Below are 251,690 nucleotides of genomic sequence, written 5' to 3'. Positions count from 1 at the left end.
GGGTGACTGAAGCTGAAGGTGGAGCGCTGAGCAAAGAAAAGAGTCCGAGATCCAGAATTATTGCGCCACGTGGTGGCGGTGTAAAGCCTATGTTTTCATCTCCCTCTTCTTTCTCGTCGCCATCTCTAGGCTTCCTCTTTGCACTCGCAAACTCTCTGGGGCGTCCTTTTGCGAGATAACGGGGCCATAGTCAACATATCTCGCTCACGCCACCCATCGAATGTCTGTCGTAGCATTAGATTGGACTTTAGCACCGGCCTCAACCATTCTCCCGCGACTCCCTTGAGCTTGAGGCCAGAAATAGCCAATCACTCAGTCTTTCTCGCGTCGCACCGCATGTACGTCCCCAGTTGAGATAGTTCTACGTCCTTGCGACGGGTTAAGAAGCACATCAAGATCACGAGTGACTGTACACGCTCAAAGGCTTCTACGATGGTCTGCGCTCTCCTCGAATGGCTGGCAACGTGCGGATCACTGTCCAGGTTTTACGTTCTCTCACATCGGGTTGGATGCCAATTTAAACCATACGTGACTCGGTACTCTCATGCCAAGCACTCGCATGCCTAGATATCTCTCAGACGGCGTTAATCTCAACCAATCAAATACGAATGGCTCGAGCAGCTAGAGTACATTGGAATAGAAGAGCCATTACGCAGGTATCACCCTGCGAAGTGACGCTGATCCGTGTCGACGCAAAGAAAGCTTGAGAACATCGACGTCTTCCCGACCACCAGCATCGGGTTGGGCACTTGTTTCCGCACTGAAGACCGACCATCCCGTGAACAGAAAAGATGATGCATCCTCCAGGATCACTTCAAGTTTAGGTAAAGAAAAGCATAGAGAGGCAACGCTCTACTCTACCGGCCGTGATGAGCGGCACATTTGGCAGGTGGATTGACAAGCCGATCAGTCGGTTGACATAGCCGTGGAAGACATGTTTTGCAGGTCTACTGATAAACCATTTGCAATTGGGTAGACGACATCACAACGGTTAACGTTGGGTGGCATCTTTTGCACGGGAACTACTGAAATGACCGGAGATGTAGAAATGGCTGTGCCTAAAATCTAAAGCTGCGTGCAGCACCCACATATACAGATGGCTCTCATCCGTTAAGGAATGCCTCATTCGCCTTTTTACCCTCTCTCCGCAGGCTTCCTCTGTCCTACTGCAGTGCCTTACCAGTCCTCAACATGGTTCCCAAATTTCCGCTCCAATGGAAGCTGAAGCTTCCGGACGGGCAGATCCTACCATTTCCCGCTTCTCGGACGCCGTCACTGCCTGCACATACGCCACCCGGACGCCTGACGAAGCGCGGGACACGCTTGATCATGGGTTTGCTGACACTCCTCTGCTTGGCTGTCGTTGCGATGTTTCGAGGCAGGAATCAGGGGTTCTACAATCGACTCAATATGCCGCCGCTCTATGAGGAGTATCGTTCACGGGAAGAGGACTTGCCCCACTACGAGGAGTACGCAAGAAGAGCAGATGTCAAGTACCTCTGGTCAGAAAACTTCTCATACGGTTGAGTGTTGTGCCTGCTCATCTCATGTCTGGTGTAATTAACCTATCGTCCATAGGCTCTGGGTGGGGGAACATCATGCAGGACTACGTGATGAGTGCGTTATTAGCTCATGTCACGAATCGCTCGTTTGTCTCCTACTCGCGCTAGAGATATACTGCTACTAATACCTCCTACAGCCATGTGTTTAATGACTACGTATGGGATAAGGATCACGGACCGTACAGCGACTTCAACGGAAAAGCCATTCCTTCACGTATTCCGCTGACTGCTCTTGCTGGTGGTTGGTTTTTGATTTATGATACTTCGAGACTCTTTCTGATTGACATGTGTGCCAGGTCCGATGGTCGGTGGCAACATGCCTCCCGGATATACGTCTCCTCTCGCGGTGTCCAGCGGCTTTTTTCGTAAAGTCTGCCCTAACCCAGCCATCGTCAATGTCAAGGACGTCAATACCCACGACATGATTTATTCAGCCCCGGCATCGTCAATACTAGAGACTTGGATCCAGACGATCAACTCAATAGACGACCCATGTATAAAGCTTGCTAGTGATAATCCACCTATCTTCGAAATCTGGTATGGATTATCAAGTTCTCGTAATCTTGCGTATATGTATGATTAACTAACCGCCCTACTAGGATATACGGAGACAAAAGTCGCTTGCTCACTATTTGGCCGTATCTCTCAAAAACGCCGGTAATGACGCACTGGAGGTGGTCCCCGCTCGTTGTGGACGCGTTTAAGAAGAATCTCCACTTCTTCGGACCAACTTCTCCGATCCTTTCATCCTCGAATACGCCGAAATCCAATAGCCCCGACATGATCCCGGGACTTCTTGCCATCCACGTGCGTCGGGGGGACTTCGCTGACCACTGCCAGCACCTCGCAACGTGGTCATCCGACTGGAACGCGTTCAACGCGTTTTCCGAGTTCATAGACAAGTTTAAGGTGCCGACAGACGCTGTGTGGGGCGAGACTACACCGGAGAACAGGGCGATGTACGAGCGGAGATGTTTTCCTTCCGTCGATCAAATTGTCGATAAGGTCACCCATGTCCGAGACGCCGCGGGCGGTTCCCTCAAATACCTGTACATCATGACAAATGGTGCTACGGAGTGGGTGGACGAGCTGAAGCAAGCCGTTCAGAGAGCGACAGCTGGGAGCCAAGCATGGGACAGTATTTCAAGCAGTCGAGATATGCGGCTGACCTGGGAGCAGAAGTATGTGGCGCAAGCCGTGGACATGTACGCTGCCGAGCGAGCACAGGTGTTCATTGGGAACGGGGTAAGTGCCACCTCTCTCTTGGTATTGTTTTGTAAAGCGTTTAATTTTTTTTCTCTCTCAGTGGTCAAGCATGACGTCTAACGTTAATATTTTACGAATGGCGAAGAACTTCCCCCCAGAATCTTGCCGATTCTGGTAGCGATCGTTGGCGTTGTGCAATTTACGAAAGTGTGATTTTGTGCTTGCTATACGAACTTCATATACCCTAGACCGCTGACAAGAATTACGGGGTACTTACACTTTATGCAGGTGAAGAATCCAGGTAACGAACAATGCATCTGTCTTAGAACGTGAAGTAGTGGCACTAGTATCCGTTAATATGATGTGCCTTCATTAGAACGCCTCTTCGTTCCAACTAATTGTCTATAAGCCGAAGGAAATGCGTTTTTTCTCCTTAAACGTGGGTCATGAGAAGCAGGGATTGCTTCGGGGCGTGTATCGTCGCCCATGAACGTTCGAGATGCACATCTGCGGCGCACCCGGTTGCTTCTCCCAAATACAGCGACCAACTGTTATAGAGCTTGTTTGTCAGATCCATCACATGAATGAAGCCTATTCGAGGCTAGTCGAAAACGTTCCTCCCAGATTAATTACTTACATGCTTTCCATGCATCGGCCGGAACCAATCGAAGGACCATAGCACAATTAGTAAGCGCTAAGTGGTGCATTGGCCACGTTGAGTCCAGCAGTTTATATACGCCACACTGTGTTACCACTAGCCCAGCAGCATACCGAGAGAGACTTCTGTTGCCTTCGCGTTGCATCCAAAGCCTTATACTGCAGCAAAATGGCAGATGTAGGTATGTCGGCTACTTTTCTCGCTAGCACTACTGGATGGTCTAATGTCGGTGGCGTTTTAGGTGCTCGCTCACTAAGCGACGACGATGTGTGGCGCATGCTGGCTCATCAGATAGCCCCTGGCGCGGAGTACAACTCGCCCGAGCGGCAACCTTTTCCTATGTGTCTTCCGGGAACACGTGTCAAGGCGTTGGATACCTTAGAGACTGTCTTGACCCAAACCGATCGGAAGGTCGTCTGGTTCTTCGGAGGCCCAGGTTCCGGCAAGTCGAGTATTGCCTACTCCATTGCAGACCGCTTGCGTAGCCAAAATCGCTTGGCTGCAACTTTCTTTTTCTCACGCAAGCATCTGAACAGAAGCAACACCGACCGAGTTTTCCTTACCATTGGCTATCAAATCGGCCTCCTTCACCACCAGGCCAAAAGTCGCATCATAAGGGCAATCCGACACGACCCCACTTTACTCGAGTCACACAAATCTCGTGGCGACCAGCTTGAGCGTCTCGTCGCTGAGCCTTTAAGAAGTCTTACGAACATATGGAAAAATAATGAGAAGGCAATTATATTTGACGCTGCAGAGGAGGTTGAGGCGGAGAATAGCGGCCAGATCGGAGACTTAGTCCGTATGCTGGTCAGACTCTTACGGGATTCAGCCAGGTCCCCCTTCCCCATCACTCGAATCCTTTTCACCAGTAGGCCCCTTCCCCGATTCCAGAACCTCGTCAAACAACCGGATCATATTAAGATATTTGACCGATACATTCTCGAGTCCTTTGACTCCACCGACGACGTGAAGTTATACCTCAAGTATTCTCTTCACGAGGCTTCGAACAACAGCAGCTTTCACTATGGGTACCCTCCGAGTCAACCGTGGCCCCTTGAAAGCGACCTTGATACAATGACAGGTTTTGTGAGAGGACACTTTATCGTCGCTTCGACGATTGTTCGCCTTGTTCTCACTGCTGAGGATCCTGTAAAACGATTTTCCACCATTCTCAGAATGTATCAAGGAAACGTGCAACCCCCAGAACAAACCTTGAGCGACATCGATTCCATTTATCGACACGTCTTCTCCGATTGCGACCCGGATAGCCAGCTTCCTGCAGTAAAATGCCTCGCAGATATCACGTTCCTTGCCGAGCCTTTGCAACTTGACAGTATCTGCCTTCTGTTCACCAACGATATTCGGGAACGAATTGCGCACCTATCTGCCCTCGTCCATATACCCCTCCCGGATTCTGAGGAGCGAATCCAAATATACCATAGCTCTCTACGCGACTACATCTTTAACCCCTCGCGTTCGAGGGAGTTCCATGTCAAGGCCGTCGATTCACAACGGCGTTTGACTTGTCTTTGCCTGAAACTCATGCTAAGGCAGCTGAAGAAGGATATCTGTGACCTCGGTGACTCCTCAAAGCGCCCTGTTGAGATTGACGGATTTGAGCAACGTCAAGCCGATCTTCGCTCAAGCCCATTGCGCTACGCGTGTGTCTACTGGACACATCACCTCGCTCGGGCAGAGATGGATGAAGAGGCTTACTCTCTCCTCGTCGCGTTCTTGCAGACCCAATTGTTGTGTCTTGTGGAGGCTCTGTCTCTGCTGGGATATTTGGACCTGGCCTATGGCCTCGTGTCTGATGCATCCCGCATCATTTCGGTGTGTGACTCATTATCATTTTCGATCTTGATGGCTCATTGTCTGAGTAGGGATGGTCAACCTTCAGTGAACAGAACATCGCGCTAGATTCGCTCGACAGAGCGAAGGCGCTAGTTTGGGATTTCTATGAGCCTATCCGTGACTTCCCTCTCAAAGTCTATGAAGTCGGACATGAAGAACCGTCGCCGCAACAGGATGAGAAGCCCTCTCACTTTCGCACAGATAAAGAGCTTCCTCTCATCCCGGTCTCTAAGCGCCTCAGCGGTCTTTATATGGAAAAGCCACAAGATATACCCGTTGACACTGAGACTCACCTAGAGGAAAGTGAGACCTCGTCAGGCAAGGCTCCACTTACTATCAATACCCAACCCGTCGCAACTCCCCTAATGAAGAAGGAAGTAGATACTTACCCCAAGCAGCCATTATTTTGTGAGTTATGCAGTGTGGCATACGATTCGGACAACGGCTGGCGTTGCGGATGTTGTCGTTGTGGTTGCGTAGTTATGTAGCGTACCATGCGTATCTCGGCTGTTGATACCGGTTTTGGGTCACAGAGAAGTCTTTTTGTAATAGTACAAGTCACAATTGAGTACAGTATGCGTACTGGCGCCTTCACTGATGAGCACACAAGATTACATCAATGTACGGGAGTATAAGAGCGATCCGACGTACATTAGAAATACTTCTTCAGCCACTCCACGCCTGCCTTGAAAGCACCTTCTTTTCATGTCTTGACGTTCGGATCTTCCAGATCGCCCCGGACCGCGAAACCATGAGTACATCCGGGCCAATATTCGCGCTTGTACCCAGGCTCAAACTTGCCCACGAAGGTCTCGTCGGCTTTAGTTTGGAATTCTGCGCCGAACACAGGATCGATTTCGCACGAGTTGATGAGCAAGGGCGCTTTGGAGAGGGAGACGTATTTCTGTATGCGTAAGCGACGAGATTTGGTTATAGTGAGATATGTCAACGGAGGGCGGAAGTGTCTGCAACAATGGAACATACGTCAAGATCTTCCGGGTTCTTGAGTAGCGAGGGGTGGTTCACTATCGTGACTTGAGTCACATTATCAATGGCGAGATCCCAGGCGAGACGACCTAGATTACATTGACACGTCAATTTGGCAGTCTCAGTCCCTACACCACATTTTCATGAGGTCAATCAATGACTCACCGCCATAGCAATAACCCACCGCCGCGAGCCTCGTCACTCCACGGTCCTTGAGTCCCGCAATAGCCTTATACAGATAGGGGAGTGCTTGAGCAGGTCCATGCTTAGCAAGCCATGGCTGGAGGTTGTAGCGTCCTGACTACATACTCCTCGATCGAGCCTTATCTGAGCCTGAGACGGCAGGTGGACTCACCTCCATCTCGTCAACGGGCACGTTATCGCCTTCAAACAAGTCGGGCATGACCACCTACACATCGAATATAACAAATACCAGCTGAGCCACGAGGGTTTAACACGATGCACCGGAAAATATGTACGTACCTTGAAACCGTTTCGAGCGAAGTCATCAGCTAGAAGCTGATCGGAGGCAAGTTCTAAGAAATTGAGTCAACCACTATGAAAGAGAACCACTTACCTGGCCGTTGATCAAGTCGACACCAAAAAGATCGACGACGTAGATCAAAACCCGATCGGCCGCAAAGTCGTTCGACGGCGTAGCAACGTAGCACCTGACACCGTTGATAGCCTCAAACTTGCCTGTTTGTAAGCATGATGGGTGATTTCAGATGAAAGCACATTTCAAAAAGGAACTGGAAGGGGAGTGCCCACCTTCTGGGGTGCCCTCATGTCGAATACCTGATCATGAGTGCTTAATGCTTGGTCTCAGCTAGTGGTTCAGGAGTATTACTGACCTTGGACACACCGATCGCACATAGACATAGTTGTGGGGTGTTGGCAGGGCGGGAACACGAGAAGGGCCAGGACTCTTTATATATAGCGAAACGCTTACTCATGGTGGTGAGGTCATCGCATCATGAAAGTCCACAAGTCGCATTCCGAAATGCCGCCGAGGCTTTGAACATTTGAGCTCGTAACCAGTTACACTTGTACGAATCACTACAGCCCTAGACTGACTGTGTTTCGTGGGAAGTCAGCTTTTGAAGGGACAGTAAAAGAACGTTAAGCGTACCATCGTCCATAAAAGTATACCTGAGACTCAAAAGTACTTCTTCAGCCACTCAACACCAGCCTTATACGCGCCCTCCTTCCCCGCCTTCACCTTTGGATCGGTCATGTCGCCGCGAACAGAGAAGCCGTGGGTGCAGCCGGGAAAGTATTCGCGCTTGTACCCGGGCTCGAACTTGCCCTCGAACACCTCGTCGGCCTTGGCTTGGAACTCGGCTGGGAACATGTTGTCCGTCTCGCACGTGTTGATGAGGAGCGGGGCTTTGGACTTGGCGAAATACGCCTATGATGTAGAAATCCTCTATTAGCGATCGCAGACGAGGTGTAGATAAGGGGAGGAGGAGCGTACCTCAAGATCGTCAGGGTTCTTCAACAGGGAAGGGTGGTTTGTCACCGTGACCTTGGTGATGCCCTCGATGGCGAGGTTGAACGCGTGACGGCCTATTGTGCATATTAGCCTCCAGATGTTTCCAGTGGCGCATATACTCACCTCCGTAGCAGTATCCAACACTAGCAAATGTCTTGACACCCTGTTTCTTCAACCCGGCGATAACCTTGTCGAGATTAGGGCGCGACTGCGGAGGCCCATGCTTAGGGAGCCACTCCATGATAGGGAATGTGCCTTTCTAAAAATCGTAGTGAGCATATCCGACAGGCGGAACAGAGCCGAGCCAGGTGGTGCTCACCTCCATCTCCTCGACGGGCACCGCGTCTCCGTTGAAGTAGTCGGGCATAACGACCTTGAATCCGTTGCGAGCGAAATCGTCAGCGAGGAGCTGAAGAGAACATTGTCAACTCATATCCTTGTGCGACATTTTGGTGGAGGCAATTCTTACTTGGCTGTTGCTCCCAGCGATCCCAAAGATATCAGTGAGGAAGAGCAAGACCTTGTCCTTCGCGTAGTCGCCCGAGGGAGTGGCTACGTAGCACTTGATGTTGTCGACAGTCTCGAATTTACCTGTGAATGATTGGGATACGAAATGTTAGAGACGCGGTATCGTATCAACAATAAATGTACATACCCTTGGGAGTACCTTCATGGCGAACGCCTGGAGCATCACAAGCCAGTCAGCAGCGCGGTCATAGGGAAGACTGGGGAGGCACCGACCCTGAACGCAATGAGAACAGAGAGACATGTTGGCGCTGGTTTAAGAATAGGGGATTGAGAGAGAGGTTATGCTGAACCTGAGTGCCGGATTGCTGAAGCTAGTCATACACCATCGGCCTTTTATATGTCTAGTAACACCTATTGCGAAGCTGCTTCGATGGTCCCATGGCATCGTTCGACGACATGGTCTCATTGTTGACTCATACGATGATGCGTCTGCAGCGGTGACAGGCTTGGTCATGCCATCCAGCGAGATGTAAGATGGATTGTGCACGACGCCATGATTTGGGTCAGGAACACGACATGGTCGTTAGATTCAAAGAGGCGTCGCGGATGTTTTCGCCCATTTACGCGCCCCTTATCAGCGTACATCCACGTGACCCTCTCGCGAGCACCCGCCCGCGCCCGAGCCATGGCGGACTCAGAGCCATTGGCGGGAGCCAGGACATCATCCGTACCACCGACTCGGAGCAAGAAAATGTCAGGCCAATCCGTACATCTTAGGTTGCTCTTGGACTTGTCGTCGTGAGAACTTAGCAATGGCTTTCTCAGCTTTATTAATGCCCTAAGGACAGTGGAAATTTGGATGACGTGTTTTCTATCAGACAGTAGACTTTCCCGACATCGGACATCCGACGACGCACAAACATCACTGAGGTACCAGCGACTGGAGCCATACATTCGTGTAAACATGTAAGTCTAACCCACTGAAAGGAGCCCAGGAACTTGTTTCTGATGTACATATACTGTGGTATCCGTTATTGACTACTGAAGACTGCTATTTTCTTCCAGTATGTTCCCTTGCATGACCCTCAGGACGTTCGCCACGTCCAGCCACTCAGCTGCCCTTGCCTCCTTTCTGCTAGCCTTTTTCTGCGTTGCTCTGATGAGCTCTGCCAGCTTACCCGCAAATCCCGGTCCTTGAACCTCCAAGATCGCCTTCTCAACGACTCCTGACTTCAGCCTGTGCATGAGACGCTTGTTTTTCTGCGTCTCCTCTTTGTACTTCTCCTCGAGATATTGGACTTTCTGCAGCAGCTCCATCTTTTGGTATGCGAAGCTGTTTGACGCAAGGGCCAGCTTCGCATTGTCGCCTTCGATTACTGCCACGCGACCCTCGAGTGTCGCGTGCGTCGCCCTTTCGATATCGAGCGCCCTCTTCAGATGCGTCACTTTTTCGGCAAGCTTCGCGTGTTTCTTCTTAGCGTGTTCGAGGTCCTCCGCTGTATTATCCAGTGTTGTACATCGTTCCATCAGAATCGCGATTTCCTGGTCCCTCTCCTGTACTGCCCCGCGAGCACGACGAACCTCTTCCTCCAGTGCATTCTTCTCCTCCCTCAGCGCCGCCGTCACAGCAAAGAGGTTGACGTTGTCTTGCTCCAGCGCCACACGTTGCCCATGTAGTTGCGATATTTCCAGCACATCCCTGCCCAGCACCTCGTGAAGGTGCCCGATGTCCTCCTTCAGGGTTTCATTCTCCTTCTCCATCTCGCTGTTGACCTTCTGCTGCAGCTCCTCCCTCGCGCACCATGCCATCATTGCCTCCCGAGTCCCAACGTGAGCCGCCTTCTCCTTCTCTAGCTCTGCCCGCAGTAACACAACCTCTCTTTCCATCGCACCCCTCTCCGCTGCAAGCGCATCCCTGGCGTTCATCAAAACCGCGTTCTCGACTTCCAGATCAGCGTAGCGTTTCGGCGCGCTCTTCTCCGTTTCTCTCTTAGCATCAGCGAGCCGACGAAGCTCCCCTCGAAGTCGAATAAACATCTCTTGCTTTTCACGAGCTACGTCCACACTCCGCTGGTCCAGCGCGACACAGGCTTCAAGGAGCGTGTCGAGCTCTCGATAGTGTGTCGAATGACCGTTCATGTATATGCCGGCATGCTCGCCGCTGATACGCTCTTCGTCGGAAATGTGGGCGTTTGGCGGTGACGAATGCGGTCTGAATATGAAAAATGTGCCGAATGGGTCACCATAGGTTTGAGAGGTGAATGGACCAGGGATGTCGTCGAATGGGGAGTCCTCCGGTGTATGGAGCATACCGATAAGTCGTACGTAGGGAAGCAACGGGGAAAGGAGAGAAAGCACGCCGCGGGGATTGAGGAGAAGAGACTCCAGCCCGCCACGTGGACGGTAAATTTCAGTCTGCTGTCGAGTCAAGAGGCAGGAATTCTTGAAAGCTAACATGAGGCAATGCGGATACACGGATTCTCCAAAGGAGGCTTAGAAAGAAGTCGAAGCTGTAGCTAAATTCCCTGGAGGTGGGCGTCTACTACTCTTTTCTGGCATTCTGGCTACCCCTCTTCGATGAACACGGGCGATAGCAATTCCAATCCCTTCTTGAAGGAATGCTGCTTGGTGCTTGCAGACTTCTGAGAAATGTGTAGGTGTTCTCAGTAAGGATCCTCGGCCTCAAAGCGCGTCATTCTCGAGCTGTTGCGGAAGCGTAAGCACGAAATCCTCCACGTCAATTTGCGCTCCGTTAATCCGGTTCCGAATCACCTCTCACCGAGTCAGCATGACCCAGCTCAGGTCCTCCCAGCGCATGCTGAGCCCGGTGTGGTTCAGGGTGTCCTTTTGGAAAGCCGCTGAGCGGACGGCGGATTTTGCGGAGCAGAGTTGTGTCCGAGATGAGGTGTGTTATCTGGGTGAACACAGAACTTCTACTAGAACAACCGAAGGGATAGGATCGACGTAAATGTACTACTGAAATAAATAAGATATAATCATGAAAAAGGAAACAAGAACCCATGAGTAGAGAAAAGTCAACGATAAGCCATCTTTCGTTTCAGAGCGCTCGGCTGCCATGGTGCTTGACTCCCAGCAAGTCGTGTTCAAACAATTGACCTCAGCGTCGAGGGAGTCGGGAGACACCCGCGCAGGTGTGCGAGACCCACCCTCCGCGGAATGCTTCAAGGATTTGTCCCAGTGAAATTCAGAAACACTGACGGCAGAGTCTGGAACACCCTCAGTGATAGGCATTTCGTCACAAGCTGTTATCTGCAAATATTCAGAAACGACAGATAGGTCGGCAGTGAAAAAAAAATTATAATAGGCGGGGCGAACCAGGTGCTGTGTCTTATTATGTCGATGTTTGTTGGCCTCGTGGACAGAGCGGCGATGGGTTTCAAGACTAGACATATTGAGGCGAGCGAGACGTACGGTGTCGTCAAGTAATTCTAGCGCGAGGGTGCGTTCCTTGGATGACGACCATTTCTATATCGAGTATGAGATGATAATTATGTGTATACAGGAATAGTATACACACCATGAAAACCCGACGTGCATCAGCAAGGGCGTCAAAGACCGAGTCAAGACCAGATATCAACGTAAAAGTTTCCACAAAAGATAATCGCTGATGCTCTAAGAAATCGAGCACGAGGGTGTGGATCTTCGCGTCTCCCCTCGCACGTTCCAGATGATATGGCCAGTACCGACAAGCATAACGCAAGGATGCCAGAAGCCGCGTATTTCGGCGATCGTCAAAGTCAGGGAGGCTGGTAGTACGCCTCCGAGATGAGGCACCACGCTCGAACGAATCCTCCAAGTCTTTCTGCATAACCGCGAAACACATACAAGCGAGCCTCTGATGAGACACCGAAGCGTCCACGTAGAACTCCTTTGAGCGACGCTGGTCGAAGACATAGTCGCGTAAGGAACCATGATAGATCTGAACAGGATCGAGGGAGGACCTCGAATGGGGGATGATGACGACAGCTGAAAGATGCAGCATGCGTTCCCGCACGTCGTACCCGAACAATTCCCATAGAAGCATGGGCGTCAAGGGCTCGGCGAGGGAGATGACATCCGCGAGACATTCGACGGCAAGACGACGAGTTGACAAGTCGCAATCGGAGAGGATGTAGTGGTAGATTGAGTCGATGTCACCTTTGGCCCTTCCAAGGCTGACGTCACCTCGGTAAAATCGCGTGATAGTCTCGAGTCGGCGTACTGGGTCGTCAGCGACGCGGACAAGTCGATGTATAGTTGAAGCGACGATGAAGTGCCCTTTCATTAGTCGAGCCATCATCCTGAGATCGCGCTCAATAGGCCATGGGTTTGGATAGCGGTAAAGGCGGTCGTCGTTGTTGCGAAGCTCTTCAAGAGTATGCTGAAGATACAGCTTTACGTCATTGACGCCGTCAAAGTCCTCGAGGTCATGACGGGTGAGCGAGTCCGCGAGGTCGGGGTATTTGGTGAGAGTCTCGAGTCGGGGACAGGATCTGCTCGTAAAGAGGATGCTGCTGATGGGGAGACTGTGAGGCGATGACTCGGATGAGTTGCGGATAAGCTCCGCCAACATGAGGACCAATTCTTTGACCTGAGCTCCCTTTCCAGACCCTTCGATCTCCTCGACAGCGTCGAAGATCATCACCCTATCGCCTTTACCCCACGCGTGCTTGAGGCTCCTCAACGGATCCGCAACGAGGCGCTCGAATTGCTCCCGGCGCGAGGCCTCGAGTCTGAGCAGCGTGGGGTCGTGTCTGATGGCTTCGATGATACACGCTCTGGCGCGAGGATGACGAAGACCGAGCTGGTATGCAATTGTGAGCAATACTCGGTCGGCGTTACTCCGCCTGATATGCTTTTGGGAGAAGAAGAAGCTGGCCGCTAGTTTGTCCTGTTTATGAAGATGGTCCGCGAGCGAGTACGCGATGCTCGACTTGCCCGTTCCTGCCCGCCCAAAAAGCCAGACAAGCTTGCGATCAACATGCGTCAAAGACCCTTCAAGGGTATCCAGGACCTGAGTGCGAGTTCCCGAAAGACACGAAGAAATAGGGCGGCGCTCGGCTGAATCGTAGTCGGCACCGTGGGCTATCTCTTGGGAAAGCGTCCACCATATCTCATGGTCGCTATGAGCCAGTGTTCCTAGACGATTCATAACACGACGATGTGAGACAGAAGCTGAACAGATACATTGGGACTTACCTGTCGCCGCCATGACCCCGACTAGCATGGCTATACGGTCGGTGGGCGAGAGGAGAGGCGTACATACGCCCTCTTGAAGGTCTCCTGAACGACGCGCTCGCGGAGTTAAGACAAAGACAGCGTGTCAAAGAGAACGTTGATCACAACCCCTTTCACGCTTGGCTGTGTATGCATGGCTCGTGCTACCCTGTTCGTTACTGCGGAGCCTATCGCGTTCAGCAAGGGTGGAGGAGTGCAATAACGATTTATCCTGAGCCCTAGTCGACAGGTCAACGTAATCAAGACGTCCATGGTTTGCTCTAGAACATCAACAGATGGATCAGTTGTGGATTAGCATACGCTGGTCACATGAAAGACCACATGTTCCTCGATCAACCTCACCAGTGGTCGCTTTCCGAGATTATGCGCCCTCTACCATCTTGTGGAATGCGTAATTATCCAAGTGTGGGTTGAAGAGATGCAGCCACGTGTGACATGATACATGACCTTGTAGCGCTTCGAGCGCCCTACGACAAAGCGGTTCAAACCTGACGCTTTCAGAGCTTCAAGCTTCAGGCGTGATGAATTTGAAACGACTGACCTACCATACATCATGGATCACACTATTACAGCTAGGAAGTGCCATATTGAGCGAGAATGATATTGACCAGATCTGCAATTGACGCAACGAGAGCCGAGATCTTCCGTTCAACATGAGGCCTAAGGATTGATTCCTAACGTTTGAAAGATCTATTTTATAATGACCCCTGAGGATATGTAAGAAGCTACTTTTCTCACGAAACGAAAGGGGAGCAATTGTAAGGCAAGGAGAGGGCAGAAGAAACAGGGACACGCATAACTCACCAATGCGACTGCTATAGTACTGATATGCCTGTAAATGTTGTTGAGCTGAGGCCCAGAATGTCTCGCCACCTAGCCAACATTACCATGCCTTCAGATGTATGCGTGGCCTGTTACGCTCCTTCCAATGGCCTTGTTACTACGTGTGCTTCAAGAATATTCTAGTGAGCAAAGCATCGTCAAATTGATAGATCAAGAGCACCGTACCTGTGGAAAGGTCGACGAGGCTCACGCCACGGGGTTACGCCATCCTCCCGGAATGAGTACAAGTTACATGCGTGAACCACTGTGAACCCGGACATACCTGAATATCATGAGCACAAATCGTGTGCAAAATCTATGATTATCATTCATTATGTATATAGTATCAATGGGGTTTTGTCATGACAATCAGGTCCTTGCCCGAAAATGAATCATGTACATTTTTGTACGATTCCATTGTCCGAATCACCTTACATGTACCTGATTTTTTTTTGGCAGAAAGGCAAGATTACGGTAAAATGATTAGTTTTCATTGAAAACGAGGCAGTTATCAACATCGGGAACGTGCAAAAATCAGGACAAATGCAATTCTATTAATGAGCTACATAATGATATAAATAGCTACTAGATCTCCGCCACTACTCCCGATAGTGTGTGTGGGCCCGCGTCGACATCACCGAGCGCCGAGAACTGGGGGTCGTTGTCGTCGTGAGCAGCCGCGGCGGCGCCGTGGTCTGGCCGGGTAAGGATGAGGTACTTTTGGGAGTTGGCCTTGCGGTCGCGGAGGTTGCACTTGTAGTCGTCGTACGCTTCTTTGCCGCTCCTTGATCTGCTCAACACCTGGGCCAAATTCACTTGTTAGTCTTCTCCAAGCTAAGTAGAAGCAGACTCACCCTTGAATGCGACCTCGCCTGCTTCTGCGCCTGCGCCTCCCCATCCCCATCTCGCGTGTCACGCCCAAGCAGTGTCTCCTCCTCCTCCGGATTGTCACTCTACTGCTCCCTCTGCTTTCCCTTGCTCCACATCGACACGAAATCCCGCCGCACATTCACAGCAGCCGTTGCCTTTGGTACTGCGTGCATTCTGTTTCCTGTGCGCTGCCATCACCGTGCCCTGTTCGTGTCTGCGTGGGAGTGCTCACTTGATCCTGCTGCTCGCCCTGCGAGTTGTATTCGTTGCTGTCGGGATTCGCGGTTCGATGGGCAAGCGTCCGCGAGCGCCTCAGCATGGGAGCGGGCCACCGCCGATGGGAGTGCGAGAGCGGGAATGGGTGCGCAAGGACGCGAGCGAGGGGCTGCGCAGTCTGCTGTCGCATTTGTGGGGGGGTACATTCCGTGTGAAATTGCCACGTCGCGCGCAAGGAGAAAGCGCGAGCGGTGGAGGCGGCGAGGAGACGGGGAGCGCAAGCTGCGTTCCGAGCGGCAGCGGGGAGGCGATGAGCCGGAGCACCGTGCAGATGGGCCGCCTGCATGCTAGAAGCGAAGATAATGGTTAGCATGTCTCCGTGAATTTGACAATAGACGGTTTTACTTACACTGCTACCGTCTCCCATCGGACATCACAACGTCGATGCATTGGGCGTGGGGAACATTGGTCTGCCTGAAGAATAACGCGCGAGCAGAGCACGAGTGTAGAGGTGGTGGGGTGCATGGATTGAGGGAGATGAAGGAGCTTTGGGGCGACCTGAACTTGCGCGTGGAGCGCAAGATAGCAAAGGAGCCACAGCTGGGGCGATGAGGGCGCAGCTGAGGTGAAGAGAGCACCGCTGATAGCATGACATTAGCGTTGGTCGAGGCATGAGGCCTGAGGGCTGCTGTGGTCGACGCAGTGGTGGATGGACATTGAGGATGTTGTCAGCGTTGAAACGTTGAGAGCCGTTTGCTGCGGAGCTACAAACTTCTGCCCGAATATAGCAAGTGTCCACACGCGTCGACACACAGCAAGTCTCACCGGATCATAGCTTAGGAGGGGAAGCTCCACTAGTGTTAATGAACGTTTGAACACTGAAATTCATAGTGTAATATAATATGGTTTTTAGCTGGAAGATTTATATGTGTCTACAATCATCATGGGTGGGTGATAATGATTTTTGTGGTTTCAGGTAGCTGTACATGATTTTGTATACCAGGTACATGTACCTGACTCCAGAACCATGTCAAGAGCACATGATTAAACAAAATCAGACGCTGTGTACCTTGTGCATACCTGAGAATCAGGTACATATGTTTTTGCAGTGAACCTCGTTGTCTATGCAGAGCTATCTGCAGCCAATCAGCTGACAATCGCTCTTGAGCAACTGACTAGGTACTCACGAGGCGTCGACCATTAGTCCAGAGTGGTTACTCTATAGTAATGCCCGAGCGTCCGATCCTGAACATTACGCTGTACGTGCCTCTCCCAAACGTTTGATCTCGTGAGCACAACGGTACACGTAGACAGCGCCCAGCTGTTAAGTCCGGTTGAGGTTGGAAGACGAGTGACGGCGGGGTGAAAATTAAGGTCTGAAGTCAAGATAAGACTCATCACCACGCGGTTCGTACGAACCACTTCTCTAGGGCGCTGGGCATGGCACTCGACTCGTGTGCTTCCTCACCCTTGAGCGCTTGAGCGCTCGCCCCGCCCCCGGGTCCCGCAAGGAAAATCCGATTTGCTATGGATGAAGTTGGGGTGAAGCTTCGTTCGCAACCGAAGTAGAGGTGAGACGTATGGATGTATGCGATGCGATGCTTTCAATTTGGGTAAAAGCTGGCAGAAAAAGAGTTGTGGTAATAAAAGGTGAACATGGTCATTGGCGCGGACCCGTGCTTTTTGTCTGAATTAAAAACATACAAAAGCGTGAGCAAGCCCTGGCGTGGGAAACCAGGTATCAGAATTCGCACCTCTGCATCCCGTTGCTCTCAGCGTGAGCTCCGTTGTCCACAACTTGGTGATGCATTCAGCACGCATGACTCTTTGCATGACTCCAACGCGTGGAGTCTTCCCGCGACGTATGTACATGAACGCCTGAGTGATGCGTCACCTTCTTAAATTCGACCTTCTCAGCCCCATCCTCATATTGTTGGCATCGACGAACTATTCCCCGTCTTGTATTGTGTTGAACCTCCTCCGGCATGGGAAAAGTCACGGTTTTCTGCATCGTAAGCCATGCTACTTTCGTATGCCTATCCTCCTGCCCGCTGAATCCACACGTCCAGATATCTGGCTGCACTCCTGAGAGTGCCGACAACCTCTCGGCATATACTGAATATTACGCGGACAGCTATGAATATGAACAAGACGAAGACGAGGAAGCGGACAAGCTTAATAGAGATGAGGTGGACGACTCCAGAGGAAAGTTGGGCCCTCTTACCTTGCAAGCTATACGCGAGTTGGCCGAAGAGGAGGAAGACATCAATGATGTGACAGCCATAGGTGCGTCTTGCTGACAATCGTGCCCTTTGTGATCCCTTTATCTTGTTCTTACCACCAGGCGACTTCGTGAAAGCGCCTCAGCAAGACCCCGGTGGCGGAATCCCCAAAGCCGAGGCGCTCGAAATACCCGACTCAGCGATTACCGTCCTGCGACACTGCAAAGCCGGCGGTGACTGGGAGTTTGGCTCCGTCGATGGTCTCGGAAACAGCAGCTACCTCGTCTCGTTTGGCGTGCTCATCATGGTGCAAGACTTTGCACTGCCTATCCTCCACCTCGCGACGCGCGGACGCGTGACGCCGCAGCGCCTATGGCGCCTCGCAATGCATCAAGGGCACTCAGACCTTTCAGGCGGCGGGTCATCGGGGCTAGATGATGTCGATTATGGCGAGATCAACGACGAGCGCGAGCAGTTCCCGCTGCCGATTCCAAACATGAAATGTAGAGAGGTGAAAGAGCTGGAGAAATTTGGGGATGTGCAGAAGATCAAGGATGGAATCGCACAGCGAGGAGGGTATTGGATGTGGATGCGGGCTGATAGGTATGTCTTTTCTGGAACTGCTCCAGTGCAAGATGGCTTGAGCTTGTCTATTCAGGTTTCCGCTAGGTAATATCGGTGAAGGGAGTATTCCGTCTTTCGCATCTCCTAACGTTCCGCCAACCAGCGCCAACGCATCCGCGGTCGAGAAACTCCCACTCGAACTTCTCCACATGATCGTGCTATTGGGTCCGCTCACATCCCTACTCTCCCTCGCATCCACCTCTCGCTCAATGCGCTCCATCCTCTTCGGCTCCGAAGACAACTGCAACACACTCGCAATAGCGTGGATCACACATAACGCGCCGTGGTTCGTACCCCCCACCTCAGATATGGAATCACAAGACGAGATGCACAAGATACAACACGCGTGGACGTACCTGCAAAGGTGTTGCACGAGTCCTTCGATGCGGAACAGGGCGAGGATTTGGAAGGTCGCAGAGAGGATCGAAGACGTTGCGGTGCAGAGTGGTGTATGATATGATTTCTCGACATGTATATACCGCGTGTGGTGTTACGCTGCCATGCCACGACAACGACAACAGACACATTAACAGCTATCGTCTGATCACAAAGCCGTGAATATTGGTGCTTTCGGTTTGCATAAAACACCGATGCATCGGCGACCACATACCGGTTGTCACGGTCCGAAGGAAGAAAATGTGCGATGTGTAGATACAAGGAATTGATTGATAATACATACAATAAATCGGAGTCACCAGTAAAAGAAAACTAAATAAGAAGGTACGACATGACGAATAACATAGTAACAAGAGCCCATAAGCTAACGAAAGTGGCCGAAGAGTCGTCGTTTGTGTCAGCCTTACCCTCAGGTGTCACAACCTTTGACTCCCACCGCACGGTGTGCATAGGAACGCCGGAGGTTCCCGAGTATGAAGTGGGGGACGTCATACTAGGACGACGGGTCCGATTCTTGCTGAGTGCTCCGTCCGGATATATATCGACGGCAGAACGACGAACGTTGGCGGGGGTGACCAACTGCAGGGTGCTGTCAAGTAATCGTAGTGCGCGCGAGTGTTCTTCGGATGTTGACCATGTCTAACGTAAGCATGTATACATGAGGCGTCAAACCCACATATGATGATTGGCACGCACCGCAACAACCCGACGAGCACCAGACAACACAGTGAAGACCATATCTCGGTTGACTAGCAAGGACAAAAACTCCACAAATGACGATCGTCGATTCTCTAGGAAATCAAGCACGAGAACATGCAGCCCCTCATCGTCCTTCGCCCGTTCGAGATGATGCGCCCAGTATTGACAAGCGTACTGCAAGCACCCAATGATCCGTTTATTGTGGCGGTCGGCGAGGTTGGGGAAGTTCGAATGCCTATGTGATGGTTCGCCACCACCATAAGAATCCTCCAGTTGTCTCTGCATGACCGTCAGGCACATGAACGCGAGCCTCTGGTGAGACTCGGAAGCATCCACATAAAACCCGCCTGAGCGACGCTGGTCAGAAACGTAGTCGCGTAAGGAGACATGGTAAATCTGAATGGGGTCGAGGGACGATCTCGAATGGGGGATATTAACGACAGCAGCGAGATGGGAGATGCGGTCCCGAGCGTCGTATCCGAACAACTCCCACAGAAGCATGGGCGTCAAGGGCTCGGCGAGGGACATAACGTCAGCGAGGCATTCAACAGCAGGGCGCCGAATCGATTCGTCGCAGTTGGAGAGGACGAAGTGATAGATCGAATCGATGTCGCCTCTGGCTCTGCCAAGGCGGACGTCACCTCGGTAGAACCGCGTGATAGTATCAAGGCGGTGCACGGGATCGTCAGCAACCTGGACGAGTCGCTGGACAGTTGCAGCAACGATGAAATGCCCTTTCATAAGTTTGGCCATCATACTAAGGTCGCCGTCGATAGGCCAGGGACAAGGGTACCTATAAAGGCGGTCGTCGTTGTTGCGAACTTCGCAGAGGTAATATTGAAGGTATAACGTCACGTCGCGAACAGCGTCAAAGTCCTCGAGAGAATGTCGTATGAACAGGTCCGTGATGCCCGGCTCTTTGAGGATATTCTCGAGTCGGGGAAAGGGCCTACTCGTAATGAGGATGCCACTGATGGGGAGAGGATGGGGTGATGTGTTGCGAATTAGCTCCGTCAGCAAGAGCACCGACTCCCTGATCTGGCCTCCCTTGCCTGCAGGCGCTTCAGCCTCCTCCGCAGCATCGAATATCATCACCTTATCGCCACCTCCCCATACGTTTCTGAGACTCTTCAACGGCTCGACGACCAAACGTTCACATTGCTCGCGGCGAGAGGTCTCGGGTCTGAGTAGGGTAGGATCCCTCCTAATGGCTTCGATGACGCACGCTTTAGCACGATGATGACGGAGACCAAGCTGATAGGCAATGGTGAGGAACACGCGGTCGGTATTGCTGCGACTAAGATGCTTCTGGGAGAAGAAGAAGCTTGCCGCCAGCTTGTCCTGTTCACGGAGTCGTTCCGCGAGCGAGTAAGCAACGCTCGATTTTCCCGCCCCTGCCCTCCCGAAAAGCCAAACGACCTTGCGATCCACCTGCGAAAGAGAGGCTTCCAAAGTATCCAAGACCCGAAACCGAGTTCCTGAAAGACATGAAGAGATGGGGTGACGTTCGGCTGAATCGTGGGCGGCGCCATGTGCTATCTCTCTAGAAAGCATTAGCCATATCTCGTGGTCCTCGCGAGACCGCACGGCTTTACAGTCCGATACATGAGTTCGTGAGCAAACGCTGGGATGGAGACGTGGCGCGTACCTATCTCCGCCATGAATACACCGAGGAGCACAGTAGAGTTGGAATGTAACAGGGGGGACACACATACGATCTCTTGTAGCCCAGCCGAAGGGAATTCCTGTGAAAGTTATACGAAACGTGTCTCGGGGAACGTTGCAAGTAACCCCTGCCGTGCCGGGTCGCGTGTGCATGCTGAGTCGCCTTGCCACTCTGGTGTTAGTCGTTGAATGGAAAGGCACAAGTGCCTCTTCCCATTTAGGGGAGGCCTATTTCAGCGGGGCGTCTATCCAAGATCAAGGGGTCGCCCTTTGCTTAAGAGCCTCGTAAACATAACAGAAAAACTCTGTCCGTAAGAAAACAGTTCAAGTAACTTTTGGATATGATAGAACACGATGTGATCAAGAGAAATAAGGAGAGGAAAAGGGCAGAAGATGGTTTCGAATATACTGAGTGAAGCATACCTGTGAGAGGTCGAAGGCCCTTTCCTCGCAATACCGCTCCATGTTCCGGGAGCCAGTACGTGCTGCACGCGTAAGCCTCGTTGCATACGGAGCTATATCGAGTGGCTTGTAAGATTTCGATCGCTCTTCACGCTTGATACCTGAGGCTTAGAGCGCTGGCGGTGTGCTCATTATGGACAAGTGTGAACGTTGACATGGTTGATATCATCGGCCGAGCGCACTAAGCTTGAGAGGGGCTGCCATCATCCTACGCGTGTCCCTATGAGCGGTCCTAGCCTGTGACCATAGCATAAGTATAGACGAGCCTTATTCAGAATCTGATGAAATTGCAGGACATGGGATGGGTGCATTGAGGTCTGAAGATCTGGGGCATGGCAGTTGACATGCTGCGGTGTGTAAACGTGGGCCCATTGCCAGTGATAATGTTGTCAGGGCCTGGTGATATCGTCTGTCTGATCTTTTGCAGGAATGAGTAGCTATCCACATTTGAGGGCATGAGGAGAGGCTCAGAGGAGAGAAAAATGGATATATGCTCTTCGTATGCCCTATGAAGCTTTGGACTGGTGGACGTTTGCTGAAAGAGGCTGATCCGTGGGAGCATGTCAGGGCGTCTGAATGTGGCGGTGCAACGGGAACTATACTGCGTGCCGGACTTGCCGGCCGGAGCGGAAACCGGAAACCGTTCCAACCGTGCGCCGTGGACAAACACCCCTCGAGAGGTCCAGTGGCTTGTTCTCCCCGTTTTTCGCGGCCTCTCACCACCCAAACTATCTGTCTACTACACCACCGGACGTCAATTCACTACGCACGAACGAAAACCTGACTCGGAGGCGCGAGAAACTAAAGGCGTACAGCCTCGGTCAACCCACTCCAGACGCAGACCCACAAGCAAACGCAACGCATCGCAGGAGCAGATGCCACCTCAGCCAGGGATGTTCGCCCTCCCATACGCCTCGACGCATAAGGCGCGTGCGGACGTCATACATCCAGACGGAATGGGCATGACGCTCGCGTACCACCAGCAAGCCGCTGCCGGGGGGATCCCAGGCGGGATGTCTATCCCTGGCGCGGACGGGTACGCGCCGCACCAGATTGTGGGCCCGAGTGGGAGCAGGCACGGTGAGTCTTGATGCTACGTGGGGTTGCAATGAGCAGGGTGCTGACGAATGTTGGTAATGGTGTTGGACTCGTTGGTGTCGGTGTAGAAGAGGGGAAGCGGGAGAAGAAGCGCAAGGACGTGTCGGGCAAGGTGGGGAGGGAGATGAGCGATAGGCGGAACGAGTGCGTTTCTTCTCTGATACTCAGTCTGTTGTGTTCGTATGCTAATTGTTGTTTCCTTTCCTCTCCTCTCTCCTCTTCCCTTCCACCATATGTGTCTGTGGCAACCCGTCATGCTTGCCACCAACCCACAGAGGCCGACATATCACCGAATCCATTTCAGCCTTACACAGCTCCGCGATCCAGCTCGCGTCACGGCCTAGTACGCATCCCTTGTACACGCTACGCATGTACCCCGTCTCGCTCGAGCGCTCTGCAATGCTCGTCGAGCTTGACTACGGTGAGCGGCACGAGCTCGGGTGCGTCGAGACCGCGTACGAAGAGGAGCGCGAGCGCGTTGAGGAGGAATGGCGCAAGGGCCGCGAACGCGTGCGCGAGCGGCTGCTTGAGGGCATTGAGGAACAGAGGCGGAGGGCGCGGGAGGAGAAAGACGGGGAGGGTGTTATTAATGGTGTGTTTTCCTGCTCTTACTTCCCTCCTGTCAGTACAGAATCTAACAATGTTTCTCTACCTCCCGCTAGACGTCTCACTGGATTCCCACTCGCGCTCGCATATAACCCGTAAACTGCGCAACAAAATCGGCGCCTCGCCACCGCCCACGCCCGCACCGTCGGGAGGCGCCAGCGGCCCCAATGGGCCCATGCAGCTGTCCAACGGCCTTCTGTCCAATCCACACTCGCTCGCCGTCGAAGAGCTCCCCTCTCCGTTCCCCTTCCCTCTCACAGCAGTCCCTCTCACGTCTGGCAGCGGCCCAGGTGCAACAGGGGGCGGAAACGGCGGTGGAGGCGGAAGGCGAAGGAACAAGGGCGGCGGGGGCGACAAGAACGGGGACAAGAACGGTGTGCAGAAGAGCTTGCTGCCGTTGCAGACCGTCAAGGACGCGGAGATCGAGGCGGACCTAAACGAGATACGGAGAGGAAACAAGCGGAGGAGGGGTGCAGCTGCTCCTTCGTCTCACAAGGTCTCATGAACCTGTAGCCTGCTGCCTTCCGCTGTGTTGGATCAGGCTTGTAGACTTTATGTTCACGTTGATAGATGTGGATCACCCCGGATCGGATGTGGAGGATTCGGACCTCGGAGGCTTGCTTTGTTTTTGACTGATGTTGTATTACGCTATTTTATTACCCTCCCTGTTATCTTATCTTTACAATCGGAATTCGGAGATGCGGGACTCCTATCATAGATCTACCGGAACGGCTTCAAAACTCTGCGAGTTGCACCATCATCGTCATGAACACAACTGGGACGGGTGTTGGTGCTAGTACTGGCTCGGAAGCCAAGCGCGTCTTTCCTCCGCTTTACGTTGCATCTGGAAATGCCTCCACGGACAGACTTGCGTTCTTTCACATCATCGAGCGGCTCAAGGTAACCCTGTTCAAGACAACGATATGTTCTGCGTCAAGCTAACTGCACAGGACATTTAGACACAAAAACGGACGGGATGGGTAGACAACGGGGTGCGTCGCTCATCCAGCTTCTAAAGCCCCTGACTCGTACGCGGTTGACGTAGTCCAGATACCTAACGCAGAGAGGTTCGTCGACTAAGGACCGTGCGTGACGGTGGGTTCACATTGTACTCACCTTGCAAACAGCATATCAGATCACATGTACCGCATGGCCCTCCTCGCCATGTGCACCTCGGATGAGAACCTCGACGTGTCCAAGTGCGTGGCAATCCTTCTTTGGCAACAAGGGACTGTGTTGAGCCGTTCATGAATCACGCTTCAAACAGATGCGTGATGATGGCTGTGGTTCACGACCTCGCCGAAGCTCAAGGTATCTACTCAGACACATGCTTTATATTCTGAATCTGTATGGCTTACTGCACATGCTTTGCTTTGCTCTGCAAAGTGGGCGACATCGCCCCGCGTGAGGGCATATCCAAGGCCGAGAAGCGGAGACTGGAAGCTGTAAGCAACACTCCCAACCCAAGTTCAACGCCCTCGTATGGTGCTCAACATCAACTTTCATAGGAAGCAATGCACAACTTCGTCTACGACATGCTCCACGGAAGCTCCGCTGCATTGCGGATAGAAGCGCTTTGGAAGGTCAGCGTAGTACCGGTAACGCTTGAGGAGCTGAACACAACTAACGGGCGCCCACTCCTCTGCAGGAATATGAGGAAGGCCAATCGGCAGAAGCCAAGTTCGTCAAAGGTAGGCACGGCCTCCGTGATACTTCAAAGAGCGATTGTTCACCCAGGCTTGAATCAGACTTAGACAGACTCGAGATGGCCATCCAAGGTACACTCATCCTCTCTCCATGCCGCTTCATTGCCTTACTGCCGACGATTATTCCTCACACCAAACGATCCGGCCTAACCTACGCAGCATCTGAATACGAGAAAGCACACGACAAGAATCTACAGCCGTTCTTCGACAGCAGCGTTCCATTCTTGCGACATCCCGAGGTGCAGGAATGGGGCAAGTCGTTGACGCAGGAGCGAGATGAACGACAATCACAAGGCAAGGAAGGCCAGCCGAGATGATGTCCAATCCGCGTGTTTGGGGACAAACGGAGTGTTGAGTAAAAAGCAGGAATGTGTGGTATCGATATATGTGCAGTATATGAATGGTGTTCTATGTACTGTATCTAAGACAATCGGGTGATAACCGCGAATCTATGTAAGTGTGAGTCCGAGGTCACATTATGAAGGGCAGGAATGTATGTGATCCTCTGTAACCGATAGTAGAAACTTTATAAGGGGATCAGCTGTAGGACAAGTCACGCGGAGCGAGTTCGTTCGTCAAGATAACGTTATCAGTATCGTCCCAGGAATCTGGATTGCGGGACAAAGCTATTGCCGCGTAATAGCTCTTTTGTACCCTCGAAGATTATGAACCCAATATAGTTCACTTCTTGGCTTCATCAGCGGTGATCTCCTGCGAGATCTTGCTCTTTGCTCTAATCCGCGACCCGTAAAAGAACAGGACCTGCAACGAACAACACGGTTAAACACGTTTCCAGTCTGATTTCAGAAGCCCTGAAGACGCACCCAGGGTATAGGAATCATAATGGTCGCGATGATCGCAAACAACGTGTTTGCCCACTTGTACGACAGATTATTGTACATCTGCGTCGTGAACAAAGGGAAGATCATGCCCATGATGTTCCGGAACAGGCTCTGCCCCGCCAGCGCCGAGCTCGACCACTGTCCATAACTTCAACCCAGTTCCCACCTCAGCGTCAGCTCATCCGCCTTTCCTGACGCAAACGGAGAAAACGCACCAATCTGCGAGGTAAATGAACACCGTCTGGTAGATCACGTACGTCGCACACATGAACACCGCGAGCCCGACGCAGGGCGCTACCCATGTGACGTGCGGGAACGCGGTCCACGCGTAGATGTACATCCCTACCGGGAAGAGCAGGGCCGCGCCCAGTGCGACGTACAAGCGCGCTTCGGGGCCGCGGGAGGCGTACTTGCGGCGGTAGATGGTCTCTTGATAGTAGTTGAGGGAGCAGCCCAAAAGAGAGCCGATGCTGCATGCATGAATATGTTCATGGGATGAGTAAAAAGAGCAAATTGCGAGATGGGTGAATAGGCGCACCAGAGGGCGGTGAACACAGAGCCACTTTCTCCGGTAGAGAAGCCATAGACCGAGCTGAAGAGCGAGCCGATGGAACTAAGAGCGCACCATGTGAGCTATATATTCTCGGAGGTGGAAGGGAGGAAGCTGCATACTCGATCATCACGTAAAGTATCGCCCACGCGAAACCGATCCAGAGCTAGAGGACAAGTTCAGAAGTCAGCTTTCGTCGAATACAGTCAAAGGGTTTGAGGCACGCACACTGAAGAAGAACACGACCGGTTCGGTGAACAGCAAATCTGTGAGAAGTCATTGGTTAGTCTCTCCATGGCTGGAAAAACTGAAGGCAACACTAACACAACGGCCGTGTACACGAGATCCAGATCAAGGTCCAGAACCCAGGTGTTTCCAGTTCAGAGCGTGAACGGTACCGTTCGTCTCCCGTCTCTTTGCGCTTATCCTTTGCCATGCGTGCGAGGATGATCGACGCACGCGTCTCCGTGGTGATTGCGAGTGCAAGGAGCACGTACGCGCCGCCGAATCTGCATGTTGCGTCGCCATTGGTTGAGTAACAAAGAATCCGTGTGACAGAAAGACGATGATGATGGGGTGGTGACTCTGGTGAGGAAAACTCACATGCCGTTAAGCCACGCGATCCAGCGCCACTGCATGTGGCGGTTCATGTCCACCCAGCCGGCGAAGATCGGCCCGCCCGCGGTGACAAAGAGTGCGATGAGACTATAGAGCGACATCGGGAGACCACGCCTGTTACATTGTAAGCATTAGGAAATGAACACCCCAAATTAGCACGTTCGGTGGGCGCCAAAATGACATCAATATCAAGTACAGATACCAAGAATAAACCAGCGAGGCATCAAAGATGTGCCCGGGAAGGGCGGAGTATGGATGAAATTGAGAAGAAAAGGACCTGGACTTACTGAGCAGGCTCCCAGATGTCCGCGATCGTCCCTCCGACGAGGATGGCACCCGTGGATCCAAAAGCACCATTGAGGAACCGGCCCACGATGACAACGGCGATGTTGGGCGCACTATGTGTAGAGCGTGAGAAGAGCCCCTGGCGCAGGAACGGTAGGAACCACCGACGTACAGAGCAATCATCACCTGCGACAACACGAACCCAGTCGCAGATACGAGGTACACGGGTTTGCGCCCGACCTCTTCGCTGAACGGGGACGACACCAATGGGATGACGGCGAAGCCGAGCGTGAACATGCTCAGGCCGAGCGTTGCTTGCATCTGCGTGCATTGCAGCTCTGGTATCATGCTGTCATAGCCGAAAGAGTAGTCAGACGAGGAGGCAGCTGGAGTTAGTATTTTACGTCAGTATGTGGCCGTTTTGCGGTGAGGAGATGGATCGGGGGAGCGAATGGACGCACAGACAATGGCGGTGAACAGCACCGAGATCAAGGTGATGGACCATTTCTTGGAGTATGAAAAGTTTGCTGGTGCACGGGGATCGTTCTTCTCGAATTCGACCTAAGTGAGGCCGTCATAGATGAGTCAGGTCAGGAGAAGACATAACAAAGATCACGCACTATGAGGAAGTCCCCTTCAGCTGTGGCTGTATGCGTCGTGGAGATACTGCCAACGGCAGCGTTGGCGCCGTCGAGCTCCTTGGAGGCAGCATCACCACCAGCTACGGGACTGACGGAAACGCCCTTCTCGACGTCTGACATATACAGATCAGAGGGGGTCGACGAAACAGCGTGAAGACGGAAGCGAATAGAGACCAAGGTTAAGTACCAGCGTCAATGACAACATTCCTAAACTTGGACGGCTTACATAGTCACACCCTCCTTCTACGCCGATGTTCAAAGGAGTAAGTGTTCCTTAACAAGTCACTGGTCCGATACCGCCAAATCAGCAAGGATAGTTGTGAGGTGCTTGAGGCATCATTGGCGTAGGGTGTTCTAGGCATGGCATGCGGATGAACCATAATCGAAGAAGTAGGAGGCAACATGGTGATTGGTGGGTTCAAACGTTCAAGGCTGCATCACCTTGTCGTGTTCTAGGCTTCTAGCGTCCGATTGATGAACGTTTCAGCTGGCCAACGCTAGCCTCGTTCCCAAAGGCGTGATGGAAGGGTTCCGCCTGCCATGTTCGATTGTTATATCGAAAAGGTGTTGAGTATAAGGATATGTTTGGGAGGCATCAATGAGCAGGAAGTTGAAAAGGAACACACGTCCAAGGTCGCGCCAACGGTACTCGTGAGCCCCTGACAGCACGTGGCATCCGAATCGGGGGCGCTATATAAAGTTTGTGGCAATGCACTGCAAACTCTCATAATCCTTCCCATTCACGATTCACACGGACGGCAGCGATCTGCAAACACCCTCTCAAATTAAAGTGCACGGCTGTAGTGAGGTCTCAACGCACTATGCAATACGATAAGTCTGATGAACGGCTTCGCTTTTCATCTTTCTTCGCCTTGGCCTTTCGCCGGATCTAGTCCTGTAAGCAAGCCTGTAAGTTACTGCTGGTATCTCCGTGGTCTTACTCCACACGCTAGCGTTTCTCTTGTTCCTCATCTGTTAAACACAATTTCACGTATTATCTCAAACTTAGGTGTGACCTCGCTTCATGTGTTGAATCTTCCTGTAGCCTCCTGTAGCCAGTGCTATGCGACTACAATTTGAATTAAATTATGCTTTTCTATTAACTAAATTATAGATTTCCCCACTAGCACAAAATGATATCCGACCTGCAAAGCTTAGTGTCTCTGAAGATGTTATATGTCAGTTTCTTCTCCGTGAAGCGCTTTCCCAATAGCGTTTGATCATACAGGATTCGCTCACGATGGGCGGACATTACTACCGTTTTTGACCGTTTTGATTGTTAATCTGATTTCATTTGCTCATGTCGGTAGGTGGGTTATCTGATGAGTATCTCACGTAAAAGCGGTGCCACATTAAACTGTAATTTGTGAGACGAAGGTCGAAACAAGAGGCTAATGCAATATACGCCATGGAGCAGCTCTGAACACCAATATGTACTTATGACGCCACAGTGCCAAACTCTTAACTTGCCTTCTCACTCCAATGTGTTCGGAGCGTGAAATAAATTGTGTACATGTTGCCTGATCGTACAAGCGAAGCATGGACGCCCGCGCTATATGCACCCCTCTTGAAGCAGTTTACAGCCTTATTTTTGGCGTCAACTCCGTCTAGGATGGAAACATGGGTCAAACTAGTCGAACTGTGGCTTGACCATCCCGTGATAAGTTGTCGCTGCGCCATGAAAATTATAGTTTGCGTCCTCGTTACCATCGTAGATCTAATAGCGGTCTTCAGACTCTTTTAAGTCCTTCAAGGTACTGCAGAACTATCACAATATATATATATCAACTGCTACAGCTCGAATGCAACGCAGAATAGCGAAGAGCTCATAAGCCGTTGTTACGTGAACATGAACGTACAAATATCGATGTTTCGGTGATGTTAGAATGGGTGCCACACGTATAAAATTCCCTATAAAGACCCAGACTGAGATGAGGTTACGTCAAGCCATCGATCATCAATACTAACATCACAAACCGTGGTTCTAAAAAGCTTTGGTTTTGAGAAATATAATACATTAGAACCATCGCCTTCCCCGGCGCCAAAATAGCGCTTGAATTTTCGACTTCTCCTACACCCGGTGAGATTTGATTGCTCCATCATTGTCAAGTACTGCTACAGACTCAAGCACTCATATTCTCGCTGAACTGCCGTAGATTGGCATCGCCCTTCATTACATTAGAATCCAAGGAACAAGGCCGTGCTTTACTCAAGGTACATACACCTTCCTCTTATCAGTAGATACTTATCCAGACACTTGCATGGAGGTGACAGTGGAAGTCACCACCCTCTGCAATGAGCCTAACTCGAGCAGACTCGAGCGCTTGAGCATTCGCTGTGGAGAGGGAGAACGTCTCTATTGCCGCAGCTGGGCCGATTCCCACAGCCAGGAGATCCCAGTATCGCGTCATTTGCTACTACAACCACACCGCAACGCGCTTACCTTCCTTCCATTCGCCATGTCGTTGGTCCGGTGATACAACCGTTGGACAACCCCACTCAATTTCATATGGTCTATATGCATTCAAACCAAGAAAGGTAGATTCAGCCCATATCCTATCTTTGCTTCTGATCTCTGACTCGGTCCATTGATAAGACCATACTCAGGCTAATGTAGGATTGGCTCCCCTCTTTCGGGTGCGCATGCTTGCGCGATGATATCGATATGGTGGTGATGCTGAAAACGCATGTGCTACGACTCATGGATACTCAAGCGCTCAGAAGTGACTGACACACCGACAGGTGGTGGGCTACTTGATGCGCTGATACGTCGACACGCGTGCATAGATAACGTACAGCACGTACTTGCTCCCAGAAGATGGCGCTTGGCTGGGTAGCGTGGGTCGCGAGGATCTTTGAGCTTCACAGGTACGCTTCTCTGAAATCGTTGAAGTACTACTCAAACTTATAGTACCTGTCCCGTAGGACGCTTCTTGACTCCGCTCCGCGTGGTACCCCTACTGGGACCCCGAAAAGCATACGAGTACAGAAGTAGATACACTCCAAAAACATACGCTCTCAGCTTCATATCTCATATAATCGACGTGTTTAATACTTCTCTGGACGTTCGGACTGGCAACACGGAGAAGGGGGTGAAGGCCTTGATGCGCTTCATCAATGCGACGGGTCGTCTTCGACAGACTTATGGGGATTTGTCCAGGAAGAAATACTCGGCTTAGGTCGTGCTCCGCTTCGTCGCGGAAGCTTTGCCCGTTGTCCCGTGGGGTAGTCGGCTGGAGGGATCGGGGCTGGAGTCGGCTGGCCTGACTGTGGTTGGGGGGATGGTTTCCTGGTCTCTTTCGCTTTCTCACGCTCACGGTGTTCGCAGCCTCGTCTGACGGGCACTTGGGAGTATGTTTTCGGGGTAAATTGGGCACGAGGGACGGGTTCCCAGACTGTCATCGTGATGTACTTATGGTCGTACTGTCCGTCTTAGGGTTCTTCACCCTCCTGGACATTAAAATGAATATTCACTTCACTTCACTTCACCTGTCCCGTACTGTGGCCCACAGGACTCGTTGACATTTGGTTGTGGACTAGCTCGTTGAGTAGCGCCACAAGTTTGTCCTTTCTCGTGCTGTAGCGACATACTAACGTTTTTCCTGCTTGGGACCTTTCGATCCTCTCCCGCGGCACTGCTATTTCATGGGAGAAAACACGTTAAACACGTTTCTCGGCTCCGCGTGCGGGCCGCGGCGGCCAACATCATGCGGAAACCAGAAAGACTGAACGAGTCCGCCTGTAACTCTATCCTCATGTGCTCCAACGAAGAGAATGCATTCGCGTTCACGGAAGCATACAGTGTCTTAGGTGCCACAGTATCCTCGACCCTTGGACATAGTGCGAAGAACTATTATTAACTGCGGCATCGAGAAGGTACCAGGGTGGTCATCTCGCCTTTTGGGAGGAAAACGTGCATCTTAGGCGCTGACAGCATCAGGCACATGTTACGGTGAAGAATGCTGAGCGCTTACAAGGTTGTATGTCCTTGGCCGTGTTTCTAAAACGTCCCCTTCGTCTTCTGCATTCCAGTGGCTCCATTACGGACAGCGGCATGGCAGGTATGTTTTCCGAAACACCTTATGATCGTTTTCTATGCCGCCACTTGGCACACCAGATCCACAGCGCTTCAGTGACGATGGAATATGGCACATGCTATCCCAAAAAATAGCCCTCGGTGCAACATACGACTCTCCCATGCGTCAACCTCGCTCCTCGTGTTATTCTGGCACACGACTTGAGGCGACTCAAGCCTTAAAAGCGTCGTTGACCGGGGTCGATCGAAAGATTGTCTGGCTTGTCGGAGGGTCCGGCACCGGCAAGTCGACCATCGCGTTTTCCCTTGCTGAGCACTTTAATGAGCAGAAAAAGTTGGCGGCAACATTCTTCTTTTCTCAGAAACACCTTTCCCGGAGCAACACCGACCGGGTAGCCCTCACCATTGGATATCAGCTCGGTCTCCTGCACCGCCGTGCCAAAAGCTATATCATTGGGGCTATTAGGCACGACCCCACCTTGCTCAGGCCTGACCGCTCCCGCCAGGAGAAGTTCAAACACTTCTTCATCAAGCCGCTGAAGAGTCTCAAAAACGTGTGGAGCTCATGCCATTGGATGATGATATTTGACGCCGCGGACGCGGTTGAGGCGGACCACGTCGATCAGATCAAAGAACTGGTTCTCATGCTGACACAGCTCATTCGCGACTCATCTCTTGATATTCCCATCAGCAGCATCCTTTTCACCAGCAGGCGTCCCCTGGCGTCCCACTCTAATTCCCAAACAGCCAGACCTGGCATGCCTGTTTGTTCGCCACGATCTCGCGTTCTTCGACGCCGTTGCCGACGTCAAGCTGTTCCTGCATCACTCCCTTTGTGAATTGCGCGAAGATGACGAGCGTCCGGACATCAACTACCCAGCTCCGTGGCCAAACGAGGACAGCCTCGCCATGATGGCTCATCGGATGAAGGGGCACTTCATTGTCGCTTCGACCATCATCAAACTCACTCACGCTACCAACGATCCGGTGGAACGGCTCAGCACTGTCACACGCATGTACCGAGGCGACGTTGTTGACGTTGACAACATGGGCGACATCGACTCGGGCTATCGCCACGTCCTCTCAGATTGCGACCCGCATTGCGCATGTCCATAGCCTACCAAACATATAGTCCGCATCATACCACGTTACACCCGTACACCCCCATTGGGTTTTATTACCAGATGATCATGCCACCGCAGACGAACTCTACTTATCTACCACTTACCCCTCTATTGCACCGACTAGATTACCACCAAGTAGCACTTAGCCGCCTCTTAACGTACCCTAAACGCGTTTTCCGCGGGATATAAATATAGATTTTCTCTCTCTATCTCTCTCTCTCAGATTGCGACCAGTCCAGCCGTCGACCCGGAATTGAGTGCCTAGCGGACATCATTTTCCTCCCAGAAGCACTGTCGCTCGCCAACATTAGCAAGCTTTTCAATGATCGTGTCTTTCAACAGCGCATGGCACATCTTTCTCCGGTCGTCCATTACTCGTATATTCAATATTTCTGCCCGCTTTTGTTTGGCTTTTTGTTTGTGTCTTTGATGAGATCCCCTTAAGATCAGATTCGCTTTCGATTTGGAAATCCTCGTCCTTTTTGGGCCATCCGGTTGATAAGTTAATGGAGCGCATCGTTCGTCGCCATCCTTTCCTCCCCTTCCTCCCGTTTTCGCATTAAATGGATCCTCGCAATTGTAGAAGTGGTACGTCTCTCAAGCTCTCTAACGTCTACACCCGCTTACCAGACCTGCCAGGACCTCAATGCAGACCTTCAGTACGTACCATTCTCATCACTTTTGGGCTATTAACTCACGAAAACCCGTTCGTAGATGGCGACTGCAGTCTTCTCGACTCAGCCTTAGTGATTGCCATATCCGACGCTACCCTCATTTCGTTCGTGATCGCCCCCATACTCGCTTCAGATGCAGAATATGTAGGTACGCCCTCTTGCTCGAATACCATCCATCTCCGTTGATAATGTCTATCACAGACTCAAACTCGCTATCCGCGAATATACACTCATCGCATGCTCGACCACCGCCAGCTCAGATCCTGTTTCTCGGTGCGCCCCTCCTTGAAACTCCCTCACTCCTGGCACCCCATCCTTTCATCTCCCCAGATCCACACCATGCCTCCTGCTACGACAAATCCGTACGTTATCACACGTCTTCTTCTAATGCCTACTAATTGCTTTACAGCATTGCAATTCCTCCTCCGGCATCACTTGCGTCACCGGAACTTAACGACAGGCAACGGGTACCTTATGCTGCGCAAGTGCCAGCAACTTCTCAGTAAGTCGCTGTTGGAATTGCCAAGGCGTCGCGCAGTCCAACGGCGCCTCGACATCGGCCGTCTTTCTCCATCGCAGTCGCAACGCAGGCAATGCTAGGTTTCGATAGCATCGACGTTGCGACGTAGGCGCCAACACATATCGTCAGTATGACATGCTGAAATGAGCGCGAGTATCGCTTGCTTGGGTCATGTCCGCCCCATGTTTGTAGTTACTTCATAGCACTACGTCGATCCCAATCAATAGCGCCTTCGTTAGCGTGTAGTATCAATGCTCGCAGATGCGGTAACGGGGGATAAATGGAACCAACACCAGTAACGGTATATAGTCAATATGACGTTTCAAATCTTGACTTCGGGTGTGAACGGTCAATGGTGCTAATTATTACGATGTTCAAGTTTTGCAGTAATATGTTTCTGAGTGTGGTTGGCGCTGAGTTGATTCATGTCTCCTCCGCGTCCAATGTACCATTTGCGCTTAGGCTCGGGAAGCAGTGGCAGTTCTACTTTTTTTTCTGGTGTGACTAGCCGCACGTGCGAGAAGGTTGACTAGACATGTTCTAATTGTTCAGGTCCTTGCCCATCAGCGTTCAACTGTGCCGTAGCGGAGCACGGCATGTCTTGTATACCTTCTCCAAATTCCGCGGATTGCGTCCAGGTTTATCATGCCTCACTACGCGACTACGTTCTTGACCCATCTCGCTCAAAGGAGTTTCACGTGCGAGCCGCCGAGTCTCACGGAAGGCTACTCTTCTTGTGCTTGACGGTCTTGATGAAAGAGTTGAAGAAGGACATTCTTGGACTAGGCAATTCTGTTCAAAGACAGACTGAGATCTCTGGGTTTCACAATCGGCGTGATGAACTCAACTCGAAACCCCTGCGATATGCCGTCATGTACTGGACATATCACTTGAAGAAGGCAGAATGCGACGAGAAGCTGTGTGCTCTCCTATTCGCGGTCGTGAAGACTCGGCTATTGTGTTTGGTGGAGGTTTTGTCGCTGCTGGATCAGTTGGACGCAGCCCCTGCGATGCTATCCGATGGGTACGACGTCGTAAAAGTGAGTGTTGCTGATTCAATCTAGACTTGCCGGTTGACCCTTTCCTCAGCATTGGAAGATGCCATGGAATCACGATAAAGCCGTCGCACTGCACTGGCTAGATGGAACCAGGCATCTCGTCAAGCAGTCTTTTAACCAAATTCGGGACTCGGCACTCAAAGTTCACGAACTGGTATGTGGCAAGCGCTCGCATCACTAAATGGGGGGATGAATGATAAGTAAATGACCTTGACCGACATCACAGATCATGACAAATATACACCGGGGAAATGGTGAGACTCCGACATTAGTAGCATGTAAAGTCCATTTTGAGCATGCAGGAAAGATCACGGAGATATGATCATAGCAAAGAATCTATTATCTACTCGAAGGGGCGTGTTATCATTAGCAGAGACGGCATGAAAACAACATATGGGTACTCGCATCTACCATAATCTAAGTGCCATCTTACCATCAGCAGAGGCCACATGATAACAACATATAGGCACTCACAGCTATTAGAACTCACAACAGGTGCATTATAACGGCTTGTGATCACAACAAGGTTTCCAATACCAAGAATTTCATTGCAAATACTACAGTACACTCTACAGCAGACATTACAGTGTACAAGAGAATTTATTGCGGCTAGCATCTGCAAAGGATGGGTATGATTGATATATGCGAGCAGTGGCAAATTAAAGGGAGGGACTGAGGGGTTGAACATTTGTTTCTGGATCACTAGGAACGCAGGCGGCTCAAAACCTGTGAAAATATAGACAGATTAGTCCTTAGACGCTTGTGACATAAGCGAGTAGAATTACCTAGACAGCTTAGTTTATAGCTAAGGAATATTTACATGAGTGATACTGACTGCGACAGTGATGCGGTGTCCCGGGACGACTTACCCTCAGATGCTTGTGGCATAAAAAGCGAGTGAGGGACGTCGCGGCGCTGGGGTCGGGTATATAAGGCCAGCATTCCATATCTCTCTGCTTCCCTTCTCCCGTATCTCCCGTCTCCGTCATGCTTCTCTGCGACTCCACTGTGCTTCTCCCGAAGCGCCCGACATGACACCATGACGTCAATTGGAGAATTCCAACAGACTCGTTCAAGTTGATACCTTTCATGTCAATGTCTACTTCCACAGTGAGTGTCCTTCTGTGATCGGCAGATTGTTATTCTTCTTGTCTGGTGGCTCCAGAACGATATTTCATTAATCCTGTCACTGTAATTTGAGGTGCCCAAGGACTTAATCCCAGCCTTCAAGCTTCAAGCACGAGCAAACACCTGGTCCATCAATTCCTTAACATATAGGATGTCTTCACTTCGGGCCGAAGAACCCCAATTTAGTGAGCAATTGGCTATTCTATTATGTGAACATGTCCATGTTTCTCCAAACATCAATGTACTCTACTGACTATTCCTTAGATTCGCTGATAGGGACATGCTCATGCGGCTTCGAGGTGGTGGCATTGGCCACAACTTACCCCCAGAGTGGCACCAAAAGCTCCTAGCATTGACTTCGAGCATCCCCAAGGCCGAGGAACGCGATCTATTCGATGACCACATCAGCGATGAGGGAGAGCAAGGTGAGGAGCCTGAGAGGAACTCACAGATGCCAGCTGCAGCGGAGATAGAAGCGACGAGGATGAGGCTGAGATGGAGATGGATACTGCAGATCAGGCGGATGAGGGAGGTTTCTTGGGTGAGGACAAAGCGCTCGCTAACGAGGCTGGCTTTGATGAATTGTAGAGGTCAGTCTTCTGCTGCTCAGCGCGCTTTTGTTAGTTGCTAACCGGTTTATGAGCAGTTTCATATAATCGAATGATCATGTTGCCTTCGAAATGAGATCCGGATTGTTATGCTCCCACATATTGCGAGTGATTTTACCTCGAGTTTCGGTCCATGGTAAGCTCACGATCATATGGTACTCAATGGTAAGATCCCGATAATATGATATTCTACCATATTTCATTCTCATATTGTGGGCTGACGCTTAACTAATGTTGAATCCTCGCCATTTACGGTCATACAGGATTCTATCAACGGTCATATTATAACACTGATAACCTCGTTTATGCGCCGACATTTTCCCCCCGATTTAGTGATGCGAGACGCCCTGACGCTGATCCAGCCTTGTCTTGGTAAACAATTAGCCCCTTCCTTCGGACGATGGCGACTGGGATATGGTCCCCGATGCGTCAGGTGCTTTCTTCAAGACGCACTCCCCAAAATTTACGGCCTCATGCTCAGACGACGGCTGTTACTGTGTTTGTTGCCATTGTGGTTGCATAGTTGCGTAATACTAAAAGTACTGTCCATATTTCGAGATGTAATGTCACACGCCATTTTGCTCCGCAACGTCCTCAATGCTCTCTGCGACCTTCCATATTCTTGCCCTGTTCCGCATCGAAGCGCTCCTGCAGCACCTCTGCAGATACGCCCATGCATCCTGAACCTTGTGCATCTCGTACTCCGGCTCAAGGTCCGATGTGGCGGGTGTGAACCACGGCGCATTTCGCGCGATCCACGCGGTTGCAAGCGTGTTGCGGTTGGCTTCAGAACCCAAGAGGATTGAGCGCATCGTGCGGGAGGTTGAGGCGAGGGCAAGTAGGGAAGTGATCGGGCCCGAAAGCACAATCATGTGAAAGAGTTCCAATGGGAGCTTTTCGATCGTCGGGGCATTGGGGACGCTAGGCGGAACATCCGGAGATGCGACGGACGGGGCACTCTGTTCACCGTCTAACGGAAATCTGAACAAGCGCTTAATTCATGGTTAACTCGGGTAGCTGAAAACAAACCGCACCTATCTGCTCTCATCCACATCCAATACCCTCCACGATGCGCAATTGCATCCTTAATCGCCTGTACGTCGCCTAATTCCTCCAGGGCTTTCACCTCTCTACATTTCATGTTCGGAATCGGCAGCGGGAACTGTTCGCGCTCGTCGTTGATCTCGCCATAATCGACATCATCCAGCCCCGATGACCCGGCGCCCGAAAAGTCTGAGTGCCCCTGATTCATCGCTAGTCGCCATAGGCGCTGCGGCGTCATGCGCCCACGCGTCGCGAGGTAGAGGATAGGCAACGCAAAGTCCTCCACCATGATGAGTACGCCAAACGAGACGAGGTAGTCACCCTTTTCAGGCGCGTCGACGGAGCCAAACTCCCAGTCGCCGCCGGCTTTGCAGTGCCGCCGGGCGGTGATCGCTGAGTCGGGTGCTTTGAGTGCTTCGTCTTTAGGGATTCGGCCTCCGGTGTCTTGCTGCGACGCTTTGGCGAAGTCGCCTGAGGGAAAGGACAAGGTAAGGGGGCCGCAGAGGACATCATGATGAGCATAACGCACCTATAACTGTCACGTCATTGACATCTTCATCGTCATCGGCTAGCTCGCGTATAGCTTGCGAGACGAGAGGACCCAGCTTTCCTTCAGAGTCGTCCTCCTCATCTCTGTCAAGCTGGTTCGCTTCTGCGTCTTCGTCGAGTTCATCTTCGTAGTTGTCCGCGTAGTAATCAGTATATCCTGAGAGGTTGTTGGCACTCTCCGGAGTGCAGCCAGATATCTGGACGTATGACTCAGTAAGCAGCAGGACCGGCACGTAGAGGGAGTAGGGCTTACGACGCAGAATACCGTGACTTTGCCCATGCTGAAGGGACTTCAGTAAAATAAGAGTGTGGATGTTTGCAGAGATGATCTTTAAGGACAATGTTGAGCAGGTCGCGAGCTTAAGAAGGTGACGCGACGGCATAGCATCGCTAGCTCACGCGTTTCACGCGTTGCCGAAAGACTCCACGGATTGGAGTCATACAATGAGTCGCTAGTCATGCGCGCTGAACGCAGCGTGAAAACATGAGCGAATTCTTTCTTCCGAGCTTCTTTCGCCAATGTCAAGGGAAAGTGACCGACTCGTGGTCGGTGGATAAAAGAGCGGACGCTGAGAGCGGGGATGAAGACGCTGAGGTGCGAACCGGAAGGTTATGATGCCGGGTTTCCCACGGATGCCCCCATTGCACGGACACAGCAGACCGATTCCGAGTCGGACTTTGCACCGCGACGTGCTCATTGCCATCCCTCTACAGACGGTGCACCATGAATGTGTTTGACTCTCTGTGATGTACTTTACATAAGCTTTATTCCCCTTGTCATCACCATTGAACATTCATTCCCAGACCAGCTGTGGGTGCGTCACAAAAACGTGTTAGGTGCCATTGCTGCGGCCCACAGAACGCTTATCCAGCATATACTCTACGCCATCCTCCCGATTCTCTCTGGGATCACTTCCTTTGTAGCTTCTCGAAGGACACGGCACTCACCCCATTGTAGAATGGGGAAGATAACGGTATTCTGTCTCGTGAGTCTTATCACTTAGCATGGTCTGCTGTCGCCAGCTAACTATCAGTGGGTAGATCTCAGGCTGCACCCCCGAAATTCCCCACAGAATTCGAACTTATCAGGACTACCAACCTCCTAATTCGGTGGGACGATTGGTATCACAAGCTCTCAGCGAGCTAGGGACGGAGGAGGAGACAGTAAATGACGTAACGGCTATTGGTGCGTGCGTTCGACCTTTGACTCGTAAAGAGTAAGCATAATGATCACACCTCGCGTAACAGGAGACTTCGATGCACATGAAAATCAAGATTCAGGCGGCGGTATCCCAAAGGAAATCGCTCTTGGTACCCCGGACTTTCGGATCAGTGCTCTCCGACACTGCCGAGCAGGTGGTAGTTGGGAACACGGCGCCGTGGATGGGCCTTTCGGTCTTAACGGGAAGGCAGATGCACGAGGCCCCTTCCTCGTCTCATTTGGTGCGCTTTTGATGGTCCAAACCTTCGCTTTGCCCATCCTGCATCTCGCGACGCACGGTAGGGTCACACCCGCGCGCCTGTGGCGCCTCGCGGTGCACCAAGGGCACTCCGATCTCAGTGGGGACTGTAGCGGGCTAGTAGACGTTGACTACGGCGAGATCAGTGAGCAACGAGAACAGTACCCGGATCCTATACCTTGGATGAATGCAGAAGCGGTGATTTCTCTGGAAGAGTTGGGGGACGTGCAAGCCATCAAGGAGACCATTATTCATCGGGGAGGTTTCTGGATGTGGATGAGTCCCGATAGGTATGTGGTAGTCGTCCCTCCATGTTTGCACCATGAAATTGACGCGATTAGTTTTCCGATAGAACTGGCATCCTGCCGCGATGACCCTCCACTCACCTTGATCGAGCCACCGATGGCCGGCACCACTTTATCTGCTGTTGAGAGCCTGCCGTGTGAGCTCCTCTGCGCAATCACAGAACAGCTTCCGATGACTTCTTTATTCTCTCTTTCGTCTACGTCACGCACTCTACGAGCTATACTGCTCGGCTCGGAAGCTGGTCGGAACGCAATAGCGCGAGGCTGGATTATGAAAAGCGCACCGTGGTACATTCCCGTTGCTACATCCCGAGATTACGAGCCACACTTTGAGATGGGCCAAGTTTGCGACCCCTGGGCGTACATGAGGAGATGCCTTTCGAGCGGCTCAATGCGGAACAGAGTGCGCATCTGGAAGGCCGCAGAGCAGATTGATAAGCTCGTTGGCCAGTTGTATGTGTAGAGAAATTTGATAGCAATTTGTTGAGTTGACGACATTAAACTGATACGACGTGCTGTGATTCAGCCATACGAACTTCATCGGTGTGTGGCGCACATTCCCCGCTGGCAGTGAGATACACTCTGACTCACACTCACACAGTTAAACGTGTAGATTATCCAAGGTTCCATTTCTCTCAGCTGAGGGCGATGCTGTAATCGTCTGGTATCATTTATCATTTCTTGCGAAAACGCACTACGATTACAATTATGGATCCCCGAATCATCTCCTTGGTCGCGTCTTGCTTCTCTGTAACTTACTCAGGGAAAGCATCGCCACGCGCATACATGATATTGTGTCGACAGTCGTGGTCAACGTTCAAACGTTAACGTTCAACTTCGTCAACGCTCACTTAGTCACTTGCTCAGAATACGCTGTCAGGGGTCCCGCTTTCCGAGTCACTACTGAATATGAATTCCCGGGTCTCCATCAGATTCCGGTCGGTTCCGGCTTGGGCGCATCACTGAGGAGCTCCATGACTCGGTATCTTATTCTTGAATCATTTGTCGGTAAGTAACAGTCTAGTTTCAGGATATCCGTGTCTAGGCACTCTCGCTGCCGCTACCCGACCGACAAGTCACACTGCAGCACACTGCGGTCCCGGCAACATCTTGAGAGAGTGAACGATATCGAGGCAGTTACTACCGTGCATATATAAGCAATGCATGCCATTTGCATGTCTGCCCTATCCTAAAACCCTTAGCCCTCTTCGCCCAGTCTCTGCGGTTTCAACACCCTCGAGTCGACTCATCCTCTCTATCCAAAACTCGGTATCTCAGTATCTTTGATCTGTTTAAATCTGTAAAGTCCTTTCACCATGGTGTCAGTAACTTCTCTCCTTCACCATACCGTTCCATCGTACTGATGACCCCTATTGATGATCGCAGTAAATTCACCACAGGCAAGCACCGACTTTTCTTCTCTTATTTTTCCCGTAGCATACTTATCATGGTCCAATCACACAGACCAGATCCGTGGGCTCATGGACCGCCCCACGAACATTCGAAACATGAGTGTCATTGCTCATGGTAAGCCCCAATAATCTCACGACGGCCCGCCACCATCTGATGAAGTCTCTTAGTCGACCACGGAAAGTCTACCCTCACCGATTCACTAGTCTCGAAGGCTGGTATCATTGCCGACGACAAGGCCGGTAAGATGCTGTTTACGGACACCCGACCTGACGAAAAGGAACGTGGTATCACGATCAAGTCGACTGCTATTTCCATGTACTTCGAGATCGAAAAGGACGACTTGGGAGCTGTAACAAGAAATCAAAAGACGGAGGGTACGCTTGATCTCTATCAAGCCTGTACTACGGCTTATATATGTCTCTAGGTAACGAGTTCTTGATCAACTTGATCGACTCTCCCGGACACGTCGACTTCTCGTCTGAAGTCACGGCCGCTCTCCGTGTTACCGATGGTGCTCTCGTCGTCGTCGACTGCATTGAGGGTGTCTGTGTCCAGACAGAGACCGTCCTGCGTCAGGCTCTCGCTGAGCGCATCAAGCCCGTCATCATCATCAACAAGGTCGACCGCGCCCTTCTTGAGCTCCATGTTCAAAAGGAGGACCTCTACCAGTCGTTCCAGCGTACTATCGAGACTGTCAACGTCATCATCTCCACATATCACGATGCCGCCCTCGGTGACGTCCAGGTTTACCCTGAAAAGGGTACCGTTGCTTTCGGCTCTGGTCTCCATGGGTGGGGGTTCACCCTCCGTCAGTTCGCTGGTCGTTACGCGAGCAAGTTTGGCGTCGACAAGGACAAGATCATGGCCAAGCTCTGGGGCGACAACTACTTCAACCCTGCCACCTCCAAGTGGACCACCAAGTCAACGGATTCTGACGGCAAGCCGCTGGAGCGTGCCTTCAACATGTTCGTCCTCGACCCCATCTTCAAGATCTTCGATGCTGTCATGAACGGCAAGAAGGACCAGATCACTGTCATGACTGAGAAGCTCGACATCAAACTCCTCCAGGAAGAGCGTGCTCTCGAGGGGAAAGCTCTCCTCAAGGTCATGATGCGCAAGTTCCTCCCCGCCGGCGACTCGATGCTGGAAATGATCGTCATCAACCTTCCCTCCCCCCAAACCGCCCAGCACTACCGTGTGGAGACCCTCTATGAGGGTCCCATGGACGATGAGTCAGCCATCGGTATCAGGGACTGTGACCCCAAGGGTCCTCTCGTCCTCTACGTCTCGAAGATGGTGCCCACTTCCGACAAGGGACGCTTCTACGCGTTCGGCCGTGTCTTCTCCGGTACCGTTCGCTCAGGCCTTAGTGTCCGCATCCAGGGCCCCAACTACATTCCCGGCAAGAAGGACGACTTGTTCGTCAAGTCTATCCAGCGCACCGTTCTCATGATGGGCCGTTCCGTCGAGCCCATCGAAGACTGTCCCGCCGGTAACATCGTCGGGCTTGTCGGCATCGATCAGTTCCTGCTCAAGAACGGTACTCTTACCACTTCGGAGACTGCTCACAACATGAAGGTCATGAAGTTCTCTGTCTCCCCTGTCGTCCGGGTCGCCGTCGAAGTGAAGAACGCTTCCGATCTCCCCAAGCTCGTCGAAGGCCTCAAGCGTCTCTCCAAGTCGGATCCTTGCGTGCAAACTTGGACCGCTGATACCGGGGAGCACATTGTCGCCGGTGCCGGGGAGCTGCACTTGGAGATTTGCTTGAAGGTGCGCTACCATGATCCGGTCGGTTATATGCTGTACTAACCCATCGACAGGACTTGCAAGAAGACCACGCTGGTGTTCCCCTCAAGATCTCCGACCCTGTCGTCGGCTACCGTGAGACGGTGAAGGCCGAGTCTTCGATTGTCGCCCTCTCGAAGTCTCAGAACAAGCACAGCCGTCTCTACGCCAAGGCCATTCCCCTAGACGAGGAGCTCACCAAGGCGATCGAGGAAGGCAAGGTCAATGCCCGCGACGAAAACAAGGCCCGCGCCCGTATCCTCGCTGACGAGTACGGTTGGGATGTCACCGATGCCAGGAAGATTTGGTGTTTCGGTCCCGACACTGCTGGTCCTAACCTGCTCGTTGACGTCACCAAGGGCGTTCAGTACCTGCACGAAATCAAGGATTCGTGCGTCGCCGCCTTCCAGTGGGCCACCAAGGAGGGTGTCTGCGCTGAAGAGAACATGCGTGGCGTCCGCGTCAACATTATTGATGTTACGGTAAGCCAGTGCGTTTTTGATAGTCAGATAAGCGCTCATCTCTCCCTAGCTCCATTCTGATGCAATTCACCGTGGTGGCGGACAAATTATCCCCGCCTGCCGCCGTGTCACCTACGCCGCGTGTCTCCTTGCCGATCCAGGTCTCCAGGAGCCCGTCTTCTTGGGTACGCACATTTTACTGGATATCGTTCACCCCAGTCTAACTCGTGTCAGTCGAGATCCAGTGCCCTGAGAACGCGATCGGCGGTATCTACAGTGTCCTGAACAGACGTCGCGGACAGGTCTTCAGCGAAGAGCAGAGACCCGGAACCCCTATGTTCACCGTCAAGGCTTACCTGCCCGTCATGGAGTCGTTCGGCTTCAACGGTGACCTCCGGTCACAAACTGCTGGCCAGGCGTTCCCTCAGAGTGTCTTCGATCACTGGGAAATCATGAACGGATGTGCGTATTATGAAGTGACGTTTTGCTCTAACACCGTACTGACGTCCGTCCAGCTCCCTTGGACAAGGGCAGCAAACTCGAGGGGATTGTCAAGGATATCCGCACACGCAAGGGTCTTAAGGTTAGTAACACGTTTTGATCATTAGTATGGTATCTAATCATTTTCTCTAGCCCGATATTCCTCCTCTCGACACGTACTACGACAAGCTCTAGGCGATCTCTACTCTTCGTGCATCGATTCTTGTTAAAGCAGTTTTTGGGATAATCGTTGTTTGTTGTACTCTTAGGATCTGATAATCATCATCTTCTTTCTGCTTTCGCTCAGCTGAGAATATGTACATATTGCGGCGCATTCTATACTTCCAAGTTGCTATTGGAAAGGTGTGGGGCTGATAAGCGCTCATAAGTCGAGTCCATTAGGCGAATTCGGGCGTAGTTGATGAGTTGAGGATTTCTGATAATGTAAGCTTGGCAATTTTATTTTTCGTTTCAGAAGGGCGCCTTCGTTGTGATTCAACCATGCGAGCCCCATTAGTGCGTGGCGCATGTTTCACGCTGAAGTAAGATGCACTCTGCCTCTCTGACACAAACCCCCCAGCACTAACACGTGTATTATATCAAACACTTGATTTGTTTCAACCAAGGGCGACGCTGAAATTGTCAGCCGTCGGACTTAGTCGCCGTATTGGCCCTGGGCGACACCTTGCAACTTAAGCATTGGTTTGGTCGGCGATGGCCCGCATCCTCGCGATTTTCCACATTGAGAAGACAAATGGAGCTGCTGACAACGTAATTGGCCCGGCATCTGAGTGAGCTGCGTGGTGCGACGTCGTAAGCTGCTCACTTTTGTTCTGTGGTGTGTTAAGACCTAATTGCGGAGTTTTTTTGTTCACAGGTATCCCACGTCATTCCTATGTAAGTTTGTCCCGAGGATAGAGAAAACGTTAAGCGATAAATAGATCTTTGCGTACAAAGAAACAAGTAGTGTGATAATAGTATAACACTCCTTTGAGTGCATGGCATAACACCGGCGGTGATCTGACGCGCTGCGATAATGCATCGCCAATTGGCCTCATTAGAAACTACTTCCTATGTACCTTTGTCACTGTGGTGGTAGTAATAGTGGTAGTGGTAGTTGATGTGATGACTAACTCCCCGTTTTCCGGGATAGCATCTTTGTCGTCAATGACAATTATAGGGTGTTTACCTGCTCCTTCGATGCGCACGGTGTGTTCTGAACCTGGCACTGTGTACGTGGACTGAAGCACCACCGGGACACCCTGCTCAGCATTTGGTGTCGGCTCACCAACGCGGCGAGCTATCCACTCCTGCCCTGGCTGCGTGAGTGGAGATAGTTTCACCTATTGGATCAACTCAATAGTTAGTGATATCGTTTGAGGTATCGTAGTCGTTGAGGGCGCTCACCCCTGTGTCTGGGGTAGAGCTACTTAGTGTTATTGCTAAAGGGCTGTTTGGCCACATGATCCTATGAAGCGGCGTGAATTCAGTATGGTGCAAGAACGCAATCAAGCGTCTCATTGGTAAACCACACGTACCGGATGGTAGGCTCGGGTCTGCCAGAGATGACTTCTATGTTCCAGCAAACGGGGTAAGGTGTCGCGATCACGTTGGCATCCGTGTCATAGGTAATATACATCCCGGAGTCCTCAAACAGTGACTTGATAGAATGTCCAGTTCCGAATGGCGAGAGCTCCCACTGTACATGTCGTGCGGCATCAAAAATCCTGATCAGAAGGTTCAACGGAGACTCGCCTTTTGGGTGTCTCCCTCATGTCTTATGTGGCCTGTAAAGTGACACAAGGTAGTTGCGGAGAATCGTCCTCCTCGAATACTGTCATAACAATACCTTTCACAACACGTTTTCCGACCAAATCCATGCTTGTACCTCCACCATACTGCAGAATCAGGTAGATTCCTGGGCGAATTGAACCTGTGTCCATGTTGAAGACGCGTGACGAGAACGCAGCTGGTGTAGAACGGGCGCTAGGTACAATACTATGCAAGTACTGTCAAACCTGCCCTCACTCATGGTAGAAGTGAATGGGGTAGTATATCTGTGGCTGAACCGTCTGTATAGTAGCACCCACGGCTCTCGGCGCCACCGGAATCCTCCAAAGTCCGACACTTCTCCCGCGAGGCTCACTCCTCTATCATCCAAGCTTGTTGCTAGATTTACTTGCAGCAAAACTAGAATATGAGTCTGATAAAAGGCGCCGATGGCTATAAAAAAAATGAGGCTTTTGACATGGGCAAAAGAGAAATGTACAGCAGGATGCTGATTAGTGTCAGACCGGTCACTCTTTCGCGGGCGAATATTATCATGGGTCGCCCGTGCGGAGCACCAAGTACTATACAACCCAGATAACACATAATCATGGGATGCCCCCGCCATGAAAACAGATGGATACTCCTGTCGTAATCAGTGAAAGATCCGGTGTTAACGTGAACACATATTAATATGGGCACGAAGAATTGACGAAGAAAGGCTTACTGATTAGAGTGAACGAGCGTGGGAATCACATCTGGAGCTCGGCTTGCGTGCCCACGGCCATAGCATGAGGTCTCGAGACCGACTTAGGAATTTGTGCCGCAAAGTGCCTTATCCCTCACGTAGCGCTTTCTCTAGTTTCGATTTTTCATTCTAATGCTCTCCCACTCAACGCCATCACTAACTGTCTTGAACCATACATCTGATACGTCCGCTTGGTGCAGTCCCCTAGCTTTCAAGATGTGGGAAAGTGGTGGGGGAACTAAGTGAGCGACATAATGCTGCTTCGCCCTACGATAACGCAACGCCAATTCAATTGACCCCCAAAATGATATCACTTCTCTGCGGGACGCGAGGGAACCGATTATAACTAGCCACAGGTATGTATTATTGCAATTTTCTCTCTTACTTCCTCCTGTGCGCGAGCGAAAACTTTACTTCATGATTCTCTCGAACTTTGTTACCGTAGATGTCATAGTGTTGGACCACGTAGTAGTTGTCGTGAAAACCAGCTCCCCGTTCTCCGGAATAGTATTTCTGTCATTGATAACGATCGTTGGATGACTCCCTGCCCCTTCAATGCGGATGGCGGGCTCCGAGTCGGAGCTGGACAGCGTATATGTCGACTGAGTGGTCATAGGAGCGCCTGGTGCGACGTTTGTCCTGACCTCACCAACTCGGCGAGTCGTCCACTCCTGTCCTGGATCCCCGACGGGCGCTAACCTCACCTACCGGAGCGGCGCATATGTTAGTATATCATCGGTCATAACAATTCTCAACAATTCTGACCTTGGTCCCTGGATCTGAACTAGTCAATGTGATCGCCAGCTGGCTATTTGGCCACACAATTCTGCGAGTGAGCACGAGATCAACATCAATCTCTAAAATCACGCAATTCTCTGAGGCGTGAAGTATACATACTGAAAATTGGTCTCTTCATTTCTCGAAATGCTTTCTATTCTCCAGCTGACAGGATAAGGTTTCGTTGACACCGAGGTGTCTGTCTCGCAGGCGACATATCTTTCAATAGGCCCGGTAACAGATTTGATGGAATAGCCCGCTCCAAATGGTGAGATCTCCCACTGTTCAATGCGCACGGTGCTATCGGAAAGCTCGAGCAAGCTGGATCTGACATGGACGTACCTTCTGGTTATTCTTCTCGTGTTTTGTATAGCCTAAGTGTCAGCTGTACATTCAGAGCCGCTCGTCCATCCATCCGTACAATGAAACCCACCTGTTACAGTGTGTTTGTTGGTCAGGTCCATAGCCATCCGTCCCCCAAACTGGAGAAGTAGGTAGGTCCCAGGGCGAATCGGCGTTGTTTGCATACTGGTGTTGTCTGCGTCTGGCAACGATGTCGCTGGTAATGAATGGACGCTTGCTTGAAACTCTTCGATGACGGTCGCCTCACTCGAGTGGTCAGCGATAGACATGATTGGGCGTCTAGATTACCGTCGTTTGCAACGTGGTGCGGCATATTCCGTGTTTGTGATATGTTGGCCGCCTTGTTTGCGATCGAACCACACCGGCCTAGGAGCGACCGAATCACACTACCATGCACTGAGAACCACAGTCCATCACGCACACAAAAATTGACCCGAGTGAGATGAAGCTGAATGTAAAGACGACGTGATATGCGTGTCAATGGGTAAAACTAAAGCTAAGGACTTTACCTTCATTGAGGGCAATGGCTGGCATAGCTGTCTGCTTAATGTTCACTCACAGGCTGTATTTTGCGCGCAATAAATAAGATAACATTAACGAGATGAACCCAAAAAGAAAGAACGAACAATATCAGTCAAAACAGTTAGGGTATACAGCAAACGGTAGGGTAACTATCAAGGCACCCCGCAAATCCCGTAGCACAAATCTATAAAATATACGGATATCACAAAAGATCCCTCGTTTGCACGAGTATGCGCCCGAGTAATACTAACTTCATGAGAAATCACGGCTAGGGAAAGCGCAGCGCGCTCGATTTACTCGGGGAACGCGAGCGAGCGGACCGTCTTGATCCAGGCGGCGTCAGCGTCGGGGTACTGCCAGACCGAGACGCCGGCGTTCCAGTTCTTCGCGGTCGCCTGCTGGAGGCAAGACGCGAGGTCGCTCGCGCTCATGTAGCCGCCTTGGGGCGCGTCGGCGCTGGTGGCGGGCTTGCCGATGACGAGCTTGTCGGCGGCGACACCCGCCGCGACGATCTGGAAGAGGGCCGTGTTGGGGTACGTCGCGGAGGAGGTGTTGATGAGGCCGTCGCAGGTGGAGTATTCGGCATTGTCTGTGAATAATAAGTGAAGGGTGAGTGGGGTTTGGAGATGTTGGAAGGACGAAGCGGTGCTCACCATTGTAGAACTGGACGTTGTACTGGAGGGCAGGTGAACATGGTTAGTAGAGCATCCCGAGGTGTGCGTATAATTAGAAAGGCTTACCCAATCGATCAGGGAGCCAACCTGTTGATCGACCTTAAGGTAACCACCAGACGTGTAAATTGGCGAGAACCAGGGGGCGAGAGCTATCACCTCAAATCAGCCCGGAATCCTTGCCTCCTAGCGATGATAACTCACGAGCGTGGCTGATGAAATAGTCAGACGCAGGCAGCTTCTTCCTCAGCTCGGTCGTGAACGTGATGAGCCACTGCTCCGCAGACCCGTCCTTCTTGTTCATCGCAGTGTAGTCCTCGTAGTCGATGTCGACGCCGTCGAGGCCATACTGGATCACCCATGCCGCGAGCTGGTCGGCCGTCTGCGTGGGGTCCAGCGCCGGGCTGCCGCTCGTCGGGAAGAAATCGGCGCCGAATGCAGACACGACGGTCTTGATTCCCGCCGCCCTGTAGTTCGTCAGGGCTAAGGTGCGTGTTGCGACGTCGAGTCCCGCCCAGTTTTGGGCCTGGTCGACGGGAGCGTTCGGGCGCCAGAAGGTGAGCGCGCTGTACGGAAGAAGGGAGGATGGTTAGGTTGTGAACGACTCGGAGAGGTGAAGTGCGTATCAGAAAACACGTACTATACATTATAGCCCTCAAGGTCGGCAGCAGACGGTGGGGTGATCCACTTGTCGTCGTACGCGACGAAGTGAGGAGCCGCCGGGGCAGCGGAACGGGCAGAGAGGGTCTGATTCACAGGGGCGGCGACGACGCCGGTGATAGAAAGGGCAGCAGCAAAGAGAGTGGTAAAGACAGAAGTGAGGGCAACCATGGTTGTGCGGGTTGTCTTGGGTAATGAATGAAAGTTGAACTTTGATCGTTCAGTGAAAGATCGAGGACGATCGGGGAACAGAAGCTGAGGAAAGACTGTGAAAGGTGGTGCTGAAACTGGAGATCCTGGCATTTCTTGTCTGCCTTATAAGTGCTCGAAAGACATCGACCTAAATGAGAGCTGGACGGGTGCTGGACGAATTGGAGGCCAAAACCTGTATGGTATGCGCGGGTTAATGTGGTTACATGGCAAACAGCGTAAAAGTCGGCGCATGCAACACGTAGGGGCGCGTCTGAGCGTTTCACTTCCCGAGCCAGCGCATCCTGTAGCATAGAAGCATACGAGATTCTCTGTTAGCTCTGTTAGCGCCTAAATGCCACGTCGACAGTGCAATAGTAGTTTTGGACCTCCTTCGGAGAAGTGCCTAGCCTCGAGGTAACTGACGGATAACGCAGGCGCACCACCCTTCGACCTCGAGATGTGACACAGTAGTTGACATGATTTACCTCCTTGGTGCTAGAGATCGTTTTTAGATGAGAGGGCCATGATTATGTTCGGGCAAAAATCAGTCAATAGAGGAGTCGGGTTGTGTCGCGTCCTCGGCGTCTTGATTTGACTCCGAAGACCGTAAAGGCATCAGATGAGCGCTGAGCGCGGCCGACATACCCTTGGCATGATGCAACTGGTATCTCGTCATCCTACATGAGCGGAGTCCGAGATGGCCAGCAAACTCGAAGTATGCAGTTAGCAAGAGCGGGAGCGGGACTGAGCGACACTTGGGCCTGTGGCTTGATCCAATCGACTTTGTCCAGGTGAATATGTCCGGTGGCGAACGAGGGCTGATGGATCATGACCAGAAGCGAGCGACATCATCGGTCTATCTGAGCAGGATGAGGGATGTCAGCGTGCTGTTTGCAGTAGACGCTCAGCCGAAACGCGGGATGATGAGATAGCAAGCAACCATTTGAAAACCACACAGAGTGGGAGGAGCTTTCTCGGAGAACGGCAGGTACGAGCAGCTATTTGAAGTGGGCTCTATCCTAGATCCCAGGGTGATGAAGCAGCCAGATGTTACTAAGGATACGAATGGGAGGAACTTACTCGAGAACATTGAATTTGTCATGAAACGGCGTTGGCAGGGAGGCGCGACGTGGCTTGAGGCTGACTGGATTTGATGAGAAAAGATAGGCTGTGAGACATTGAGCGACGATACCTGTACTGTGGCAGCGAACGGTCGAGAAATATGATCTCGACTTTAGGTTCTTGCAGTTCGCGAGCGGATGACGAACGAGGATGAACGATTCGATGACTGAGAGCAGAGCGAACGAGCGTGGGAATCACACCTGGAGCTCGTCGGCCCGGAATTCCGTACGTGGCGCGCGCAACTTACGCGTCCGCGCCAGTACGCATCCACCAGTGGCACTCAGTACTTTTCGCTACAACACTATCGAAGCTCAAGCACATTGTCTCATCTCACCTTGACGTTATCTAAGTGGCCTTAAGAGTAGTACACCGGAGAACTACAACTTGCGCGACCTTGCCTACGTACTGTCTCGTAAGTCCTTCGATACGCGCCGTTCTGAGTCGTTACCTCTTATAAATACAGATTTCTGGCTGCGCTCCTGTGAGCGCCAAAGAACTCATCTTACGTTACGTAGAAGAATGGGACAATACTTTCGAGATGGAGAATCCACATGACAGTCAGCTAGGACCGCTAGTTTTGCAGGCTATGCGTGCGCTGGCAGCGGCGGAGGAAGGGATCAATGATGTGACGATCATCGGTGTGCCCACCTCCGAGTCCAGGCTTACACAATGCCATCGTTCTACTAATCTTCTTTCACAGGAGACTTCGAGAAATCTGAGGAGGTAGAATGAAGATCTCGTCCTGAACTTCCCCGCGACGAAGCCCTCGAGATTCCTGACCCGAGGATCACTGTTCTCCAAAACTGCACATGCTCTGGATCAGAACGGCATGACGGGTTTGCTCGCAGACGTGAATCGGAGGGAGGTCGCCGGGAGTTCTGGGTTTCGTATGCCACCGTGATCATTATGGTTCAGACGTTCGCTCTGCCCATCCTCCACCTCGCGACGTGCGGCCGTGTGACGCCGCAGCGCTTCTGGCGGATAGCGATGTACTGCGGCTGGTCTGAAGGGGTGCACAGCCCCGGAATGGGGGAGGTAGACTATGGAGAGGTAAGCAATGCCCGCGACGATACCCACAAGACTATTCCTTGGTTGAAGTATAGAGAACTTCGAGATCTGGAAGAGCTGGAGATGGTGAAGGCCATCGAGGAGGCCATCGAGGATGCTATTGTGCACCGAGGAGGATATTGGATGTGGATGAGGGCTGACAGGTGTGCCTTAGTACCAGGAATATAATGGCTTGATCTATCCTCATAGGTCTCTCCCCTACCATTAGGTTCCCATTGGTCGATGCGTCCACCCAATGCGCGCCCGCTTTCGTAACTCAAAGCGTCTCAAAAAAAATCACAACTTGTCTGTTCTCGAAAGACTCCCCCTCGAGCTTCTCTACATCATCGCACTACATTGCTCACACGCCTCCTTGCTTTCTCTCGCCTCTGCATCTTGCATCATTCGTTTTTTCTTATTCTAGGCTCTGAAGCTAGCAGGAACTCTCTGGAAGCTGCGTGGATCACCGAGAACGCCCCGTGGTTCGCCCCCACCACATCAAGCCTCGAGCCTTGCTACGAAGTGAAGAAGGTTCGCGACGGGTGGGTCTACTTACAGGGGTGTTGTGCCAGCGGTTCAATGAGGAACAGAGCACGCATCTGGAAGGTCGCAGAGCATATCGAAGAGGTTGCAACGCAAAGCGGGCTTTGACCTTCGCTAACAAGAATTTAATACCATCAGTTTGCTCATGTAATAAACTGTTGTCCACTTCCAACGATCTTTGACCACCATTAGTAACATGTATGGTGGCATGTCAACTCCGTGGTATACGTTGTGCGCCTGGCAACAAAACAAACGTTTATAGTACGTATATGACGATATGCAACTATGTATCTAAGGGTTCTATATCGTTCAGTCATGGAGAGTACTAATGTACGAGTACCGTCTATCTCCGACACTCTGCGATCCCAGACTCCATGAAGAGACCAGAGTGGAAGGTATTACTAGATTACAAGAGTGCTCATGAATATCGTTCAGAGCCGTAAGCCGTCGTGTACGAGCACCGCGCTGGATGTATGTGAGTACGGGGAATTATCCTTTTCCTTCCTGCCCAAATAAGATACCGAGAAATGAGTGCGAGGTCGGGGGCCCGAATCGAGTCTAAGGGTAACGCGTTTTGGTTTCACGTAGAGGTTATTTGGAAGGCTTGACGTCGTCATCGGCGGTGATCTTCTGCGAGATCTTGCTCTTTGCTCTGATCCGCGATCCATAGAAAAATAGAACCTAAGTGCGGCAAAGTAAGTACAGCAAAGTAAGACCTCAAAGACTAATTGGGTCAACGGAAAGAGAGAGAAGAGCGCACATAGGGTATGGGTATCATGAGCGTCGCGATGACCGCAAAGAGCGTATTAGCCCATTTATACGACAGGTTACTGTACATCTGTGTCGTGAACAGGGGGAAGACCGTGCCCATAATGTTCCGAAATAAGCTTTGGCCCGCGAGCGCCGAGCTTGCCCACCGGCCGTAGCTACCGTATCAACACCTCGTCAGAGTCTCGTTCCGCTGAGAACAGAGGAGAACGCACCAGTCCGCGAGGTACACGAACACCGTCTGGTAGATCACGTACGTCGCGCACATGAACACCGCGAGCCCGACGCAGGGCGCGACCCACGTGACGTGCGGGAACGCGGTCCATGCGTAGATGTACATCCCGGCGGGGAAGAGCAGGGCTGCGCCCAGTGCGACGTACAGGCGCGCTTCGGGTCCGCGGGAGGCGTATTTGCGGCGGTAGATGGTTTCTTGGTAGGCGTTGAGGGCGCATCCGAAGAGGGAGCCGATGCTGTGTGAGGGCAGGGTAAGATAAGTAAATATGGGAGGAGTAGAGATAAATGAGAGGTGGGGGGGATAAAAGAGGAACGTACCAGAGGGCGGTGAAGACGGAGCCGGTGTCGCCCGTGGAGAAGCCGTAGACGCTCTTGAACAGGGAGCCGATCGACCTGTTAGGTATAAGTGAGAATGCAAGTCCATGAAAACGAGACATTAAAAAAGAGACGCACTCGATCATGGCGTAGAGAATGCCCCACGCGAAGCCTATCCACAGCTGCGAAGACAAGTCAACACCGCGATCGCAACACAGCCATGTTTCGTGCGTCTTACACTGAACACGAAAACGACCGGCTCGGTGAACAACAGATCTGTTCTCCGGTTAGCCTTATTTCAACAATGACGCCACAAGAAAAGAGGAGTAAACACATACACAAAGGCCGCGTGCACGAGATCCTGACCATCGTCCAAAACCCGACATTATCCACCTCCGAACGCGCGCGATACCGCCCGTCGCCCGTCTCCCTGCGCTTCGCCCGCGCGATCTTGGCTAGTATAATCGTCGCGCGCGTTTCTTTGGTGAGCACGAGCGCGAAGAGGAGGTATGCGCCGCCGAATCTGTGGTTCGTGTGCAGAAGGGGGTATGAGCTTGAGCCCGGGCCGGATGCGGGTGCGGGTGTGGATAGGTATTAGGGGGGCGGACTCACATGGCGTTCATCCACGCGATCCAGCGCCAGCCCATGTGCGGGTTCGCGTCTATCCAGCCGGAGACGACGGGGCCGGCCGAGGTGACGAAGAGCGCGGTGAGGCTGTACATGGACATCGGGAGGCCGCGTCTGGTTCGCAACGTGAGAAGAGGGAGAAGGGGTGTTAGCTTATGTTTTCTGATTTTTTTAAATTTGTGTGTGCGTGGATTAAGAGGGAGAAAGCGGGAATGGATCAGGTCTGAAGGAGAGTTCGAGGATGGGAAGGGGAAGGGTATAGTGTGGACGAATGAAGGAGGTGGAAAACTTCTAGCCGAAAAAGAGAAACATGACATAGACAGCACACAAATTAAAACACTTACTGCGCAGGCTCCCAAACGTCCGCAACGGTCCCGCCGACGAGTACGGCGCCCGTCGAGCCGAACGCGCCATTCAGGAATCGGCCGACGATGACCACAGCGATGTTTGGCGCTCTTGAGTAGCAGGGTAACGGTTTCGGTATAGTGAATTGAATTGAATTGAATTGAAAAGCAAGAATGGCATTAACACGATGCCACACGAGTTCCAGTTACGGCGATTTCGGGTTCGGCCGAGATGTCCAGCGCGTGGTGAAACAAACAGGTCAGGAGGACAAGCGTTCGAGTCAGCGCAACGAACTAGTGGCAACAGAATGGCATATATAGCGGGGGAGAAGGGACATACAGCGCGACCATGACCTGCGAGAGGAGGAAGCACGCGGCGGAGACGAGGTAGACGGGTCTGCGCCCGAATTCCTCGCTGAACGAGGACGAGACGAGCGGGACGATGGCGAAGCCGAGGGTGAAAAGGCTGAGGCCGAGCGTTGCCTCCATTGTGGTGCAGTGGAGCTCGGCGATCATTGTGTCGTAGCCGAAGGAGTAGGAGGATGAGGATGCGGCTGGTGGGGTGGGGTGGGGCGGATGATAGGAGTGTGGTTCAGTGGGTGTGTTGTATTGTTGGCGAGCGAATGCGAATACGAGGATGAGGTTCGCGGTTAGCGGCTGAACCGGGAATGCAAGTGGACGGTGACGTACAAATTATGGCAGTAAATGCGACAGAGACGATGGTGATGGCCCATTTTTTGGAGTAGGAGAAGTTCATGGGCGCGCGAGGATCGTTCTCCTCAAATTCAACCTATCAACGGCAATATGAAATGGGCCCGCTCGGTGAACGAAGGTTATAATTTTGAGGGATCGAGGGAGACTCACGATGATCACGTCGCTCTCGTTGGCGATCGTCGGCGCCGCCGAAATGCTCCCGACGATGGGGTTCTCTTCGTCGAGCTCCTTGGTGGAGACGCGTGCTTTCTCCAGATCCGACATATTTTCAAGCAGCGTGACACTGACAAACTAAAGTCGAGGGAGACTGAGTGCTGAGCGAGGGTGGCTCTTGAGTTGAGTCAAAATCAACTTGCAAGAAGCACCTACAAATTAGAATCGTCACCACTTGAAGAAGCGCGCAAAATCAACGCGGAGCCTCAGAGCGAAGAAGAACCAGGCCGATTCCTGAGGCAGCACGATACTGGATGGCAGGAATAGCACAAGGGCGGGCAGCATCGCGCCAGAGCGGGCCTTTAAGCGTTCTCATATAAGGCTGGAGTGGAACGAGGAGGCGGAGGATCAATCGTCCTGCGGCTCAAGACTAGCCCGCCCGTGCCGTGTGCCCGGCCATCAGCGCGGTGGAACGGCGAGTTAGCGGCCAATGAGAGTTCTTGCTGTGATAGACGCGCGTGTGTGCTCTGCTTGTAACTGTGCGTCCATGTTTTGGGCAGAATGTCATTGGTGGAAGAGGTGGGGATTGTCAGAGGAAACGTAGTCGGTGAGCGCATCCGAGAGGGGGCTTGGTGAGTTCGATTTGGGCGGGTTCGGCCGAGGATCAGCAGGGCAACGCTATGCAACGCTAGCGGCTCATTGGATTACCCTCATCAGCCAATCATTTTACGTCCGCGTTGGATCATATCCACAGACCAAGTCCATTTGGCATAGTCAGCTCTCAAGTGGAGGCGTTCTTGGCTGGGCGTTCTGAGTCCATCGAGCTTGCAGGCCAAGAAAGTCAATAATAAAATCAATTCCGTTAGATCGTGGTTTTTGTTCTTTGCCTCAATGACGATCCGTATTACGGACGCTAAGGATCATGACCAAGTCATAAACCATACGTACATAAACATACAAAATGATACACCCGCAGGACATCACGACGCACTTCTCTTCAAACGGAAAGCCAAAGCCCCGAATTAACTGAGGAACGTACACTGCAGGACTCCACGATCCTCAGCTTGAACGTCATCACCCCACAACGTAGTATTCGTCGGACTGCCGGTGCAGCTCGGGCTTGTCGGCGGTGCACTGCATGCGTTGCCCCACGAGCGCCAGTCGATTGGGCACTTCCATCACACTCGTCATGGTAAGAGAGAATGCGTTTGTAAATAAGAGGTGTGGATACGCCAGGGCATGAGGTATGGTTGTGTCTCCGATTATAGCCCAGATGCAAATGAACCACGCCAAACAGAGCGTTTCCCTTCCTTACATCCTTGAGGCATGAATTTGTGGTCGAGGTCGTAAGGGACAACAGCCCCTGAAGGGTCGGAGTCGGAAACCGGAACCAATTTGCGTCCGCGCGTCTGTCAGCTCAACGTTCCCCATTGGCAGGCTTCAGCTTCATCCACCTCCTCCACCACTACCTCCACCTCCTCATTCTTGCTGTCTTTCATCGTTTGTTTAGCTTTCACGTTTCTCTTATTTTCTGTTCACGACTACATCTCCGAAAGACACGCAACCCTCCTGGGGCAGGGCACCGGTTTGACAGGCGCCCATGCAGGAATCTGACGAGCAAGGTATGCTGCACACCCGCTCATTCGTCCGTGCCAGCCTATCCCGTGTCGTACGCTCCGTCTTCACCGGCCTGGCACTGGAGCTACACTCGGCTTTCTCCCTGCTCTCTGCATCCAACCCATCCGTACCTTTGAACTGCCCCAAATGACTGACGTGCACTTCTCGCCCGAACAGATACATGCAGAATATGCAGTGCGCCAGGCGAGCCCGACCAGCCTCTCTTTTATCCATGCAAGTGCTCGGGCACCATCCGGTACATACATCAGGACTGGTGAGCACTTCTCTTTCTCTCTCCCGCTCTCAAGCTTGCATGTTGGATATTGGGGCTGACAGGATTTCACGTGCAGTTTAACGACATGGCTCTCGCATAGCAAGAAGAAGACATGCGACGTGTGCAAGTACCCGTATTCATTCGAGAAGGGTGAGCATCCCCACCTTTAGCATCCGTCGTCTTACTTGAGGCTGATCGCGTGCCTGCTTGTTCGTATATGCAGTGTACGCCCTTGACATGCCCGACCGCCTCCCGACACTTCTCCTCTTCCGGCGCCTACTCGAGCAAGCCTTCTTTGGGCTTTTGTTCGGGCTAAGAGCGGTGCTCATCGCGACGGTGTGGCTCGCGCTGCTCCCCTGGATCACGATATGGACGTGGAGAGTGTATTTTACGATGGGCGAGTCTACGTGCGTGCTCCATCTCCTCCATCCCATTTCCCCATTCCAACAATCATAATAATAACCGAATTCTTGCAACATGTAGTGCGTGGTGGATAAGCGGCCGCCCGCGCGCCTCGGACCCCTTCTTCGCAAGCCTCACGCGCAACGTCTCTCGCGCCGTCAACGCCACCACCAACGCCACCGACGCTGCTGCCAATGCGACACTCGCGAACGGCACGACGGCGGGCAACGTCACAGCCGCCGCGGGGCGCAACGCGACGCTCGCGCTGAAGAAGATATTCTCCCTCTCCGCCGCGCGCAACAGCACCTCGACCTTCCTTACATTCGTCTCGTCCCGCCCGTTCTGGAACACGCTCTCGCAGGACATTTTGACGGGGCAGATTATCGCTGCGCTCATCGTGCTCATCTTCGTCGCTGTTTTCCTGCTGCGCGAGTGGATAAGTCAGAACGCGAGGCCGGGTATATTTGAAGAGGAAGAAGCGGCGGCGGCGGCGGCGGCGGCGGCGGCTGCTGCCGCTGTGGCGCCTGTGGTACCTCCGATGGGACCGGGAGCGCAGCAGCAGCAGGAGGGACATCGACATGCCGTGGGCGTGGGCGCGGGCGAGGAGCGGGGCGGACAGCAGCAGCAGGATATACAGCGCCAGCGCCAGAGAGCACCGAATATGCTCGCACGGCCGGGGCGCGCTCGCGCGATGGAGAGGCTGCCGCCGCCCGAGTTCCCGATTCCGCCGACGCCGCCGCCGGTGCCGACGAGGGATATTATGGCGCCGGGTGGGGTTGTTGCGGGTCCTTTTTTGGAGGCTGATGAGGGGGGGAGAGAGAGGGATGGTGCGGCTGATGTGGGGGGTGGTGGGAGTAGAGATGTGGGTGTCGGTGCGGGTGTGGATGCAGTCGGGAACGGCATTGAGGGGGGTGCCGACGAAAAAACACAAGTGCAAGGTCAAGCACAAGGGCAAACAAGCGGCGGTGACAGCGGCAAGGGCAAGATGCGCGCGGCTGAGCACTTTTCGTTCGGAGCGGGAGGGCCTTCCTCGTCTTCCTCGTCTGCTGCACCCCCGACCTCGTTCACGTTCGAGTTCCGTCCGCCGTCTGGGAATGTTCCGGTGTTTAACCCCGGTCTGTTCTTGCCTTTCCCTGAAGATCATCCCGCATATCGATCTGGCGCTGGTCCTGGTCCTGGTCCTGGTTCTGCGCCGAGTGTCGACACGACTTCGAAGATGGACGGGACCTCGATCGCAAACGCGAGTGCCAACGCCGCTGCAACCTCAAACGCGAACCCTCTACCAGGCTTCAGCCCCGACACGAGTCCAACCAGCAGCCTCGCGAGGTCCGGCGCGCGCATGCGCTCTGCGTCCATTCTCTCCTCGGGCTCTGCCTCGATCTCCTCCATCACTGGCGGTGGCGGCTCCTCGTCTCGCTCGCGGCCGCTGTCAGTGCACGACCAGCTGCAGCTCGCGGAGGGCTCGTTCGACATGTCGATGGCGGCGGCGATGGCGGCGGCGGCGGCGGAAGAGCCGGTGCCGTTTTCGAGGGAGGCGAGTCCTGTGTTGGGGAGTTTTGCGGATTTGGCGGGGGAGTCTGTGGGGGATGTGCGGATGGGGTATGGGGAGGGTGAGGGGGTTATTCCGGCGCTGATGGAGCGCGAGCGCGGGGCGGATTTGGGTGGTACTGGGAAGGACAAGGGCAGGGATGAGGGCGTCGAGGCGGGGAGTTTGGCGGAGCTGTTGGAGGCGGAGGTGAAGGAGCGGGAACACGAGCATGAGCAACGAGGCAGTGAAGCGCGAAATGCGGATGTGGACGCGCCGTCGACGTCGCCGCCACCGGACACACTCAACTTCAACCCGCACCTCCACCCGCGCCTGCACAATCTTCCTTCTTCACACGCACACGCGAGCGCTTCGTCTTCGTCTTCGAGCAGCATGCGCATCCCGATCCCGCTCGCGACTCCGCTTCGCCGCCCGCCGCTGCCCAGCAGCACAGGCGCGAACACGCCGAGCACTCCGCCCGGTGCGCCCTCGGTGCCGCTCGTGTCGCCCGGGCTCGCGATGTACCATGCGCCGGAGGAGCTTAACGCCGGCACGTCGTCGTCTGAGGCGGAGACTGAGGGTGGGCTGGGAGGGTACTTTGATGGGGTTGGTGGTGAGCCTGTGCGGAGATTTGGGCGTGCGTACGGGGAGCGGGAGCGGGAGCGAGGGCAAGGGCAAGGAGAAGGTAAAGGACACGGGGAAGAGGCAGGGGAAAGGGAAGGGGGGGAGGGGCAGAGGGAGGAGTATGATCGGTTTTTCCGCGATCCGTATGCGCGGCCGGGCGAGGACGCTGTGCATCCGCAGAACGGCGGGGAGCGGCCGCTGCGCCGTCGTCTTGGTGCGTATGCCGACGACGACGACGATGAAGACGAAGATGATGAAGAACGAGAGTTTGATGCGGAGGGGTGGGAGATTGAGAACGGGCGGTTCGACGGCGACGGCGACGGTCATTTCGAAGGGGATCTCGACGACGACGGTGATCTCGATATGGACGTCGAGATCGAGGAGGGGGATATGGATTTGGATATGGATATGGATATTGACGACGACGAAAACGACTTTCGCGAGGTCAACGAGCGGTTTAACCGGCTCAACGGGATCAACGGGCTCGACGCTTTCAATCGCGCCAACGGTCTTGAGGGTGCGAACGGGCTCGGCGGCGGCGGTGGCGGTGTGGGCGAGGCGCAGCAGCCTGCGGGCGCGCAGAATGTCCCTGGTGCACAGGTGGAGATGGATGGGAATTTGGAGGATGATATTGGGGTTGAAGATGATGTGGAGGGTGCGCTGGAAGGTGAGTGCTCGGTTCGCCATTCCTTCTGGCTTTTTCCTAGGGCGCTAGCTTCCTGGAGGTCGAAGGTGCTGATGCTCGTTTGTCCGTTGTATAGCGATCGGGCTTAGGGGGCCACTGTTTGGCGTGGTTCAGAATGTGCGTATGGATTTATTTGGTCCTCTATGCATATGCATGATGGTGGCTAACATCGCTTGCCCGACAGGCCGTTCTGATGATCTTTGTTCTGGACACGACCATTGGGTTTGGGATATGGCTCCCGTTCACGCTGGGCAAGACGACAGCCTTGCTCTCGGTATGCCCTTTTTCTCTTACTCTATCAGACAGCTGATTCATTGTGAATGACAGCTCGACCCCCCACGCTTGTTCTACATCCTGCACCTGCCCATTCGCGCGATCCGTTACGTCACCGACCCGATTGTGGATGTGATCACCTACGTGACGTCTCGCACTGTCGTGCCGTTGGTTGTTGGCGCGTCGCGGCTCTACTGGGCCGCGTTGCAGCGCCTCGTGCAGTTCGCTGTGACGAAGTCGGGCAAGGAGGAGCAAGCGGTATTCGCTGGGAAAGTTTTCGATGAATGGGTGAAGTGGTTTACTGCAGGATTCGCTACGGGAGAGGAAGGCGCTGATACAAGACACTCTGCTCCGTTACAGACTACATTCGCTATGAATCGGTGGGGTGCTGTACGGAATACCGTCGCAGGATCCTCAACATCGGTGTCGTCGGTCGCAGCTACCGCGACCGCAACTGCGGCAACAGCATTCGGTTCAGCGCCAGCACCCACTGCAGCGACCGAACACCTCGTTATGAAACCACTCAATGCGTTCTTCGACTCCAACTCCACCCTCGCGCAGTGGGCCGAGCCCCGCTTCGCCTCGCTCGGGCACGAAGTGCGCAGCGGCGCTGTTACCGCGCGCACGGGCTGGGTGCGCATGGCGCTCGGCCACGGGCCCCACGAGCGCGTGTTCGCAATCTTGCTTGGCTATGCGGTTGTCGGCTTTGTGCTGGCTTTGTATCTGAATGTCTTTACGGTCGGAAATGCGCGGAGCGCGGGTCGGGCGGTGCGGACGGCTGTTAGGCAACAGCTCCTGGTGCTCAAGGTACGTTTGTTCTTCTGGGTTCTTTTTTTGTTTTTCGAATATTAGCCTCGAGGGCTTGCCGTCTATCATTCCGCTGTTGCTCGCCCCAGACTTGCGACTTTCCGTCTTTTTTTGGTGGCTACTCGCCGATGCGGGCTCTGTTCGGCTTGTCCGACGGAAGGAGCAACGGCGGCAGAGATAGTTGCTTTTCAGGGGTTGCGCAACGTCGTTTACTGATTTCGGCCTAGGTCGCGATGTTCATCATCATCGAGCTCATCATCTTCCCGCTTGGCTGCGGAATTATGCTTGACGTGTGCACCGTATGGCTATTCCCTGAGGCAACGATCGAGTCGCGCGCCGCGTTCTTCCTACATGCGCCGCTCACCGCGATATTCTACCACTGGGTTGCGGGCACGATGTTCATGTGAGTATTTTCTACTCCTATCCTGGTTCAGGGAGGGCGCAATCGCTGACCAATGTGCCTTCCATTGCTGCTATGCCGTGTATGCTATACAGGTACCAATTCGCGGTCCTTCTGTCAGGCTGCCGTAACATAATGCGCCCGGGCGCGATGTGGTTCATCAAGGACCCGCAGGACCAGAACTTCCACCCGATCCGGGACATTCTCGATCGGCCGACGCTCACTCAATTCCGCAAGCTACTCGTTTCGGCGCTGATGTACTCGCTCGTTGTCGCGTCAGGCGTGGGCAGCGTTGCGACGCTGCTGTTTGTGGCTAGCAAGTCCATATTTCCGATTCGATGGAAGACGAGGTGGGTGTTTAGTCCTTTAGTGTTCAGACCTTGAACCTTGTGCTCGTCGTCGTGAACCCTTGAAGTTTACGAACGTGTTTTGTGATTGTGGCTGACCCCTATTTTTTGTTCTGTCTGCGGATACAGGGAGCCGTTGTCGGACGTTCCTGTCGACCTGCTGTTTTTGATGCTGGCGCTGCCCTACACCATGCGCTACGTGCGTCCGCGGAAGATCTTTCACCAGGCGTCCGTGCGCGTTTGGAAGCAGCTTGCCTCGAAACTGCGTCTGACGTCGTACATGTTCGGAGACCGCCCGCATGCTGAGGAGAAGACTGTGCAATACAAGACGTGGTCCGCATTATTCCGGCGCTCTGTTGAAGATGGGGAGTTTGTCGAGACATCCGATGGGACGTACCGTCGCGTGCCGTCCAGCGATAACATCGCGCTACCCAAGGATATGCGCGCAACGGCCCAGGTTCTTGAGAACGGTCAGCCAGTGGACGATGAGGCAGCGAAGCTCATGGCGGCGCAGAACGCGGAGGCAATCAAGTCGAAGCGGAACATCGAGGACGACTTTATCGTCGTGTACATCCCCCCTCAGTTCCGCTGGCGCATTATCTGCTTCATCCTCGCGGTATGGGGCATCGTATCCGTGCTTGTTGCGGCCGGCATCGCGCTACCCGTCCAGGTGGGGCGGCACTTCTTCTGTCTTTTCACGGCGCGGGATCTGCACGACGGGTACTCGCTCATTGCTGGGTTTTATCTGCTCTGGGCATGCTACGCCATCATCAAGGCCATCGAGCGCCTGGAGAAGCACCGCCAGAGACGAAGCAGTGATGGCCCCAGACCGGAGTTCTCGGTGTTCCTTGTCAAGCGCAGTCTGTCGTGGCTCTTCCGTACCACGTACATGGTGTTCTGTCTGGGCGTTGTGGTGCCTATCCTGCTCGCGCTTGTCTTGGAGCTGTACCTCGTCATGCCGTTCCGTCTCGCGGTCAAGCCGAGCATGCAGCCGGAGATACGAATCGTAGATATGTGGGCGCTCGGGCTTGTGTATGGCAGGATCGCGATGCGCAATAGGAGGGCTCAGCTGCCGCAGCGGATAACAAGGGGGTTGGCAGCGGTAAGCGACCTTGATGGTTGATTCTTCCGTTTGAAGACTCACTTGGATATGACGTCCTAGATACGGACGAATGGATGGACACATCCTGACCCATGGACAGCAACTAGGGACGTGATTGCCCCAATGACTGGCGGACTCCTTGGCATGCTTCTTCTGCCCGCGGCTGCCGTCTGGGTGCTCCGGCACTTCATGGAGCTGCCCGCTGGTAGAAAGTTTATTCGTGAGTAGTCATTCCTGGGCGTATCCTACGATGAAAGACTGATGTTCATCCCTCTTCAAGTCGTACACGGCTACCCAGGTATTTTCGCCATCGCAGGTATTTCTCGCGCCATGATGAGCTCCGTGCGTCTGTACACGACGTGGGCCCAGTCCGTCCGGGACAGCGAGTTCCTCGTCGAGATGCGTCTGCAAAACTTGGAGACCGAGTCATCGCCACGGTCATCTCAAACGGTGGAGCGTCCCCAGCCTCCACCATTGCATGTACCTCCACCTGCGCCGGAGCTCGAGGAAAATCGAGATGAGCTTGCCGGAGAGCAGCAACCTAATGGTATTTTGGCCCAAGAAGGGGTTTGATTGTTTGTATTCCGTATACATATCAGCATACACACGCATAGAGTTTGGCAAAGCACATAGTTAACGTTAACCCTTCAGCAATATAATGCATACTGTAACACTATCGTCTTCGCTGTGACAACGCTGAACCCTTTTTTCACTTCGTGATCTTTGCGTAGCTGAAGTCATGGTGACGTTCACAATGTGGAGGTGGCAGGGGTACATACCACAGACCAAAATTAAAGAAGTTTACTCAGGAACGTTCCGCGTGGTTCGCTTACTGCACCGGTTTAACACCAACTGCTATCAGGGTCGTACGCCTACTTCCCGGAGAAGGGTAGGTGACGAGTAAGCGATATGAGTCCTCGCGCACGCGAGCGGACACAAAGATGCGAGACAGAAAAACGTGTTTTCAATATCACAATGTCGTGGCTTGACTGAAAGGGATGATGGCCGTTAAGCTTTTTGAGTGACTCAGAACCCAATGCTAAACAACATAACAATAAGCGCGACATGGTGCGAGCGGTCCTGAGGTGGTACCTACCATCACGATCAATCGCTTCCAGCGCAAGAAACAGGCGCATCAAATCACCGCATACGAGTAGTAAATATTAGGTTGTAATGTGGACGCGCTCCGATCAATGAGCCCCTATTGACTACTCAATTATCAACTTCGGCGTTTGCGCAGGAGATGGCAAGAAATGACCAATATCCGAATAGCACTCGCGAGGGCGCAGTCCCGCAACCTGGCGCTTGGGAGTCAGATGGCCATTATTGCAGCCACAGGGATCACTGGCTCTCACAAGCCGCAGAGGAATGAAGTGGAGATCAGGATGGGGCTAATGGTGAATGAAAAGATGGAGAAAAGAAAAGATCAATTGCGGTCATGCGCATGAAACGGCAACGATGGGCGGCCCGTTCCTGGATTACCGCCTACCGCGTCGCACATACAACGCGTCTGCGTGCGTTGCTCATGCAATTATTAACAATATCTCGCAGGCGTTTCGTCTCCGATTCGACGGACTCGGAGACGCTCACACACGGACCAATCAATCCCACTGAAGTTCTGTCTGGAAGGGGGGCCCACGCATACACGGCTCGAGCGACATTATCAATATTTTGCACGTGTTTCGTTTCCTCTTCGCTGGAGACGCTCGCACGTGGAACCTCGTGGGATCTATATCCTAGTAATATCCCGCCTCTCCCGCCAGGCGTTCCCCGGAAGTTCTCGCACCCCGCCGAGATCGACATATACATGTCTCGGGGATCTGGATAATCGCCGATCCGGCCATGCAATGGGTTTAGGTAGGTAAGCCACATTTGCATCCGCTCAGGATTGTTCATGTCTGCTCATTATGCACATGTCCAGCAGGTTGTCTAGGTGAGGCTGTTCGTGGCGGGAACTGTGCGCGTGCTTGTGCACGTGCGTTCAATCGCCCTTGGGTGCCTGATCGCTCCGAGAATTGAGTACTATAGGCTCCTATGGCGCATGTGTGGCGCTTTCGTGATAACCCTTTTTATTGCCCTTCTTGACGAGGTTTAGTCTACGCACACGAGCAACCTTTTTTGTAGCAGTCCGGTTTTCAGAATCGGGACACCTCAGTTCTTGAGCACAGGAAACGGGGTGCGACGATAATAGAAAAATGCAAACGATCTTAGTGAGGGGGCCGTTTGCGGAGTGGGCAGCTCGTGGCAAGTTGTACCCAAAGTGTACCTCGCAACCGTCGAAATCTTAGAAACACAACTTAGGTTCACGCCCGATTTAAACTCTTCGCGAAGCAAGTCGCCACACGACCTACGTTGCTTTGAGTTTTTGTGGGGATCGTCGACTTCACATTCAGAGCAACACCAGAAGGGATCTGGCCCGATACCCCCCACGTGCGGTAGCAGATCTGCATCTGACTGTTGACTAAAGAAGGGGCCAAAAAAATAGTTGGGATCAGTGTCCCTGAATCGGCGACGTGCTTCCGGACGTTCAAAGGTGCATAGTCACGTAACGCGCGATGGACAAAGTGCCGGGATGAAAAGATGGGGCCTAACTCAATGGCATGGCTATGCTACAGCGCTAACCGCTTAGGTGGCTTAGCATGCGCGATTATAGTGGAGCGTGTGAAATGACAACTGCATCAGTGAGAAAAACATACGCCAAAGAGAGATCTGGGCCGAGGTTAATTTGAGGAAGTGATGTCAGAGTGAGCTCATTGTTCAATGATTCCAGTCCGCAAAGTTGTGACGTCGTATGGAGTACACCACACGGAAAAAAGGTCGGTGACCGAGAGAACCGGAAGACCATGAAACAGTGCTTTGGAGAGTTCGCAGTGACATCGCAACAGGAGCAGGCAACTTCTCTACCAAACCAACGGAGGACCAATTGACTCGTCTGCATTTCCATGGGCGTACTCAAACTTCTTAACCTTTGATACCTTGAGACATCAGAAACCCGCGGTCCGACTCCTGTTGTGTCCGGTCAACATCCATTCATGCACAGTTGTAGGTTGTTGAGCGAGCTCACCGGACACTCATGCTCGAGTCAACTTTGCCTTCTTCGTCCAAGGGGGTGGTGAACACGGCGACCGGTTGCACTGTGATTTTTTGTCACACGTCAAACAAACTACCCGCCTTGAAGTTGAATGGTAGCAGTATGCCGCCACGTATAGACCCTCATTTGCCTCCTGACTCAGGCTGAACAATGCCGTTACCTCGTCAGATGCATCGAGTGAATGCGATGCAAATTTCGTCGGCACCGTATGCGTGAGCTACGAGCTCGCTTGGGCCGCGCGGTTCCCCCGTAAGAGTTAACCTTGCGCTGTTTACTCCTGAAGGTTTGATCCATGATCGGAATCGCCCACAGCGTCAGTTTCACGGCGATGCACTGCGCGCTTAAAGTATATTTGCAGACTGTTTACTCGAAGCCTGATCCGAAACAGGGCCGAATCCGAGCCTCGCGAACTTTTGTTCTTGGCAACTTTCCTGTGTTCCCAACTCTATACACCGCACTCCAGTGCGCTACTTCCTTTTGTTGGACGGGATTATGGATTGGCTATGTCATACACGTTTGACTAGAACATCAGACGATCGAATGTTCACTTCTATGGCCAAAAGCTACAGCGACGGCAACGAGGATCATCCAAGACCAAGATAGTTTACTTGGCACCGCCACCTGGCAAACGCCGATCAGGTTACAACGTCCGACGCGGACGGAGTTTGTAACGTTCTTTGCTTCCACCAACTCATCCGTCATCGCGTCTTACTCAAACCCTCCACGATCTCCCATTCTGAATCTGAGGGTGCTGTCACGTTATTCCAATTGTGGGTCCACATTGTCACCCCTTGCTGACTAGATTACATCCGCTGCTCACCAATCTTTTTTTTTGCTCCGTTCTGACATTTGACACGACGTCAAGTCAGGTCTAAGACAGGTCAAGTGCTTTAGCACATACCCCTCGCTACCGCAGGCAGTAATCGCCGTCAGATTGCGTCCGTTCGCCTCCGCCAAAAGCGTGGTTTCCGGCTCATACCTCGTTAAGACTAACTACGAGTCAACGGGGGCGCTGCATAGCCCAGACCTCTCGCTGCCGTCACCTTTTGCTCGCTATCCGCCATCGGCCATCATGACTGTCAGTCAGCTAAGAATGTTCTTTGCTTTGAGCGCTCGGTTTGCTTCCGAATAGGCTAACCCGTTTACCTTTTTGTTTTTCTCTGAATTTGAAGGACTTGTTTTATTCGTACATTCACATGACCGAGAACGACCTCAAGGTCCTCGATACGGTCGAGTCGCTCGAGTACATGTCCGGCGAGCTATCTGACGAAGGTACGTAGATCTGGCGGACTCGCTCACTCCTCTATCCACCAGTGAGCGCCTATCTCGCGCTCAGTGATGGAGAGAGACAGACAGGGAATATGCTGCGTGGTTTGAGCTCCCTTTCGACAAAGCCGTTACTTACTCTGGACCCCCCCAGAGCTCGACATCCCGGCGCACATGATCCCGCCGAACCCGGACGACTCGGACAGTAAGTCTCTCGACTTTCGCCTGATCTCTCTTTGCATGCTTACACACACCTGCATTTCACTCCTCCGATTGATTGACGCACATTTCCCTCCTCACGTGCACCACACCACATTGCACCGCGCATCGCTTCGTCATCGGCCAACTCCACAAATCACGACCCTCGACTCGTCATTCACCTCACTAACCTCCACCTTCCTTCCAAACCCACATGACTCCCGACTCCCCACCCAGTCCTCCCCTCGCAAGTCCACCCCTCCTACCCCTACGGCAACCCCACAAGCATCAAACACCCCGCGGCCCGCCCGCGCCCCACCTACGACCCCACCTCGCGCGCGCTCTTCGAGGACATGGGCTACGCCGGCGGCGGGATCAACGGCGCGCTGCGCTGGCGCGACCTCGCGCTCGAGCAGCTGCTCCCCGCGGACGACGCCAAGGAGGAGACGCGCAAGGCCGCGGAGGCGCGCAGGATGGCGAACGGCACGACGGGCGGGCAGGGGCCCGGGCCGCAGTCGGCTGCTGCTGTTGCTGTCGGTGGTGCTGCTGTTGGTGCTGGCGCTGTTGGTGCGGGGGCGCAGGCGGGTGCTCAGCAGGGCCAGGGGAGGGGGGTGGATACGACGGATGCGGGGGATACGGAGGAAGAGGAGAGTGATGAGGAAGACGAGGATGAGGAGGAAGGCTCGGATGAAGGTGATGATTATGATGACGAGGACGATGTTTGATGTTACATGGCCCTCGGAATTCTGAATACAAACGCGAGGCAGTGCATACTCGTTGGGCCGAATAATACAGGCAAAACCAAACATCCTCATCTATGAATTGAGTACGGTATGATGAGTGACGGGTGATTTTGTTTATTGCTGGACTGTATTGTTGCATGAAAGCAAGGCTATACGCATTTTACATCGGAGCCAAAAACGCAAGCAAAAACAGAACACCCCCGCCTCCAAGCATACACAACCAGAACTCCACGGAACTCCGTACCCACATACACTCATCGTCGCCATCGCCACTAGACACCAACAGAAACGCCAACGGGCCCCAGGAAACCCCACCAAGACTTGCTTATTTCCGCGATGACCCGGCAAACACCCCGCCCCCGAGCGCCCCCACGAGTGCTTCGCCAACCTCCGCGCGGAGCAGCGCGCTCGCTGCGATGTCCTGTTGCGCGACCCAGTCGTACGCGTCGGCGAGGACGGCGTCCGACAGGGGCACGACGTGGTCCGCGAGCACACGAATGATGTTGGACACGCGCGCGATGGCGGTGCGTGTCGGGCTGTCGATGTCCTGGTTTGTCGCAAAACAAAAACAAAAGGAATGTGTTAGTTATGTTTGTATCGGTGTGCGCGCGCCGCGGTGGGGACGTCGTCGTGTGGTGCGAGAGAAAAAAAAATGGGTAACACACAATCGTCCGTGTGCACGCAGACGCGGAGCGCAGAGGCAAGTGCGATCATGAATGAAAAATGAATAAAGAAAGAAAATCGAAACCGGGGAAACAGAAAGCCGGAGAACCAAAAAAAACCTCAAACTTCAAAACAAAAACAAAACAAAACAAAAAAACCAACCCCTCAAAACCACAAACAAACACACACTCACATCATTCCGATTCGAATACACCGCCTCGGCATCAAACCCCGTCTCGCCCTCCTGCGCGCTCTTCTCGACGTGCCTGCTCACCCACACGTACCCGTTCAGACCGAGAATAACATCAACGTCGACGCCGCCGCCCGCGTGCAGCGCGAGAAAGTGCGACTTGAGCCGGCGCACGAGGAGCGGGGGGATGCTTACGAGTTGGCCGTTTCGGAGCTATATTAGTGGGATGGGGTGAGGTGAGTAGGGGATTTCTAGAAGGAGGGAAGGAAGGGAACAGAAGGAGCGGGGAGGTGTGGTATACGGGTATAGCATGGGGAACATGCAATACGCCGGATGGGTCGTGCGTGCGCGTATGCGTCATGCGCGATGCGCCATCAGCACACACGGCGATTCAATGCGATGCCCCACGGCACATTCGCCCACATTCAACAATGGGGATGTGCTTAAAGCTCCTACTGCGAAAGAAAGAAGAAACCCGCACCTTGCCGTACTTGAGCGAGCGCGTATGGAGCGACATCGCGCCGTCCGCGAAGAACGCCTGCACCTCGGCAACGAGGAGATCGCCCTCCTCAAAGAAGTTGCGCATCTGCAGCTCGTCGCTCTCCAGTTTCCGGCGCTAAATGTACAAAGCAACATTAGAAAGAAATGGGGCAAAAAGCCGAAACGGCGATATTAGTCTTTGCGCATCAGCCATCAGAGAGTAGGTGCCGGCGGCAAGTGAAACGGAAGATGAAACGGGAACAGAAACAGAAACTGGAAACTGAAGGGGATAGATAGCATACTGTGGCGGGATAGTGTCAAGGCACCAATGCCACATCAAACGAAGTGTTATCCGGAGTTGGGGAGTAGTGTGCATAGGGGTTTGAGTTTGGGATAGACGGCGCGTACGAACCTGGACACCTCCGGGGAGGTTGACGGAGGACAGCATCAGCACCGCGTCTTGCCGCGAGTTGGCGTCGACTTTCCAGCGCTTTGGCTGAACCTTTGGTTCGGAATGGGAATGCGTATTTTGAGTTTTTGGATTTGAACAGAAGAAGAAGAAGAAGTTGGGTCGTTGAGAGGGGGGGCAAAAAGCAAGATATGAGATTGGTCAGTGTGTAGAACGTGTACGACCGCGGTGGGCACGGGAGAAAGGAAATGGCGATAATCACTTCTGTTATTCTCCCCACGACGAGATCCCCCACCTCTGGGTTGTATCTAAGCGAGCGCAGCACACCGCATACACCCGTTGCGTGCCGTCGTTTCGGGGTTGAGGCGCGCAGCAGTGCGGGTGAGAGAGCGAACGAGCAGTCGAAGGAAAAGTCGAAAGAAAGAACGAAAGAGCGGGAACGAATGGGGCAGCGCGGGATTGGCGGGGCTCGGTGAGTACCATTCGGGGGGCATAACGTGAAGACGGAGGAGACGCAGGCTCACCGCGTGGAGATCGGGCGGACGGTGACGAGCTTGTTGACGCGCTCGATCGTGCCCGCGACGGAGGCGATGACCTCTTCGTTCTCCACGTACGTACCGTGGCCCCTATGATGGAAGCACACGGCGACAAACGGGCGTTCAGCGAGTGGTGACCAAGAGTAAGGATCAGGGGGCAGGCGCACCTCATGAAGTCCTGCGAGGAGGTGATGGTCTCCCCCGGGCTTGTGATGCGCGCGTTGCCGCTACCGCCAAGGGCGTCGTCGTCGTAATCGAGGTCCATGAGGTCTGTTCCATCGTGTGCATTGCCCTCGGTGTAGTCGGTGTTGAAGGTGGATGGTGTGAACGAGACAAAGGAGAGCGACATGTGCGATGGGCTCGGTGGGTGGTCCGGGAAAGGAGAGCGGGAGAGAGTCGAGTAGCCGGCAATCCGCGGACCGCCTTGTCCTGGGCCCCGGAGACCACGCGGAACATATCAAGGCACCTGCTCCCGGGCTATGTCATCGACGGCACCGTGATTGGCCGGACCCGTCGAAGCCTCTGATCGATGCGATGATTTGCATGTGCAACTTAGCTTGAACACCGGCGACAAAACCCGTACAATCGGTACTCAATCCCTCTTTAACCTATTGTAAGTAGCCCAGCCAGCGGGACTGCCACGGGCCACAGTCGTCGTAGGCCCCGCCACGCTCAGGGCCGTAGCTCACAGGCGCTAAATGCAACTATCCAAATCACTTTGTGCGCAGCAAGTCCCGCTCAGGTGTGTAAGCGCCGCGGGCTCGCTTGCCCAGCACAGAAGACGACGGCGACGGCGACTGCACGCGATGTCGCGACGACGGCCATCGCAAATGATAGCATCGTTTCATGCCGCCGGGAGAACCTCTCTTGCTGCCAACAACACACCACCGAAAGTAGCTACCAAGCAGCCTCCGAGACCGCGCCGCCGCTACAACGTAGCTACATAATAGCTACAGTATCAGCAGGCTGTAGCTACGCGCGACGCCGTTCGGCGCGGCAGCGCTAGCCTCGCATTCAACGTTGACCCGCTCGGCCTGCTGGAACATCATACTCCCAAAGTTACCCGCCACACGGCCGCGAGCTTAACTTAGCCTAGCTAGCGCGCCTCATCCAACAGCCACCAAGGTAACTCCCAAACCGTAATATAAAAAAACAAACTTCAAATGTTGTGATATCATAGCAACTTCACTCGCCAGTCAACCTTGCTTAAGTTAGCCGAGCGCTAAGAAAAGGTGGTGTCGGTGGCGTGGTGGCGCGCGAGTGGCAAGTGCCCCATCATACATAGGCATCACAAGTAGGGTTGCCGCAAGCCAAGGTTCAAGGTGGGATTAAGGTCCGAATCCGGCCACCTTGAGCAGCTCAAGCTCGCGTCAAGCCGCCTCAAGGTGTTACCATTTTTGGCTAACCCCTAACAATCGCGCACAACGCGCATAATCAAGCGTCTTGAGACATGAAATTCGAGGGATAACTACGAACAAAAGCTTCACGTTGTGATGTATTTTATATATAACATGCTCCTAATCTAATTTATAAGTAATTTGGGTCCGAAACATTAATATCTGATTGGCCATCATCCGACAGTGAGTGCAGAGTCGAAGATGCATTGAACTGTGTTGAAGGCCCGATGCTCGTGTCGCGAGCGTAGCTGTTATAAGCACGAGAAGGGCCAACATTTACGGGCGATCTATATGAGTTTGTGCTGTATTCGCTGTTGAAACCAGCTTCGCGCTGATTCCGCAATGAGAACTTGAGAATTTGAAGTTTCTCCATAGTGATTGGATCCAGGTTGTTCCGGGTGTCAGTAGCAGTGGCCTTGCTCGATGAGAAGACACGCTCGCATGGGACTGAGGACGCTTGGATAGGCAAAACGTCCATAGCTACACGAAACAGAAGAGGGTAAGTAGTTCTGTGATCCTGTTAAAGATAAACAACTGTAGCGGATGATGAGATGGCTGGACTAACTTACTTGCCAGTACCGGATAATGTCGAAATAATCCGTGTCTTCCACGGGCTCCTCGTCTAGATAGTTTGATATTTCGTAGTCAACACGCTCATTGTGATCGTCCAAGCTCATTTCTCGAGGTACAAGGGTAGTGGGATGAGCAATTGCATCGAGTTTTGATTGATCAAGTGGTATTTCTGGCTTCTTGAATCCCAACTGCACAGCCAGGTCACCCATGCTCCGAAAACCACGAGCCAAAGAGCGAGCTGATACAGCTTGAGAGCTCAGTGGCTTTGATACAAGAGGGGCTGAGGTACGAGCCAAATTCCGTGGAGCATGAGGAAGTGGTGTCGGAAATGCTTTCGAGAATTCTACCATCTAATCTAATCTCAATACCAGAAGAACAGGGAGGAAACATGAACGGACCGAGTTTTTGAGCCACAGCTGCGCTTCTTTCACCTCCTCTGTCTCCCAATGATCCCTCATCCACTCAAATTTATATAGAGGGTTAATTACTACATAATAAACTCAGATATTGCCGGATAAATGAGATAAGGATTTTACTCACTTATAGCAAGAGCATACAAGCGAGACTTTCTCGACAGTGTCAGGTATTCCTGGAGCTTCTTGATAGAGCGGTTAATTGCAGGTGCAATTAATGGCAGTGATTCGGCAGCCATGTGAAGGAGATCCAGCAGTTCTTCGTATATAGGCAACACAACAGATAGTGTGCTTGTTTTCTGGGCTGATACAAGCTCTTGTGCGGCATGAGGAACAACCAAGAATGTTCGAATATCAGCCAGCACACGTAAATCAGCTGGACTGAGGCCTTCATGAACAAATTGATGTGATTGAAGATAGTGATCAATGGCCTATGTTATCGTCAGAGATAAATCATGGGCAAGCAAAAACCATCATGCTTACAGGATACAGATGAAGTACACGATCAATGAGAAAGAATGTTGATGACCAACGCGTCTCTACATCAGTGATGAGCTCAAGGTGCGGGATGGCTGAATCTAGATCAATAAGATCGGTTTCTGCATCTACTAAGGCATTTACAGCATCTACGGATGCCTGTAAGTCATCACGTCGTCTGCCTGACTTCCTGATAGCAGAAACAAGTCCCCGGCAACGGTTAACAACGTCAGTTCGCACCGACTCAAGGTAATCGGGATCATCCACAAGAATTGCATCCCAATCAACCCCTACATCATTGAGGGTCTCTTGCAAGTCCTCATCATCAAAAACCGACAGCTGTGTCAGCTGGGAGAGTCCTGCCTTTACAGCAATATTCACAACGTGGGGAAAGCATCTGTACAAGTTGAAGTTTTCAGTCAAAAAGGTAGCCCAATTTTTTAAAAATAAATCATACCGAATACGCTGCATTGTGCTATCAAAATCGAATCCCTGGTCACTCAGACGGACCTGGAGCTCGTCTAGCATGGTATTGTTATTGGATGCATTATCCAATGTAATAGCAGAGACCTAAATGCAGCACCGGTTAGAGTGGCACCTGCTAGATAATACGAAATAAATTGTACCTTATGCCGAGCACCAATTTCACCAAGGATTTGGTCAAATGCTTGAGAGAGATTTATCCCATCGTGTGCACCAGCAATGCGACGAAATGCAACAAGCTGTGTTCGGAGAGCAAGATAGCCACTGCGAGTGAGTGCCATGTAGTGTATAGTCACTGCCATAAATGAGACCAGCTTTGGATCCGTCCAAAGATCGCTGGCAAATGAGACACGCCCCTCTGAGCCCTTTTTAACTTGTTTAGCTGATGTAGAGAGTGTAGAAAAACGCCAGCTCTCACCTCAATTCCAGATAAGATCTTAGCATATTCTACATCAAAGCTCTCCATCACTAATTGCATAAGTTTTGTTCGGTGAGGGAGTTCCTTTTCCTTGAGCTCAATGTTGCTGTACAGCAACAGCTCTCGAAGCTCAGGACACTCAATCGCATAAATTGCCTGCCAAAACTTGTCAGACCAGTCGCTTGGACAGTACTGTGAACAGATTGCTCTTACCTGATCATCAGCAGCGATCCACTTTGCTAATCTATCATAGAAACCCTGCAATGTCCAAGGATCACAGTTTTGACGAATCTTAGACTCAGATGCTGTTGAATGAAGGGTTGTGTAGCCTTTGAGATGATAAAGCATGACATCTGCCTCATACTCCTCTTGGTGATGTTCTTGAAGATGATTCCGGATGGTTACTGTTTGACCATGGTCGCATTTCCATGCTTGCCAGCGCTTCCTTCATAGTTAATCAGATACATGTTCCTCTGATTCATAATAGAAGCACTCACATCCTTGAGCACTCGCGACAAGCGACTGCAGTGACTGACTTGCCTGGGTATGCCTTAAGCCGAGGAATAGCATCAAGAACATCCTTAGCTAGAGGCTGCCAGGAGTTGGGCTTGTCCCGGCTCTCTACTGCATATAAAAAATGCCATACATCGGTCGCAGATCGTGACTCCTCTGAACCAGAGGATCTCTTGATGATTGAACCATACCGGTGAACATTAGCTTCCAAGGGAGCAGCGGCTGTAGGACCAACACCTGGAACAGTAGAGTGAGGCACCTTGGAAGGGTTTCCCTTTTGTTTCTGCACCTGAGCTGGTCGGGAAGAGCGAGAAATACGCTTCCGAGAGTGCAGGCTTCCTGTGTTCAGAGTTTCATCTGTTGTATCAGCAAGAACACCAGACTGTATAGTACTTGGGGCAGGAAGCGAAGCATAGGGGTGATAGCAAGTGTTTTCAGAGCCTGGATTCGAGTGGAGGTGATGCCTTCCATGGTCCGATTGCCTGCTAACTGCAGAGGTTGGGTAGCTGACAATAGCTGGAGCATGAACATGGACAGCCGGCATGGAGTTGGGGTCATAGTTGCTCGACAACATGTACTGAGAGTCGGACCAAGCAGGTGAAACATGTGGATACTGGGAGTGAGAGGGCATAGATGGTGGTGCCCAAGATGCAGAAAACGCGTTCTGCATCTCCAAGCAGATGCACGACGGCGGAGGTCGACCACAAAAGCAGGGCATCTCTCGAGACTGATAGCCATACCTTGCACTATCTCTGAGCTTTTATGCATTTCGGAACATATGCATGAGGGATACCAATATTTCCATTGCTATCGGTAAATACATGCTCCGTACCATCCGACATGGTGACTATGGCGCGCTCTCGATGCACTCCCGACGCACTCTAGCCCGACTGCTATCCATTGTACATCCGGTTGGACCTGCAGGTTCGTCAGTGGGCAGTGCTCCGGAGATGACAGATCAATAAAAAGGCTGTGGTTTAGATGCAGTGAGAACTTACAGAGCACGGATGTTGGAAAGTTGCGTTGAATAGTCCACCGGCATACGTACGAGATGAGCGAGAGGAACGGGAAGGATGATAATGAGCAAACGCGTAGTACCATAGACGCGAAACGCGTTAGATTAGAAAAGGGGCTATTGCCTAACGTGGGCTATTCGGCATGTTCCGCGAAGCGGCTTGATGGACACCTCAAGCTCAAGGTCGGCTCAAGGTCCTCTATTAGGCAAGTATGACAGCTCAAGGTCGCCTTGACCTTGACAATCCTTCACGCCAACTTGACTTGCGGCAACCCTAATCACAAGTAACATCAGCGCCCAGCCGAGAACTCCCGAGAACCCACGATTAGTACGCGAGGGCCCAGAAGCATTTCTGAAATCTGTCTGAAACTAGACTGCGATTTGCCTGGTTCTGAAGGTTTAGGAGGGTTTGGGATGACAGGAATAATCAAAAGCACCCGAATAGGTAAGGCTACGTACTTGCCGAATATGTGCAGCTTCGCGAAGCGCAGAACACGTCACTGACGCGACCGCGAGCGTGTCAATCTCAACATTAATATTGGCTCCGTCGCGCTAGTTTTTTTTTGTCCTGCGCGCCGCGTAACGACGCGGGCAGCGGGCTGTATGGGTTTTTCGACACAATAGATTAGGATATAGCATTCGGGCACGAGAGCAATACACGATTACTACGGGAGACGATGTATGAAGACAAGGACAAGCAGAGCGGCAGAGCTACACAGCGAGTAGGATACTAGGAATAGGAAGATGAGAGTCAGAGTCAGAGTCAAAGTCGAGGTCAGAGGGTCTATGTGGTGGCGTGATAATGGTAATACTATGTATAGTGAACGGGTGCGCATTATAAAGGGGAGTAGTATGTGCGGTGAGGTTGCGTATGATGCAGAGAATTCAAGAGAGATAATGGTAGAACAGCGTACGTGTCAGACCAGCAGACGACGACGGTCCAGATAAGTTAGCACAGTCAAATAAACACAGTCGCATCCGGATTAGCTTGGAGGGACAGGTGGAATAGCTTGTTGTTGTTGTTGTTGGTGTTGTGACGTTGTCCTCGGCCGCGCGCCGCATCTACTTGTACGCCAAGAAATACGCCGACAACGCAGGCAAATCGTTGCTCCCCGCATCCGAGTACCCTTGCCGCCTCGACCCGTTGTACTTGAGCACAACCACCGTCCCCGCCCACGCCTTGGGCGCCGCGCCGGACGTGATGTGGTATATCGCGCGGTTGACGGGCGCGCCGCGCGTGAGCGCGGTGGGCGAGTACCAGAGGTGCAGCGGGAAGCGCAAGGGCTCGCCGTTGAGCCCTTGGGTGAGCACGATGCTCTCCGCCTGGCCGTCGGCGAAGTGGCCCGCGACGAGCGGGAGCGGGCACATGCCCTGCGAGGGCATTTGTGGGGGGCGGCATTTGACGGTGATGATCCGGGGGCGTTCTGCGAGGAATGGAAGCAGAATGGGAGAGAGGGTCAGCCGCTGACGACAGAATGTGACGGGGGAGGAGGGCGCAAGGCGAGAGGCACGGTGCGGAGGGTGAGAGGCGCGTTAACACCCACCTTCTTCAGGCGAAAACAGGATGGCGGACACGACGATGAGCTGCTGCTCGGCGGGCGGGGGCGTCGCGATCATGTTGCTGTAGTTCTGGCTCTGGTTCGGTGCAGCGGGCACGCACTCTTTGCGGTGACGGGACCAGTCCTACATGGCAGTAGCGCAAAACACAAATAAGCATCGACCATAAAAAGGAACAGAGGTAGCAAGGTTGGTAAGAGGTCACAAGACATGGTAAAACGCGACGACGCGGCAGGGCGCGCCGGGCGGACAAAAGAAGAAGAATGTGTACGGCATTGTATGGCGTCGCCCAAAAGCAGCGATGATGGTGCACGGTGAACGGAACAAGAAAAAGGTAAGTAACACTCACGCTGTTGAGGTGCTCCGGCGTGCAGTACCAGGCGCTCTGGCAGCGGCTGCACCACATGGAGGTAGGCCGACAGCACAGCGTGCACGGGTGATTAATGAGGGGGATAGGGTTCATGGACATGGTTTAGTGTGTGTAGGTAGTGTGCAGTAGACGAAGAAGGTTTAGAGGAGGGACGGGATATTAAAGCAACGCGGCCGACGGAGAAGACGCAAGGGCGGCGCGGGATTATAGCGAGTAGCGATGCGACGGCGGCGGCGGCGACGACGGCGACAAAGAATTAGCGTTGAAGAAGGCGAAGAAAAGTGAAGAAGAAGAAGAAGGCAAAGTCGGCTGGAGGAGTGCTGCGTTGGCTGGTTCGGTATGGCAGATCCCTCCGCTTCTTAAATACCGAGGAATGAGCGGCCGAGGCTGTCGGTCTGGCAGGGCGGAACGGAGTGGCAGGTCGCTTGCCAGTGGGCTCAGGGCCGTGCGCGAACCGACAAGTGGGTCGAAATCTGAGCCCAAGGGATCTGTGTGAACGCAAAAAAGGGAAGGAAGGAGCAGTAAAAAGGGAAAAGACTTTTGACTCAGGAAGGATCTGCCCGGTAGGAGGTATACAGTAGACGGGGTGTGACTTGTGTGGAAAGTTTTGGTTACTGGGCCACAGAGGTGGATCGAGATTCGGCTCGATGGGATCTCTGAATCTTCTCTTTTTTTTTCTCTGTCATCATCATCATCGGAAAGGCGGTGCACTGGACACAATGCGCGGTAGCGAATGGCGCCCTGTCAGGGTGTCAGGGTGGTTTGTTGTGTTCTGGCGTCGCCTCATCAGGCACACCAGGTTAAGTAAGGGCGGGCTGGCGCGTAACGGGACTTGTGTCGGAGACGCGTGGTCTTAGCGACCGGACGATGGACGGAGAAGTTGTCAATCGGGATCAAAACCATTACTGTATGACGCGCGTGCGCGGCGGCTATGGCTTTGGCTTGGACCCCCTCGTTATCCCATCCGCCAGGTCGGCCATCGTAGGGACTTTCTCTATGTAGCAATTGTGAACCTCAAAGAGTGGTGACGAACACGGCGAGGGCGAATTCAAAGACATGGACACGCCGCTGGTGCCCAGGTGCCGGAAGGAGACATTGGGCGGTGGCTGGTCCCGAGAGTTTAGCGAGCGAGGAAAAAAAAACCGGTCGTTGGACCTCCTGCAATAGACACACAGACCGGCGGACGTGCGTGTGCAAGTGGTGTTCTGGAAACAAAGTGAGATCGTCGCGGTTGGAGCACTACAACAACGCCAGTGCGGACGAAAGTTGTTTTTAGGCCTTTCTCCGGTGTCGCATATGCCCACCCGCAGCTCGTGCATATGCCCAGCGAACGCCGACACCGACATGCAGTGACGGATGCACCGACCCAGCGCGTTCGCCGATGTCCCCATCTCCATGACACAATGGGACGATCACTGTATGCGTGCCTTGTCCGCGTCAATGCAGATGCCCGGTGCTACTCATACAGGCTTCCTTGCGGAGTTGAACATACGTGGTCCGCTTGGTCCGTCTGAAGCATTGGAAGATCGGTCGCATCCGAGAGACGAGCTCCGTTGAGGGCTCGGTTGCATCGGGCTCGGTGGAGAGCTAGCCGCATCGCTAGACCTTTTTTTTGTTCTGGTTGTGTCGCGAGATGCGACGAGATGTTGGACAGATCTCGCTTGCGCTAGAGCTTCGGGAGCGCAAGCAACGACAGATTTCATTGTGTCCTCAATGGCCATGGTCTCGCCGTCGTCGTCAGACTGGCCGGCGCCGCGTTGCGGGAGAACGCGGGCCCTTTTTCCACGCTCGGGTCCCCAGACACCCGTCTTTATTTTGAGGCTGGGCAATTTTCAATTTTCTGAGTGGGGATGGGGATGTGACGGTGAGTGACAGTGTCACACCCCTCACTACTAGACCACCATGTCCGACGATGAAATGAACATCGATGAAGGTATGTTTCCGGCGAGTCTGCGCTAACTCTACGCGTTTAGCTGATGTTTGACCATTTGGTTGCTAGTCGCTGCCGGCGGTGCCGTCCGCCGTAGAGGCCGCGGCTTCCAGAACACCGGTGAGCTTGCGAGATGAAGTGTTCTGTCTGCCCTCAACCGCGGCTCAACCGCCCTTTCTTTGTTTCAGGCGGGAACGACAGCACCGTCACTGCCGAGCACACGTACGACCGGGTTGAGACCTCGCATGTGAAGGATGATACGCGGGCCGCACGCTGTACGTCTCCCCTTATGTTGACCCGCCGTCTCCTGCTGCACGGCCCGCTCACTGGTTTTACGTTTTACACGCGCGCTTGTTCTTCCACCAACTAACCAACCTATCTTGGCTGGCGTCTATTTCGGATCCGAAACTTCTGATTGATTCGACGATGTAGCCGTCGAGGGCTGGATTGTCTTGGTGACTAATGTGCATGAGGAGGCGACCGAAGAGGACGTCACCGACAAGTTCGCAGAATTCGGAGAGATTAAGAACCTGCACCTGAACCTAGACCGTCGGACGGGCTATGTCAAGGTACGCCTAGCAAATTTTCGTCGATGCCGCTTCCGCTCCTGCCGAGCGTCGCCCCTTCATTCATTCTTGCCTCTATGCGCATGCATCCGCAGTTCCTTGCATTCCAAGTGTTGCGCCTTACGCTACATCCCCACTCCTCCGTCCCTCATCCTTCATCCGTTAATGTTACCCGCCGTTTTTCGTACCTCATCCCCGTTCCCTTCGCGCTTCAATTGAGATGAGACGGACGAACGCTAACGACCCATTTTTGTTGTCTCGTCATCTATAAACAGGGATATGCGCTTGTCGAATATGAAACTATGGCTGAGGCACAGGCCGCCATCGAAGGCGCGTCTAACACGCCGCTTCTGGAGCAAGCGATCCAGTGCGACTATGCGTTCGTTCGACCGCCACCCACGGGCCCTAAGAAGGGCAGAGGAGGCCGAGAGGGCCGAGGCAGGAGCGCGAGTCCGTCGCGTCGGAGGGGAGGGGAGTGAAGCGAATAGAAACAGGAATGGAGACTGGGTCTCTTGTTCCGGGTGTGTACGTCTGCTGCGCATATAGCCCTTTGTACATAGCACGACCCATAAGGTGAAAGTGCTTGAGTCTGCACCAACAAAATACTATACTTGCTTGGCATTTGCTTCCGTCTTTCCCGCTGGACATCTGAAGATTCCGAGGCCATGTATGCATACTGGGCAGACCTTGGAGCCGTAGAATGGTCGTCGGGATCTGCTGGTGTCCGTGATCATCATTAACGGAGCCTTGCTCGCGGGTTTTACAATTACTACGCGTCGAGTACGTATGGGCTGGACAGCCAGCGACTAGGTCAACATTGGCACTGCCCTCATCCCAACCGTTGATTAATTGCGTGATAGTAAGCATGCGCAGTATCCAGCCGCCCTCGGCGTCATCGTCGCGACCATCTGCGCCTCCCGCCGATCCGAAGGCAGCGCGAGACACCGACGCGTTGTCCGTCCCCACAGCCGCGTTGAGGTCGCGCGACGAGACGAGACGCGTGCGCACTGACCCGTCGCCCGCTTTTGCTGATTCGTTCCCACGGCCGTCGTCTGTTCTCCTCCATCCACACCACACACGCGCCCGTGTCCCAGTCCAGCGTCACCCCTGCCTTGCATAGCACCTTGCTCTTTTTTCTTCTTCTGATACTACACAGCTTCTATCTCTACAGCTTCTCTATACGATGGTTCGTGCATCCGCATCCGACAGCGAGCCCGAGTCCACGCGCTCGGCGAGCGTGGCGAAGACCGCGCCGAACAGGTACTCGCTTGCAGCTGTGAAAGCGCAGAGGACAATAGCAGCCGTGACGTTGAATGGAACGGAACGTACACGGTAAAGTACACATAGATCGTCCCGTCATCGTCGCGCTCGACGGTGTCGACGACCTTGACGAGCGACTCCCACGACTGCGTGCTCATGTGCTCCTTCATGCTCCCGATCGGCTTATCCGGCTCCCCGTCGTCTTCGTCGTCATCCCCGTCCACATCCATCGCGTCGGCCTTCTTCGACAGCTTGTCCCTCTTCGTCGCCACCGACGTCGTCGTGCTCTTGCGCGCCTTCTTCACCGCGCGCTCGTCCTCGTCCTCATCCCTCGCCTTGGTCTTGGTGGCAGCAGCGACGGCCCCGCCCTTGCTCGGGCGCCCGCGCTTCTTAGCCGGCGCGGCGGAGTCGTTGTCGGAAGACTCTTCACGCGCGAGGGAGGATACGCGGCCGTTCTTCTTGGGCGCGGGCTTGTCGCCGACGGACTTGCGGCCCGCAGGAGCGGCCGCCTTCTGGGACTTTGACTCGCGCCAGAACTGCTGGATGAGGTCTTCTGCGTTGCTGTTTGAGCGTAGATACAGATGCGAACGCGTCAGAGGCAACGTGAACAGCGACAGGGTGCATTTGGATGATTAGCCATATGGTATGACAAGAGTGCAGTAAACGGGTTACGCACCCAGCATCTGGCTCGTCGACCCAGCTGTTGTGCTCTTCCGAGTACCCTACCCACTTGACCAGGTACGCCATTCGGCCCTGTGTACGTACGAAAAAACGCGTGAGCACTCTGAACCCAACGGACGAACAGTTCCCGTTCCCTTCGAACGAAAGGGTGCATCGCATCCCACGACACGACACGCGCTCGCGCGACGCCCCAACAAAAACGAACGGAAAACGCAGACGAACGCAGACGACCGACTCACAGGATGAAAGTACCCCCTCTTCGCCTTCATAATCTTCTCAATCTCGTACTCGGGTTCATCGTCGTCCTCGTCATCCTCGCCCTCGCTCGCGTCCTTGTCCTTCTCGGAGGCGTCCTCGCCCTCCGGCTGGCCCGCCTCGTCCGCCTCGACATCATCAATCTCAGGCGACGCAGCGGACGCGCGGCGCGCCTTCTTCGCATAGTTTCTACGTTGGCTGACTCGTATTCTCAACAGAAATGGCGAGGAAGACGTCCGTATGCGCGAGCCGTCCAAGCTGTGCGCAAAGAAGTTCCCGCAGAAGGTGTGTCGAACGCGTCAATATCCGTTTGCCTCCTGCCTTTCGCTCCTGATTTCCACCATGTCACGCTTGTTGTAACACAAACACTAACATCACCTCACAGCTTATCAAGTTCTACGAGTCCAACCTCAGGTGGCGAGCCGGCGAAGACGAAAACGAAAACGAAAACGGCGCCAAAAACTAAAGTCGAAGGCACTAATCCGGACATCACCCGGACCCCGGAGACCGTCTGGAGTCTGTTGCACGTTATGCCTTCAAATGCCCTTTCAGTTCGGACCCTAACTTTACGCTTGCCTCATGCCGAATCTAGCCAAACCCCCAGAGATATCAGATTTCGATTGAAGAATTGGAGGGAAGTCAGTTGGAACAGAAACACCCCCCTCCCCCTCTTGCCTAGCTTGAGCCTTTTCTTTCCGTCAGTCCCAAAACGCCGATTTGTACCCCACCGTTCGAAAGTATAATTCCAGAATCCAGAATCCAGAGTCCAGAGTCCAGAACGTACAGTAACTGACTAGTGTGTCCACTCGCCGTGCTCCCCTCTCCGAGATCGCCGCGTCTTACCATCACCCGCATCCTTACCCCTTGTTTCGTACGTACTTTTTTTGCCTTTTCTTACCGGCCCCTAGTTCCTAGTTCCTCCTTCGTACGCTGTTGCATTGCTGTCGTTGCGCATGTACTGTACATAGCTTCCGTACCTTACATAAGTCATCCCTTCCATTCTGTGCTGTTTTAGGCTTTGACAGAGTTTGATGGTATGCGCCACGTCCCTATACGTATGTATTTGAGTCGTTGGCCTAAGTGAGCAACGCGACAAACGCAGTCAATCGTCCAATGTTCGATCGTCTAACGTTAAATTTGAGGTGGCGGCCATGCCATGCCAGTGGCACTGACCAAACTGCGCGCGATTCGCGATCGATCCAGCCCCGTAGGCTGGGCGTTCACGGAATTTGGAATATCTGAGCGGGGATGTCTGATGCATGCAATATGTCATGACCATTTCCCCCGAAAAAAATATACAGTCCTAGTAGCGTATCCCAGATTCCTAAAGTTATCGAGGTGGCCGTCAGCTAACTGCAATCGATCCAGAGTGGCTTCTGGGGAACTCCAGTTGTCTGGGTAGAACTTGATATGTCAAATGGAGATGCGTTGCGGAAGCGATGTTCGGCACTGAGAACGACTGCAATGTTCCCTGAAGACGATCATTCGATCGTTTAGCGTTATATTCGTTACGTTACTATAATGTATTAGCTGTCGACCTCTTATTTTTTTGACTTCATGTTGGAGTCAGCACTAGTGCAGAGGCCGTGCTCAGGGTGAGCCCTCGTTTTCTTCATGTCCATTGGCCTGGGTGATCCCCGCGAAAGGTCTTGCTGTAACAGTATGTATATGATTGACACGATCCTCGGCTCGTCGCGTGGTTCTTGTCAATTGTCAATGTCAAGGCTCGAAACGTCGAGTGTTGTTCTCCACCTAGAACGACGAGACACATGCCATGTCTTGTCGCGGTGTTGGCGCACTGGCTGTGGATCAATAGATTTTGCGAGCCGGAGGTTGGTGCCGGTCACTCGGGCTTACGAGTTACTTGGTTCAACAGTTTATGCTGCAGATGGCTCCGTTTCAGTTTCGCATACACGGATGGTGCAGTGCCTAAAGGTAGTGCCAGCGGACTACGAGATAAGCAAGTGCTGCTACCTTCTGAGTGCCGTAGCTACCGTCGTCGCGAACATTCATATTCGAACTTCCCGTTCCCTTAGTCCCCGAGGAAGCCACACTGCTGTGCCCCACGTTCTCCAACGACGATCAAGGCACATAACCGCTTCTCGCACGTGGGGTGAGCAATAATTCAGAACCTGCACCGAGTCATAGGTATGTCACCGAGATCTCAGGGTTGGCGATACGGAGATCGGCTCTGAGATTCTGTGGCTTACTTTGGGTTTACTTCCTTTTACTCCTTTGTCAGGGTTTGGTCTCAGGGCTCTGCGGCTAACACGGGAGCACTGTAACTTTAGCATATGGGTCTGGGGCGGGTGATACCGCTGCTCTGTTGACAGGTGAGAGGGCATGGGACAATGTAGTCCGATGAGCGTTCGAGTATTCGGTCGCTTCGGACGGCATGAATCGGTTCATTGAATGAACGCAGGCGCCATGTGAGCGCCACGCGAGCGCCACGCGAGAATCATTTTTGTTGCCGCCGCTCAGGGTATCTCAGAGTCACTGTTCTTGCCGCCGCTTGCGGGGGATCATGACATACTGGGTTGTGACGGCGACCTGACCTGACTTCATTGAGACTGCAGATGCTGGTGGATATTGAATAATCATAATTTCGCGTGAGCTTCCTCGAGCTACCTACGGGCGGTGACGTCTTTGTATTGATAGCGGTTGTAGGTACCCGCAAGTAGTACCTGAGTTCGAGCGGAAACGTCAGAGAACTGAGGTACGCTCTTTGTTAGATGTCCTGAAAGTGTGATCACGGATAATACATTCGATGACCTTTGAATGAGACGTCAGCTTTCAAAGCAAGTCTGATTCAGAAGATATATTATTTCCGTTCAGAATCAATCAAAATGTCAGGACACAACTACCAACATGTGCCTGATACCGCCTACTTGCAACGATAGAATGTACAAACGGGTGCATTTATGATGTGTCCACGGATCGTGCTATCCATAACGTTCGAGCTGTGCTCTTGAAGGACATGTGTATCAAGATGTGGACTTTTCAATGCATCGGCTAAATTTTCTATTTCCAGCAGACCGTAGAATCAACAACATTTTTTTCTTTCCCAAGTTTATCTATCGCTACGATATCTCGCTCCTCACGTATTGGAGTCCGCTGGTTACATTTACCGGACTACAGTACATCGCCTCGTTTCAGGGATTGCATTCACCGATACATGCTCCACTTGAACAGCACCGTCACGGTACTAGCCAGCTGAGGTTATCGACAACCGCTGTCACTACCATCAGCCCGGACGCGTACTTAGCAGGACCACATAGCTCTCAGCGCGCCCGCTCCGTGGCCCGCAAGAAGTTCTTCCATTCGAGAACATTTATTTTGGACACCAAATGGCACTGCCCTCCATTGATTGCGGCAGAAGCATCGTTGACATACGTTCCGAGTGCACGGCGCAAAGCGCATGTTTTCCGAGTCCCCGTCTGTCGCATACAATACTCGGTAATCACAAGATAACCGTCGACCGTGATCATATGTCGCAGCTTAGCTCGTTCTAATACAGCCAACGGCCCGGGGCTGCCACCTGCGGCGCTTAGCCCATCATTGCATCACTGCGATGCTTCATGCTTCAGGGTCGGCCAAGTCAGTCGCTGTCAAAGCATGCACTTATGCTTCCGCGTCGAACAAGGCGCTCCTTTTCTGGCCACGCGACGTGATCGACGCCTCACAACATCCATCCAGGGACCGCCCCCTTCTGCTCGGGACTTTCCAGGTCGTCCTACGAACTTGTGGTTTTGGGAGGACGAGAGGGATTAACGTCGGCATGGCGTGCCGCTAGTGTATTGTTGTCCCGTACAGTGCCCCCCACTGCTAGTGCAACAGATACACATGCAGTCGGAGTAAGGGTCCTACGAGTACGGATGCGGATAAAGGCTTTGTGCGAGAGATTACATTGAACAAGAAATGTAGGCATACGATATGGTAAAGTGAAATAAGTGAGTACCGGATGGATCAACGAGCGAAACAGAACAGCGGAATGCGTAGGATGAATGATCGGATGAAATGTAAGTAGGCAAGGCGAATTTTCCAAGCAAAGCTAAAACAGTCTATGGCATAGTAAGTATGTAGGCATGAGGACCGCGTCGGAAAGGAGAAATAAAATGTTAAACTGGAATCACTACGAGGCTGGAGCGTAACCAACACAGCTACCAAACCCCACGACGAGCTCAGAGCTTAGAGCTCAACGTGCTCACGGACAGACGGCTTCTCCTTGCCCTGGGCCTCCGTGCTCCGTGGGGTCTTCACCGCGATCGACTCAGGGTCGGCGCGTCCAAAGGCCTCCAGAATCTCCTCCTTGCCCCGCCCAATGACGACAGGCGGAATCACCTCTTCCGCCGCGGGCTGTTCAGGCAAAGGGTCCACCGGCAGGATCACCACTTCAGGCCCCTCCTCTTCGTCGTCTGACTCCGACTCGGGACCCTCCTCAACAACCTCCGCGACCGCGCTCTCCACGAGCTCCTCCACCTTTTCCTCAGGGACAGGAACGCGAGTGACCGCCTCAGCCTTCTGATCCTGGTCCTGGTCCTCGGCCTCGCCCGCAAACGGCAGCTCCGCGGCGGCAGCAACGCGCTCGGCAGCCAGCGCCTCCGCCTCGCGCTCGATCGCGAGCTGGCCCTCCTGGCGCAGCGCGCGGATCTGCGCGTCGAAGCCGAGCAGCACGTCGTTCACCTCGCTCTCGAGGCCCTCGAGCACGGTCACGACCGGGTTCGCGAGCGACGTGCCGTTCTGGAGGGCGCGCATCTCGTCCGTGAATTTGTCGCTGGCTGTATGAGAAATAATAATTGCGTGGTTAGCACTCGTTGGTCCGAAGAATGAAGGGCCGATTGGCCGGCGGAAAAATGTAGACAAAAAGAAATAAAATGAAACGAGCGTGGAGGCAATAGCCTTCGACGCCAAGAGCGATTGGGATAAGAAATGCAACGGGTCCAATGTCCGAAGCATCGCCGCCAACAGCCAGAAAATATTAGCAAACGTCGATGAGCCCAAGCCCCGACGACGCAGCACGGAACCAAACGCCCGATTCCTTCGCCCGAGAAGGAAAAAATAATGGGGCAACAACGTGCAGGGAAAATCCCAGCCCTAGGAGTTGAACAACGAGAAATGAACCCAAGAAACGATCAACGCGGAAAGATTGGCGTGACGAACAGACGAGGGGTGCGACTTGTACCTCCGCAAAGTACACCATCCAACAAAAAGAACAAAATAAAATAAACAATAAAGTGAAACGCAAGGCCCCGAGACGCGCTGTCATGTCACTTCATGACGAAAAACGCAGCAGGGTCGGTCAAAGCAGGGAAAGCCAAACCGACCACGAGGTGCGCTCCCGATGGGCTGGGGTACACAGTAAACAGAAAAAGGCAAGACGACACCAACGCCACCACCACCACCCATATGCATGGTCACCAAGGCCAGAACGTGGAGAAGGGCGGTCTGTCTGCCTGAGAAAAGCAATGGCGACCGCCGAACCGAACGTCCAAAGAGAACGAGGAGGAGGAGGGGTAAATCCACCCGCCGCTGCCGTGGTCGTCTCGCAACGAGAGCGCCAATATTGGAATTTGGAAAAAAAAGGGGGAAGCAACGAAAAACGGGATGCATGATGCGAAGGAAAGAAGAACAGGGGTTCGATGGAGAGTTCATCGCCCGTGCGTACACCCACGCCCACGGCCTCAGTCCAGCCGCAAGCGCTCGCCAGCAAAGCAAAGCAAAGCGAATCGAGACAAGATTGAAGGAGAAAAAGCAAGGCACAGCACGGGGAACAGAAACGGGGCAGCACTCACTGTCCATCAGCGCGTGATAGCGCTGCCAGTCGAGGTACGTGACGTCGTCGAGGTAAGCATAGTCCATGGCCATATCGCCCTGCGCCTTCTCCGCGACAGCGCGCACCGCCTGCGCGGCTTTCGCGACCTGTTACGATGAGATAATGGGTGAACGCGTCAGCGACTGCGAGATAGTGACATAGCAAGAAACAGCAAGAAGAAACCCGTACCTCGGCAAGCTCAGCATCCACAAGCGCCACCCACCACGCGTTCACCTGCCCCTCCGCCTCCATCGCCCGCTCCTCAAACTTCTGCTCCACCCTGTCCACCATCCGCGCCCACAGCTGCTCCTTGCCCCCCTCCGCACCGCCGTTAGCATTACCACCCTTCGCCTTCGCCTTCCCATCACCAACCAACCCCTTGAGATACTTGCGCGCACCGCGCACATACCGCTCCGCATCGCGCTCGAGCGCATCCACCACCCCGCTAATCCCAGCCCCGGTCCCAGACCCAGGCTCCACACCGCGCCTATCATCAAGCCCACTCAGCTCCTCGCTCGCATGCTCTCTCAGCGCCGAAAGCGCAAGGCGCAGGCTCGAGAACGACGCCCCGATCTGCGCCTGCAGCTGCGCCTCCCACGCGTCGTGCCTTGTACGCAGCTCGTCGCGCGTCGGGCCGCCTTGTTCGGGCTCAGACTCGGACTCGGGGGCCGCGGCTGCGGCGGTGCGTTGCGCGAGCGGCGGCAGGGCGGATGATGAGCGCGTTTCGGCGGGCTCGGTGGGGGACGCGAACCCGAGCTCTTCGTAGAACGCGTCGAGGTCGATTTCTTCGGGCTCGGAGGGGAGGGATGGGGCTGCTGCTGATGGGGCCCGTGTGGGCTCCGCGTGCTGCTCCGCGGTCGACGGCGTCGCGCCCTGGGGCACCGACGCCGTCTGGCTGCCCTCGGATGCGGAGGGGTCAAAGATGAGCGACGCGATAGGGATGGCTTCGGGTGTGCCCTCCGGCATGAGCGTCTCCCGCAGGACGGACTCGGCCTTGGCCCCGGCATCAGCCTCTGGCTCCGCGACTATGGAGGAGGACGTGCGCGTGCCCTGCGAGTCCGGGTGCAGGCTGGCGCCGCCGCCGCTACTGCTCAGCTCGACGACCTTTTCCCAAATACGGCTAACATGCGGATCCACAAACGTGCGCCTCTGCGCAGCGAGGAACTCGACCAGCACCGCAAGACGCTCGACAAGCACGCGCACCACCGGCGCGAGCTTCTTGCTCTGCTCCGCCGCGCGCGCGACGTACGGCCTTGACGCCCGCTGCCACCTGTAGAGCGCAGCGACGGCGGTGTCCACCGCCGGACGCGCCTTGTCGACATAGAACGCACGCGCAGCCACGAGCCGCGGCGCGGCATGCTGCGTCCACACAGGCACAATCTTGTCGTTCCAGGGCCCGTAGACGTACGCGTGCAGATGCGGCGCGACGAGCGCATCGTACCGCGCGATGACATGCGCGTCCCACAGCGGCGCGCCGTGCTGCGTCCACACGGGCACGACGTGCGCGTGCCAGCGGGGGAGCATGTGGTTGTAGAACGCCGGGACGACGCGTCGGTTCCACTGCGGTGCGACGCGGGTGTCGAAGATGTCCTTGGAGGCGACGTATACGGGCCGGACTTTCTCGACGTAGGGCGCGACGGAGGGGTGGTCGAGGGCGGCGTAGAGGGAGGGGAGGATGTAGGGCTCGATGACGATGTCGCGGTAGCCAGAGAGGCCGCGGCAGACGAGAGAGTCGCTCGATTCGTTGTAGGGGCAGGTTGTTAGGGTGTAGGCAGCAAATGCGGTGAACATGAGCAGCCAGAGCGTGTCGAAGAAGCCACGCTTCTGCACAGTGGGTGGGAGGTCAGCAACGCGGGAGATAAGAGGCTGCATGGTTACAGACCTTTGCTTTCGCCTTTTCCTTCTGCTTTACATTTGCTTTTCTTGAGTTTGGACCGTCTTTGGCGTGTCCATTGATGTGTGGAGGTGACGACTCGTCATGCGACTCGTCATGGTCCCCGTTGGCTAGGGGGCTCGGAGTGGGCGTTGTGTCGTCCTGTGGCCGAGTGTGAGTTGTGCGAGGCAATGCCTGCTGGGAGGATGTGCGCGAGGTGGGCGGTGGGGGGACGACTGGCGTCCTGCGTGTTACGACCATGGATAATGTGTTCGAGGTGTCCCTTGTGCTCGTGCGCTTGGAGCTTCAGCGCATATGACGAGCTGAGCAAGGGAATCAGATTAGCAGTGAATGGTAGATATCCAATGTAGTGATACACACCTGCGTTAAATAAGATAGTTCCAACCCTGTGTTTAGCGGGTGGTTGAGTGGGATATGTTTGTTTTTTGCAAGAGCAGCTGAGGGCGGAACGATGAACACACTTATTTGTCTTTATTTGACAGAAACAGACTCCGGCACATTCGGGTATCCACACCCAGATAGGGGCTATTCATCACGTCAGCACAATTACACCTGCTCTAAAGTAGCTCTACTGTACACAAGTCAACAAACAAGTCAACAACGCATTACCGAGCTTTACTGGTAGCATCTATAGGACGAGATCAAATCGACTCCTCAGCATCTGAAGAAGAAAACAGCCAATCCTCTCGACGTTTTCTGCGTGGCTGAGCGGATGCCTCGCTCATGTGGTCATGGTCACTGGAAGCTCGGCTAGACTGCCCACTGTACATTCGCGTCAGAGGTAAAGTCGTATCTAAAGGGAGGGGGACATACCCGTTGTTTCCCTTGACCGCCCGCAACCTAGCCATGTCCAGCGGCTTGAGCCCTTTCGAGCCAGCTCCAGGAATTGGGATGGGGGCGCCTCTCTTCGCTCGAGGTGTCTGCTCGCCTTGGTCGTCTCCCTCCGACGCCTTTGCGATGGACGTAAAGAAATCGTCTTGAACGTCCTCGTCTGTCAGGGGACCAGTGTCCTGGCGATCCTTGCGATTGGTGATATTCGAAAGGTAGTTACCGTCTTCACCGTCGTCCATCGCTGCCCTTGAACCTCCGCGACCGACGACGCTCCTCTGCACGGGCTGTGGCCTTCGAGGCTTGCGCACCGTGCGTCGCGCGTCCGCAAGCTCGTCAGCGGATATATCCATCTCTGACGCGCTCGACAGGTCAATCGTTTGTTCTGATATCAATTTCTTCTTCTTCTTCTCCTTTGAAATTGAGCCATCCCTCGACGTCGAAGCCCGCTTCGTCTCGCTCTCGGAACCGGCTGTACTCGGCGCACGGGATGCGACCCTCTTCTGCTTCTGCTGCGAAGGTCCTGGCTCGGAGGACTGAATCGAGATAACAGACTGCTTCGACATCGTCTTGAGCCTGGGCTTGGGCGGACCCGCGCGCTGCGGCGGCTTCTCAGCTTCGCTCGTGTCCGTCGCCATCGCGTCACCGTCTGTGTCCGTTGCCGCCCCTCCCTCCCGCCTCCTCCTCGCGCGTTCCTCCCTGCCCTCCTTAGCTTTCTCCTTCTTCCTCTCTTCCTCCCTCTCCCTCTCCTCCTGCTCCCGCCTCTTCTTCTCCTCCCTCTCCTCCCTCTGACGCTCCTCCTCCTCCCTCACCATCTCCTCTTCGATCCTCTCCTCCTCCTGCAACTCCACCCTACGCACCCGCGCCCGCTCCATCACAATCCGATCCGCAACGCCCATCATCTCCTCGTCCCCATCCCACCCCTGCACCGCGCTCTTCCCAGGCGACACCGTCCCTCTCCCCCCTCCTTCACTTCCCTTCCCTTTCCCTTTCCCCTTCCCATTCCGCCTCGCCCTCCCCGACCCATCGCGCGGATCAACATCCCCCTCCCCCTCTCCATCCTCGTCCGCATCCCCGCCTTCCTCAATCCCAGCATCAGGAAACATCGCCACACCATACTGCGCGCTCTCCCGCAACGTCCGCAGCGCCTCGTCCGGCGGCTGCCCGAGGTCCTGCATGACCAGCCGCACCGCCGTCTCGGGCACAAGTATGCGCTGGATGAACTCGGCAGGCGCGAGGGGCGCGATCAGCGCCGCGTCGAACGACGACGGCGGGAAGAGGCTGAAGAGCGTCTGGTGCAGGATGATCGAGCCCAGCTCACCGTAGCTGTTCAAACACCCAACACGCGTCAGCATCCGTAAACAAGGGCACGAGGAAGGAAGCAAAGGCGGGGGAGAAACAAAAAAGGACAGGACAAAACACTCACTACCCCGGCTGCGTCTTCTCAAAACTCGCAAACTGGCCCTTCACACCCACAACAGCCCGCACACTCCCCGTCCTCTCCACCTCCCGCATCACCTCCCCCCAAAACACACACACCCTTCCGCGCACCCCGCCCTCGTCCCGCACAATCCGCCACAACGCGTCCTTCATCTCTAAAACACGCGCGGGGAGCGCCTCAAAGTCGATCTGCGCCGGCCACCCGCGCGCGCGCGCGAGCGGGAGCTGGTGCGTCTCGAACGCGTGCCGCTGGCACGCCGCGATGTACGCGGGGAGCGGCGCGCGGAGGCCGTGCGGGTTCGAGGGGCGCGGGTCGGCGTAGGATTTGCGCTGGGCGGCGGCGAGGAGCTGGCGGAGTTTGGGGGTGGGGTCTGTGGGGAGGGGGTCGTCGCAGTACGGGCAGAGCTGGCGCGGGTCGATGTGTAGGTCTGTGTCGAGGTCGACTGGGGGTGTGGGAGGGAGACGTGCGAGATGTGGAGAAGGGAAGTGGTGAATGTGCAATGTGCGAGTGTGATAGCGTGGATTGTGAACGCAGAAGATGTAGCACATGAGCGGGGGAGGCCATATGGAGCATGCAAAGCAGCTTCGAGGTCACTATATGCACTATAAAACCATGTCACAGACTTACATGAGTCCTCTGCGAAATCAAGCTGCATTCCACCGCCCTCGGTATACTGCAAATCGCTGTTCATATGAATGTTTATCAGCCGCCGTTCTGCCTGTCGCGTCCGCCACCAGAGACTCACAGGGTTAAAGACCCGTCACGTATTCGTTTCGTCGACCTTCTGTCGTCCGAGTCCGCACCAGGGCTAGAGCGCTTGGTCGCCTTGGGTGTCCTCCCCGCCATGGGGAAGGGGCGGAGCGCCGGGCGAGTCCCGCCATCGTCTGAGAGAAACGGGGGTGATGTTGTCAGTTGTCGATGCCTGCACTCGGTTTGTTCAACGTAAGTGCCCACCTTGACCCAACCCCATGTTCAAGTTCGGAGACGACAACGGCGACGGAAGCGGCAGCGCTCCCAGGCCCTTCTCTACCTCCTTCTCCTTCCCCTTTGTATCGTTCCTCTTTGCTCCCTGTAAAGGCGACGGCAGCGGCAGATCCGCCACCGTCGCCGCCTTCCCGATACCCGCTTTCCGCTGTGGACGACGCGGCGGCGGCGTCAACGGCACGTTCGCAGCGTTGCCCCCTTGAGACGCCAGCGGCGACAAGGTAGGAAACGTATTCGCCTTGTCCGGCGCCTTACCCTTGCCCTTTCCCCCCGCCTGCCTCGGCGGAGGAACACCCGTGTTCTCTTTCGCCGGCTCGGGCAAGCCCATCGGAAAGGCCCTGATCCTGCGTTTGGGCGTCGATGGCGACGTTGGTGAGTCGGGGCCGAAGAGATCGTCAGCCGTGGTGGAGCCGTGTTGCTTCCGGAGGCGGGACGCGCGCGGTGTGCCCTCCGGATCGGACTGGGCGCGCTCGTCCTCGTCGGTAGCGGCGGACTTTATCTTCTGCCGCGGCTTTGGACGCGGTTTGGCGGTGGGCTTGGGGCGCGGCGGCGAGTCGTCGTCGGACATAACTTGAGGTTTCCTCGGCTTGGGCTTGGGCTTGGGCTTGGATGTGGACACGTCCTTGTCCGCGTCGCGCGTGCGTGCGGCTGGCGGGTGCTCGAACAGGTCCGCGTCCTCGTCTTCGTCGTCCGTGTCTACGCATCGACGCGTCTTCTCGACCATGACGCGCTTCTTGAGCCGCGCCTCGCGTGTCTGGTTGGCTATATGCGCGTTGTTTCCCTGCGCGCGGCTGCTTCCTGCCAAGGTGCGCGTAGGGGTCATGTCAGAGCGAGCGCCGGTGCGCGATTGAGACTTTCCGAGGCGCGTGGTGTGAGAGGTATCATCGTCCGGGTCGACATCTATGGTGGCTAGAGAGGAACTAGGGGGCGGTTCGACAGATCTATGTGCGCCCTCGGGCTTGCTCGAGGACGCAGCCGTTGAGTTCTTCGTGATCTTAAAGCCTCTGAAGTTCTGTGTGGTGGGATTAGGCATGATACCCTTTAGCGCCGCCCGCCCCGGATCCTTCTCTTTCTCCGCCTTCTCTTTTCGCTTCCTGCCCCGCTCCTCGTTGTCCCTGATACGCATACTGGTCGTATGACTCAGCTTCTTCCTGCCCTCTCCTCTTATGCTATCCTGAGAAAGAAGCAGCTCGTCCTCGCTGCTCTCTGGGTCGCCCCTTACGTCGCCCCGGCGCGGGCCCTTGTACGTGAGGAGGTGATCGTTCGCGTTCTGCGACGGCTGGCTCGTGGGTGGCGGCTTCGACTTTCTCGGAGGGCTAAAGTCGCTCTTCATGGCCTCGTATGCGCGCCCTTTGCCAGCTTGGACAGGGGCAGGACGCGCAGTCAGGCGGTGTGTCGTGTCAGAGTAAAGGTTGGTCGAGCTCCGTTGCATCTGTCCCACAAATGACTCCATGACTCGCGCACGTGTCCCTGTGCATACAATGAGCCTGTTTGACGCGGGGACTTTAGGAGGACGTACCGGTGGACGCTCCTCTGCTGGATACCCAAGTTGCTTAATCTGGCGGTGGACAAGGCGTTGTTGTGGCCTGTTGATTTTAGAGGCTCTTGGACAACAAAGACAAATAAACCTGAAAATTGGAGCCATCTTGCCACTTTCACCCGTTTTAGTCTTTTCGGTGTTGTCGGCACGATCAGCCGCGTCGAGGGCAACCGCTCGTACGATTCTTCCGGGAAAAGGAGAAACTATCACACGGAATGCCGTCTGCTCGCTTAGCCAATCTCTTACTCTTCATGTTGGCCTGCCGCTGGTCTCTAGAGCCAATCACAATGCATGCCGGCGCGCCAAGCAGCGACATCGTTGTCCCGGGGCTGCCGAGCGCTGCGTCGGACATCGTGCCCGAGCATAACTGGCTCTATCAAGTCACTTTGCTGCTAGCTTACTCCTGATAGTCTCGACAACGCTAATCTCTGACTCGGCACGCTCGTTCATTGGCTGCTCGGTTGATGCTGTCCATTGTTATCCACCAGCTAGTTGCCGGACGGAGAGCCGCGGTTGAGTCTTCAACCTGACAGCCATCTGGCGTCCCTATATAACCTCGTGTCGGTGAAAAAACCATGGCTCGTTGTGGATTGCAGGAGCTGGCGCCCGCGTAACGTCTTCGAGCTTAGCCTGTCTTTTTTCCTGCGACCCCGGCGTTTTTCCTCATTGCCTTCGTTTTTCCCCTTCTTCGCTCCAGCTTCTGTAGATTTCTTCATAGTTAACGATGGCTGACGACCTCGAAATCGACATTATCCCGAGCATGGGCGCTAGCACCATCACAGTGACGATGACACCCGACGAGAAGGACGACAAATCCGCCCGCTCTATTTCTGTGTTAGAAAAGGAGCAGCCAGATTTTTTGCTCGTAAGTAAACTACATCTACTCTAGTGGTACAAGCTCCTTACAAACATGCTAGGTCGAGTTCGACGAAAACGACCCCCGCGCACCCATAAACTTCTCCTACGCCAAAAAATGGACTATCACATTCGTAGCAATAACATTCACAGCTATAATCTGTACGCCCGTCCTCCTCTCCCCCTGCCAAGTTTTCTCCCGTTGACTTAGACGCCCTCGCCAGCCGCCTCAATTTCCGCGTACTCTCTCGGCTACGACAGCATGATGTCCGACCTCGGCTGCACGCGCATGGAGGCCACGCTCGGCCTCAGCCTATTCCTCCTTGGCTTCGCCTTCTTCCCGCTCGCGTCTTCCTCGTTCAGCGAGGAGCTGGGCCGCAGACCCGTATACCTCGCCTCTGCGCTCGGGTTCGTGCTTGCGGAGCTTATGGTCGCACTGTAAGTGCCCATACGATGTTCCTAGCTCCATTCGCTAATTTGTGGAATTGTTATTGTATCAGAGCGCCAAACATCGCGGTTGTCATCGTCGGCCGATTCATCAGCGGATGCTTCAGCTCGACGGGCGCTGTCCTCGTCGGCGGTACTATTGCCGACATCTGGGAGCCCTCTCAGTGAGCACCAATCTCACATCCAGCATCATCTTATGTCTCCACAATCATAACAGCTGCTAACGATGCACACCCCCACGCACAGACGCGGCCTCCCAATGTCGCTGTACAGCCTCACCGCGCTCCTCGGGACGTGCGTAGGCCCAGTCGTCGCCGGATGGATCGACACGAACCAGGCGCTACGGTGGCGCTGGATCGATTGGGTGGGCATGATGTGCGTTTCCGCTCCTACTCAATCCCTCCTTTCTTTTTTCTTTCTTTCTACGTGTTTATCGGCGCTGACGGGTCCGTGCATTGCATCAGCTTCGGCGGCGCGTATCTCCTACTCGCGCTTTTCCTCACGCACGAAACGCGCGCGACGATCGTGCTCGCGCGCATAGCGAAGCAGGTGCGGAAGGAGACGGGCGACGAGCGGTATCGTGCGCCGTCTGAGCTTGGAAGGCCGGGATTGTGGAGTCTGCTGAGGGTGTCGTGTACGAGGCCTGTTTGTGCGTTTTACAGCTCCGTCTGCTTTGTTTCTTTGTTGTATGTTAATTGGGAGGTGATAGATCTGCTGTTCACCGAACCGGTGGTTTTCGCTTTCACCGTAAGCTTTGCCTCGTAGCTGAGCTGAGTAGATCAAGCTCAGGTCGTTTTGATACAGCTCTGGATTGGCTTCGCATGGGCCGTGCTCTACGTGATGATCGAGTGAGCACATCTCTCTAGACACACCCACCTCCGACGACGCTCACCTAATACCCTTAGATCAATCGGCGCCCTCTTCTCCTCCGTCTACGGCTTCTCCACAGGCCAATCCGGCTCTGTCTTCGCCGCTCTCTGGTACATACGCATTCTCCCTAACCTCCTCCCATCTCCCATTGCTGACACACCCTCTTTCGTTCCTGCCCCTCTCACCCCCATCCAGCATCGGCGCCCTCCTCGGCTTCCTCCTCAACACAGCCCAAGAACGCATCTACCGCCTGCGTTTCCCCGCGCGCGGGCTCGAAGCGCGGCTCTACACCGCACTGCTCGCAGCGCTCCTGTTCCCAGCGGGAATGTTCATCTACGCGTGGACAGCGTCCCCGCACGTTCCGTGGCCCGCGCCGTGCGTCGGCCTCGCGGTGTTCATGTGCGCGGCGTACGTGATCTACCAGAGCGTGTTCGTGTATCTCGCGGACTGGTGCGTCTCCCTCCCCCGTTTCTCACCCGTGCTTGGTCTTTGAGGGCAGGGCCGACGCTGATGATGCTTATACTTATAATCGGACACTGTAGCTACGGATCCTGGGCAAGCTCCGCGCTCGCAGGCCAATCCCTGCTACGCAACATCATGGCGCTCATCTTCCCGCTCTTCACAACGCAGATGTACGCGCGCATGACATACCGCTGGGCGAACACGCTCTTCGGCGCCGTCGCGGTGCTGATGATCCCGATTCCCTACGTGCGCCCCTCTTTCGTTCCTCGATTATCGGTATGGGCGGAGCTAAGTGCGTGCTGTTCTCAGGTGTTGTTCTTTTATGGGCCGCGGATCAGAGCGAAGAGCAAGATCGCGCGGCATATCAATTCCGGGGAGAACAAGTCGTAGCCTGCTTTTAGACGCGTAGACGCCCGTGATAGACGCCCATTGTCGGTTGTCCCTTGAAACCAAGTCAATGCATTTTAATCCGTATCTTCTTGGCTACTAATCATCTTGGACTTTCGTTATTGCATGACCTTTTTATACATAATTCTCATGTTGTAAATACCCTTGTAGTTTACTAGTCTCACGAAGCACACTGTAGCGATAGAGCTATATATCTTCTATATGTTTCAAAAGTCAAACCTCCATTGCACGCCGCACTGTGCTCACGCCGCCTTAATTTCAATTGTGCTTCTGGGTTCAAGATAAGCACACACGAGCCTAAGATATACGTCTATTGTCTGCTAGAAACAGTACGAGACAGTATGCACACCACAGGCTACACGACCAGCGCTTCTCAAGAAGCGCCCAAGAAGTCTACGAGCCTTCTCCCACTCACACCTCCACAATCTTGCTATCCTCATCCTCCTCGTCTACCTCCACCACCACCTCCGCCCCACCCTCCTCACCCTCCTCAGGCGCCTCATCCCCCTTAACCAGCAGCACAAGCCTTTCAATATGCTCCGACACCCTATCCACTGTCTCCTCGAAATGCGCGCCCCGCACGATCTCATACACACCGTGCGCGCGGAGATACTCGCGCCCCCACCGGTGCGTGCACAGCAGGAGCAGCGTCTCGACGTGCGTGAGGCGCAGGACCTCGTCGCGCTCGCGCGTCTTTGTGGGCGGGAGGAATTGGAGTTCCGAGGGGAGGCGGTCTTGTTCCTGTTTTTAGGGTGGGGTGGGTTAGCGGGTGATGGATAGGGATTGTGACGATGGCGATGGTAGCAAAAAAGAGGGGAGAGAAAAAGTGGAGAAACTGAAGAGGGAAGCACCGGACGCACCTCGAGATCGAGCTCCTCCGGCCCCGCAAGCGGAAGGAGAATATACGGCAACGCATTTATCCCGGGTGCCGCCTGCGTCGACGGCGACACGGCGACCTTCTCGCTCTCGGGCGAGAGAATGGCCTGGTGCGCTGGGCCGTGGAACGCGCAGTTTCTATAGAAGTGATCGACAGTTAGCATCAATGTATTTCCCATAGGAGGAATTGGACGCACTTGATGGTAGAAGCAACGCCGCCCCGCCGAATCGTGTCCTTGTGCTCCGTGAACGCGACGATCTTGGCGAGCGGGTACTCTTCCGGGCCCGTGGAGCGCACGGCGTCAGCAGGCCACGGGGTGAGGAAGAAGAGGCGGCCCGCGGGTGCCTGTCCATCCAGCGAGGAGAACGGGTTTGCATCAGTTCAGCACTTGCACGAGTGACACAAGACGATGCGACTCGCCGTGCTGATGTTCGCGAACACGCTCGCCAGAAAATGCAGCTCGGCTTTCCTCCTTCTCTGAGTCTCCTTTCCGGATAATTCTACCGGCACGGCATCCACGAACGCGTCCAGCAGAAGTGGCAGCGCGAGCACCTCCTGCGGCTCCTGCGTCGGATACGGCACGGGCGCGGCACATGTCCCCGAGCGCGACTGGGTAGGGTAGAACGAGGGCGAAGCGCCCGGGTTGGTAGGGATAACGAGGACTTTTAGGGTGAGTATGGCTGCGCAGACGGCGGGCGTGGCGGAGAGGTTGGAGAGGATCATCGATGCGAGATCGGCGCAGATGGCGTCGGGGTGCTGTTGAGCATGGGTGGTGTGAGTGAGATGGAGGCTGTCTCAAGATCATCCCGGGCTATCGTGCGCATGCGGAGTGCGCACCAGTATGTAGGACACCAGGAAGGCGAGGAAGGAGGGCTCTGAGAGGTGGGGAACGATCAGGGGCGAGTCGGAGAGGTTGACGAGGGCACGGAAGGCATCGTGTGCGACGGCCTGACAATAAACTTTAGACGTGTACGCTACAAGTGGTCAAGACATACGAGTTGGTCTCTGCATAGCAGCTTGAGATCCCTGATGACCTCTGTCTCCTGGGGCTTTTTGAGTCCACCTCCTCCCGACAGGCCATTGAAGAAAATGTTGCGATGAGGTGAGCCTTGTGGTGTCTGTCCGAGCAGATTGGAGAGTGCGAGCTGTCTCACCTGCGGGTTCTTTTCCCGCAGAAACGGAATGAGCTGTAAATGTCTCAGCAATGAGCTATGTTATTGTTCTAGTTGACTGACCTCCTCGAACTGGGCGGACATGTTGTTGAGAGAAAGCCCCTATTGTGGGATGGGATTAGAGTGTGTCTGGGGCTGTGCAGGTGTCTTGGACCTGACTTCATCGTCGGATGGCAGCGTTCAACGTCTCGAGGGCACAGGACGCTCTCCTCGCCGCACACAACGACGACCAGCCCTCGTTCACCGTTCACCTATACCCAGAGCACTGGACACTCAACGCAGGGCCCAAGTTTCTCTACAACAACCCTGTAGCGGTACGTCTGTCGCGTGAGCGGCTACCCGAACGGCTCGACACTAACACCGAATCTCTCGCACACAGTCTCTCCTCGACGATGTTCACGCTCGCCGTATACCTGTTGACTTTATTGAGCTCTTTGACGCTGCTCGTGTGCCCTTCTACGATGGTGCGTTTCACCCCGTGTCCGCCGAGCGGCACGCCTCTCATCCACTGCGCGCGTCTGCTGTCCACAGGCTGCATGATCGTCGACCTGCTCGACTACCGCCCGCGGAATCCCAAGGACACGCTGCTCGAGAAACCCGAGCGGAATCGTGTCTTGCTGCATCCCAACGCCGAAACTCTGTGGACCGACCTGTGTCTCCTGAACGCCCGGAACGGGAACCAGTGGACCGACAACGACGCTTTGGAGATTGAGGCCCGTGTACTCGTGCGTCCTGCCAGATCCATTGACCACATAATTGCTGACAGGCCCACTATTTAGCTACATACCGCATCGCCCCTATGCCTCGACCCCAACCCCCACCTAACGCGCATCGTCAACCACACCCTCAAAGTGTCCACCCCTCCACCACCCGTATCTCTCAAACGCAAAGCCACCGCCATTTCATCGCAGGAGGAGGACGAGTCTGACAGGGCTCGTAGAGCCAAGATCATGAACTTCATGAACCCGCGCTTAAACCGTGGCACGGTCCCAACGTACGTTTCACCATGCTCTGCCTCCATTATCCTAACCGAGAACTGGAACTTGCAGTTACCGAATATTGGACATCAAAGAGCAGATGAAGAACCGCAAGATGGACGTCGACTCCACCCCCGCCCACCCGACCGCCATCCCGATGCCCCCACTCACACACCCCACGAATACCCCCACCATGACCTCCTCTACTCCCGTGTCCGTCAACCCCACAGTCCTCCTTCCTCCTTCACAGCAGTCATCCCCGTCGAAAAGCACCATCCAGCCCCCGGCGCTTACGAACGGCGTGCACTCCTCCGCGTCCTCGTCGACAGGGGACGACTCGCCACGGAAGACGCCCGCAAAGAAGATGCAGAAAGCAGAGACACCGCACCCGCAGAGCCCATACAGCCCATCCAAAGACTTCATCCGCCAATCGCACTCCGCAACTCCCGCCCCTCCCTCCGTCCCGCACCCGCAACAGCTCACCGTCATCAACCAGTCCCCACCACACCCCTCCCAGCCCACCCATCCTCATCCTCAGCCGCAGCCGCAGCCTGTGTCCGTCTCGATGCCAGGCCCCGCACGCTCACCGATGCCCCCGCACACGAACATCACGTTCCAGGTGAACAGCCAGCCTCCCCCGCCCCATCCGCAACAGCAGCCGCCGGTGCCCTCGCCTCGACCCCCATCAACGCGCCCCGGCTTCGTCAAGTCGCCGCGCCTCACTGCAAACGGTCAGATCCCGCACGGATCGCCCGCGATGCATGGGGCCGGGTTGCCGCCGCAGACGCCGCAGATGAACGGGATGATGGCGGTGAACGGCGTGGGGGTGGGGGTGGGGGCGAACGGGGTGCAGCAGCACCCGCAGACGCCGCAGCTGCAGAACCAGCGTTTGCATCCGCATCCGCAGGTCCACGGGCAGGTCCATGTGCAGGGGCAGGGGCAGGGGCAAGGGACGCCGCAGCCGCACCCTATGCAGCTGCCCCAGCCTCAGCACGCGATTCAGCATCCGCAGCGTCCGCAGAGCCAGCTCGGGCAGCATCCGCAGAGCCAGCAGCAGCCGACGCAAGCGCAGATCGCGGCGTACATGGCGCACATGCACGCGAGGCAGCAGCAGCAGCAGCAGGCACAGCAGCAGGCACAGGCCCAACAGCAGGCCCAACAGCAGGCCCAACAGCAGGCCCAACAGCAGCAAGGGGGAAAGCCAGTGCACCCGCAGGCGCCGGGGACGCCCAAGCTCGGGAACGTGAGCATCCAGATGGGCGCGAACGGGCAGACGCAGCAGCTGACGCCGCAGCAGATGGCGCAGCTGCAGGCATATCATCTTGCTCAGCAGGCGCAGAATCATGCGCAGGGCGGTGGGCAGCAAGGCGCCGCCGGCGCGGGGCAGCCGGGTCAAGGTCAGGGTCAAGGCCAAGGTCAAGGACAGGGACAACCCGCGCAGCAGTCCCAGCAGCCGACGCAGGGCCAAGCGCAAGGTCAAAGCCAAAGCCAAAGCCAACCGCAACCGCAACCGCAACCGCAACCGCCAGGCGCCGGCGGGCAGCAGCCGCACGCCCAACACCCGCACACCAACATCGGTGCGATCCTCATGCAGCTGCAGACCGCGATCCAGCACGCGCAGCAGGCGGGCAACACGGCGCAGCAGGCGCAGCTGCAGGGCCAGTTCGTGCAGCTCGTGAACGCGCAGCGCGCGGCGCAGGCGCGGGCGGGCGCCGGTACGCCGGCTGCGCAGGCGGGTAGGAGCCCGTTGGTGCAGGCGCAGGCGGCGGCGGCGGCGGCGGCGGCGAGGGGCAGCCCGATGGTGCAGAATAAGCAGCTCGCGGCTGTTGTTGGTGGTGCTGGTGCTGGTGCTGGTGCTAGTCAGACGCAGCAGGCGGGGCGGTCGCCGATGATGGGGCATGCGCAGGTGCAGCAGCAGGGGCAGGGGCAGGGGCTACAGCCAGGACAGCCAGGACAGCAGCAGGGGCAGGGGCAGAACCAGCGCTCGCCCCAGCTGAACCAGCCGCAGAACTCGCAGCAGGTCCAGCAGCAGCTTCAGTTGCTCCAACAGCAGCTCCAGCTCCAGCAGCAGCAGCAGCATCAACACGGCGGCGGCGGGCAGGGGCAGGCGGGTAAGCAGGGGCAGGGGCAGGGACAGAGCGTGCAGGCGCAGGCGCAGGCGGCGCAGATGGCACAGCTAAGGCAGATGATGGCCGCGCAGGCGCAGCAGAACCAACGGTCGCCCGCACTACAGAACGCGCAGGCGCAGGCGTCTCAACCCCAAGCGCAGCCCCAACCTCAGCCCCAAGCGCAGGCACAGGCCCAAGCGACGCCGCGCCCGCAGAACGCGCAGCCCCAGCAGGGCGGTCAGCAGCAGCCCCAACAAGGCGCCCAGCAAGGTGGTGGCCAGCAGCAGCCAGGCCAGCAGCAGCACGCGATGATGCCCCAGTACTACCCGTTCCCGGCGGCGGCGATGGGGTACGCGTTGCAGCCCAACGGCAACGGCAACGGCAACGTCAATGTCAACGGCGGCGCGATGGCGAACGGTATGACACCCCAGATGGCCGCCGTTGCCGCGCGCATGCAGCAGCAGCAGCAGCAGCAGCAACAGCAGCAGGGCGCCGGTGCCGGTGCAGGCGGCGCGTCGGGCGGCGGGTTCGCGTGGCGGTTCTTGCCGAACGGGCAGATGCAGGCTGTGCCCACCGGTCAAGGCGGGCAGGGCGCGGGGATGCAGCAGGCGCACATGGGCCAGCTGGGGATGCAAGCGCAGATGGGCATGGGCGGGATGCAGGCCCAGATGGGTCAGATGGGTATGGGCCAGATGGGCCAGATGGGCCAGATGGGCCAGATGGGCCAGATGGCGATGGCTGCTGCGGCTGCGAAGGCGGGGCAGCAGGCTGGTGCGCAGCGGTAGTACGGAGCGCGGGGCGCTGGGTACGCCTTGGATACTGGAACAGCGACGTCTGAGGCGTTCGGCGGGCGATAGACGAACTGAAGATGTCGTCTCTTCGTTTCTTGCCAGGTTGTCTCGCAAAGCATCATGGAGATCGCTCCCAGGCCCACGTTAACACGCGCTTGCTCGCCCACACCACTAAATATGACTTCACCCCCATCCCGGACTCTATCCTCTTCTTCATCTTCCTCGTTTTCCACTCGCCATGGACCCGGACCGTGCTATCTCACCGTGTTCTCCGTGACTTATGTCTATCTGTCTTGTCTTGTCCCGTGTTGCTCTAGCTATGCTCTCACATAATCTATCGTGTATCGTGTATCGCGTCGAGCTCCGTATGTATACGTAGCACGTACCGCGCACCTACTTTATTCGCTATCTCAGTACGGAAACTGCAGCATCCTCGATCGCGCGAGCCTGTACATTTATTCCTAGCATCTTTATCGAGTATACCCTTTGGCCCTGCGGGCCATTTCCGTCGTTCTCGACCGCGTTGAAGTACCCCAACAGTATGATGTGAATTTGGGATCTACGTAGGAGTCCAGGCGAGCCGGATGGCACTGCGCTGATTCCTCCAGATTGTCTTCTGTTATCGACGTATCCTGGCGTATCCTGATGCTGCTGCATGTGTGGATGGGAGGTTGCGGTCTAGGTTTATAATGAGGACACGCGTTTTAGGACATGGGGATTCCTTGTGTGCCCAGTCTCGGTGTGCGCCGGGTATGCATCATAATTCCGGCTGAAATAACTTGCTGATCCTGCTGCTCCCGTGCCCTAATGCCGATGCAAATACGAAGTCAGGCCTGGTAAATGGATGCTAATCCTTGCGTGCTGAAACCTCATGTACCCTGAAGAACAGCCTTGAAGTAAAGGCTGATAAAGTAGTTGAGTCCCAAAGAAATCGCTATGTCAGATTCTCGTACAGTCTTTAAGCTCTTATCAAACATCGTGCCATGGCCAACGTTTTCCCTGTATAACTAAGGCCTTCTTATCTGACGTTCTTTCGTTACGCGTGCATCAGACGGCATTTTCTCGGTGGATGTCGTAAGGAGAAGCTGGGATACCAGGTTGATAGTATCGTCTCGGTCACAACCTTGGTAGGTGGCTATTTGAGAAAGTAGCATATGTCTTTTCGGATTCGGAGAAAACCTTGAAAACATGTGTCGTTGCTCCGATTGCCATATGTCGGTCTCAGACATCTTCTGGTACAGGAACAACCATAAGGAGACATAATATTTCAGTCTCATTTTAAAAGACCGACGTCTGTATGTTATTCCTGTCCCTTATCAAGCCCAGCCACCGAGCCGCGGCCTGCTCGACCTTCCCTGTTCTCAGTCCTACTGCGCTACACTCTAGCCCGCCTATTTTCTGTGCGTGTTTCGCTTCCCCCTTCTGACCGCCAGTCGAAGACGAACGACATCGGCTCTCTTCTCCTCGGAAATCAAGCGGTTCAAAAAAATCGCACACACGCTCGTTGAATTACGTCGACACGGTGGATTTGATCATCAACAGCGTTTTCTCCATATCATCTTGACATCATCACCAGTACCATGATATCACCCCGTCTGCAGCGGCGCTTATCAGCCTTTCCGGCGTTTGCCCAATCCCTGCGACGCTTTACGTCTTACACCTCGAGCCTGGGGTGCAGTTTACCCGACGGCGCGCCGGTGGCTTGAGAAAAATTAGTTTTATATGCATACGCAGCGGGGATAGCATCACCCTACCCATCGCCTTGGACTGGCTGGTGCATACACCGGACACACATGTTTTTCCCCCCTGCCCGCGGACATATCGCCCCCTCGTTGTCATTGCAGAGTCTGCTATTTTACGTCCGCGTCCCTGATTCTCTCGTGCTTTCTCTGCTTCTCGTTCTGTGCAGTCCCGAGCACACGGCTCGGCGATGCATGCCGTCATTCGACATTTTTTCTCCGGCATCATTAGGGCGTCGTGCGCAAGCGAGGAGAAGGAAGATGTGGGAAGGAAGATAACCTAAACTGCGCATATAGAAGCGAGGCACGTTCGGAACTTTGAGCCAATAAATACGATTCCGTTAGCCGTGTGTATGTAGCAAACTAGCGAGCCGAGTAGGAGTAGTAGAGTCCAGTAAACTAGGAGAGGCATATCAAAGTCTCGGACTATTGCGGAGTCCAGGCAAAAAAGGGAAAACAGGCGAGTGATACTAGGGACGAATGCATATGTAGATCAAGAGGTAAACGAGGCATTGGGTGTAAGAAAGCACCCAAAAATTCACGTATCGATATCAAGAAAAAAGGAAGAAGAAAACAGAGACTGAGAACGCCTCCGTGGCAACGAACAAGAGCACAGAGATTATAGTCCGGGATACGCTTATCTGTCCTCACGACTGCCCCCTACGATACCCCTCATATTCGCTATGCCGCTCGGGGGACTCGAAAGAGTCCATGTCGCCGATATCGCTCTCGCCGCTCGACTCGTCGAGCGCAGCGGCCTGGGCTCCAGTATCTTGCTGCCCGGTGGTTTTCTTGTCCGCGCGTGCCCTCTTCTTGAGCTACACGTCGCGTCACATATAAAATTATGCCCGGCACCGCGACAAACAGAGGAGCCCCCAAACGTCAGCGCTCACGATAGCACGGATCGACACTGGGCACGCCCAAGTGGCTGCCATAAAAAAGGGCGACGTACCATCTTAGCATACACGAGGCCACATGCGTTGCACAACGTTCGAGGCCCTGTTGAGCCGTGCGTTAAAAAACCGGAACGATACGACGCGTGCGTAGTAAGTGGGTGGCGCGGTGCAAGCGCGTTTTTAGTCAGCCACCGGTCATCGCGGTACGCCCCAACAGACCAAAAGAGAAATTGGGGGGAAAGGAAAAGGAAAGGGAAAGGGGAAGGGCGAAGAAGCCTAGAGCATGGTGGACTCACCGAGAGGCCCTCGCCTCCACTCGGGTGTCGCTGTCGCCTTGCAGCCCAAGCATGTCTGACCCTCGGGCACGGGGCCGCCGTCTTCGCCGATTTTCTGGCCGGTGTTGCCCTGCTTCAGATAAAAAGGAAGCGAAAGGGAGGCATGGCAGGGAGAAGAGGGAAAAGGGAGGAGAAAAGAAAGCCACGTGAGTATCGTGTGTTTTGACGTTATCAGAATCGGATCCAGGCACGACCCACCACGCAGGAGTGGTGGCGGGTGTTATAAAAATCATAACGTTGAGGTGAACGAGTTTCAAAACGAGACAAAGTGCCCACCTGTCGCTTTGCGCCGGCGGACGGCGTTTCCTCGCTCCCCGAGGTCGAGGGTCGATTTCCCGGGTCAGGACTGCCTTGCTGCTGTTGCTGCTGTTGTTGTGCTGCGGTCTGAAGCATCTGCAGGTTACCCTTAGCTGCCTGTATTATACGCTCCATTGATTCTGACGCCGGCAAGCGGCCACCGGAAACGCTGGAGCTGCTCGTGTCCAAGATAAAGCGGTAAGTTTCAAGAAGCTGTAGGATTCGTCCATTAATAACGGAGAAATCATGAACGGCATTCTGCAAGCGCCTCATGTGGATATAGAATCTGACTTACCTTATTCATATCGAGGCCCTGGACCGAAGGTGGGCTCTCGGCGATGATCGGGGGTGACTCGCCAGAATCGCTGCGTTTGGGCTTGGGAGGAGGTATCGCTTTGCTGATGGAGGCCGGTGAGCTTGGGCCCGGATACCGCTCGTCCATTCGGCGAAAGTCACCGGGCTGAGGTCCCGCATCGTACCCCCGCGTGCGTTCTGGGGTATGCGCCGGGCCTGACGGAGCCTCCGCACGTGTCGAGCCTCCATAACTTACGTCCATCGACTGCGCGGGTCCTTGAGAGGGGAACGGCTGGGCGTAGTGCGACCAACCATCGGGTTGCGTCGACCAATGGTGATTTGTGGATTGTTGCTGCTGGACGGGAGGGTAGTGGGGGTTGGAGGAGTAGCTAGAAGGGGGGCCATAGGAGTGCTGCTGGGCGAATGACGGCTGAGGTGGGTTAGACGACTGTGACTCCGACGAATCCGGCCTCATGGCCCTTCCTGATGTCGGACCATGGTCGTACTGTGAAGAGTAAGAATATTCATACGTGGGTGCGGGCATGGTTTGGGAGTTCTGATGGTGATGCGAGGGATACATGGAAAGGAGATGACTAGGAAAGGAACAGCGGCGAGTGCTGCAAGTACGAAAGAGTACCAGCAATGTTTTAAGAGTTCTGCGAGCGCTTTTTCGAGGGTTCCAGTCACAAAATAGTTCCGAATGGAGGGGACGAAGTGGTTCAAAGCGTGGCTAATGAACCTTGATTATGAGGCCGAGAGTGCTACGACCGATGAAGGACGGAGACCCAGTCGATGTCAGCGGAACTGCGGTTTGGTGTTAGCATCTCCGTAGGTGACCAAAAGAAGAAGAGGAACATGGATAAGAAGGTTCATGTTTCTCAAAAGGTGCCGAGAGCTAGGTCATCACGCATCGTTTGGGCCCACAAGTCAAGCTTTCTATGGTGTCCAGGCTCCTCGACAACATGAAGAAGAGATAAAAGAGCTCCCTTGACGCAACGACCCCAGGTACGTGGGCCATGATGCAGGAGTCTGACTGCCCGGAATGAACAGCTGTTGACAAAGTGCTCACCTTCGGCTAGTATTTGAAAGGCTCCGCTTACGCGATTCGAGGCGAGATCGCGATCTTTCCCTGAGGGTTAACGTTAGCTGTTGCTCCACTTCGAATGTCCCAGCAATGTACGTTACGACTAACCTTGAAACCACCTACCGTTATGCCCGAGGGGGCAGCGACGTGGGCAGAAAGACCAATCGTGTGCGTCGTTTTGGGACGCGAAGTAGAGACGCGTCGGCAGCAACCGTGTGTCAAAACTTCCTTTTGCAGAACAAGGATAAGTCAGCTGAGACTTTGTCAGCAGCCAACCTCTGCAACCGGTGCGGCACCTTACCTTCAGCTTTCGAGGGGGACTTCAAGGTGGTCAGGACAGAGGAGGTGAGAGAGCGGCTAAGAGGTATGGTCTGCAACTCTCCTCTCGCTCGGGCAACCGCGACCTGTGGCAATCCGGGCCCTCTCGGATCCTTTCCGGATAAAAGCGCCCCGCGACCTGGCTCATCACGAACGATGATGCGAAGGCGCCCAGGGAGGCGTTGTGGAAGATTCCTGCGACAACGATGTGCGACAAGAATCAGCGTTCAATCTAGATCTTCATTCGCTGAGATCCCTTGACGTATGATTTGCTTCTGCCAATACATTGCCACATGCATCTCGTGTACAAATTGACACCCATTTGTATGAAGGTCGAAGTAAGTTTAAGCATGAAGATAAAGGCTATTGGATCCTCGAGAAACTCTATTCAGAAGCAGCCCTCCCGATGTCATGCTCAAGTTCACGCATGTACTATTTGATCATGCAGCTGATGAACGTCAGGAGCAGCGTGCACCGCAGTAAGAATCGGGGTGCTGGCGGAGAATCCAGACACATTGCAGAGAGAGTAAGAAGTCGACGGAGCTCCGCTGACAATGGCATGACGCTGGCCAAGCTATTGCACACACACCTCGAAATGTCATCGAGGGACACCATCGAGAAGAAGTACAATATCCTTGGATATGGAGTAGGTTCGGCGAAATTGACAGGCACCGAGAAAGGTTCTGGACTGCGTGAATGCTTCTGAACACGAACGTTGGGTCATGCGAAGCTAATTGCTGGCGCCAGACTATAAAGTTGGCTCTTCATACTCAAAGTTTGACGTCAGATGTGAATCCAGATTGGCCCAAGCATTGGTGTCCAGAGAGAGCGATCAATCGTGTTGCTCTGCGCTATCCTAACGTGGTAAAAATCTGTATTGGGTTTACTGAACTCGTGAGAGATAAGACAAGAATACACGTCGACATGCCTAGGCCTTGACAAGTCAAACCCAAGCACCAACTTTTATTTTCAATGTCGGTGTCCTCCTCGGCCTCGGTGTATTAAGGGTGAAATCGCGACCGCACGCATAGGGCAATCACAGCTGCCTATGGTGGGTTTGTCTCCGGCCAGCCTGTGAATGAATGAATGAATATCAGATTAATGTCCTAGAAACAGCTAGTACTGACTCTTTTCCTTCGCGGGAGTAGATCTGGGGGCTACTTACTCATGCACATGCTTGACCAAACACAGTCTTCTTGAAGCATGACTCGCTGTGTCCTAATGTCAAAGGTAGACTACCTAAACACAGTAATATACGCGAACGTTCGCGGATTTTTCAACATGTTCTTTAATGTCCGACTCCGTCTCGGAAAGTAAGTATTGTATAGCGTATTCATGAGAATCACAGACAAGGGGTGGTCAAGATTCAATTGCCGTATATAGGGTCTAGGGGGGGGGTACCATGGACTGGCCTTACCAAATTCGCTGGCTGAGGTCGGGAACTGCCAGAACGCCCACGTGATTACCCAAAAAGGGTAGATTAGCCCCTATCTGAGAGGTCCAGAGCGTACAATCGTGATGATTTTCGGGCGATTTTGTGCTGCCGCGTCACGGAATGGCAGCGCAGAGCTACTACAATTTGTACTACAATACCTGTATACTAGAGCATAGACAAATATTAATCAAATGAATGATTCCGACGCGTACACACCATCCTGAATGTCGTCCTCAAACCCCCCTGTATCACACTAGACCATCAGCACTACTCGACACCATGACCACCCACGGGGCTGAGGTACGCACCTGCATAGCAAGCTATGTACCCTACTAAACCCTCCCGTTGAAGGCGTCCGGCTTGGGCGTAGTGAAACCGAAAGCCACTGACACAGACGAATGCCCCCTATGCGGCCAACAGGTCACTGTCGGTACTGCGGGGAGTAAGAACATGGACATGCACAAGGGCAGCAAGAAGTGTAGGCAGCGGGAAAGGCAGCGGGAAAAGGAGACGAAAGAAGAGGAAGAACGGGCGAAGAAGAAGAAAAAGAAGAAGCCGATGAAGCAATGCACCCTCTTCGAGATAGGGAACCCCCTCCTCCCTCCAAGTCAACCAGGCCCTCTTCCCTCCAGCGCCGTGTCTCAGCCGGTGTTGGGCCCTTCTAGCTTGCCTTCTCAACCTGCTCCCATCGCACGACCAGCCCCTTCGCCTGAGATCAACGCGCTGCTGGGCCAGCTACGTGATGCCGTCGCGCACATGCCAAGTTCTGTTCTAGTTGGATGCAACACAGATGAGCTCGCAGTTTTCGAGAACTGGGCAGAGGCTTACCGGAGTAAAGATTGCGACACCATCTGGGAGGACGCAGATCAACAGATGAATGCCGTGTTTGGCTCTCGCATACCTGAGGAGGAGATTAGGGCGCTGATACGGAGAGGGGAAGCTGGATTGGATGGAGTGCTCACCTTCCTCGAGTTCCTCCTGATCGACAAAGGGATCAAGCCCTGCCTGGTGGAGGGGAAGGTCAATCGCCTCCTGAGAGCCATCGAATCATAGTGAGTGTCGCAAACTATTTACGTAGATAACAGCTTACCTGGTTAGTGGCCGAGTTGACGCCATAGATCCATCATTGGACGACGGATCGACGGCTGCCGCTCTGGTGACTGTGCCTGCGAACCCCGACCAGGCTGGTCCTTCATCGACGCCAACACCAGCCGGTTCGATGACGAGTGCTTCGGTTGTGGCAACTGAAGCGTCGTCGAGCGCGGGCGCGTTTTCGACGACAGGCGCGCCCTCGATGTCGGGTGCACCTTTGACGTCCGGCTCGGGTGCTGGCAGTGGTGTGTTCGATTTGTCGTCGATACTGGACTCGTCTTCGATGGCGTCTGCGCACCTTCCATCGTCTCATGCCATCGTCATTGACGACAGTGATGACGATCGAGACGCTGTCCGCAATCATGGCAACACCGGGAAGAAGCCGGCATCGGCGCTCGTCGACAAGCGCATGCTCGCCTGCAGGGGTTTCGAGTTACCGGTTCCAGACGGGCAGTGGGGCGTCATGCTCTACCCGTTCGCGTTACACACGCGGAGGGTTCTCCCGTGGTCAGTTCATACAGAAGGCCGGCGAGTTTGGCTCACCGCGAGCAAGTGCACGGGTACCACAAATGCGCAGTCGTGCACAGCGTGTACGTCACTAAAGGACAATGGTCAGCTTGTTTCAATCGTCAAACGCATGACGGATGGCGTGCACGAAAACACACCACATGTCTACCAGCCTATCAGTGGCTTGCACGACATCATCCGCGCGAAGACGTTCCAAGTGCAGGCCTTACGTCTCGGCCGCGTCAATATGTCGAAGAGTCTTGGACGAAAATCTCAAGTCCTTGATGATCATAACAAGTTCCTTGTTGCTGTTGGCAGCAGCAACATGACGCGTGTTGGGCAGCTTGTCAAGGTCTGTCTCAAGAACGGGATGTCGGTGAAGAAAATGGGAGAGCAGCTGGCCAAGGCTACGCAAAAGCTGTATAGTCCAAAGAGTTTCGACAAGGCTGAGAAGAGGCTCGCCGTGTTGATGCTTCATCTTGCTGGTCCTCGCCTCGTGCAAATCTATCATAATGCGATAGGCTCACCTTCCACCAGTACACTACGTCGTTTTGCAGCGACTCATCCTCTACGTGCGTCGGCGGGGTTCCCTACGGTGGAGGAGGTCTGTTACAACATCAAAAATACGTTCGCAGGCGGGGGGAACTTAGGACTCACTGAGGAGTCAGCATCAAGGGCAGAGGAGGTTTATGGTTACCAGCTGATGATCGACGAGATCAAGGTGGAAGGGCGTCCACGTTGGGATGAGAAGACAAACAGGATTGTTGGCGTGGCGCGAGAAGATGCGGACCGTATTGGGCTAGAGTTTTGTTCTGAGGCAGAGGCATACGCGCTTTGCAGGGCGGTGGCAGATGGAAAGGTGCGACTGGCTGTGGAGGTAAGCCGCTCGTATGTGCAATGGTACCACCAACTGAGTTCCGAATAGGCGACTGTAGCTGCTATAGGTTTTCTCGCAGGTGATGCTCGGTCTCACGCTGCCCGGCCTATTCTTGTCTCAGGAACGTGCAAAGCAGAAGATGCGCCGACTCATGCAACACTCATTCAAACCGTCATTGATGCATGCGAGCACGAGAAGGTTCCGGGCCGATTGTATAGCATTGCCTCTGATGGTGAGGCACGCCGCGGAGCAGCCCTTGTCATCCTCACGCACAAACGCAAATTGCCGGCATCATCACCAATCTATTCGTATGTCGGTAAGCTACCACTCATGAACACCTTGGTGGGCGACAACGACATCACGTCCGACAAAGACTGGAAGCACGTCATCATGAAGCGTGTGCGCTGTGCTATTCTCCGGGACAAAGGGATCTCTGTTTATGGCTTTACTATCACTCCTGAGACATTCAACTGGCATCTTCGCTCAAATGATCTAGCACCCGACCAGGTAGAGCATCTAATGAACCCAAATGATAAGCAAGATGTGCTCTTGGCGGTATCCTTGCTCAAGGAAATATGGGAGCTTCCTGAAACATCTAGTTCGCGCCCAACTGTCATCGCCGCACGGAAGCATATCCGAATCTTCGGCGACTTTCTCAGGCACCTCATTACCCCTTACGTGGATCTCGATATGTCCCTTTCTGATCAGCTGTCGCATCTCAGCGCCGCTGCCCATCTTGCCTGCAGTCTCTATACATACCCGGGGGGTGGGACCGCATTCTTGCCAAAGCAGCTATACACAGACATCCAAATTCTTATCAAGAATGTGTTCTTTTGCGTTGCGAAGGCAAAGGTGGACCGGCCACTCGGAAACTTCTATATTATCATGCTCGGTACCGATCGTCTTGAGATATCCTTTGGAATCTACCGCACAATAATTGGTAATGATGCCAACGCAGACATTCTCCAGCTTGTCCATCGCATTGCACACACCATCCAGTCGTCACAGATACTTGCCGAATACCCAGAGTGGGACAGTACACCCCGTCGGCTTAGATTACCAGGTCTCTCCAGCAACGTCGAACTTTCAGCAAAGATCGACCATGTCAATCCGGCCTCTTGGCGCGGCGATGTCTGCTTGCTGCATGTCCTTCCCATCACTCCGTGGACCCAGGGTCGAGCGCTCGTTGAGCGTGCATATACAGCCTTCTCGGTGCACGACTGCTTTTTGGGGATTGAAGAAGCCGGTGGCGATCTTCTATTCCCTGACGGCTGCCATCCATCCAGCCCCGGGCCCTATCCCATCTCAGAGCCAGATCCCGATGATGTCCTTGAAGATGACCCAATTCCACATGCTGCTCCCGAACCTGAAACGGACGACCTGGACCTGGAAGACCAAGTTGCCAATGAGGATGTTGTGCAAAACAGCTCGTTCTCGCCATATGTCAAAGTCGAGGGTAAATTGGTATACAAGGCCCGTGTCCTCCGTCAACTGTTTCGCTTCATTTCATCAGCCGGCTCAACGGATCGCTTGAAACGGGTCATGGGGCTTTTGCGGTTCACAGCAGCCCCTGATATCGATACAAGTGTTCTCACTTCGCTCTCAGTCTTTGGTGGTGCTCGCCTATTTGTTGGCGAGCCTCTAGTTACTCTCGTAAAGACAGATTCTCGTCTATTCCTGGCTGTTGCACAGGTCTCCGCGATTCACTTTCACTCAAGTCACGTACTTGAAATCCCCGCCACCGCTCTTGCAGAGGAAGGAGTGTCAATCACTGCTCAGATTCTTGTTTTGCAAGAACGACGAGCCGAGAATCTCGGTCCGGAGGCCGAGGATTGGGAATGGACGGGTAAGATGGGGAAGATGTTGAAGTCTGCCCCCGGGCATAATTACCAGGTGATTAATCCCACCGTCTTCCCCACCGACTCCGACATCCCTGCATTCCTTTTCACTACGGCAGAACTGCAAGCGTTCGCTACCAGCCTTCACGCTCAAGTCATCCGCCTCGATGGTCTCACTCGTCTGCCTTTGCTACCTGCAAACGAGGACTTCCCATATAGATCGGCAGGTAAGAGCATTCTCGTTGACGTGTTTGCGGCTGTATTGAGTCGTTTATTGTAGGCCGCACTGCATTTGCCGTTGATCTCGACGGGCTACGCAACATCAGCGCCGTCGACGGATCAGCCGACCTCTGCCCACGGTGCCAGCCCTCGTTTGAGTGGCCGCGCGAAAACGGCCCGCGCCTCATCGAGCATGTGGGTGCGCATATTCTATGCGATGAGGCCATGGACCGTACAGTTGAGGTGTGTGGGTTTTGCCTGCAGCCAACGGCTCAATCCGGGTGTGTAGTCTATCTCCGACCGACGAGAGGTTCAGCCTCTAGTACATTCCAGGTGGACGATACTCGGTCATTATGCCCCAATCTCGTCTCGTTTGCTTACCACTCTGCCGCAACTGCAAGCGAGTCCGCGCCATGCACAAATGTGCCTCTTGCCTGCCCGATCTGTTCCCCAACAAACAAGATGGCTGTCCGGAACCCCGCTATATGGCGATACTCCATGGTCGCCCACCTTCGCATTCATCATGCCTCCTCCCAACTCCTCTCCCATCTCACTGCCAAATTCACGATCCCTCCGGACGAAATCGACAACATGCGGACACTTGTTTGGGCAAGACGCTTTACCAAATCCCGGAAATCTCGCAAGGTATATCATGCTCCGACACTCGCCATCTCAGACGCGCATAGGACCTCAAAATTTGCATCGAACGAAGACATTTCAGAAACATCGGCAGCTGCTGACGAGCAGGAATTAAGCGACGTTCATGCGGAAGACCCCGATGTTATGGCTGCCAGTACCTCACGCAATCACGACACACATTCCGGCACCTTGTCGGACATTGAGGATGGGCCAGCAGGTGAGGTCATTGTCAATCATTCTTTATTTGTAGCTCACACGTCTCAGAATCGGCACTCGATATCAGTCTCGACGCGCCGGAGTTCGTTGAAAACGACGTCATCACGCGCGCAGGACGAAAGAGTCGCAAGCGCGATCTCAACGCGATGCTGCGGACATGCGACTGCGATAAAGTTGTCACGCAGAACGAAATCAACGACGGCGTTGCGATTCGGTGCAAGTACGATCGCTGCGAGACCGGATGGGTACGCTCTCGTTACATTGTATTTGTCACTGCGTACTAACTATCCATTCACTCTTAGTTCCATTTAACTTGCATGTATCTCGATTGCATCGAAACGGACTGGAGGTGCCCATCGCACGCTCGACCCACCAAGAGGGCCAAACGCGGGGGAAAGAAGTAGGATGGCAGTGTCATCTTTATTTGTCTCGTGTATTTAGTCGAGTTCCTGATGTTTTCGTGATATGTTTAGAGCCGCCAGATATATTATGTTATGTAGCTGACATATGTAGTTTAAAAGGGGCTTTACTTCTATTTATGGAAAGGGGGGAGGGGGGGTAGAGGCCGAAGTGGCCATACGAAATCTACGAACCCACTTTGCAAGGTCCAATTATTGGGTACCCCTTGATCACAGAAGAACCATCAAAGCAAAATTTAAGAAGTCAAAAGGGACATTACTGAGAATTGATTGATCCTCGCCTCATTGGCTCGCAATTTCCGGTTCGAATCCCCGTCGAAGGTGGATATGATATCGGGCTGACCGGGACTGGCGGTAACGAGATATTATGAAAGGAGACTGGCCATGATTGAGAGGGTCGCGGAAAGTCAACGCACGCGTGACCAGCGGCGCGACTTTTCTGGCCAGAGCGAGCAGTGAGATCGGTGGCGTTGTCTCTTGATCCACAACCGCCACCATCTCGCTCGCGGCTTAGACTCCAGCTCGCATTTTCGTTTTCGTTTTTTCTCTCTCTTCGCCTCGCTCTCACGTCGCTCCCCCGTACCTCGTCTCTCCCTGTTTTTCTCCGCCATGGCTCCTCGCCTCCCCGTCTCTGCTCGGGCCACCTCTCGCCGGTCTGTCACCCCGACGCCGTCCAGCGTCCTGGCTCACTCTGGGACGTCTGGACCTGCTAGTCCTGAGGAGGACGAGCCGTTGTCGGACGATCTCATCCTATCGGCGGCTGACAACGCCGCTCCTGCTCTCGCAGAGGCCTTTGCCCCTGCACCTCAGCCGCAGGCATTTGACGACGGGGATGCTCCCTCAGATCCGGCGGGGGACACTCCTCCCCCCAGCTTCGGGGCCCTGGACCACCCAGGGGCGAATTCCACGCGTCGCCGCATGCCAAGTTCAGACTCGGCATCCATCGCTCCTCCGCCGAAGCGTGCCAAAGGGAAAGAGAAGGCCGCGGCTCCGCCGTCATCACCAGACGGCGACTCCCCCCATGCCTTACCACATTCCTTGCCGCAACGAGCCCGCGTTCACTTCGCTCACCCAATCGGGCGCTCGGATGCCCCGACCTCGTCGATCTCGGGCACTCGCATTATTCACGAAGGTGCGCCGCCTTCACCTCAGGGCGGTTCCTCCGTCCGCCTCCCGGCCTCTCGCGAGTCCTCCCCGGCTCCTGCGTCGGCGCCCGGGATCACCTTCTGGGACTCCCTCTCGAATGCTACCCGCGAGCAGTTCATATCCATGGTCTCCGACCAGGCGAGCCGCACCTCTATGCTGGCGAATGCCCGCGCTCCTTCTGCCCGTATGTATCCTTCATTCCATGCTCCTCCCCGTTCCTTGCATTCCTTCTTCCATTCCTCTTCCATTCCATTCCATTCCCATTCCCATTCCTATGCTCACGCAGTTTTCCTGCAGGGTCTCCCCTTCCCCGCGGTTCCCGTGCTGCTATGCCCAGGGCTCCTGCGCCCTCAGCGGCTGCTGCCCACTCCACGTCCACTTCGGCGCCCGTTCCGCGTGCCTTGCCTACGGCAGGGAGGCTACTGAGTGGCCTTACTCTGCCGGACCACCCGCTGGCCATCGCCGCCATCCAGGCGGGTTGGACCAAACATATTCCACTCACGCTGCTTACCAACGACACTTTACGCGGCCTCAAGTGGTCCAAATCCACGGATCGCACCACCGCTACCGTCTCGGACTCGGGCGTGCTCACTCTCCTGCCCTCTACCTGGACTGCGGAAGGCGAACATGCGCTGACGCTGCCCGAGTGGATGCAGGCGTTCCCGCGCCTCATCCGACTCATCCGCCTCTACTTTCCTGAGGAGCCGGACAGTGGTTTGGCGGCGTGCTGGGCCCAGATCTGGCAGGATCACTATGACGGTATCCGCCTGCACCCGGACGTTTACAAGCGGGGCCGCTGGCAGCTATTCTTAGCGTACGATATCGAGTGCCGCCGCATTCACGCGGCCGGTGTCGAGGACTTTGATCCCTCCACCTTCCAGGACCGGGTCTGGAACCGTATCGTCACGGATTTCAACCTCGACCACTCGGTCGAGCGCGCCACTTCCTCCTCCACCTCCGGGACCTCGTCCTTTCGCGCCTCCTCATCGCGCCCCTCGCGTGCTGCGTCCACTGCCACTCCCGCTACCTCCGCTGTTGCAGGCTCCAGCTCCCAACGCTGCATCTTCTGCCTCGCCACCGGCTGCCGGAACCGCGCCTGTGGTATCACCGACACCGGCTACATCTCACTCCGGGCTGGCAAGTGGTCGACTACTGCCAACGAGCTCGTTTGTTTCGCTTTCAACGGCGCCGCGGGGTGTGCCCGCCAACCCTGCCGCTTCCTCCACCGCTGCACCAAGTGCGGCGCGTCTCACTCAGCTCAGGCATGCGCTTGAGCTGGGGGCACTTCGGATCGTCACGCCCTTTCTCTGGGAGAAGTGGGCGGTGGCGCTGGACGACGCGGGCGTCCTCCACGATTTCGCTGACGTTCCATTTGGTATCCGTGACGGTTGGCGGCTCGGGGTCTCTTTCCCGCTTCTCTCTACTTTTTCTCCACCGAACCATCGTTCTGCCCTCGACCATTCCGACTTTATTCTCGATTACATTAATTCTGAACTCCGTGAGGGTCGTTACTCCGGCCCTTATTCGCTTGCCCAACTCGAGGCTCTCATGGGGCCCTTTTGTACCGGCCCTCTCGGTGTTATCCCCAAACCTGGTACCTCCAAGTTTCGTCTCATTCAAGATCATTCTTTTCCTCGCAACGATCCCACCAATCCCTCTGTCAACTCTAGCATTGACGGGTCCACTTTCAAGTGCGATTGGGGGACTTTTGCCGATTGTTACATGCTCGTCGCTAATGCTCCCCCCGGCTCTCAGGTTTCGGTCAACGATGTCGAGGCGGCGCATCGGCGGTCTCCCATTGCGCCCGAGGATCAGCCATACGTCTGTGTCCGCGTGGACGGCGTCGGCGCTCCACGTTTCTATATTGATCATTGCGGGTGCTTTGGCTGCACCAGCTCCATGGGCTTGTTTGGTCGCCCGGGCGACGGTATCGTTTGCATCTACCGCGCGCGGGGCGTCGACGACCTTCTCAAATGGTCCGACGATTATACTTTCTGGCGCTATCCTCTCGTTTTCTCTGTTTCGGGGCCTTGGGCTTACGCTTACGACGAGTCTCTGATATTCTCTGTCGCACTTGAGCTCGGTTGGCCTTGGGCTCTCCACAAGCACCGCCCCTTCTCCTTCGTTTTCACTTATCTCGGGTTTGAATGGGACCTCCCCCGCAAAACCGTGTGCATTCCGGAGGCTAAAAAGGACAAGTACTTGGCCCGGATTCTCTCTTGGCAGCCTGGTTCCTCTGTCTCACTTCGGGAATGCGAGAAAGTCATGGGCTGCCTACAGCACTGCACGCTCGCACTCCCCGACGGTCGCTCTCGCTTACCTTCCCTTTATCGCTTCCGCTCCGCATTCAGGGACAACGTTTTCACTCTGCATCGCCTCCCGCCTACAGTTCTTTCCGATGTCACCTGGTGGCGCGAACAGCTGGCTCGCGACTTCTGTGGCTCCGCCGTCGTCGCTCCCCCACCACCACTATCTCACATGCTATTTGTGGACGCTTCCACTTCCTTTGGTGTCGGCTTCGTGCTCGACGGCCGCTGGCTATCGTGGTCTCTACGCGACGGCTGGCGCGCTGCCGACCGCGACATTGGCTGGGCGGAGATGGTGGCCATTGATCTTGGTCTACGCGCTCTCATTGCGGCCGGCTTCCGCCACTGTCATGTTGTTTTTCGTTCCGATAACCAGGGCGTCGTCGGCGCTTTACACGCCGGCCGTTCACGCAACGCCTCTCAAAATGCGGTCCTGCGCCACATCATTTCCAACATCCGCGAGTTCGGCATCTGGATCTCGGTCGTGTGGGTTCCCTCGGCCGAGAACTTAGCGGACGGTGTTTCACGAGGTGTATTTCCGCTCTCGTCAAAGCGATTTGGCTTTGCCCCCGCTTTACCTTCGTACCTGAAACCTTTCCTGTGCCTTGCGTCTTAAAATACATTGGGTTGGAATGCGGCCTGTGGCCTTATTAACAACGTGTGATCTCTCTCCTTCACTATGTCTCTTCTCCTCTCCTCTGTTTCCACCTCTCGCCTCCAGCTGGCCCTGGACACGGCGTGGGCCAGCTCTACGCGTGAGAAATACTCTGCTGGCATATCAGTATTCTTGTCCTTTTGCGCGTCGGAAAGTATCCCCGAGACCGCTCGGCTTCCCGTGTCCGAATATTTACTCTGCGCATTCGCGGCCTCACGCATCGGCACCATTGCCGGCACCACGGTCCGCGGTTACGTTGCCGCCCTCAAAGCTTGGCATAACTACCACGATGCTCCGTGGCTTGGCGGTCCTAGGCTCAACCTTGTTCTCAATGGAGTTGAAAATATGACTCCGACTTCCTCTCGTCGCCCGCCTCGTCCGCCCGTCACTCGAGACATGCTACTCTCCCTGTCTTCACATCTGGATGCTGGTAACTGCTTGGACGCAGCTGTTCTGTCCGCTGCTACTACGGCTTTCTACGGGCAATGTCGCCTAGGCGAAATTTTGTCCGATTGGGAAGACTCCTTCCGTGTTGGTCATACGGCGCTATTCTCGGACCTCTCGCAGCCACTGAACTCTAATCGCTCCCGAAAACTATTTCTTCCATTCACTAAGGTCTCGAAATCCCGTGGCGAGTACGTATACATCTGCCGCCAAATGGACGCCTCCGATCCTGTCTCATCACTCGAGGCCCACCTCACACTAAACTGCCCGCCGCTCTCGGTGCCTCTCTTCTCCTACAAGGCGGGTTCCTCTGGGCGCTGGAAGTGCCTCACTAAACGGAAGTTTCTGCTTCGCTGCAATGCCATCTGGTTGGCGAACGGCCTCAGCTCCTCCTCTGGCCACGCGTTTCGCATCGGCGGTACAACTGAGCTACTTCTAGCTGGTGTCCCACCCGACGTGGTGAAGACCATGGGTCGCTGGTCCTCCGATGCTTTTCTCCGTTACTGGCGCTCCCTGGACATCTTGGCTCCGCTGCATGCAGAGCTTCTACCTCCGGCTTCCTCCTCTCGTCGTCCCGCCTCAGCTGCGCCCTCTTCCGCTACAACACCTGCTTGGCGCGGGCGCAAGTAGCTCCAATCCAGGCTCGCCTTCCGACGGTCTGGGGGGTCCGCGAGCCAGCGTCTGCGGCTGCGCCTGCTGTGGTCTGGGCTGGACTAGTTCCGGCTCGACACACCCCCAGACGGTTGACGGCCCGGGGAGTTCTACCTCGGTTTCAACGTGCTCGGCCCCACCTGACTCTCAGTCTTGGCCCGGGAACCTTGCACGTCGGAATCGTGGAGCCTCTCCTCGGGTGTCACCCCGGCCTCACCCACATTACGGAGTCGGTGTCAGATTTGTAGTAGATCACTGGTCCATGCTATATACATTACATGCCCCACGTTCGCAGCTCACTGCCACTCGGCAAGCCATGAAATGAGAGGGTCGCGGAAAGTCAACGCACGCGTGACCAGCGGCGCGACTTTTCTGGCCAGAGCGAGCAGTGAGATCGGTGGCGTTGTCTCTTGATCCACAACCGCCACCATCTCGCTCGCGGCTTAGACTCCAGCTCGCATTAATAATATTGACCCACGAGGGGCCCAGTGCAGGAGTCGAGGATGTCGCATTGACGTCGCGTGTCTACGGCCCCCACGGTCCGGACGGCGTTAAACCGCCCCTGACTGCGCGCCTTACCTTGCACACTGGCGACTAATTCCGCTCTATAGCCGCGTTTGTACAAGAGATTACGTGGCGAGTACTGGGGAAGGGCAGTGGTGTTCACCAGTAGCATGGTATGTTGGACAACCAATCATAGATCCCGTTTTGCCTCTCAATTTCTTCTATCTGTTCGGCGACCTTCCAGATGCGTGCTCTGTTCCTCATCGAGCCGCTGTTACAACACCTCTGTAAGTACGCCCACGGATCGCGAACCTTATGCATTTCGTACTGCGGCTCGGGACCGGACGTAGCAGGGGCGTACCACAGGGCATTTTTCGCTATCCACGCCGTCGCCAGCGAGTTCCTGCTAGCTTCAGAGCCTAGCAGCATAGAGCGCAGCACGCGAGATGATGAAGCCAGAGAAAGCAGGTCGATAAGTGAGGACTCGAGAGCGATCATGTGAATAAGTTCGAGAGGGAATCTCTCGCCCACAGATAAGGTATGGACGCCGTTAGAGACGCCGTAGGTTATGAAAGATGGTGTGTCTTGGATATCCAGGCCGTCCAATGGGAACCTGATAACAGCGCTCAGGTTTAAACCGACTCATGGATCCCAAGAATGGCCCACCTGTCAGCCACCATCCACATCCAGTACCCGCCGCGGTGGGTGATCGCATCCTGGATCAGCTCGACGGTTCCAAGCCTTTCTAGGGTCTTCATCTGGGCGCGCTTCATCCAAGGAATAGGTTCAAAAGCCTCATTCTGCAGAGCGCTAACTTCTCCTTAATCTATTCCACTCAGTCCATAACCATTTACCCCTTCGGACCAGCCTTGGTGCATCGCAAGTCGCCAGAGGCGTTGTGGTGTCATACGCCCGCATGTCGCGAGATGGAGGATAGACAGAGCAAACGTCTGGATCATGATAAGCACACCATGCGAGACCAGAAAACGCTGCTCGACACCTGAAGCGGTCGCTCTAGCTCTAACATACCCCTCACACCGTGTTTGTCCGGTGGATGAGTGAAGCTGGCGAACATTGATGCGTGCATCAATTAGATCGATGCGAGCAGTGATGCGCTCATCAGGCAGCGCGAGGGCCTCGTCTCGTGCAAGTGTGCCCCATGGTGCCAGCTCTTCCGCTTTTTCAAAGTCACCTTCAGTTAAGAGAGAGGTAAGTAAAGGGGTGCTGCACTCGGGAGGCGGTCTGAAGATGGGCGTACCAATAATCGTAACGTCCTCGACTCCTCTTTCTGCATTTACCAGCTCGCGTATGGCCTTCAACACGAGCGCACCTAGCTTTCTGTGACGCTTTCTGATACATCTGGTATGCCCATAGTCTTCAAGTTTCTTGACGCTCACTGGGGTACAGCCAGAGATCCGGCTTGGAGAGAAGTACGGACTCAGAACGGGCTGAGTGGAATTGGACTTACGAGACAGTACACGCTCATGATCGCGCGGATTGTGGATCTGGGGTACGCTTATTCAGGCTGCAGAGACCGCGTAAGAGCGCCACGAAAAGTTGCTGTCGGGTTTCAGTGCTATGTTTGGTGGGAGAAGCAGACGCTGTGGTGTTACAAAGTCTCGGGCCGACGAGTCCGCGGCGATGGTCCACGGAATTCCCACGCTTATTCTCGTCTCCCATCTCGGACTGCTTTCCACTTCATCGACATCCATCCACTCGTGCTTGAAGAAATCTCTGCTCGAGCTTGTGTTGCTCGACGGCGACAGCTAGGAAACGGCGCCATTACCGCACTGCATCTCTTACTCGACCAACTCCTATCCACTTCGAGCCGTGTCACACTGCCCAGCCGAGATAACCGTTTCATGACTCTTTTGCTTCCGTGTATCTTCAGGCTGCCTCGTCATCCTGGTTGCATCCTGGTTTCTAGTTGAGCGTCTACCTCAAACGCAACGCTGGACTCAATCACGCTGCCCAGGTAGACCGATGATGTCGCTCAGTGCTGGTCATGATACATCAGGTCTTTGCTCGCCACCGAATAAACACACCTGGACAAAGTGGATTGGATCAAGTCCCTTGTGCCACTCAGGCCTGCTCCCGCCCTTGCTAATTGCATGCTTTTCGTTTGCTGGCCATCTCGGACTCCGCTCGTGTAGGACGACGAGACACCAGTTGTATCGTGCGGAGAGTGTGTCGGCCGCGCTAAGCGCTCATCTGAAGCCCTTTACAGTCCTCGGGGTCAAATCAAGATGCCGAAGGCGCGACGTAACCGCTCTCCTCTATTGACTGGTTTTTGCTCCGAACATAATTATAGCTCTCTCGTCTAGAAATGTCCCCTGACATTGGGGCCGTAAATCGTGTCAAATCCTGTGTCACATCTCGAGGTCGAAGGGTGGTACGCCTGCGTTATCTGTTAGCTACCTCGAGGCTGAGCACTTCTCCGAAGGAGGGTCAAAACTGCTATTGCACTGTCGACGTGGCATTTGGGCGCTAACAGAGAATCTCGTATGCTTCTATGCTACAGGATGCGCTGGCTCGGGAGGTGAAACGCTCAGACGCGTACCTACGTGTTGCATGCGCCAACGTTTGCGCTGTTTGCCATGCAACCACATTGACCCGCGCATACCATACGGATTTTAGGCCTCCAATTCGTCCAGCACCCGCCCAGTACTCATTTAGGTCGACGTTTTTCGAGCACTATAAGACAGACAGAGAAATACCAGGATCTCCAGTTTCAGCACCACCTTTCACAGTCTTTCCTCAGCTTCTGTTCCCCGTTCGTCCTCGATCCTTCACTGAACGATCAAAGTTCAACTTTCGTTCATTACCCAAGACAACCCGCACAACCATGGTTGCCCTCACTTCTGTCTTTACCACTCTCTTTGCTGCTGCCCTTTCTATCACCGGCGTCGTCGCCGCCCCTGTGAATCAGACCCTCTCTGCCCGTTCCGCTGCCCCGGCGGCTCCTCACTTCGTCGCGTACGACGACAAGTGGATCACCCCACCGTCTGCTGCTGACCTTCAGGGCTACAATGTCTAGTACGTCTCTGTGAACGCGCTCGTCACCTCCATATTGAATCTGACAAACTGAATAACCCTCACTTCTGCTGTCCAGCGCGATGACCTTCTGGCGCCCGAACGGCGCCGTCGACCAGGCCGAAAATTGGGCGGGACTCGACGTCGCGACGCGCACCTTGGCTTTGACGACCTACAGGGCGGCCGGCATCAAGACCGTTGTGTCTGCTTTCGGTGCCCAGTTCTACCCGACCAGTGGCAGCCCGGCGCTGGACCCTACGCAGACGGCCGACGAGCTCGCGGCGTGGGTTATCCAGTATGGCCTCGACGGCGTCGACATCGACTATGAGGACTTGCCCGCGATGGACAAGAAGGACGGTTCTGCGGAGCAGTGGCTCATCACGTTCACGACCGAGCTGAGGAACAAGCTGCCTGCGTCTGACTATTTTATTACCCATGCCCGTGAGCTATCATCACCATGGCTTGATTAGAAGGCGAGGACAATGTCTGACTCGAGGTGACAGCTCTTGCTCCCTGGTTTGCGCCCAGCGTGTACACGTCTGGTGGTTACATCAAGGTCAATCAGCAGGTCGGCTCCCTGATCGACTGGGTAAGCCATTCTGCGTATGCTTATGCCATGAAGCCCTATGCTAACCATATTCACCTGTCGTTTAGTACAACGTTCAGTACTACAACGGTGAGAATCATTCGTCTCTTCAATACCCTCAAATTCAACTCACCTCACATCAATAAATCGTAGATGGCTCCAGCGAATACACCACCTGTGATGGCCTCATCAACACCTCCTCCTCAAACAACCCCGACTCGGCCCTCTTCCAGATCGTCGCTGCCGGCGTCTCCGCCGACAAGCTCGTTATTGGCAAGCCCGGCACATCAGTCGATGCGACCAACGGCTACATGAGCGCGAGCGACCTCGCGTCCTGCCTCCAGCAGGCGACCGCGAAGAACTGGAACGCCGGTGTCTCCGTCTGGCAGTACCCTGACGCTGACGCCAGCTGGATCAAGACGGTCCGCTCGCTCGCGTTCCCCGAGTAAATTGAGCGTGCTGCGCTTTCCCGGCCGGCACAATTCATGAGGTGATTCCTTAGGCGCATACTCACGAGAACGAGGGATCTTTTATAGATTTGTGCTACGGGATTTGTGGGGTGTCTTCATAGCTACCCTATTGTCTGTTGTATACCCTAATCGTTTGACTGGTGCTGTTCGTTCTTTTTTGGGCTTATCTCGTTAATGTTATCTTATTTATTGCGCGCAAAATGCATTCTAAGAGACCGCTGTGCTAGCCACAAATCGCCCTCGATAGGGAGAGCATAAAGGCGAAAACCTCAGTATTTGTTTTAAACATTGATACGTATATCCAATCATCTTTACACCCGCCTTTGACTCACTCGGATATAATGTTTTGTCTGTGATCGTCTATGGCGCTCAGTGCATTGTATGGTGGTTTGCTTGGGCTCCTCGTCTGGTTCGGCCGCAGAGAGGGCAGCCAACGTGTCTGTCACAAACACGGGAGATGCCGCACCATGTTGAAACCGGCAGTAATCTAGACGCCCAATCATGTCTATCGCTGACCACTCCAGTGAGGCGACCGTCATTGAAGAGTTTTCAGCAAGCGTCCATTCTCCATCATCAACATCGTCGCCAGACGCGGACAGTGCCAGCATGCAAACAACGCCGATTCTCCCTGGGACCTACCTACTTCTCCAGTTTGGGGAACGGATGGCTATGGACCTAACTCATGGACACACTGTAATAGGTGGGTTTCATTGTACGGGTGGATAGACGAGCGGCTCTGAATAAATAGCTGGCACTTAGGCTACACAAAACACGAGAGGCCTAACCAACAGGTACGTTCATGTCGAATCCAGTTTGCTCGAGCTTTCCGACAGCACATTCCATCAAAAGTGGGAGATCTCACCATTTGGAGCGGGCTGCTCCATCAAATCTGTTAGTGGGCCTATTGAGAGATATGTCGCCTGCGAGATCGACACCTCGGTGTCAACAAAACCGCACCCCGTCAGCTAGAATATAGAAAGCATCCCAAAAAACGGAGAGCTTAATTTTCGGTAAGCGTGCTTTACGCCTACAAGACTTGGGACATTTGGTGGATGGTGCACCCACTTTCAGGATTGTGTGGCCAAACAGTCAATTTGCAATCACGTTGATTAGTTCAGATCCATGGACACAGGTCAGAATTATTTAGGATTGTTAATGTCGGGAAGATATTACTAACATATACGCCGCTCCGATAGGTGAGGTTAACACCCGCCGGTGATCCAGGACAGGAGTGGACGGCTCGCCGCATTGGCGAGCTCACGGAAAAGTCAGCACCGTCGAGCGCTCCGGTGACCACTCAATCGACGTACACGGTGTCCAGCTCCGAGCCAGCCATACGCATTGAAGGGGCAGGGAGTCATCCGACAATCGTTATCAATGACAGAAATGCTATCCCAGAAAACGGGGAGCTGGTTTTCACAACGACTACGACGTGGTCCAACACCATGACATCTACAGTGACAAAATTCGAGAGGATCCTGAAGTAAAGTTCTTGATCGCACACAGGAGGAAGAAGCAAGAGAGCCATTTCAGTAAACCATGCCTGTGACTGGTTATAATCGGTTCCCTCATGTCTAGCAAAGTAGTGATATCATTGTAGGGGTCAATGAAGTTGGCGCTGCGTTATCGGCGGTCAAAACTTGGTCAAAGCAGTATTATGTCGCTCACTTGGTTTTCCCATCGTTTTCCCTTGCCTTGAAAGCTGGGTGACTGTACCAAGCGAACGTGTTTAGTTCAAGAGGATTAATGATGGCATTGAGTGGGAGAGCATTCGAATGATTATGTAACTGAACATGGAAGTCGGTCCCATGCTGTGGCCGCGCGTGGAATAATAGGGGCGCGCAAGCCGAGCTCCAGATCCCATGATGCATGATGCTCGTTCGCTCTGCTCAGTAACCCTCATTATCGATCATCCGCTCGTGAACTACAGGGAACTAAGTTGTTGCTCGACCGTTCGCTGCCATGGTGCAGGTATCGTCGCTCAATGTCTCGCAGCGTCTCTTTGCTCGTCGAATCTCGTCAGCCTCAAGCAACATCGCGCCTCCCATCCGGGGCCAACACGGTTTCATAACAACGACTTACGGCTTCGAATGATACTCATAAGCATTCTTGTAATCTAGTAATGCCAGGCTTCCACTCTGGTCTCTTTATAGAGTCTGGGATACAGAGTGTTGGAGACAGACAGTACTTGTACTTTAGTACTCTCCACGGCTGAACGATATAGAAGCCCTTAAATGCACACTTTCATAGCGTCATATACATATTATAAACATTTATTTTGTTTTACCAAGCGGACAACGTATACCATGGATTTAACATGCCGCCATACGTGTTTCTAATGGTAGTCAACATTATTTAAAGTGGATGACAGAACTGGTGGTGTTAAATTATTGTTAGCCAAGGTCAAAGCCCGCTTCGCGTTGCAACCTCTTCGATCTGCTCTGCGAGCTTCCAGATGCGTGCTCTGTTCCTCATTGAACCGCTGGCACAACACCTCTGTAAGTAGACCCACGCGTCCCGAACCTTGTTCATTTCGTATCGGGGCTCGAGGCCAGATGTGACGGGGGAGAACCATGGGGCGTTCTTGGTTATCCATGCAGCTGCCAGGGAGTTTCTGCTGGTTTCAGAGCCTAGAAGCAGAAAACGAATGATGCGAGATGCAGAGGCGAGAGAAAGCAAGGAGGTAAGTGAACACCGGTGTGCGATTATGTGGAGAAGCTCAAGGGGGAGCCTTTCGAGAACAGACAAGGTATGATTGCTTTTTGAGACGCCGTGAGTTACGAAAGAGGGCGCGCATTGGGTGGCCACATCGTCCAATGGGAACCTAATGGTAGGGGAGAGACTTATGAGGATAGATCAAGATCTTCTATTCCAGGCAAGGCGCACCTGTCGGGCCTCATCCACATCCAATATCCTCCTCGGTGCACAATAGCGTCCTCGATGGCCTCCACATCTCCCAGCTCTTCCAGATATCGAAGCTCGCTATACTTCAACCAAGGGATAGTCTTGGGGATATCGTCGCGGGCATCGCTTATCTCTCCGTAGTCTACCTCCTCCAGTCCGGGGCTGTGCACCCCTTCAGACCAGCCACAGTACATAGCTATCCGCCAGAAGCGCTGCGGCGTCACACGGCCGCACGTCGCGAGGTGCAGGATGGGCAGAGCGAACGTCTGAACCATAATGATCACGGTAGAATATGAAACCCAGAACTCGCAGCGACCCCCCTCCGTTTCACGTCTGCTAGCAAACCCGTCATACCATTCTGATCCAGAACATGTGCAGTTTTGGAGAACAGTGATCCTCGAGTCAGGAATCTCGAGGGCTTCGTCGCGGGGAAGTTCGGGACGAGATCTTCGTTCCACCTCCTCAGATTTCTCAAAGTCTCCTGCGGATGAAGGTTAAAAGAAGTATCACATTGTGGAAGCTTGGGCTCGGAGGTGGGCACACCGATGATCGTCACGTCGTTAATCCCTTCCTCCGCCACTGCCAGCGCACGTATGGCCTGCGAGACTAGCGGTCCTAGCGGACTGTCATGTGGGTCATCCATCTCGAAAATATTGTCCCATTCTTCTACGTAACGTGAGATGAGTTCTCTAGCGCTCACAGGAGCACAACCAGAAATCTGTATTCATAAGAGATGACGACTCAGAACGGGGCGTATCGAAGGACTTACGAGACAGTACGTAGGCATGGTCGCGCAAGCTGTAGTTCTCCTGTGTACTGCTCTTTAGGCCACTTAGATAACGTCAAGGCGAGATGAAACAGTGTGTTCGAGCTTCGATAGTGCTGTAGCAAAAAGTACTGAGTGCCACTGGTGGAGGCGTGCTCAGGGCGTGCTGGCGCGGACGCCAAGGCGGACGCGTAAGTTGCACGCGCCGCGTACGGACTTTCGGGCCGACGAACTCCGGGCGGGATTCCCACACTTGTTCGCTCTGCTCAGTGACCATCATCAAACCATCATCGAATCGTTCATCCTCGTTCGTCACCCGCTCGTGAACTGCAAGGACTTGAAGTCGGAATCATGTTTCTCTGCCGTTCCTGCCATAGTGCAAGTATCGTCGATCAATGTCTCACAGCCTCTCTTTTCTCATAAAATCCAGTCAGTCTCAAGCCACGTCGCGCCTCCCTGCCAACGCCGTTTCATGACAAATTCAATGTTTTCGAGTAAGTTCATCCCATTCTCATCCTTAGTAACATCTGGCTGCTTCATCATCCTGGGCTCTAGGATAGCCCGCCTCAAATAGCTGCTCGTACCTGCCATTCTCCGAGAAAGCTCCTCCCGCTCTGTTTGGTTTTCAAATGATTTCTTGCTATCTCATCATCCCGCGTTTCGGCTGAGCGTCTACTGCAAACAGCACGCTGGCATCCCTCATCATGTTCATGGAGGCCGATGATGTCGCTCGGTGCCGGTCATCGACACGCCTCTCCTTCGCCGAACGAGAGCGAGCCTACTGTCCACATGGACCAAGTCGATTGGTTCAAGTCCAAGGCACGGGCTCCAATACTACTGCACACCTAACATTGCATGGAAGAGTGCGTCGTTCACATCATGAGACATCTTCAGTTGACTTACAGACTTCAGGCACCCGCTCGCCCCAAAATGCTCAGTAGGCATCTAAAATCTCTCCGCTCTGATCACCCAGGCCAGAACATCAGCATTAGCCCCCACATCGCTCTTGCTGGTATCATGCTTTGCGTCGCTGGAACTCTCGACTGCAGGCCATACAAGATACCAAAAAATACAGCTGAATCTAGGTCTAGGGATTCTTGATGTCGGTGTGCTCATCTGACTTGACACTTCTCGGTATCAAGTTATGATGCCGAAGACGCGACATAGTCCGACTTTCTGGCACTATTTGTAGACTTTTGCCCCGAGCACACTCAGGAAGTCTCGTCTCAGATCAACCTCAGGGACCTCCATGATACCTTATGGCAACTGCGGCGTCACTTCGACAGCTCAGGGAGTGATATAACAACATTGATATCTGTCAGCTATCTCAGGACCAGGCACTTTCTTCGAGGAGCATTTGAATTGCTACCCGCTGTCGACGTGGCGTCTGTGCGCGGACGTAACCCCTCGTACATTTCTCTGCTGCAGGATGCGCTGGCTTGCAAGGTGAAACGTCCGGACGCGCATGTGCGTGCTATTTACGAAAACTTGTGCGCTATTATTCGTGAAACGGCACGAGCCCGTGACATACCATCTGGTCTTCGACTTTCAATTCGTCCAGCTCTCGCCCAGCACTAATGTAAGGTAACGTCTTTCGTATGTATATAAGGCAGACTGAGCAATGTCGAGGCTCCCCAGGTTCCGCACCACTTGTCACAGTCTTTCTTCGGCTTCGATCCTTCATTGACACTTGAAGCTTCGACTATCACTCATTATCCAAGACTGCCCACGCAACCATGGTTGCCTTCACTTCTGTCTTTACCACTATCTTCGCTGCTGTTCTGTCTGCCACAAGCGTTAATGCCGCTCCTGTGACACAGAGCCTAGCTGCTCGTTCCGCTGCCCCGTCGGCCCCTCACTTCGTCGCGTACATCGATGAATGGATGACGCCCCCGGCTACAACTGACCTTACTGGCTTCAACGTTGTGTATGCATCTCTAAATTCTCTACACCTCCGATTCGAGCATAATTAACTGACAAGCCCTCGCTTCCTTTGTCCAGCGCACTCTCTTTCTGGCGCCCAGGCGCCCCCGTCGACGAGGCCCTCGAGTGGCAGGATCTCGATGCCGCGACGCGCAACTCAACCCTGTCGACCTACAGCGCGGCGGGCATCAAGACCGTCGTGTCCGCCTTCGGCGCCGACTACTTCCCGACGAGCGGCAGCCCGGAGCTCGACCCCACGCAGACGGCCGACGAGCTCGCGGCGTGGGTCATCCAGTACGGCTTTGACGGTGTCGATATCGACTACGAGGACTACACCGCGATGAACAAGAAGGACGGGTCCGCGGAGCAGTGGCTCATCACATTCACGACCGAGCTGAGGAACAAGCTGCCTGCATCTGACTATTTCATCACCCACGCTCGTGAGTTATTGTCATCATAATTTAATTAGAGGGCGGGGACGGTGTCTGATTCAAGATGACAGCTCTTGCTCCCTGGTTCTCGTCCAGCGTGTACACGTCGGGCGGTTACATCAAGGTTAATCAGGAGGTTGGCTCCTTGATCGATTGGGCAAGCCTTTCTGCATATATACATGTCCCGAGAGCATTTATTGACCGTTTCAACTGCCCTCCAGTACAACGTGCAGTTCTACAACGGTGAGCACCCTTTGTCTCTTCAACAGCTTCAAACCATACTCACCTCTCATCAATAACTGTAGATGGCACCAGCGAATACACCACCTGTGACGGCCTCATCAACACCTCCTCCACCACCTATCCCGACACGGCCCTCTTCCAGATCGTCGCTGCTGGCGTCACCGCTGACAAGCTCGTCATCGGCAAGCCCGGCACCACCGCCGACGAGACCGACGGCGGCTACATGAGCGCGAGCGACCTCGCGTCCTGCCTCCAGCAGGCGACCGCGAAGAACTGGAACGCCGGTGTCTCCATCTGGCAGTACCCCGATGCTGGTGCTGCCTGGATCAAGACGGTCCGCTCGCTCGCGTTTCCTGAGTAAATCAAGGACGGTGCACTTTATCGGACTGGGACAAGTCACGAAATGATTGCTCGGGCGCATATTTATGGGAACGAGGGGTCCTTTATGGCATCGTGTGTTTTATAAGTCTGTGTTAGTGCTACGAGTTTTATAGGGTGCCTTGATGGTTACCCTATCGTCTGCTGTATACCTTGATATTGCTCTGACTGGTACTGTTTATTCTTTTCTGGGTTGGGTTTGTTAATGTTATCTTATTTATTGCGCGCCAAATGCAGCTGGAAAGTGAACGATATGAGTACAAGTCAAAACTAATCACCCTCCGGGTCGATGGTGAAGCAAGTGGTGGCGAGTCTTAAGGTAAAGGCCTTAGCCTTGGTTTTGACCATTGATAAGTAGAGAATATCGTCTTTACAGTCGTCTATCGGATTAGAGGTGTAATTCATGTTCGTCTGTGGCGCCTGCGTCGCAGGATGTTTGGTCTCGAACTCCGAACAACATGGTTCGGCCGTAAAGAGGACAGCTGACATGTCACAGATACGGGAAATGCCGCACCACAAACGGCAGCAATCTAGACGCCCAATCATGTCTATCATCGACCACTCCCAGAGTGAGGCGACCGTCATTGAAGAGTTTGAACGAGGTGTTCACTCACCACTAGCGGCATCTTCGTCAGACGCGAGAGGTCCCAGCATGGAAACGACTCCGATCCGTCCTGGGGTCTATCTACTTCTCCAGTCAGGGGGACAGATAGCTATGGACCTGGTAAATGAAAACCCTGTCGAAGGTCAGTTTCAGTCTGCAGATTGCTAGAGATTAACGGCCCCTGACAACTTTCCTGCACTTAGGTCATTTAAAACACGAATATTCCAATCAGAAGGTGATTTCGTGTCATATCTAGTATACTCGAGATTTCCGACACCACATCCCCCAAACAGTGGGAAATTTCTCCATTTGAAGCGGGATACTCTATCAGGTCTCTGTACGGAATTCTGGGAAAGTATCTCACATGCGAGACGGACAGCTCGGTGATTACGAAAACTCACCCCGTCAGCTGGGCAATACAAGATATCCCAGGAAACCGAGAACCTACCATTCGGTAAGTATTTTGTTCATCTACAAGGGTTGTATGGTTTTATGGAGTGTTGGCCTGCGCCTACTTTCAGGATCGTGTGGCCAAACAGCCCCCTGGCAATTACACTGAGCAGCTTCGACCCAGGTACAAAGGTGAGGATGTTCGATGGCCTTGCTGTCTACGTCAACGTTACTAAGGTATGCGCTGGCACAACCTAGGTGAAGCTGGCGCCGATTGGAGAGCCAGGACAGGAATGGACGGTTCGCCGCGTGGGTGAGCCCACGACAAATCCTGCTCCGGGTGCCCCGGTGATCTCTCAGGCGACATATACGGTGTCCAGTTCTGAACCCGCTATACGAGTTGAGGGAGCGGGGAACCATCCTACGATAGTTATCAATGACGGAGCTTCTATCCCGGAAAACGGGGAGCTAGTGTTCACGTCGACTACCACTACCACTACAGTGACGAAGGTTGAGAGGAATCTGAGACAACGTTGAAGTAGTCTCGATTCAAGTTCGTGTTTGTGCATAAAATAATAACGCTTTGTCACATATTACTACCAGGACCATCAGAGAGGACGCGTACCTGTCTGGACTCGTCCACATCAAAGAGTCTCGCCTATGTGCGACTCAGCTTTAAGTCTGTCTAATGGGAGCCAAATGAGAGTGACAATCCATTAGCAGGCAAGAGACGTAGTGCAGAGATTGTATGTAGGTTAACGAACTTATCATGTGCCAGGAAAATATCACACCTCACATCTCTCCGCAAGCGCTTCAATCTGCTCTGCAATCCTCCATATCCGTTCCCTATTCCGCATTGACGCGCTGGCCTGGCATCTGCGTAAGTATGTCCACGTATCAGAGGTTCTCTTCAGATCCGATTGGGTGTTTTCTTCGTCGGAACAGTCGACAGGAACGTACCATGGCGCGTTCTTGATGATCCAGGCCGATGCTATGGCGTTCTTGTCACTTTCAGAACCCAAGATTAGAGCGTACAGACTGCGAGATGCCGACGCGAGCGAGAGTAGAGAAGAAAGGGGGCCTTCAAGAACTATCGCACAGAGAAGCTCGAAGGGCAACTTCTCGATCGTCGCTGGGTTGGCATTGGGCGGCGACAGCACTGAGGAGACGTGAGATGGAGCCATTTCTTCTGGTGCGGCTTCCAGAGGAAACCTAATTACAGGACCGGGGAGTGAAACGCCAATCATGAAATTCGTAGAAGAGAACGTACCTGTCCGGGCTCATCCACATCCACAGCCCTCCTCGATGCATCATCACTTCTTTGATTGCTTCACAATCGCCCAGCTCCTCCAAGGCTGCAGCCTCCGCTGGAATCATCCACGGCAGCGGAGATGGATACTGTTTCCTCTCGTGCTCTAACGCGCCATAGTCAACACCCACAAGGCCATAGACGCCGCGGTCCGACTCGGATAGGTTTACTTCGGACCACCCCTGATGCATTGCAAGCCTCCAGAGACGCTGGGGGGTGACACGTCCGTTCGTGGCTAGGTGAAGGATAGGGAGGGAGAACGTCTGTACCATGATAAGCACGCCGAACACAGCGATGAATCCAGTGTCGTCTCCTGAGTCGACGGGGTCGTCGACGATGCCCAGACTCCACCTCTCGCCCGCCTTGCAGTGCCGAACGACGCGAATGTTGGATTCGGGAGTGTGAAGGACCTCGTTTCGCGTTACCTGGTGTGACGTGGTAGGATCTGTCATTCTATGTGAGAACGTTTCGAGGTCGCCTAACAAGGGTTGTGAGCTACAGCGAACGGACGAAGGAGCTGTGGTGCTAACCGACGATGGTGACATCGTTCATTCCCTTGTCCTCTAAGATCAGCTCCTCGAGAGCCTGCGTCACTAACGGACCAGCGCTGCCCTCGAATTCTTTTCTCAAGTAGCTTGCGAGTCCGTGGGGTATATCTGGTGTGCAGCCTGAAATCTAGACATTGACCGTAAGACTGAAAGTAGAGATGGCGCAGAAGGGACTCACTGGACAGTAGGCCGTCATCTTCTCAAGTGTATGACCCATCCTTAAGCTGCATCAGGTGGACTTAGAGAGCGGCTGGGTTCTATGTCCAGGACGACGCGGGATGAGATCGATGAGATGAGGCAAGTTGCGCACAGCAACTGGTTGACGTGGCATTGGGTCGATAGGCGTCGACACTGCGTATATCGACGCTCATCAGGGGTCGTCAGATACAGGACTAGCTGTAAAGAGAGAAGCAAACCTACATATTCGCAATGTCTTATCAAGTTGAGAACCAATGAATCATGCGAAGATGCAAGCGTTGGTGGGGATCACATATTACGATGGAGGATCGTGTGCAAGCCGCGTCAAGAGTCAAAACCGTTCGCACCAGCGACCGTGTTGCGGAGCTTTTGGTTCTCATCACCCCTTGATTCTCCCCTTCGTGCTTGCTAGCATCCACCCAGATTCACCACCAGCAAAGCATCGCAAGAATATAACCGGCCACTCCAGAATAGGATGTCAAAGCCCGACAAATTTGGATGTAATGACGAGTCCGAAGATGGATGCCTCTATCACGTAGTACCCTTCCGCACGCACGCATATATTACTTGAAGCTGCCCCAAGGTGAACGCCTTAAGAGCATCCACGGTAGCTACAGTGGTGTAGCGTCAAACCAGTGAGGACGCACGAAGATTGTCCCATCCTTCTTCCTGATACTGCTACTTACTCTTCTTGGACCTTGATGCGCCAGTCAATTCATCTTCTACAGAAGACGATACATCCAGTCAAACGGCCAGTACTGTATTCTAGTCATATATCACCTCTTTCGTCTTTGATGAATGTTGCTAGTGGAGACAAGATATCTCAGAGAGTTGGATAAACGTCAGGCAAGTACCTGTCGCTTTGTCAGTTTTGGAGTTTCTAAGTTCACAATGTGTACTCAGGAATGATCCTCCGTCTACTGATGCGCCAGATATTTGGTTTCCTCGGGCCAAAAGGTGTCTTCTCCAGATGTTACTTACCCGAATAGCATCTCACCGTCGTTCGTGCGCCATATTGCGTGTCAGAAGATGTCCCTTGAGTGCATTGAATGCATTTCCTCCCGTAATAAGCTTTGAAATTCCTGCTTGATCTAGGCTTACCAGATCCATTCACTCCAAGACAGTAACACAGACGAACCAAGTTCGGAGAGTCCCTCGTTAGACTCTTACTCGTCTAAGATCTCATTGGTACTCACTGCATTATGACAAATGCCACGGTATATGATGTGAGGATCTTACGCATCGTTGCCTTAGTGTGCAGCATTCGGTTTCTGATCTATTTCGCCGCCTAACATTGACCAGAGCTCTAAATATAGGCCAAAGCACTTCAGTATGCCATGTGCGGAGCCCAATTTAACGCCGCAGAACAAGATGTCGACAAGGCCTGCTCACTCAGTTCATAGCCACCGAAAGAGACACGGTATGTCTCGCGTTCTGCGGCTACATAGATTGATCTTACTGCCCTGCATAAATATGGGAAGTCAGATTATGAGGATCAAGTACCCCGGGAATCGCCTCGCAGGCCGTCAGATTCGGTGCCGTTTTTAACATCGCGCGTCGTGCTTGAGAACAAGCAATCGTACCCCAACATGACAGCATCAGGTAGGGAATATTTGATCAAATACAAGAGGCATAAACCGTACAGCCCTCGGCTCCGGCTGATATCTAATCGTATCTTCAAACTTATGACACGAACGGTGCGGTTGTGTTTGGTTGCGGCTCCTGTCAGCCCGCACGTTGCCCGCTTTTGAATGTCTCCCCTGTTTTCGGAATGTAGGTCGGTAGTGGTTCTATTCTTCAACGCGAGTCCCTTTGTGGCGCAGCTGCTGCGTATGCGTTGACCCTTTTATTTTGAATGAGGTTCGCCCTATGGTCCTTGCCGTTCAATAGTTATTCTCTCCTTTGTTATACGTTACCCGCCTTTGTATTCCATACTTTTCTGTCACCATATATCCATTGCTCGATCTCCCTCTCTATGAATATTGCCGTGTGGAAGCTATCGACCCTATCTTAGCTTATAACGGCGGCTACAAGTCATGATTCTCTCATTCTCGTCTCCCACAATCGCATCGTATCCATTCGTCTCATTATTTCTGCCGCTCACGCATCATGCCCATTGTTTTTCAGCCTCATGAATAGCGACCATCGTGCTGAGTGTCCTAGGGAGCAGCTAGATGTGCTCCGACGCCTCTCCCGCTTACATTCGAGTTTACATCCATTTGAGTGATTTTAACCTACACGACGACACACTCTCTTTCATTGTGGTAAAGGGTTACCTTTGATTGCAAGGGCCCATCCCTATGTCAGAATAAGTAAGAAATATGGTACAGTACAACAACGCAGAGTCTGTCCTTCAATCCGGTCCGCATCATAAGTAAGGACTGCCTTTGTTCAAATGGTGTTCAATAGTTCAACCTCGAGGCCTCACGGTGGGCTACCACGCCGACTCTTACCGTAAATAGCAGCGTTGGCGTGCTAGGCATGAGCATTTGAGCACTGCGAAAGGTTTCGCCGGCTATATTCAATTTGAGCTGGGTAACCGGAGGTGTTTAAGACTCTCAAGCGAGAGTCTCTGACCTTGGTAGAATTCTAACTCATCTCATTTGTCTCGAAGAGATTGTTTCCCTGACGGCATCTTTGGCTCTGTGGCGTCGCCCCTCTCGGGAATCGCACTGCCATGTCGTGCACAGTGGCTCTATCCCTGAACTGTACATTGCTGCCTTGGTCCGTGGCATTTCCCCCTGTCACAATGCTCGACTGAATTGTGCTTAATTTCTTTTTCCGCAGTTATCCATTATTCGATGGGTTAAGACTCAGTGTACATTCAGTTATGCATCGATGTCCCTCAGACACTACTCCTAAAAGGAGACGGAGACGATACTAAAACAGATGCAAAACAGGAGGTTCAACATTTCACTTCGAAAGCACAGGCAACAACTTATAAAAGGTTGACACGTCTGAAATAACATAAAGTTAGTAAAATCTAATGCACAGGAAATACCCTAACCAAACTCTGACCTTGCTGCACAAAGTGTGCGATGTAACGCGAAGTCAACATGAACAGGATGCTGATTGATGGTGGCGTCATTGACTGTGACATGTCTCCCTGCAAAGGGCATTCTGAGCAAGATGTAGAGCGGCGGATCTATCCGCAACCGCGTTTTTAACGGAGCGTTCTTGGCGACGAAAAACACCCCTTCAGTCCTTAGCTAAGATGTGGAAGGGTAAACCTGCGCATTGAGATAATTATACTAGATTCAGCATTGAAAGTAGGATCATGCAGGAGCATATAATTTATGAGTGAGGTAAAATACTTCAACATGCGTCTTTTTAACCCTATAACAATTATCGCGGGGATTATCTACCCTCTCTCATCTTCCGGTGTTATACTTATTTATTTTGTGTTATGCACCGCGTGAAAAGGATTTCTATCTACCTTTGCTATGTGACCTAAAACTGTATGCCGTTGGAGCTGGAGCGTTTACGCGACGGCGTGTCTTGTGTATAGCATGAGGACACCTCATGGTGCAAATGACCCCTCTGACGCTTGTAATTATATAAGTGAGCGGTTATGCTATTTGCGATTCGGTCGTTCAAATGATCAACTCCGGTAAAGTGTCCATTACGAAGGCATTAATATAGGGGGTCAAGAAATATTAGCAAGATGTGTGGGTCTAGCCCGTGCAAGAAAGATGATGTCTTTTAACATGGGTGTGGCGGAAACATATCCATATTCTATATCGCTCGATTGGCGGCATCTGGTTTGCTATACCCCACACTCGGATTTCTGCCGAGAATTATCGCCAGCAAAAGCGACTGTTGTCATCTCCCATGAGTTAGATGTGCCTGGGCTGGCAGTTCTCTCATAGCTCCTCCGAAGGTTGATGATTATCCACGGGCCTATCATTGCTACTTGCAGCGAAACCAGAAAGTAGGACCCGTTCAAGAACACAAATATCTGCCAATAAAGCACCAGATTAATCGAAGCCTTACAATAAAAATTGGTCGTTAAACTGTACGTTACTGGTGACACCTGTGGCATTGAGGATGGCGATGAGCATCGAGAAGGTGACACTATTTGTTGATCAGTCGTATTTGCCAGCCTGGATAGGGGAGCTTGTGATCTCACATGAAAAAGTGTACTAAATTATCTCGGATTATCACTGCTACAAGAGCATTGACTGAGCGAGTCGGGCTTTTCCATGAAAAGGCGGGGACCTCTTTGAATGCATAGCGTAGGACAGCGCCGCACAAAATGGTCTCGTACGCCATCCACAAGGTATTACTCGTTGGCGTAATCCACGAGTACGTCGGTGGTGCTCCGATGTCACAGATATTGAAACCGGCAACATTGGTACGACCTGTGACCTATTCAGGCTTTGAGGAGTCCACATTATTTGAAGACTTACCTGCAGAATTCAAGACTGCCTTGAACATGAACAGGTTTGACGGTATGCTAATGCCTTGAACAACAATAAAAACAGTAGAAACAGTATAAATAAACGGCTTGGATCTTCCGAGCAGCGTGTATGCACGTATTGTCATCATCCCTGGATATAAGTTAAGACTGGGAAGCACTTTGTAATAGAGAAGAAAGAAAGAAAACCTTGCAAAATGCATGTTAAGATCAGCTGTAGTACTTCGCGCGACGACCACAAAGCAAAGCCTAGTATAGAAAAATCGTTCAGAATATCATAAATTTCGGGAAAGAAGTGCTTACAGCTGTTGGTAGTGTGATACAGAGGTAACATGAAAATAATGATAACGAAAACAAATTGCTTATACATTACCACTGTTTTCAAGCGATAGTGGGTGAGTGACGGCTGATTCTCAGCTTGAGAAGCTGAGCTCACAAGGGGTGACACTGGCTCGTCCAAAACCGACGATGCTGGTTAATGCATAATGAGCTTGCAGATGCATGCGTCGCGAATCAACATACTTAACGTCAATCTGAAACCAAGACGCGTTTAAGACATATTTTGAAGTGTGGATTTCCCAACTGTTCGCTTACATAGAGTAGCTCAATCCCAAATATCGCAGCTAGACAAATATAATTTAGTCTCATCAGTCACCCCAATTTAGGTAAACGAAAAAACCATCATATAAACAAGAGTTGTGGACGTGAATTTTCTCCGCTGTAACGATCAATGTACGGAGGTCTTATGGCACAAGAAATAATGTATCGTACCCATAGGAATTCCACCTGAGACAGAGTTCATGAGTACTGACCATCACCATTGATTAGTAGCAACCTGCTCACCTCAGGTATAATGTTCAGTGCTATGGGACAAAACCCGTACCAGATGAGATGACGTTGAAATGAAAAGAAAGAAAAACAATTAATGATATCGATCGTACCGTAGTCATAAATCACGATAAATGCTGCAGCCACTGGTCATTTCAACTTGAGTACTAAGCTCTGGAGATGAACGATGGTGAAACCTACGTCCTACGTATTCCGCCGAAACATAGGCCTGAGCCCATGCCACAAGCTCTGGGTCATACATCTTCGCGAGAGAGCTGCGGGTGGAGTCGATTGAGCGAGAGTTCGACCTTTGTATGAGCCTCACTGAGCAAATATAGATGTGGCTCTCACAGAAGATTTTGGAGCGGGAATGTGCGGATGCCGAGGAAGTGAGAATCACTCTTTATTTAGCACGATTTGATACTTGGCGCCGGTTGTTACTGAATCTAGCACCAGACATATCATTGAACTAGGATAGGTTAGTTCGACGATAAAGTCCAACGATATTTCCAAGTTGTTTTAATTGAACCCAGTGGTCCATGTTGAATAAACTCGAGTGCATTCTTACGGAAAACACGACACTCTGAGGCAAAGTCAACTAGCATGGGGTTGCGATAATAGCCTCGACGATGGCCGGTGGCACCTGAGTTGCCGTATCGCCCATTCACGCCGCCGGTAGCTCCACAGAAAAGAGGGTTCATGAGTTGAATTTGAAAACACTGCTTTCAGCAAGCCTACCAGTGCCCTAAATGAATACACAATTTTCGCTGAGTTTGCAGCCCATCCGCTTCGAATTCAACACGTGGCTCACGGTATGCGTCTGTAAGATTCAAATACAGCCTTGAAACATGTCAGCCTTACCCAAAGTAACAAGAAGCTGTTCGCTGTTCTAGCTTATATACTCATACTGAATTTTCAGCAAGCTTCCATATTTTAATCAGCAACATACCAAACTCGCACCCGATCTCGTATTGAGCCGCTGGCAATTGACAGACCTTTATGCAGATACACCCAAGGGTAAAATTGGCCGTGGGTTTCAAAAGTATGTATGGGGATACAACATATGGTATTTTCCATGATCCAACAAGCGTCGCATGGGCCACAGCGGTTTCTAACAATCATGCACAGCTGCGTAATCCAAAAAGAAGAGGTGGGTTGGCTTGTATATTACGTGACTAAAGATACGAGAGTGCGTACCCGATTTAATTAGGCAGTGTTCCAAATAAATCTCCCTGTCCACCAAGCTCTGGGTTTGTCAACTACTAATTCACGGAACGCTTCCTCTTCCTCATCTGTGATCGGCACTGATGCACCCCACACAAACAGGTCCCACACGTGCATGTCTCGTTCGTCCAGCAGCCTGTACAGCGCACCCGGAGAAATGCCGGGACACCTCCAGATCCGGAGGCACTCGATCACTGCAGATTGGGACCACCATTCGGCCGAGCGTAGCCTATCAACGAAGGCGTCGTCGAACGCGGGGCAATCATCAATCTCGAGCTCGGTTCCGGACCAGCCCGCTAGAGCACGAGCTATCTCGTCGGCGGTCTTGATGCGCTCGAGGCGGAGTCCAGGAGCAGTGCGGATAATAAGGTTTCCGTCGATGGAGCAATTCGAGAGGCAAATGAAATACGTCCCTCCGTCGGCTACATAGGATCGTTCGGGCACGTATCGATCGAAGAACGCTTGGAGGAAGAGATAGGACAGGGAACGGAGCGTGATGTAGTTGTTGTCGAGCTTATCCAATATGCCAACGGTAGATTGGCTCGCGTCTTTATCCCCGTTGTTCGTGTCGTCGTACTTGTTGCTCTCTGAATCATTGTCAAAAGCGACGTCGTCTATCGCAAGATCCACACCGAATCTGTTTCCTTCCATGAACTCGTACAGTGCATCAAGGAGCACCGTCGGTGTCAGATTGCATGAGCCTGATATAGGGCGGTAGGTCGAAATATTGAGATTCATCGTTCCCAAGCCTCGGGGACGATGGCCATCCTCTTCGCGCTTGTCGCCGCTTTTGGGTCCCTTCTGGCCTTGACTGTGCGCGAAGTCGACAAAAGTCCGTCCGTCCAAGTCGAGGCGCGAGAGCCACGGACACCTGAACAAGACGAAAGGCGCGGGTTTAATAGTATCTGCGACGCGTGACGTGATCTCGAGTATTTCGAGCCGCGGAGCATCCCCTTCACCTATAGTGCCGATGAATTTGATGGCGACTAATCCAGCAGAGCGGTAGTAAGTACGTCTGGACGGTGGACTAGGGAGGATCGGACCGAGCCTTGAGGAAGGCACGATGCGTAGTTTAGGGCCGGCATGGCCAGCGTAGTCGGTACATAGCGTGTACGCACGTGTCAGTAGTCACTCATCCCTGCTATACGAGGTCACTCGTCGTCGTCTTCTCCAGGACTGACTGTCCCAACGGAGAACGTCTGAAAGCGCCCAAGATGAGGTGTGAGGAGCTGCATCGCTGTCTCAACCCTGCAGCATTCAACGTGACGTGCGGGCGCGGCCTTCTCCATATCTTGCGAGGAGCGGGAGGTAAGAGATACCCTGAGCCTCTTCTTGCCCTCCGAAACAGCAATGTGCGCCGCAACCACGGAAGGCAGGACTGGAGTGTCAAGTGAGATAGAGATGTCAAACTAGGGCAAGTATTCCTTGGTTGGAAGGATAGTGAAGATATGAAGCCAGCGAGTACAGACAGTCTCCCACCCCGAATCCTCATCTATGAGCCCAAGGGTGCAGAGGAGGATTTCTGTTGGGAGGCGACTGATGGGACAAGGTTGACTATCGTCGCCTGCTGCAGGAGACGGTGGTAAGAGTTGAGCCCAATAGCGACGTGAGCGGAGACTTACCCATCTCAACAGATAGGGCATCTGATTGCTTATCTGGAAGGAGGCATCCCGATATCGAAGTGAGAAGCGGAGAGGTTTACAGTAGGTGAATGGCTTTGCATGCGCTGTCGACTCGACCGTAGCGTGGACCCAAGAGGTGCAAGCAGGAGCAATGCGCACTTTGCTCCGGGCGCTTCCGAGCTGTCAGGATCCCCGCATGGCAACGACATACCCTGCGGCGCCGACGCTCCAGCTCTAGAAGTGATATTTGCACTCCCTTCGCCTCCAGTATCCAGGCAGCAGGTGTGTTTCACCACAAAGAAACTAAATGTGTTCAGCAAGGAAATTGATTAACAAAAGCTTATGTTTTTTAATTTGAATCACATGCAAATTAATGTAATAGAGCAGACACGCTGCTTGATCAAACCCCACATTTCTTCGCGAACTCTTCAATCTGCTCTGCAGCTCTCCATATTCTTTCCCTGTTTCTCATCGACGCGCTCGAACGGCACCTGCGCAAGTAGGCCCACATGCCAGAAACTTTTCTCATCTCGAAACGCGGGTTTTCTTCGTCAGAACTATCGATGGGGATGTACCACGGCGCATTCTTGAAGATCCAAGCAAACGCTACCGCGTTCCTGTCGCTTTCAGATCCCAGAAGCAGTGCGTGCATAGTGCGGGATGTCGACGCGAGAGACAGAAAAGAAGACAACGAACCTTCCGCGACTATCGCGCAGAGGAGCTCGAAAGGCAACTTCTCGACCGTGGATATGTTGTCCTTTGGCAGGGGTGACTCTGACAAGGCGGGTAATATAAGACCGTCTCCAGGAGTGCCATCGAGCGGGAATCTAATCGAGCCGTAGATGGGTGAAACCGATCACAAGCTCGTAGCTCATAAGAACGAACGTACCTGTCCGGACCCATCCACACCCACAACCCTCCTTGGCAAACGATCGCCTCCTTGATCACGTCCAAATCCCCCAGCTCCTCCAAAGCTACAACTTGCGCTGGAATCATCCAGGGCACTGGCGATGGGTTCTTCTTCCGCTCATGATGTATCTCACCATAGTCAATACCCGCAAAACCGTAATCGCCGCGCTTCGATGGCACTTCAGACCAACCCTGATGCATCGCAAGTCTCCACAGACGCTGCGGCGTAACTCGCCCATTAGTCGCGAGATCCAAGATTGGGAGAGCAAAGGTTTGAACCATGATGAGCACGCCAACTGAGACGTGATATCCGTTATGGCCATCTTCTTCTCGGGAAGAAGGGTCACTAACGACGCCAAAGTCCCATGTGTCTTCCACGCCTGCTTTGCAATGTCGAAGCACGCGAATATCGGAGTCAGGGGTCGCCAGCAACTCTTCACGAGAAGTCTCCTCGAAGGACGTGTCGGCATTCCTGAACTGCCGTGCGTACTTGTCGAAGTCACCTGTAGAGGCAATGAGCTATGGTGGACAGCCGATTGAGCAGCAGTCATGCGTTACCAATGGTGGTGACATCTTTCATCCCTTCGTCGCCTAAGATCAGCTCCTCAAGAGCCCGACATACCAGCGGAACAATGTTGTCTCCACATATTTCTCTGAGATAACGTCGGAATTCATGCGGAATCTGGGCGTGCAGCCTGAAATCTAGATGTAAACCGTAAGCTTGAAAACGGAGATTACACGGAAGAGACCCACGGGACAGTAAACTGTCACCTTCTCAAACATATTGCCCATCCTTCAGCAACGTCAAAGGGGACGGTTCAACGGCCGAGTTCAGAGCTGTGGATCGGGAAGGACGTAGTGTATGAACTAGTGGCTCTTGTAGATGTCGATTCTGCAAGCGCCCGCGTCAGAGGTCATCAGTCATGGGCTAGAAGGGCTCAGCGACAGCGCGCACATACATCCAAATATTGTTACCGCCTTCAGGTTGAGTAGAGGCATCCAAAGGGAGTGGGACTGGTTGTGAGGCCCGACGCCCATTGGCACTGGCAGTCGGGAATCGTGTGCAACCCGCGTTGGCCCCCGTCGCATCGGCGAGCCAGGGAATGTGTCGCGCTTTCAGCCGCCCTTATTCTCGTTCCCCTTCGTCCTTACCAGCCTTCACGACAAAGCATAACCAGACCTCTACCAACGACATGTAAAAGGATGGCGAAGCTAGGCAAACTCGAATGGGATGACGACTCCTCGGACGAATACATTGAGGTAAGTTGGACCGCACATTCCCTCTGTATCTGCGCATATAACCAACGCCAATGCAACCTCTCAGGAACATAGACGACACATGAAACGACGCAAGGTTGAGGTATCTGAGGTCGCTCTGTATGGACGCGCGAAGAACATCGCATCCCTCTTCCTGACACCGCTCCCCGACCTCCTTGGCGCTCCAGACAAGCCGTGCTATGCAGAAGACGGCAATGCATCCGGTCAACCACCTACTGTTGCGTTCGACGAGCTCATATCTCCTCTCCTGTCTGAGCTCAAGGCCGCACGTCAACATGAGATAGATCGAGAGGGGCTGGTTGGAGCACAGGTGAGTTTCGGCCATCTCTTCAACGTGAGGATTGCTGAACCAATGGTCTTCAGGGAGAGAGCTTGCGTCCTCTCAGACATCACGAAGCCAATGCCCTCCTCGAACGAAAGGAGATCCTTGCCCCAGAACCCGCTTATGCCAACGGCCAGACACCACCCATGATGCGTATTGTTGCACTCCGGAAACTTTCCCTTGAACGTGTATGTGTGCTACAGCCTTGCCGCTCGTAACCCCCTCCTCTCTCTGTTGCTTATTCGAGTCCTTGTCCCCCCTAATAGGAACGTAGAAGAGCCCACGTTTCTGGCCCCAACCTCTCCCTTGGTCAGCCCCTGGCCCCGCCGAAAGTTGAAGATGACACTGGATCCACGTCCGACCTCTTAGACAAAACTCCTGTTCCTTCAGTAGCCTCACTGTCGCCGCTCCCAAATCCACTTCCAACACTACCACCTCCCCCAGGTGTCATCGCAAGCCTGAACGCGATCCGAACTACCCCATTCTCTCGTTCCTTCCTTTCGCGCATAGTCGGCTCTGCAGAGCATGGAGTAACACACGAACACGGTGGACCCTCGGCCCTGAGTGCTGTTGGCACCGTATCGCAGGTCGGTGGGCTCGGAAACGCTAGTAGTGGTGCAGGCAGACGAGGTGACGTGGTTGCGGCGGACTGGGAGACGCGTACGGCTTGGATGGGGCTCATGGACGATGTTCGAGAACATTTCGCGTTCATGCAGTGCGTCGCCCCTTCTCTTCAATGCTGTTCTTCGGCTAACCAGAATACAGTCCTGACAGAGAACAGCCAGGAGTGAACCCTTCTGAGCTTCAGATGCCTATCGCGTATCGTACACTCGCTGCCACGCACCTTCCACAAGTGAACGATCTTCTAGAGCGTACGTTCTGGAATGGCATTGATGGCACGTGCCCCATTTTTGTCTATATCAAGCCATGTTGACTCGCGTACTTTAGTCGGCGATGCTCTTCAGCACGACCCCGAGCGGTGCACGCTCGTCGCTACGCATGGTGCCCTCGTTGTAGCCGTCGTTCTTGCCAGCGCTCCAAGCTCACGAGAAGCGTACGTAACATACCTTACCGTTCGCGCCGGGTGGGACGGTGCTGGCATAGCTTCGTAAGCGCGTGCTGTCTGCGTCCTCCCGAGTTCATCCTGACCGCTTCCTCCGTAGGACATTGCTGTATCACCTCCTCGCGCTCAACCCGGATCGTGACGTTACGCTCCACGTCTCCGCCAACAACCCTGCAATGGTACGTGGCCGTTTTTTATTATCAACCACTCGTTTCAAACCAGCTGGCGCACACCCACGACAGCTATTGTACAACCGATTTGGTTTCAAAGCGGAGCAGTTTGTCGCCGGATTTTATGATGCATACCTCCACCCTGATTCGCGCGCGTCGAAGAATGCGATGTTCCTCCGACTGCGGCGCTGATCGTCGATTGATCTCTTCCCGCTGGCGATGTAAGTGCGGCTTGATTTGAGAAGAGCGGTTGACTTCGAGCTGACCAACTACGCCACCAGTTGATCTACCCCAATGCGGTGTCTTAGTACTCAATCCTCCCAGCCTTGCAATCTCATACATAATATACGGTCATTCCAGGCCGCCCATCTATTTTCTTGGACTTGACGAATGGGAAGCTCCTAAAAACAATGCCTTGGAGCCATGACGCGTGAGTATAAGGTAATCTTGGAATGAACGGAAGAGGTAAACCCTTGTACGCGTCTTGGTCGGCTGTGCGGCTACTTGACAATTGACCCCTCCTACGTATGGGTGTACCTAGTCTCAAACCAGACGCTCTTGATGCGGAGCCGTAACATCAGCATCGCCCCCGCCGTTTTCTCATAAGAACTGATCATATCCCCCGCTTTTCCCCCTCCTCGAACGGCCAAATAAACTTTCAGCATTCATCCACCAAGGTTCTCAGTGAGGCGTGCCCTCTTCCCTAAGTTCAAGGCTGTGCGCTTACAGTTTATCGCTGCATGGACATTATGCGCAGCAGGTCTCCCGTGCCTAATGTTCTCTCATGCAGGGATGCGAGACCGCAGGTAAGAAACGTCTATCTAAGGCTTATCGTCTCTTGTACTGATCCATCCCGCCTGGGCAGCTCGACTCCAAGTCCTGCGTCACCGATCTCTTTCGTACGTCGTTGATACCTCATGTTTACCGCTCATGCCTTACGTGCAATGTACAGTCAGAGATGAAGCCGACGCGCTTCAAGGCCGACCTTCTCCCCCTTACCGCGCAGCGACGTCCCTCCTCGGCTAATACGCACTATTTCAGCTTCGCCAAACGCAGATGGCGTTCTGTGGCCACTATGTTCTTCTTAACTTGTATCACCATCACTTGGGTTTCACGGATGACGCGATACTACTGGGCTTCTCACCCACAGGCCCAGATAAATGCGACTGAGCCAGCAGCACACGTGAACCGCTCGAGTCGTTTGATTCAGCCCCTGCCGCCGCTGTACGAGAAATACCGTACGCAGGAGAACCACTTGCCGCATTACGAGGAATACTCGCAGAGAGAGAATATCAAGTATCTTTGGGCGGATAACTATGCACATGGTAAAGGCTTTTTTGTTATTACCTTTGAGTGTCGTCACTTACGTGGAAACTAACCAGGATCTGGGTGGGGAAATGTCATGCAGGAATTCTTCATGATGGCGCTGATAGCTCATGTTACGAATCGATCGTGCGTATGTTTGATCTCTGATCCCTACATCGCGAATCTAACTATCGTCATAGCCATGTCTTCAACGACTACGTATGGGATTGGGATCATTATCCGTATAGCACATTTAATGGCAGCATCATACCATCGCGCATACCGCTATCCGCTATTGCCGGAGGTGCGCCTTACAACCATCAGACTTTTAACCCAAGTTGATGTGATGGGTTACACAGGACCCATGGTCGGTGGTGCACTGCCTCCCGGAGATAAAGCACCTCGTGCAGTGTCCTCTAGCTTCTTCCTCAGTGTTTGCCCGAACGCGACCGTTCTCAACGTTAGAGAAGTTCAAGAGCGTGCTGGCTTTGACGGAAGCGAGTCCGCTCCGGCATTGCTGAATTTATGGTTTGAGACGCTCACAGCAATAGAGGATCCTTGCGTTCAGCTGGCGCATTACAGCCCAGCTATCTTCGACTATATGTACGCCTCTCCCTTTTTTCTCTGTGGAATGTTGGTATGCTAAGTAACTCGGTCATGGTTATCAAGGGCGTTTGGTGACAAAAAGCGAATGCTTCCTATCTGGCTGTATCTATCCAAAACGCCAGCCGTTACTCATTGGCAATGGTCACCTCTCATCCTGGACGCGTTCAAGGCCAATGTGCAGTTTTTCATGCGCCGTCTCTCCTCGTTCTCCTCTTGGTTCTTTAGCGACAATGCACTCGACAGCAGAGACATAATACCCGGGCTGCTTGCGATCCACGTGCGCCGTGGTGACTTCGAAAAGCACTGCCACCACCTCGCAAATTGGTCCTCGGATTGGAACGCGTTCAACTCCTTTCCCGAGTTTGTCGAGAAATTTGAGGTACCCGCAGACCACGGCTGGGGCGAGACGACTCCCGAAAACGTGGCGAAGTACGAGCGACGGTGTTATCCTGATATCACGCAGATCATCGACAAGGTCTCGCAGGTCAGGCTAGAACATGCGGCGAGTGGCGAGTATGCCCCGCTGAATCGTCTGTTCATCATGACAAACGGCCCGATAGAATGGATCGCAGAGCTGAAGTATGCGTTGTCTGAAGCGGGACAGAAATGGGAGAGCATCTCAAGCAGTCGCGATCTGGAGCTGAATGCGGAGCAGAAGTACGTGGCGCAGGCGGTGGACATGCTCGTTGCAGAGCGAGCGCAAGTCTTCATTGGAAATGGGGTGAGTGCTTGGGTTTATGACTCTGTCATTGTGTCCTTGGCGCTTACCAACGTTGTAGTGGTCAAGTCTGACGTCGAATGTGAACATGCTCCGAATGGCAAAGACGTTCGAGCCTGATTCATGCAGGTTTTGGTAGCCCTACCCGCAACAGCTTTGGGACAAAGGTAGAGCATGCTAAAACACATATAAATAAAAATAACTCTACCATAGCATCCGATATCAAGTAGTGAAGGGTGACAGGTTTTCTGGAATAGTAAACGTACAATACTGTGCATAATTACATTAAAATCATTCCATATGTTTAATACGCAAGATCAACGGGTTCGCGAGCTTCTTCGAGTCTATAACAATATTATCTCCCAACTTGCGGATGTAATCTGTCTGCGCGTACTGGCCGAGAGTTTCGTCGCCCGGAGCTGGCCTGTATTGGTGAGGGATCCACACAAGCCTACGTGAGCCATTCCAAAGCCAGCCATCAGAGTGTAGCCGAATTGAAGACCAGGTGACAGTATCGTAGAGCGTGTCACCGGTGTCTTGTCGAATAAGCTCCAGTCGGCGCCGACTACGCTCGACAGCTTGTGACTGCAAGAATAAAATCGTGTAGTCGTTAATGGATCGGTGGAAACCTCTGACGACTAGCTGATTGAGGGACGGAGATATCTTCACTTCTCGCGCCTCGAAAGAAGGATCCATCTCATAGGAAGTGCGGTGAAACTTGGATGGTGGTTTGTTAAGATATTCGGCTATTTCTTGAACGATGCGATATGATGTAGATCTTGCTTCTTGATTATAGCTAGATAAGATAGAGTGTGCAGCGATTGACAGGCGGCCTTGGTCTCCAAAGGCCAGATTTTTTCCAAAGCCTAAAGATAGGCGGGCAATAAACTGGCATACTTTTACTGGGAGATGATCCGAGTCAAGTCGATAGATGGACACTTCGGTTTCAAAGGGCTGACTGGGCTCTAGCTTAACGAAGCGAGCGAGCGCAAGTTTACTCTCGTCATGAGAGAATGCGACTTGAAGATCCTCTTCTCGGTTCACCTCGGCCTCTGGATCGAGCACTATTGGTTCAAGCTCCATTCCGCCATCAAGCTGCCACAGCCTGACTCTCGGCGCCACGCCAGTCTCAGAGACGAATAGCACGAAGTAAGTGGACCTGGGGGAGAAGCTGTATTTGGCGAGGTGTATGCCAATGTTTGCGGTAAAAATGTGCTGCTGTGAAGGATGTGCACGAAAGACGCTGATAGATTTGTCTGATCGGTTCGCGAGAAATCGTCCGTCTGGAGAGCAGACAATGGATTTGTGCCACTTTGATGGGAGTCTGACCGGGTCAGAATATGGTAATCGGACATCTTCGGTTCGGATGGTAACGTTCACTTTCCTGCCCGTTCCGCAGCACTGGTACATAACAAGCGTGTGTTCGTTGCAGTCAGGCAGGACCTTCCTGGCGGGAAGTTGCGAGTTAGACGATGCGTTGTGATGTGTTGGTGGGAGAGGAGATGATAGCGAAGGGTCGATGATCTCCAAACTGCCCTCGGGGGTGATGAAAGGGAGAAAATCCGTACTTTTTACGGTAATTATTCCTGCATCTTCGCCCGTTTGACGCAGCGCATACCACACGCTGTCAATCTTGACTAGGGCCTTCCCAGGGAACCGCTCAATCTTATAGTATGACGGAGGCTTGACGTGTCTAATCTCTTCTTTTACGATATTCTTCAGCCGCTGAACGCTGCGACTCTTCAAATGGTCTAGCTTATGGCTCCTCGGGTCACTAAGGGATATCTCCTTCTCGTCGACGGGGGAGAACTGCCACTCCAGCTTCTCAGAAACGTTGCTGTCTGTCGCCTGATTTTGCCTCAAACGGATGATGTACTTCTCGTCCTCGGTGGCAGTGTAGTAATCCCTTTCATCGCCGCTGTCTCGCCAAATTAGCTCTCCGGTACTGGTGCTCCAGACCCGAATTTTGGTACCATCGTGTCCAAGGAGCCGGCGGCCCGATGGTGAGAAAGATAGGCGAAACCTCGCGGACATGGGTGCCTCCGAGATCGAAAGCTGCCTCTCGAATGTTGGGAGAGTGAAATCTGGGCGAACAGCATCTCTCGATGCAACAGTCAGAGATCGGCTATCTTCACTGTGCCACGCAAGTGTGCGACCGTCAGATGAAATGGCCACGGATGATGCACTTGGTGCCTCAACAGAGACAACATCACGAGCTGAGAGAAGCCAGAGCTTTACGCAGTGCCACGTAGAGGAGTGGTAGACGAGACAAGAACAGTCGCGTGAGAAGGCGTAACGGACAGGGAAGGATGAGTTGGGTACGTGTTGGTAGGATATCATGCCTCCAGCAACGATGTCCCACAGCTCGATAACGTTGTCTGCGTGTCCCAAGCCTGGCCGCTCCACTGCTGCCAAGCGCCCGTCATGCGAAAGACAGCGTACGACTCCGTTCGGGAAGTCGATCGTCCGGAGAACGCAGCTCCATTTTCTAGATAGTCCATCTATCAAGAATGTGTTCGCATTTTTGACGTCCTTCTGATAAACTTGACGAAGTTGAATGTCCACGGGACATAAAGCGAGCGCCGTATCGTAGACGTGAAGAGAAGATAGTTTGATTGGCTCCATGAACTCGTGAATCAGGCGGTACGCGTCGTAAAGTAGGGAGATGGTGGTCGCTTGGGCGTATGGCGCTCTCCAGGATTGCTAAGTCTCAAAGTTAAATTCTGCGTGCGGATGAAACATAGAAAACTCACGTCTATCATCACAGTTTGAATCACTTCAGAGAGCGAGAGAGTGCAGGTGTACAGGGCTGCTAGTACGGATAGGGCTTCAATCCAATGAAGTAGATGCTCTTGGACGAAGGAAAGGAGAAGTTGCTGCGTTCCGTCATGACGCGATGCCTGGCAAAAATGATGCATCCAATGAAGTGCAGCATATCGAAGCGCCGGAGATACGGCCGCGTCTCGTCTGACGCCAAAATCCTGGATGTCAGAATGCAAACGGGAGGAATCGCCGAGGCGGCATATGTCCTTGTGAAGCAAGCGATTCATCAGATCCAAGCATGCAGACGCCAGCCGGCAGTGAACTGCCGCGGGGTCTGAGTACAGCCCTCTTGATCGTTTCTGGTTTGATAAAAAGTCGCGAAGGGTCGTGTGATAGGCTGCAACGGGCTCGCACGATGAATCTATTCCTGGGACAGAAATGATGGATGCTACGGAGTCAAGAATAGGTCGAACATCGTACTCCACCAACCGGGAGATGTCATTCACGGAAAGGGGCGAAGATAAATTGAGAACGAGGGCGAGGAGTGGCGCCGCTTCAGCGCTGTGGGATGATGAGGAGATGACATGGTGGTATAACTCATCGATATTATTCAGGTCCTGTTTCTGTAGGAGGGAATCTAAGAAGGAGGGGCGCTCCGCCGGGTCCTTCTGGCGGAGTAGCCGTATGACCGTAGCAGCGACGATGAAACGGTGAGCAACCTTGTCCACCAACAGCCTGAACTCGACATCGGATGGCCATGGCTGAAAGGAGAGGGGTGGATGGGCCTGGTTGATTTCAAGCAGAGAGGATCTAAGGAAAAGTTCGATATCTTCTTTAGGGTCGAAGTCTTCCATTTTCAGGGGGAGAAGTGGGCTTTTCAAGCTGTTTATAGCGGCTTGGATGTGGACATAGGGGCGACTGGTAACCAAGATTTGGAGGCGACCACTACTATCCTGCCGAAGTGCTTGATCAAAGAAGGCGACGAGCTGGTTGATGCGGTCGTAGTCCATATTCGTGCACTCGTGCAAAGAATCAAAGATCATGACCATCTTCTTTCCCGGTCCTTCCCGGGACCAGTGACGCGTTAGGAGCCTCAGCGGGGCGAGTACGAGGTGGTCGAGCTGATCATTCCACGATCTATCTGGATCCAGTAAGCTCGGGTCACGTGTAATCGCTCTTGTGATGGTTTCTTGGGCGAGGTGATGTAAAAGACCAAGCTGATACGAGATAGTGGGTAGGAAGTGATCCGTGTTTCTCCGCCCAGGATGCTGTCTGGAGAAGAAAAAAGTAGCCGCAAGTTCGTTTTCTCTGTGCTCTTGTGCAAAGGTATGCGCAACTGCGGACTTCCCCGATCCTGACTCTCCAGTGAGAAAAATCAGATTGGATTGCTCCCGCTGAACTGACTCGCGCAGAGTTTCGAGAAGACTCGTGCGCGTGCCTGGGAGACATTGAGAAAATGGCTGTCTGTCTGAAGAGTCGTACAGCGCTGCACGAACGCACACGTCTGCAAGCTTCTTCCAAGCCTCTTCCTGAGATGGGCTGGGCATAGTTGCAGATGATACTGCTAAGACAAGATGTAAGCGATGTGCTGAAGCGGGATCAACGAACTTACCTCGCGGCTCAAGTGCTCAAGTTGCTGGGGAGATTAGAGCAGAAACGGTCATGATGCAGCAGTAGCATCTCTTGAGATTTAAATCATCGGGGAGGAGGCCGAACCAGAGCACGACTCGGCAGCGTCGTATAGCCATCATCCAAAGACGTATGGATAGAGTTCCTGGGAGCAAGATATAATGGTTAGAGCTATCCGAACGGCAATGTTAAGGCGTTCTCAAGGGTGTTGATCGACCTCACAGCCCCTTACAGCTTCGTTGTTCGGCCACCAAGTCCTGATATATAGATCCAGAGCCAATGTTAACTCGGGTACGAGCGGTTGATTACTACGCCATCTCCCGAAAATTTGATTGGTCGCCGGACAAGTGCCGGTTGTTAGCGCTTGATTGGAGGCATGGCCTGTCCCGAGAAACGCCAGCCGGTTGCCTGATCTGCCCTACTGAACTTTTCGGCCTTGTCTTTTGATCACCGTTGCGTCATCGGGCCCTTCATCGCACCGCTAAGAAACAAGGAGAACTTCAGTTAGAATGATAAAGAGAGAAATGGTTACTGAGCACGCTACTATGCGGAGACACTGATGAAGAAGACCAACAATGGATATCATCGCTTCCATGTGATTCGAATGGACCTGTTCAAATGCCAACAAGCTCGTGTACAGATGGGCATAGCAAGCCAAGTGGACTGTAAACTACTGTAAAGCCAAGGAAACGGAATGGAGACAGGGGCCAATTACCCCTAAGCTAATACTCCGCTGACACATCTGTCCCACGATTGTTACGGTGTCTGCCTCCTGAGCCCTCCTCGCAGTGGTTGCTGACCATGACTGCATGACCCATCTCACTCGTCTTGTAGATTAACACACCTCAACCCTTCAGAAGCTCTTTCGCACGCCTGGTTATATCGGTTGGACGGCTCATTGACGTCTACTCACATGGTACCCATTTACCTCTAAGGGATCGTTGCCTGGAGACCAGATTTACCAGCCCTGCCAGTGTATGTCCCTTACTAACAATCCGTCTTATGCCACTCACCACCATCACCCTCTCTCACCCATGCGGGTAGAAGCCCTAAATCATTTCGAGCACAGCCGGGTACCGCAATGATTGCACTGTCTACTGATGATCATCTCAGAGAGTAATATGGACGCCGAGTAACCTGAGATAGTACATCTCGGGCTTGATCATTCCACCAGGATCTCACCCCTAGTGAGTTGTTCACCTACGTCCACCATTCAAGCATGCACTGTGTCTTTGCTCTATACCCTCCCCGATTTTGTCATCGCTTACAGGACTTACTCTATGTTTTGGGTTGACTGAACTTTACTTTAGTGGTGATTCCGTCGCGCTTGTTCATATTCTACTCATGCCTCTGCGCATCTATTTCAGTTCAAATGCGATTCACCGCTGATATCATACGCCAGATGAACCACTGCGACAAATTCACAGCTTTAAGTATCCATTACCGTGAACGCTGTTTCATTAGCGGGATGTCGGCGGTACAATGAACATCGCTCGTACGTGCTTAGCCATGCACTTCAGTTTCATCATCTCTTCACAGCACTATCTTTATCCCCCTATCATGCGGCGATAATATTACGGAATGATATTCAGTTGCCCGAGAACCCTTACAGATGGTGCGAGGCACCGTGACATCAATGTCACATCTACATGGCATCGAGTCCAACATATCAAGCCGTACGAGGCTACATTAGCCAATCGCTGGCTGCGCACGGCGTACGCGCGCTCTGTCTCGATAGCTATATCGCACTTGCCTCCTAAACATCGACATCCTCCCACTATTCTGCGCCCAAGAGAAAGTCAGGTAAGAGACCCAAGTCTCCTGGACAACAGCCAAGTGCTAATGTGCTCATAGGAAGACAAGTAGGGAAGATGTCCAACCCATCCCACGAAGAAGCCTGGAAGAAACTCGGCGAAGCATGCGTTTTATCCGCTATGTTCGATTCTCCCGAGAGACAGTCGTTTTCCCAGTGCCTCCCCGGCACGCGAATCGACCTTCTCCGGACTCTGCGTCAGACCATACGCGAAGAGAACCGCAGGATCATTTGGCTCTCCGGAGAGTCGGGCTCAGGCAAGTCTGCCGTTGCTTATACGCTCGCAGAGCAGTGTCGTGCGGATAACTTAGGCTGGAAGCCGAACGCTACCCGGGGTCCGGAGATCTTCCAGCACCCACAGGCTCCGCCTCCAGACAACCTTCGCAGGATGCAGGTCGCGGCCACCTTTTTCTTTTCCCGTAGAGATCCCATTCGCAGCACCACAGAGCGCTTCATTCCCACCATCTCTTATCAGCTAGGTCTCCTTCATCCCCACGCAAAGAACGCCATCACCAAAGCTATCGTTGATGATTCTACATTGCTGAAGTCCGAAAGGTCGCGCTACGATCAGTTTCTCCAGCTTGTCCTCGCCCCATTAAGAGCGTTGCGAAACATCTGGAAGGAAGATCCTAGGACCATGATCATGATTGTTGACGCGCTGGACGAGGTCATCAACTCGGGCCACGACAGTGTTCGCGAGCTCGTCGACTTCTTCCTCCGTGCGCTTCAGCAGAAGGACATTTCCAACTTTCACATTGTGATTACGAGTCGGCTCTACACCTACATCCAGAACGCTATGTGTAGCAGCCCGTTGGTTCTAACCCTTACTATCGAAAACTTTGTTGTACATCAAGACATCAAGCTCTTTCTCCAGACGTCTCTCGACGAAATTAGAAACATCCCTTTCTCTTCTCTTCCTCAGTCTTGGCCATCGGATGACACCTTTCAACTCTTCGTCGAGCAAGTTTCTCGCAGTTTCATCGTGGCCGTCACCGCGATTAGGTTATTAAAGCAAAAGCTCTCGTCGGAGATGAAAGACTTCTTAGACGCCCTCTCCCAAACGCAGCAGATGACGACCATCGACGAGCTATACCGTCATGTCATCTCTATTTCGGATCATGCGTCCGAAGGTGCCTCCCTCCTCACTCTCATTGTATCCTTATCGCAGCCCTTGCCCGTTGATGCCATTTCCAGCCTAGTCCAGTACGACGCACGGCCATTTCTTGACTCCATAGCCGCCATTGTTTCTGCTCCTCTGACGCATCCCGTCACTACCTACCATACATCGCTTCGCGACTTCTTCGGAGACAAAACACGATCTCAGCAGTTCTATCGCAACCCATCCCAAACACATCTCTACCTAGCTTGCGCGTGCTTACGGCTCATGGTACGCACACTCGTAACAGATATTTGTAATCTGGGGGACCCGTCACTGGTGCATACGGAAATCGATGGGTTTTACGAGAAGAGAGATAAAGCGATATCGCCTGCGCTTGCGTATGCGGTGACACACCTGATCGACCATTTACGCGAGGCAACGCCTGACAGTACATTACGGGGCCTTCTCGTGTCCTTCGTTAAAGAAAATCTCCTCCATTGGATCGAAGTCGTATCTCTGCTTGGAGTCATTCGTATTTTCTCACCCCTCAGAGAAGTTGCTGAGGTCATATCGGTGCGTTAGCTCTGCTTTTATGCTACATATCCTATTTGACTCACGACTCATAGACATGGGAATTATCCCCGGAACAGAACATCATAAACACGCTCTTCTATGACACATACCGACTTGTACATCATTTTTCAGATCCTATCTCGGATTCAGCTCTCCACGTCTATCATACAGCTCTTCCTCTTTGTCCGCTCGAAACGAAGCTTCGAGAGGTATACAAGGCATATCTCTCCACTTCCAACACAATTGCTGTAGAAGGTCTCGATAGACACTGGGGATCGGAAGTACAGAGTATCAATATTCCTGGTCCTGGAAAATCTGTGGAATGTATCTCTTCTGACGGTCGGCTGGCCGCGGAGTACAGCCGCGATGATCTCACCTCAGCCTACACATTCATCGAGCTGTGGGATATCCACACAATCACAATGGTGGCAGCATAGCCGACGTGCTACAGCAGTTATTGCTGTTTCTCTCGGGACTCCTCTTGTCTTGCATATAATGATTGCCCTGACCGCGGCGTTCGCAGCCGCCTCAATTCCGATTCCACTGAACATCTTGAACTTCCATCCGAATCAGTGAAACTGTGGCTGATTTCTCGACATATAGTATCGTCTATCAAGACGCTTGAATTATGCGCTTTTGCCGTATCATCCGATTCCATGATCTTGGCACTGTTCACCAAGACAGGAAATGTTGTTGAAGTAGTGAAAAGGCATGGTATAGAAGACGCAAGGACAACAACTGTATTTAAAAAGAGCCTCGCCTTGGACGCCAGAGATGTCGACCCGGATTTGGCATTCTCTCCATCAGACCAACTGCTTATAATTTTCTAGTGTGAGGGGGGATCCACCTACACACGCATTTGGAACACACACGATGGAGGTTTGGTGTGGCGGTATGTTTCCACACCCAGCCACCTTTTCGTCTTCCCTTCCAACTCGGAAGATCGCTGCATCATAATCTCCCGTGATGATCCCGCTTCCAATCCTTCGCGACGTCGCCTGAAGCAGTGGTCCCATCCACTTTCAACCGGGGTCAAAAACCTGATAACACAGGCTAAGGCCAAGAGCAAGACTTTTTCTTTGACTAAGCGCAGGATCTCAAGCAGTCAATCTTACTCGTATTTCGGGTCGCAATCGATGATAGATGGTATCGCATACTCGAACGAACAACAGTTACGGATTCTCCAAGCTATTCCTGTTCTCAAGGGGAGCTCCTTTCAAGTCCGGCTGTCCGCTTCTCAGATTAAGATCGTTGACGCTTCAACAAAATTTCTCGACTCTTGCAACGATGTGTCTTCCCCGTGCTCAGTCTTACGTGTCTCCGGCAGCAATATATTTGCCTTCGTGAATTACGGCGAGAACCCCACTTCACAGCACGCACAGGTCGTAATCCAGAACTCAGAAGGATGGAGGTCTTCTACGACACTAGTCTCATCGAAAGGGAACACGATAATATGCTCTCCCAATGGTCGATTCCTTGCCCATTCCGTGTCAGAGGGCAAGGTCGACGTGTATTGCGTTTGCCCTCACAGACAAATATTTAACTCCCATGCCTGCGGAGTCGTTACGTGGCAATCATTCTCTCCAAAGTCGACTTATTACATCGCTGTCTTCAACTCTGGAATGACTATCGTTGTCTGGGACGTCGAACGCGGGGATGAAGTTGCCAGATTTTATTTTGAACCTCTTCAGAGTGGAGAGTTCTCTGTTTGCATCTCTCCAGACGACATGCGACTTGCTTGTGCTCAATACCCATCCCTTCCGAATTATGAGAACTTTTACGAAACTCGGGTTTCGATCTATCAGCTAACCGAAGATGATTCTCAACATATTTCAGTGAAGTTCAGGTCTGGTCCCGCTTGCCTTTTATCATTTCTGGATTCAAATACATTACGATTCTTATCCCCATTGCTTGGAAAGGCCGCACCGCTGGAGTACCGGGATGGCAACTCGAGCATAATGTGGGAGTGGGCGGAGTTTTCAGGGTCGCTCCCAGTCCGCTCGTCGTATGCCTCATACGGAGCAAACTTCAATTTCCAGCTTCAAGCCATCAAATATTCACCACGTCTCGATCAGGCTCTTGCGGTGATAACAGCCAATACTATTGACAACGATTTCCACTCAAACTTCTGTCGGACACATGTATTACACCTCGAGGAGTGCGTAACCCCTCTCGTGGATCCCTCCCATCGATGGCTTCAGCCCACCTGTGTAGACAATCTGAGGTATACGGTTTTTGACACGGAAGCCTGGTTTTCACTAGCGCTAACCAGAGATGGCTGGCTTTGGGACGGATCTCAACGAATTGTTTGGATCCCAAGTCAGTATAGGCCATCTCTGGCGGATACAATGACCATGGAGGATGTATATTCTGACAGAAACAAGCCTCCAAGATATGGGTGGGATGATCCATTTGAGCGTTGGGATCAGCGGTCGGAAGTGGTTAGAAGATTTGGGGATGGTGCACTCCTTTTCACAGAGAAAAGAAAGCGTCCTCTGATACTGAAGTTTCGCAAGGTATGTGAGAAACGCTACATTGTTCAGCAAGTAGACGGTGACGCATCCTTCGTTGGTGGTTTAGCAGGGATCGCTTCAAGCATCATCAGGAAAATGACAAGCCGCTTTACCGGCATTATCCTGACTTTGCCGAGATGAACCTACTTTTTTGGTATTTTCGGCTCTTTACTAGAGAATATTTGGCTAAAAAACCACATCAGTGGCACTGAAGCTGCAAATCTCATTAAAAAGAGTAAGCTACAAGTCTCTCAGACCGATTTGGACCCTCAAATGTAGCAGAATTGTGGTTTCAAATTTTGGGAAAGTAGGTTCACTCTGGTAAAGACAGGAAAGTGCGGTTAATACACGTGTCAAATTCCTGATGATCACAAACGACACCGGGTCCGCATTGAGCGCGCCGAACCAGCAGCTCGCCCTGCGTCTGATGTATATACTGGACGCGGGAGGATGCAACGTGTAATTAGTAGCCTCGGCTTGGTTAACTCCACTCTACGTTTCTTGTTTTTGTAAGAGCGAATCAAAAGAGCATGCTCAGTGTAACGGAATTGAAGACAGACATGTCATCGATAAGACTAGGTTACACAATAATCTGGATATAAAGTCAATATATATGATTATATCGTCATAAACGCTAAAGACTCATCGCCCCCAACCCCCGTTAAAACACAAATGATCCATCATACCGACTCAGAATCATTTCCCCGATACTGCGACTGCGACTCAGACGAATCACACCCGCCCAGCTCCAGATCCGGAAACGCGACCCTGCTCCTCGTCTGCTGCTCGCCCGTGCCTGCAGCATCACGGGCGCGGGCGCCACCTCCGGCACGCTCTCCGTCCGCGACATCCTGCATCGTCTTGGTCGGAGGCTCGAAGTCGATGTCGGGGTCGACGGACGTGAGCTGGAAGGTCTCTCCTCTGGGAAGCGAGAGCGACAGGGTCGCGCGGCGTGAGTTCAGCCTGCGTGTGCCAAGCGGATGTGGAGCGCCGGGTCCGAGGATATTCGGGGATATGAAAGGGAATGAGGGATACATACGTCAGTGAGCTATATCGCGACGCAACTCCGGCACTGGGACGGTCAGGGGTCAACGGAGGTAAATGAACGTACGATGCGAGCAGGGATACGCTGTACACTGATAGCGCGCGAATCGAAAAGACAAGGTCGTTCGGTGAGCATGATGATCAACGGCACGGTATGATGGGTGGGGAAAACAAAGGCTTACTTCGTTCCTGGACCTGCAGGGGCCCCAAGAAAGCCAAAGAATGCGGCAACGCGAAGAACTGTACATTCAATGCGATGCAAAGGGTTACGGCAAGTTAATAGTGGCATTTGAGAGGCGCGGACGTGCGTCATCGTCGGGATTAAACTTACCAAAATGAGAACAAGGACGGCACCGAGCCTGTCATTGAGAATGACGCGATGATCAGAATGAGCAGAAGCAAAGAAGACGTACGATGTTACTGCGCCGGTGTTAACAGCATAGAGGAGAAGTCGGTTGATCATGCTGTCCGTACTGCGCGCCGTTACAGAGGTAAACCATGAGCATGTCGTAAACGCTAGGCTAACCAGATACAAGGACGTACTCGCTCAGCCCTGTCCGCTGCTTGTACAGCGTGCGATACATCATGAAGGCAATGAGTGCATCAACACCTATGGAAAGAAACCAGCTGAAGGCGATCGGGACCTACAACCGAGGGCCATGTCAAAGGAGAGAATAGGCAGGGACGCAAGCTGTGTGCTCACATAGGCCGTCTTTGCGAATGCATCCCACGATGCCGAGTTGATCCTACGACGTAAGCGGTCTGAGAAGTAGAACTTTGGGGAATAGGACGCGACGTACGCAAGGAATGAGTTGACCAGGCCGAGAATGAGTCGAGCGGTTGCCAATATGGTCTAGGAGGGTTGCTTAGTAGCTATCCAGGAACGAAGAAGGGCGCATATAGTCACGAACTAGTAGAAGCGACACCACTAAATGCCGCGATACTGGAAGGAGAATGAGCACAACCGCAGTGGCTAGACGCGAAGGGTTAGCTTACGCCTCCATATTCGCCAGATAAAGCATCTGCGAAGACTAAGTCAGTCAAGTCGCGTCTGAGACCGATGAGCGCGGCGTACAGGTTAGCTAGATAGGCTGTCACAAACTTGTTCGCCGGTCGAGTTCCAGATGAGCATAGGCAATGGAGAGAAATGCAGACACTCACTCCGAGAGCAAACGACGCCGGGACGCTCCTTCCAACGCAGCGACATGAGAAAACAGCTTTCTCCGATCGGTAAGAACACGCACCACACAACATCGTATAGAGCATTTTCGTTCGCGAAATTGGTGATAAGATAGTGCTCAAGAAAGTACACCGACAGGCCCGTCTCTACCGTCTCGGTGATCCTGGACAAGCGTTCAAATGAAGCGGAGTGAAGCACTCGATGTGACTCACCAGACGGACCACACCTAGTATGTGGAGACAACCGTGGTCTATGATCCTCCGTTGCCTAACCAAAAAGACGAACAAACGCACCACGACTTTGAGCACCCACGAATCCGACTTGTAGTTCTGGTGATAGTGAAACTGTTGCACGCAGGTGATGCCGTACAGGAGCATAGTGGCCAGCGCGCCGCAGAGTGGTCCCTGCATATACGCCTGGACAACGCTCGATGACATGGGAAGATGCTTCAACGATGCAACAACGGTTTGTGACTCGGGTGTGAACCCGCGGTAAGGTCTTGAGCCGTCTCACTGGAAAACGACGTCGGCGCAGCGATGGCGAAAAGCTGAGGAGGTCGTGGAGTAGTCAAAACGGCAGGCGCAATTCGGGAGACACTTGTAGCACTTGGAGCCACAGCGTCGCGGGCCTGCAGATCGCTCGTGTGCAGCGGGCTTCCCTGGCAAAGGTGAACCTGATGGACTCTGGACAAGGATCACGACGCAAGCGCTCGGTATGTTTTGACAGGTGGTCATATGCGATCCTGATCCTGATCGGTGTCTAGACGTGTACGCCTGGCAACCAGTCCGTGGAAAACAGGTTCCAGATGCAGTCTCAATGACATAACGTTTCTGGTGTGTACTTCCCCGCCCATACAGTCCTTCCATCTGGTTGGGGATTAGCAGCTTGCAACATCAATGCTATGACCATAGCCCTCTGATTTCGGCTTCTCCCTGCTTCTCCGAGACTTGGCGCGCGTGAAGACCCAAAAGACAAGGGAAGAGATGCAAATTGTCGCTTGTCGGAAATAATAATAGGCAGCATCAATCACAAGTCGTCGATTCATCACCGAGACGTCCGAGACATTCGGAATCCGGATACAGGGCCGCAAATATGGTGGCGATGCAAGTCGACACGTGGGCGGCATACTGCGGCATTTACTGTTGATTTACTGAGGGGGAAATCGAAGGGAAAAAAAGGGGGGAAAGAGGTGAAGAGCGTAGTATGTGCCATCATTGAAACGAGTCACACATTTCTGTCGACATGAATAGAGACATATAGTAGTTTGTAACTTTGTAATTCATGTGAAAAGGTACAAATGCGCATATGGAGGGAGTACATGGTTGATACATGACGCATGACGCATATGCATGGAGGGATACATCACCAAGAGTTCATGACAGAGAGGGTTAATTGCTTGAGGGAATATTATACGCAATAAATCAACGTCACGGCGGTCCTTGCAGGAGTGGTACTGCAGTTGTTGATGACCTCGTGGAGTATCTTGACCCCAAGACTCGAGGGTCGACGGCGACCAAGAAGCTCGACGGAATATCGAGCCCTAGAGCGAGCTACGGACAAATGCAGGAAATGCATCGCCCGGCAGCGTATTTTGAGGTAGCCTTCATACGGCTGATGATGATCTTCTAACAGATGGACGTTATTCAGGCAGCAGGCCCGCGGTCGACCCATATGCGGATGGCAAGGTCAGGCTCAATCGACCCAGAGGCAATCATGTTTTGCTGCGGGTGAGTCTGCACCCATACGTAGGCCAATGAGATTTCGTACGTGAATAATAAAAATGATGCGAGCTCACCGCAACAGCAACGACGACCCCACCGTGTCCCTCAAGCACCTGCACAACCTCGCGGCTCTGCAAATCCCATATATACACCCTATCGTCCTCGGAACCGGACACAATGTACTTGCCGCCCGTAACACTGAAGCACGCGGCAATGCAGAACCGCTCGTTGCGGTGTCCGACGTACGTCTTGAGGCAGCGCGAGGTGTGGTAGTCCCATAGTCTTATGGCGCTGTCGTGCGCGGTGGAGAGGATGTACTTGGAGTTGGGCGAGAACTGGACGTGCTGGCACACGGCATCGTGGCCTTCGGCGAGCGTTTTGAGGCACTGGCCAGAAGAAGTGTTCCATATCCGGCTATTGGAGACTGTTAGGTGGGATAGGAACGTAGGAGGGTGGACGTGGACGTACATGAGCCCATCGAGCGAACATGAGACGATGAGTGTTGCGTCACGATTGAAGTGGACGGCGGTGACATAGTCAAGGTGGGCATGAAGCGTCTTCATGCACTTGCCTAGGGGCGGGCGTAAGATAGCAGCTAAAGCTGAGCACTCGGTGGGAAGGGACGAACCTTTCGCGACATTCCATATCTTCACATCACCCTCGCATCCACCCGACACCAGCAGATTCGATGCAGTGTTATAGTTCACACAAAACACAAAGCTCGAGTGCCCACGGAGATGCTTCGTCGTCAAACCCTATCATTGCGCACATCACCGCATCAGCAAAACCATAGAGAGGGTCACAGCCAAGCACCCGAAACGCACCGTGTCAACATTCCATATTCGAACAGTCGTATCGTCCGACGCCGAAGCAAGATACACCCCGTCCGTCGACCACGCCACGTCCGACAGGCCCTTCGTGTGCCCCGCCAGGTTTCGTATCAGCTCCCCCGTGAGCGGCGACCAGATCTTCACGACGTTGTCTGCCGCTGCTCGGATTGCCGACCCGAGCCTTGGACTTCAGGTTGACCGCACAACAGGCACATAGAACAAGAAAGACGCACCACACGACGCCAGAAGTGCACCATCCGGGCTGAACTTGACCGCTGAAGTGCTCTGCGTATGCCCTCTGAGCGTGTGCCGTAGCTCGTAGTTCGGCCTGTTGCGCGCGCTCCCCGGTACCGGAGGAGGCTGCACGTGAGATCCACCTCCGCCTCCTGACCCATTTGCGCTCCCACTCTGCACACCGTTTACTGCGGCTGGGGTTGATGCAACTGCAGGAGCCGGGGCGGACGATGCCTGGCGGTTCTGTTGGGCGTTCTCCGGGACCTGCGGGTCGTCCTCGGTCGTCTGAGACGCGCCTTCGTCGTCAGTTGTCGAGTCGTCCATTCCTGCTAGTGGATCCATTGTATACAACGAATGAATAATTAGATGTAAGCAGAAGGTAAGATGTGATTATGGTTGACGCTGGCGCCTATTCCGATGGGTTGTCCTGTATAGCAGCGGAGAGCGGGATACTCAGGAGGTGTTTGTGTGTGTTTGGCAACAGCTTTTCGATTCAACAAGCGTCTACACGAGCACCTCCCCTTAACTTTTGATCGTCGCGATTCAGTAGACTGACGTTCACATTCAGACTGTGTAGACTCGTTGAAGATCCAGTTTATCAACTACTCTGTATGTCTACCCCACTCTCGGAGTGAAAACGAAGGGTGGTGTAAAAACAGGATTTACCGAAGACTATTGGAAGACTATCCAGAGAATGATTAAGCCTGTTCGGCTTCTGATAAGGCTTAATAAGGCTTACCGTTGAGATATAGTTATACTTCAACACTCTTGGGAGACGACCCATACACTTAAAAGCTCTCGATTTCCAAAGGTCCAAAGGAAGCGAACATCGAGAGTGAACGTTAGTGAAGGCTAGTGACTACTAAGCGGCATTGAGAGGCTTCGCCGATAGCAAATTTTGAGTTCATGAGACTATTTGCTATCTACAGCACTAGCAGACTAGACGAGTAACATGTACGTTCAGACGACAAGAAGGGATGGCAAAATAAATACTTGATACTGTGCACTCTACTCGAGCCGCAGTTCATAAAGAAATCAATATATCAAGAAGTATCAGTAAGCTATTTCCTCCAAGCTTCTAGTTGAAAAGACCGAATCAGAATTCTCATCCGCTATCTTGAAGTGAGTCTTCTATGCCTCTTCTCCTTCAATCGTGGATATCACTTGTACACCTCCTTGCGAGCCCGTTCCAGGTGTAGCAAACTCTATGGTGTCTGCTTCTAATATATTGGTTGTACCAATTTGAACTCGTTTGGCATCAAACTGCCGAATGCTTAGTATCATGACAGGCCCAAGCATTGTGCAGAAATAGCAGCTTGACGAGGAGCTTATCACTGCGTAAACAAAACTGTTCTAGTAAAGTGAATAATCAATATAGGATGAGTAGTAATCATCTCGTAATAAAATTTACCCCTTACCACTGCCACAAAACCAGGTATGAAAGAGGTTACACTAATTGCCCAGCAGACGGTTGCACTTGGGGAGTGTTAATTAGCGTTGCTTGAGCATATATTTAATCTGCAACTCACATAATAAAATAGAGAACATTGTCTCTCATCAATATAGCCCACAGTGTATCAAAATTGCTTGCTAAACCACGGTCTCGAACAATGCTATACAATGCCAACAAAAGCAGGACAGTATCATAGATGCAAAGCGCGATGATGTTGCCAATTTGGAGGACAAAGTTGGTCTCCGTAGGGGTCCAGCTGCAACCCAAAACGGGGAGAACTAGATACAAGATCAGTCACAGTACCACATAGGAGCGGGAGGCGCTTGATGAACGTAGAGACTTACCAGATACTTGAGGTTGAATGACTAGAGCAAAAGCATGAGCGATGTTGATCACCTGGACAATCACAAAGCAGGAAACCACGAAGGTACGGATTCTCCTAGAATGGTTATGCATGGCAAGTACTCGAAGCGCCATCATTGCTGAAATAAAATGTTGAGCAAGTATCTCAATGCAGACGGAAGAGGCTTCCATGCACCATTTATGACTGTCTGAAATAAAGGTGTCAATATGCATCTTGCGGTTATGACCCAGAATTTGCCTAAAGGTATGCGTGCATTTGAATATTTTTAGGTTCTTTCAAACTGAGAGCGTGGAAATACAAACATCTGGAGGAAATAATATAGGATAAAAGACTCAGGAAGGCTTAATCTAGAGCTTTTGCCAGCAACATACCCCTATGACGAGCGAAATAAGTAATTGATAAAGAACCATATCATGCTCAAATAACACTTACACTGTATGTCTTGAAAGTAGCTAGGACAATGACCGTTAGATTTCCTCCTGTTTTGATACAAACAGTTTTCATTTCTTACGAATTTCAATCCTTCATCATATAGCCACACAGCACAAGTTAGCATACTCATTGGTGGCCAATGATTATACGGTAAATGCTTACAGTCCCAAAAACGCGCCACCATAAGTGAGCTTTCCATGAGAGACAAAACGAGTTAGCATCAGCCGATATTTTAGTGAATAGATCTTACTAGGACATAGGGTATCCGTGAGCGCATTGAAGGTCTTGTCTTTGATGATATGGCAAGTGTCCTAAAATTAGGGGCGAAAACCGGACCCCAGAAGTTCAACTCACCCATATAAGCTCGATCTAACACAATGCATAACAAACAAGCTCAGAAATGAATAGAAACGGATTGGTCAAGGCTTGCCTCCACATCTAGGTTTAGTACTAGGGATGGTACATTGGCATGCAAATTGCGTGTTCTGCAGCTGGTAACACCCAAATAATTTGTAGTTACTTACAAATCCTGTAAATGGATAAGGCCCCTATGGCGGCTAGAGGGACAGTCACCGTCAGCTGGGTTTGTACTCAGTATCAGGTCTAACAACTCACTAGAAACATGGTCGATCACTTGGGTAAGCTGCAGCGTCAATATTTCTGACGAGTCCATCAAGAGTACTGACTAGCACTTCGATTGCTCAGGCTCAGGCTTTATATACAATTCTCATTTGAATTTGCACAGCTCTTCCCACGTAAAAGTTCGTCTCCTGCATGCAAAATACCATCCTGCTGCTGCGTATTCTGGTCCTTTGCTTTGTGCCCTATATGGCCTTAACTACATCAATTCGTGATCACTGATGAGATTCGCGTTGTGGTGGGAGAATTGTTCGAACGCCACAAGTCATTCATTATGTATGTATCAATTATGATGCCATGGCATCAGTTCCTGGGCATGCATTAGAAGTTGTGCCTTCTATAAGCTGCAATGCATCACGATAGCATCTCACAGCGCGATTTGTTCCATTGAATGCGCATCAAGCATCCCGTTTGGGCACCCGAATGTGAGAAGGGGATGTCTTTTTGTAGGTAGACAGCTCGTCCAAGAAACGGACCCGGCCTGCAGCCAAATAGGTTGCTCTTGGCCAGACATCAATCGAAACAAGAACGTACTGAACACGTTAACATATACATTCAGAACAATGAATCAGTGGATTCCACGCTGTCATTTGCGCACTGATTTGTCCGCCGCTGCCGCGCAGATCATTCACGGATAGTACTAACCTGCGGATGGGCACGTTTATCAACTGGTTGCTAACGAAGAACGCTTGAATCAAATGTAAAGATTTACTGGATTCATACCTGATTCCCATTTCTCGAGAAATATCTGCCAAAGTCGCCAGACCTTGTCGTAAACGCAAGCGGATTAAGAATATAATCAGTCATCTAGTTTACCACCTGCACCCGCAGCTGATGGAGTTGATATCTATACTGGTAGCATTGGTGAGCTTCGAGTTGCCATTCAGTAGCATGGTTGGCCATAGAGGCCCCAATCATTAATGCCTCTATATCCTGAATATGTCGAATCAGTGGCGACGGCACTGGATACGGTAGCCTAGTACAATCGGGCGTTTTCGAACATTGTGTACAGTCGGGGAAAGTGAGCCTGTGATGGGTAGGACATCTTCCAGCTAAGGCGTTAAGCCGATACTTATAGGTAAAGTATCAACGCTATGGATCCTGAGAGACGAAGCCTAATTGATTCATCAAAGTCTAAAATTACACACCCAAGAAAGCAGGGATATTGAGTGAACGTCTATCGAGGGCGGGCAGCCTTTGATTTGATGGTGTACAATCTCTGTCACAGAAGATTGAAGCTACAGGAAGCCACTCTAAGTGTCACCCGTGGCCCTGAGTGACCCTGCAAAGAAAGGGATCCGAAATCTCTCACACCTAAGCAGCACGAAAGACTCCAGCTCTCAGAAATCGCTTACTTGTAGCTCTCTTCGGTGCTGGTGACGGTAGGGTGCCTAAGCCGGGCTAACGCCATTGCCGCGGTCTAGCGTTGGGGAAAGACAACATGCGAGTCCTAGCCGAGGCTACATAGCCGCTCCGATGGACTCAATGGCCTCGGGTAGAACTTACGTTTTTTCCGAGGCACAACCCAGTAGAAATGTGTTTGATACTACAGCACGTAAATTTAAGATACGCTCGATACGTTTTATCTCCCGCTTGCACGGTGTTCCGATAAAGACAAAAACCATACAGATAGAGAAACTAGGATGTAAAGTTACATGAGGAATGAACCACCCTTCGGATTGCCCATCCAGGTTTTCCGGCAACTCGGCAATGGGTCTATTACAGGTGATGAAGTTACCTCATGGCCATTCCTGCGGCCCCTGGCGGATTAGTTTTACACACGAGTATCAAGAAACGCTCGCTAGCGATGCGAGCTGAATACGGATACTGTACTTTTTCGACCGTTTGCTCGTCCCATGTCCCACGGACCGGGTAAACGAACATTTTTGGCGGGACTGTCCCACCTCTATAGCCACTTACGAACAAAAAAGCGGGACATTCGGGAAAATCGCGCGAAAAATGAATATAAATTCTATTTTTTCCTCCAGTGTAATCCTGACTATTCTAATGGCCTAAGAACTCGTCGTACCACTCGCTAGACACCTTGCGATGTTTCCCTCGTTGTTTACCCGGCTAATGTTGTTGTCCATTCCGAGACCAGCCTCTGAGTCATGCATAGCATCAGGGCGGAGGGTCTGAGTTATGAGGTTGCAGGGCTGGATCTACGAGTTGTTGAAATCCTCATGAGCCTCAAGAGTCATAACACTAGAAGACTACAGAGAAACAACAAGTTGAGAGGGAACATACCTTGTATCTGCTACATTGAGCAACATGACGGACTATTGACAACTGAGAGTCAGTAGTGCGACATCGGGGGCTAGCCAAGCCAGAGATAGGACCTAGAGTGTCAATTCCTTTAGCAAGCTGAGTGGCGTGGACAACTTACCATGATCTCAAGCATTCAACTATGCTGATGCATACCCTGACATATGCAAGTTGCACCTCATGGTTTAAAGATTGGAAGGAATGGAAAGACAGTGAACGACCAGTACTGTCCCGAGGCTGTTGTGTCTCGGATGGAGCAGGTTAACTAGCCCCTGACGAACATATGTCCTATGCAGATCCCGAGCCGCGAACAAAAAAGCGGGACAATCCGTATTAGGAAAGATATTCCCACGAGCGAATGGTCGAAAAAGTACAGTATGTCAGAAGTCTCATACGGGCAAGCGCAGACGTCCAGCTATAAAGACCTGGCGATAGTCCCATTGTGACTTAAAACTGCTGCCTCGCCGCTAATACCTGCTGTCATCTTGGCTGTCATCTTTCGCTCTCCGTTACATTACAGATAACAGCAATATCCGCTGTCATTATAGTAAGTCATCCTACGGTCATCCTTCTCCAACTACGAGCGGCACTTCACTCATCTTTCGCTATCTTGATGTTCGAAAGAGTTTCTCCATACACGTTCTTTACTTTACCACCATTCATTCGTCACCACATACACCCATCATATGTCGATTAACAACGAAGAGCTCACCCTTGCTGTGAGTAAGGTAGCAATATTACTGTTGCTGAGTAAATCCTGACCATGCCAATTAGGTCTATGCAATCATCCAGCTCATCCCAAAGAGGAAGGTCGTAACATGTGGTGCGTGCACGTCTCTTTTCTTTAAACCTTCATTATTTCTAACTTTAGAGTCCTAGGTCAAATAGCCAAACTGCTGCATAAACCCTCAGCAACTAGGCGCATCAGAGAAGGTACGCCTCTCTTGGGTTTACGATACCCCGTAGGCTTGGGAAGTTTAAATTGAATCTTATAGCCGTCAAGCTCATCTCGAAAACTACAATTCCAGGCCCGTGGTATCGCGTCGTTTCAACATCCTGCATTATCTCCAACACCGGGGCGTGTGCTCAATCCGACGCACTCGAGGCCGAGGGGGTAAAAATCTACACTGGATCCAGTGGAGAACTTCGCGTCCTTATTGAAGAATGCGGCTGGCTCCTGGAAGCGAGATGCCTTGAATATGTATGGTACTGTGTCCCGCAAAGCACTGTAGAGTGGGGCTCATGATGCCCTAGCTCCTGTCGCCCGTCAATGATATCTTCAATTTGCAATTAGAGCCTTTACGGCTTGCTTTCCCCATTAATAGCCGGACAGAGTTTAAATCATCGTGCCTACTACTCCTACCCGGACTCACCCTTAATACCGATGGTGGAACGTCAGTGCACAAAGCTACTTCTTTAGGTAAGTAGATATGCTTTATCCGAGGCCATGTTAAGGTCTATGAATGGCTAAAACTCTAGGTAAAAAGTTGTCTTTCCCTAATTCCCGGGTCATAGAAAAGATTGCCCCGAACAATGATCAAAGTACAATACGTCCCCGGTAAGCCTCCTAGAAGATTCTACTTCAAAACTATCATTGTATACTTACTCCAGAGGTTTTTAAGCGGGGATAAGAAAAGTTTAGGGCAAGGTCAAGAGTAGCGGTTCTGGTTAACGGCTGAGACTGATCCCATGGTGATTGCACATGTTTGGCAACAGCTTTGAAATCTAACAGGCGTAAACATCTCCTATCAAACCAAAACCACTCTGCGCTTCTTCCGCACGGGCTACATCATCGTATGAGCATCCATACGATGTATCATATCGGTGAAGGGGGAGTATCCTTCATCCTTCGACATGTCTATGCCTGGCTCACCTTTCCCGATATAGCCCTTGTTCTCTTCGCACGAACCAATCAGATAAGGTGAAGATCCCAGCCCGACGACAAACAGTCTCCTCAGCTCTCACCGAACTTCTGAAGCCTATGTTTCGCATTTTACAGTTGCATCTCAAATACATCTCTTCTCATGTGGGTCATCGTAGACGACTGGCGCTTACTCCTACCCACAAAAGCCCCGATCGTCAAATCCGAGCACGCTGGTTGGCCCGGGCTCGATGTCCGTCGTCATTCCATCGGACTGTATGTCAACGCCGCTTTGCGAGTCATTCGTCGCACGCACATACCGCAAAGGATTACCGATACGTCCGTATCCACAGGGCTAGCGACTAACGACCCGGTTCAAACAGAGGGTGAGGCTCGCAAACTAGGTCACGTACCCGTTTCATGCTTTACACGTTTGGCCAAGCCCTGACACTTTGTGATACTGTGAAGGTCGTTCTCCGTATGCGACTATCGCTCGTTCGTGAGAGTGCCCTCCCTGTAGATTGGTAAATGAGCAGAAAACCAGGCTGAGGCAGGTCGACTTGATCAATCCTGTCGGAATCCTATTGTTGACTCCCTCACCGGTCACATCTGGACCATCATGCCTTCTGATGGGACAGCCTCATATCCGGTATCTAGGCTTTCATCTACTAGTTTATTCGTCATCCTGCGTCATTCAGTGTGGCTGCAACACCCATTGGCCGCAAGCCGCAAGCCAGTTCGCTTTCAAAACATTCACCCTGCAATATCAATATCACCGCTTAATCAGATAACCGCGAACACATTCTGCTAGTAAGGGCCCTTTACTTCTCCTCCCTTATCGCTCCACTGTCATGCCAGAACCTAATGACACCTTGTCATGGTTGCCTTCCTATCGTGTTCCCTGTTGTCAATGCAACGTGACCTCATATCTGCACCATTCCCCACTTATATGCTAACTAACTTCCATGATACGCTTTCAGATCTGATCCACAGTAGCTAGCTGGATAATCGGTCAGAAGTAAGTATGCACGCTGCTGCACGCCAACTATTCATCAATAACGAGTTCTCGAGGACCGCAATGGTCGTCATATGTAATGATCGTTCCATGCCCATTTCCGATCTTCGAGAACGTTGATGTTCGCTTGTCGGACCTGTTACGCCATTTTCACTTTTGTATTCAGCTCGTCTCGAATGCAAACTTTGAAACATGAGCTAGTCCACTATTGCGGTAAGCTCCATGTATGCCGACAAACACTGTCTAAGCGCTATAAACTGGAAAGGAACTGTTTGTACGGGCGCTCCGTTCGTCCAACGCAAGGAGTGCCACTTGGTGTTAAACTTCCAACTTTGATCACTAACGTTTTCTGTGTGCATTATTCGTAGGCTGGAACTCTCATTTTGCGCTCTACACGGACGCCGTTGCTTCAAGAAGCCCAACCCCGACGTTCGCTCACCTTCTCCTCTCACCTAAGACTTAGATACACACCCGCTACCAGCATGCGGCCACCTGCGCCATGTTCTCGGGTTCTTATGTGCGGACCGGAATCAGGCGCTCAGAGTCGACTCTGCAAGCCGGGCTGCAGCGGTGGGAGTGACGTTCGCAATTGCCTCATCGGCCGATCCGTTAGCCCGGAACCATATCTCAAGAACTTAACTTAACTCCTCCGGCCCTCTTTGCCTCACCCGCGTCGACATCCACGTTCATGTCCGCACCTTTGTCTTCATCCGTCCCCGTTTCATGCCTGTTGACAGAGTGCACCCGTGTGATGATGCACTTTCAAACGCTTTCGTGTATCAAGGACCGGCCTGGGCCAGGTTGTTTTGCGTCATGCCGTAAGTTCACCCCAAAATTGCTGTAAGTTTATAGGATTAGAAACAGATAGCGTCTCACTAGCTTTTGCTAGGGATTCGCGCACTCCTTAACGTCATGCCGTAACGTCAAATCCTTCCGATTCTTGTTGCCCAAAGCAAACGTGGTCAAACCCTGTCTGAGAGGGTGCCCGTCGCCGTCGTGACGTTCACACCGGAGACTCTGTTTGTAAGCGACCATCCATGTTCCGCTCTCACAATCAACTTTAACCAATGAAGGTAGCCGCCTCAGACGGAATGTAGGCGCAATCATTGGATCGCCGGCGCTATGTACCACAAGCACACCGTCTTCGAAGCCTCCGCAGAGAGGGTTCAAGTGGTCCCTTCGCTGACACCATCCCTACGTTCTACGCACTTCGTAGTATGTTTGAGGCGGTCCTCTGAGTGATCACTATCCATTGGAAACCGTCTGAGCGGACCATGACCACACGCACGCTTGCCATGGCCGACCCTTCACTGGTTTGTGTCTTATTCTGGATTCGGACATCAATAACTTGCCTAAACTTAGCTAACAGTCCCCCGACATTAAACCCTCCTTCCCATCGGTGCCCTCAAATCAGATATCTACGGTGGCGCAGGGGTTCGAAGGGAAGTTGAGCGGGATGCCGTCATTCATACTGTTACCACCAGTGACGACGGCATGCGGTGTCCAAATAAACTTTGCTTTGGGAAGCACACACAACCAACCATGATGGACGAAGCCGCAGAATCAGAACCCTTCCATGCGCTAGTCTTGAAGCAAGTCTGTTGTAGTAGCTTCTATGGATTCTAGAGTCGGACTCTGACGACATTCATGTACATCTAAGATTATCAGCGAGGCTCTCCCGCTGATATGATGGGACGAGGGGGCATTAACACCCTCGTTCCTGTTGATTCCCCGGTTTCCCCGCCGATATGACGAGTAGGACGACGGACGGTCTATGACGACAGTGACGTCGTGCAGAAGCACGGCTCAGCATGATTGGTTCTGTAGCTGAGAATAAGTATGCGATTCGCAGGTACAAACACCTGTCATCGACATGGCCCCGTTGTGAGTCTTGTGACGTTGTGAGGACCGCCTGACTCTGAAACACGATCCACATGGCAAGTCCTTTCAGCATCACCGGCAAGTACCAAGTATCAATTGTACTTTCCCATCGTCAGAGGTCTAGACTTCCCTCATTATTGCCCGAGAGGGCATGTCAAGCCCGGTATCTCTACTACTACAAAGCCACTAACCACTATCAGTCGCGGTCATTGGAGGGGCTTTGCCGCCGATAACGTAGCCCATACAATCATATCGCACTGTCTTGTATAATCAGAACGATACAATGGTTTGATCTCGCGTACCCTCACATCGATGGTCGAAGTTGCTGGTGCGGTATACAAAGGCCCTTCACCTTTTCAACACAGCGAGCGTTGCATTGGCGTGATGTACCGCGAAAGGCTGGCCGCTTCCCACTGACAGCGAAGCACGGGAAGATCTATTTCGACCAAAGGGTTCTCAGAAGAGAACGTTGCAGATGCAGCGGCGGTGATAGACGTGATCAACAGAACCAGTCTCACTGGTGAAGGGCGGTCGGGAAGCGCTACCCTTCTGCATGAGCACGAGGCTTTGAGTTAGTTTCTTCTTCGAAGCGTTCACACCTTGCGGTAATGATTGGATGCGGTCACAATGAGTCTATGGGTTTCCAACATATTCGTTGTCAATTCCCGTGTAATCCTGCTGGTATCATTATACAAAGCGGTCGTACGTAGAGGAGAATGGAAATATAAACGAAAAACAACAGAATTGAAAAATGTTGAGGAACCATACAAAGCGTAGTACACCATAAAGATGCCGAGTGTATCGTCATATGCGCTCGATGAAAAGGGTCCGAAAAAAGGGGTGGAGTACAGCCTCACGTGCCAGGGGGTAAGGTGCCGTGATGACATAGCAGTGATGGGCTGAGGAGAAGTTTTCGGACGATAATGGAAGGGTGGAGGTGGGTCAAGTGTCGCATGGAGCCTCTGAGCGCCGTCTAGGGCGTTCTGCGCCTGAGGTTTTGTCGAAGAAGGGGCGGAGTGTAGACTTGGAATCAGAATGATAGAGTAATGTGCGTATGATCAAGAAAAGGTGGAGTCTGACGTCTGCGGCGTCTCCCGGCGAAACCGGAGCTACGGCTCGCAGACCCAAGGGACAGGAGATGCGCCCGAGCTTGTTCAGACTGTCGAGAACGTCTAGAAAGTCGCATAGCGACGATGTCTGCAAAGATACACAATACCGTAAGCGCACGCTCTCAAGTAGAGGGGGCGAGAGGAAGGGGATGACTTAGAAAAGGAGCTTACCTCAACTCTTGGCCTTCCTTGTGGACAACTTGTACATCATCTTGCTCGTGTTCCTTCTCACTACCGAAGCTCGAGCTACGCGACGAGAATGAACCCTGGATGCTGCCGTCGAGGCCTTCCGTGTCCTCCGTCAATGCGCTGTCAACAGACCGATCTCGTCCGTTCCGTCTTGGCCGGCTCATGCGCGAAAGCGCAACGCTTTCACTTGACTGGCGACCGTGAGCCGATCCACCTGAAACATGATAGTCCGGCGAGGGTGGGGCAGTAACTTGGGGCACAACGGCGCAGGATGGGACGACACCGACGACGGGAATGATGAGCTGGCTGGCGGAGGACTCGGTACGTTGGCGGCGCTCCCACTGGGCACGCTTGCCCTTGCCCTTGGGTGGAGGTGGGGCGGCAAAGTGGTTGTACGGAGGAGGGGAGGTGTTGAACATCTGAGCAAGGGAGTTATACGTGGCTTCGAACATGACTAGAGCTGTAGTGTGTTGGTGTTGGGTTATGTATGGGTATGGACTTCTAGTGGTGGTGGTAACTGATGAAGAGATGATGCAAAGGATGAAGAGCGGGCTGGAGTAATGCGGAGGCTTATATGCGCGGGCGCAAATTGACGAGGGGCTGAGCCGGTAAGTGACGTGCGGCACGGCACAAGGATGAGGAATGGAGGACGCGGATGTAGGGTTGAAGACGCGGTCTCAGGTGACTATGACCTATCAGGACCTGTCAAGTGGAGATGTGGGGTAGAGGCGATGTACAAGTGCGCGGGGTGGACGCGGATGGGAGCTGTCTGCGCGGAGGCCTAAATGCAAAGAAAAAGTGGGGGATAGAGGATCTGATGCACAAGCGAGGTTATATAGGCGAGCGGGTGTAGGACGAAGCCCCTGATAAGTCAACACCGTATAGGTCCCTCCGCCCATTTATGCGCACTTGCAAAAACCGCCGGAAGATTCGAGACGAGTGGAGGATTCAATGCGTTGAGTCCTCCTCCGCCATCCGATCGAGATAGAGAAGGGTCCCCACTAGTCGAGTCTTCTTTTGGTTTCGGTCTCGGCTTGCTGTTTGAGTACAACGTCGCGCATCCAAAGACATACACGACTCCCATACACCTCCGCGTGCCTTGGTAGGGAAAACGAAGACGTAACGGAGGGTGGGCAAGATTTGGGTATGCCCGATCGACACATGCAGATCTGGCTCATAGATGCGGTGAACTGGTGACGAATGCGGTGCGTGGTCAGAGCGGGACCAGCTCGGGCCAACTCATTAGGCGCACACACAATGCGATCGTACATCTTCCCATGGTTCACTTCCATACTCGAGCCCTTAAACCCTCAACTCAGTGAGAATGCAAACTTAGAGCATCCCTCATCCGTGCAAGGGGCGCTTGCCAACCTTGGACCTTTCCATTCTAAATAGGAATACACAATGCAGAAACGCAATCCAGTGATCCCCAAGATTCCAGCCCCGAACATTGAACACAACTGAGAGGGACCCCAGAATTTGTGTGAATACACGTACATCGGAGGGCTCTTTGATCCCGACAGATGGCGGGCACATGCGTACTCACGTCGCCAACACTTGACATTATTGGGTATCATGGCTACAGCCAGGAAGGCAGGAGGGGATGCAAAGCTTATTCCTAGTCAATTTGAGCCTCCTTCGAATAAAAGAACAACGCACCTGTGTATCACCGTGATGCGTGTGGCACATCCATAGTAAGAGAAAATCGAACAAATTCCATTACTTTAATGCCAAGCCTCCCAGGGAATGTCCCAGGATGCGCTTCGCAGCATCCGCGTTTTCAGGAGCCAATTCAATAAATACATTCGAAATTAAATCACCAGGCCCTATTATCACGACAACAGCCACCATCAGCACGATAGGCGGTTTGATAGATAAAGAACGGCAGACCAGAGATAAGTCCCCCGAGCAACATCCTGTGGGTCATCCCGGCAGCCCCGAGCGTTGAACATATCCTCTTGTTCACCAGCTTGTCAAGTTTTCCATCATAGAATGAGAATGTATCCGCGACCAGCTAGTCGCGGCGCAGGGATGGGCGAACGAGAGGAGGGAACGCGAGGGCGAAAGCCAAACCCCATCAAGCGAGCGCCGCTGATCACCAGGCTACGGGCCCTGGCCCGACCTTCTGGAAAGAGAATAAACTATAGTCACCTCGGCCCGAATTCCTGGTAACCTAACTGTAAATTAGGCGCCCACCACCAATAGCGGCGGCACTGGGATTGCCAAACTCGGGGAGCCAATTCATTGAGGATCGTGTACGTAATGCACCCCGTCGGCCTATCCACAGCAGCTGTGCGGGCGCGGCCGCGAAAGGAGCCGCCGTGCGCCTTGAGGCAATTTAGCTTGTTGCGTTCGCCGCGCTCCCGAGGGCGGTTCATTCACGCGATGCCTCCAGGATTGGGTAGTCGACAAGCGATAGCGAATCCCGGTGGGGTGTGGGGTAACTGTGAAGCGAGGAAGGGGAAGTTAGCACCTCGCATACAGAGAACACCTGGAAAGAGCGTTATACCGGAAGCTTCGCAATTGAGTTGTAAGTGGGGTCCCCGCACAGGTCTGGCGTACTATCAGCGGGATCTTTGGATTTCCTGGCAATCGCATAGATCTGTGAGCAACATCTCGGCGCCCATTGTGAAGTAAAGGAAAGGAAAAGGCCGCAATTCCGAGGCAATAATAGGACCTGGAAGGTTGAATCCGCATCCTACAATGGATGAAAAGGACAGGTGTGGACAAGAGCGCAATCGCCGAACGAATGCGCTTCACCACATCCGTACACACATACCGACGCATTGAATTGTGATACGAGATGAGGTGAGGATGGTAGAATATCACCGAACTGACCACGAAATTATCGCTGAATTGAATCCTGAGCCGACGTAGAAGCAAATTGTGAGAAAAAAGAACGTGGCGTGGTCCCAGTGGATTTGGCAAGGGGAGAAAGTGGACGCTACTCCCTGCACTGAAGGTCCGGATGTCTCCGTTATCAGCGGTTCTGTGCCTCGTTCTCGCGTTTAATTCACAGCTGTAAGGTTAGTCTGCGCTGGTCTTTGCATCGAGTAGAGTGATACGATGTTTAGCCCGAGGAACATGTTCAAGTGTTTCAGGTGGGCTCAGCATCCTAGACGTGGCCTCTACAGTTCTCAGCGGTTCGCGAGGAGATAATATTAGATCAGGTACCTAAAGATGTCCATATATGCATGGCACCCCTCTGTGACTCTGCAAGGCGTAACCTGCTCTCGAGTCTGTGAGCGCATATGGCTCGTGTCTTCTATTCCCGAAAACAGTACTTGAGCAGTGAGAGATGAAACTATCGACCGGAGATGCCCATGCATGCCTCCAGGATTGACTGGCGTACCGCATCAATCCCGAAGGGCGGCAACCCCCGCTCCGTCTGGCACGCAGTGACGATTGGTGGGGAAATGACCAGACACTCCGGCGGCGCTGCTTCTCGGACATCCGCAGCGATAGCCTCGACGCGCGCGCGCCCATTCGCTCCGAGCGAGTCGCATTTCGTAATGATAGGCTGAATAGACACCGGTGTTGATGATCGTTTCGCGGAACCGTACGAATCACTGTCCGTGGAGCGTGAGGCAATGCTAGTGCCGAGCTGCTCGAGCATCGCGGCGTCGACATCGGTGAGGCCTTGCTTGGCATTCAGCAGGATGAACACACGTCGTAACCTAAGTGGCGATAATGCGAACGAATGGACCATTCCCGAAGATTGGTGCCGGATAATTGATGGTGTCATTACATCGTGTTGCACCAGCGTGGATTATGCCGACCGGAGGGTTAATGACGATGTTAGCAGGCAAGTGCCCATGAATTGGCCATAGAGATGGTCGAGCGGAAGAGTGCGAAAGGCATAAGGTAAGGCATGAAACAAGACTTTAGGTTAGCAAGCGTGTTCTCATCAAAGATAGTAATGGTGACAATAATGATGTCGGACCGATCGCGAAGTCCATACAAGTCGCACGGAGCGCTGGTCGGCCCCGCCGCAAATAGTTCACGGAGGCCAAACGGGGCGCGGAGAGTGGCATCGTGGACCGGGGGGCTCAATGAGGGCAGTCGATGATCATGCATGGTATCCAAGTACGGAACGGGATAGAGAACGGGAAAGTCCAAAAATATCAAATGAAAGATGGAAGGTTGCGTACTCATTGCGATTCCGAATGTAGTCGTCGAACACGGCCCCCCATTCAGGGCGGCCTCGTGCGCCATATCCTGGCGAGTCAACGACGACAAGTCTTCCTGGATCCCCACCGACGCGAAAGAAGTTAAGCGTTTGTGTGCGGCCCTGGGGACGTGTGACGAGGATACGGCAATCGCGATACGGAGAGGCATTATTTGGCGTTTGGGGTTTGACAGGATGGACGTAGGCGAGATACATATACAATGAGTGTTCACCAATTGGTTATCGGTCAGTGATGTTCAACCGGATCATAAGAACACAGCATGAGAAAGGGGTCAATACCATAGGCTACAGAGGCGAGCTTACCGCTTTCTTGCTTGTAAATAGGAGATTCCTGCGGCCGATAACGGCATTCAATAAGGTCGACTTGCCCGCGTTCGCGCGGCCTGTTTCGCACGCATACATGCGCGCATATATGTACCGAGCCACAACGAGAAGTTTTTGCGATAGAGTTCAAGTGCGAGCATTCAAAACAGGTAGAGGATGAATGTGACCCAACAGCTTTCAAATGAGCCAGGTTGCTGGTGAAGTTTCATAAGGAGAATCGCCCCGGACGGACCTGTAACGATGACCTATACGGAAGCGAAAGAGATGAGAGGACGACATTCGGATGATATAGTCAACCAAATGACGCCCCGTTCTGACGTACGCGATGGGGCACAAAGCTTACCTCTGGAAGTCCATGCAGATTAGGTAGTGCACCGACTTGGGAAGCTACACCAACAAGACTGGCTTCCCGTGCATCACCGAACGCCTTGATGATGCTCGGGGCTTTGCTGTAGTTCCGTCCGAGCCCTCTTTGAGAGATGGGGTGAAGGGTAGAATAGAGAAGCCCGGGTGACTGGATGACAGAGTTTGAGAAAGAGAACAGACGCATGCGGTGTGTCCTCCAATGAGTGGGCGCGTCATCCGTCGTAGCGTGTCGCGGCAAGGAGAGCTGCGCGTTGTTGCTGCCTATTTACCCTCGTATATAGCGTACAAACAGTGCCAAAACCCGTTTTCGCCCAAGTTTCTCCGTCAACTTCCCGGCGGCGAAAGAGCTAGCCGGGGGTTTCCCAGGAAGCTTTTGGCCTTGATCAACCTCGACCAACAACGGCTCCCATGTCACACGACGTTCGGAACATAACCTGTCAAAAATATGTCTCCGTGAGCGTGGTCGACTTGGTGAACTCTTGCCTACTCTTGCTTGCCAAAAGGCTGAATGTGAGTCCTTGCCTCACTTGCAGACTAGGCAATATAACAGTCTTCGCTGCAACTTGGCTGCAAGATATACCAAAGCCTTGCATTATCAAAAAGGTTAGTAATCGATTGGTTCTATCACTACTTCAACGTAGGCTTAGGCTGCTGAACTTGAAGCTTGAAGTGCAGTGATGCTGTGCAAGTACAGCTGCACTGCTATTTTTACAAATCACTTCTCGATCGGATCCTTGTAACCGTCGAAGGCATCATCCTTGCATCATCATGCGTTCCTGCAGGTTCCTGAGCATCGAGCCACTGTTTGACTTCGGTCCCCTGGGCTATCAGTTTCAGCTGTCTCGGAGACACAAGCGTTTCAGGCCTAAAACCTGTCTTACATAGCGCTGACATTCTGTCAACAGCTTGCCAGAGGGCTGTACACACGCCATTCTCGCCACTAAGATATCCCAAAGGTGTTATGTTACCTCTATGCCGCGGGCGCCGTCGGTAGGGCGACAGTGATGTCGCTGCTAACCCCCACCAACACGACCACCGAGCAAAACGGCCCACCCCTCCTGATTGGCCCTCCCGTTGTTCCGCTGCCCCAAGTGCTCATTGGTCCTATACATATAGGTGTCGCGCCCCGCGATCATGAATCAGTTTCCGCCCCCTTACTCGCCCCCTCATTCAGAAACTGCGACACCGCAATCTCGCGTCCGCATTTTGGCTGGCCCAAACGCGCAAATCAGAGATCAGCAGGTAGTAGGCCGTTCTCGACCCCCCGGGCGCCAGGTCGGTTTATATACTTACATACCGAACGGCCAACGTTGGCCGCGCTGGTCCTCTCCCATCTTCCGCGCTTTCCTTCACCTTGGCTTTCCCTCCCGCTTGTCCGTTTGTAACTGGCAAGACTTGGACTTCTACCATAATCTGAGTTTACCCACGAACGAAACGACCTTCACCTTGCAATCTCTTCGAGACTGGCCGACCAGGTGTCGACATGCTCAGCTATGCGAACTTACCGCCCATGCCCACGGCATCCACTGTGCCATCCGTTCCCAGCCCTCTTGAGGAGGAGTGGAACGCTCTCCTGCGACTCCTCGTTGGTGCTCAAAATGCCCATTACGTCACACTTGTGGGACTAGTTATCCTGGTATACGACTACATGTTGACTTTTCCGGACGAAGTGAGTAACAATTACTTACTATTCACCGAGGCCGACCTCTAAATGACTCTCTGTCACGAAGATACAGTACTTCTGGGCTGAATCATGGGACATCACCACGGTGCTGTTTTTCTTCGTGAGTCGCGTTTCGTATGGATAATATTGTTGCTGAAAGGTTTCCTGCAGAATAGATACCTGCCGATGGTGGTCTTTGGGTTAGTACTCTACAACACATCATAACATCCAGCTGACTCCCCCTAGACCAATTGCTGCAGGTTAGCTCCTCCATATAAACATCGACCCTGACAGTCCAGCTGACCGCCGACTAACGTCATCAGCCTTCTTCACTGAAGGTATCGAACCGAAGGTGAGTCTCATATGCATTGCCATCGATTGACCCCTCAACGCGCGCGTTTTGACCTTGCCTCACAACATTCGCTCTATAGACGTAAGTGCCATCAAGTTGTCGTAAAAGGGATGCCGCCAAGACCGGGACTGACGCCATATTGTAGATGTGACCATGTCATGCAGTTCACCTTTATTACCTCAATCGTCGCGCTGACCATCAATCAAGGTGAGTGCCTCCCGCGCCACGCGTACTCTACCCCTTCCATTATCGCCACATTATCCGTAAACGTACTAACGCATCACCCTCAGCCATCCTCGTACTCCGCGTATGGTACATGTTCCCCGATCGCCGCTCGATGCGGTACGCCTGCGTTTTCAGCTTCGTCGCTTGCACCGTCGCCTCCCTAGCCACGCTTTTCGCATCATACAATCAGATCCACGATCAGGATGTCGCGTCGTTACCAATTTCGTATCCTCTCTTGGGCTGCACAGTTCCGTCCGCGAGTGGAATCTGGCGCATCTTTGTGCCGCAGATTGTGATACACCTGGTGCTGTACTTCTTCACGGTCATTCGGGCGCTTGATGGGTCCTGGAAGATAGTGAAGCAGCCACTGATGGTCAGGCTGATCAGAGAGTGGGTTCTGATCTTCCGATACTACTTGCTCTAACTCTCTTGATTCCAGTGGTGGCTTCGTTTTCTTTGTTGCTCTTGGTGTGCTTTCTCAAACTCTCGTGTGTCGTAAACTCGTTAATTCCATATTATACAGTCGCTGCCACAGGGTCTGCAGTGGGCGCACGCATGGTCGATATTCCTGAGTTCAACATTCCCGCCCTCTACTCTGAGTACGTCCATCTCTTCCCATTCTGTCTAGCGCTGTGCCTAACGTGGGAACCATCCGGCCAGCTTCACACTCGCCATTAACTCCGTAATTGTGTCGCGCCTAGCGCTGAGCATGCAGTCAACCGCCGAGAAGCTCAACACGGACCCTCTGTGGCTCTTGAACCCGACCGAGCTGGGCCGGCTCAACTGGAAGCTCGGCGCTAACCAGGAGATCGTCGTCGAAATGGGACCGTTCGTATAGCCATGACGTCAACGCTGCTCTCTCTTCCCTTTGTCTCCACGGTCCACTATTTTCAGCGCATGATCACGATCGGCGCGTTGATACTATAGGGTTTGCTGGGCCGACAACGTGTTCGACGTGGCCTCGTACCGGTTATTTGGTATGAGCCGCATCGATTCATCTACTCGCTGATGTTCAGCCAGCTAATCACTGTGGCGCCGATCGCCTGGGGTCGGGATGTTAGTGTGAGTGCGTGCATGTGTGCAACTAGGGTCTAATGAGATGGGGTGGGATGGGCTGCACGTTGCACTTAGATTATTGTTTTCGCTTCGCTTTCACTCGCTAGTCTGTACTATATCTCGTCACGATGGATACACGCTTCCAGAGACGTCCTCAGCCTTATGGTGAAACCCTGGACTTCTGTACACGAGCCCATAGTGTCTGCAGGAGGGCAGGCAAAATGACGTAACAAGCCATCTGGGCCTGAAACATAGACCTTCATATATCATGACGTGCGTGAAAATAAAAGTAGGTTCAGCCCTCATGCCATCAAGGACTGTGCTATCTATGTAAGGGCCTACGACAGCCTATGTCATACCGGACTCATATACCGTTGTGTTGGCAACTCACAAGACCTCCCTTTGTTCCAATCAAGAGCTGACGTGCGACTTTCCTATTTGATAGTCACCAAACCGAACTAACCCTAGCCCCGACATTCCGAACACCAGGATGTGTCTAGGGTCAGCATCATACGGATGACGACATGTATGTTTGGAAATAGAACACTCGCTGTTCATGAGCCCATCCCGGCGTTATGGTCACAAAAAGGCAAGGGTCTCGACGTCTTCGGCAATTCCCTTGCCAGAGACCGCGAACATGGTGGCAGCTGCAGAACATAACGCCGAGGTAAATGCATGTTGCACAGCCTTGAGACATGCGCTGACTGCCGTTCACCCTTTTGGACGTTCACTCTTTTGTTCTGGGAATGCAGACACTTACTTAGTCCCTGACTAACCCTGATGCACAGGTTTCTATACATTTCCGATCGACCTCAACTTACATGTCATATAACTTTCCTTTACGCTGGGTATGTCAGTCAGTGCACACGAATACCCCGCCCCCATGGAATCCCCCTGCTGCATTGATCCTAGGAGATTACACCGTGATAACGGACATGTCAGAAATATGACTTCACCGGCTGGGCGTGAAGTAAGGAGGCGAGCGTCCCTTGTTCACGACCCACGTCTCCTGCAGCACATCCACGATCTCGTCCGGCAATGGCCCTTTCTCACTACAGTGATTGAAGGTTCCCTTTAGCTTTGGCATCTACTAACTCGAAAACTCCGCTCGAGTGCTCACCTAGCCTCAACGTTATCCTGAAGCTGCTGGAGGCCGCTTGCGCCGAGGATGATGCCGTCCTCTGGCCCCAGTGCGCTGTGATGCTGGATCCATCGCAAAGCAACCTCAGCTCCGCTTAGATTGTGTCGTTTCTGGTTGGAAGTTGAGTGCCGGGGTTCGTTTGCGAGTATTCTAGCTTCCATGGCGTATAACATAAGGGCTTACCAGAGTCTCTGTAAGCTGAGCGAACGTCTCCGTGTAACCTTTGTAACGCGCATGCAGGCCTGGGGCCATCACGGAAGAGCTATGGTCCCATCGACTACCTTTCGCTGGAGCACTGGGATCTATGCCTCCGAGTAGACCGCGACTACGCCGAAGGTCATTTTCAGCGACAACGCTTCTCGCTCAGCACAGCAACGCTTACGCCATAGGACTATATGCGATGAACTTCAGTCCATGTTTGCGAAGGCATGGTATAAGTCTATGTGAACAAATACGAGTAAGCAGACACCAGGTTAGGTGGATAGGCGCAGCGTACTCGGTTTCAATGTTGCGCTCGAGGGCGTTGTAGATGCCTTGATACACGGTCGGCCTGACCCATCCCTTTAACCTGGCTATTGTAGCTATCTCTGCGACCTGATCCATTATTACCACTCCGACATATTTCGCGATGATAGTCTGGATACTCACCTCCCACGAGTAATAGTTGCTGAGCCCAAAGTACTCGCTAAATGTAGATGTTCGATCTCTCATCATGATAGAAACGAGGCTCAAAGTACTCACAACTTTCCTTGCTTGTATAGCTCATTTATCTCGAATAGGGTCTCCTCGAGCGGTGTGCCCCTGTCAGGGTGGTGCAGATAGAAGACCCGGACCTTATCGGTTTTCAAGGCTTCGAGCGACGCCTGTAACGACGCGCGGATCTTGTCGGGTGTATGGTCTCCCGGGGCGCCTGGGACAGCAACGAGCACCCTAACGGTGGCTGTAAGTCGGATTTGTTCGATCTCAATACAACGAGAAACGAACTTAGTGTCGATAATAGCGCCTTCCAGAGCGCCCATGTCCCTCAGCTTCCCAAGGAACTGACGAAGCGTAAGTCCACATAAGTTAACGTCGTAAAGTAACGTCAGCTTACTTCTTCTGACGACCCATCACCGTACCTGCGAGCGCAGTCATACTCGTGGTAGCCTTTCGAGCTCAGGTATTCAGCAACCTTCCGACATTCATCGATATCGTGTATGCGTGTGCCTAGCGTGCCCTCCAAACCGAACGCGGCTGAGCCCTGCATGAGATCACAGCAACCGCAGTTACATCAGTAGGACGAGGAAAGGGATTGTACATAGAACATACATATAAGAGGGGAATGCGAGACTTCATGATCGAGATAGAGCGAGCGCAAGCCTAGCGAAAGCATGGACAATCTGGGAGCTGGATAGCGCACTAGCAGGTGTGATCACTAAGCCCCTATTTTTGTCACCGAGCGTTCGGCGCCCCGGTCCGGAGGCAGCCGTCATTGCATTCGGTTTTATTAGGCCGAATTTTGCAACCGTTAGTGCGAGCAATCTCAGCAAGCTTTTCGTAAACTAGTTAGCGTTGAACTTGTCATGCACTGAAAACTTCAATGTCGGATTATTCATTACCTTTCTAAATACGATCGGGCTGGATAAGTAGAATTTGCTGGGTTCTTCATAATCTCAACCTTCCAATACGATTGGGGCAATAGGATGTACCTAAGTTATGCAAACATAGAGTCTCAGACAACTCCAGCACGCGGCGAGCATCAACACAATATGAGAGCCAGAGTTCAAAAAGAAGGGCGCGGGAGATGCAAAGCGACTTCCATTGTGCATAAGAAGCATAAGGGGTGAGATTTTAGACTCTAGAAATACAGCATATACATGCGTGACATCCATCCGATGGTGGCCATGGTCCACTTCCGCGGTACAGGCCGAGAGAGCATTGGGTTGTAAATTGTTAAGGTTTTCTAACTTCTCCATCTCCTATCACCGCCTCCACCTTCGTGCCTTCTCGGCGGCTCCGGAGACGCGTTCTCGAGCGAGCGAGATCCCTCCACTACTTCACAGGCTCGGCATGGATGAGATCTATGTGGAAAGTTCCGTTAGCTTAAGTTAACAAGGACGGGGCCGAGGAGAGAACGAACCTTTGGCGAGCTCCTTGTCCGCATCCGTAAGACCCTGGTCGTTCTCCTCAAGGAACGCGTCGACCTGGAGCGGGAGCCCCGCAATCCACTTGTCAGGAACGGTTCTATACATTTAGTCGGCGGAGAAGGACGAACCTCGTCCATGACCTGGTCATCGTCCTCCCCATGCAACAGATCCAGGTCGCTCTCATCGTCATCTCCCACGTCATCAATCGCAAACGGTGTGCGCTCCAACAATGTCCTCGCGGCATTCACAGCGCGCTCATGAGGCGCAGGCAATGCCGAGGCCGCCGAAGAGAGCGCTGCAGAGGTGGGGCTGCCATCGCCAGCATGGCCCGCAGCGGATGCATCGACCGTGAGCGAGCTCGATCCGCCTGTCGCCTGGGAAGGCGCCGAGGACCCAACGAGCGTACTCGTGCTCGTATTCCCAACACTCGACGCAGAAGCGGCACTGTCACCCACCGACTGTGCAGGCGATTCCATGCGCTGGGGATGCATCTGCGAAGGGGAAAGTAAACTCTCCCTTGCCTTGGGTTCCTCGAGACTCTTGTATCGCCCGATTGCTGGGCGATACGCGATCTGGTGCTTCCCGATGGTCTTCCCGAGCTCGTCGGAGAACTTGTGGAAGATGCGCTTGTTGTCGGCCGTCGCAATGTTCTGCCACAGATCGCCGAGGAAGTTGCCCGATGTGGTAGGTAGCTCGAGGTCTGGTACGGGCTCGAGTCGGAAGGAGCCTGAGAGGTCGGCCTCGAAGAAAGATTCGAGTATTTCGTCGGCGAGGACGACCATACGGAATCTAGGGATATACATGAGCATTTTAAGACATATTCTCACTAGCCAAGTGAGCGGGGGAACGCACGTAGCAAGGTTGAGATAGGGCTGATTCGACTCGAGCTGCTTCGGCTGCATCTCGCCCGTCTCAGGGTTTTCCTCCTGCGGGAGCAACGCGTCGCCGTACTCAAATGCGTTTGTCATGAACCGACTGACAGCGCCCAAATACGCGTCGCCGACTTCGTGTCTGAAGATGAACTACACGAAGGCTCAATATGAGCATCTTGCTTGCATGAAGACCAGGAAGAGCAACGCACCAAGAACGACTCCGACAGCGTCAACACCTCATCTCTCGTGAGATACCCGTCCTTATTCTTATCATGCAGGTTGAAATACCATTCGATGTTTTCCATCAGATCATTGAACATGACGCCATCCAGACCCGAAACGATGTCCTGCAGCGTCAGCGACCCGCTGCACGACGTGTCCCAGAAGAAAAATAGTCGGTGGATCAACTCGTGTTCAGGAATTTCCCGATCTATGCGTTGCTGTTGCACGAAAATCGTATCAGCAAAAACGAGCCTTTTCGAATGCATGACTAAAGCAACCTTACCTGAAACCCATTAAGCACAATCTTCTCGTCCCGTGCCCACGTCGCCACCTCGCTCAAGAAAACTTGGAACGTCCTCATCCCCACCCGTGTCTCCATCCTGTCGAGCGGTGCGTCCGTCGTCGTCAAAAGCGTCGGAGGGGGCGCGACCGTGGCGAGCTCCGGCGGCGGCGGCGCCTCGCATATCGCCTTGTACAGCGCGTCGTAGATGAGGCCCGACTGGTTCTTGGTGAACCGGCCCATGGTGTGCAGGTTGCGCACGGCGGAGCGCTTCGCGAACGACTCGAGCGAGTTCACGATCTCGTTCCGGAAGCGCCGACGTTCGGCGAGGATGGTCTCGTCCGTGATGAGCGCGAACTCACGGAAAGCAACGAGAAGGAGCTCTTGGAAGTTCGTGATTGCCTTCGCACGCGGATCGGTCGAGTTAGGGTGAGCGGAGTCGCCGAGGGTGGTGAAGTAGTCGCGCATGAGGCTGTGCGGATGGTTAGTATCATAGTGATCACGCTAATGTCAGGCTTACTTGAGGAATCCGCCATCGTCTTGTATTTGGAGCAGTTTCTCGCCATTAATCTTAAGGATGGCTAGGAAACCATGAGCACGTAGACGACACAGGAAAGCCCGATATGTACATACCCAGGCTGAGATAAGGAATATTAGTCGCTGCTTTCGACGATTCAAGAATGCGCTCACCCAACTTGAAATAGAACCTTCGGCCCCATACAGAAGAAGCAGTCTACTATCCGGAACGCGAATACCATAGGCATACTGTTGATATACCTATGATAAACCTTGTTAGCATGGCTTAGTGGGTGATAAAGAAACATGCTCACAAACTCAAGAACCACGGCAGCGACGCAACGGAGAGTTGAACATCGACAGACATAAAGTGGTCATGGAGGATGGGTAGCGTCTTTGCCACGACAGACTCAAACACTCGTTGGTCCAAGAGCGTGCCGTGCATAGTCGGGCTTTAAAAATGGAGTGAGAGATATGACGGATGGAACGTGGGGGGATAGACGTACCTGTAGTATCCGGGTAGAAGCCTGTCGCATAACACTTCCAGTAGCCAGAATGCCTGTTCCTCTGACATGAATCTGACACCAAATGTCAGCGACGATGATGTCGACACGAATACCCCTTACATCAGGATTGCTGCGGCGAGGATGTTCATGGCCTTGTATCAGACGTTTAGCTGGCGCGAAGATGAGGTGTTATAACCACAGCACACCTGACAATACCCAACATCGGGGTTCTTCAACGAATACGCTTGCAGAACCCTCCGCAGAGCGCTGATACCCTCTTCTGCTTGGTATCCAGCATACTCAGGAAGACTCCGGTGCAAGTCCTTCTCGATATCCTCGAAGCTTTGGCTTGTCTTCCCCTTAATCTCCTCAAGCAAGTTCTCGTACATACCTGGGTTCGCGTACCGGAGGTACATTGAACCCGACAGCGTCTCCCACATCTCCCCTCGCAGCCGATTTGGCAGACCGACTTGGACAAGTCGCGTGCACTGAGGGTATCGAAGGAGTGTCAAGTTGCGGCCGTGGTCTATTACAAGTTAGCGGCTGGGTGAGATAAAGAATGAGGCGACTGCGTACATACTTCGGAGATAAGTAGTCCACAGCTTGATTTTTGATGCTTCGCGCAGTCTATGTTGCGTAAGAGACAGACGCTAAGGTGGAAGCAATTCTTACTTTCGGGGATCGCCGGGAAACTTGAATCGCAAACCAAGCCCGCCGTGATAGGCCACTTCGGATGGCACACCGTCCTTGTCGTCCAGAAGGGACCCATCTTCTCGCTCGTTTTCGGGTGATGAGGATGTCGAAGCAATGAGGAGTTCAGAGTAGCATGTCTTGACGAAGCCTTTGACATTCTTCATTTGACCGCGTTGAAGTTGGTCTTTGAGGGCATTGCGGAGGAGCGAGCAGAACAAATCGGCAGTGGGGCGTAGCGATGTTAGTTGAACGATCTATGGTGGCATTAGTAACATTGTTATGGAACCATATACGATGACGCACGATCTTCATCCCATGCCATGTTGCCAGACTCAGCGCGTAAACCCCTGCGCGCGCATTCAACCTCTCGACGCGTCGGATCGTGGACAACGGCAGCGTGAACCGAACGGACTTGCGGTCCAGCGAAGTAAAGGCTAGATACGGAGGCAGCAGGTGCAGTTTGCCTGCCTATCGCTGTTCAGAACGCATTTCTGGGAGGAGAGCACTGGCGTAGCGTTGAACTTACATACGCATCCTCGGCGTTCCCCTCTGCCACTCCTAAACTGAGCACCGCATTGATCTCCATCTTCTCCAGCTCCTCCTCACCCAGCTTGGGTGGCGGTGGTGGTGGCATCGAAAAGAAGACATAGTTGAGCTGCTCTCTGGTGGGCTCCTTGAAGTTGCGGATCTGGGTGGAGATGACCGACATGTTCGACTACAGACTTGCAAGCGTGTCCAGTATGGATGATAGAGTCTGAAAGTCTCACTTAGAAGTGTTCAGCTCGCCTGGCTCTCGTCGGTAGTCTGTGACGATGTCGGGCAATGTCGTGCCGCTGTGTTGGGCGTTGGGGCCTGGGATCACAAGCGATGGGATGTCCGTGTAGCGCGAGCCAAGTGGCTGTGCTCTCCCCTCCATCGTGTAATGGGCCATTACTAAGCAGAAAAGATTGTTTCTTGCGCCAACCAACCAGCTCTTCAAGGTCTTGCTCAACACCTATATAGGAGAGATATCCATAAGGAAGAGTCTCATATGACGAGGCACCCAGCCAGGCAATTCATGGGCTCTGCCAGAACTCGGAGGTTCCAATTCGTCAATGTCGGACCATGTTGATGGCAGGTTCTCCCTTCAAGTTCAAGTTGCGGCCACTAATAGGACTCTTCAGCAAGCAGAGTTGGTGAGATCTTGCCCAGGGTAAAGCTGGGTTTTATCACAAGCTTTGACTGGAGCATCCGCATCGCCTTCCTCCTCTTTAGTTTGCTGCAGATCACTGTGGTTCCACGTGTTCCAAACAGATCGTCGTCGTCACCCCCTTCATCGAAGTTCAACTCTCCCACCTCCACCTGTCGCTTCTCCCGTATCAAAGGCGTAATCTGGCAAACTTTCCTTCGATCCTCTGCCAGTTTGTCCAGGGCCGTCATTGATCGGTTGCCTCAGGGGGGACGAACCCTTTCCCAATCTGTCGACACCTCAAGGTACGTCCATTCGCGCTATCTATCAGTGGCAAGGCGACTACGGTGCCAGCGCATGGCATGATTTATCGACCTGTCCTTTCGCGGTATATTTCCCTCTGCTCGTGTTTCCATGTTCTAAACCATCGTCAAATTCAGCTACATATATGGGTATTCTCTGCATTTCCGAAGTTTAGGCCACGAAGTGTACATCACTATCTGAATCGCAGAATCAACGGACGTTCCAGTAATTCAGAATGAATGAGAACACCGTCCCCAAAACTTCGTATCGTGTGTGTATACCGTACGCTAACAAGTCCCAGATACCGCAAAGGTCGGTACTGCTGTGGAATCCAAACGCGACGACGTTGTCCCTCCCAAAGCCAGCCATCGGGGTGCAAAGAGAAGGAGGACCAGGTGGAAGTGTCGTACTCTATATCAATGTGATTCTTCGGACTGAATCCAGATCTTTGTACGAGAGAATGCGAGCCTGAGTCAGGATCTACGTTCTTCTCGAAGTATGCGAGGACTCCTTGCTGAGTGTCCTTGTTCAACCCTCTCATGAGAAGACGATCGTTGTGTGGGGACCATCTCGCATAGACGATGTCGAGTTGGAAGTCTACTTCAAAGGAAGTGTCCGAGAAGCTAGGATGGCGTGACTGTCGGTATTCAGCAAGTTTCCATGTGACTTTGCTGCCTATGGGACGGTGTGCGAAGCGTAACAAAGCTTGTGAAGGTGACATCATTAATTGTAGCTCGCCGTCTTTGGAGAAGCGGACGGAGAGAGGTGGGGTCAGCGAAGGTTGGATGTCAAAGGTAGTGTATTGTTGTGTCTCCGAGCTCCTGCTGTCGGTGTCCAGACCGTAAACGATTACTGAGGGTTGAAGAAGTCGGTCTTTTGAATGTGGCCAAGATGCACTAGAGTACCGGAAACAAGCAAGGTATCTGTCATCTGGTGAGACATTCGCGCTGAACTTCAAACTAGGCAGACGAGTTGATGCTTGGTTGACAGCAATACCCACGACCTGTTCACCGCTTTGGATGGCATAAACGGAAACAGTCATGGAGGTTTCATCAACGAGGACGGCATATGTAGATGTCGGAGAGAAGAAGAAGGAAGACCGGGAGATGTTGACTTCATGATTGATGCTGAAGAGGCGTTTCAGAGGGAAGGTCTGGTAGACGTATGAAGTAGTTGACGTTGTTCGATGAGCGATGTATGTTCCATCCTGTGAGCACCATGGTAGACATCCGTTGTATGGTCTTGGGAGAGAGACTGCAGGCTTCCAACCGTGTTTCGTATTTCGGATGACAATGCGTACTTCGTCCCGTCCATGAGCATCGAAATTTGTCATCATGACAAAGGTGGAATTATTGCATCCATCTAAAGGTATTGTCTCGATCCTCCTCTGACCCGAGAAGACTCCAAGACTTTCAGGATACTGAAAGTGAGAAGCGGACAAGGAGGGGTCAACAATTACGATGCGACGCCTCCATGCCAGATACGGAATTGGGTGCATGTTATCACTGTTGCATGTTGCCAGCGCAGATGTCCATGTTAGGTTGCCTCGAAAATCCACCGCGTAATAGACACCACGAATTTTGATGATTGGATGCCCAGGAAAATGAACAACTTCGTATTCGGGTACTGAGCCACTGTCGTTGCCTTGCTCCCCCCAAGAACCGAGTATATCCGATACAAATGATGTTCTTCGGGTTACTATTGGAGCGAACTTCAGAGAATAGCTTTTGAACATCCTGGTCGAACCGTCATGCAGTGACTCATGCTTTTCCAATTGCAGTCGAGCGACGGAAGTCTCGTCAGGGGTTATTGTAAACCACTCCCCAGCGCTGCAGTTCGTCTGGTGCACGAGGTCCCCGTTGAGGCTATTCCATACTGCGACGGATCGCAACTGCCTATTGTGCGAAAGAATCCAAGAATCCGAAAAAGAGAAAGATAGTTGACCCGCCGCAAAGGATGGAGCTGTCCAGAGTGTAATAAAGGTGGGCGCATGATTTGTGACATAAGCAGTCAACGTTGAGTTTTTGCCGATGCAAGCCAGACGGCCTCCGTCTGACGAGAGAGCGAACGTGCTTATACTTGATATCCGGACAGAAAGGACAACATCTGTCGAGAGAAGCCATAACTCAACAATGTCATTGTCGGCCACGTTGTCTTTGAGTGTCTGGCTATGGTAAGCTAGACAAGAGGAATCACGGGAAAAGCAGCAGTCAATCCGCCCGATGTGGACGTTTCCCTCCGAAGGCCGTACCGACCGAGAGGCGACCATCACGCTGGACATGACTTCCCATAGCTCTATTCTTCTGATTGTGGTGCCTTCTGGGCTATCCACAGCGGCCAGCCGACCGTCAAATGAAATACATCGCACGTAGCCTGAGAAGTCGATGCTTCGAACCACAGAACTCCAGTATTCATTAAGGCCTTCAACAACGAGTGTCGGCAGCTCTTCGAGGTCCTCGCGGTAAATCTCTCTAAGACTAGTATTGGAGGGGCAGAGCAGGAGCGCTGTGTGATAGACGTGAAGGGCTGATTGTTGGATGGGTTCAAAGAACTCATTCATGAGTCGATATGCATCGTAAAGGAGTGCAACGATAACATCCTTCTCAGGCAGAAAATCCCACGTCTAGGCGTATGGGTATTTAATAACGGATGTCATAGGAGTAAGCTGGCACGTACCTTTACAGTAGCAAGTGTTGGTAGAAGAGCTGCGACTGCGACATCCAAAGTCCCGAGTATCGAGGTGGCTTCAATCCAATGGAGCAGATGAGTCTTGACGAATGACTGCAGAAGACTATATAGGGAAACGTCTGGCGACGCCTCGCACAAGTGATGGAGCCAGTTGTTGACGGCATAACCAAGCGCAGGAGATATAGCAGTGTCTCGTCTGTAGCGGAAGTTTTGTACATCGCTATGAGGCACTGAAGGATCGCCCAAACCACAGATATCTTGGGTGAGCGTGCGATCCATGAGTACCAAACAGACGTGAGATAAGTGACAGTGAGCTTGAAGAGGATTAAGATAGAGGTCATGGGATCGCAAGGGGTCCCAAAAGAAGTCGCGAAGTGAGGTATGATATGTTGTGATTGGCTCTGTTGAGTCGACTGGAGGGAGATGGAGGATAGCTGTCACGGAATCAAGGACAGGTCGAACGTCGTAATCAACAAGACTGGATAGGTCTTCAGGAGATAACGGCTGACACAAGGATAAAATGAGGACTAGAAGGGGCACAACCTTTGGGGTGTCACCTGAGGAGGCGATAACAAAGCGGTACAGCTCGTCGATACTGTTCAGTTTTGGCTTTTGTAAGAAAGCGTCCAGAAACGCTCGACAACTCTCCGGACGCTTTCGCTTCAAAAGCTTGACAACGGTATCGGCGATAACAAAACGTCGATCTACCAGGTCCAGCAACTCGATGTATTTCTCTTCCGAAGGCCAAGACTGAAAGGCCAAAGAACGGGGAAACGCACTTTTGAGCTCGTCGAAAGAGGATCTGAGGAAGGTTTTTATATCGCTCCGAGCATCGAAGTCTTCCATCTTGTAATGTACTGCTGGATTAGTTTGACTGATGACATTATGGATCAGAACGTAGGGGCGACTGGTGAGTAAGATGGAAAGGTTGTTTGAAACGCCGTGGTGCTCGAGAGCCTTGGCGAAGAAGTCGACGTGCTGCCCAACAGTGGCATGCGACGTCTCAGTAACCTCGTCCAATGCATCAAAGATCATGAGTATTGTCTTGTCATCGCCCTCCCAGTAAGTCCGCAGAGCCTTCAATGGCTCAAGCACTAGACGGAGGAACTGCTCGGTCCGCGATTTTTCTGGTTTGAGCAAGGATGGATCATTAGCAATCGCCTTGGTTATTGTGTCTTTTGCACGCGGATGCATAAGACCAAGTTGAAAAGAAATGGTTGGCAAGAAGCGTTCAGTGTTGCTACGAAGGGGATCTTGTCGGGAGAAGAAGAAAGTGGCCGCAATTTTGACTCTCGAGACGCTCCCGTACAATTCGCTTTGGTGGCATTGATCTGCGAGTGTGAAGGCGACAGCAGACTTGCCGGACCCAGATTCGCCGGAGAGCCAGATGAATTTGCGATGCTCCTGACAAGCAGCATCTCGTAGCTTTGACAAGAGATCAATGCGTGTGTTAGGAAGGCATCGGGAGATGGGTTCTCGCTTGGGGGAGTCGAAAATCGCGGCATGAGCGCAATTGTCACTAAGTTGTTTCCATGTATCCTCTTGACGTGGAGTGAATTGATAAGACATTATGCAAGCTCTGTAGCTGAAACCGGCTCAGGAGGATAGAAGTACCAAGGGATAATCGACCGACCTACTTGCATAAGAGTATGTTGGAGGTGATAGAGCAAGCATTCTATCGCCCTACAGGAAAAGGTTGCCATGCCAAGGGCGCACAGCATGTCGAGTAAATTATAAATTAATCTTAAATTCCCACTTGGTATTATTTTAGGTAAACTACATAAATGACTGTTTTTTTAAAGGAGATGTGATACCATAATAATAGAACGTGAAGTCAAATGAACCAAACCGTAGTTTTGACTGAGACCGATGAAGAACAGGCAATCTGACGTGGGTGCCAACTCAATTTCAGGATATTGTAAACCGTGTATACATGCCCCATTAATGTACAAGATATCCAACATTTACCTAGGAAAACGTCAAAATCACAGGCGGGCCAAGTTCTTCTGAATAGAGTATCACACCATCCCCAAACTTCCGTACTATGTTTTTCGTCCTATCAAACCGCAGATATCCGTTGGGTCTGTACCGGTGAGGGATCCACGTTAGCCTCCTTGATCCATCCCAGAGCCAGCCGTCCGAGTAAAGCCGGTACGATGACCAGCTATGTGTGTCGTACATGGTCTCGCCCGGATCCTGCCTCACTAGATTAAAGCGATGGGTGGCATGACGAGAGCTAGATACATCAGGGTCTTCAATATGACGTTCCTCGAGAGACAGGACGACGTAGTCATTAGCGTCTGCGTCTTCGCCCCAAATCAGGAGCCGATCGTGCTGAGGTGAACGCTCGACCCAATGCGGCTTGAGCTTGAAGTCCGGCTGATACAGACTTCGAGATGAAGAAAGCCATTGTGAACCACGATGAAGTGTTGATTCCCATACCGCTGCTTTTACGACAGGTACAGAGTCCGACTTCAGCAGCGGAAACAGCGCTGACGTCGTGATACGTATGGTATTGTCATCAAGAAAGCAGAGTGCGTTTGCCGGACTAGTCGTTGACTTGACGACGAAATGAACGGGATCGAGCTTTCCTATGGTGTTGTCCAAGTCGTAAATCCAAACCTTGGACTCATGTAACTCTTGTTCCGGATCGGCGAGCGGTTCGGTGTACTGGATGCACACAAGTTGGGAGTCATCGGGCGAGATGTGGACGCGAAGCTTCTGCCAGTGCGTCGTCGCTGGCTCGTAGGCAATCCTCGCTATCATTTCACTACGCTGGACCGCCCAGACAATGATAGACGCAGAGGAGTCGTTGACAACGACAGAGTATGTCGACTTTGGGGAAAAGAAGAAGTAGGAAACGTCGGGGTCGTGGTTCATGCCAAAAAGGCGCTTTGGAGGATGTACGCGATAGACCTCTGTCATTTTCTCCGAGATCCGATGGGCGATGTAGTCTCCCTCTGTGGAGCAAACAGTTGACCATCCCCTGAAGCCGACACGCTGCATGGAAGGGGTATCCCAAGGTGGCGGCAGCTTGACGACCGGCTTCCAGCGCTGGGGGTCTCTGACATAGACCCGTACCTCTTTTGACTTCGCGTCGATCGCGTTCTCCATCATCGCAAACGTGTGCTTGCCACAGCCATGGAGTGCCTTCCTTCTAGAGGCGGAGTTAAGGAGTGCAGGTGTCGCGTCATCCGCAGGCATAAGGTGTGAGGAGCATAATGAAGGATCAATAACTTCGACGCGCGTAGGTGATGTGATGCGGGGGACAAATGAACTGCTTCCTCTGTCGCGGGATATGAAGATACACCAATTCCAGTAGTCCATCCCGTAATACGCGTTCTCGATCTGGATAATAGAGTTCTCGAGGCGCTTGACTCCGTACTGAGGCAGAGAAGTATAGTCGACACCGCGCTTCCCAAGAAGGTTGAAAGGATTGAAGGTGTCCTCATCCGCGATCGGAAAGAAGCGCACCTGAAAACAATTACCATCACCACCTGGCCCGGACTTTCTCAAGCGGACGATATACTGCTCGTCGGAGGTGGTGGTGAACCAATCTCGATCGGCGCAGTCATCCCGCCAAACGAGGTCACCGGTGCTGCTGTTCCACAGCAGAATGGAGTTTGCGCGTGAATCGTGCCCGAGAAGCCAAGTATCCGAAGACGAGAATGACAGTCTGAGGTTAGCATCATCCGGCACGTCCGTCTCTGACAAGCGCCTATCAAAGATCACTGTCGTATCCGCGATCTTGCGGTCCCTCTTCACGACTGTAAGCGTTCGAAGCCTCTTGCTGTACCACGCCAGACGTATCCCATCCGATGAGATGGCAATTGAGCTTGCACCAGGTGTCTCCATCGTCAACACGACGTGATTTGAGAGAAGCCAGAGCTGCACAAAGTCCTGGGGTTCCACGTACGACCAGCCATGGAACGCAAGGCAAGACGAATCTCGAGAGAAGTAGTAGCGGACGATGTAGGTTGGGTATGGAACTGGTTTCGAGGCGATCATCACGCCTGCCATGACGTCCCACAGCTCGACTCGACGATCTTCGCCACTCTCATGCCGCTCCACTGCAGCCAGGCGCCCGTCACAGGAGATGCAGTGCACTTCAGAGTCGGGAAACTCGATGCTGCGGAGCACGGAGCTCCAGTGTTGGTCAAGGCCTTCTACGGCGATGGTGTTGGCGCTCGCGATATCCTTCGAATACACCTGTCGGAGCTTTATCTTGGTGGGAGATAACGCTAGCGCAGTATGGTAGACGTGTAGGGAGGATTGTCGGATGGGCTCGAAGAACTCGTTCACGAGTCGGTAGGCGTCGTATAAGAGATCGACGACAAGATCCCCTTCGGATACAGAGTTCCACGTCTACTAGTTCGAAGGATTAAATGCGGATCAGAATATGTTCTACGACGAAGACATACGTGAGCGCTTACTTGGAGTCTCCCGATAACTCGCGGGAGAGTTATAGTACATGTGTGCAAAACATCAAGGACCGAGGCCATTTCTATCCAACAAAGCAGGTCCTCCTGGACGAACGTGAGGATGAGTTGATACAGGCGGTCGTCCTGCGTGGCTTCGCATAAATGGTCTAACCAATGGGAGACAGCATATGCTAGTGCAGGCGCAATCACCGCGTCGCGTCTAGCGGAAAACTCGTCGACCTCCGCGTGCAAGAGTGAAGGATTGCCAAGTCGACAGACATCTTTGGTTAGAGAACGTCTCATCAGCTCGAGACAGGCGTGAGCAAGGCGACAGTGGGCAGAAGAGGGAGCCACATAAAGGTGTCTGGAACGTGTCTTGTCCCAGAGGAAGTCTCGAAGGGAAGTATGGTACATCGTGACAGGGTTGCTAGAGTCTGTGGGAGGGACGGAAACGATTGCCGCCATCGAGTCAAGAGTAGGACGGACATCGTGATTGATGAGAGAGACTATGTCATTAACAGACATAGATTTGCGAAGCGATAAGATGAGGGCGAGGAGAGACGGGCACGCCGAAGGATGCCCGGAAGATTCGATAACATCATGGTATAGCTCATCGATTGACCTCATCTGTTGTTTTTGTAAAAGAGCATCTACGAATGGACGAAGCTCAGACGAGCGTTTCTGCTTGAGGAGCCTGACCACTGTTGCAGCGACGATGAAGCGATGCGAGACTTTGTCTACTAGAAGAAGGGTGTCGGCTTCGGACGGCGACGGATAGGGAACAGGGAGTGAATGGCGGCATTTGATTTCGTCAAAAGATGATCGGAGGAAGAGCTCGATATCTGCTTTGGAGTCAAAGTCCTCCATGCAGATGGAGAAAACCGAAGAGGAATGCTGCATGATGTTCTTGATGTGGAAGTAAGGGCGGCTGGTCATCACCACATGAAAACTTGGTGCGCCATCCTGAAGTGCCTCAGTGAAGAAGTCGACCAGCTGATCGACGTGGTCGTATCCCGAGCCCTCGCACTCGTCAAGGGCGTCGAAGAGCAATATCATCTTTTTCCCTGTGCCATCCCAGTATCGCCTTAGAAACATCAGCGGTGCGAGAACCAATTGCGTGAACTGATCGTGTCGTGACCGCTCTGACTTCAGCAGTGTAGGATCATTGGCGATGGCTCGGATAACGAGGTCCTTGGCTCGAGGGTGTATAAGGCCTAGTTGGTAAGAGATCGTGAGCCAGAAACGAGCAGGCGTGTTACGGATCGACTGTCGCCTAGAGAAGAAAAAAGTGGCCGCAAGGGCATCGTTGCTACGGAACTCCTCGGCGAGTGTATGCGCAACTGCGGACTTGCCAGAGCCTGACTCTCCAGAAAGCCAGATGATTTTGCGCTCTTCGTGGTTTATAGCGTGGTGCAGCTTTTCGAGGAGATGCACCCGGGTCCCTGGGAGGCACCGAGGGAAAGGCTGCCGTTCAGGAGAGTCATACAGTGCGCCATGGACGCATTCATCTGCCAATGCCTTCCATGCTTCCCCGGGAGATGGGCTAGTCATGTCCTGTGGAAGCTATCAAGCGCCCAATAGTTAGCGATGGAGACTCCTGAGAGTTAGACTGCTACCTCGCTGTGTTTGAGCGCTCGCCAAACCGTTGGATGACGCTTTGAAGCGTGCTAAACGCGTCTTCGAAACTCCGCCGCGCGGTGTTGACACGAGCGGAGGTTTTTTGGGACTCGAAAGGTTTGTCGAAAGGTCTGTGGTTGTATGCGTGTATTCCCGCCAACAACCATATCAGTAAAACGTGAATAGAGTTGAAATGCTATCAGAATACGGGTTGGTGTCCCGAGAGTGCCTCTTTCATAGCCATAGTGGCTGCGCTCGGGGCCAGTGTCGAGTGGGTCTCGAGAACAGTGTAGGCCAGTTTAGGTGCTTACAAATGAATTTCCTACAGCTGTAATGACGGAGCATGCGTCGGCCACATGGTCCGGCGCCGCGGCATGTTTGTTTTGCGCTGCCGCACTCCTTGTTCCTCGAGCCTCGAGTGCGGCCCCGACCCCTCTGCACGCTAAAACAACCTCGCTAACGCACCCATTCACTCGCTCACGTCCCTATTACGACCTCACTATGTCTTTTTTCTTCACATTTAGTTTCTCGGTGTCTGGCCTCCGAAATCCGTTCTCGGCTGCAAGACAGCCCCGAATTGATGATACACTTCACCCGCTTCATCAAGCACATGCTTCCGCTAGCACCTCTGACTCTCTTCCGACCCCTCACATCTCCCGCAAGGATCTGCCTCCCGTCGCTCGCCGCCCCTCTCCTCTACCCACACCCTCCGCCGCTTCTCTCTCGCGCAAACGCGGCTGGGAATCCTCAAGTTCTTCTCCAAGCAAAGACCATCTCTACCCGCCAGCAAAGCATCGTGCCATGGAGGATTCACAACAAGATGTTGCTCAGGAGCCTGCTCTTGGTGCGTCACCCATTCTCGCGCACCTTTCCATTCGAAACTATGCTCTCGCACACACTCTCCGCATTTCTGATTGCACTCCGGCCACGTGCTCGCGAGTAGTTGACGTACAGAGAGCGATCTCCTGCGCTAACGAGTGTTTTCCTGTTCTATCCCCGCATTTACCTCCTTTGTTCTCGTCGTATAGGAGGACATAAACCGTCATGGCTTTGTCCCCTTATCTCTCACTTTCTTCATGCCTCCGACCATCCATCTCAACTCGACCGCGGCTTGCCTGGCTAACATCATTCGCTTAGATGAACTCCCGCCGGTGAAGCGGCGCCGTACGCTTGCTGGTACCATCGTTTCCACTGCTGTGAGCGCCGTCCTGATAGGGACCGCCGTCGGTCTGACTGCATATCGATTGTACGTCCTCATCACACATTTTCAAATTCTCCACCCATCATTCCTTATCTCTCGATGAACCGAAGAGCATTCATATCATTGCATATATGCATCAATATCCTCCCAAAATCAAATTGCTAACCAACTTTCGTCGTAGATGGCGCGACCGCGGACAGGAGTTCGCTATCGAGGCGTCTCCAGGAGAGGATCCGGAGGAGCCCCGCGAATCACATGAAGATTCTAGCGACATGGGTCCGCCCCCACCATACCACGCTGAGGATTACCATCGGTCCCGCGTTGCGCCTCCCTCGCCGAAGCCGCATCGGCGAGCGCAGGCACCGCACCACAGCAGCGCATTCAAGCGCCCTACCAACACTCAACGTCGACGCGTAGCGGCAGCGGGCCGCCACCACCAGGCCTCTGCGTCCAGTCAGTCGTCATATCTCTCGGTACCAACTCGTCCGGAGTTCGACTTCAGGTCTCAGCCCCTGTCTCGCGAGGGTGATGCTGACGTCGAGATGGACGTCGAGGGAGACGGGGGAGCCGAAGAAGAAGTCCAGCTGGACCGATTAGGCGCCCAGATGGAGGCGCTCCTCAACGCGGGTCGGGCCGCCCTCCGGTCGGAAGTCGTCGTCGCATCGGAGGATCCGCAGGACGCTGTCGACGACGGTGGTGGGGACTGGGTGGAGGACGAGCTTCCCGCTGCGGGTCCGTCGAATTTGCGTCGGCCGCGGTCGGGATCACTCCGCCGACCTCGTGCAAGTTCGGGGACAGCCATAGGCGGCTCTTTGAGACGCCAGCACCGCCCGCAGGAGCTGCGCCCGCCTCCGGCGTACTCGACGTTCAATCAGAATCACTCGACGCCCACTCTTGGTGGTTCCGTTGCTGGCCCCTCGTCGTCGTATGGCACGCCCTCGCCAACATCTTCCCCGCGATCGCGTACGTTCGCTGGGTCGCAGCCCGGTAGCAGCGTGAACGAGTTTAGTGGCTTGCATGCACCGTTTACTACGCCACCACGGAGAACCGCCGCGGCCGGCCGTAGCAACGACGCGGAATCTTGGGCAAGTCCGGAGCTGCGGGCGTCGATGGAGCTCGCGAGGGCGAGGTATCGAAGATAGGCCGGCTACTTCCGAGGTCTCTCGCCAAGGGTTTCATGTGTGGCACTATGCGGTTGGAGAATTACAGTCCTCGCGCAGTTGATGGGTAGATAAGGCAGAGAAGGACGAGTGTAGGAGGGTTGTAACGGTTATAACCGTGTTTTGATCTTGTTATTTGCACTTTTTATCGACTATACCGTGACACTAAAGGGGTGATACAGTATATCGGATTACAACCGAGAGGGATGGACGTCTGTGATCTTGTTTTACTGACTAGCTGTACTTTGTCACTCTGTCTAGCAATTGATACAACGCTCATCCTTATGCGTGCTCAAAGTGAACGATTTAATTGTACGCGCCCTCAAGCTCGTTGATCGGGGCCGCTAGAACCCAACCCTAACCTTAATACCAAACGCACAAACCAGTCCGATACCGCCTCCGGTATTTCCCGAGGACATAGCCCATCTGGCGGAACGCGCTCCACAGCTCGGATGAATCAATGACTTCCCACCTAAAAATAGCGTCTCTCCTAAGGTCTCGGTCATCGCTAGGTCAACGAATGGCAAACAAACTTCTGGGGTCTTTTGCTTTTGATGAAAAGCAAAGCTTCAGCGTCTTTGGGCATGGAAGGACCATCCGTTTTGATTGCGCAATTACTCGCGTAAATTTAGTTTACGGCGTAACGGATAAAGAAGTTTGGTGCACTTTGGATACTTATAATAAACACGTCCAATCAGTCACAGCTTTGGGACGCCGGCTCGAGAAGATTCCCTACGGCGATGATAAACGATGCTCCATGATGTTGATACATCCACACAGTAGATGTTCTATTTGATATCCACAAGCAGCTCATGCCCATAGCGTTCAGTCCATTCGCGGTGCATTCATCAGCACTGCGTTTGAGCGAATATATAGTGAACATCACTGGTCATCAGCATCCTATTCACGACCATGGCCCTGTCCATTCAACTTGCAACCTTGATATCTTTACTTGTGCAAAGTATTCTCTATGGTATGTCCGATAAGCCTGTTTCATGTGTCGTTCGAATGGATACAGAGGCGTTGCAGGTATTTTTTGCATGTTGTTCATTGCATCAACTTACGTCCTGAAACAACGTCAAAAAGCACATGTCAGCATAAGTCGTCCTATAGCCGTGGCAGGTCCAATCATGTTCGTGCTCGCATCTGCAGTAGGTGTATGTGTTAGTATCGGTACTTTATAGCTGACATTCGTCCCTTGTCAGCATATTGCCACAATCTTTGTCCGAATAGTCCAAGCCTTTATACGGGAACCGGACAAGACGGGACAACAAGCCGTACTCAATGCAACGAGCTCTGTATCTTACGTGATTAAGACTACGTTATATATGGCCCAAACAGTCTGGGTCGGCGATGGATTCATGGTGGGTATCGTTGCATGAGCTGCAAGTCAAAGTATAATCACATTACAGGTGTATCGGCTCCATATCGTCTGGAACGGCGATAAACGTGTGATGATACCAATGTACATTGCCCTCGTAGCGAGCATGGGTCAGTCACGTAGCACACCCCTTCAAACCGCATTATGACAGCGCTTTTGCAGCAACAAGCATCGCATCTCTTCATGCCTGTGCGACAGACGTCGTTATAGACGTGTTTGGACTGCAAAAATGGGGATATGCTACGTATAGCATGACCTTAGGAGTCAATTTCTCTGGGACATGTATGTTTTCCTGTCGCTTCTTGTGAATGATACTGTTCTCAGACTGTCTACTTGATAGCGTTAATTGCTGCCCGGATAATGTGGAATGAAAAGAATGTTCGAAGGATCACTGTTCAGGGTCAAAGTACGCTAGCAGCAGCGTTAGTTATCATAGAATCTGGGGCCATATACTCTCTTGGAACAATCGTTCTCCTCATCTTTTTCCGTTCGGGGAACTATATTCACTATGTCTTTGGTGAAGCGGTGCGTTTATAGCTACCTTTACCCTTTAACTGCATTAATCCTTCATCAAATGGCATAGCTTGTTCAGGTAGTGGTAAGTTCTCTAACTTGGCTGTACACCACACAGCACCGATACAGCATCAGGGAATCGTATTTTCCATGATCATTTTACGGATCGGTCTTGGAATGTCGTTTCAAGATACGTATTCGACAACACTGACCCGAAACCCCACTGGTAGGCCCTCAGGGGTAGGCCACCCATTGTCTCAAAGCCTCACTGTGCCGTCTCCTGCCTTGGCAATTAATGTATCAAAGGTCACTCATACTCACTCTGACCGAGGTTACACAAAAGATCATAGGTTGGCCGCTTCCGATGAAGCTTTGCAGTTATCATAAGAAGAATGCCACAAAGAAGCCTAGACTACAAATCATTTGTTTGTCGAATTAGGCGCATTCTTACGCTAAGCTTTACGAAATGTATATATCGTTTGTATTCGCCCTTACGACCGTATACGTGGCGCTTCTGGCTTCTCTCTCGGCTAACGCTATGCCCATGTATACGGCTAAGGTATATTAGCTTACTAGGTGCGGAACCCGTGGACAGCCACGGGACCGGAAGCCTCTAGTCGAGAATATTTACCTCTGCACTCCTGCCATCAGTATCAGGTCGAATCATGCCCAAGCAATAGATTATATATAAAGTTCTCATACTCCTGCAGCCTACAATTAAGATATGTGATTATAAATGCAACTAAAGCTGTTAACATCAATATTACAGTAATCACTGCATACGTCTATGATACAGACTGGCAAGTCCAAGAAATAAATGTCCTTGTGGAAGGTGGAAGTGCATAGTTCCAATGTATTTCCATCCCATATATTATCTGCACACATATGTCTCTGACGTATGTTGCCCGGGTTGCCTGTACATGCCTCAGCATAGCTATCCCACTGCAAGCATTTCTTAATTTGTTCTTAATCATAGCATGACCTTGTTGTTTGAATTGTTTTGATTAATAAGTTGAATACATCTACCCGGGTTTCAATAATCAGCTTCCCATTATTCGGAATCTTTATCAAAGATAATAAAGAAAGCTGCCTGTCAATGGCAGCTAAACAGCCCTGCTTTCGATAAATGTTCTCAATAATGAGGAACTAATTATTGAAACCTGGGTACCCACATTCACCTTATTATTTAGAATAATCTTCAAATGACAATACCACTGTTGTTGAGGAATGCTTGCAGTGTCCATTTCCCGGTTCACCTTTGATATTCACTTCTTCCTATCAGTCCAGCTCATGCATGAGCCCCCAGGCCACCCATGTATTACCCAGTTTACACTTAAAGTACATATCAAATATATCAATGCTGTATCTTGCGCGCGTATAATGATAGGCTATCTATACGGCACTGCGGACAATTAGCAATTGGATATTGAATATTGAATACTGAAGCTGAAGCGGCTTGAAGCTAGCTTGAGGTTCCAGCTCATGGGGACTCGAGGCCACGCGAGACGCGCAACAAATCGTGAGAAACTCATCCCAAAAGAGGCGCAGCACAAAATACGCGAGACGCGGCGGCAGAAGCAGCCAATCAGACGTCCGGTTTGTCTCTGGTTTGTCTCAGCCAATCAGATGCCTGTATTTCGTGGGAACCAGACCGTCCTCTAATTATATGTAGATACAAGACATGCCGTGCTCCGCTACGGCAAAATTGATGGCCGAAGACGTGAAAATCAGAGCATGTACTACTAGCGAACTGTTGTCTGCTACATGTGAGAGAATCAGACAGGTTCTAGACCAACTGGCACGGCCTACCACGTCACGGTGCTATGCAATCGAATCTCATCTGCTCCCTGAGTTTTCCAATATTGATAGTCGTCCTCCCCTGTCTCGGCAAGTCGGTCGGACCTGTCATAAGGGCTTGCACTTTGCAACCATGATGTATCAAACGAACAAAAACCTATTTAAGGTTTCCTGAACCTTCAGATCTATTAACCTTTGTCGGCAACACGATCTTTCATTGGGATATTGATGAGATTCAGGAATAGGTACCATCAGCAGAGCATCTCAACCGAAGTAAATGCCGGGGTTAGACTCATTAATCTGACAGAGTACACATATACATGCATTCAACGATTTGAAGAAGTAACAGTTAACTATCTACACACAACGGGAAATAGACTATGATCACAGAGCACAAAGATGGGCCCGCACCTTTGAGTTCAATAGGACACAGGTAGGAAGATAACGCGAGGGCGTACCATGAAGGAAGGTGCGAAAGTTGTAGTACATCATGTTAATCCTGCCTGAAGCTGAAGCGGACCATGCCGCGGCTACCATGTTCGTAGCATCAAATGCTGGTGTGGCAAGTAAAATAGTAGATAAATCATAGTATAACAGAGATAAGTATAGATGTAGTTATAGAGATGTGAGGCTCGAAGCTGGGGAAACTCTGGCGAGACGCGAGCGTGAGCGACGAACCCAGCGTCCCGCCAGTGCGAGTCTTAAGTCTCGCGTCAGCCTCCTTTTACCGTTATAAAAGGCCTGCTCCCAGGATGGTCACCGATGATGCGTCCCCGAATGCGTTCCGTGCAGGGGTGCATTGATAGACACTTTTGCGCCTCGCATGTAAGAATGCTCTCCTGGGTCACTGAAAGCGAACTGCAAACCCTGGGTGCGCGGCGCGCAGGGAAACGGGGTCAGCACGTTGTGACAAATTGTATGCCCGAGTGCGTGGCACGTTCACGCACCGATTCGCATGTTCAGACGGCAGAAAAGGGAGCGAGGGGTCTATCCAAGCCCAGCCATCAATGGGCAGCGCAAGGAGACCGGGGGACAGAGGGTGCTGCGGGTGTCAAGAGCCTGAATTGGCCGTGGCCGAACACGTGTTTACAGGGGGCGAGCTTGGTGCTGTGATCAATGTGTGAGCAGCGGGAGTTGGTACTCGAGTGAGAGAGCGTACCTGGGTGTGAGCTTGCTCAACTCGGCTTGCCGGTTTACGCGAGCAGGCGGATAGCGTAAGAGCAACAGCTTGGTCATGGTCAGGCTGGCCAAGGTGCCAGGGATGAGATAGGGCACACCGGGCGGCAGGGAACGAGCTGACCGTGGCTGAACATGAGCCCATGGGTGTCTGTGATGGACATTTTCGTCAGTGGGGAATGAATGGTGTTTGAGTGAGGGGGCGTACCTGCGAACCCTGCATCGGATGCAACGAGGGGGAGAATCTCGAGCAAGCTGGGAGTAGAATGGGATGGAGGCAAGGTGTTCTTCGCGAACATCAAGTGGAGTCGAGAAGAGCGCTATCGCCACCTGGGAGCATGCTTTCGTGAGCTGGTGGCCAAAAAGCGATAGATATGGTACGCACTGAAAACCCTGCTCCGTAGTCCTGGCGGGGCTGAAATAAGTGTGTGTAAACATTAGAGGACTTGGACGACATACCAATCGTGCGACTGCGAAGACCCATGGTGCGAAAATGGGGAGGGGAAAGAGGAGGGGAGGAAAGGATGGCGACGAACAAAGCGCCAGCTCAGGCCCAAGCGCTCAGGGACCATTATCTTATCAACGGGAGTACGGCCCAAAATGGTTGAGGATGTCCGAATCGAGAGCAAATCTGATCTCAAGGGGATCTGATCAAGAGCACAAACAAAAAACCAAACAAAAGCGGGCAGAAATATTGAAGATACGAGTAATGTAGAATTCACAGACGTAAGGCCGGTTATCCAAAACAGTGTACAACGACAATGTTTGATGTCTGCATAGTTGTGATACACGCCTTTCGAGTAACCCCATCACGTTGACTTCTACTACTAGCTTTCGAGCGACTGGTTCTCTAGAAAGGGGAGCTCGAGTGCATCCAGCTCGCATCTTAACTTTTCAGCAGTAGCGGGACGCCTCGAGCGAATTTAGCTAAGCGATATATCTCACTTTATCTGCGAGCTCACCTAACGTTCCCTTTCAACTGAGATCGTAACCTCGTCGGTAAACTTACTTGAGAGAAGAATAGCTTCACGTACCTTGTTCCGCGGAATGCTCCCTTCGCCAGCAACTAGTATCAGACGCGGATCTTCAAACTTGAGGAGAGTGTTATACGCATTACAGAGCACCCCGTATTCCTAAGAGGTGCACCCAGGCGTGACCTGATTGAAGGGGATTTCTGTGTTCTTAATTGGAAGACAGAATGAGCATTACCGCGCGCGGGTGATAAACCGATGCCGCCGCGGCGTCATGCTCTGATTCCAGTAGCTTTCTCGTAGATGCTAGCGTAAACTTGGCACAAGGGACGCTTTAGATGTTTTAATAGTAACTCTACCGCAGCGGCGTGCGTCAAGGGTGAAACTGGCTTGTATGCGAAGACCCGGCTATGTGTCGGCAAACGACGCCGGGAACGCCATGTGTATGTTCTGGAGCCTGAAACGCACTCAGAAAAAAAATTGCCCATTGATATAGCATGAATGATTACTATGACGAGATAATATCAGAGGAACTGCATAAGTAAAAAAAAGTAGAGAGGCGTCAAATGCAGACTAACCGTAATCCTCGCTGATGCTTCAAAAGCACGACCCCAGCGCAATGATCGTGTTTCTCGTGCTCCCGCCGCCCGTCCCATCCTTCATTGGCTCCTCCCTAGACTTGTAGACCCAGGCATCCTGAATATGAGGTAATATCACTGAGAGCGCATCTTAACAGTTCCCCTGTCAAGATCAGGACCTCTCTTTCGTTCATCAAGTGCCTCACACTATACCGAGTACACGTTCTCCACAGGTAGCTTATTCGAAGAGTATTTGATGGCAGAGTTATTGAAAGCGCAAAAGGGAGATATAGAGGGTGTCCTGTTGAATAAAGCGAGACGAGAATGACACGACGTCAGTCTCGGCGTCATGAGTAAAGTCACGTGCTCTCCGCAGCGCGCTGACTGAGGTTACTCCTGTTGTAATGAATTTAGTAGTCGGACGGCACTACACTTGAAACCGATGGCAAGCCGTGCCCATAGAATTCGTATGAGTAATCTAAAGTAGAGGAGGCCTATAGCCCCTACAAACTAGTAGTATAAATAATAGACGAACTCGAGCGAGAAATACTCAGCTCGCACTGCTCTCATCCGCTGTGTGATTCTCTCAACCTAAGTTGTCCCTAAACTCGACTCGCGACACTTCCTACGGGATTCACGGATGTACTAATGGTGCCCGAATCATTCATGAGTTATAGTGCATACATTTGTATACTACGCCAGCATGTCTTTACATTATGCTTGATGCCGAGGTCACTATCGGCTAAAGGAGACTAGTAATATTTGGAAGTTAGTTCGAGTGCAAGCCATTTTTAGCCTGTGGATTTGCGTGCCTCTTGAGCGCGTCGCTCATTACTCTAATCTTGCTCCAGCTTCTGGTGAACATCACCTGCGACAAGGGGTGCGCTACGCTCAGCGAGCTTCTGGTGAACATCTCCAGCAACTAGGGGTGCGCTACGCTCGGCGAGCTTCTGATGAACATTGCCAGCAACCAGCGGCGCACTTCGCCCAGCATTGTCTACGCCAAGGAAAGGGTAAGCAGCTGCTAATTTGTAGTGGAAATGAAACCTTACCTGTCGGTGCAGCGCACACGGCGCCAGCAAGAGAAATCAAAAGGATACTAAAGGTGAACTTCATGTCGAGTGCGTGCTCTACTCCTGCTAGTCAAAGCTCGCACCGTGTTTATAACAATTACGAAGAGTTCGTTTGATTGATCACACGTGATAGGACAGTCTATATTTAAGGCACTGGCGGAGTATCAGTACTTCAGTTCAGATGTTTCCCACCTTCCGGTACAAGGAGGTACACCGGACTCTTCCATTCCGTCAGAAACCCGAAACCTTCGGAGCAATTCCCACGTAAACAAACCGAACAATACGCGAAGATCACCATACTTTGTGGCGTATCGACTTGACCCGATGAAGAGTACCGGTCACATCGCGCAGACATCAGCAGGTGATGACACAAACTCAACTCGTGCTTCTGATAACAGCTTGTCAGCTACCAATTGGAATATAAGTACTAATAAAATTGGCTTGGTCACTGACCATTCATTGTGATATAGGAAAGCGTGACGTGGCTGCCATCGGTCAGCCTGGGAGCACCCTAGCACATCAATGAAACTCCTATTTAAACTCTTCTTTGTTTTCTGATTCTGATACCTTGGGGTGAGAGTTGGAAGTATACTTGGTAAAGCATTTGCGTCAGGGAAGCCACGACCGCAGCCATGGAACAGGCGCGATCTAAAACCATTCCGAAGCCACGAAGGCAAAACCTTCTTTGGTTGATGCTTGGAAGCAGATAAGACAATTTAACCACAAGGCCCTGAGGTTCCAAGCTATGCATCGTGCTGTTGCAATTGGGCGTCGTGAATCTCGATTTGACCTCACTATCCGGATCTCAAAAGATATGGGTTGATTTGATAAACGCGCCAAGCGTGTCATTGAGCTACTCTCCTCTAGCTTGCCAGATTCGAACGGAGAAACAGATCATTCTGAATCAGATTTTGCGCATGGAAGGTTACGGGGCACAAACAGACAGCGCGGTGGTGTATATGGGTCTTTGGGAGCATCTACCATGTAATCGTTTATTCGATACAGACAGCAGCGCAGATGTTTAATGAAGCCCGTAATATGGATCTGGGCGAGGAAGGTCGCGAGCACTCGTCGTAAGGTCAGCATGCACACGCAAGAGACGCGAGACTATTTCTGCCTTGTTCGAAGTAATGATGATGCAAGCGACGTTGACCGTGAGGAGTAGAATGAACATCGCGATTTCGAATCTTATGCCAATGGTACGCTTGCTTGAAGCCCCGAGGGCATGATTCATGTTGAGCAACTGCTCATCTTCGTAGAGCTCGCCGTCCTCCTGAGGACTGAGAAGAGGGTACTTGCTTTCCGTAGACATCTATTGCTGAAAGTCAGAACATGATGCTGAGACGTGAGGGTTCGTACTCACAAAGATGCAGCTAAGCTTGGTTGGTGAGGAGATATTTGGCCCAAGATCTCACTATATATCGGATGAAATTGACTTGTCCCCTCCACGAATATGCTGCCAAATACGCCTGACTTCTTCACGTGGAATCGAGTCCGATGATATCGCTGGCAAATGTCTAACTTTAGTCATGGCATATGATGGGCCGATCAACTCCGCATCTCATTCTGACGTTGAGTGTCCAGAGAAGTCGAATGTACGGAAAAGGTCACGGTGTCACCAAGGACCGAGGTGCAATAATAGTGGAGCTTCGTCACACACGACACTCGGTATCCACAGAAAAACTAAGTTCATGATCATACAATCGAAGGAGTGATGGATCCCAGCATCCTGTAATAAAGGTCACAGGTTGTACAACCAAAGTATCAGTCAGGCAAATACTTTCGACCTCCATGCTCTCCAGTAGCTCAACTAGCGACGGTGTTCCGTTCATGACGCGCCCATGGGAGCACAAGTCTCGTACTTTCTATCTCCTCACCTTCTTTGTTATGACTGCAGTGCATGTTGCATTCACTATTCACACCGGTAGTGTGCTGGATAAAGCCTTGCCTACACCTCGCACGTACAGTAAGCTGGAATTCTCGTCATTTGGTTTCGTCAGATAATATAACGTTTATATGACTACAGCATGGATCGACAACGATTTCCCGGACCAACTTCCTATCGACATGCCTCCTGTGGCGCTCGAAATGGTGGATGGTGAAGACCACTTTGGTCTGTATAATGACGAGGAGTGGTCTACCCTGTTCCCCAATGACGGGTTCCTGACCCTCGGTCCGCCGAACCGCATTTTCATGGTGTCCATGATCCATCAGTTCCACTGCCTTGACATTATTCGCGTCGGAATGGTAGCGAACAGAACTGGGTCGATGCACCACGTTGAACATTGTTTGCGATACCTCAGGCAAACCATCCTCTGCAACTCTGACGTGACTCTGGAAGTGGGGCGTCCGAGATTCGCCGATGGAACTTGGCGCCACACTACGGATGGAGGGTCTGGAATGGTGCATCGGTGCAAAGACTGGAGGGCGGTCAGGGATTTCTTAATCGATAACCCTCCTGTGGAAATCGAACAGGTTTGGGGCTACGGAGGAGAAGCAAAGAATGGAACGGATATGGGCTACTATTAGTTCTTGACCGACTCACCCGTAGAATATCAAACGAGGAGAGCTTATGCTGGTTCTTACAGTTACGATTGCGCGTCTTTGTATTACCAAATCTAGTGTATGATTCTCAGGGAGCGATGCATCCTCAGAAGCGTAGACTTTGTCGCAAATTTGATAGTTCGATTGCAGCCATTTCCGATTTTGGTGCCTTGCAACCAGCCTGCAATTTAATTGAAGCGGGAACGCAGCGGAAGTCTCGCGGATTTTAAAGTATTTTTAGCGACTATGGTTGAGATTTTATCACGTCTAAGCTGCAAGCGGTTGCAACGCTCCTCAAAGTGGATTTCAATCGCCCGTGTCAGTTGCAATGTGCTGCTAATCATATAAAATACTATTACTGACGTTTGCGTTCGCCATGTAGGCTGGTTCTCAGATTTAGGTGTAACGCTATCTGATCATGTCCCAAAGTGGACCTCTAAAAGCCCATAATATCAGTAGGACTGGTGAGGATACACACATCTGACTAAAGCCATCAGGTCAGCTCACATGCGTTATTGCTTCATTCTCAGCGTAAGGTGACACAAGACATGCCGAGCTACGCTCCGGCACCCTAGTTTCCACCGAAGTTAACAATGGGTTTTCACACCGCTACGGCATATGAGAAGTTGCCTAGCTGAGGACAAAAACGCACTATAGAGAATTGCACGTATAACCAGCAAAATATCGGTACATAGTGTTCTATCACGTTCGGGATTTGTTCGGAATGAGCACTGCAGGCCAAGGTAAAAAGGAAATTCACATCAGATCAAAATGTCAAACAAAGGTCAACAAAAGCCTACCATAATTTTGAAGATACGAGGTATAAGTATCGAATCCGGTGAGGGCTACGATCTGTGCTCGTACGAGTTGAAGGGGGACCACAGGCCACCACCGAATGGAGTACCAATTGATTGCTAGGGAATATCTGCGAGCATGCAAATATTCACGTCTTCGAAAGTCTAACCTCGAGATAAACGTGCGATGGACATGCGGCGATCTAGGCGCAGCCACGATGCAACCCTTATGGCAATGAAGTTGTTGGATAGGATCATCGTGACGAATTTCGTACTTGAGATTCTACGCCCTTTAGTTTTTACGATAGCCATTGATATTTACTAGTCAGCCCCCCACTTTGCAACCGAACTCTTCCTAAGCTCGACGCCCTCTCGGACTTACTATGCCCACACCGCTTCGAGAAGTGGATCCCATCGGCTTCGGAAGCCAAGAGTCTATCTCGATTGCTCGACTCGTCGGCGTTAATCCCCCTATTTGCTATCCAACTCTTTTCTACTCTTTTCTTGCACTCTTGCTACTCTAAGGTATTCTGCTGCTCATTCCTGGTTTACACCGGCTTACTCACCTGGGCGGTAGATAGATCGTCTCCTGTTCACCACTTTCCTGTATCCCCATGCACCGGGTACCATATACAGCATCGTCCTATCATCGCCTCGTTGGAACGGCCAGTATTCGCGCGTCAACGCGCTTTTAGCGTTCAGTGTCTACGTGTGAATCGCCTAAGGCGGGAAACCCTGAAAAAGCCTTATGTGTGATCAAACCTTCACTATGCATACCATCTGATCACAATTTGACGCGTCGGGGATGTATGAGTGCCCATAACGTTTCAGTACTGGAAAGTAGACGCCTGTAGGTGCGGAAAAAAACAATAACCTCGGCCAAACCTCGGCAAGGTTTCCACGCTCGGTACAGTGACGTAATATATGCAGCCACAACGGCATTATGCAGGCCGCGCGCTTCGCCGTGCGGTGACCACTCTTAGGCCTTAAGGCAGCTTAAGGCCTTACATTTCCTGTCCTTATCTTATAAATATAGAGGCTCGTAATTTTGCCCCCTTCTGTCCCAATTTCAGATCTTCACGCGCTTTCAGTTCGAATATGTCTCGATTCAGAATGCAAGTACTATTTATAGGCTCGTTTATCATATTCGCAACACTTCTCCGTCATCCAACTACAAAGCCCAACTTGAACAACAGAACGAAAAACAGGGAAAGACGTGCCTGTGGTCCAAAATTGCCTCATATCCGTCCGCGCGCTCGCCGAGAGACCGGTGTGGCCTCCTTGATCTTGTCCGCTCGTCAAAGAGAATGAAGTGGTTCTCTGTGCCACCAAGTTTGAATGTCTGGATCCATATGGTCTTGTTTGCGACCCTCGAGTATGCCGCATTAATACTCGTAGCATATAGTACATTCGCAGAATAGGTACAACGCTCAGTAAGACCAAAGGCATAAGACACGTGTGGGTTGTACTTCTCTTTAACGACAAGAAATCAGATCACCTCGAAGACTTGTCTCCGAGCGTAAGGTAAGGACGGTATCCAAGGTGGGAAGGACATATAGTGGTATAACATACATTGTGACGGTTGAAAAGAGCAAATTCGTCTAACACGTCACGAAGAGCCAACGACAAACATTTCGTGCGCAGTAGCTGAGTCAGAGTTGACGCTGGGAGGCGCTGTCGCTGGTCGTGACGGTTTCTCCTTCTTTGCCTGTCTGTAACGTCGTTGTTTATCCCAAAGTCAGAATTAGCCGGAGAATACATCACGTCTTCGGACTTACAGTTGCAAAGTCGAACATAACGATCTGGTCACCCCCTCTTACAGCATCAAATGTGCTGGTATTTGTGGCGTTTTGCAAGTCCTCCGTATCCGAGGGCTGGCGTCTCGTTCGAGGAGGCATACTCAATGAAGCAAGTCGCGGGTCGCTGTATTTCCTCCGGTTATTAAGTATCACTAAGAGCGAGTTGCTGTATATCTTGGACCCCAGAATTGCCGGTGTGACTTCAAAGTGGTTGTCCTTATAAGCCCAGAACAGACTCAGGAATACCAGCCAGGTGACGGCTGTTAAAGGCGGTTAGTCTTTCATTTGTTTTCTAGAGTGCCTGCAGATACCTGATGCCATTCCCGTTTCAACGATGATTCGAATCAACTCGCCAATTATCTTGTCCGTTTTACGAACGCCTGTGCGCCTCCGGGCCAGCTAAATGAATGCAATGATTAATGTGATCCTTGCGTACGTATTAAACCACGTACATGGTAGGACATGAGAATGAAAATAACAACATCACACAATGTCATCAATGCAGACCATACCTACGCTTATAAGCGTTTGTTCCGCCTGAAATTTCGATAGGACGCACCGTAATATATTTAAGGAGATCACTCGCTCTTGTCGTGTCCTTTGAAACAACTTGGCTTTCTTTGATGCCGCTAACCAGGGCGGCGATGAATTGAAGAACGGCTAGCTGTAGAGCCATCAGCTACTCTTGGATAACATACGATAAATGTTCCCATACTGATGCTACCAGAATACTCTGAACGAGGGAGTGGCCAATAATCCATATACGCCAAGCATAAAAGCACTCCACGAGTGCACCAACTGTCTTGGTCGCACTCAGTACTGAACAATGTCGCAAAAATGACTGTTCAACGCACCAAGCGATGGAAGAATGATTTCTGTCAAAGTTTCGGTGTAAACGAGAAAAACGTCCCCAGCACATCCCCAGCTATAGACAAGGACTTCCCAAGAATCATGGGAGGCTACCCCAGTTTGGACCGTCTCGATGAGGAATACTATGTAGACGCATATCTTGACAATTAGCGGGTCGGAGAACGGGGAAACATGATATGTATCTGTGGTCATGTAAGCGAGACGTCGATGAATTGAAGGACATTCTTACAAAGCTGTACTATCAGGATACCATACAGGGCCCAGTTTAACTCGTCCCCTAAAATCTGTCATAGTCCTTATTACATAGACTACTATGATATCCATACATTGTGAACGCTTACGTGCGGAATGAGCCTGGAAGATGAATTAGCTAACTGCATTGGTTAGTGAGCAAATAAACCGCTTACATCTGCAGAATGTCCGTAGGAACATCGCATGTGGCCATGGTCAAGTAAGCGAGGTACAGCGAGAGACAGATGAACGTGCGGGTGGTACTTATGGTTTTCGGTTGTGCTACAGATGATGCAGACGGCACAAATATCGAATCACAACCCCTACAGCCACGAGACACCGAGAGAAGGCGCTATTCGTGGACCTGCGCGCTGATCGTAGAACCCAATGTTTCTCTCTCTTGCGATTGGTGGATAAGATAGGATTAAGGTTTGGAAAGCCCAGGTGACTGGGAACTGGAGCCGAAGGCTGCCGAGCCCCCACAGTTCGCGATGGAATCGAGTCGCTTAGCAGGACCACGAATACCACCAGCGGCTGGATCATTTTGGGGCTCAGAGGACTTCTTTCCTCATGCTTTTTGTATACCGCTTTTCAAACCGAACAGCATAGGTCGCCGCATATCACAGGCAAGATAAGTGAGCTTCTATGAAGAATGCACTGTCTGATGTATGTAGTATTTGGTTACTGCACCGGTTACCTCAATGATCTGATGAGGTTTTAGGTGACGAGTCTTGATACTCGACTCAACCATGTAACCGTACCACATCCAGACCCCCCGAATCCCGTGAGAGCCAGCTTGTCTCATGTATCCACTATTGAACTTTAGATCCCACGGAAGACATCTCGGGAGAAGACACTCCAATATCACCTCTCTAACGCTCACTAGTGCACATGTACGCCTCTTATATCTTCATTAATGTTTAAAAAATAGTTCAAGCGATGACTGCGGACTCCACACACCATCGCAGTAGCCATAGCACACGGCTGAAATATAGGAATTGAAGCTCTGTAAGCTGTCAAGGCTAATCTGACCTGTAGCTCATGCATCCATGCGCTCGTCAGCACTTCCAGCTCCTCTTCCCCTGTGTTTCAGATTGTAGTTCCGTATCATCGTCCTATACGGAAGGGGCTGAGAAACCGCAGCTTGGGAGAACGAGCCATACTTACAACGATGTCAAGGAGGCCAATACCCCAGCCGGCACCTGAGCAATGAAAACCAGATTTAAACTTTTGATATACGCTTGGACAACCAAGTCCTGCTCGGAAGCTGGAAGCGTGAATATGTAAGCAATACTTTGCTGTAGTTCCTTTGCCACAGTCTCGGAGAGAAACGGGGCTGTGGCGCGAAGGTCGATGGTAAGTTGGTTGAGGAATACAGCGGCTGATATTCTATAACCTTGTTAGTGATGCGCAGCTGCTCGGTTGAGACGCCATACGCTAGCCCAATCAATGCTCCTATTCCCTGCACCAACGCCATCAGCCCAGTTGCTTGTGGTATTAACTGGGACTCATGCGCCAGCTCTGCCTGTCGTCATTATCAGCATAGATACATCACGGTATATAACATCGTGTTTCTCACTTGAATAGAAACATCGGGTAATTGTAACGTCGCTCCTAAAGAACTCTTACCTCAAGATGTGAGGTGCATATGTCAAAATCAATACCCACCTGTACCAATACCACTGATGATCTGGTAGCCAATCATTCGCGTGCGCGACGAGGCAGGGCCCATTGTGTACATGAGCCCCGTCCCTATAGAGCTGAGCAACGGAAATATGACCATTATACTACTCTGATCTTAGCTTCGGATGCCACCAAGATGCAGACGGGCACTTACGGCCAGTAATAGCCAGTTTTCTTAGAGAACAGTCCCGCAAATACAGGAGCTTTAAACAAATAATCAGCTCCAGTAACGATCGAATGGGCAACCAGATTCACCGAGGCAGCTGGATAAGAGGAACGGAAGGGTGTCAATTCCTGATTGAAGCGCAGTACGCCCTTGTACTTGATACCAAAGCGGAATGTAATACTGGGGAGTTGATAAGAATTAACCGTTAGACAAGCTCGGTATGACTGAGTGTTCAAACGTACAATTTGATCGAATAGCGCCCAGTACGTCCAAAACGAAACAAAAGAAGAACCGAGGATGGATTTTCTGAGAATACTCCATGGCAAGATTGCCCGCGCACCCTTGATACGCTGCCAAGCAAGAAACGAAGCTATCCCAACCGCAGAGAGTATGAGCGGGGTAATGACTGAAGCAGACTTCCACGGATACGTGTTACCGCCAAGCTGCAAGGGGAAAAGAAACGCGATGATCATGCCGCTTGAGATAAGGCATCCGATCCAGTCGATCCTGAAATGCATGAAGTACTTCGAATGAGAGACATGCATATAAAATGTGTAAACATGGACGCACTCTAGAAACTTAGCAGCCAAAGTCTTGTCAGAGGAGGCTTTTTTCGGTGCGTTCTCGCCAGGCATGAAGTAAGATATTGCGAGAGCCAGGCCGCCGATCTACATCTCAATCAGCTTTACCAGAGAAGCTATATACTCCAATCGAAGTCACCGGTAGGTTTACTGGCAAAAAAATGACTTTAAGTGAAGTATTAGCGTAATTGATGAGGCCACACTTACCGTAGAAGCACCAACGCCATGTCACCTTTTCTAGTAGCAAGTGTTATACAAAGACTACACGTAAGTACGCTTTTACTCACCAGAAAATGCACCACCGATAATGGGACCTATCGTACATGCAATAGTTTCCATGAGCGCGATCATACCAAAAAGTATGGGGCGGATTTCCAGCCGTGCAATCTGCCCAGTCGTTGAGTAGCGACTAACCGCATTCATCAGAGATCACATACCTGCGCTATCAACCAAATCGCAGCAACATTGACGCTATCACATAGGTCAACAATCAGTCAGCTTGGACATCAACGTACGCACGTTGTAGCGCCAATCCCGGCTATCAGCCTCCCAACAATGAGAAATGGCATGGAGGTTGAAACTGCACAAAGAAGACTCCCCAGCTCAAAAATCAAGATTCCAGAAACGTACACGCGTTTAGTTGAGTACAGGGTTAGGATTTGACCGACGGGAAGGGTGGCGACAGTCTTTGTCAAGAAGTCTGAATCAACTGTCAAAGAGAACTGCTATCCCCCAGAAACATCATCCTCTTACATGCTGTAGATATCCTGTTGGAGGGTATAACGCGACGTTTGTCTGATAAACACAGTGAAAACAAAGAATAAACCACTCTCACCAGGAAACCATCTCGAGCGCATGAAACTCCGATACTATCGTTGCAGTCGCAGTGCCGACGATAGTCACGTCTACGATGGACAAGTGAGAAACCACCATTGAGCCACTTGGCGAGGATTAACTACCTATAGACGCGATAGATATTGCTATCAAAAGCCCGCTAACGGAGAGTAAGGACCCATCCGGTGGTGACGATGCTGCGACTCACCCGCACGTCAGAGCCAGCTTTCTTCCCTCAATGTAAGGTTGCACCGGAGGCTGTTCGTCCGTCTCCTCTTCTCGAGCTTCGGAACATTTTTCTGACTCTCCTTCACGATGGCTCGCACCGTTGGGTTCAGGAAAGGAGTCGAGATTTGCATCCGCATGGAGAGCTGAAGTATCTGCTGCCTGCCGCTGCATTTTACTATCCATCGTTCTCCGTAGAAGCAAAAAGGGACCAAAAGCGTTACGAAACTAGAGGACCCCGCGCTCTAGTCCAAGCTCTCATGCCGCTTGCTTAGACGAGTTTGAACCGCCGGCGTTTGCCTTGCACCCGACACATTCAGGCTGTGTTTATCATAGCTATCACGCAGATATGGTAATCTTCGCTGGAAGACTTCCATCTCCGCCACGAAGGCCTTCACAGGTGCTTCCGAGGGACTGGAATTTGATTCTGATCTGAGATTAATCCGGCGACTTTAGCTGATCCGACGGAAATTTACCCGAGCTGCTTCGGACATATGTAAGAAATGCAGCGTATAACCCATTCACGGGCACATTGAGGATCCGTCCCGCGGTGCATGTACACTTCCGTGACCCTTATAATTACATCCAACCTTCTACTATCCATCACGAGGAGGTTGGTTCTCCTATCGTTAATGCAACCACCACATTGAGCAGTGACTTGATAGTATCTATTAATAGAAAGAAGGGTGGCTCTCATGTGTCCATACTTCGTGGAGCCTTGTTCATTCCTGGACCGATGCTGTTCAGAACATTGGATGTTCGCGGTCACAGTTTTAGAACGTGACTCCTCTTCGCCTTGCAGACATCAAGCTTTCAAGTTCCATGATTAAGATGTTCCAATATCAAAGATGGAAGATACCAGCTGTCTAGCCAGCAACCATAGAGAGCTCAAGCACTCTAATAAAAAATGGAATCCAGGCCTTATACGGGAATAAATACCGCCACAAAGCTTCCAATTGTCAATGCATCCGGCTGCGGCTATATTGGTGCCGGAAATTCGAATAAACGCCACAAATCGGCAAGACGCACCCAAGGTGGCGGGATGGCACGTAGCGATAAGATGCGCACCCACATGATCAAATTAGGGTTTAAGCAAGCTCGGCGCGCGCCCGTTTGGTTCAAACCATGTTCGCCTATTAGTCAATTGTAAACCATCTTCTATTTCACTTAGTTTGAGGCCATGCCGCATGAGCTACGGGAAATAGAAGGCTACGCCGCATCAGTAACCTACGATGGAATCGCAGTTGTGCAATGCGGGTCGCAGGCCCCGCAGTCCATCATGATCACGATGCATTTTTTCTCATGAACAACCTCTGCGCCTCTGCGTCGCGCGGACAGGGGGATAGCATGAAGAAGGCAAAGATGTAGTGGAAAGTCGCGACGCCAATCGAAGAAAAGCGTTATGAAATACTACTGCGCTACTGCTGCTGGGGTGGAGCTGGGGTAGAATTGCTCTGGTAGGGTTATTACAGCAAAGAGGTTCCGCCCTTGCCGAAGTAGACGTCATCTGACCTAAACGCTTGCGTCTCCGCTGCTTCAAGAAGATGACGTCCTTTTCTACGAGCCGCCTCGAGAGCCACACGGTGCAATGGCACACGAAACGGCCAAGCTTTCTCGTCAGTGATGTCGGAAAGCTCCAGGACAACTCTGGCTAGTTTGGCAGGATTCCCGTCGAACTTGGAGAGGTCTTGAAGGACATTTCGGGATTTAGTTATGGCGAGGCTTGGGTTTTTGTATGCAGGGTGCTGTGGCTCTATAATGTTCCTTGAAGGGGCGGCTGTGCGAAATAACGCTGGCTCAAGGAGTGTGAACTGCACAAGGTCAACGCCATCGTGGGAGTCAAATATAACGCCGCCAAACGAACCCATATGTTCCATGATTTGTCTACCTCCTGTAAATACGCCTCTGTCAGATACTCGAGCGCTGGAATACTTCTGTGAATTAGGTGCAAGAGAAAATCTGCCAATAAACTAACCGGCCTTCCTAAATAACCACAAGAAAGTGAGATCAGCTGCGTCGGACGTACAACGACAACTCACGCCGCAGAGTAATGCGCGACACCTGGTGCTGCCTCTATACTCGTCCTGGATGCGACCTGGAATAACTTCCCCCCTGGAGGGACTTGTTCACGGAATGTACGCACCGCCTCCCGCGTAACGTAGGATGCACCCCAAAACATGACTTCGAAGAGACTACGCGCGTTGGCATCGTCTATGCCCTCAGCCTCGGAGATGACGCCGAAGCCCGCGTTGTTGAATACGGCGTCAATCCTGCCGAAGGCGGCGACGGCTTGCACGAACGCGGGTCCAATCTTGCCCTCGTGGGTAACGTCGAGCTCATGAACGCGCAGCTGCGAGGCAGGATATTTTGTCTGAAGGTCGGCAAGTAAGGATGGACTGCGGAGGGTGGCAAACACGCGATCGCCACGCGCAAGTGCGGCCTGAGTAACCTAGATTCCAAAGCCGGACGACGCGCCCGTGACTATGTAAGAGAAGTGAGTGAGTGTTTAGTTTTGAGTTCGCTACTCTTGGGGTACGTACTGAACCAGACCTTTTGTTCCGACGTATTAGCAGAAAGGTCGGTCGCTGAGGCCATGGTGTCAACAGGAGAGTCAAAGATGTAGGAGGACGGTAAGGAGGAATACTGATAGGCCAACAGGCCAACAACATGCGCTCCTACTATCAGCGCGTCCCATTTCTCTGCGTTCCCACGCCTAGACGGTAATCACGCTAGGGAACCCGCATCTTTCCGAACAATTAGTGCGTGAAGCGCGCAGCCTTGTTTCTACGCACCCAAGATCATTCTCGCGATGACCTCCTACGTCCATCAGAAAGTCACAAATTTGGGACGCAGCCAAAGATCTGTGGATAGGGGTAGGAATGCCACTTTCTGTACAAAGGCATCGCGCTTACCACTGTTGGGAGTACTGTTAAGATGCCGAACCCGAAGGTGTCAAAACTTCGTTGAACGACAACAAGATAAGAGATAAGAAACATCTATTTTCAGACAAGGTTTGCAGTCATTATAATGGTCGAGAAATCGCGCGCACCAAGACTCGGGAGCAGGACAGGGTCAGAATAAAGCGTCATTAACGCAAATAGGGTCGACTCCCACCGCGTTTAATGTAGTAAAACCCCGTCCCGGGCTGAGCGCCGCCTGAAAAGAGCTCGAAGCGGTATAGGAATGTTCTCCAACACGACAAAAATAGCGGCTCAAGCGCTCGATAGTAATGCTCCGCTTCACCCTCCTTCCGCGGCTGCACTAGGCTTGGACCCGTTCCGTCGCCATGAAATCTCGTGTCCCCCTCTTGTTTGTGAGTTCTGCGTTCTGTTTCATATATTTCTACTGAGGTTGCGGCACATGCCTCCCCATATAGGGTTCGTCTGCATTCGGCATCAAGGGCACACTGGGTACACGCATACACGATATCAACGAGTGTCGAAGGATCGTCGAGTACTTGAACTCCAAGGGTTACCATGAATACGACGGCGCTCGAAAGTATGGCGATGGGTCATCGGAAGAAGTGCGTCATTGTCATTTTGAAGCGTCGTATGCGCTTACACTCTCTCAGTACCTTGGGAAGCTGAGAGATCTGGGCGCCCTTGAGGGCGCTAAAATCGACACAAAGTCAGTCTCTGCTACTATTACGATCAAGTGAAGCCTAACATGCTACCAATGGCAGGGTGTTTGTTGCTATTCCAGGAGTTCCAGGAGACCATGCACCAGGAAAACTTCGCGCATCTCTACAGGAATCATTGAAGGCCTTAAACATGGATAAAGTTCGGGTTTTCTACTTGCACCTTCCTGACAGGGGCACACCGTTCGAAGACACGTTGTTCGAGATCAATGAGCTTTACAAGGAGGGAAAGTTGTGAGTATTACCCGAGACCTCGTCTGTGAGCGTCCTAGCGAGCTGAACATCATGCAAAGCGAGTACTTCGGGCTCAGTAACTACTACTCTTGGGAGGTGCGTGCCAACGGATTGTCAAAACTGATTGACGTTCAAACAGACTCGGATCAGGTGGCAGAGATAGTGACTATAGCCAAGGCGAAGGGTTGGATTGCGCCAACCGTGTATCAAGGAGTATACAACGCCCTAGAGCGTAACATTGAAAGCGAGTACGCTACACCTGTCCGTCTAACCAGATACCTACTTACTGACGTTCGAGAAAATAGACTTATACCATGCCTTCGCAAGTTTGGGCTGAGCTTTGTGGCGTATAGCCCTCTGGCGTAGGTGTCAATATGCCAAGTGGGTGTCTTGATTGCTCAGTACGATCATTGATGTAGTCGCGGCCTGTTCGGAGGCGTAGATCCAAATGCTCCAGCGAAAGGCAGTCGCTGGGACTTCAGCTCTTCCGTCATGGCTCCCGGTTTGCACATGCGTTATAAAGGCTACACAGAGATATTCCCTCAACTTACAGAGACACTTGTACGTTATTTAATTCTTGCGTTGAGGAGATGAGAATGCTTTACGTTGTAACTTTGGTTTCTAACTAGAAACGACACAACCTAAGCGGGGCTGAAGTTGCCTTGCGATGGCTCCAGCATCACAGCGCCCTAGGACAAGAGGACGGCATCATCCTCGGCGCAAGCAGCCTCGAGCAACTGCAGGCTAATGTCGAAGACAGGTGAGAATTTCATCATCATTTCCGAACTAAAGGCCAAGCCTGACGTGAACCTACGATCGCTGTAGCGAGAAAGACCCGCTGCCAAGCGCAATCGTGGATCTGTTGCAGGAGATGTGGGTTGTCAACAAGGGGCGATCACCTCCGTACTTTATTGTTCCTGGAGTCGGAGGTGGAAAGAAGTAGTGTGGATAGTGATCCCTATTCCCCTAAAGCACTTCCTATCATCTGTAACGGAAGGTTGTATCCACGTCATTATAGGCTGTTGTACATTATCCGGGTATTTGCAATCCAACAACAGACATAGCATCTTCGGCGGCAAGCTGCACTTGAGCGCTTGAGCGACCGAGCTCTTCCTTCCTACTTTTCTCCGCCGCCATCGCACTTCAGAAGCATTTGCTTTCTTAAGTGTGTTCTGGCCATGACACATACGGTTTCATTCCCCACTGTTGCATGCGGTACAATATACACGTATCCACACTATAAACTTGGCATCTATCCACTTGTGTACTCCCGGTGCTTAACCGGAATGCTTGAAGCTGCTTGGAAAGCTGCAGCACAGGAGAGGCGCATGTCTTTGCACCATACACCATGCGTTAGAAAGAATAACAAGAAGCACTTCGTATCAACGTATGAATCGTCTTCAGCTGTATAAAACACTGTTCATAAAACAAACAGGTGAAAAGATGGGCTCTATAGTATGCGTAAATGCAAATGCTTGTGAACGTAAACATGAAAGAATATCGTGAATGTGGAGATACGAGAAAGATCAAAGTCGATATGGTATACCGGTGCATTACAAGATGTGGAATGATGAAATCGTTAAATGCTCAAAAACCAAGATGATATAAAAATTGTCAACACACAATGTAGATCGTCACCTCACAAATCACCTCGCGCCTCACACTTCGCCCTTGCGCCTCCGCCCCTTGAGAAGCTCATAAAGAGCCGTCGCAGCCACACCGCGCTCCTTCTCCTTCGTCGTCCCCGCGCCCACATCGGGACCATCGTGCCCCCGACGCGACGCACTCAAATTCTCTTTCCTCGCCGCCGCTCTCGCGCCCGCTCCACCCAGAACGAGCGAAAATCGCCGCCCGCCGATCCCCTTCCCGCTCTTTGTCGTCGCATTCGGCAGAGGAAGATCCTGCGTAGAGACAGACTGCGGGATACGAGGTAACTCCCGCGCGAGCGGCGGGGAGGGCGGTGACGGCGGGGAGACCGTCCGCGCGAGGACGGGCGTGGTCTGCAATGCGATGGCGGGGACGGAGAAGCGCTTCGCGCGGCGCGCGGTGTCTTCGACGCGGGAGACGCGGAAGCGCACTGTTGGTTCGTCTTCGCGCTCGCCTGGTGCGCCGTCGCCGCGGGCGAGCGCCGTCGACCGACGCGGTTGCAGTTCCGGGAAGGAGGCGGGGTCCAGCTCATTCGCCATGTCGACTGCATCTTCATCGACCGGGCCGACCAGAACCGGATGGGGCCCATCCCCCTCGTCCTCTTCGCCCTCCTCATCCGACTCGGCAATGCTCGCAGGCGTCGACGGACGCCTGTGCAGCCCTATAGCCCCGTAAACTCTCTCCCTCTCGCTCGCATCCGGCATCGGAGGCACCACCCCCGCGCGCCCATCAAAGCTGCTCGCTGCACTCCTCTCTCTCCCATGAAAGTCCTCCAAGATATCGACATAGCTCCTCGGCCGCGCTTTCGCGCCCTTGCGCACCCGAATCGGACCCATCGCCGTCCCGCTCTTCCCGCTCGCAGCACTTCCCTCCCGCCTAATACTCCCCGGCGCACCTATCACCGCGTCGTCAATGCCCTCAGCATCACCAGTAGAGGTAGCGAGAAGACTCCCCGCCAAATCCAGCGGATCCTCACCCTCGACACCACCATCATCGACATACGGCGAGTTCTCATCATCCGACGAAATCCTAGGCAACACCACATTCACATGACTCCGCGCCGGACTCCTCCCCGTCCCAACCGAAACCGTGTTGAACGGCACAGGCGGCAACGCCGCATTCGCCCGCTGACTCGGGCTGTTCCGCAGCGGACTGCTCCGCGCCGGACTGCTGCTCAGCACGCCCGCACCAGTGTACCCATTCGCATAGTGCGCGTATCCATGTGCAGCGCCGGAGGCAGCGTACCCAGCCGCACCGGGCTGGTACGAGTTGCGCCTGGACGACGGCCCCGGGCTCCCGCTCAGGCTCGGCGGGAGCGCCATCGCCATGAGCCCGAGCGCCTCGGGCGTCTCGCGGCGCGCGGCGGGGAGCGAGACCCACGCGGGCGCGCGTGTGAGCGTCGGCGACTCGAGCTCCTCGTCCTCGTCCTCGTCGCCTTCGCCATCGGCTCCTTCCCCGGCGTATGCACCGCGGGCCCGGTGCAGAGAGTCGGTGGACGCCGAGCCGAGAAGCACGTTCGGCGCGCTGCTCAGTCGCCCGAGCCCGATTCTGGACGGGCGGATGGTCGCGTTCGCGAGGTCGAGCTCGGTGTCCTCTTCTTCTGCGACAGGATCGACACGCGAGTTGCGGTTCGACTGCGCCCGTGACGGCGGCGCGATCCGCGGCGGGTCGTAGTACGCGTGCGCGGGGCCGAGGACGGGGAACACCGTGTCGTAGCACTCGTTGCACGCTCTCGCGGGTTTCGCAGGGGAAGAGGAGTCGGATGCGTCGACGATGTAAAAAGTCTGCGTCCGTAGTATCAGCTCTTGCCCGCATACAGACGACGAACGGAGGAGAAACGCACCTTTCCAGAGCACCCCGCACACACACACCTTCCACACAGCCGACAATGATGTCTCCGCCTCGCATACCGCCACCCAAACGGTCTCGCACACCGCATACACGCGTCCGTCCGCGCATCCGGGATCCACACCGGCGGCAAAAAATTGTCCACCGGCGCCCTCTTCCCCTTCCCTCTCCCCTTCCCCCTCCCTGTCCCTTCTTCTCCTCTCGCTCCCGTTCCTGCGTCGTCGAGCTCATCGTCCTCCGCAATAGCAGACGCCGCAAACGCCTCCGCAGGCGCCGCGTCCAGCGCAAGATTCGTCGTCGAGGACGACGCAAACGGTGTGCCCCCAAACAGCGCCGACGTCGAGCGCGACAACAGCGGGGCAAAGGACAGCCGGCGCTCTCTCGCCGGCGGCGGGCTTGCGGATGCCGAGGCCCTGAGGTCGCCGCCGCCGCCGGGGGGAGGAGGAGGGGGCGGGGAGGGCGAGGTTGAGGTTAGGGCGGGGTCGTATGGGAGGGCGCGCAGGGCGCGGCGGACGTGGTTGGTCGATGCGGAGCTGGTGAGTGTTGAGTTTGGGAGTTTGGTGTTGAGCGAGGCGAGGAGGGATGCTTTGGCGGAGCGCAGGGCGGTCGTCCAGTCGTTGCTTGATTGGATCGAGTCTGCGTGGTGCGTGTTAGTAAACCTCCAGGATAATCGCAAGTGTGATGAGAAGGAAGGCGACAGAGGCGAGAAGGGAAAGGGAGAGGGAGGAAGAGAGAGAGAAAACGCACCAGCATACACCGCAAAACTCCCACTCGGACTCAACACCTCGATCCTTCTCTCCTCACACACATCCAACACAATCTCCACATCCACAAGCGCAACATGGCCCCTATACACCCACCGCTCATCGCCCTGCTGCTCGCTCGCCGACTTCCTCTGCTGCTGCTGCTGCTTTCTCCGCGCAGGCATCGCAGGCGCCGACACTGGCGGCAACTCGCGCTCGCGACTCCGCGCAGGCGGCGATGGCGATCCCTGGCCATTAGCCGGGAGAGCCCTAGAGTCGTTCAACGGCGACCCCCTCGTCGGCTCGCGCCCTGCCCCCGCCCCCGCGCCCGAATCGAGGCGCCCGCGCTGTCTCTGCTGCAGCTGCACCCTCAACTCGCCCAGCTCTGCCTCGGACTTACTCCGACTGCGCACCATCAGCGGTCTGCTGATCTTTCTCGCTCTCCCCACTCCTGCCCCTACCCCCGGTCCTTGCCCACTCTCCCCAGGAAACGCAACAGACGCATCGCCATCTCCCTCCTCGTCGTCTTCAAAGCTCAAACCAAGAGGCGGCAGCGGCATATCCTCCTCGCATCCCTCCCTAGCGAGCCACACCAGACAGTCGTTGAACAGCAGAAACTCGTGGGAGCGCAGTGCACCCGAGGGGAGCACGAGCACGCTGAGCGGCCCGCGCTTGACGAGTGTGCGGCCGGGCGCGACGAGCGCGAGCGTGCGCGGGAGGTGCGCGGTTGCGCGCTGGAGGTGCAGGAGCGCGAGGGTCTGTGCGTGTGTGTGGAGGGAGGTGTTGAGGGAGGTTGTTACTGCGCCAGACTGCGTTAGTATGTGATATACAAAGAGAGAGAATGGGAAGGGATGAGGGACGCACTTTTCTCGACGAGCCCACGCACGTCCTCCAGCGCCGCTCTCTCCGGGTCCGCCTCGTCCGTACACCCGATCAGATCCTTCAGCAGCAGCAGATACCGCGGACAACGCTGCACGATCGTCAACAGCCAATCCGGCAACCTGAGCTTCCCGCACGCGGGGTGCGCCTCCTGCGCCCGTATAAACTTGGCGAACTGGGGCGAAGACGACAGGTGGGCCGTGAGCGCGGAGAGCGACGAGGGGAAGGACGTGATGAACGGGGTGTATAAAGAGAGGTAGGGGAAGTGCGAGCGGAAGAGGGGGGATAAAGGCGGGAGCGGGATCGTCGGTGGGGCGAGCAGCGTTTGGTTAAGGGACGTCTGCGAGGAGGATGCGAGCCCCGACGTTTGCAGCGAGGTCTGTGAGCCCCATGCGAGACTGCCCAGTGCGGCCGAGGGCGGAAAGGACGGCGGGCGCCCGGTGCCGTTTGGCGCTGCGGGTGCTGCGGCGAGGTAGGCGGAGAGGGCAGAGTAGAAGGAGCGGTGGAGGTTCCATATGTCGATGAAGTTGGAGAAGATCGCGGTGAGCTCTGTGCGCGTCAGGAGAGGCTTGGGGGTGTCGAGCGAGGCGATGATGGGTGTGAGGAAGTGCTGTGTTGTACGTAAGCGGGGACGGGATGACGAAGCGAGGCGGGATGAGGCGATGTCAGGGGTTATCGTTATCGTGGTCGGTCATCGTGCAACGGTGCGCAGTACGCAGTAGGTGGGCACGGCGATGCAGCATGGGTAAGAGGTGAGGCTAGTTAGTACGCGTAGAAAAGATAGAGAAAGAAAGAGGGAACGCACAGAATAAATCAGATCCAGCCCATCCACATACGACTTCTCGGTGTCCACAAACTCTGTGATTACTTTCCGCCGCTTTGCCTCGCGCCCCTCGTTCACGACCACCCGTGCACGCCTCGCAGGCCGGAGATGCGTCGGCTGCTGATTGAGCGAGCGCCGTTTCGGTCTCGAGGCCGCCGTCGGGAATCCTATAGCGCTCGGGCTGCCCGGTGGAGGGGGGGAAAGCGTGGACGGTGCTGGGGTATTTGTAGCTGCCCCGTTCTGATTGGGAATAGTATTAGGATTGGCGTTGACATTCTGGGTATGGCCATGGGCATTGGTATTTGGACTAGTGCTCTCCTCGGCGAACGAGTCCACCGACGCGAAGCTGACCACCGACTGCCGCTGGAGCGCTGGGTGCGGCTGGGAGGGTAGAGAAATGCGGCGAAAGGGAAGGTAGGCGCTGCGTGGTACGGGTGGCTGGAGGTGGGATGTGTCTGGGCCCGAGGAGGGGAAGGATATGGGAGCTGCCATCGTCGACGCTTCACCTGGGCTCTCTTCGTATGAACAAGCCTTGACTCGCGAGCACAGTGTGCTCGCTATGTCTCAGCAATCTCCGTGGTCGTCCGCTGGATTAAAATGAGCGATGTGTGTTTTAAAGAGAGAAGTGGCCGTTTGTCTTGTGTGAGACCACAAATCCGATGGCCCCGTTGTGACGTCTCACAATCCCTTTTTTGGCACAACATTGCCCATTCGGGATATGTTCTCCACGTGACACACCACTATCTATTTTTTGGCCATCAGCCCCTCCTCCACAGCGCTGAGACAAGATCGGAAAAGTCTAGAAAACGATGACCACACTTCTACCCCCGCCAAAACGTCAAAAGCAGTATCACGGCATCCCTGAACCAGTTCCTGAAACTCCAAAACCATCGCCAAATGTCGTCGTCCAGTTCGTGAACGAGCACGACGGCAGCGCCATGGCCCCCGCCATCAGCGTCCCAGCCAACATCGCACGCGAGAGCCTCGAGGTTCTCGTGAACAGGCTCTCTAAAAAGGTGCGTCTGCCTCCCAAAAACGCTGTACAATAAAGAATCGACCATGCATCGGCATAGGAAGACGACGACTACGTCCCGTTCGCGTTCCACGTGCTCCTCCCCGCCCCGTCGTCGATAAAAGAAGAGGAAGCGGGGAATAAAAATGCACCGACGCGCATCGTCGTCGCCAAGTCGATCGAAGCGGACGTTCTGGAGCATGTTTCGCAGACGTTTACACATGAAGATGTGATCACCGTACACTGCGCGCCGCAGTCCGTGTTCAAAGTGCGCCCTGCGACGCGGTGCTCGTCTACACTGAGCGGTGCGCATCGCCTTCACATCACTTATGTGCTCCCGCGGACGCTGATCGTGCCCCAAATACCAGGTCACACCTCCCCAATCCTCTGCGCCTCCTTCTCCCCCACCGGCTCCACCCTCGCCACCGGCTCAGGCGACACGCACGTCCGCCTCTGGGACCTCGCAACCGAGACCCCCTCGCACACGCTCGCAGGGCACAACGGCTGGGTGCTCTGCGTCGAGTGGGACGCGCGCGGGCGGCGCCTCGCGAGCGGCGGACACGACGGGCAGGTGCGCCTGTGGGATCCGAGGACGGGGAAGCCGGAGGGCGATGCGATGCGCGGGCATCAGAAGTGGGTGATGGGGCTGGCTTGGGAGCCGGTGCATCTGTGCGTTTCTTTGTTCCTCTTCTTCTTCCTCTTCTTGTGCTTCCTCCTTCCTTCTCTATGTTCCCTAAATTAACGAGTGCACAGGAACCCATCGTCACCCCGCCTCGCATCCTGCTCAAAAGACGGCACCGTCCGCGTCTGGGACGCGGCGACGCGGCGGGTGGAGTACACGCTCGGCGGACACACCGCGAGCGTCAACGTCGTCAAGTGGGGCGGCGGCGGGCTCGGGCAGGGGTTCAAGTGCGGCGTGCTGTATACGGCGAGCAGCGATCGGACGGTGCGGATATGGGATGCGGATGGGGTGAGTCGACTTCTCTTCGAGCTCTTCGGGACGAGGCACTTTTATAGTCTGCTCGCTGTCCCCGCTCGCTTCCGTGTTTTATGTCTTCCATTTGCGTCTTCGCTGTTCCATCATTCCGTCTTTACGCATGCTCGGTGTGACGCCTGGTGTACCGTCCCTCTCTTTGCGTATGCGCTGCTTCCTTGCCTCGCATCACCCTCGCTCTTGTTCCCTCACATCTCCGTCTCATCCACTTTTCATCTCTCGCTCTATCTACCCTTTTATCCAAACATCATCTCTCATCCGACTAACCACGCTCCAACACCATCCAGGGCAGACTCCTACACACCCTCACCGCCCACGCGCACTGGGTCACCACCCTCGCACTCAACACCGACTTCGTCCTCCGCACAGGCGCATACGACCACACAGCGCGCGAACCCGCCTCGGACGCCGAAGCACAGCACCGCGCACTCGAGCGCTACGAAAAGGTGCTCAGTCGTACCCCCGAGCTGCTTATCAGCGGCTCGGACGATCATACGCTGTTTTTGTGGAATCCGTTTCCTTCGTCTTCGCCAGATTCAGGTTCAGGGAACGCGGACGCGAAGATGGGAAAGATTAAGCCGCTGACGCGGCTGACGGGGCATCAGCGCCAGGTGTCGCATGTTGCGTTTTCGCCGGACGGGCGGAGGGCGGCGAGCGCGGGGTGGGATTCGGCGGTGCGCCTGTGGGATTGCTCTGGGTCTGTTTCGGACGCTGCTGAAGGCGCCAAGGGGGGTGGGATGGGCAAGTTCGTCGCGACGCTGAGGGGGCACGTTGGGCCTGTGTATAGGTTGGCGTGGAGTGCGGATTCGAGGATGTTGGTTAGTGCTAGTAAGGATGCGACTGTCAAGGTGCGTCCCTCCCTCAAATGACACGATACTTGCGCCCCAGTGCTAACAACGACGCGGCATTACTTAGATATGGGATCTTCGGACGTACAAGATCAAGTCTGACCTGCCCGGCCACACCGACGAGGTGTACTGCGTCGACTTTGTCGCCGACAAGGTCGTGAGTGGTGGACGCGACCGGGTGCTGAAAATGTGAGTCGCAGCGTGCAGCCACTTTTCGTGCTACATCAACAACGCTAATCTTCGATATACTCTCTTTTTAGATGGAAGAATTGATATTTTTGTCTTGTGATACATCGTTTCCATATTGCGTATGGCGTTCATACAAGCTACTGTATGTGCCGAAGCACTATGATCCTACTGAAGTATATTTACAAACAAGCACGATACGGATGTATGCATAGGTATGTGAAGAATTTGCGTCGCCATTCTTATGTTACAGTGCATCGCGGGAAGCACACGCGCCACTTTGTAGTTCCTATCTGAAATGGACAAAGGTACGTGTTAGAAAGGCTTGGTTCGTTCATTGCGGTGCACCACATATAAGCACATACCTATCGGAATTTCAGGATCAAAGGATACCCGTGGTCCTTTGCAAAGACGAGTACACCATCGCCTAATTCGCGCACTATGTTATTTCCCTCTGCGGATTGGTAGTAATAGGTGCCCGCAGCGGGCCTGTACTCGTGAGGAACCCATGTCACCCTACGCGAACCGCCCCATAGCCAGCCGTCGGGACACAGACGAAACGAAGATATCATGGATGTGTTGTACAGTGTGGAAGGGTCTTCCTTTCGTACGACCTCGAATTGACGCACATGCTGCGAACCTGCATCGCGGCATTCTGTAAGTTCGAGTAAGGCTTCTTTGCGCGTCTTCACATCGCGTATGAGAACGAGGATTCTGTCGAGGTCCTCCGATTTCCATTCATCCCCAGTGGGATAGATAGTGTACCGGGGGACTTTGCATGACGCTTTATGGATGCAGAGGGGAACCGTATTGTCGTAGGATATTTCAAAGATCTTCCATTGTAGCGCTTCATCCTTGTCCGAGTAGATGCATTTACTTGGCAGGAGCAACTTGTCAGGTCTAAAGCGCACATCGCATACCGACTGTGGGATGAGTAGCTCATGGGTGCAGCGCGCTATGAGGTTTCCAGATCCAGCTCCTAACCGGCAATCTTGAACGATTATCTCATATACCGTTGTCTTTTTGTCGCCGAGATCAAAGACGCTGCGTGCCTGCATTAACACCAATCGCCGTTCCTCGGGGGAAACAAAAATCGACCATGCAAGATACGGTGCATTGGATCCGGTGCGGCTGCATTTGATCCGAGCCACTTCCTTGCGAGTCTTTACCGACCACATCAGGACAGCCATAGATGACTTGTCACATACAACGAAGTACGTAGACTTTGGAGAGAAGCAGCTTCCCGAAATGTCGTCTCCGTGTGTGATGGTAAAGAGAGATTTCAAGGGATTGATTTCATAGATGCACGTAGTCTGTTTCGTCGTTCTGTAGCCAACGAGGTTGCCGTCTGGGGATGCTGTCAAGCCATCAACATAGATCCCCCCACGAGCACCCGGAAGCTTCGCTTGGGAAATGGAGCCCTGTGAATGGATTCTATGAATCTGTGCACCATCTTGCATTAGCAGATCTTCAACGGCCGTCGCAACAATTAACGCTGAATCTTTGCAGCTTCCCAGCACTTCCCTCTTCATGTCATGTTGCGAGAGAAGAGGTGGTGGCAACGTGGGATCAGTAATCTGAATGATCTTGTCGTTCATGACTAGCACCAAAGAATTCTCTTTGCTTGTGGATACCTCCATGACACCACGATCCGCAGACTGATAGTAGTGCTGGCCAATCTTGATCAGCCAATGCTGAGAAACTCTCACGACCTCGGTCTGGGGATGTGGCCCGGATTGACTACTAGAATCAGACCCCGACGGGGTTCGATCCCAGAGCCATTCAGGGATGGACCAACGCTCCGTGTTCTTCCTTTTTGATTGGCTGGAGATCGAATTGAGGAGGTGATTCGTGTGGGAGATGAGCACGAGCAATATAGGTTTCGTCGGGTGTGATGAAGAACACATCATGAGATCTAACCTGCCAGACAAGGTTCCCCGTATTGCTACACCAAATAGAGATTAGGTATCCATATCTACCACATATCCAAGAATCTGAAGGAGAAAATGACATCTCGTGGAAACAGCCACAGGTAGGTATCTGAACCTTCCGACACGTATTCGGTGGCTGATTGCCGTTTTCGCCCTTGTCGGCCGTTAGAATCGATATTTCTGACATGGAATAGCTATAAGCAGCCACGCGACTTCCGTTGGACGAGATAGCGAAGGAGGAACTGGGAGAGCTGATCCTCTTGATGACGTTACTTGACAGCAGCCACACACATACTGTATCATTTCGGACAGGACATTCAGGATATGCAAGACAAGAGGAATCCCGCGAGAAGCAACCATTAAGCCTCAAGTCGAATATAATGCCGGGCCCAGAGAACTCCTGGTATTTCGTGGGCTGAGAGGCGATCATGACATTCGCCATAATATCCCACAACTCGATGGGATTAGTCCCCATCGCAGCGAGACGTCCATCGTGGGAAATACAGTTAACGCGTTTCTCGTACTCGACCGTCCGAAGAAGAGAATGTCAATTTTCGTCTAAACTCTATGGCGACCGTCTTGGCATATTCGAGATCTGCTGCATAAAGCGCCCGGAGTCGTGTCTTGGTAGGACATAGTGCAAGTGCGGTGTGGTAGACATGGAGAGATGATTGAGAGATTGGCTCGAAGAACATGCTCATAAGCCGGTACGTGTCATATAGCAGAGCCACGACCGACGTTTTCTCGGACCATAGCTTCCAGGTCTGTTTGGAAGGATCGCGTAAGGGTGTTTGCATGCCCCAGCTGTAAAGCTCACTCACTTTCAGAACTTTGATCGTTCGCTGAAGCGACACCAGACACTGATCCAATGTCCCTATAATGGAGGCAGCCTCAATCCAGTGAAGAAGGTTCTCGTTGACAAAATCCATGAAAACGCTATACAAAGTGGAATTGGGAAGGGACATGCATGTATGATGACCCCAGTTAGTGACAGCGTAAGCAAGAACAGGAGATATGGCGTCAGCCCGTCTCTGTTCGAAGTCTTGGATTTCGCTATGTAACTTGCTCGGATCGCCAAATCGGCAACCATCCTTCGTAAGTGACCGTTGCATCAAGGTCAGGCAAGCACAACCAAGGCGACGATGAACGACGGCTGGATGCGTGAAGTACTCTTTAGACCGCCCTGCATGCCACAAAAAGTCGCGAAGCGATGTGTGATACGTTGTGACGGGTCCCCGGGCGGGCGGGGCAGACACAATGGCTAACATGGAGTCAAGGACAAAACGCACTTCATAGCCCACAAGCTCAGAGAACTCGTCAATGGACAGCGGCTGACGCAATGCGAGGATCATGGAGAGAATGGCGTGTCCCTTAGAAGGATCTTCTGACGAAGCGGTGACATGGTTGTAAAGTTGATCTATAGTCTTGAATTTGTGAGCTTGCAGAAGCGTGGACAAGAAAGCGCGGCGCTCAGACGGCCCCTTCTGCTCAAAGAGCCTGACTATGGTTGTAGCAACAATGAATCGATTAGCAACCTCATTAACCACTTGCTGAAGTTCGTCTTCCGATGGCCAAGGGTAAGAAGGGATCTGACCACGAGCATTCGAAAGATCACTGAAGGATGTCCGCAGAAAGTGTGTGACGTCGCCCTTGGCATCGAAATGCTCTATCTGAACACGTCTGACGAGAGTATATTGATCCATCTGATATTGAATATGTGGGTAGGGGCGACTGGTGAGTACGACGTGAAAGCTGGGTACGTCCCTTGCTGGAGCGCCCTGACAAAAGGGTCAACGAGCTGAGCAAGGCGCTCGTTGCTTTCTCCTGGCTCGCACTCGTCCAAGGCCTCTAGGAACATAACCATCGAGCTTTTAGCATCCTTCCAAACGTTCTTTAGCCGTTTCAATGGCTCGAGGATAAGACGAGTGAACTGCTCGTAACGCGATCGTTCCGGCCTTAGGAGGCTTGGATCTTCAGCGATCACGTCGGAGATGGCTTCCTTGGCACGCCAGTGACGAAGGCCGAGCTGATAGGAGATGGTAGGGATGACGCGTTCGGTGGTGCTACGAACTGGATGTCTTCGGGAGAAGAAAAAGGAGGCTGCGAGCGTGCCATTGCTGTGAAATCCCTCCGCGAGAGTGTACGCTACCGGCGACTTTGCAGACCCCGACTCGCCGGAGAGCCAAATGATCTTGCGACTGGTGTTCTTGATAGTGCTTCGGAGGGTGTCAAGGAGCTCTGTGCGGGTACCGGAGAGACACTGGGAAAACGGTTGACGCTCTGGAGAGTCAAGCAGTGCTGAGTGAACGCACAACTCGCTGAGGGCCTTCCATGCATCGCAGCGCGCTTCTTGTGAAGGAGTGTCTGCGGGCATAAAAGCGTTCAGCGGTAGATGGAATGGTGAATCTTGCGGATGACCTGTAAAAACCTAGAGGAAAGGTAGGAGAGGAGACGAATGGAGTTTTGTGAAGGTTGAACGTTGACCGGTCGACCTTCGGATTGTTAAAGATAGACCTGTAAAGGGAAAAGGGAGGAGAGACTACGGATGTTTTCTGCGAAGTTCTGTATGTGCAGATACGACTGATGGCTAGGAGATTGAGATATTTGTCTGCGTACGCCGTAGCTTATGAGAGATCTAGTACAGCTCTGGTGTTAGATGGGGGATGGAGCGAGCAGGATGCTAACACGCCCCAAGGACATGCAACACGAGGCAAGGCTGGGTCCGAAAACAGCGCGATCGCATCAGATCTCAAGCGCACGGATATTGATATATTGATACAAGACATGCCGCGCTACGCTCCGGCACTTTCTATCGACGTTAGCAATATTAATGGCTCGAGCTCACACCGCTACAGCATATCACAAATTTCCCGAGAGCTTAGCTGAGGACAAAAACGCACCATGGATAATTGCACGTATCACCAACAAAGTGTTGTTCTACTATGTTCGGGATTTGTTCGGGATAAACATCGCAGGCCAAGCTCAAAAAGGAAAACCCCATATCAAAACGTCAAACAAAGGTCAACAAAAGCCTACCATAATTTTGAAGATACGAGTTATCGAGCTGTGAAGCTGAATAGCACACGATTCATAAGTCTTCATATCAGAACCCGTATAATAGACTGCGAGCGTTATTCTAGGGCACTAGGTAGATCTCTGTATTGTAGAATCCAGGAGTAAGCGCCGGATAGGCGCCCATCACACAGCACTGCTACGGTCGGAATTGTGGCATCGGGCAACGTGTTACGCCCAGTCTGAAGTGGATTTTTGATGATCGTGAATACACAGCAGCCTGGTGAATCGAAAATGGACTCACGGGATGTGAGTAGACCTCCAGTATTAATCACTGTACGAAGCAACTCTTTCAATGCGGACATGTGCATGATTCCAGACAGTCTACTGTAGCATACGCACACGCTATCTACACGCCCACACCATAATACAGGTCCCGGGGTTTGCTTCATCTTCATGTGAGACGCCAAGGTCACATAGACGAAAATTATAGACAGAACGTGCTTCATTCTCAGGCCTGTCGACTACGAGAGATTTAGCATCGAGCAATCAACGCTCCACTACGACGTTTCCCGTCAGTGATCAATATGGCAAGTACCATCAAAGCTACAAACAAAGTAGACAATACGTACCCATCCATCTTCGTCGCGGCTTTCAACGCAGGTGACTAAGATGCGGGCCCACCAGCGCCTATTCCTGCCTGCTTAATCTCCGGGAATGGTGATATACACCGTGACGTGTAGAATATCTTCTCAGTCGCTTCATCTGCGGAATCAACAAAAGAATGTCCGATCTCAATTTTGCTTAATATGGATGTCACTCAAGATGGATTCCTGGACGAAAGGAAATCGCATGAAGGCTTCGGGCAGTCCAGCTGAGGGGAAGGTGCTCCACAGTTGTCGAGGGATACCGAAAGGACTGGCACCAATGTCGGAGCTTGGCCAGCGGCGCCGAAACAATCTTTTGATGACTAGTTTTTGACCAGTTTTGCTCGTGGGCGAGCCTACCGACCGACAACTGTTTCCTCTGGCGAGTAGTATAACTACTGTAAAAGCATGAAGCCCCGCTGATGCACCCTCATAGAAATTTGCAATTGACGTCCCCGACAATTGGCGCCCCTAGCACGACCAGATGGCTGTGATCTTGTCTGTTAATGTCCGACGTAAATGTTGTTTCAGCTTGCTATCCTGTCCTCGATCCTCAATGAGATTTGCTGTGTTGCGGATTGAACTCAGATACTCATACCTAGTCTAACTAGCCCAGGAGCCGAGATGGGTGACGTATAGCGTCGATATCTCCGCAAACGGTGGGCCGGCCGCGGTCATCGGCGATAGGCAACTCCGTTAACATACACAGCAATTCGAGCATGCATCTCATAAACTGCACGTTGCTTCAGGTAGCGGCCCGACTTGCTACCTTCCGCATATCGACCTTATTCCCCATCACTGCAGCTTGAATCGTAGGGCTGTCGCGTAGTACTTTATTATTCGAAGATTTGCCGTATAGTTAACCTTCCTACCGTTATTCATTTGGTTCTGTTTGTCCGCTGTGCTGAACCTGCGAGATGGTGTCCGCCATTTGAGCCCCTCGTCTGTGTTGATGCGTCAGCCATATGCTGGGCTGTTGGTAAGCCGACCCGATAGTGACAACGCTAGATGTCAGCGTGTTACACAACACGGCAGCTTGAAAACTATATCATATCCAGATATCGTGTATATTGCACTGAGATACATACTAGACGAGCATAACCCGAGTCCCCGTCGGTAAACCGCCCACGATTGCTCATCACGAACACAAATGAAGAGGGTTAAAACTCTGCTTGGGAACTTTATTGGAAGGGTTATGCGTTGACGCGCTTAGTTCTCACAACGTGAAAACAAATTCGCAACGTGTTATACATACAATCTCCCAAGTCGAGACTCCGCCCTCTAATCTAGACCTCTACATGACGTTTTGACTGTGATAACTCTAGAGCCCAAGGCAGGATTCTCACAGTGCAAGAGTATTGCGGCGAAAAGTGATGATAGATGGCCGAGTGTGCCACAGTTAATACTCCACAACGGCTACTACTTATTACAACATCACTACTGTAATGATCCTCCACTTTCGCTCCCTCATCCCTTTGCGAAGAAATGTCACTTCTCGAAGTCATCAGCGCGCACTTACAAGGCACAAAGAGTCGGACTCCGAAACCTAGCCGAACTTGGCGAGCGGGCTGCGCTGAAGGTAAATCGGAGTATGAATCCCACCTCGAGATCCACTCGTTGTCTCCACCGGCAATGCACCGTCGTACGCACTCTGCTAGCACTGCTAGAGTTCTATCCTTGGAACTTGTGGGCCCAGCGCCTCGTTTCAGGGAGTGAGTTGATGTGAAAGAGACAATCGATGCCTCGGAATCCCGACTCCATGCCTGGGCAGAGTTGATTGACGCGAGGACCTCCCATCCTATAACATTGCAGGTGTTGTGTCAGGAATGGCAGCGCCAACTACGCTCACCCCACCTCTTCTAATTCCACAAACATCAAGGTATCAAGATGATAATGAAGGAACCAAGTGCGTTTGTTGCCAGTTCCATGAGTGTTCGGCTTGTTACCTCTTCAGAAGACACTCATTGTTGATGGTCGGGCACCAACGTTACTCCTATTGGCGAGGCACTACGGACGGAGACATAACGTTCACTCTATCATGGTGTTAGAGAAGTGGGGGGAAGGCTGAAGTGTGTAGGCCATTGCTGGATGGGGGTCAAGGGCTCAAAAATTTCGGTGCGCTGCCCTCTGTCGTCTAAATCGCCAGTGTTAAACCGCATCGTAACCGGTCACAGGCGCGGGCGTTAAACGTGCTTTCTCTCCCCTAGCCGCCCTCTCCACGACTTCCGTTGGCAGCCAAACCCCATATTCCATGCACTCACTCTCAGCGCTCACAACACATGGCACGAACACCGTCGTAACTGGCAAGAACTCAGGGCACAATTCTCCTCGAGTCCAGCTTCTCAACGCTCATCAGGCTGTATAACCCGAAAGTAGTAGCTCCTGCGAAGTGCTGAGTGAAGCGAGGTTATGTACGTCCACACCCTTGGATAGCTGGTGGCGTCATCCAGCGCGAGCTGGTACTGTCACCGTGGACGGGCCGCTCATGCCGTACTTCAAACACAGCTAACGTTTGTTCATATCTACAGAGACATAGCTATTCCACCTCCTTTTCAATGTACTTCCGCCTATCCCACACAATGACACTCAATCGTATACATGAACCGAAGGCGCGTGCTGAGCTTACATGCTACGTCAGTTGTATCCTCCGTTTGCCCCATTTACCTTCCGGTATTCTCTAAACGCGCGTTCGAGGGCCAGAAGCTCCATCTTGAACGCTGCTGCTGTGGCTGGGCGCCTAAGGCTTTGTCAGCCAATCTCGTGTCGAGGAAAACTGGACTCTGACCTGACCTGACATTTCCTTTCATCTAGTTCCGTCATTCCGTGAGTGCCAACACCCGAACAAAGTAGTATGTCACTCACTTTATTCTTAGGGATAGTGCCCTCGTCAACGACGAGCAAGAGCCGTGAATCAGTAAACCGCTCGTGAGCCATGAGTGTGGCATTGAATGGGGTGATTCTCTCTAGGACGCGTCGCTTAATGCCTTCTTTATCAACGTCTCTGCCTGCGCTGCCGGCCTCCACGATCAAACAGGGGAGCCCTAATGGGGCGGCGACCACTGCAGCACCCGTGACAAAGTCGGAACATATTATTTGCACGTTCTCTTCTATGTGCCTGCAGCAGTCGTCAGCCATGATTCCCCGCATTCCGGCCATCACTCACTTTGCGTTCAAGAACAAAGGGTACCCTTCGGCTTGCTTGATGAAGTCACCAGTCCGACCACGCCAACGGTACAGACCGGGGGCCGGCTGATCGAACAAGTCATCAGTATGATAATAGCCGTCAGCACGTATGAACGTGTGGTGTGGTGCTTCGGGTGACGAGGCGGACACTACGGCCTCGTATAGCTGTGCTTGCGAAGACTCAAGCTCCATATCCTTTGGTACGACGAACTCGGTCGTAGCGCCTGCGGCTTTCCTCACGAGCATGTCGTTCTCTTCAGTGCCTATGACGGATGTCAACTGTGGCCCTGGCATTCTTACCGTCAGGTATGTCCGCCATCATGCTAAATATGAATACTAACCGAGTTCCGTGCTACCGTAGAAAGTCTATGCGAGGCGCCTCAGCGACGAGGGGGAGGAGATTGAATGAAATATTACCGTCATTGGTAGGCCATTCTTTCGAGCGTACCGATCTTCCTCATCACTGATTGCGATACCACAGTAAGTCACCTGCCGCATTGCTTTGAGAGTATTCCAGAGCGTTTCGTTATTCCTTGCAGCGCTTAGATGTTTGGTCATACTGTTGCCGAACATGATGATGCGGTTCAGTCCGCAGTTCTTGACCATTAGGAGAACTTCATCCGGTGTCACGTCTCTGAAGAACGGAGCATGGACGACACACGCTCCGTGGGCTATCGCTGCCGTCTCAACTAGAAACCTGGAGTTACTAGCGGCACGAATCAGGTATGAATATGACTTACTGAGGACGGTTGCTACTAACGCCATGTTGGAGAACGTATTGACGACTTCTTGGCTATCATAGCTGCCTTGGAAAGCACAGGAAGGCATCTTATGCAGGGCGTTGTTGAGAAGCGAGGCGTGAGAGATGATGATGGACTTGGGCGCGCTCAACGAAGTCGTTCCTGAAGAGTGGTAGATTGCAGCGGCGTCTGCACTGAACACCGATGGGAAGTTATCACGAATGCTGGCGCTCTCGGGAACCGGTGGAAGGGCCGAGAGATCGGGCAGCTCTACCAAAGTATACTGGGTCTGCTTACCCGCCAAGGATTCCCGAGCCATCTGTGTGACCGCTGGATCGGAGACGACGACCGTGGCCGAGTTATCGTTGGGAGATAGCATCTCGACGACAGAAGACGCAGTGTACAACGTGCTGATCACTTTTGGAACGAAACCTGCTAACGAGATGGAGAAGATGGCGAGCATATCTTCGTATCTTCTTCCGGTGAGCCTATTCGTATCATGGTCTTGATCGTAACGTTGTCATACAGACGATAACACTCACCATAGTGGAACAACCTCCTTATCTTTAACACCTCTCGACCGCAGCTCACGTTCAAAGTACCCTCGGAAAGCTAGGAGATGCTCCTCAAGGGCACGGTCGGTGATCTCGTCCCATTCGAGAGGCCCCTCGTCGCCGGTGACTACAGATGACCGAACGTGGCGGTCGGCAAGCCGAAAGAAAACGCGCCTAGTTGACGCTACAGATCTGTCGGAGAACCTAGACAGAAGGAACGACAGGAAATGGTTGTTCGGGCTTGACGTACTAGACGCCATGATCCAAGACGTATGGAATGACACAAACGTTCGTTGTATCTTTCTATGCACTTATAGAAAGCCCTGAGGCCTGATGCCCCAGAATGCTACCGGAGAATGTCCTAATAATGGGATCAGCGATGGCTTAACCGTATGTGTGAAGGTTCGAACAGGTCTGCACTCTTCATCAAGAAGACCTGGAGGATTCCGACGCGGAGAGCTGTTCCGAGAAACCCATTATGGGGATGTATGTGAGAGATCTAATCATTGGAAACTTTTCTCCAACGGTGCCGCGGATGTAGGGCTGCGGATGCTAATTTTTGCTGAGGGAAGAAAAGTGAACACGCCCATGTAGAGGCATCAAATACGGAAAGATCCGGAAGCCTTCCTTGCTTACAGTGCCTGACGCAGATATGTATGGCAATTCTCATTCAGGCAGCCCATGCGCTGTATGTCAGCAAAGACAGGGTCCAAGGCGGCATAGATGTGTGTCTCATTATACGCTAGTACATGACACAAACACGTCCAATGCCAAAATCGCTCGTCAATGAGATTGGGTACCGCATAAGCATTTATTCAGCTAAGTACGGTACGTGTGTCATACCCTTTCAATAGCGGCTTGAAAAAACGTCGTGCTGATGGGCTATATCACAATACTAATAAGCGTCTGGCTTCGTGAATAACGATAAACACATTTACCATGTTAACGCCACCTCCGGCATGAACTACTGCTCCTCCGAAAGCTTCTCGTGAACGCTTCCGGCAACGAGGGGCGGGCTACGCTCGAAGAGCTTCTCATGCACGCTACCAGCGACGAGTGGAGGACTACGCTCAGCGAGCTTCTCGTGCACGCTACCCGCAACAAGCGGGGGACTACGCTCGGCAAGCTTCTCGTGCACGCTGCCAGCGACAAGTGGCGGGCTCTTCTCAGCAAGTTTCTCGTGAACACTGCCGGCGACGAGAGGCGGGCTTCGCTCTTCCACTAGTACCAGCATGTCAGAGAGGGTTTAGCTTGGTTGATAGCGGATTCAGCTTACCCATTGGTGCGCCGTACGCTGCGATAGCGAGAGTAACGATGATAATCTGAGAGATGAACTTCATCGGATGCGGCTGGTCTAACAGCGCGGTATTACCAGGATTGAGCTTATAACCTTTATGAGGGCATATCGCGCTGTGACCGCGATTATAGCTGCGAAATCTACACCGAAGAAAAAAAACCTGAAGTCAGCGCGTAGTCTCACGAATAAAGCGGCCTTCCGTTCCTTTGATTTTGATAGCTTCTGATGTCTAGTCTGCTGCCGGTACACGCTGGTGTACTCTGACAATGAGCTTGCGGCTTATCAGCATCATATGACCCTTTTTGGGTCCAAACGTGTGAAGCATCAAATGTCTGCGCTTCTAATGGCACGCATGAGGAAATGAATATTGTGAAACATAACGACAGAACGCATGTCTCCGCATACAATGCGTGGAAGAAGGACGGAAGACGTCTTGAATTCGTCACGAATCATCATCACTGGCATCCAGGGAGCGAACGATAGGCTTCTTTGATATCTGATTGCACTAGGGTTTAGAGTGATCGAAGTAGAACAAGCACTTGCTTCAAAAGTACAACGGTTGGGCTTTTCCGTGTGTATCGCTCACGAAGTCTGATGCTGAAACGAGGGTTCTCATGGTAAATTTATCTCAAATAACATGGGAATCTCATAGTCTTGAGATGAGGTAAAATGCGGAACGAGAAAGTACCTCACTTCAGAGAATATGGTGTGAGTATTTCATCAAGTCGAGAGATGGACCTTTACAGTCTCACACTCAAAGAAACGATGAAAGTTCGGTTTTGCTGTGCGACTGCGTTAGAGGAGCACATCACGTATATGCGAGCAGCTATCTGAGCCTTAAGTCACGTATCAGAACAATACTGGTAAGCAGGTAGTACAGTAGTCATGTATCAATGAAGCTCGTAGTACGGATCCGGGCGAGGTAGATCGCGAGTAATAGCTGGATCCACATATGTACGCAAGAGGAGGCGTACCACGGTAGCCTTTCGACTAACTGCGACAACGCAAGCGACGTTTACCGCAAGCAACAGAATGAGCACTCCAACCTTTACTTTAGTTGCGAGCGCGGAGCTACGGGAGCGCTTGGAAACCTGAGTAATATCAAAGGTCGCTTCATCATCACGGTAGTCCTTGTCCTCGTTTTGGCGAAGGGGGGCGTATTCACTTTCGCTGTGCATTTGGAGGTCTGAGGCTGAAAGAGACGTCCGTTAACGCCATATGACTACGTGTAGGTCTATACTCACATGAGCAGTGCAATGAAGGTTATGGTGACCTCTATCGAGCCGCAGGATATTCAACCTATATAGCGGAGAAACAATGCCCAGGAACAGAGTATTCTTAAGGATAGAAGAACGAGGTATTGCGCGAGTCTATCTTTCTGCGTTCTATGATAGCGTTTGATCTCCAAATTGTGGTTCAGTAATTACCGTTCCCTCGGGGCTGTTTAACAAATGGCGTGGGATTCTGTGTGTGAACGTTATCACCTTGTGGCGTGAAGAGGGATCAGGAAGTTTCGGGAGCAATGAGGCTCTTTTACACATGACGCCCATCGTGGGACGCGAGCGCGGCACTGATTCTTCACAGTCAGAGAAGATAATGCTCAGGTAATGATCATGGTACCAAGGTGGTGATAAAACCTCAGGCCAACCGAAGCGTTTTTGCGACACCCTTGTTTGCTTCCCGGTCGTGCGAGCATACTGTACCCACTGACTTCATCTGTCAAACACATTCTCGCACCATGGAGGAGTCAACGTCCAACAAGGCGCATATCTTCTATCTCTTCATCTATCTTGCAGCGACCACTTTACATGTCGTGTATACCGTCCAAACCGTGCACGTGTTAGACGAAATGGTCCCCGCTCATAAGACCTACAGTAAGCTTCACATCCTATTCACCTCCGCTCTGCCGACGGATAAGCGTGCTGTAGCTTGGCAGGGAGATGACTACCCGGATCAGCTTCCCATCCAGTTGCCCGCTGTCGCGCTTGAGATGGCCGACGGAGAAGATCACTATGACCTGCACAACGACGAGGAGTGGTCTGCAATGTTCCCCAACGACGGCTTCTTGACCCTCGGTCCCGAAAACCGAACCTTCATGATGTCGATGATCCACCAGTTCCACTGCCTCGACGTGATTCGCGTCGGGATGGTGGCGAACAGAACGGGCTCGATGCATCACGTTGAGCACTGCTTGCGGTACCTCAGGCAGATCATCCTCTGTAACTCAGACGTGACCTTGGAGGTAGGACGCCCTAGGTTCAGCGATGGAATGTGGAGGCATACCACAGACGGTGGCTCCGGTATGGTACACCGGTGCAAAGACTGGACTGTGGTTAGAGACTACATGATCCAACATCCGCCTGCAGAGCTCAATCAGGCAGCGTTGGATGGGCAGAAAGAGCTGTTGATGAGCGCGGAGGGCTACTAGTTACACGCCTATAACTTCAATCTAACGCGATTGTACGTACACGAGAGTTGCTATCTACTAGTGAAATTGAGTGCCAACATACTAGTTGTGTCGTCATCTGTATTGGTAATAGCGCCCATCCCTGTGAATAACAAAATGTCTTCTTGTGAGCTGCGAGCTTCGTATAGCATTGTAAATAAAGCAATCAACCCTTCGCTCTTAGGTGGGTCTTTTCAGCCCCAGAAGTTGTAGTCAGTTTCGTGAGCCTCGGCGTGATCAAGTGGGGTGTCGCCCTCGGCGCACAGACCTTCCTTAAAGCCGACCATATCGCAGGGAACTTCTATCCGTCTTTCTATCCCCCGAAGACCTGCACGGCGTATTGTGTTCCAAGGAGGTCGATTGCTACCCTTCCGACGCTAAAAGGTTGGTGATAGAGAAAGCACCGGCGGATTTGCCTGAGGGAGGACGGCAAGCTTGGTTGACAGTGCTCGGCGGGTGCGCGTATCTGCATTTCCCACGATCACGCTCCGCTTGAATCTCATTTTCTGCAGGTGGTCGTGTTCTGTACCTTTCAAATTGGTCAACGCGGCCTTTGGTGAGCCCAAACCTCGCACTAGATCCCGCACAGGGGCGATTCAGTCGTTACGGAGTGTATCACGACTACTACACCACGGTCTCGTTGAACTAGCACCCGACTTCCGACATTGCATGGATAGGGTGAGCGTTTCGAACGATGTTCAGACGTCGATATCAAGGCCACGCTTACACTTGGGACGCCACCAGCTCCATTCAGATTTTCTTGCTATATGCATCAGGCATTATCAGCGTAAAGGTATGTGCATATCGTTGGCCCCGTGACCTTGATCTAACGCGGCTCTCAGCTGTATGATCAAGGCTACTTCAGACATCTTCTCGTAGCCGGAAACATTGTATGGTTATTCTCCTCTTTCAGTGCGCATTTCCCTCGTATCTCTCAAAATCCAGCGCATATATCACGCTAAATCAGTGTTCTCACTCACCAGAACGCGCAACTACTACGAAAACTTCCTCGCCCAAGGCGTTGGAATGGGCATCGGGATGGGGATGCGCTTTTTACCCTCCCTTTCTGTTCCGTCGCATTATTTTCGTAGAAGGCGAGGGTTGACAATGGGAATCATCATGTCTGGTGAGTCTATGATTTGAATCATTCGAGTCAAAATGCTTGAAATTAGTGTTACTTAGGAAGCTCTGTTGGCGCCGTCGTATATCCCATCATGCTCAATCACCTATTCGCTACAGTCGGCTTCGCATGGGCCGTGCGTATAGTGTCTTTTCTCGGCATGGGTCTTCTCGTATCGGCTGGTTTGCTGATGCGTACTCGACTGCCGCCAACTCGTCCAGACGGGTCTGCGTACTCCCAACTGAAGAAGATAATTGGAGACCTTACGTTCTGTATTGCAACCTTTGACTCACGTACACCTATATAGGTCTCCATCTCTGATTGACACCCAGAATCACGATCACATGTTGGGGCCTGTACATACCAGGTGCGTCAGCTTTATCTCGAATGACATTGGTAACCAACCTCAGTGTTCTCTTTCAAGTTTTCTGCATCCAGTTATTTGCAACTCTACATAACGAGTCCGGGATAATTGTAACATACATTGTGAGTCGTCTTGCTTTGTTACCAGTATTCGCGCTGTCGGCTTGCCCTACCGAAGATCGCGATATTCACTCGGTCGGATTTATTGGACGCATCCTTCCGCTGATACTCTCGGACATGTGGGGTGCTATGAATGGCAAGGACGATTAAACAAGTTTTGTATGGAACACGGGACAATCTGACAACAGACTGCAGTGTTGATCCCCATAACATTTGTGTCTGGGTACCTTGTCTTTGTCATGCTGGCTGCTACGGACACTGGCATCCTCGTGGTTTTTGCGGTACTTCATGGCTTCTTCAGTAGCGCAGATATTCTTACTATCGCAGTGTACGTGCCGAGTGTTGCTGATTCACTTCCGATAGTTGGTTCACTATCAGCGCCAGCGTATGCATCTTTTGTTGCTACGCCGGGCGAAGTTGGGTATGCCATATGTGGCTAGCAGGTGTTATTGCTACTCATGAAACTTCGAAGAACTTGACTTGGAATTATGACCTTTATCAAGAGCTTTGGCCTACGGACAGGAAACCCAACAGCCGGCGCGCTGCTTAACCCCCCACACTACGAATGGATCAAACTTCTCCTCTTCAGCGCGGTGAGCTTTTGCTTCTCTCTTTCGAAGCATCATAGTTCTGACGCGGAAGTTGAAGATTACCATAACCGGAGGTGGAATTCTCATGCTCACTGCGCTATTGTTGCACCTGAAATGCCGTACCCAGATGCTGATACTATCGATGCCCCCCCTGTGAAACAATGTACCCCCTGTGAAACACCTCCGTCTTGTGTTTTTTCCCTTTACCTTTTATCTAGCCAATAACCTCTGTAAACTTACTATTCATGTAATTCAGCGTATTCAGTAGCTTTCAATTTTTCTGCATACTTTCTCGAAGCCTGGAAGAGATGCCAGCGGGATGCCGATACTGTGACTCTACCCTCACTGTGGAAACCTGTGACCATAACGGCTATGTCACACTGGTCACGACGTTTTGATAGCTGAATAACTTCATGCCGACGCGTGCCGCTGTGCTACTCCATCACGCTTTTGTCACGATTGAGCCCCTGTCTTCCAAGCTCAAAATCCCAACGCTGCTGAAACGCGGGCAACTAAACATCAATGTGCACAATTCGTACTGTGATTAATAGGCATATGTTTCTAACAGACACCAAAGGCCCAAAGTAAGCGAGGCATATTTGAACAGGTGCTGGAGCGAATGAGTTTTGAGCAATGCAACTTAGAACGGTTTGTCGAGCTGTACAACACCCAGCTCTAATCTTCTACTGCTGAGCTTCGACTATGCTATAGACTAGGGTGTGAACAGTGTATAGAAAAATAATCGTGAGCATTGATT

At 52.6% G+C, this 251,690-nt stretch overlaps 85 protein-coding genes across 85 annotated transcripts; 36 read left to right on the top strand and 49 right to left on the bottom strand.

Moving 5' to 3' along the window:
• Window positions 1-1,523: 1,523 nt before the first annotated feature.
• On the top strand, window positions 1,524-2,946 carry CONPUDRAFT_59208 (uncharacterized protein; the record flags this gene model as incomplete). The annotated part of the gene is made up of 5 exons (XM_007772241.1): window positions 1,524-1,648; window positions 1,700-1,803; window positions 1,859-2,071; window positions 2,173-2,807; window positions 2,869-2,946. Coding segments are annotated over 5 exons (1,155 nt in total), but the record flags the coding sequence as incomplete, so codon positions are not given.
• A 663-nt stretch (window positions 2,947-3,609) lies between these two features.
• CONPUDRAFT_59481 (uncharacterized protein) lies at window positions 3,610-4,134 on the top strand (the record flags this gene model as incomplete). The annotated part of the gene is made up of 1 exon (XM_007772262.1): window positions 3,610-4,134. A coding segment is annotated over one exon (525 nt), but the record flags the coding sequence as incomplete, so codon positions are not given.
• Window positions 4,135-5,809: 1,675 nt separating this feature from the next.
• On the bottom strand, window positions 5,810-7,164 carry CONPUDRAFT_166844 (dienelactone hydrolase endo-1,3,1,4-beta-D-glucanase). Its single transcript, XM_007772552.1, has 9 exons — window positions 7,125-7,164; window positions 7,042-7,068; window positions 6,848-6,969; window positions 6,754-6,789; window positions 6,626-6,679; window positions 6,436-6,571; window positions 6,268-6,359; window positions 5,935-6,187; window positions 5,810-5,877 (listed from the first exon to the last, which is right to left on the bottom strand). Exons 1-8 carry the CDS (start codon window positions 7,150-7,152, stop codon window positions 5,987-5,989), a joined length of 696 nt encoding a protein of 231 aa, XP_007770742.1. The 5' UTR covers window positions 7,153-7,164; the 3' UTR covers window positions 5,810-5,877; window positions 5,935-5,986.
• A 98-nt stretch (window positions 7,165-7,262) lies between these two features.
• CONPUDRAFT_126766 (alpha beta-hydrolase) lies at window positions 7,263-8,686 on the bottom strand. The gene is made up of 8 exons (XM_007772551.1): window positions 8,507-8,686; window positions 8,421-8,447; window positions 8,235-8,356; window positions 8,085-8,174; window positions 7,889-8,024; window positions 7,748-7,839; window positions 7,403-7,681; window positions 7,263-7,346 (listed from the first exon to the last, which is right to left on the bottom strand). The coding sequence occupies exons 1-7, from the start codon at window positions 8,532-8,534 to the stop codon at window positions 7,430-7,432; spliced, it is 747 nt and encodes a 248-aa protein (XP_007770741.1). The 5' UTR covers window positions 8,535-8,686; the 3' UTR covers window positions 7,263-7,346; window positions 7,403-7,429.
• Window positions 8,687-13,097: 4,411 nt separating this feature from the next.
• Window positions 13,098-13,385, bottom strand: CONPUDRAFT_59669 (uncharacterized protein; the record flags this gene model as incomplete). The annotated part of the gene is made up of 1 exon (XM_007772273.1): window positions 13,098-13,385. A coding segment is annotated over one exon (288 nt), but the record flags the coding sequence as incomplete, so codon positions are not given.
• Window positions 13,386-14,837: 1,452 nt separating this feature from the next.
• On the bottom strand, window positions 14,838-15,929 carry CONPUDRAFT_166841 (uncharacterized protein). Its single transcript, XM_007772550.1, has 4 exons — window positions 15,789-15,929; window positions 15,396-15,726; window positions 15,148-15,246; window positions 14,838-15,094 (listed from the first exon to the last, which is right to left on the bottom strand). The coding sequence occupies exons 1-4, from the start codon at window positions 15,902-15,904 to the stop codon at window positions 14,879-14,881; spliced, it is 762 nt and encodes a 253-aa protein (XP_007770740.1). The 5' UTR covers window positions 15,905-15,929; the 3' UTR covers window positions 14,838-14,878.
• Window positions 15,930-17,364: 1,435 nt separating this feature from the next.
• On the top strand, window positions 17,365-18,680 carry CONPUDRAFT_155687 (uncharacterized protein; the record flags this gene model as incomplete). The annotated part of the gene is made up of 4 exons (XM_007772549.1): window positions 17,365-17,391; window positions 17,449-17,665; window positions 17,724-18,204; window positions 18,260-18,680. 4 exons carry the CDS (start codon window positions 17,365-17,367, stop codon window positions 18,678-18,680), a joined length of 1,146 nt encoding a protein of 381 aa, XP_007770739.1.
• A 253-nt stretch (window positions 18,681-18,933) lies between these two features.
• Window positions 18,934-20,981, bottom strand: CONPUDRAFT_155686 (uncharacterized protein; the record flags this gene model as incomplete). The annotated part of the gene is made up of 3 exons (XM_007772548.1): window positions 18,934-19,260; window positions 19,318-20,909; window positions 20,969-20,981. 3 exons carry the CDS (start codon window positions 20,979-20,981, stop codon window positions 18,934-18,936), a joined length of 1,932 nt encoding a protein of 643 aa, XP_007770738.1.
• Window positions 20,982-22,322: 1,341 nt separating this feature from the next.
• CONPUDRAFT_24500 (uncharacterized protein) lies at window positions 22,323-23,620 on the top strand (the record flags this gene model as incomplete). Its single annotated transcript, XM_007772203.1, has 5 exons — window positions 22,323-22,377; window positions 22,456-22,527; window positions 22,614-22,689; window positions 22,821-23,137; window positions 23,208-23,620. Coding segments are annotated over 5 exons (933 nt in total), but the record flags the coding sequence as incomplete, so codon positions are not given.
• Window positions 23,621-23,907: 287 nt separating this feature from the next.
• CONPUDRAFT_107006 (HD domain-containing protein) lies at window positions 23,908-25,595 on the top strand. Its single transcript, XM_007772547.1, has 10 exons — window positions 23,908-24,051; window positions 24,111-24,143; window positions 24,202-24,218; window positions 24,279-24,350; window positions 24,419-24,462; window positions 24,538-24,596; window positions 24,660-24,734; window positions 24,800-24,842; window positions 24,900-24,929; window positions 25,017-25,595. The coding sequence occupies exons 1-10, from the start codon at window positions 23,917-23,919 to the stop codon at window positions 25,172-25,174; spliced, it is 666 nt and encodes a 221-aa protein (XP_007770737.1). The 5' UTR covers window positions 23,908-23,916; the 3' UTR covers window positions 25,175-25,595.
• CONPUDRAFT_155683 (MFS general substrate transporter) lies at window positions 25,539-27,913 on the bottom strand (the record flags this gene model as incomplete). The annotated part of the gene is made up of 12 exons (XM_007772546.1): window positions 25,539-25,619; window positions 25,682-25,847; window positions 25,915-26,169; window positions 26,238-26,312; window positions 26,399-26,415; window positions 26,478-26,515; window positions 26,574-26,758; window positions 26,853-26,981; window positions 27,155-27,265; window positions 27,325-27,538; window positions 27,614-27,713; window positions 27,773-27,913. The coding sequence occupies 12 exons, from the start codon at window positions 27,911-27,913 to the stop codon at window positions 25,539-25,541; spliced, it is 1,512 nt and encodes a 503-aa protein (XP_007770736.1).
• A 2,377-nt stretch (window positions 27,914-30,290) lies between these two features.
• Window positions 30,291-30,944, bottom strand: CONPUDRAFT_83371 (uncharacterized protein). The gene is made up of 4 exons (XM_007772545.1): window positions 30,719-30,944; window positions 30,536-30,661; window positions 30,390-30,478; window positions 30,291-30,331 (listed from the first exon to the last, which is right to left on the bottom strand). Exons 1-3 carry the CDS (start codon window positions 30,819-30,821, stop codon window positions 30,402-30,404), a joined length of 306 nt encoding a protein of 101 aa, XP_007770735.1. The 5' UTR covers window positions 30,822-30,944; the 3' UTR covers window positions 30,291-30,331; window positions 30,390-30,401.
• A 974-nt stretch (window positions 30,945-31,918) lies between these two features.
• CONPUDRAFT_31930 (uncharacterized protein) lies at window positions 31,919-32,191 on the top strand (the record flags this gene model as incomplete). The annotated part of the gene is made up of 1 exon (XM_007772212.1): window positions 31,919-32,191. A coding segment is annotated over one exon (273 nt), but the record flags the coding sequence as incomplete, so codon positions are not given.
• A 1,408-nt stretch (window positions 32,192-33,599) lies between these two features.
• CONPUDRAFT_155681 (uncharacterized protein) lies at window positions 33,600-34,081 on the top strand (the record flags this gene model as incomplete). The annotated part of the gene is made up of 4 exons (XM_007772544.1): window positions 33,600-33,612; window positions 33,668-33,775; window positions 33,829-33,989; window positions 34,037-34,081. 4 exons carry the CDS (start codon window positions 33,600-33,602, stop codon window positions 34,079-34,081), a joined length of 327 nt encoding a protein of 108 aa, XP_007770734.1.
• A 635-nt stretch (window positions 34,082-34,716) lies between these two features.
• Window positions 34,717-35,265, top strand: CONPUDRAFT_145197 (uncharacterized protein; the record flags this gene model as incomplete). The annotated part of the gene is made up of 2 exons (XM_007772543.1): window positions 34,717-35,187; window positions 35,212-35,265. Exons 1-2 carry the CDS (start codon window positions 34,744-34,746, stop codon window positions 35,263-35,265), a joined length of 498 nt encoding a protein of 165 aa, XP_007770733.1. The 5' UTR covers window positions 34,717-34,743.
• Window positions 35,266-37,507: 2,242 nt separating this feature from the next.
• On the bottom strand, window positions 37,508-38,814 carry CONPUDRAFT_91343 (uncharacterized protein; the record flags this gene model as incomplete). Its single annotated transcript, XM_007772542.1, has 4 exons — window positions 37,508-37,922; window positions 37,976-38,456; window positions 38,515-38,731; window positions 38,788-38,814. 4 exons carry the CDS (start codon window positions 38,812-38,814, stop codon window positions 37,508-37,510), a joined length of 1,140 nt encoding a protein of 379 aa, XP_007770732.1.
• A 525-nt stretch (window positions 38,815-39,339) lies between these two features.
• On the top strand, window positions 39,340-41,018 carry CONPUDRAFT_138240 (uncharacterized protein). Its single transcript, XM_007772541.1, has 5 exons — window positions 39,340-39,520; window positions 39,576-39,720; window positions 39,783-40,284; window positions 40,336-40,842; window positions 40,901-41,018. Exons 1-4 carry the CDS (start codon window positions 39,494-39,496, stop codon window positions 40,760-40,762), a joined length of 1,101 nt encoding a protein of 366 aa, XP_007770731.1. The 5' UTR covers window positions 39,340-39,493; the 3' UTR covers window positions 40,763-40,842; window positions 40,901-41,018.
• Window positions 41,019-41,357: 339 nt separating this feature from the next.
• CONPUDRAFT_83367 (eukaryotic translation elongation factor 2) lies at window positions 41,358-44,768 on the top strand. Its single transcript, XM_007772540.1, has 10 exons — window positions 41,358-41,620; window positions 41,686-41,699; window positions 41,764-41,826; window positions 41,880-42,086; window positions 42,137-43,482; window positions 43,533-43,979; window positions 44,029-44,143; window positions 44,193-44,420; window positions 44,474-44,541; window positions 44,592-44,768. The coding sequence occupies exons 1-10, from the start codon at window positions 41,616-41,618 to the stop codon at window positions 44,631-44,633; spliced, it is 2,535 nt and encodes an 844-aa protein (XP_007770730.1). The 5' UTR covers window positions 41,358-41,615; the 3' UTR covers window positions 44,634-44,768.
• Window positions 44,769-45,346: 578 nt separating this feature from the next.
• On the bottom strand, window positions 45,347-46,456 carry CONPUDRAFT_83363 (uncharacterized protein). The gene is made up of 4 exons (XM_007772539.1): window positions 46,288-46,456; window positions 46,194-46,225; window positions 45,977-46,137; window positions 45,347-45,906 (listed from the first exon to the last, which is right to left on the bottom strand). The coding sequence occupies exons 1-4, from the start codon at window positions 46,379-46,381 to the stop codon at window positions 45,795-45,797; spliced, it is 399 nt and encodes a 132-aa protein (XP_007770729.1). The 5' UTR covers window positions 46,382-46,456; the 3' UTR covers window positions 45,347-45,794.
• Window positions 46,457-47,344: 888 nt separating this feature from the next.
• CONPUDRAFT_138238 (carbohydrate-binding module family 13 protein) lies at window positions 47,345-48,353 on the bottom strand. Its single transcript, XM_007772538.1, has 5 exons — window positions 48,164-48,353; window positions 48,073-48,104; window positions 47,851-48,011; window positions 47,719-47,779; window positions 47,345-47,657 (listed from the first exon to the last, which is right to left on the bottom strand). Exons 1-5 carry the CDS (start codon window positions 48,255-48,257, stop codon window positions 47,364-47,366), a joined length of 642 nt encoding a protein of 213 aa, XP_007770728.1. The 5' UTR covers window positions 48,258-48,353; the 3' UTR covers window positions 47,345-47,363.
• A 386-nt stretch (window positions 48,354-48,739) lies between these two features.
• CONPUDRAFT_83360 (glycoside hydrolase family 18 protein) lies at window positions 48,740-51,282 on the bottom strand. Its single transcript, XM_007772537.1, has 5 exons — window positions 49,927-51,282; window positions 49,491-49,852; window positions 49,356-49,438; window positions 49,269-49,290; window positions 48,740-49,204 (listed from the first exon to the last, which is right to left on the bottom strand). Exons 1-5 carry the CDS (start codon window positions 50,115-50,117, stop codon window positions 48,909-48,911), a joined length of 954 nt encoding a protein of 317 aa, XP_007770727.1. The 5' UTR covers window positions 50,118-51,282; the 3' UTR covers window positions 48,740-48,908.
• A 474-nt stretch (window positions 51,283-51,756) lies between these two features.
• On the top strand, window positions 51,757-53,020 carry CONPUDRAFT_166830 (uncharacterized protein). The gene is made up of 3 exons (XM_007772536.1): window positions 51,757-51,898; window positions 51,961-52,471; window positions 52,537-53,020. The coding sequence occupies exons 2-3, from the start codon at window positions 52,167-52,169 to the stop codon at window positions 52,736-52,738; spliced, it is 507 nt and encodes a 168-aa protein (XP_007770726.1). The 5' UTR covers window positions 51,757-51,898; window positions 51,961-52,166; the 3' UTR covers window positions 52,739-53,020.
• Window positions 53,021-53,099: 79 nt separating this feature from the next.
• On the bottom strand, window positions 53,100-56,333 carry CONPUDRAFT_106993 (MFS general substrate transporter). The gene is made up of 13 exons (XM_007772535.1): window positions 56,222-56,333; window positions 56,003-56,166; window positions 55,829-55,928; window positions 55,479-55,692; window positions 55,139-55,249; window positions 54,780-54,908; window positions 54,506-54,690; window positions 54,406-54,443; window positions 54,306-54,349; window positions 54,171-54,245; window positions 53,834-54,088; window positions 53,611-53,776; window positions 53,100-53,531 (listed from the first exon to the last, which is right to left on the bottom strand). Exons 2-13 carry the CDS (start codon window positions 56,114-56,116, stop codon window positions 53,442-53,444), a joined length of 1,521 nt encoding a protein of 506 aa, XP_007770725.1. The 5' UTR covers window positions 56,117-56,166; window positions 56,222-56,333; the 3' UTR covers window positions 53,100-53,441.
• Window positions 56,334-57,344: 1,011 nt separating this feature from the next.
• Window positions 57,345-64,733, top strand: CONPUDRAFT_126735 (uncharacterized protein). The gene is made up of 14 exons (XM_007772534.1): window positions 57,345-57,627; window positions 57,800-57,896; window positions 57,973-58,046; window positions 58,120-58,303; window positions 58,380-61,114; window positions 61,209-61,249; window positions 61,317-61,406; window positions 61,460-61,693; window positions 61,766-62,212; window positions 62,440-62,615; window positions 62,708-62,962; window positions 63,089-64,061; window positions 64,122-64,281; window positions 64,342-64,733. Exons 1-14 carry the CDS (start codon window positions 57,606-57,608, stop codon window positions 64,632-64,634), a joined length of 5,781 nt encoding a protein of 1,926 aa, XP_007770724.1. The 5' UTR covers window positions 57,345-57,605; the 3' UTR covers window positions 64,635-64,733.
• Window positions 64,734-68,348: 3,615 nt separating this feature from the next.
• On the top strand, window positions 68,349-69,341 carry CONPUDRAFT_155672 (uncharacterized protein; the record flags this gene model as incomplete). Its single annotated transcript, XM_007772533.1, has 3 exons — window positions 68,349-68,424; window positions 68,573-68,623; window positions 68,854-69,341. 3 exons carry the CDS (start codon window positions 68,349-68,351, stop codon window positions 69,339-69,341), a joined length of 615 nt encoding a protein of 204 aa, XP_007770723.1.
• Window positions 69,342-69,684: 343 nt separating this feature from the next.
• On the bottom strand, window positions 69,685-71,902 carry CONPUDRAFT_59195 (uncharacterized protein; the record flags this gene model as incomplete). Its single annotated transcript, XM_007772239.1, has 7 exons — window positions 69,685-69,906; window positions 70,216-70,425; window positions 70,694-70,828; window positions 71,105-71,194; window positions 71,364-71,409; window positions 71,626-71,727; window positions 71,805-71,902. The coding sequence occupies 7 exons, from the start codon at window positions 71,900-71,902 to the stop codon at window positions 69,685-69,687; spliced, it is 903 nt and encodes a 300-aa protein (XP_007770429.1).
• A 1,463-nt stretch (window positions 71,903-73,365) lies between these two features.
• Window positions 73,366-73,536, bottom strand: CONPUDRAFT_31368 (uncharacterized protein; the record flags this gene model as incomplete). Its single annotated transcript, XM_007772210.1, has 1 exon — window positions 73,366-73,536. A coding segment is annotated over one exon (171 nt), but the record flags the coding sequence as incomplete, so codon positions are not given.
• A 612-nt stretch (window positions 73,537-74,148) lies between these two features.
• On the bottom strand, window positions 74,149-74,899 carry CONPUDRAFT_32096 (uncharacterized protein; the record flags this gene model as incomplete). The annotated part of the gene is made up of 3 exons (XM_007772213.1): window positions 74,149-74,451; window positions 74,504-74,740; window positions 74,792-74,899. Coding segments are annotated over 3 exons (648 nt in total), but the record flags the coding sequence as incomplete, so codon positions are not given.
• A 314-nt stretch (window positions 74,900-75,213) lies between these two features.
• On the bottom strand, window positions 75,214-75,518 carry CONPUDRAFT_36420 (uncharacterized protein; the record flags this gene model as incomplete). The annotated part of the gene is made up of 2 exons (XM_007772219.1): window positions 75,214-75,336; window positions 75,399-75,518. Coding segments are annotated over 2 exons (243 nt in total), but the record flags the coding sequence as incomplete, so codon positions are not given.
• Window positions 75,519-77,696: 2,178 nt separating this feature from the next.
• On the bottom strand, window positions 77,697-79,113 carry CONPUDRAFT_166825 (uncharacterized protein). Its single transcript, XM_007772532.1, has 3 exons — window positions 78,833-79,113; window positions 78,471-78,609; window positions 77,697-78,350 (listed from the first exon to the last, which is right to left on the bottom strand). The coding sequence occupies exons 1-3, from the start codon at window positions 78,950-78,952 to the stop codon at window positions 77,989-77,991; spliced, it is 621 nt and encodes a 206-aa protein (XP_007770722.1). The 5' UTR covers window positions 78,953-79,113; the 3' UTR covers window positions 77,697-77,988.
• A 1,619-nt stretch (window positions 79,114-80,732) lies between these two features.
• CONPUDRAFT_106979 (RNP containing family member) lies at window positions 80,733-81,979 on the top strand. Its single transcript, XM_007772531.1, has 5 exons — window positions 80,733-80,786; window positions 80,853-80,903; window positions 80,972-81,058; window positions 81,216-81,352; window positions 81,625-81,979. Exons 1-5 carry the CDS (start codon window positions 80,756-80,758, stop codon window positions 81,826-81,828), a joined length of 510 nt encoding a protein of 169 aa, XP_007770721.1. The 5' UTR covers window positions 80,733-80,755; the 3' UTR covers window positions 81,829-81,979.
• Window positions 81,980-82,403: 424 nt separating this feature from the next.
• CONPUDRAFT_126722 (uncharacterized protein) lies at window positions 82,404-83,732 on the bottom strand. Its single transcript, XM_007772530.1, has 3 exons — window positions 83,530-83,732; window positions 83,286-83,362; window positions 82,404-83,170 (listed from the first exon to the last, which is right to left on the bottom strand). Exons 1-3 carry the CDS (start codon window positions 83,557-83,559, stop codon window positions 82,498-82,500), a joined length of 780 nt encoding a protein of 259 aa, XP_007770720.1. The 5' UTR covers window positions 83,560-83,732; the 3' UTR covers window positions 82,404-82,497.
• Window positions 83,733-87,422: 3,690 nt separating this feature from the next.
• On the bottom strand, window positions 87,423-91,641 carry CONPUDRAFT_166822 (uncharacterized protein). The gene is made up of 5 exons (XM_007772529.1): window positions 91,612-91,641; window positions 91,240-91,553; window positions 89,547-91,181; window positions 89,338-89,464; window positions 87,423-88,323 (listed from the first exon to the last, which is right to left on the bottom strand). Exons 2-5 carry the CDS (start codon window positions 91,489-91,491, stop codon window positions 87,734-87,736), a joined length of 2,604 nt encoding a protein of 867 aa, XP_007770719.1. The 5' UTR covers window positions 91,492-91,553; window positions 91,612-91,641; the 3' UTR covers window positions 87,423-87,733.
• A 132-nt stretch (window positions 91,642-91,773) lies between these two features.
• Window positions 91,774-93,002, bottom strand: CONPUDRAFT_138230 (uncharacterized protein). Its single transcript, XM_007772528.1, has 2 exons — window positions 92,065-93,002; window positions 91,774-92,013 (listed from the first exon to the last, which is right to left on the bottom strand). Exons 1-2 carry the CDS (start codon window positions 92,979-92,981, stop codon window positions 91,893-91,895), a joined length of 1,038 nt encoding a protein of 345 aa, XP_007770718.1. The 5' UTR covers window positions 92,982-93,002; the 3' UTR covers window positions 91,774-91,892.
• A 153-nt stretch (window positions 93,003-93,155) lies between these two features.
• CONPUDRAFT_59209 (uncharacterized protein) lies at window positions 93,156-93,594 on the bottom strand (the record flags this gene model as incomplete). Its single annotated transcript, XM_007772242.1, has 2 exons — window positions 93,156-93,405; window positions 93,506-93,594. Coding segments are annotated over 2 exons (339 nt in total), but the record flags the coding sequence as incomplete, so codon positions are not given.
• Window positions 93,595-94,759: 1,165 nt separating this feature from the next.
• Window positions 94,760-96,089, bottom strand: CONPUDRAFT_138229 (uncharacterized protein; the record flags this gene model as incomplete). Its single annotated transcript, XM_007772527.1, has 2 exons — window positions 96,025-96,089; window positions 94,760-95,974 (listed from the first exon to the last, which is right to left on the bottom strand). A coding segment is annotated over exon 2 (1,197 nt), but the record flags the coding sequence as incomplete, so codon positions are not given.
• A 105-nt stretch (window positions 96,090-96,194) lies between these two features.
• On the top strand, window positions 96,195-99,296 carry CONPUDRAFT_126720 (MFS general substrate transporter). The gene is made up of 12 exons (XM_007772526.1): window positions 96,195-96,909; window positions 96,962-97,061; window positions 97,124-97,337; window positions 97,400-97,510; window positions 97,593-97,721; window positions 97,811-97,995; window positions 98,056-98,093; window positions 98,151-98,194; window positions 98,252-98,326; window positions 98,412-98,666; window positions 98,759-98,924; window positions 98,988-99,296. The coding sequence occupies exons 1-12, from the start codon at window positions 96,769-96,771 to the stop codon at window positions 99,066-99,068; spliced, it is 1,539 nt and encodes a 512-aa protein (XP_007770716.1). The 5' UTR covers window positions 96,195-96,768; the 3' UTR covers window positions 99,069-99,296.
• A 201-nt stretch (window positions 99,297-99,497) lies between these two features.
• On the bottom strand, window positions 99,498-101,247 carry CONPUDRAFT_138227 (DUF383-domain-containing protein; the record flags this gene model as incomplete). Its single annotated transcript, XM_007772525.1, has 7 exons — window positions 101,199-101,247; window positions 100,959-101,150; window positions 100,801-100,911; window positions 100,384-100,719; window positions 100,160-100,308; window positions 99,947-100,100; window positions 99,498-99,827 (listed from the first exon to the last, which is right to left on the bottom strand). The coding sequence occupies exons 1-7, from the start codon at window positions 101,217-101,219 to the stop codon at window positions 99,498-99,500; spliced, it is 1,293 nt and encodes a 430-aa protein (XP_007770715.1). The 5' UTR covers window positions 101,220-101,247.
• Window positions 101,248-101,296: 49 nt separating this feature from the next.
• CONPUDRAFT_166818 (uncharacterized protein) lies at window positions 101,297-105,417 on the top strand. Its single transcript, XM_007772524.1, has 6 exons — window positions 101,297-101,449; window positions 101,515-101,599; window positions 101,667-101,860; window positions 101,915-102,129; window positions 102,185-104,991; window positions 105,049-105,417. Exons 1-6 carry the CDS (start codon window positions 101,306-101,308, stop codon window positions 105,075-105,077), a joined length of 3,474 nt encoding a protein of 1,157 aa, XP_007770714.1. The 5' UTR covers window positions 101,297-101,305; the 3' UTR covers window positions 105,078-105,417.
• A 1,603-nt stretch (window positions 105,418-107,020) lies between these two features.
• CONPUDRAFT_145183 (uncharacterized protein) lies at window positions 107,021-109,683 on the bottom strand. The gene is made up of 6 exons (XM_007772523.1): window positions 109,642-109,683; window positions 108,574-109,376; window positions 108,258-108,491; window positions 107,943-108,051; window positions 107,703-107,749; window positions 107,021-107,568 (listed from the first exon to the last, which is right to left on the bottom strand). Exons 2-6 carry the CDS (start codon window positions 109,150-109,152, stop codon window positions 107,398-107,400), a joined length of 1,140 nt encoding a protein of 379 aa, XP_007770713.1. The 5' UTR covers window positions 109,153-109,376; window positions 109,642-109,683; the 3' UTR covers window positions 107,021-107,397.
• A 2,125-nt stretch (window positions 109,684-111,808) lies between these two features.
• Window positions 111,809-116,003, top strand: CONPUDRAFT_59826 (uncharacterized protein; the record flags this gene model as incomplete). Its single annotated transcript, XM_007772280.1, has 4 exons — window positions 111,809-112,461; window positions 112,637-113,885; window positions 113,934-114,930; window positions 114,976-116,003. Coding segments are annotated over 4 exons (3,927 nt in total), but the record flags the coding sequence as incomplete, so codon positions are not given.
• A 164-nt stretch (window positions 116,004-116,167) lies between these two features.
• Window positions 116,168-117,201, top strand: CONPUDRAFT_91326 (uncharacterized protein; the record flags this gene model as incomplete). The annotated part of the gene is made up of 3 exons (XM_007772522.1): window positions 116,168-116,798; window positions 116,846-117,042; window positions 117,100-117,201. The coding sequence occupies 3 exons, from the start codon at window positions 116,168-116,170 to the stop codon at window positions 117,199-117,201; spliced, it is 930 nt and encodes a 309-aa protein (XP_007770712.1).
• Window positions 117,202-123,081: 5,880 nt separating this feature from the next.
• On the bottom strand, window positions 123,082-124,242 carry CONPUDRAFT_166815 (uncharacterized protein; the record flags this gene model as incomplete). The annotated part of the gene is made up of 5 exons (XM_007772521.1): window positions 124,181-124,242; window positions 123,923-124,114; window positions 123,589-123,872; window positions 123,251-123,535; window positions 123,082-123,193 (listed from the first exon to the last, which is right to left on the bottom strand). Exons 3-5 carry the CDS (start codon window positions 123,693-123,695, stop codon window positions 123,082-123,084), a joined length of 504 nt encoding a protein of 167 aa, XP_007770711.1. The 5' UTR covers window positions 123,696-123,872; window positions 123,923-124,114; window positions 124,181-124,242.
• A 1,509-nt stretch (window positions 124,243-125,751) lies between these two features.
• Window positions 125,752-127,144, top strand: CONPUDRAFT_166814 (glycoside hydrolase family 18 protein). Its single transcript, XM_007772520.1, has 5 exons — window positions 125,752-125,958; window positions 126,035-126,396; window positions 126,459-126,544; window positions 126,610-126,631; window positions 126,695-127,144. The coding sequence occupies exons 1-5, from the start codon at window positions 125,768-125,770 to the stop codon at window positions 126,988-126,990; spliced, it is 957 nt and encodes a 318-aa protein (XP_007770710.1). The 5' UTR covers window positions 125,752-125,767; the 3' UTR covers window positions 126,991-127,144.
• Window positions 127,145-127,512: 368 nt separating this feature from the next.
• On the top strand, window positions 127,513-128,498 carry CONPUDRAFT_166813 (uncharacterized protein; the record flags this gene model as incomplete). Its single annotated transcript, XM_007772519.1, has 3 exons — window positions 127,513-127,711; window positions 127,771-127,802; window positions 128,208-128,498. The coding sequence occupies 3 exons, from the start codon at window positions 127,513-127,515 to the stop codon at window positions 128,496-128,498; spliced, it is 522 nt and encodes a 173-aa protein (XP_007770709.1).
• An 895-nt stretch (window positions 128,499-129,393) lies between these two features.
• CONPUDRAFT_83342 (uncharacterized protein) lies at window positions 129,394-130,592 on the bottom strand. The gene is made up of 3 exons (XM_007772518.1): window positions 130,459-130,592; window positions 129,898-130,396; window positions 129,394-129,835 (listed from the first exon to the last, which is right to left on the bottom strand). Exons 2-3 carry the CDS (start codon window positions 130,188-130,190, stop codon window positions 129,415-129,417), a joined length of 714 nt encoding a protein of 237 aa, XP_007770708.1. The 5' UTR covers window positions 130,191-130,396; window positions 130,459-130,592; the 3' UTR covers window positions 129,394-129,414.
• Window positions 130,593-131,679: 1,087 nt separating this feature from the next.
• On the top strand, window positions 131,680-133,883 carry CONPUDRAFT_166811 (glycoside hydrolase family 18 protein). The gene is made up of 6 exons (XM_007772517.1): window positions 131,680-132,260; window positions 132,311-132,608; window positions 132,683-133,044; window positions 133,107-133,192; window positions 133,257-133,278; window positions 133,341-133,883. The coding sequence occupies exons 2-6, from the start codon at window positions 132,418-132,420 to the stop codon at window positions 133,637-133,639; spliced, it is 960 nt and encodes a 319-aa protein (XP_007770707.1). The 5' UTR covers window positions 131,680-132,260; window positions 132,311-132,417; the 3' UTR covers window positions 133,640-133,883.
• A 317-nt stretch (window positions 133,884-134,200) lies between these two features.
• On the top strand, window positions 134,201-135,187 carry CONPUDRAFT_74514 (carbohydrate-binding module family 13 protein; the record flags this gene model as incomplete). Its single annotated transcript, XM_007772336.1, has 5 exons — window positions 134,201-134,402; window positions 134,464-134,495; window positions 134,554-134,714; window positions 134,782-134,887; window positions 134,909-135,187. The coding sequence occupies 5 exons, from the start codon at window positions 134,201-134,203 to the stop codon at window positions 135,185-135,187; spliced, it is 780 nt and encodes a 259-aa protein (XP_007770526.1).
• Window positions 135,188-135,428: 241 nt separating this feature from the next.
• On the bottom strand, window positions 135,429-136,752 carry CONPUDRAFT_83337 (uncharacterized protein). Its single transcript, XM_007772516.1, has 4 exons — window positions 136,686-136,752; window positions 136,490-136,634; window positions 135,921-136,437; window positions 135,429-135,862 (listed from the first exon to the last, which is right to left on the bottom strand). The coding sequence occupies exons 1-4, from the start codon at window positions 136,722-136,724 to the stop codon at window positions 135,436-135,438; spliced, it is 1,128 nt and encodes a 375-aa protein (XP_007770706.1). The 5' UTR covers window positions 136,725-136,752; the 3' UTR covers window positions 135,429-135,435.
• A 6,229-nt stretch (window positions 136,753-142,981) lies between these two features.
• CONPUDRAFT_138223 (uncharacterized protein) lies at window positions 142,982-144,160 on the bottom strand. The gene is made up of 2 exons (XM_007772515.1): window positions 143,148-144,160; window positions 142,982-143,078 (listed from the first exon to the last, which is right to left on the bottom strand). Exon 1 carries the CDS (start codon window positions 143,910-143,912, stop codon window positions 143,157-143,159), a length of 756 nt encoding a protein of 251 aa, XP_007770705.1. The 5' UTR covers window positions 143,913-144,160; the 3' UTR covers window positions 142,982-143,078; window positions 143,148-143,156.
• A 994-nt stretch (window positions 144,161-145,154) lies between these two features.
• On the bottom strand, window positions 145,155-146,488 carry CONPUDRAFT_138222 (uncharacterized protein; the record flags this gene model as incomplete). Its single annotated transcript, XM_007772514.1, has 4 exons — window positions 145,155-145,623; window positions 145,686-146,208; window positions 146,264-146,387; window positions 146,459-146,488. The coding sequence occupies 4 exons, from the start codon at window positions 146,486-146,488 to the stop codon at window positions 145,197-145,199; spliced, it is 1,104 nt and encodes a 367-aa protein (XP_007770704.1). The 3' UTR covers window positions 145,155-145,196.
• Window positions 146,489-146,806: 318 nt separating this feature from the next.
• On the top strand, window positions 146,807-149,325 carry CONPUDRAFT_138221 (uncharacterized protein). The gene is made up of 9 exons (XM_007772513.1): window positions 146,807-146,965; window positions 147,030-147,293; window positions 147,347-147,493; window positions 147,572-148,020; window positions 148,071-148,201; window positions 148,254-148,413; window positions 148,469-148,547; window positions 148,611-148,759; window positions 148,820-149,325. Exons 1-8 carry the CDS (start codon window positions 146,909-146,911, stop codon window positions 148,728-148,730), a joined length of 1,407 nt encoding a protein of 468 aa, XP_007770703.1. The 5' UTR covers window positions 146,807-146,908; the 3' UTR covers window positions 148,731-148,759; window positions 148,820-149,325.
• Window positions 149,326-149,836: 511 nt separating this feature from the next.
• On the top strand, window positions 149,837-151,395 carry CONPUDRAFT_138220 (uncharacterized protein). The gene is made up of 6 exons (XM_007772512.1): window positions 149,837-149,863; window positions 149,921-149,990; window positions 150,044-150,147; window positions 150,203-150,446; window positions 150,513-151,170; window positions 151,229-151,395. Exons 2-6 carry the CDS (start codon window positions 149,941-149,943, stop codon window positions 151,304-151,306), a joined length of 1,134 nt encoding a protein of 377 aa, XP_007770702.1. The 5' UTR covers window positions 149,837-149,863; window positions 149,921-149,940; the 3' UTR covers window positions 151,307-151,395.
• Window positions 151,396-151,511: 116 nt separating this feature from the next.
• CONPUDRAFT_74510 (uncharacterized protein) lies at window positions 151,512-154,979 on the bottom strand (the record flags this gene model as incomplete). Its single annotated transcript, XM_007772335.1, has 3 exons — window positions 151,512-151,591; window positions 151,623-153,870; window positions 153,921-154,979. 3 exons carry the CDS (start codon window positions 154,977-154,979, stop codon window positions 151,512-151,514), a joined length of 3,387 nt encoding a protein of 1,128 aa, XP_007770525.1.
• Window positions 154,980-155,078: 99 nt separating this feature from the next.
• On the bottom strand, window positions 155,079-155,477 carry CONPUDRAFT_31502 (uncharacterized protein; the record flags this gene model as incomplete). The annotated part of the gene is made up of 1 exon (XM_007772211.1): window positions 155,079-155,477. A coding segment is annotated over one exon (399 nt), but the record flags the coding sequence as incomplete, so codon positions are not given.
• A 1,659-nt stretch (window positions 155,478-157,136) lies between these two features.
• Window positions 157,137-159,481, top strand: CONPUDRAFT_166806 (uncharacterized protein; the record flags this gene model as incomplete). The annotated part of the gene is made up of 3 exons (XM_007772511.1): window positions 157,137-157,362; window positions 157,414-159,044; window positions 159,098-159,481. Exons 2-3 carry the CDS (start codon window positions 157,431-157,433, stop codon window positions 159,479-159,481), a joined length of 1,998 nt encoding a protein of 665 aa, XP_007770701.1. The 5' UTR covers window positions 157,137-157,362; window positions 157,414-157,430.
• Window positions 159,482-162,237: 2,756 nt separating this feature from the next.
• On the bottom strand, window positions 162,238-164,191 carry CONPUDRAFT_91317 (uncharacterized protein; the record flags this gene model as incomplete). The annotated part of the gene is made up of 14 exons (XM_007772510.1): window positions 162,238-162,520; window positions 162,669-162,693; window positions 162,784-162,841; window positions 162,933-162,960; window positions 163,015-163,074; window positions 163,145-163,245; window positions 163,305-163,347; window positions 163,402-163,454; window positions 163,513-163,544; window positions 163,598-163,623; window positions 163,677-163,702; window positions 163,763-163,790; window positions 163,846-163,944; window positions 164,067-164,191. The coding sequence occupies 14 exons, from the start codon at window positions 164,189-164,191 to the stop codon at window positions 162,238-162,240; spliced, it is 987 nt and encodes a 328-aa protein (XP_007770700.1).
• A 908-nt stretch (window positions 164,192-165,099) lies between these two features.
• CONPUDRAFT_138218 (WD40 repeat-like protein) lies at window positions 165,100-166,973 on the bottom strand. The gene is made up of 6 exons (XM_007772509.1): window positions 166,566-166,973; window positions 166,327-166,490; window positions 166,131-166,257; window positions 165,971-166,073; window positions 165,577-165,916; window positions 165,100-165,514 (listed from the first exon to the last, which is right to left on the bottom strand). Exons 1-6 carry the CDS (start codon window positions 166,906-166,908, stop codon window positions 165,425-165,427), a joined length of 1,167 nt encoding a protein of 388 aa, XP_007770699.1. The 5' UTR covers window positions 166,909-166,973; the 3' UTR covers window positions 165,100-165,424.
• Window positions 166,974-168,091: 1,118 nt separating this feature from the next.
• On the bottom strand, window positions 168,092-169,439 carry CONPUDRAFT_74506 (uncharacterized protein; the record flags this gene model as incomplete). Its single annotated transcript, XM_007772334.1, has 6 exons — window positions 168,092-168,297; window positions 168,364-168,415; window positions 168,816-168,862; window positions 169,170-169,184; window positions 169,340-169,394; window positions 169,431-169,439. 6 exons carry the CDS (start codon window positions 169,437-169,439, stop codon window positions 168,092-168,094), a joined length of 384 nt encoding a protein of 127 aa, XP_007770524.1.
• A 2,966-nt stretch (window positions 169,440-172,405) lies between these two features.
• On the top strand, window positions 172,406-172,965 carry CONPUDRAFT_74505 (uncharacterized protein; the record flags this gene model as incomplete). Its single annotated transcript, XM_007772333.1, has 4 exons — window positions 172,406-172,438; window positions 172,494-172,542; window positions 172,599-172,652; window positions 172,748-172,965. 4 exons carry the CDS (start codon window positions 172,406-172,408, stop codon window positions 172,963-172,965), a joined length of 354 nt encoding a protein of 117 aa, XP_007770523.1.
• A 574-nt stretch (window positions 172,966-173,539) lies between these two features.
• CONPUDRAFT_138217 (uncharacterized protein) lies at window positions 173,540-175,253 on the top strand. The gene is made up of 6 exons (XM_007772508.1): window positions 173,540-173,550; window positions 173,607-174,130; window positions 174,183-174,390; window positions 174,561-174,598; window positions 174,652-174,808; window positions 174,861-175,253. Exon 2 carries the CDS (start codon window positions 173,744-173,746, stop codon window positions 174,026-174,028), a length of 285 nt encoding a protein of 94 aa, XP_007770698.1. The 5' UTR covers window positions 173,540-173,550; window positions 173,607-173,743; the 3' UTR covers window positions 174,029-174,130; window positions 174,183-174,390; window positions 174,561-174,598; window positions 174,652-174,808; window positions 174,861-175,253.
• Window positions 175,254-175,290: 37 nt separating this feature from the next.
• Window positions 175,291-176,088, bottom strand: CONPUDRAFT_83330 (uncharacterized protein). The gene is made up of 4 exons (XM_007772507.1): window positions 175,965-176,088; window positions 175,673-175,908; window positions 175,485-175,618; window positions 175,291-175,413 (listed from the first exon to the last, which is right to left on the bottom strand). The coding sequence occupies exons 2-4, from the start codon at window positions 175,700-175,702 to the stop codon at window positions 175,407-175,409; spliced, it is 171 nt and encodes a 56-aa protein (XP_007770697.1). The 5' UTR covers window positions 175,703-175,908; window positions 175,965-176,088; the 3' UTR covers window positions 175,291-175,406.
• A 1,228-nt stretch (window positions 176,089-177,316) lies between these two features.
• CONPUDRAFT_83329 (uncharacterized protein) lies at window positions 177,317-178,852 on the bottom strand. Its single transcript, XM_007772506.1, has 2 exons — window positions 177,757-178,852; window positions 177,317-177,673 (listed from the first exon to the last, which is right to left on the bottom strand). Exons 1-2 carry the CDS (start codon window positions 178,224-178,226, stop codon window positions 177,649-177,651), a joined length of 495 nt encoding a protein of 164 aa, XP_007770696.1. The 5' UTR covers window positions 178,227-178,852; the 3' UTR covers window positions 177,317-177,648.
• A 1,961-nt stretch (window positions 178,853-180,813) lies between these two features.
• Window positions 180,814-182,837, bottom strand: CONPUDRAFT_126699 (uncharacterized protein; the record flags this gene model as incomplete). Its single annotated transcript, XM_007772505.1, has 5 exons — window positions 180,814-180,889; window positions 180,949-181,451; window positions 181,926-182,065; window positions 182,267-182,346; window positions 182,606-182,837. The coding sequence occupies 4 exons, from the start codon at window positions 182,835-182,837 to the stop codon at window positions 181,079-181,081; spliced, it is 825 nt and encodes a 274-aa protein (XP_007770695.1). The 3' UTR covers window positions 180,814-180,889; window positions 180,949-181,078.
• Window positions 182,838-183,376: 539 nt separating this feature from the next.
• Window positions 183,377-186,193, top strand: CONPUDRAFT_126698 (uncharacterized protein). Its single transcript, XM_007772504.1, has 11 exons — window positions 183,377-183,769; window positions 183,828-184,322; window positions 184,384-184,437; window positions 184,488-184,516; window positions 184,563-184,576; window positions 184,640-184,670; window positions 184,814-184,875; window positions 184,959-185,283; window positions 185,333-185,361; window positions 185,417-185,492; window positions 185,554-186,193. Exons 2-11 carry the CDS (start codon window positions 184,137-184,139, stop codon window positions 185,729-185,731), a joined length of 984 nt encoding a protein of 327 aa, XP_007770694.1. The 5' UTR covers window positions 183,377-183,769; window positions 183,828-184,136; the 3' UTR covers window positions 185,732-186,193.
• Window positions 186,194-186,781: 588 nt separating this feature from the next.
• CONPUDRAFT_106950 (Aldo keto reductase) lies at window positions 186,782-188,443 on the bottom strand. Its single transcript, XM_007772503.1, has 10 exons — window positions 188,399-188,443; window positions 188,184-188,330; window positions 188,075-188,130; window positions 187,832-188,020; window positions 187,739-187,775; window positions 187,587-187,684; window positions 187,473-187,529; window positions 187,274-187,415; window positions 187,070-187,200; window positions 186,782-187,001 (listed from the first exon to the last, which is right to left on the bottom strand). The coding sequence occupies exons 1-10, from the start codon at window positions 188,423-188,425 to the stop codon at window positions 186,902-186,904; spliced, it is 984 nt and encodes a 327-aa protein (XP_007770693.1). The 5' UTR covers window positions 188,426-188,443; the 3' UTR covers window positions 186,782-186,901.
• A 466-nt stretch (window positions 188,444-188,909) lies between these two features.
• On the bottom strand, window positions 188,910-193,184 carry CONPUDRAFT_126692 (TBC-domain-containing protein). The gene is made up of 16 exons (XM_007772502.1): window positions 192,832-193,184; window positions 192,609-192,773; window positions 192,285-192,559; window positions 192,193-192,239; window positions 191,819-192,138; window positions 191,733-191,764; window positions 191,613-191,684; window positions 191,421-191,558; window positions 191,281-191,367; window positions 191,111-191,176; window positions 190,594-191,062; window positions 190,298-190,528; window positions 190,069-190,238; window positions 189,345-190,005; window positions 189,210-189,273; window positions 188,910-189,150 (listed from the first exon to the last, which is right to left on the bottom strand). The coding sequence occupies exons 1-16, from the start codon at window positions 193,012-193,014 to the stop codon at window positions 189,122-189,124; spliced, it is 3,009 nt and encodes a 1,002-aa protein (XP_007770692.1). The 5' UTR covers window positions 193,015-193,184; the 3' UTR covers window positions 188,910-189,121.
• A 7,269-nt stretch (window positions 193,185-200,453) lies between these two features.
• Window positions 200,454-202,450, bottom strand: CONPUDRAFT_126691 (uncharacterized protein; the record flags this gene model as incomplete). The annotated part of the gene is made up of 2 exons (XM_007772501.1): window positions 200,898-202,450; window positions 200,454-200,829 (listed from the first exon to the last, which is right to left on the bottom strand). Coding segments are annotated over exons 1-2 (1,914 nt in total), but the record flags the coding sequence as incomplete, so codon positions are not given.
• A 721-nt stretch (window positions 202,451-203,171) lies between these two features.
• Window positions 203,172-205,093, top strand: CONPUDRAFT_138211 (uncharacterized protein). Its single transcript, XM_007772500.1, has 3 exons — window positions 203,172-203,346; window positions 203,640-203,748; window positions 203,885-205,093. The coding sequence occupies exons 1-3, from the start codon at window positions 203,304-203,306 to the stop codon at window positions 204,843-204,845; spliced, it is 1,113 nt and encodes a 370-aa protein (XP_007770690.1). The 5' UTR covers window positions 203,172-203,303; the 3' UTR covers window positions 204,846-205,093.
• Window positions 205,094-205,775: 682 nt separating this feature from the next.
• CONPUDRAFT_91325 (uncharacterized protein) lies at window positions 205,776-207,144 on the top strand (the record flags this gene model as incomplete). The annotated part of the gene is made up of 8 exons (XM_007772499.1): window positions 205,776-205,836; window positions 205,893-206,014; window positions 206,069-206,227; window positions 206,276-206,354; window positions 206,407-206,526; window positions 206,585-206,769; window positions 206,828-206,842; window positions 206,893-207,144. 8 exons carry the CDS (start codon window positions 205,776-205,778, stop codon window positions 207,142-207,144), a joined length of 993 nt encoding a protein of 330 aa, XP_007770689.1.
• A 1,969-nt stretch (window positions 207,145-209,113) lies between these two features.
• CONPUDRAFT_166796 (uncharacterized protein) lies at window positions 209,114-210,214 on the bottom strand (the record flags this gene model as incomplete). Its single annotated transcript, XM_007772498.1, has 5 exons — window positions 209,114-209,421; window positions 209,502-209,661; window positions 209,714-209,881; window positions 209,939-210,060; window positions 210,116-210,214. The coding sequence occupies 4 exons, from the start codon at window positions 210,212-210,214 to the stop codon at window positions 209,559-209,561; spliced, it is 492 nt and encodes a 163-aa protein (XP_007770688.1). The 3' UTR covers window positions 209,114-209,421; window positions 209,502-209,558.
• A 1,901-nt stretch (window positions 210,215-212,115) lies between these two features.
• Window positions 212,116-212,395, bottom strand: CONPUDRAFT_155635 (uncharacterized protein; the record flags this gene model as incomplete). Its single annotated transcript, XM_007772497.1, has 2 exons — window positions 212,116-212,276; window positions 212,332-212,395. 2 exons carry the CDS (start codon window positions 212,393-212,395, stop codon window positions 212,116-212,118), a joined length of 225 nt encoding a protein of 74 aa, XP_007770687.1.
• A 1,750-nt stretch (window positions 212,396-214,145) lies between these two features.
• On the top strand, window positions 214,146-214,945 carry CONPUDRAFT_126688 (uncharacterized protein). Its single transcript, XM_007772496.1, has 2 exons — window positions 214,146-214,318; window positions 214,379-214,945. The coding sequence occupies exons 1-2, from the start codon at window positions 214,183-214,185 to the stop codon at window positions 214,879-214,881; spliced, it is 639 nt and encodes a 212-aa protein (XP_007770686.1). The 5' UTR covers window positions 214,146-214,182; the 3' UTR covers window positions 214,882-214,945.
• A 2,354-nt stretch (window positions 214,946-217,299) lies between these two features.
• Window positions 217,300-218,804, bottom strand: CONPUDRAFT_155633 (uncharacterized protein; the record flags this gene model as incomplete). Its single annotated transcript, XM_007772495.1, has 10 exons — window positions 217,300-217,398; window positions 217,469-217,749; window positions 217,801-217,888; window positions 217,942-218,001; window positions 218,049-218,153; window positions 218,205-218,287; window positions 218,344-218,541; window positions 218,589-218,643; window positions 218,701-218,713; window positions 218,767-218,804. 10 exons carry the CDS (start codon window positions 218,802-218,804, stop codon window positions 217,300-217,302), a joined length of 1,020 nt encoding a protein of 339 aa, XP_007770685.1.
• A 658-nt stretch (window positions 218,805-219,462) lies between these two features.
• CONPUDRAFT_166793 (MFS general substrate transporter) lies at window positions 219,463-222,168 on the bottom strand. Its single transcript, XM_007772494.1, has 18 exons — window positions 222,063-222,168; window positions 221,980-222,014; window positions 221,856-221,925; window positions 221,774-221,787; window positions 221,540-221,720; window positions 221,458-221,491; window positions 221,308-221,407; window positions 221,228-221,257; window positions 221,160-221,170; window positions 221,010-221,107; window positions 220,682-220,946; window positions 220,529-220,619; window positions 220,428-220,476; window positions 220,259-220,377; window positions 220,170-220,204; window positions 220,027-220,115; window positions 219,758-219,979; window positions 219,463-219,705 (listed from the first exon to the last, which is right to left on the bottom strand). The coding sequence occupies exons 3-18, from the start codon at window positions 221,864-221,866 to the stop codon at window positions 219,630-219,632; spliced, it is 1,425 nt and encodes a 474-aa protein (XP_007770684.1). The 5' UTR covers window positions 221,867-221,925; window positions 221,980-222,014; window positions 222,063-222,168; the 3' UTR covers window positions 219,463-219,629.
• A 1,377-nt stretch (window positions 222,169-223,545) lies between these two features.
• On the bottom strand, window positions 223,546-224,674 carry CONPUDRAFT_166792 (NAD(P)-binding protein; the record flags this gene model as incomplete). Its single annotated transcript, XM_007772493.1, has 5 exons — window positions 223,546-223,890; window positions 223,944-224,002; window positions 224,055-224,062; window positions 224,119-224,528; window positions 224,630-224,674. The coding sequence occupies 5 exons, from the start codon at window positions 224,672-224,674 to the stop codon at window positions 223,546-223,548; spliced, it is 867 nt and encodes a 288-aa protein (XP_007770683.1).
• A 328-nt stretch (window positions 224,675-225,002) lies between these two features.
• CONPUDRAFT_106935 (Aldo keto reductase) lies at window positions 225,003-227,005 on the top strand. The gene is made up of 10 exons (XM_007772492.1): window positions 225,003-225,392; window positions 225,456-225,602; window positions 225,651-225,706; window positions 225,762-225,950; window positions 226,010-226,046; window positions 226,101-226,198; window positions 226,256-226,312; window positions 226,370-226,511; window positions 226,580-226,710; window positions 226,776-227,005. Exons 1-10 carry the CDS (start codon window positions 225,366-225,368, stop codon window positions 226,891-226,893), a joined length of 1,002 nt encoding a protein of 333 aa, XP_007770682.1. The 5' UTR covers window positions 225,003-225,365; the 3' UTR covers window positions 226,894-227,005.
• Window positions 227,006-227,331: 326 nt separating this feature from the next.
• CONPUDRAFT_145159 (uncharacterized protein) lies at window positions 227,332-232,382 on the bottom strand (the record flags this gene model as incomplete). Its single annotated transcript, XM_007772491.1, has 5 exons — window positions 227,332-229,381; window positions 229,441-230,081; window positions 230,193-230,987; window positions 231,053-231,677; window positions 231,873-232,382. 5 exons carry the CDS (start codon window positions 232,380-232,382, stop codon window positions 227,609-227,611), a joined length of 4,344 nt encoding a protein of 1,447 aa, XP_007770681.1. The 3' UTR covers window positions 227,332-227,608.
• Window positions 232,383-232,699: 317 nt separating this feature from the next.
• CONPUDRAFT_126677 (WD-repeat protein) lies at window positions 232,700-235,174 on the top strand (the record flags this gene model as incomplete). Its single annotated transcript, XM_007772490.1, has 7 exons — window positions 232,700-232,906; window positions 232,964-233,207; window positions 233,271-233,571; window positions 233,656-233,872; window positions 234,184-234,744; window positions 234,812-234,933; window positions 235,005-235,174. The coding sequence occupies 7 exons, from the start codon at window positions 232,700-232,702 to the stop codon at window positions 235,015-235,017; spliced, it is 1,665 nt and encodes a 554-aa protein (XP_007770680.1). The 3' UTR covers window positions 235,018-235,174.
• A 3,494-nt stretch (window positions 235,175-238,668) lies between these two features.
• Window positions 238,669-239,055, bottom strand: CONPUDRAFT_37063 (uncharacterized protein; the record flags this gene model as incomplete). The annotated part of the gene is made up of 1 exon (XM_007772221.1): window positions 238,669-239,055. A coding segment is annotated over one exon (387 nt), but the record flags the coding sequence as incomplete, so codon positions are not given.
• Window positions 239,056-242,568: 3,513 nt separating this feature from the next.
• On the top strand, window positions 242,569-243,064 carry CONPUDRAFT_83319 (uncharacterized protein; the record flags this gene model as incomplete). Its single annotated transcript, XM_007772489.1, has 2 exons — window positions 242,569-242,635; window positions 242,695-243,064. Coding segments are annotated over 2 exons (258 nt in total), but the record flags the coding sequence as incomplete, so codon positions are not given.
• Window positions 243,065-243,154: 90 nt separating this feature from the next.
• Window positions 243,155-245,257, bottom strand: CONPUDRAFT_155626 (acetyl-CoA synthetase-like protein; the record flags this gene model as incomplete). Its single annotated transcript, XM_007772488.1, has 8 exons — window positions 243,155-243,257; window positions 243,311-243,327; window positions 243,383-243,635; window positions 243,684-243,990; window positions 244,045-244,069; window positions 244,121-244,392; window positions 244,444-244,931; window positions 244,986-245,257. 8 exons carry the CDS (start codon window positions 245,255-245,257, stop codon window positions 243,155-243,157), a joined length of 1,737 nt encoding a protein of 578 aa, XP_007770678.1.
• Window positions 245,258-245,788: 531 nt separating this feature from the next.
• CONPUDRAFT_166787 (uncharacterized protein) lies at window positions 245,789-246,337 on the bottom strand (the record flags this gene model as incomplete). Its single annotated transcript, XM_007772487.1, has 3 exons — window positions 245,789-245,879; window positions 245,936-246,218; window positions 246,274-246,337. 2 exons carry the CDS (start codon window positions 246,335-246,337, stop codon window positions 245,962-245,964), a joined length of 321 nt encoding a protein of 106 aa, XP_007770677.1. The 3' UTR covers window positions 245,789-245,879; window positions 245,936-245,961.
• A 1,663-nt stretch (window positions 246,338-248,000) lies between these two features.
• Window positions 248,001-248,836, top strand: CONPUDRAFT_106927 (uncharacterized protein). Its single transcript, XM_007772486.1, has 2 exons — window positions 248,001-248,168; window positions 248,223-248,836. Exons 1-2 carry the CDS (start codon window positions 248,033-248,035, stop codon window positions 248,720-248,722), a joined length of 636 nt encoding a protein of 211 aa, XP_007770676.1. The 5' UTR covers window positions 248,001-248,032; the 3' UTR covers window positions 248,723-248,836.
• Window positions 248,837-249,152: 316 nt separating this feature from the next.
• On the top strand, window positions 249,153-251,158 carry CONPUDRAFT_59234 (uncharacterized protein; the record flags this gene model as incomplete). Its single annotated transcript, XM_007772244.1, has 9 exons — window positions 249,153-249,202; window positions 249,302-249,379; window positions 249,443-249,533; window positions 249,583-249,652; window positions 249,708-249,870; window positions 249,927-250,132; window positions 250,237-250,418; window positions 250,532-250,741; window positions 250,847-251,158. Coding segments are annotated over 9 exons (1,362 nt in total), but the record flags the coding sequence as incomplete, so codon positions are not given.
• Window positions 251,159-251,690: the final 532 nt, after the last annotated feature.

Source organism: Coniophora puteana (assembly GCF_000271625.1).
Source record: "Coniophora puteana RWD-64-598 SS2 unplaced genomic scaffold CONPUscaffold_9, whole genome shotgun sequence".
In the NCBI taxonomy this organism is placed as follows: domain Eukaryota; kingdom Fungi; phylum Basidiomycota; class Agaricomycetes; order Boletales; family Coniophoraceae; genus Coniophora; species Coniophora puteana.
The sequence above is the reverse complement of the archived record's forward strand: the minus strand, read 5'-3'. Positions and strand labels throughout refer to the sequence as shown.

What these genes read in the sequence shown, in the direction of transcription:
- CONPUDRAFT_166830 (XM_007772536.1), top strand. Translation starts at nt 52,167, where the DNA reads ATGGTTCAGACGTTCGCTCTGCCCATCCTCCACCTCGCGACGTGCGGC. An exon ending in ATGTGGATGAGGGCTGACAG is followed by an intron (nt 52,472 to 52,536) that starts GTGTGCCTTAGT and finishes CCCTACCATTAG; the next exon opens with GTTCCCATTGGTCGATGCGT.
- CONPUDRAFT_166841 (XM_007772550.1), bottom strand. Translation starts at nt 15,904, where the DNA reads ATGCACCCCACCACCTCTACACTCGTGCTCTGCTCGCGCGTTATTCTT. An exon ending in AGGGCGAGCAGCAGGATCAA is followed by an intron (nt 15,247 to 15,395) that starts GTGAGCACTCCC and finishes AGGGAGCAGTAG; the next exon opens with AGTGACAATCCGGAGGAGGA. An exon ending in AGGCGAGGTCGCATTCAAGG is followed by an intron (nt 15,095 to 15,147) that starts GTGAGTCTGCTT and finishes AATTTGGCCCAG; the next exon opens with GTGTTGAGCAGATCAAGGAG.
- CONPUDRAFT_83363 (XM_007772539.1), bottom strand. Translation starts at nt 46,381, where the DNA reads ATGGACACAGGTTCAATTCGCCCAGGAATCTACCTGATTCTGCAGTAT. An exon ending in ATGAGGGAGACACCCAAAAG is followed by an intron (nt 46,138 to 46,193) that starts GCGAGTCTCCGT and finishes CGACATGTACAG; the next exon opens with TGGGAGCTCTCGCCATTCGG. An exon ending in AGACCCGAGCCTACCATCCG is followed by an intron (nt 45,907 to 45,976) that starts GTACGTGTGGTT and finishes GCCGCTTCATAG; the next exon opens with GATCATGTGGCCAAACAGCC.
- CONPUDRAFT_126766 (XM_007772551.1), bottom strand. Translation starts at nt 8,534, where the DNA reads ATGTCTCTCTGTTCTCATTGCGTTCAGG. An exon ending in CTGTTCTCATTGCGTTCAGG is followed by an intron (nt 8,448 to 8,506) that starts GTCGGTGCCTCC and finishes GTGATGCTCCAG; the next exon opens with GCGTTCGCCATGAAGGTACT. An exon ending in CCATGAAGGTACTCCCAAGG is followed by an intron (nt 8,357 to 8,420) that starts GTATGTACATTT and finishes AATCATTCACAG; the next exon opens with GTAAATTCGAGACTGTCGAC.
- CONPUDRAFT_166793 (XM_007772494.1), bottom strand. An exon ending in GGGCGCTATTCGATCAAATT is followed by an intron (nt 220,620 to 220,681) that starts GTACGTTTGAAC and finishes TCAACTCCCCAG; the next exon opens with TATTACATTCCGCTTTGGTA. An exon ending in TTGGCCTCCTTGACATCGTT is followed by an intron (nt 219,706 to 219,757) that starts GTAAGTATGGCT and finishes CCTTCCGTATAG; the next exon opens with GACGATGATACGGAACTACA.
- CONPUDRAFT_138240 (XM_007772541.1), top strand. Translation starts at nt 39,494, where the DNA reads ATGGGGAAGATAACGGTATTCTGTCTC. An exon ending in AGATAACGGTATTCTGTCTC is followed by an intron (nt 39,521 to 39,575) that starts GTGAGTCTTATC and finishes ATCAGTGGGTAG; the next exon opens with ATCTCAGGCTGCACCCCCGA. An exon ending in AAATGACGTAACGGCTATTG is followed by an intron (nt 39,721 to 39,782) that starts GTGCGTGCGTTC and finishes CTCGCGTAACAG; the next exon opens with GAGACTTCGATGCACATGAA.
- CONPUDRAFT_83329 (XM_007772506.1), bottom strand. Translation starts at nt 178,226, where the DNA reads ATGTTCGAAGCCACGTATAACTCCCTTGCTCAGATGTTCAACACCTCC. An exon ending in AAGGAAGGCCAAGAGTTGAG is followed by an intron (nt 177,674 to 177,756) that starts GTAAGCTCCTTT and finishes GTATCTTTGCAG; the next exon opens with ACATCGTCGCTATGCGACTT.
- CONPUDRAFT_145183 (XM_007772523.1), bottom strand. Translation starts at nt 109,152, where the DNA reads ATGTATCCCTCGCATCACCATCAGAACTCCCAAACCATGCCCGCACCC. An exon ending in CCGCCGGCGCAAAGCGACAG is followed by an intron (nt 108,052 to 108,257) that starts GTGGGCACTTTG and finishes TATCTGAAGCAG; the next exon opens with GGCAACACCGGCCAGAAAAT. An exon ending in GTGGAGGCGAGGGCCTCTCG is followed by an intron (nt 107,750 to 107,942) that starts GTGAGTCCACCA and finishes ACGGCTCAACAG; the next exon opens with GGCCTCGAACGTTGTGCAAC.
- CONPUDRAFT_106927 (XM_007772486.1), top strand. Translation starts at nt 248,033, where the DNA reads ATGGAGGAGTCAACGTCCAACAAGGCGCATATCTTCTATCTCTTCATC. An exon ending in CCCCGCTCATAAGACCTACA is followed by an intron (nt 248,169 to 248,222) that starts GTAAGCTTCACA and finishes AGCGTGCTGTAG; the next exon opens with CTTGGCAGGGAGATGACTAC.
- CONPUDRAFT_138221 (XM_007772513.1), top strand. Translation starts at nt 146,909, where the DNA reads ATGGCGAAGCTAGGCAAACTCGAATGGGATGACGACTCCTCGGACGAA. An exon ending in GGAAACTTTCCCTTGAACGT is followed by an intron (nt 147,494 to 147,571) that starts GTATGTGTGCTA and finishes CCCCCCTAATAG; the next exon opens with GAACGTAGAAGAGCCCACGT. An exon ending in GTTCTGGAATGGCATTGATG is followed by an intron (nt 148,202 to 148,253) that starts GCACGTGCCCCA and finishes CGCGTACTTTAG; the next exon opens with TCGGCGATGCTCTTCAGCAC.
- CONPUDRAFT_126735 (XM_007772534.1), top strand. Translation starts at nt 57,606, where the DNA reads ATGCAGGAATCTGACGAGCAAG. An exon ending in GCAGGAATCTGACGAGCAAG is followed by an intron (nt 57,628 to 57,799) that starts GTATGCTGCACA and finishes TCGCCCGAACAG; the next exon opens with ATACATGCAGAATATGCAGT. An exon ending in CCGATTCGATGGAAGACGAG is followed by an intron (nt 62,963 to 63,088) that starts GTGGGTGTTTAG and finishes CTGCGGATACAG; the next exon opens with GGAGCCGTTGTCGGACGTTC.
- CONPUDRAFT_83371 (XM_007772545.1), bottom strand. Translation starts at nt 30,821, where the DNA reads ATGAAGCTGAGAGCGTATGTTTTTGGAGTGTATCTACTTCTGTACTCG. An exon ending in GAGCGGAGTCAAGAAGCGTC is followed by an intron (nt 30,662 to 30,718) that starts CTACGGGACAGG and finishes AGAGAAGCGTAC; the next exon opens with CTGTGAAGCTCAAAGATCCT. An exon ending in CGCATCAAGTAGCCCACCAC is followed by an intron (nt 30,479 to 30,535) that starts CTGTCGGTGTGT and finishes CGTAGCACATGC; the next exon opens with GTTTTCAGCATCACCACCAT.
- CONPUDRAFT_166822 (XM_007772529.1), bottom strand. Translation starts at nt 91,491, where the DNA reads ATGGTCGTAACACGCAGGACGCCAGTCGTCCCCCCACCGCCCACCTCG. An exon ending in AGGAAAAGGCGAAAGCAAAG is followed by an intron (nt 91,182 to 91,239) that starts GTCTGTAACCAT and finishes CCCACTGTGCAG; the next exon opens with AAGCGTGGCTTCTTCGACAC. An exon ending in TGGATGCTGAGCTTGCCGAG is followed by an intron (nt 89,465 to 89,546) that starts GTACGGGTTTCT and finishes TCATCGTAACAG; the next exon opens with GTCGCGAAAGCCGCGCAGGC.
- CONPUDRAFT_166825 (XM_007772532.1), bottom strand. Translation starts at nt 78,952, where the DNA reads ATGTCCATGAACCCTATCCCCCTCATTAATCACCCGTGCACGCTGTGC. An exon ending in CGCCGGAGCACCTCAACAGC is followed by an intron (nt 78,610 to 78,832) that starts GTGAGTGTTACT and finishes ACTGCCATGTAG; the next exon opens with GACTGGTCCCGTCACCGCAA. An exon ending in CCTGTTTTCGCCTGAAGAAG is followed by an intron (nt 78,351 to 78,470) that starts GTGGGTGTTAAC and finishes CATTCCTCGCAG; the next exon opens with AACGCCCCCGGATCATCACC.
- CONPUDRAFT_126722 (XM_007772530.1), bottom strand. Translation starts at nt 83,559, where the DNA reads ATGAAGGCGAAGAGGGGGTACTTTCATCCT. An exon ending in AGAGGGGGTACTTTCATCCT is followed by an intron (nt 83,363 to 83,529) that starts GTGAGTCGGTCG and finishes GTACGTACACAG; the next exon opens with GGCCGAATGGCGTACCTGGT. An exon ending in GTCGACGAGCCAGATGCTGG is followed by an intron (nt 83,171 to 83,285) that starts GTGCGTAACCCG and finishes ACGCTCAAACAG; the next exon opens with CAACGCAGAAGACCTCATCC.
- CONPUDRAFT_126688 (XM_007772496.1), top strand. Translation starts at nt 214,183, where the DNA reads ATGACGCGCCCATGGGAGCACAAGTCTCGTACTTTCTATCTCCTCACC. An exon ending in GCCTACACCTCGCACGTACA is followed by an intron (nt 214,319 to 214,378) that starts GTAAGCTGGAAT and finishes ATATGACTACAG; the next exon opens with CATGGATCGACAACGATTTC.
- CONPUDRAFT_138218 (XM_007772509.1), bottom strand. Translation starts at nt 166,908, where the DNA reads ATGGATCCACTAGCAGGAATGGACGACTCGACAACTGACGACGAAGGC. An exon ending in TGCACTTCTGGCGTCGTGTG is followed by an intron (nt 166,491 to 166,565) that starts GTGCGTCTTTCT and finishes CAATCCGAGCAG; the next exon opens with CGGCAGACAACGTCGTGAAG. An exon ending in GATATGGAATGTCGCGAAAG is followed by an intron (nt 166,074 to 166,130) that starts GTTCGTCCCTTC and finishes GCCCGCCCCTAG; the next exon opens with GCAAGTGCATGAAGACGCTT.
- CONPUDRAFT_106979 (XM_007772531.1), top strand. Translation starts at nt 80,756, where the DNA reads ATGTCCGACGATGAAATGAACATCGATGAAG. An exon ending in TGAAATGAACATCGATGAAG is followed by an intron (nt 80,787 to 80,852) that starts GTATGTTTCCGG and finishes TTTGGTTGCTAG; the next exon opens with TCGCTGCCGGCGGTGCCGTC. An exon ending in GTCGGACGGGCTATGTCAAG is followed by an intron (nt 81,353 to 81,624) that starts GTACGCCTAGCA and finishes ATCTATAAACAG; the next exon opens with GGATATGCGCTTGTCGAATA.
- CONPUDRAFT_138230 (XM_007772528.1), bottom strand. Translation starts at nt 92,981, where the DNA reads ATGATGGGCGTTGCGGATCGGATTGTGATGGAGCGGGCGCGGGTGCGT. An exon ending in GCGGTCAAGGGAAACAACGG is followed by an intron (nt 92,014 to 92,064) that starts GTATGTCCCCCT and finishes GCGAATGTACAG; the next exon opens with TGGGCAGTCTAGCCGAGCTT.
- CONPUDRAFT_126698 (XM_007772504.1), top strand. Translation starts at nt 184,137, where the DNA reads ATGCTCAGCTATGCGAACTTACCGCCCATGCCCACGGCATCCACTGTG. An exon ending in CCACGGTGCTGTTTTTCTTC is followed by an intron (nt 184,438 to 184,487) that starts GTGAGTCGCGTT and finishes GGTTTCCTGCAG; the next exon opens with AATAGATACCTGCCGATGGT. An exon ending in ATTCCCGCCCTCTACTCTGA is followed by an intron (nt 185,493 to 185,553) that starts GTACGTCCATCT and finishes CCATCCGGCCAG; the next exon opens with CTTCACACTCGCCATTAACT.
- CONPUDRAFT_166814 (XM_007772520.1), top strand. Translation starts at nt 125,768, where the DNA reads ATGGTTGCCCTCACTTCTGTCTTTACCACTCTCTTTGCTGCTGCCCTT. An exon ending in CTTCAGGGCTACAATGTCTA is followed by an intron (nt 125,959 to 126,034) that starts GTACGTCTCTGT and finishes TCTGCTGTCCAG; the next exon opens with CGCGATGACCTTCTGGCGCC. An exon ending in TCGGCTCCCTGATCGACTGG is followed by an intron (nt 126,545 to 126,609) that starts GTAAGCCATTCT and finishes CCTGTCGTTTAG; the next exon opens with TACAACGTTCAGTACTACAA.
- CONPUDRAFT_138217 (XM_007772508.1), top strand. Translation starts at nt 173,744, where the DNA reads ATGTGGGTCATCGTAGACGACTGGCGCTTACTCCTACCCACAAAAGCC.
- CONPUDRAFT_126692 (XM_007772502.1), bottom strand. Translation starts at nt 193,014, where the DNA reads ATGTCGGTCATCTCCACCCAGATCCGCAACTTCAAGGAGCCCACCAGA. An exon ending in CTCGCCGCAGCAATCCTGAT is followed by an intron (nt 191,685 to 191,732) that starts GTAAGGGGTATT and finishes ATTTGGTGTCAG; the next exon opens with ATTCATGTCAGAGGAACAGG. An exon ending in AAGGTTCTATTTCAAGTTGG is followed by an intron (nt 191,177 to 191,280) that starts GTGAGCGCATTC and finishes TGCTCATGGTTT; the next exon opens with CCTAGCCATCCTTAAGATTA.
- CONPUDRAFT_126720 (XM_007772526.1), top strand. Translation starts at nt 96,769, where the DNA reads ATGGCTGACGACCTCGAAATCGACATTATCCCGAGCATGGGCGCTAGC. An exon ending in ATCGATTGGGTGGGCATGAT is followed by an intron (nt 97,722 to 97,810) that starts GTGCGTTTCCGC and finishes GCATTGCATCAG; the next exon opens with CTTCGGCGGCGCGTATCTCC. An exon ending in CGGTGGTTTTCGCTTTCACC is followed by an intron (nt 98,094 to 98,150) that starts GTAAGCTTTGCC and finishes GTTTTGATACAG; the next exon opens with CTCTGGATTGGCTTCGCATG.
- CONPUDRAFT_106993 (XM_007772535.1), bottom strand. Translation starts at nt 56,116, where the DNA reads ATGTCGGATCTGGAGAAAGCACGCGTCTCCACCAAGGAGCTCGACGAA. An exon ending in CGCATTTACTGCCATAATTT is followed by an intron (nt 55,693 to 55,828) that starts GTACGTCACCGT and finishes CCACCCCACCAG; the next exon opens with CCGCATCCTCATCCTCCTAC. An exon ending in CGGTCGTTTTCGTGTTCAGT is followed by an intron (nt 54,350 to 54,405) that starts GTAAGACGCACG and finishes TTGTCTTCGCAG; the next exon opens with CTGTGGATAGGCTTCGCGTG.
- CONPUDRAFT_166818 (XM_007772524.1), top strand. Translation starts at nt 101,306, where the DNA reads ATGGCAGCGTTCAACGTCTCGAGGGCACAGGACGCTCTCCTCGCCGCA. An exon ending in AGATTGAGGCCCGTGTACTC is followed by an intron (nt 101,861 to 101,914) that starts GTGCGTCCTGCC and finishes CCCACTATTTAG; the next exon opens with CTACATACCGCATCGCCCCT. An exon ending in AACCGTGGCACGGTCCCAAC is followed by an intron (nt 102,130 to 102,184) that starts GTACGTTTCACC and finishes TGGAACTTGCAG; the next exon opens with TTACCGAATATTGGACATCA.
- CONPUDRAFT_138220 (XM_007772512.1), top strand. Translation starts at nt 149,941, where the DNA reads ATGCAGGAATTCTTCATGATGGCGCTGATAGCTCATGTTACGAATCGA. An exon ending in GCTATCCGCTATTGCCGGAG is followed by an intron (nt 150,148 to 150,202) that starts GTGCGCCTTACA and finishes TGGGTTACACAG; the next exon opens with GACCCATGGTCGGTGGTGCA. An exon ending in CCAGCTATCTTCGACTATAT is followed by an intron (nt 150,447 to 150,512) that starts GTACGCCTCTCC and finishes ATGGTTATCAAG; the next exon opens with GGCGTTTGGTGACAAAAAGC.
- CONPUDRAFT_138223 (XM_007772515.1), bottom strand. Translation starts at nt 143,912, where the DNA reads ATGAATCTCAATATTTCGACCTACCGCCCTATATCAGGCTCATGCAAT.
- CONPUDRAFT_83337 (XM_007772516.1), bottom strand. Translation starts at nt 136,724, where the DNA reads ATGGGTCATACACTTGAGAAGATGACGGCCTACTGTCCA. An exon ending in GAACGATGTCACCATCGTCG is followed by an intron (nt 136,438 to 136,489) that starts GTTAGCACCACA and finishes AACCCTTGTTAG; the next exon opens with GCGACCTCGAAACGTTCTCA. An exon ending in ATGTGGATGAGCCCGGACAG is followed by an intron (nt 135,863 to 135,920) that starts GTACGTTCTCTT and finishes TCCTGTAATTAG; the next exon opens with GTTTCCTCTGGAAGCCGCAC.
- CONPUDRAFT_138211 (XM_007772500.1), top strand. Translation starts at nt 203,304, where the DNA reads ATGGAGGATTCACAACAAGATGTTGCTCAGGAGCCTGCTCTTG. An exon ending in TGCTCAGGAGCCTGCTCTTG is followed by an intron (nt 203,347 to 203,639) that starts GTGCGTCACCCA and finishes TCATTCGCTTAG; the next exon opens with ATGAACTCCCGCCGGTGAAG. An exon ending in GGTCTGACTGCATATCGATT is followed by an intron (nt 203,749 to 203,884) that starts GTACGTCCTCAT and finishes CTTTCGTCGTAG; the next exon opens with ATGGCGCGACCGCGGACAGG.
- CONPUDRAFT_166844 (XM_007772552.1), bottom strand. Translation starts at nt 7,152, where the DNA reads ATGTCTATGTGCGATCGGTGTGTCCAAG. An exon ending in ACATGAGGGCACCCCAGAAG is followed by an intron (nt 6,970 to 7,041) that starts GTGGGCACTCCC and finishes GCTTACAAACAG; the next exon opens with GCAAGTTTGAGGCTATCAAC. An exon ending in TGCCCGTTGACGAGATGGAG is followed by an intron (nt 6,572 to 6,625) that starts GTGAGTCCACCT and finishes AGGAGTATGTAG; the next exon opens with TCAGGACGCTACAACCTCCA.
- CONPUDRAFT_83367 (XM_007772540.1), top strand. An exon ending in TCAACATTATTGATGTTACG is followed by an intron (nt 43,980 to 44,028) that starts GTAAGCCAGTGC and finishes ATCTCTCCCTAG; the next exon opens with CTCCATTCTGATGCAATTCA. An exon ending in CCAGGAGCCCGTCTTCTTGG is followed by an intron (nt 44,144 to 44,192) that starts GTACGCACATTT and finishes AACTCGTGTCAG; the next exon opens with TCGAGATCCAGTGCCCTGAG.
- CONPUDRAFT_83330 (XM_007772507.1), bottom strand. Translation starts at nt 175,702, where the DNA reads ATGATTGCGCCTACATTCCGTCTGAGGCGG. An exon ending in CTACATTCCGTCTGAGGCGG is followed by an intron (nt 175,619 to 175,672) that starts CTACCTTCATTG and finishes ATGGTCGCTTAC; the next exon opens with AAACAGAGTCTCCGGTGTGA.
- CONPUDRAFT_138238 (XM_007772538.1), bottom strand. Translation starts at nt 48,257, where the DNA reads ATGCAAACAACGCCGATTCGCCCTGGGACCTACCTACTTCTCCAGTTT. An exon ending in ACGAGAAGAATAACCAGAAG is followed by an intron (nt 48,012 to 48,072) that starts GTACGTCCATGT and finishes CGCATTGAACAG; the next exon opens with TGGGAGATCTCACCATTTGG. An exon ending in AATGAAGAGACCAATTTTCA is followed by an intron (nt 47,780 to 47,850) that starts GTATGTATACTT and finishes GCTCACTCGCAG; the next exon opens with AATTGTGTGGCCAAATAGCC.
- CONPUDRAFT_83360 (XM_007772537.1), bottom strand. Translation starts at nt 50,117, where the DNA reads ATGGTTGCCCTCACTTCTGTCTTTACCACTCTCTTTGCTGCTGCCCTT. An exon ending in CTTGAGGGCTATAATGTATA is followed by an intron (nt 49,853 to 49,926) that starts GTACGTGTTTTC and finishes TCTTCCGTACAG; the next exon opens with CGCGCTCACCTTCTGGCGCC. An exon ending in CTATTTCATCAGCCACGCTC is followed by an intron (nt 49,439 to 49,490) that starts GTGAGTTATCAT and finishes TTGAGGTGATAG; the next exon opens with CTCTCGCCCCCTGGTTCTCG.
- CONPUDRAFT_106950 (XM_007772503.1), bottom strand. Translation starts at nt 188,425, where the DNA reads ATGAAGTCTCGCATTCCCCTCTTATAT. An exon ending in GGCGCTATTATCGACACTAA is followed by an intron (nt 188,021 to 188,074) that starts GTTCGTTTCTCG and finishes AGCCACCGTTAG; the next exon opens with GGTGCTCGTTGCTGTCCCAG. An exon ending in GCAACTATTACTCGTGGGAG is followed by an intron (nt 187,685 to 187,738) that starts GTGAGTATCCAG and finishes ATAATGGATCAG; the next exon opens with GTCGCAGAGATAGCTACAAT.
- CONPUDRAFT_107006 (XM_007772547.1), top strand. Translation starts at nt 23,917, where the DNA reads ATGAACACAACTGGGACGGGTGTTGGTGCTAGTACTGGCTCGGAAGCC. An exon ending in ACATCATCGAGCGGCTCAAG is followed by an intron (nt 24,052 to 24,110) that starts GTAACCCTGTTC and finishes CAGGACATTTAG; the next exon opens with ACACAAAAACGGACGGGATG. An exon ending in AGAAGCGGAGACTGGAAGCT is followed by an intron (nt 24,597 to 24,659) that starts GTAAGCAACACT and finishes CAACTTTCATAG; the next exon opens with GAAGCAATGCACAACTTCGT.
- CONPUDRAFT_83342 (XM_007772518.1), bottom strand. Translation starts at nt 130,190, where the DNA reads ATGGTTCAGACGTTCGCTCTGCCCATCCTGCACCTCGCGACGTGCGGC. An exon ending in ATGTGGATGAGGCCCGACAG is followed by an intron (nt 129,836 to 129,897) that starts GTGCGCCTTGCC and finishes CCCTACCATTAG; the next exon opens with GTTCCCATTGGACGATGTGG.
- CONPUDRAFT_106935 (XM_007772492.1), top strand. Translation starts at nt 225,366, where the DNA reads ATGAAATCTCGTGTCCCCCTCTTGTTT. An exon ending in GGCGCTAAAATCGACACAAA is followed by an intron (nt 225,707 to 225,761) that starts GTCAGTCTCTGC and finishes TACCAATGGCAG; the next exon opens with GGTGTTTGTTGCTATTCCAG. An exon ending in CTTTACAAGGAGGGAAAGTT is followed by an intron (nt 225,951 to 226,009) that starts GTGAGTATTACC and finishes CATCATGCAAAG; the next exon opens with CGAGTACTTCGGGCTCAGTA.
- CONPUDRAFT_166811 (XM_007772517.1), top strand. Translation starts at nt 132,418, where the DNA reads ATGGTTGCCTTCACTTCTGTCTTTACCACTATCTTCGCTGCTGTTCTG. An exon ending in TTGGCTCCTTGATCGATTGG is followed by an intron (nt 133,193 to 133,256) that starts GCAAGCCTTTCT and finishes ACTGCCCTCCAG; the next exon opens with TACAACGTGCAGTTCTACAA. An exon ending in CAACGTGCAGTTCTACAACG is followed by an intron (nt 133,279 to 133,340) that starts GTGAGCACCCTT and finishes CAATAACTGTAG; the next exon opens with ATGGCACCAGCGAATACACC.